The 288358-nt window shown below is 40.5% G+C and overlaps 3 protein-coding genes, 1 long non-coding RNA gene and 1 other non-coding gene across 10 annotated transcripts; 1 reads left to right on the top strand and 4 right to left on the bottom strand.

The window, feature by feature from the left end:
- LOC100520629 lies at positions 466-54224 on the bottom strand. 3 transcript variants are annotated; one of them, XR_002336384.1, is made up of 6 exons: positions 54133-54224; positions 53646-53754; positions 20027-21863; positions 7327-9225; positions 4553-4759; positions 466-3683 (listed from the first exon to the last, which is right to left on the bottom strand). It is a non-coding gene; the product is annotated as an uncharacterized LOC100520629 (long non-coding RNA). The 3 variants fall into 3 exon arrangements; XR_002336385.1 differs by having other exon boundaries at positions 466-3680; positions 4553-4875; XR_001299318.2 differs by having other exon boundaries at positions 4553-4875.
- On the bottom strand, positions 70847-146367 carry SPAG6 (sperm associated antigen 6). The gene is made up of 11 exons (NM_001159312.1): positions 146199-146367; positions 146019-146114; positions 122627-122793; positions 118771-118954; positions 96924-97129; positions 95633-95806; positions 94401-94553; positions 91700-91891; positions 83513-83629; positions 79117-79262; positions 70847-71160 (listed from the first exon to the last, which is right to left on the bottom strand). The coding sequence occupies exons 1-11, from the start codon at positions 146221-146223 to the stop codon at positions 71091-71093; spliced, it is 1530 nt and encodes a 509-aa protein (NP_001152784.1). The 5' UTR covers positions 146224-146367; the 3' UTR covers positions 70847-71090.
- Positions 160479-170544, bottom strand: BMI1 (BMI1 proto-oncogene, polycomb ring finger). Of its 4 annotated transcripts, none has more exon segments than NM_001285971.1 (10): positions 160479-162741; positions 162833-162913; positions 163273-163371; positions 163777-163822; positions 163903-164011; positions 164167-164217; positions 164311-164366; positions 164964-165060; positions 165424-165556; positions 170311-170544. In NM_001285971.1, coding segments are annotated over 9 exon segments (981 nt in total). In that variant the 5' UTR covers positions 165536-165556; positions 170311-170544; the 3' UTR covers positions 160479-162411.
- Positions 171781-175766, bottom strand: COMMD3 (COMM domain containing 3). Its single transcript, XM_005668159.3, has 8 exons — positions 175571-175766; positions 174114-174225; positions 173932-173995; positions 173792-173826; positions 173385-173445; positions 173239-173295; positions 173086-173145; positions 171781-172157 (listed from the first exon to the last, which is right to left on the bottom strand). Exons 1-8 carry the CDS (start codon positions 175707-175709, stop codon positions 172098-172100), a joined length of 588 nt encoding a protein of 195 aa, XP_005668216.1. The 5' UTR covers positions 175710-175766; the 3' UTR covers positions 171781-172097.
- Positions 251221-251294, top strand: TRNAN-GUU. Its single transcript has one exon. It is a non-coding gene; the product is annotated as a tRNA-Asn (tRNA).

The following is a 288358-nucleotide window of genomic DNA, read 5'->3' on the forward strand; positions in this document are numbered from 1 at the left end:
TATGCAGACCCTCTGTCAGAGTACTATTCTTTAGAGGCTCTATGATGCAACTCAGAAAAAAAAAAAAAAAAAAAAAGCTTTACTGGAATAGCAGCTCAAGGCAGGCATGTTAATGAGTGTGCTGTCTGGGGAGATGGAGATATGGGGTGGGGGGTGAGCAAGAATAATTCTCAGCTTCTTGTATGTTGTGAATACATAATCTTTAGATGTTTTACTAAATTCAAAAGGCAAAATAGGAGTTCCCGTCATGGCGCAGTGGTTAACGAATCCGACTAGGAACCATGAGGTTGCGGGTTCGATCCCTGGCCTTGCTCAGTGGGTTAAGGATCCGGCATTGCCATGAGCTGTGGTGTAGGTCACCGACGTGGCTCGGATCTGGCATTGCTGTGGCTCTGGCATCGGCTGGCAGCTGTAACTCCGATTGGACCCCTAGCCTGGGAACCTCCATATACCACAGGTGCGGCCCTAGAAAAGGCAAAAAGACAAAAAACAAAAACAACAACAGCAAAAAAAGGCAAAATAATGAAAACGTCCTAAACTATCTTTGAAGAGCAATGAAAAAGTTTAAAAAGCATAATAAAAAAGATGTCAATCTCATTAAATTGTAAATATAGGCAAGGTCGCAGAGAGAAACGCAACAACATAAAACCCCAAATCTCAGTTTTTTGCTTGTGCCCATTCTTCTCACTTCCAGAAGATCCTGTTCTCAGCGCCCCTAGCAACCCACTTAGCAAAGGTCAAACCCATCAACCAAGGTCAAGGCTGTGGTGGCCCCTCCTGCAAAATTCTCCTGTCAAAACTTCAAGCACAGATCAGATAAGAGCATGTTTTCATAATCTAAAAGCAAGAATTAAAATGTAAGTAAAATAAAGCCCTATTTATCAAAAATCAACGTTATTTGCAGAGGAGAGTTCACAGGATGCTTTTGCTGAACTGTGCGGTGATAAATGATGCCCAGGGACTGCATTATCCTAAAGGGCTTTATGACTCATCAAAGAGACACATCAATCATGGCTGGATTGTTCTGTGCGGTGTGAATGTTACTGGAGGCTTTGAACACTTTTTTTTTTAAATTAAGTGGTTCATTTAGGGCATATTAATCAACTTAATCGGAAGTTCCCATTTTCCAGTGATGCAAGCTGGGAAGACAGAGGGTCTTCAAGGAAAAGCGTTGACTGACCTTTCTGTGTGACCACAAACCTTTTCACTCTGTCCATCCCATCCACACAAGCAACAAATTCCTATCGAGCTCAGCGGTGCCTGCAGTTTCTTCATCCAACACCTCTGTTGACCCATCTGTCCTTTCCTCCCCCTCCTCTGCTTCTTCTAATCACCTTCTTGTCCAGTCATTTGTGTCAGAAACTGTAAAGGCATTCCCTCTTTCCCCCAAACGTCTCACAGGCGCGCATACTGACTATTAAATGCTCAGGACTGAGACATTTCCTCAAACGCACCACTTCCTATGAGAAACATTAGAGGCTTTGATGAAACAAAGGATTCATTTATGCCCTGCTTCTCAAAAGTCCTGTTTTTACGGTGATTTCATGCTCAGCACCAAAGGCAGACATCACCTCATTTGACTGTCACGTGGGTCTGGCATAGTCCACCCTCTGATACCCAACCCCCCACCCCCCCACCGCCCCGATCTGCTGCTCAGAGCCTCTGCCTGAGACCGACGCTGCTTAGATGTTACAACATCTGTCGAGGGCCTTTTCAAAAATAAATTTACCAGAGGATCTCACTTGCCCTTCATAAGTTCTCAAACTAGAGGAAAAAAAGAATTCATTATGCACAAAAATCTGAAATAATAGGATTACTTTCTAAGCAATTAAATGCTTAACCGTTTTAGCCCTGTGAGTGGGAAACCCAGCCAGATGCCTCTTTCACAGAGAACATTGTAACAAGGTGATGCCAGCTTCTTCTGACCCTTACACTTCAGTAGAGCTCTACATTTGCAAACAGTTAAATGTAAAGTGTGTAACTATTCATGCAGTTGCAAACCTTGTCTACTTTTTTAACTAGAAGTATGGGGAGTCCCCTCTTTGTTAGAGGATCTGACACCTTCTTCCTTTAAATGATAACACTACTTTTAATTTTTTTTTTTTTGAAGTTACTAAAAAATGTACCCACATCCATCTCTGCTTGCTTTGTCGGTGACTGTAGGTACTTGTCAGCACACGCTAGCTCTGTTCTGTGTCTTTAAGTTAGTCTGTCTTTCTCCCCCTGATTTTTAATACATGTTGACTTGGAGAATCTGGTCAAGTTATTTTAAGGCTTTTTTTTTTTTTTAATGTAAAGTGTTATCACAGAGCAGATAAATAACCATGATGAGTATAGACAGAGCAGTAACATTACAGCTAAATCCATTGCTTCTGAAGTGAGGGGAAAGCTGATTTGAGGGGTGGCTGGAGCAGGGGTGCTGCTTGGTGAGGCTGTATCACTCCTCCAGGAAAGTCACCTTCTCGCATTTTTTGTGTGTAACTGCAATGGAACAGTTTTTGCGGATAATCAGTAACCCTTAACTCTGTTTCATGATGATTCTTATGGATACGGTTGTCTCTGAAGCTGGCTGGAATTAGCCCATGGCACTGGAGGTTAGGAATAATCTGAAAAGGGTCCTGCAAGGAGATCTGAAACATCGTGATAGCATTTATGCCATCTCTTCTGACTTTTAAACTCTTATTAAAGGCTCCTAAGGCTCCTGAGAAAGGTGCTTTCCCCTGATTTCCGAAGAACAAACAAGGCACAGAAGGTGAAGGATTTCTCTAGCCACACAAGAACCCTGGGGCTGTGATGAAGATGAGAATTTGGTGGGTCTGATTCTGAGTTTTTCAGGCTTGCCAGGAGAACATGCTCCCTCCCTTTAGGCCAATAAGTCCTATTAACCCAGGAATTGATGTTGCTCTTCCAATCTAATCATAAAGGTCACGTCCAGTAATGGGGAAAGGACACATTTGCATATATCACTGGCAGCCCATTGTCCTGCGAACACTGCCAAGAGCTAAACAAAGGCTTCCTCTCACAGTGTAATCACGGGGGACTTCAGAATTCTTATCTGTCTCGAAGGTCTTGAATATATGGCCCATGTCACCGTAGGACTGTCGGCTCAAGGCAAGTTTGTGTGACTCTAAATGCCATGGGCAGTGCGTGTGCGTGTGCGTCTCATCAAAGCCATTCCTTACTACAGACAAGCATTTTTCCCTCTGACCCTCTCTGTAACTCCTACTTTTTAAGGAGGAAAGGGAGACAGGATGTCTTGTACCGGGAAAGCGCAGATATTAAGTACTGATGACTGCAAACTGCCAGGGTTTCCTGGGTTGGGCTTTTTTAAGCAGCATCTCCTTGTTGGCAGAAAACAATTCCAGACAGATGAGAAGGTATACGTCACTGAGAAATATCACAAACTTGTGTCTCTTTTCAGCTTTAGCTGTGATGAAGTGAAGGGTGTGCGTCCTTCCCCCCGGGGCGGGGACCGCTAGACACTGAATACATTCATCTTCCCTTCAAGCTTTCCTCACTCAGGATCTTCCCCAACATCCAGTCCTCACCAGTCTCCAGGCCAGCGTTAAACTTCAGATCGGGAAGGGACTGCATTGGCTGCTGGCGCTGGGAACTTTTCTCCATGAATGATTTTTATATGGTTTTGGCAGACGCATAGAATATCAGCAGAGAGTGAGAGCCTGCTGGCGGGAGAAAATAGAACCTTGACATAACTGTAATGGCCTGAGTGGTGTTTTACATGTTTGGCCTGCTCAAGATTTATGTTAAAATCAACCCTGCAAAAGAGGTTTTAAAAAAGTCTATCAAGCTGCCAAAATTTAAACAGCTCTTTCTTTCCTCTCCAGTGACAGTTGGTTTAACAACCTAAACGACCTGGTACAAACTGGCACTTCCCAGCAGTCGAAGACCTTGTGGGCCTAGTCGAATTTCGCCAAGTAATTTTTCATTTACTTCGTAAACCTCTGAGTTCTCTTCTTCCCTCTCTTGCTCCTCGCTCCCCTCTTCTCCTTTCACTCTTAGTCCATCCTTGCGGCCCAGATTTGGGAAGGGCCCAAGGGAAGTGACAGCACTTCATCAAAAGGCACCGAAATTAACGTTTTAATTTAGACACCACATTTGGAAGTGCTCCTTCTTCACACCAAGCTCCTCCCCTCAGACATCCCTGCCAGGCCCTCATGTTGGCACAACCACTCCGCCACCACTAACTGCTGACGGTTTCTTCCTGAGTTACTGGCTGTCACTTTTCTGCGCCCAGCTCAGCGCCCTGGCCATGCTGCCCCAGGGGTGGGGTGGGGGAGGGGAGAGAGGGAGAGGGGGACACAGGTCTCCTCGATGCCACTTTTTGCACCCCCTGCCTCTACCATCCTGGATGTCATCCAACCAGGAAGAAACACCTTTGCATCTGCATAGCTAAACAGTACTTACACCTGCCTTAGCTGCCTAATTAATTTATTCTGCAATGTACACCTTTCAACCTAGGCCTCTGACAATATCAGAAGAAAAACTATTTTCTCCATAGGAAGCTCCTTCTTGTGGTTTAGGAGCTACTTACCTTGAAGAAGGACTGTGTCTCCAGTAAGAAGCCGGTCTAACAACAACCCAGGAATGTTTTCTTTCTTTTTTCTCTTTAATGTATTCATCATGGAGACGCCACCTGCTTCCAAGAAGGAGCTGAGACAGCGGAACCAGGCAGGCAGGTAATGAGTTTTCCTGCTGACACGGTACCTTGGATGCTGGGGAAGCAACGAAGGGCCACGAGCTATGGAGGGAAAACGCAAAAGGGCAGAACTCGGGAACCAGGAGGAAGGAGGCTGGCCAGCTGCTTTCCATTCCGAGCGAGGCCAGAGGAGAAAGAAAGAAGCTGAGCCGGTGACGCTGGAAGAGAGGACAGACAGGCCGGGAAATGGGGTGCGGGTCTGAGGCTGTGGTCCCTCCCTGGGGAGTTCACCAGCAAAAGGACCAGATGAGGCCCCTCCAGACACAGCACTCTTTGCAAAGACTCTGGACCAGTCCCCCTCCCCCTACCACCACCGCCCCCAGTCCCGGTCTGGTCTAGGAATCCTCGAGTGTATTTGAATTTACAGTGTTTTATGTTTGCTCTAGCAGTTTATAAACCAAAGGCAATGGTGACAGCCACCAAAACAAGAGAATAGGGTGCCACTCGGCCGACAGCCCTGTGTCCCTCACTCACACCCACTGCACACTGTCACCAGCTGTCTGAACCAGCAATACGGCCCACACTGCCTGAAAGGGTGGGGGCGTCTTCACAGAATCTTCCACACGTGGGACTTTTGGGTGGGGATTTCCTAGCATGAGATGGGAAGGTGGTTATTCCTGGAGGATGTGGCCAGCGGGAGAGGCAGCCTGGGTCCTGTGAGGACAGATCACAGATGCAATCGTTCAGAGAGTACCGTCTGTCCTCTCACTGGGAATGACCCTGTCCTAGCCCGCGGCCCCTCACTCCACTGCTACCAAGGCATCTGCGAGCCGCTGAGCAGAACTTTGCAAAGTCCTCCTTTCAAGAAGCGGGTGACCTCAGCAGGGAGCAACAGGATGAGATCTTCTGCTCTAAGAAGATGCTCTGACAGCAGTGGGACTGTAATGCCCAGCTCTGGGGCTGTTTACAGGAGACAGGGAGGGCAGTGCCTTGCCTGGGAAGGACCGGCATTCCTAATTAGGAAGACTTGTGGCTTAGATGACACTAGGTAACCAAAAGGCAAGGCTCCTACCTGTGGCACCCAAACAGGGTCTAAGTGTTAACCATGATTATCTCCAGTCAGTAAGTCCCTGGATGATAGATTTCGAATGTTTTCCAAATTATCTATGGTGAGCCTGTTTTACTTTTCTAATCAGAAAAAAAAAAAGTCTTTTTTTTTTTTTCTCAGCAAAAGTATTACCCAGAAGATGAGACTAGCATCAAATTTCAAAAGAATTTTAAGGACTAGAACTGGCCCCTTCACTCTGCCTCTCAACAGTGTAGCCCTAGAAAGCCACTTCTGGAATGTCTGTGACAGCACCATTCAGCAGCACCTACCGTGGACCCACACATGTGGTCTTGCAGCCTACAGGCCCTTGGCTGCCTTGCTGGCCCTCATTTGCTACAGGAGGTCCGACAACTGTAGTCACGTGGCGAATGGGAAGTGGGAAGTGGGAGTGAGAAACAGAAAGGTGAATCTCTGCAAACCGGGCACAGGGCAAACCAAAGGGTCAAGGTGGGTGTGGGGTCCAATAAGAGTCAGAGTTGGTGACTTCGAGATGAGTCAATGCTGGACAACTCTCCCCACCCAGGTCTGGAGAACCCAAAGGTCACTAGAGAGCTGAAGGTCAGGAGTTCCCGTCGTGGCTCAGTGGAAACGAATCTCACTCGTGTCCGTGAGGACGCAGGTTCCATCCCTGGCCTCGCTCAGTGGGTTAAGGATCGGGCATTGCTGTGAGCTGTGGTGTAGACTGCAGACACGGCTTGGATATGGCATGGCTGTGGCTGTGGTGTAGGCTGGCAGCTACAGCTCTGATATGACCCCTAGCCTGGGAACCTCCATGTGCCGCAGGTGCGGCCCTAGAAAGACAAACCCAAAAAACAAAAAACAAAACAAGCTGAAGGTCAAAGCCAAATCTGTAGTCAGACCAAATATATACCAGACACAGGAAGATTTTAATTTGGGCAAATCCTGGCTCAAGTGTAAAACCTTTTACACTCTTCCTACTGTGGAAAGAAGGTGAAACACTTGCTACAGTGTAGCCAGCTGACATGCCAGGCAGACCCTGACATCCAAGGCATCATTTGGATGGATTCATTCATTCAACTAATACTCACCGCTGTAGACTAAACATCTGTGTCCCCACAGAGTGCATATGGTGAAACCTAACCCCCAATGTGATGGTATTAAGAAGTGGGGCCTTTGGGAGGGCTCCGCCCTCATGAATGGGATTAGTGTCCTTATAAAAGAGACCCTAGAGAGATCCCTCACACCTTCCTCCATGTTAGGCTGCAGTGAGAACCTGGAAGTGGCTCTCGCCAGACACTGAACCGGCCCACAGCTTGATCTTGGACTTGCCAGCCTCCAGAACTGTGAGAAACAAATTCCTGCTGTGTCCAAACCACCTGATCTACAGTATTTTGTTATAGCAGCCTCTGCTTATGGAGCATGCCATGGGGCAGGGACTATGCTGCAGAGAGAGAACAAGAAAAGTGGCTGACATGCATTATGTCAGTACTTGGATGCAACCTTGGAAAAAGCAGATCATCACTTGCAAAATTGAAGCATATTTAAATAGGCAATGGAGGTGCCACTCTTGTACAGTAATTTGAGTTGTACCGGGTCTTACCTTTGCAAAATGAGTCAATCAGTGGGATGTCCCACTGACCCCCGGGGTAAGCAACGTGGGGGACACCACATGAGCGTTCCATTCCTGTCCCCTTCTCCACGACTCAGCTTTCCACTGGAACATGAACTGGAATTCCCTAAGAAATGAACTCGTTGAATAACGCAACTCTGAGAAGTTTCTTCAGATCTTGATATCATCTTCGACGACCATTATTTTGGTCCACTATGAGGGCTACGCATCAGGGATGCCGGTGGTCTGAGACTAACCCACAGGAGCTGATGAGAATCAACAGCATTATCGGTGCTTCAGACGACTCTGGAGGTTGAGAGAAGTGATACTTTAATCTCTGGGTTTCCAGGTGTTTTCTTAGGTTAGGCGAAATCCTCCTTCTGTGTCTTCTCAAGAGACCACGCGTGCTCTCTGCTGGGGCCTTGACCATAGCTGGACGTGTACATTTATGTGTGTGGTCACTAAATTAATGTCACAAGGGTAGTCTGTTAAAACAGCTGTTTTATCTCACAGTCTTGTCCCCTGGACCTAACAGAGTGTCCATGTGACCAAGGACGGACTCCACAGAGAGCTGTCCAAGTGCGAAGGGTCTGAGTGGGATGTGGCAGGGCAAGGAAGGATGCAAGACCACAGAAGGGCAGAGAAGCCTATTCTGTGGCTGCAGAGCAACATGTGCTTCCCATCTGTGAGGCTAGTTTTGGGTCAGCTGAGTGAACCTGACACGGTTCCCCTGAACCTCCTTTCCAGCAAGGTCCCGGTGAGATCTGGCTAGGAGAAATGTGCACCAGATTAGAAAGGCGGAAGCCAAGTGGCAGCCAAGACACCCTGAGGGTCTGGGTAGGACAGCAAGGGCCTTGCAGCGCCTGCTGGTGACCTGTTGGCTCACCTTGTCAGGGTGGAGAGGCCCCTGCAGGCGCTCCTGTGGCTCGCACAAGCTCACCTGCCTCGACTCCTCTGAGGCCTGGGCTAGGTGTGCACGCTGTTCCAAGGTGAAGGGTACCAGCTACCCTGCAGGCCTCCTGGGACTCCCAGTTGTGGTCAGTGAGAGAAAAGGCAGAGAGATTTTGGTTTGTCCCTGTGCACTCCAGTTGGTCTTCACTCTCTGCCATCTGTCTCCAGATCTTCTTCCCAACTGCCAGCCCTGCTCATCTATCAGGACTTGGGGATCACCGATGGCTTAGGCAGCAGCAGCCTGGATTCATCTAATCCCTATAATAAATCCTTTCTTCCAAATCGCTCCCGGTGCCGCTGCTTCCCTGAGAGCCCCCAGATGTACCATCGGAGCAACGTGAGTGTCTTCCTTTTGGGGACAGTTGCTCCCATGAATTAAGTGCTTTCATGGATGATATCGTAATCATCACAGCATAGCTACAACGACGATGTGCCCGGCTGAGAAATCCACCCTTTGTCACACAGCTGAGGCAAGGATTCAAGCCTAGGTGTCTGCCTCTAACAGCTGTATTCTTTCTATCATGCCATGCTTTCTCTTGTTTAGTAAGGTTTTATTTCTAGGTCGAACATTTATCCCGCTTAAGTTTCATCCATGAGCTGATGTTTCATTTGAGCAAACCCCCCCCCCAAATGTAGTGCTGTGTTTCCTAAATAGGACTGCTCAGGGACACCAGGTGCCTAAAAGGATCAACAGTCTACTGACATGTGATTTTGAAGTGTGAGATTCATGAACAGGGGCTCAAAGAAGCTGGCCTTCGGAAGGGAATCTGTGGGATTCTTCAAGGTCCGTGAGCCACTCACGTCCATCACAGCACCCCTCCCCACTCAGGGCGCACTCTGCTGGCCGTGATCTTGGGAACAGCAGTTGCTAGGTCAACTTCGTATTGCTTCTGCACAAAACGACGTATTGCTTCGTACTGCTTCTGTATTCCATAGCACCTGGCAAACAGCAAGGGCCGAATAAATGTCTGTAATTGACAGATGGGTTGTGAGTTTCATTCATTCCCCCACCCCACGGTTTTCTTTATTTCATCACTGCTCCATCAGCCTCCTGGAATGCCCTGGCGTATTTTTAGTGTGGCAACTCTTACTTCCCCATTACGTTGATTGAACAGTGATACGCTTGGCAGTTAAGGCCAGATTTGGGAAGTCTTTATGACAAAGAAATGAGGTGCAGTCTCTTCCATGTGACTCACAACATGCCTGCCATGAGCAAAACCCCCAATTACATGAAATGATGTAACTGGAGCTGATTTTCAAATATATTTTACCTCTCACCAAAAAACTGCTGTGACAAACAGTCCTTTTCATAGGTGGGACTCTCCATAGCTTCAAAATACCCTCAAAATTAAAGGGAAACTTTGGTACAGTCAAATGACAAATGGTTTTGAGATGTCACGCATCTCCTAGTCTTCAGGGATGGGCCCAGGGAAGAACACCCTGTGACAGAGAGCAATCTGTTTCCAAAGTGACACAGAGTTTCTCCGACAGGCTCTGGCATCTGGCTGCTGGTGACAGGTTTATATTTTATTATTATTTTTCTCTTTTTACGGCTGCACCTATGGCATATGGAAGTTTCCAGGCTAGGATCCGAATCGGAGCTTCAGCTGTTGGACTATGCCACAGCCATGCCAGATCCAAGCCATGTCCGTGACCTACACCGCAGCTTGTGGCAATGCTGGGGTCCTTAACCCATTGAGTGAGGCCAGGGGTCGAACTTGCATCCTCACAGAGACAACACTGGGTTCTTAACCCACTGAACCACAACAGGAACTTGCTAAAGGAATTTAAACTGTGATTTTCTGTGCTTCCTGGCCATTAGGAATTTTACGGTGACTTTGCTAATGCATTTTCTAAATAAAAGTTTTATCTGGTCTTTATGAACAGTGGACTTCACTTCTATCAGGCCAGCCCCTTTGGGGGATCAACAAACTGACAATGATTTTTGGGAGAGCCTTTTCACCAGCCGAGGTCCTGGTATGCTCAGAGAACTTGACACACCGTGAAACTACTCGGCTCTTTTCACCTCTGTGCTTGCTCAAAAGCAGTAAGTGGTGTTCCTACAGTCAGCAAATATTTATTAGGAACATACCACATGCGAGGCACCAGAGAGACTACAAAAGCAGTGGAGGAGAGAGGCCCTGCCCTGGTCCCACAGGGCAAAACAGTTTGGGAGGAGCACGTGATACAGGTGGTTGTGCTGAGTGATCCAGAAGGGCTCCTTGGAGGCGGTGGGTCAGGTTTCCCTAAATCCTGGGAAGTTGCAAGGTGTAAGAGACCAGTGGGGACTGATGATCGGAGGCCTGGAACAATACATTTACTACAATTTTAAATTAAAGACTGATGACTTAGTGAATAAATAGGCAACACTTGGGTGAAATAATATGATCTAAAAATAAATCTGCAGCCACAAACATGCAGGAAAGGCCATCAAGTGACTTTAGTTCACACTTTCCTTGATTTCCTCCGTTTCAACCCTCTTATCTTTGTGCCATTCTCAGTAGTCTCTGGAAGGAGAACTTGTCAGGGACCAAGAGATTCCAGACCCAAACCTGGAGTTCAGCCAAGTGGGGCCAACTCCAGCGCCACTGCTACCAGCTGGAGAAAGAGAAGCCCTGAAAGGCTCGCTCCCCAGGTGTTTAAAATGAGAGTTCTAACACCTACCCGGACAGTGTTCTGAATATTAAATGAAGCTGTATCACAGTTCCTGTCGTGGCTCAGTGGTTAACGAATCTGATTAGGAACCATGAGGTTGCGGGTTCAATCCCTGGCCTCGCTCAGTGGGTTAAGGATCCGGTGTTGCTGTGAGCTGCGGTGTAGGTCGAAGCTCTGGCGTTGCTGTGGCTGTGGCTGTGGCAGAGGTTGGCAGCTACAGCTCCGATTATACCCCTGGCCTAGGAACCTCCATATGCTGCGGGAGCGGCCCTAGAAAAGACAAAAAGACAAAATAAATAAAATAAAATAAAGCTGTATGTGTGGAGTGCTTGGCATGGAGCTCCACGCGGGCTACGAGCTCAGGAAATGGCAGGCACGAGGGTGAGGTCCGAGTCCTCTGGTTTAGCAAGGACCGGGTGACAGTAGGATGTTTCTTGCAGGCGAGGCGCGCAGCAGGCATGTAGCAGGCGTCTCGGGAAGGGCTGACTGAATTCACGAAACAAGGGTCCTTCCATTCCATTTAAAAACTATTAACAATCACATCCATGTGGCATGCATCGTGTTTTCCAGGGACACTTGAACTTGTTTTGAAGAACGCCTGTGACAGAGAAGGCTCTCATCTACGTGACCTCAGAGAACACGAGCGGAAGGTTCTGGTCTTCTTCCTAAATTGCTGAGCGCTGCTAACGAGGTCGCCCACAAACCTGAGGCGCAACAATGTCGTCAAGAGACTGAAACAACTATTTGGATGAGACAAATATTTGGCTGCCAAATTCAAACCTGAAGAGCTACAAGGTAGTTCCCTTTTTCCTCCTGGAGAGTTTTTCTGGGTCTTTACCATAAGGGCTTCCCCCCTCCCTTCATGTAAGGTGAATTTTTAAAAATATAAAGAATACTTTGGTTTCAAATAAACTGACTTTCTTAAAAAAGGAAAATGCACCATTCAGCAGAGGACACAGTTTCTGACTCCTCTTTCTCAAAAAGGGCTTTGTAAGCTGCTCTGATAGGTGAGTGTGGAGAGTTTTAATTTAAAAGACATTTCAAGCCCCAGGTATAGAGTCAGCTTGTTGGCACATTTCAGGAAGAAAGTATCTGTAAAGACATCAAAATTGGAAAAGGAAGGCCAAAGGATAAATCGATTATAGAGTGCAGCACAGCAGAAAATGAGGGGGCCACGGACACTGGCAGCAAACCTGTCTCAGCACGACTCTCTGGTACTCTAGACACCACATGGGTCAAATTAACTTCATGGTCCAAGGATATCCTGTTTTCTGAAGCTACTGTGCTTTGCACTATTTCGTGGCATCCGCTGGAAGTAAAATATAACCTGTACCAACTCACTTGTATTTTTGTAACTTTGCCTCAGCAAGCCTTCAGACGCGCTAAGAGTGCAGAACCTCTTGCTGGCGGCAAAGCCTTGATAAAAGCTGATGGGCTCCAGGAAAAACGAGGGGCCCCTGCTTCTGGCCACTTTTCTGGAAAGGAAGGAGGGGAGGGGCAAATGCTGACGGTGCCATGAAGACAACGGCCAGGGACCGCCGGCACAAAGTACAGAAACTGCTCTATAAACGCCTTATTTTCTTGACTTATTTTTATATTTAGATTCGTCCTCTGTATATTTGCAGGGGGATGGGGGGGAGGGAACCTCTCAAGATTTTCCTACATTAAAAAGGAAAAAGTGAGGAATGGTGATTCACTCATCGCGCCAGCTCGGGCTACTGGTGGCCCATCGTGGCCCTGCGGCTGGTGTTGCTCTTAGGGCCCCTGGAGCGCTGAGAGTGATCCAGGGGGAACCTTGACAGAACTGGGTCTTTGTGTGGGAGGGAGGGGAATTCGGCCGAGGGAGAGGAACACCTTCTGAGCAGGCCACTTGTCTCCACCCCATGGGTGTGTTCCTGGGCCCTGGTTAACTACCCATGAGCAGATCTGTAAAAAAATACAAAAACAAAAATAAAAAGCCTCCATGAATAAACCTTAAAAAATGCAACTGGGGGGGGCAGCTGCTTGCTAAAATGCACATATTTAAGGCATATAGTCAGAGATTATATTAAATTAGAAAAAAATGACTCTGATGTACTGGTATTTCCACCTTAGAAAGCCTTTATAATGAGGGGAGGACAGTCCTGTGTAGTCCCCAGAGGCTGTCTGACTACCTAGTAAGATGACAGAACATTTTTCTTTTCCATCTTGGGAAAGTCCACGGAGACGCAAGCAAAGACTAAACCTGAGTTAACTGCATAATCGATCCTTCAGGTCACTCATGTTGACCTGAATGAAACATGGTTTTGCTTTAAAATGTTTTTACAGCTAAAAACATAAAAATCAGAGATGGCTATGCTGGTTTCTTACTTGTTACATGACTGTTTAAGGGTCTCTGCAGGAATGGAAAATGACAGAAGTATGTTCATACTTGAGCTTGACCTGTTAAGAGTTGAGGAAGTCCACCCTTAATTAACTTCCAGTGATCAACTTCAATCAGTTTGATAATTAATACTGAGTCATCTGGCAGCGCTGCAAAGCTGATCACTTACATCATGAAACTATTTTTTTTTTTTTAACGTACGCTACAAAAAAAATCACCAAGTCAACCGCAGGCTAGGACAATATATTGATCAGCTCTGAAAGATGAGGATTTTTATGTATAAAATATAAAGAGATCATCAAATTCATAAGAAAAATATTGACTCCAATAAGGAAATGGACAAAGTATATTAACCACAATTGACATAAAAGAGGAAAGGTAAATTAGCAAATGTTTCAAAAATACATGTCTTCATTTGTAATCAGAGAAATACACATTAGAACAACCCTATGATGTGATTTTACACCTGCTGGCGGAGCATCTTTTTAAGGTAATGACACACACACACAGGTAATAACAACATCCAAGGTTATCAAGGTGAAGGTGAGACTGGTGCTTTCTTCATTACTGGGAGGATTATACACACTTGCAACCCCAATATGACTGGTTGGGAAGAGCCATAAAGATTTTTTTCTTCGCTGGAAATTGATCAATAAAAGACTAAATGTAGAGGCGTGGCAGCCTCGACTGTCACGGGGTGACTGGGAACCCATGTGGGAGGCAGGCTGCGCTGACTCTGAATCCCAGCTCAGCCCCTTCCTGGGTCTGCCACCACCACTCGACGCCTCAGATTCCAGCTTTGCGAAATAAGGTTAATAAAACCTATCTCCTGGGGCTTCTGTAAGCCTGACGTGGAATCATATGTACTTTTAAAAGTGCCAGCATGGTGCCTGGCACTCTGTAAGTGCTTAAAAAGTGGCAGACTATATTATTATTATCAATTAAAGACCAAAAAATAAAATTGAAACAAGCTAATGTTTCATTTTCTCAGGCACAGGTTTACTATATTAAAAAGACCAAAACCCTTTCCTAACCAATCATTTACATCTACTTAATTCAAAATATTTTCACTTTAAAAGAATCTCTGTATTTCTATCAAACTAGCACTTTAGAAGTAGAATCACTCTGGCATAGATACATATAGACTCTTCAGAAGAGGCAGAGAGAGAGTCTTAAGAGTTACTCTGACTCAATATGGAGGTATAAAAAATTTTTAGTGCTATACGCTATTGGGAGCTGTTGGACTATAACTTCTTGGTCTAATTAGCCTTTTAGAAGTTTTACTAACAACCAAAAGTACCATATTGACAGCAATGATACCATATGCTTTTCAGCAAATAAACATTCTGCGAGTATTACTAGCTAATTAACTAATCCTCCTGGATTTCGGTTTCTTGATCTGTAAAAAAGAGCTGATCATATCCATAACTCAGGGTTATCTAGGAAATAAATAAGAAAACACATGTAAAGCATGTAGCTCAACGCCTGGCACTCAGCAGACAGCTTTTCTTTTTCCTGCCCAAATTCCACCTCCTCATTTTTCTGAGAAGTGATAACATGTCCTCTCTCCCTCCTTGATGTGAGAATAAATGAAAAATACGCCCCTCCCCCAAAGTGCTTTGAAAAATACAGCAATCTAAAAACACAGAGTAAAAAAAAAAAAAAAAAAAAGTCTGAAAAACTAAGGGAAGTATACACGTGTTTAAAAACATTTTGAACGGTAACAAGGTTTTTAATAATTAACTGTAACAAGATAATAGCTTGAGTCAAACAGTTCTTGCTAAAAATCTTTGACATTGATAAAAAAAAGCCATGTATATATTAATCTAGGCAGTCCCTCTCATTCTCTTACTCTTGTTTTCAACACATTATTTTACTTTTGGTTTCATTTGGTTCACATCTCGTTTCTCTGGTTTATTACATGGATTTCAGTTAGCTTTATCCCTGCTGCCTCTCTCATTTCCTCTGATTTAAGAGAAAGATAAATAAGAAAGCAGTGCTGTGACAAGTCATACTGAAGCTTGAGGCAAAAGGAAATGTCAGTTATACTGTTTCTATTAAAAAGTTTTATTATTTGTTCATGGGGGGGTGAGTGTTGATTTTTAAAAAAATACTGCATTCAAATATTTATTTCGATCACCTCCTGAAAATGTGTGCACAAGGCACATACCCCACTAACCTCACCCTCGTTCTGCCCTGCAGAAAAAGCAGGGGTGCTCGGGGAGCTAGAAGGGTCCTAATAGAGCAGACGCAGCAAAAAAGCGCAAATGCACATGGGACCTAACTTGATGATTCTACTCCTAGGAAGAAACCTGAGTGTGGATCATCCCACCTTCTGTCTCGCCAAAGATGGGGGGAAAAGAAGGGAAGAGAAAAAAGGAGTCTGAAAATTTTACAAACACACACCCCTTTCTGGAGAAATTACTCTGACACCCTGGATTCAGTCTCTTGGCTGCATGTTAACCAAGTGCAAAATGGATGTGTTAGGACAGAAGCAGCAGAAACCTTCTCTGCACTGTGCCGCAGGTTAGCCCATAGAGCGCAGTTTCTGAACTCCGATTTAGGATGAGAACAATCTAGGGAAAACATGCTGAACTGTGAACAAGCAGTACAAGCTGTAATAAAGGGGAAACCCTGGAAGAATGTGTCTGGATAAGACGGCCTTCTTTTGATCTCAAGCCTGGCATATTTACATTTTTCTCCTTCCAAGACGGCATAGCTAGTCACTGGGTTCTCTCTGGGGCAGTCTGGCCTGGCCTGGGATCTTCTTAACAAAGGAGCCTGCCTTCCATTCCATATTTTGAGATAAAGCCCCAAGAGCCAAGCGGAAACATCTAAAATGAGAGGTGTGTGAATATGCTTTGTAGACCAAATACATGCAAATGTATAGAAGGCACTACTGTCATTGACCTAAGGCAGACCTGATTGGCTGGTAAAAACAGGTGTTTTCTTTGCATACTTCAGCCCAGCTGAATTCAGAGCCATTTGGGATACAGGTTACAAGAGGAATAAATGGCAACAAACCCTCCCCTTTTAACCACCTACCACCTTCTTGGAGACTCAACCACTGGCATTGTAGGTGCAAGGGGGAAGGGGCAGGGCAGGGAGGAAGGAGGCGAAAAAAAACTTGAAATGTGTTCCTGCTGGGAGAGTGAAGACTTGACTTTCAAATGAAGCCACTTGGCATTAGTGACCATAACTTTGGTGAAACCAGCTAAACCTGTTTGATTGATGGCTCGCACTAATTCACAAGTGAGCAAAATTTAGTCAGATTCTGACTCTGCTATTTACTAGCACCTTTATAGAACTGCTCTGCGCCTCAATGTTCCCACCTGTAAAGCTGGTATGGCTACAATCACTGCTCCATATGTAGGGTTGTCGTGTAGGTGAGTGGTGGGTGTCAAGCGCTTAGCACAGTGGCCAGGTAATTAGTTAAGTGTTCATCAATGTCGGCTCCCATTTCCAGTCAGACTCACTGCTTTGGTGAACAGCAGCTGAGCTGTAATTTTCATACATTTATAAGCTGTTTACAAAAATCTTCAAATGCTTGTTAACGCCAGTCCTATCAATCCAAAAAGATGTCATTTTCTTTTTTGTGATACACTTTCCTACCTCATTCCAATATTTTTCATGCCTCTGGGCTGAGAAAACGAGCAACTCTAAGTAGCAAGTAGGAAAATCCAAGCAAAAAAGAGAAAGACTACATTTAATTCTTTTAGATCCCAGTCTCATTGTCGCAAGACCTAACCAGGTGAGAGGTGTAGATTAGATTGGTTGTTTGGGAGTGTGAATGGTGGGTGTGTCTGGGCGTCTATGCCATATAAAACTCAGGAGGCATTATAGGTCTGAGGCTGTTGACCGTCTAGGGCTAATAAACGTCACACCTTGCAGCTTCTGGGGAGAAAAAGAAACGCCCTAGTCCACGGCCTGCACTGACCATCAAGGCCAGCTGCCTGGGCCTGTGTCCAGTGAGCCAGGAAGGCGGAAGGGAGGCAAGAGGAGACACAGGGGCACCCATCACTGCCCCTGTCCTGCCCCTGTCTTTGTAAAAAGGGGCTTCCACTTCCTGGGGGACTGTCCTCCAGCTGGAAGGCCATGTCCTGTGGAAAGGCCTGGCTCTCGCTTGTCTGTGGCTCTGCTACCTGGACTGAACCCAGTTTCTTGTTAGGCATCCACTAATCTCTCTGCCGCTAACAGATGTGTTTGCCAAACAGAGCAGAGATGCATTTGAATTCCAGGGTAAAATACTGACTAGAGTTCACATTGTCTATCGCTGACTTTAAAACAACAGGTTTGAGAGTTCCCTTCGTGGCTCAGTGGTTAACGAATCCGACTAGGATCCATGAGGACGTGAGTTCGATCCCTGGCCTCACTCAGTGGGTTAAGGATCCGGCATTGCCATGAGCTGTGGTGGTGTAGGTCGAAGACATGGCTCAGATCCCGAATTGCTGTGGCTGTAGCGTAGGCCAGAGGCTATGGCTCTGATTCGACCCCTAGCCTGGGAACCTCCATATGCTGAGGGTGTCACCCTAAACAAAACAAAACAGGGGTGGCAGCAAGTGCCCTGGGTCAGACTCACAAGATTCCCAACCTCTCCGTGTGGCCTTGGCCTAAGCACCTAGCCTATCTGGGCTTGTTTCTTCATCTGTGAATGCAGATAACAAGGAGCTATTGTAGGGAACAAGCCAGAATGCTGTCTCCTCTAAAGCCCTACCAAGACGGAAGGTAGTGATTCCTGTCACAGCTCCAGGGGTTCAGGGAAGATCACTCAACAGAGTTCTCCTTCTGTCCAGTCGGGCACCTCCAGGCTAGACTCAGCCAGCCGGTGACAGACCCAGCAGCTTTCTGGGCGCTGCTCTGGTGTTGCATCATCCGGGAGGGCCAGGATGAGGTGGAGCCAGCAGAATTCAAAAACACCTTCCAGACTTTTACTGCCAGAGAGGACTTTGCAGGGTTGTGTGCAGGGTTTTGGAGAAACAAGTTGGTATGTGACTTTGATCTCATCAAGCTAAAAATTTTAACACAGATACAAAAAAGGGCAGATTTGGGAGTGTGTTGGGGGTGGGCTAGGGAGGAGGGCACGGAGTGAGAAAGAGAGTCCAGGACTGTCAGTAACAAAGAACAATGTCTACGTGCCTATCTCAGCCTTGTGAAACCCTTCTTGGTGGAGATGAAAGAGTTCCCAGTACAATGGAGAAACACTCCCACTAGCATATTTCCAGATGCCTTCCTGTGCTCTAAGGGACAAGAGGCCCTTACAACTGCCTACCTCCCACCCCTGCCTGCCTCCACCCACCAAGGCAGAAAAAGTTCAAGATAGAACGAAATGTTATTCTGCGCAGCCTCTAGGCCTGATTCTAAACTGGGCAGCTCAAGCTAAATTTGTCTTTAGGGAAAGCCAAGCCCACATTGTCTTCATGTAGCTCTTCTTGTAGTCTTTTAACATGTACTCAACACCTGCTGGGTGCAGCAATAATAATAAATAAAACCCATGCCTGCCAGATGCCCACTGCGCCCTCTCCATTTGCCTGCCAGCTCATGCCCTCATCATCACCTCCTCCCAGGCTTATTCCCACCCAGGTGACCTGGGTGGGGGAGGGTGGATGTAGAAAGGGGAAGCTGCAAAACCTCGGTGTTAATGGTGGTAGCACTGATGCCCTTGCCCTGACCACCAAAATAGGATCCTCCCCAGCTCAGCCTCAGATAACTACTTGTTGCCAAACCTGGAGCCTACGTTAATGCTACAGGGAACTGGTCAGCAAAAAAGCTGATCTTGCCACTGGAGTAACTGGGAGAAACCACCTACGATTCACACAGTTACAGTTCAAGCATCTGACTTCCCAGGTGGATTTTTCTCATTTCACACACTGGCCAGTTAACATCCACGAAACTCAGGGACCCCCGCAGGTCTTCTGGTCGAAGAGCACACACTACACAGGTTATGAACGTCTTTTGATTGGGCCTCCCTGATGGGTCTGCACTTTTTAACTAAAGTAAAAGGGGTACTAATTAACTGCTGGAGTGCTTTACCTAAACTAACCGCTTTTAACTAAAGTAAAAGGGTTGCTAACTGTTGTGGTGCTTTACCTAAATCCTTATCTTGCGTTTCTAACTTTCCTCTTGATGCAATTTAAATGGGAATGTATCCAGTAAACGACCATGAATATTTTTAAATGATCATATAATAATCGCTAGGAAGTGGACAGCAACTCTCTGTCACGGGGGGCTCTTTGTTGGCACCCAGCTGCTCGAGGAAGAGGAAATGCGTGAACAAGAAATAAGGCGGCAGCTCCTCTTGGCCTACGATGCTGCCTCAGAAATGGGAGCAACCAAGTCCTCGAAAAGATGGCTAGGCTTCCACGTGGAGCGGACCGTCGGTGTGTCTTCCCGACAGGGAGCCCAGCCTCCACCCCTTGCCCGGGAGGAGCGCGGCTGGGCTTCTCCCGTGCCCGGGCGCTTGGGTTCCGCAGGGCCTCCTCCCGAGGCTGGTTCCGCAGCCTGGAGAGCAAGCAAGGGACTCCTTTCGGCTCTGCGAGCCTCCAGGACACCGGGCAGCGGCGCGGGCCGCAGTGTGGGCCTACGCCGTCGGAGCCCGCGGGCCGGGAGGCAGCAGCCCTCACCCCGCCCGGCCTTTCCCGGCGACTCCCAGCGCCCGGCCGCCCCGGAGCCCGCCGCAGGGAGGCCTGGGCATCCCGGGCGTCGCGGCGAAACCCCAGTTCTTACCTTTGGCGGCGCGATGCGAGGACGCTCGGCGACGGGCAACAGCCCATGTCCTCACCCCCACCTCCGACCCGGGGAACACGCGCTGAGCCCAGGAGCAGCAGCCCCCAGCAACCCAGAGCCCCTGCTCAACCGCACGCCGCTCCTTCGGGGCGCCGGGAGCAGCCCTCGGGGCAGAAGCGACCGGCTGGGCGGAGGGATTCCGACGCCCCGGGCCACTGCCTAGGCCCGGCCTGCGACCGACAGCTCACTGGCCGCCGGCGGACTGAGCCCTTCCGCGGCCGCAGGCCTCTCCGGGGCGAGGCCGCCACAGGTGCCTTCGGGTCAAACCCGAGGCTCTTCCCATCCCCCCGCTAAGGGCCTTCCCAGTTTGTCAAACCCTTCAAACTACTGCCTCAGTAGCGTGAGGTCGGGGCTGGGGGCGGGTTGGAGAGAGTCGGGGTCCCCTGGAGGTAGGGAGAGAAACAGAGGGCGCCCAGCGGCCGGGGGATGCAGGCGAGCGAATGAAAGTCGAAGGGGAGTCAGCTCGAATCTGAGGGTGATGTTAACACGCCGAGAGGCGCAGCATATGGTTTCCATGTTGGGCAGCGGATACAAAGAACGGCTTTGGGCCGGGGGAGTCTCCTGACACCAAACCGCAGCAATCCCGACTTAGTGAGGCCTGAGTGGCAGGAGGCTGGATTTTTGGTTGAGTTGCAATTAAAGGGAGATATTATGCCGAGCCTTTCAGCTTATTAATATTTATAACCTGGAGCGACAAGACCTTCGCTCCCTTGAGGCAGATTTTTCAGGCCCAGGCGCGGAGCCGGATGTCTCCGGGGCAGGGGCTTCGCCAGTGACCGGGGAGGAGAAAGTGTGACGAGTAAAAGGGGAATCATCTGCCTTCTGCGTTTCTCCTAATTACGTGACCGGTGGAAATCCGGCCGGGAGGAGCGCAGTCGGGTCGTCCCGAAGGCGGCCGCGCAGGGCTCCGCACCTCGCAGGGCCTCCCGCCTAGCGTTTTTAACTGCTATGGGCAGCGAGTGTTTGGAAGGAAGCCGGGTTATTGTCTCTTTATTAATTACCCAAACATTGTCTTTCTGCAGTATGTTTCTAGCACCCGGGACAGACGGCGTGTTAGGGACATGTTCCAATAACTAGGACTCGGGGTAAATGTCTTTTATGCTCCCTCCCTCCCCTTCCAGAGCCTGCGGGGCGAGGGCGAGGAGGAGTAAAACGCAGCCTGGCTTTGGAACGGTTCATCAAAAACGCCCACGTCCGGCCTCTGTCTCCAATCTGCGGGGCTCTGCGCTGCGGTTCCTCCCCCGGGCGGGGTTCCAGAGTGTCGGCGAAGCCCCAGCCAGCGAGGGGGGCTCTCTGCGTTCCGCGTAGCACCCGGGCCTGGGAAACGCGCAGGATCGGCGGGGAAGCAGGGGTTGGTTGTCCCGGCCGATCTCGCGTGGGCCTCCACCAAGGGCGTCTGGCTCCGCCATCAGGCAATGCTTACGAAGCGTTTGCACTGCGTCCTTCACGCCGCGTCTGATTTCTGCTTTCTCTGCACAAGGTGACCGGGAGCGGGGAGGATGCGCGTCCCTAAGCCCCAGGGGTGGGGGCGGCGTCCGCGCAGTCAATTCTCCGGTAATAAACGCAGGGTTCCGCAGAGGCGCCGCCGCGGTTCCCATGGCAACGCGGCGCTGGCCTCAACCCGCGAGTACCCGCTGCGGGAGACTGCGCGGCGGATGGAGGTCTTCGCTGTGGCCGCCGCAGCAGCCAGCCTCTTTCTGCTCTTGGTCTTCCTCATCTTCATCTCGGTCTACGTCGGCTCTGGGCCTCCCACCATCCCCTGCCCCAGAACTGTTAACTGAAAAAAAGAGGAATTTGTCGTCGAAAGGGGTGTTCCGATGGAGCTGCGCAACACAAAGGAAGGTACCTGCTACATCCTATGGGTACCAAAGCAGTCCCCGCCTCCCGCATCCAGGCCCAGATGTGGCGACACCAGACATTGCTTCACAGTTGTGCTCCATCCATCCGATCCGCTCCGAGGGCTGGTTAGCACCCATACCAATAAATGAGGAAGACTCTCTGTGTATCAAAAGGATGACCAAGAGGATTTTATTGTAATGATTATGGATTATAGCATAAACGCATATTTACCAGAGACATGGATGGCTTTGTAAGCGAGTTTTCTTTACATACAATCTCTGCGCGCACACATACACACATCTGAGAAGAAAATGTTTTGGCAGGCACGAAATGAATGTTTCTGTTTACCCACGTAAAGAATGTACGTAACCCATGGATGGTGGAGTTAAACAGGACGGAACACTGGTATTAGATAATTTACGATGAGGAATCTGCTACTCTAACATAAAAGTTATACTGTTTATTCAGTCCATTGCCACTTGTATGTGTACAACCTTTTCTTTTTAAATGTGATAGCCCAGTTAAAAAATTAATGGTTAATGCTGATAATCTTCAGTTTTATCATGGGAAAGTATATCTATAGAAGGGTAATATATTTGATGCTAAGGTTCAGTAAATAAAAACATTTGCTTTCTATGGCTTATTTACATTTATTGCTTGAAATAAATAATGTATATTGATGTTTTCATTTTCATTTTATTGACCTTCCAGTAGGTTCTTAGGTGACTGCCATATTATTCATCCCCCCCCCCACATCCTACTTGTTTCTATTTTTAAAGAATTTTAGAATGGTTTCAGGCTTATGGAAAGTGGCCAAGTTTTCCTATACCTAGCCCCAGCTTTCCCTATTGTTAACATCTTACATTAGTGAGGTACATTTGTCACAATGAACCAATACTGATATATTGTTATTAACTAAACTACATATTTCATTTAGATTTGATTCACTTAAAAATGTTCCCTTTTCTGTTCTTAGAGCCCATCCAGATATTACATTATTTTAATCCTCATGTCTCCTTAGGCACTGACAGGTTCTCAGACTTTCCTTGCTTTTGATGACCTTAACAGTTTGAGAATCTGCTTAAATTGCAATATAATTTATATATACTGAAATGCAGAGACCACAAGTCATAGTTTTATGTTTCAACAATTGCATATACCTAATATAATCCACTTTTGCATAGAAAACATCAAATCTTATATTTGAAATGTTGTCACACAAATATTGCAAATGTATATGTATAGTTTCTCCCACATATATATGCAGTCTACTAAAAATTTCCCCAAATCTTTCAATTCCAACTTAAAATTTAAAAATTTTCAGTTCCAAAGGCTATTAAAGAGCTATTAACATATTGTTATCCTAATGAGCTGTTGATCACTTAGGTCAATAATCTTTTGGACACAATTTAAGCTACTGGGATTAGTCTCTGTCTAGAACATTTTCTTCTCTATAGAGAGTATAATCTAGGCATGTTCCTTAAGAAACTAGACTAATCAAGGGATGAGTCAGGCTGGGGAAGCTTACTAGGTGACTTAGCAATTTAAAAAATTCATTTTTAAGTTCTTAATATTGAAGTGATAATGTGCTCGTTCATGTACAGCTTTAGAATTGTTTTAAAGTGCACTTCAGCAATTTTGTCATAGCTCACTGATTCTCTAATTGTAAAAAAAAAAATGTATTCCATATTTCCTTAAGTCCTTGAGAATTTGACACATGGTATAGCCCCTGAATGTATATGTATGTGTGTGTGTATATATATATATGCATATACATATATATACACATATATATAGATATGTAGATATATATTTTTAAGTGATATTAACAAGTTTAGAACTGAGAAGATAAAGGTCTTATACCCTTGTGAACGCCGGTACCAAAACCCAGAACTAACAGCTGAGTGACACACTCAATTACAGGCATACCTCATTTTATTGCACCTTGCTTTATTGCACTCCACAGACACTGCATTTTTTTTTTTTTTTTTTTTTTTTTTTTTACAAATTGAAGGTTGTGGTAACTCTGCATTGAGCAAGTCTATGTGCACCATTTTCGCAACAGCATTTGCTCACTTTGTGTCTCTGTGTCATATTTTGGTAATTCTTGCCATATTTCAAACTTTTTCACTATTATTATATTTGTTACAGTGATTTGTGATCAATGATCTTTTATGTTACTCCTCTGACTTACTGAGGGCTCAGATGATGGTTAGCATTTTTAAGCAATAAGTACTTTTTAACCAAGGTGTGTGCTTTTTAAGACCCAATGCTATTGCACACTTAATAGACTACAATATAGTGTAAACATAACTTTTATATGCACTGGGAAAATGAAGAATTTGTGTGACTTGCTCGATTGCATTTTTCGCTATATTGCAGTGGTCCAGAACCAAATCTGCAATATCTTCTGAGGTATGCCTGTAATAGAATCTAAATTCCTTTCAATCTCTGTGGTGTTTCATGCTCATAGGCTCAGCAGGTCACATTTTTATGGCTAGTTATACAGAGTGAGGACAGAGACAAAACATAAAATTTAAGGCCCTGTTTCTCCTCTGTGCTAGTCACTATTTATGCATAACTATTTTTAAGACACCCAGTAGGGTGGAGCCCTGACCACATTTAGTTGAAGCTGGTCATGTCAGAGAATGCTTCTGTCAGTCATTCCAGGAGCTGCCTTTCAAGGGAAGTTTTTGGCCAACAGAATTTTAGAGTCAGGCCATTTTGTACCAACAGCATTCTGGCCCGTGTTATCTCTCCCAGTCCACAAGTAAAAACCAAGCCAACTAGGCTAGAAGAATGTTCAAAAGGTGTGGGGAGTGGCATGCAGATGGTTGTCATTCTTTCACCATGACAAAAGAAGAGTCAAAGATCTGTGTAATTAGCATAAATATATTTTCCACCCTTTCTAAAAAAATCAATCACAGTTCCTACCCAAACCCAGGAATATGAACAAATATATTCCAGAAAGATAACTCTGGGAGGAAGCTAATGAATTTTTTTGAGGAGTAATGCCCTTTTAATGAAGTCTACCTTTACTTACAGCTAAGAAAAGCCATAATGTTGAACAAGTTAGCATGTGTGATGTTTTAAATTATTTGCCTGAATTTGGGTAAGCTGTGACTACCAGAAAGGATGTTGGAAACAGTCTGTTTCTCTCCTTGCTTACAAATCATATTTCAGCAGCTGTCACTCAAGGCTGAGAGTTTGCCTGCATAGAGCCAGCTTCCTGTGTGTACTGGTTCAGGCAGCAGTGACTAATGAATGTGGCCTCTGAAATTAGACAGCCAGGTCGATATCTGGTCCCACCACTGACTTGTAAGTGACCTTAAGCATATCACTTAACTCTGTGCTCTCAACGGTAAAATGGGGGTATTAATACCACATTTATTGTTTTGCTTTTTTTTTTTTTTGGTCTTTTTGTCTTTTTAGGGCTGCACCTGAGACATATGGAAGTTCCCAAGCTAGGGGTCCAATTGGACCTGCAGCCACCAGCCTACACCACAGCCACACTGGATCCTTAACCCGCTGAACGAGGCCAGGGATCAAACCTGTGTCCTCATGGATGCTAGTGGGTTCATTAACCCCTGAGCCACGGCAGGAACTCCCACCTTTGCTTTTATGGTTAATTTTGTAATAGCTGCTGTGGCAAGGTAGTGTATTATATACTGGTTTTCAGTAATGTAGAGATCAGATGTATTGCTGCATGAAGTCTAAAAAGTGAATCCTTAGATTTGAACCTGTTTGACCTGTTCATTGTAATTTAACAAGCTCTTATTTCTGGCCTACAGTATTTATAACATTGTCCTAAATGCCACTGATTTTGCTGTGTTCTTGTTCATCATCATAGAAGAGATATAAAGGGAAAAGAAAATGTAACTCCTGGCGAGCCTACCCCCACGCCCCAAGCAGATAAGCTACGTAATTCCACACCGATCCTGACAAGATTCCCCCCAGAATGCTGAAGACAGGGGGCCACCTGTAAAGTCTCCTCCACTTACCCAACAGATATTCATGGGTCATGACCAAATGTCAGGAGCCGGCTATTCATAAATAAGACATAGTCTCCACCCTCAAGAAGCTTACAGGGCACTGGACAAGTTGCAAAAGTAAATGGGCAGTGAGGGGACTCAGGATGAGTGTTACGATAGAGGCACAAGAGTGACTTTACAGGACACTGAGCCAGTCCCTGAGGGGTTCATGGAGGCAAGAAAAACCTCCCAGAGAAGAAGCCTAACGCCGACGAGGAGGGAAAATGTGGCACTGATCCAGGTGAGCAATAAGGAGAGACGAGCTGCGAAGGGTGGGCAGGAGGGATGAGTCTCCCGAGGAAGAAGAGGCAAAGTCTGGCCACCAATTGGATGTGGGGACTAAGGGAGAACAGAGGGGGAGGGAAGACCCCAGGTTTCTGTTTGGAGGACTGGGTAGAAGGTGGAGCCAATGATCAAGAGGGAATCCTGGAGAAAGAGCAGTTTGGGGAGGAAGATGTCTGATCTCAGACACAAGAGTGTGAGGTGGACATGAACATGTCCAGTCTACAGATGGATACCTGGGCCATCCTGGACATGGAAGCCTGATGAAAGCCTGCTATGTGGTTTTCTAGGGTGTCCTATATGATCATGCCCAGCATCTTAAAGCTTTTGGGTCAGGAAAATTTCCCGTGAAAAATAGACTTACATTTGCATCAATGGGAAAATAGCTTTCATTCCGTAGAATGTCACTTTAGAACTAAATTGAACATATATTCCAATCCTAAAATAAAGTGTGTGCAGAATTACAGTTATCTCCCTCATTTAGCTTAAAATGTTTAACTATTTTAAAATTTCTCAAGGAGCTTTAAGAATTGCGAAAATGGATTAGAGTAAATACGTTTCACTCTTGCCAACTTCTTTGCTTATTCTTCTGGGCACACTAAGAACCAAAGTATGAAGTTCTAATACCTGTGAACAACAACAACAACAACAGATGACTCCTACTGACTCAAGCGGCCTGACTGAGGTGGGTATTGAGGGAGAGAGGAATCCATAGCTTCTAAGAGATGTTGTGACGTGGCAGATGGGTGCTTGAGCATCAGTGAGCAGGGAAATTTGAATAAAGGCAGTCTTTACCATCTGCTAGCTGCATGACCTTGGGCAAAGTCACACCTCCAAACCTCATTTTCCTCCTCTAAAAACGGAATACCACACTCATAGTTTTCTTACTTCTTATCAAGATTCAATCAGGTAATCCATGTCATTTCCTTAGCACCGTACCTTCAACACAATACATCTCAATAAATTTAGCTATTATTTACGAATGATCCACCTAACTATGTTGGGGCCAGGTTTTATTTAGAATAAGTTGGTATCTCTTAGATTAATTATTCCCTAAAGTCTGGTGTCTTCCAACCCAGGATTTGCTATTTTTCGTAGAATGATGCCTGCATTTAAAATCAATGATACCAGAAGGAATGGCTTACCCATTTCAGGGACTGTAATTCTACATCAACAAAAACAAATATAAAGTTTTAGGTGTCATTTCTTAGGTGAAACTGAGACCTTGCTCTGTGCTGCTTCTGAGCTATCATGGGACCAGCAACAAAAGGCTTTTTTCCTTTCAGATGAAGGCCACACTCTCTGACTTTCAGTTTAGCTGAAGTTGCCATCCGCTCTCCCAATGTTTCTGAAAGAGGCCCAAAGGTAAACTCTGCAGACTGGAAAGTGAGGCCAGCTCCTGTGCCAGTGACTTGCTGTGGCATTGGGAGCTTTGGTTAAACACAAGTATAAACACTGCTTCTCTGAGAGCATGGAGACGGGCACACTAAAACTGCTTCAAAGAAAGCATGATTAAAAATTTTGTTTCGGACAGGGGTTGTATTTAATTTAACAGAAAGTCGGCGTTTGGCAATAATGTCATTTGGCCAACATCCCTGCCTCCTCGCGCCTCAGAGGGAAGACAAAGCCAGTGAGAAGTTGTGCCTTTTCGGAGGAACCCCGCTCTGCATTGGAAGCCAGAGCCTTTCCAGCACGGGACGGCCTCAGGAGAGCACCCAGGAGAAGTGGTGTTCTCAAGCTGAGCATTTTGCTCTCAAGCTGTTTGGCAGCCACACATCCTGCAGGGCCAGTGAGACGGCAGCGGACAAGCTTCCCCTCCTGCTCGGGCATGAGACTGTCACCATGGCTGCTGTGGCTCCCAACCTTTACAGAGCACATATTTTTTAGCTGCCTGGTTATTGGCTCTGAGTTTAAAAAGAATCCCAAAGAGAATTGAGGGGTATAGGGTTAGGAAGTCATGGGCCCCCAAACCTGGACTAGCATCCATGACTATTTTTGAGGCAGAAGAGTAAATCTTTACAGATAAATATTGGTTGAACACCGAATCACTGCCTAGACACTGTGTCTAATTCCCGAAGCATAATAATATATGAAGACTCATATATTATCCCATTTGTGACGGATTAAAATGAACCACGTAAAATTAAGCAATTTCTCAAAGAACAAAGAAGTCTGCTGAGCTGGAATTTCATATCCTTTAAGTGTGAACTGTGTGTGCACGTGTGTGCACACACACACACACCCCTCAGTATAAAGAATGCAATTTATAGAATCTTTCTTGACAAAAATGCAGAAACTTGGTGATGGGTGACATATATGTTAAATGTTCAATTCCTTCCTATGTTTTTATTTTAAGCAAAAAGGGCAGAGTAAATTATCAGACTTCTGATTTTTCCCATAAGTGCTTACCTAGGATTATTTCTATTTCTCAGGAAACAGCTTGAACTATATAAGCTACACAGTTACATTTAAAAAAACCATCATTTTCAGTATAATCCCAGAACCACCACATGAGATGTTTTCAATATTTGCCAACACCTAGAATAAAATATGGAAAGATACACAAGCTTGTGTAAGAAGGACAATTGTTGAGTTGCTGCACAACTTTAAAATTATTATTACTAATCGTTGGTATGGTAACTACATTTTCTAAAGCAAAGCCTGGTGTGTGATCTGGTAAGTACATGTGGGAGTAAGAGACAAATATTTAAAACTAGAAAGTCTCAGAAAATTTGGATTATCTTTTTACTGTATTATTAAATGTAAGGAAAGTATTTGTACATTCTATTAAAACTGACTTTTCAGTTCTCGTTCTATATATTTGCCTGTCTCTTTGAAACCTAAAATAACTGTTAGTAGTGGCAATTCAACATAAGAATCTTAAATCTTAAGATATTAAATGTTAAACTTCAGATAACATGCTGCTATTTTTTCCCCCAGGTTAAATTGCAATAACTAGGTCTAAAAAGACACTGGAAAACTGTATATTGAATAAAGTCGATGTGGGCAGACATGATGGAAAATCAGACAGAAACATCTTCCCCCTCCATTTAAAGGTATGTATTTTCTCTGAATTATGTGACTGCTCTTATCTATTCTGAATTTCAGTCACTGCCAGACGTCACTATTTGCTCGATTTGAAATAAAAAAAAGAACTCAGAGAATCATAATATCTGGAAAAACTTATTTACTGAATACTTAACTATGTGCCAACTTCAGTGCTCAGGCAGAGAAAAAGAACAAACAGTAGAACTAACTTATGGCAGATTGGCTCCTGGCCCTTAGGAAACAGACTAGGGGATGGTTGCACTACAAGGTGGGAAGGTTTTCACGGGCAAAGGGACACACCAGGAGCTGAGGTCAGCAACTCACCCTCCATCACACAGGCCATAAATTGTTGAGTGACGTCACTCAGCCTGGTGGCTGCCTTACTCTTCTGCTTCTCAGGAATCACACCTTCCAAAAGTTTCCAGTGAAGGATATTGCTCAGGATTTAATGGAATCTATGTCACAGATGGAAATATACTTTCGGGGATAAAGATAGGTAGTCATCCTGAGGATGAATCTGAAGTCACTTAGCAGCTTCTTTTTTTTTCAGAGCTGCACCTGTGGCATATGAAGTTCCCAGGCTATGGGTTGAATCAGAGCTGCAGCTGCTGGCCTATCCCACGGCGACAGCAAAGCAGGATCCGAGCCGTGTCTGTGACCTACACCGCAGCTCACAGCAATGCTGGATCCTGAGCATAATCCTCATGAGACTAGTCAGGTTCGTTACCACTAAGCCACAATGGATGGCCCATGCTTCTTACAGCAAACTGTTTCTGCTCAGTAAGGTTTTCATGTCATGTCTTAAGAGTAGGTATAGAACCACAAAGCATAAGAAAGCAGGCACGGCTTGACAAGCTGCAAACTGTAAGCTAAATATGCAGCCTTTTCAATGGTAAGATTTGCCCCATGAGGAACTAAAGACAATGTACATGCTCATTTACATATTGTAAGTGTTTGATATCGGCCAAGTTACTAAATCTTCATGCCTCATTTTCCTCATCTGTAAAATTGGACATTATTCGTATCTACCTCATAGGGTTGTTATGAGGATTAAATGAGATAAGTCATGTTAAGTACTTGGAATATTGCCTGCTACATAGTGCTATTATATTAAGCCAAAATATAGATAGGATCTGAAATAAGATATCAATAAAAGGGAATAGATGCAGTTTAAATAATTCGGTTTGGGAGAAAGGCAGAATTTGTATTCTGAAGTCCCTTTATTTCTATCTTTTACTTATTATTAATGTGGGAATCATTGGTTAAAAATAAAGTCCTTACCTTTTAGACATTCACACTGAGGTATTTATGGATGAAATGATATGGATAATGGGCTTTGTTTAAAAATAAGACAGTGGGTGAGGGTTGGAGAAAGAGGAGGATCGAAATGAAACAAGATTGGCCATGTGTTGACGGTTATTAAAGTTGGCAATTGACACATGAAGCTTCATTAGACTTGCCTCTACTTTTGTATATGTTTGAACACAAACTAAAAATTAAAATAATAACGATAATATCGTCGGGATCTGTTCCTACGTATGAATTCTCTGGTAGAGACTGAATGCTCAATTTCTCTTTTCAAACCAGGCAAGCATGAATTTATGTCAGCCTGATGCAGAAATCATGTTGCTACGGCAACTCTTCATCACATTAAATGAATGTGGAGGCAAAATGGCAGCACGTTTTCTCCAGGAGATGATCTGAGTATCAGAGAGTGAAACCCATTCTAAAGACGCCTCCCGGCAACCCCCAAACTCTCAAAGAGCCTCCAGTCCCCACCTGCCATAAGGGATTGAGGGGTGTAGATGCCTACAGTTTGAACCCAGAAGATTAGGAGATGAGGAGACTCTGATGCAGACACTTGGAAGAAGCTATCTAAATTCTCACTCTGTCAACTGGACTTCGTATGAAGTCCCCACAGCTCAGGTGAGGGCCACTAGCTGCCAAGCAATGAGTTCTCCTTAGAAAAACAGACTGTCAATGAACATGTTTCTCTTCTTTTATGCCCTTTCTCAATATGTGCAACTGGACCAATGACAAGAGACGGAGCCCAATCTCAACTTCCTGCACACAAGACTCTGTTTCCATAGAGGCCCTCTATGCACTTATTTATTTATTTATTTTTTGTCTTTTGTCTTTTTTTTTTTTTTTTTTTTTTACGGCTGCACCCAGGGCATATGGAGGTTCCCAGGCTAGGGATCTACTCGGAGCTGTAGCTGCCGGCCTACGCCATGGCCACAGCAATGCCAGATCCGAGCCGCGTCCACGACCTACACCACAGCTCATGGCAAGGCCGGATCCTTAACTCACTGAGCGAGGCCAGGGATCGTACCCGCAACCTCATGGTTCTTAGTTGGATCCGTTTCCGCTGTATCACGATGGGAACTCTCCACTATGCACTTTTAGAAGTACAAGGAAACCATCACATGGCCAGATCTCTGGGCATAATTAAGTCCATGGCCCTGCCCTCAGAAGACTTTCTATAAATCACTCCATATGGTGACCTGAACAGAAACATGAGGACAGAGGGCCCCCAGACAAGAGGCAGGATGGTTCATTCCACAACACAGAACAGGCCCTCTTAGCTTTGTTTGTTGGAGGGACTGGCTGTGGTCCTTGCTCCTCCATCTGTTTGCCATATCACCCTCTGTGCGTTCATTTCCCTGCTTAAAAAAAAAACGGTTCCCTCAAGGTTGTGATAAGAATGAAATAAGGTAAAATATGAGGAAAAGCCCTGAAGAATGGTTGGGTGCTTGCTGCTCATGGGGATAGTGGAGGGGATTACAAAGCCACTTAAATCACTGCTTTTCCCCCCTCCTTCCCTTCTTTCATTTCTTCCTTTCCCTCTTCCTTCCTTCTTTCTCCCTCCCTCTTTTCTCCTTTCCTATCTTCCTTCCTTTTCTTTATTTCCTGCTTTCTTTCTCCCTCTCTCTCTTTCTTGCATTCTTAAAAATTCCACAAACCAGCCTGAGTGGTTTTTTCAGCATGTTCCTTGGAGACAGTTTCTTCACATTTTCTGCCATTACTTTATTTTTACATTTTCTGGGGCATTGTTAGTAAATACCTAGTACATGGCACACAAGTCCTTGGATTCAATCATCCATCAAATTCCCTGCTAGGGCTTATCACACTCATTCACGGTGCTATCTTTTTCCTTCAATCTCTCTCCGGCCAATCAAATTCAATACTTTAACATGCTTGCTATTATGATGCGTCTCTGAAAATCGCTTCCCCAGTACAACCTGGAAAGCTACCTGGAATTTCATCTACTCAATCAAGAAGTCATCTTTATTATGGGAGTCATGAAATGTTTACTCTGGCTGAGTCAACATGGAGAGTTTATTTTTTGTTTTTTGATGTTTTCCCAACACTTGGTGCTGGCTGCAAGAACCCCCAGCATCCTGCTTGGCATCGGGGATACAAAACATTATTAAAGTGATAGAACGTCTGTGCTGGTGTGTATTTTAATGCATCTCTGTGGTTTTGAACAGGCTGGTTTTCAAGAAGCTGCTTCTGTTCTTTGGTTTTTTTAATTTTTTTTTTTCAGGTAGAAATGCTGACAAATGTAAACAATCCTTGTTTACAGCCTGTTATTTTTCTTCCTTTTCACTCTTAAAAACAGTCCTTCCCCATCCTGTCTTTGGTTTTCAGAACGTGTGATGCTTGTCAGGCCTTTGAATGGTATGTTAATTATAAATTGATTGAGCATGTCTCCATTTAGTCACCACAGCGTGCTGGCTGTGGGAAGGGAAGCACACTCTCCTGAGAGCTCCCAACGGGGTGGAGGCCCCTGAGCAGAGAGGGGCTGAGGCATGAAATGCAGCACACAGGGCAGGGAGCCTGCGTGAGGGAGAGTGTGGCCCAGAGTGTCTGGTGAATCCAAAGGGCAATAGGGATCCACTGTAAGTCCTAGAGCAGTGACACGAGAGCCTGGTAAGAGCCACCACCTTGTGGTCTCCTCTTGTTACTTAGGTGAGTCTATAACAATCCGATCGGATCATAAAGCAATCTGCTTGATGACTGGGCAGTCAAATGGCAAATAATGGTCTCGTTGGGGCTCAAACCCACTAAATCTAAGACGTGTCAGTGTAAGACAAAGGAACTAACACACTGTGAACACACGCAACCCAATTATTTAAAAAGAGCAGTGGAACACCTCCCTCATTTCTAGGAAACGAATACCAAGGATTTGCTAAGGAGAGGGTTCTCTGGAATTAAAAACTTTGTGAAGAAGATCCCCATCTCTTAGCCCTATTTGCAATCATCATAGAACTCTAACAGACAAAAGGCTGAAATTCGGGCAACACTTTGCAAAATACAAAGAAGCAGGGGAAGACTTTTCATATAAGAAGCTTGAATTCCAACTCGGAAAATAGCTACCTAGATGTAAAAAAAGATACAAGACCCATCAGCCAAATAGACTATTCACATAAACCTAAGACCTATTTCCCAGGCCTACCAGTTTGGGAATAAAAAGAGGGCCTGATCAATAGTCAAAACCTCATATTTCTCAAGACATGGGATCACTCACTCAGCAGGGCCCCAGTCTTCCCCTCAGACCCCCAGATCTCCCCAAACACTCCCAGGACTTGGGGGTGAGAGAGGGATGATGGGGAGAGTGGAAATTGTCTCTTTTGGTTTCCGTGTCAGCTGTACAATTTTCCTTCTCTTCTGCCCCAGCTCACAGAAGGCTGTCTTGTATAGCCAGGCGTGGAGGGTGCTGGGAACTGCAGGGCCGGCTCAGTCCACATAGGGCTCCTTGAGGCTTCATGTTAAGTGCGCCTCCACCTCCATGGCTGCTGACACTGCCCTTTTCACCCTCTGTGTTCTGCGGAAATTTTAGTGAAGCAGTTCCTTGTTTCTCTCTCCTCTTATCATCCACTCTAATATTATAAGCAAGGGCTCTGAAGCCAGACAGACTTGGAATCTGGGTCCCAAGATACCCTTCTCTCTTTGGAGTCTAGGGAAAGGGTCACTGAGCCAAGGCTTTTCCAGTTGCAAAGTGGGGATGATCATAGTAGGGCCTCTGTAATGGGGGTGTCCTCAGGGCTGAACTAACAGATCCGTGTAAAAGGCTAATCCAGTGCCAAGATCAGGCTCTCGGTTGGCATGACGTGTTCTGTCCGTGTTGCTGTAGTTGATGTCGCTATAGCTGTTGTTCGGATGACAGTCCCCTTCATATGGGCGTTCAGCTGGTTAGCCCGTGGGGACAGACAAGAGAATGATCTGTGTGACTCACCCTAGGCTATTGGAAAAACCCATCCCCGTAAAGCACGCAGCACAGTGCCTGGCATGTGGCATCGGTTCAGCAATGCTGATTTCCCCTGTGGAAATAGTCCTTCTCTGCTTTAAACACATGTCTGTCACCGGTGGCCTGAAAAGGGACACTTAATTACATATTCTCTCCTTGGTTTCTGTTTGCATGGTTGGTTGGTTGGTTTTTGTTTTGTGTTTTTACCATTTTTTAGCGTTTTGGAGAGCTCTCAAAATATCCATCTCTGTTGTTGTCTAACCTTTGTGTCCCTGAAGCAACCAGCTTGCTCTTCCAGAACTCCTCCCAACCCTGGAAGCAAACCTGCTCAGCACCAGGGGGCTCCCAGCTTCCTGCTCCACCACGGCCACTGGAAATGTGTAAAGTCCTGAGACCCCACAGCATCTAATGGGCGTGCTCCAGGTTCTCCACTCCCCGGATTCTCTTCTGCCCAATACAACAGGCCCCCGCTTTTCAAGAGTTTTCATGACACCCAAAGGAGTCCTCAGATTTTTTAAGATATTTCCCAAAGTCCAACAAGGTTCAACATGGGCCTGCTCTAAGAGCCTGTGTCTGATCAAAACACCATGAGCCATGGCATTTAGCTAGAACAACATGAGCAATTTGGGGTAATATTTGTCTTGCCTGCTGATCAGGTACTCTGAACCTCAAAAGGAGAAAACTAGTTAATGATTACTTCTTTTTTCCATGATTGGGAATACTAAAAAGAGTACTTGATTGTAGAAGGCTGGATGCCTCTGCTCTAGACACTTTCATTGTATAAATTTTAATGAAAATTAAACCAGAGAAGGCAAAACAGGTTATATAAGAATGTGAGAACACTATTAGCTTTTAAGGACAATGCTTGATTTGCCTGAAGCCCAAATGTCTGGTATCTTTTAGGCTGGAGGCCCCTAGGTACCCATGCTTAGTTTTCTGGGGCAAAAGCACTGTTGCTTTCTAAGAACAGCATACCCCAAAGCCCTTTTTAGATTTTTGACCACCTAGGCAGTGGAGCACAAAGATACCCCAGGAATACTCCCTGGCTCTTTTCCACTGCCCTCCAAACCTAGTCCATTCCTGCCTCACTCTTTCCTATCAGCATCCTTGACTATGCTTGGCCAGTAACGGCAAATGTGTGGAAATCTTCTCTTGCCCCAGAGCCCTGTGGGAAGTAGGGGGTGGGGTGGGGGTGCCAGACTCCACATCCATCCCTAAACCATAGAGTAGGGCATAGAATAAGCTATTCTGACCATACTGGAAACTTCTGTTAAAAAAGCAAAAAACAACCAAAAAAAAAAAAAAAAAACACACACCCTTTCTTTAGAGCTTTAACTTTTTTTCTGTGATGGCTCTGACCACATTGTTTGATGAGCGTTAGAATCAATACCACTGTCAAACCACAGAAGAAGTGGGTAGTCTGGAGGGACTATTTCACAGTTTGGGCAAGGTGAGGATTATTTTTAATGTTGTGCTCTTAGGCCTCATTAATTTTTCTAATGCTTTATTCTTCTCTGGGTTGATCATATTAATAAATAAACCATGTACAGGGAAGGATTTCTCTTAAAAGAGGAACTCAATCATCCTTGAAAGTGTGTAGGATTTTTCTTTTCTTTCTTTTTTTTTTTGTCTTTTGTCTTTTTAGGGCCGCACCTGCGGCATATGAAGGTTCCCAGGCTAGGGATAGAATCAGAGCTACAGCTGCTGGCTAACACCATAGCCACAGCAATGCCAGATCCGAGCCGAGTCTGCAACCTACACCACAGCTCACGGCACCACAGCTCACAGCAACGCCAGATACTTAACCCACTGAGCAAGGCCAGGGATTGAACCCAAAACCTCATGGTTCCTAATCAGATTCATTTCCGCTGCGCCACTGATGGGAACTCCAGTAGGATGTTTTTTTAAGTGTCTACTTGAAGAAATGCTGTAGTGGTATTAATAGGCAAAATGTTTTAATTATGAATCTAGCATATTTATATCACAAACCTGATCATTTCGACAACAAAGCACTGTGATTACATGAAGCATTTGAAGAAACTGCTGAATATACTCACGAACCACATTAAGATTCAATTTCGGCTCTCTTTAGCAATATCAAATAATTCTGGGTGCTTTGGTTATTTTAAACGCAGTCAAAGGAAACTGATTTTGTATTGTCAGAAATAATGTTCAGGGACATTCTGTAGTCACTGTCATGCATCCTGCCCTGGCTCTTCACTCATATATGCCTAATCATAAAAGATTAAAAAAAAATTTTTTTTTTTGTCTTTTTTTTTAGGACCGCACCCACAGCATATGGAAGTTCTCAGGCTAGGGGTCTAATCAGAGCTATTGTGGCCTGCCTACACCAGAGCCACAGCAATGTCAGATCCGAGCCGCATCTGTGACCTACACCACAACTCATGGCAATGCTGGATCCTTAACCCACTGAGTGAGGCCAGGGATCGAACCCGCAATCTCATGGTTCCTAGTCGAATTCGTTTCCGCTGTGCCACGACGTGAACTCCTAATCATAAAAGATTTATATAGCATATTTTTATTACATATTATCTTGATTGCCTAATAGATACTTGCTATAGTTTGCTTTCCACAAACCTTGGACTTATCTGTTTAATCATTGAGCACCAAGCCCAGGGCACTGTCCTAAGTGCAGGCACAATAACAGCTGCATCACTTCCAAGTCCTTGAGGACTTCCATGTCCTCACATGATCCCTGGTTCCACTAGTACCAGAGCCACCAGCCTCACATCTAAGTCACAAACATGAGCTTGTCATGTGTCATGAGTTAAGATTTTTCTTTTTTGTTTGTTTGTTTATTTGGTTTTGTTTGGGATTTTTTCAGCCTCCCTGAGGCATATGAAGTTCCCTGGCCAGGGATCAGATACAGGCTGCAGTTGCAAACTATGCTGCACCTGCAGCAAGGCCAGAGTCTTTAACCCACTGTGCTGGGCCAGGGATCAAACCTGCATCCTGACGCTGCAGAGATGCTACCAATCTCACTGTGCCACAGTGGGACCTCTGAGTTAAGACTATTTGAACACAACCTTATTCCACTTTCAGCCAGATCAAAAAGCACTGATTGCAAGTTTCCCTGGGACCTGCAGCAAGAGATCTGAGTATTTGCAACTCTTCGGTTTGTTCATGAAATGCATTTCAGGGTACGTTTAGTAAATATGGATATGGATACAATAATCACATGCTTGTTAGGAGCTTTTGCTGTTCTTGAATACCTGGATGAATGTACAAAAAATGAAAGCACATGAATAATTAGAGTAGAAGGCAAGACCTTAAATGACCAACATATGGCACAGAAAACACTTGTCCAGGAGGACTGGGGGATGCATTGAGATGGGGAAGAGAGAAGCATTTTTCTGGTGAGAGACGAGCCCATGCAAAGGCCTGGAGGCAGGATACAATAGAAAGCAGTCTGGGCTGATGGAAGCAGAGCAGTATGGGAGCAGAGGTGAGGCTGGGCTCTGCCTTAAATTTCAGGGCTTTGTGTTACAGCCCTGAGCCTCCAGTGAAGGAAGGAGGGGGAACTTGTCTCCAGAAATACATTTTTTTTTTTTTTGTCTTTTTGCTATTTCTTGGGCCACTCCCGCGGCATATGGCAGAAATACATTTTATACCCAGTTGTGTTTTTTGTTTTTGTTTTTAACTGAGTTGCCATTGTCCACACTCTGTCATAGCCTGCTTTTTTACTTAGCTGTATATCATAAACATTTTCAATATTTTCATTAGAGCTGTTTTTCTTTGCAATATGGCTAGTCATTGAGCATAATCAGATATTTAATTTTTTTCAACTTTTAAAAATTGTTATAGAGTAGTACTGAGTAAATTGTGCATAAAACTTTTCCTCCTATTTAAGAGTAATTCTGTGTCTGGATGTGTTCCTAAATGTCACAGTGGCAATATTAGTTTCTTTGCTAATATTACTCTTTGATGGGAAAAAATCATTATCTTTGAGTTTCAGTTTACATTCCTTTGATGACTAGGAAAATATAATAGGTCTCCGTATCTATCAACCAGTATCCTTGGGGCAATAGGTAAAGTCATAAAGTAATTTAGGGAACAGATAAAGGGAACATCAATTTAGTATTTTACACCCGAGTAAATCTATGAAATGTGCAGACAAGCAAAACAAGTCTAGGCTAAAATTCCTTTATAAAACTACATTATTATTTAAAACATCAATGTGTTTTCTAAACTACATAAATTGTACTTTGGAAGAAAGGTATTAAGACAAACTAATAAGCTATATCTATAGACAAGCATCCATAGTGAAATCAAGTTATTTATACTTCTTAGATACCAGAGTAATCTGTTTATGTGGTTTAAGCACAAATCTATGCCTAAATAAGTGTCCAATTATCTGCAAACTCATCTATTCTACTAATAGGAACACAAGCTCAACTTCTTTTTACTGACCTCAAGAAGTGTCCAGAACCATCTCATTGGAGGGGGGCTATGTGTGGGGCACCCAATTGTTTTTAAATAGTGGCTTCCCTGAACCTCCCCACACAGAAGAACTGTTTTCCAGCCCATTAGGACAAACTCCTAAATCAGTTTACAGCTGTGTTCTTGAAAAGCTCAGAGCAGAAAAGCTGGCAGGGTCTACTTCAAAGGTCAAGTTCTAAGAGGAACTTTGTCCCCTTCCAGCTGTCCCCAGGAAAGATCACTACTCTTAAGAAATTTGTTTGAAATTTCTGCAAATCAGATTTATGCTCAGTGAAATAATCACCCCCATGGAGCCTCAGGTAGCACAGATGCCTGAGGTCTGCCTGACTCTGTCACACAGAAAGCCATCAGCCAAGAAAAGCTCTAGGGCTGAGGAGAACCACCCTCTTCCTGGCTTGTTTCCCAGAGTTGCGGTGACATATCCCAGAGGCTGGCCCCGAGGGCCAGCACTGGTGAGCCTCAGCAGAATGGTACAGAGCTGGCCCCTGGCAAGCACATCCAGTAAAAATCAGAAGTTGGTCTCTCAAGGACTGTGGATGCCATTGACTGAGTGATGGACAGGGAAAGGCTTTGGAATCCACAAATTGCCATGGTAGGAAGTGCCCCTCAGCCCTGATATTAGACCAGGAAATAGAGAAAAGCACATGGGCTCTCCATTGCCAGGCTGTTCCCACAAGCAGTGTAGGCCAGGGAGGGTACCCTCTGCCATCAATGCCTCTGCCCTGAAGCCATAAGTTCAGTGCTCATGTAATACCCTTGTAGAAAGCCAGTTGTTTAAAACCGGTGTTAGAAAAAGCCATCAGAATTCTAGATGCCACTCCAAAGTAAAATACTGAGGGTATCTTCCTTGGAGAAATTCAAGTCTTTTGCCCATTTTTCAGTTGGGTTGTTGGCTTTTTTGCTGTTGAGTTGTATAAGTTGTTCGTATATTTTAGAGATTAAGCCCTTGTCAGTTGCCTCATTTGAAACTATTTTCTCCCGTTCTGTAAGCTGTCTTTTTGTTTTCTTTTTGGTTTCCTTTGCTGTGCAAAAGCTTGTCAGTTTGATTAGGTCCCATTGGTTTATTTTTGCTTTTATGTCTGTTGCTTTGGGAGACTGACCTGAGAAAACATTCGTAAGGTTGATGTCAGAGAATGTTTTGCCTATGTTCTCTTCTAGGAGTTTGATGGTGTCTTGTCTTATCTACGGATGGCCAACAAGCACTTGAAACAATACTCAACATCCCTGATTATTATAGAAATGCAAATCAAAACTACCATGTGATACCACCTCACACCAGTCAGAATGGCCATCATTAATAAGTCCACAATAATAAATGCTGGAGGGGGTGTGGAGAAAAGGGAACCCTCCTGCAGTGTTGGTGGGAATGCAAGCTGGTACAACCACTATGGAGAACAGTATGGAAGTATCTTAGAAATCTGTACATAGAACTACCATATGACCCAGAAATCCCACTCTTGGGCGTATATCTGGACAAAACTCTCCTTTAAAAAGACACATGCACCTACATGTTCATTGCAGCATTATTCACAATAGCCAAGACATGGAATCAACACAAATGTCCACTGATAGATGATTGGATTAGGAAGATGTGATATATATATATATATATATATACATATATATACAATGGAATACGACTCAGCCATAAAAAATAACAAAATAATGCCATTTGCAGCAACATGGATTGCTAGAGACTCTCATCCTGAGTGAAGTAAGTCAGAAAGCGCAAGACAAATACCGTATGATATCATCTATATCTGGAATATAATATATGGCACAAATGAAACTTTCCACAGAAAAGAAAATCATGGACTTGGAGAATAGACTTGTGGTTGCCAAGGGGGAAGGGGAGGGAGTGGGAGGGACTGGGAGCTTGGGGTAAATAGATGTAGAATGTTGTCTTTGGATAGATTAGCAATGGGATCCTGCTATGTAGGATCTCTGTCTAGTCACTTATGATGGAACATGTAATGTGAGAAAAAAGCATGTATACATGTAAGTGTAACTGGGTTACCAGGCTGTACAGTAGAAAAAAAATGTATATAAATAAAAGATTTTTTAAAATAAAGTAAAATAAAATAAAATACTAAGGATAATTACTCGTAGAGCCACCAGGGATAACGTTTAGCCACTTAGCCCTCGCAATTTGTTCTTATCTTGGAGCCTCTGTTGTACTATTTTGGGTGACTTCCACATCCATCGGATTGAAGAAGAGAGAGCATTTTTTCTGAAACACTTCATGTGGAAAGCCAGAGTGACTGGACAGACCGTCTTTGATTTAATTATTGTCTCAGGTAGAGTCAGTGAGTAGGGTGGTGAGCAAAGGGCCTGAGGAGGGATGAGAAATCTCTCTATTGAACTTTTTGCCTCAGGAAAGAGGTGCTGTTCATTTCTGGGGGGCTTAGTGTTCTCTTCCAGGTTCCTGAAACTGGACACCTCTCTGGTGAGACAGGAGGATGAAGGGCTGAGACAGCACAAAGAACAGGATAATTAATCAGGTCGCTACTTGGCTTACTGCCATAGCTCCCTTGGCAACATGGATCCTTCAGCTGTCAGCAATCAGTCTAAGGCAACTTTCAATTATCAACGCTCTTGGAGGGGGCAGTGATGTGGATAATCCACAACAGCAGATAATCCCTCCAAATCATTTAATTTATCTTCTGAATGGTTTTCACATGTACACACACGCAAACACACATGATTCTTTCCCTCCTCATTATGTTCTGTTTAGGCCAAAAATCAAATTGATGTGCATTCCTGGGCGGACACCAACTGATAAGAAGGTTGACTGAAGGAAGCTCATCCTCAGATTAAACATTTTCTGTGGATCATCCACTCATGGATAATCAAGGGTTTAATATATTGATTTCATTCATAGACTCATAGAACTGGAAGGAAGCAGGAAATTATTCAAGTCAAACCCTCTGCTTTGCAGATGAAAAAATTAAGTCCTGAGCCACTTGCCTAAAACCTTGTGACTGGCTGATGCCCGTGGGCTGTCATTATTTCATTCACAAGAATTGTCCTTCCATCAACTTTAGCCAGTTTGTGCCCAATGAGGAAAGCCATAGGAACCAAGGTATAGGGTCTGTTCCAGAACTTTTTGAGGACAGCATGGTACGATGCTAAGATGCCAGGTCCCAGACCAGAGGCCCAACCTGGCCACTAATTACAATTGCCCAAGGAATATTTAAAATCCCTGACCAATTAAATGAGAATCTGGAATTGGGGCCAGGCATGGGGGAGGGGGCACCGCAGCTGAGACCCAAAGCATCAGTGTTTAAAAAGCTCTCCAGGTGATTCCACAGTGCACTCAAGGCTAAGAATCACTGCCCAGAGCCAGGATCCTGACTCCTTCCCTTACCAGCCACATAACCTCAGACAAATCTTCTCTCCTCTCTGTGCCTCAGTATTCTCCCCTACTAAATGGAATGAATGAGGATGATGGCTTAATAGTTGTCTTACTGAGCTGTTGGCAGGATTAAATGGTTTAATATATAGAAAATGCCTACAATACTTTTGCTATGAACTAAATGTTTGCAGCTCCCCAAATTCATATGTTGAAGTCCTAACCTCCAATGTGATGGTATTAGAAGGGGGCCTTTGAGAGAGGAGGAGGTCATGAGGGTGGAGCCCCATGAATGGGATTAGTGCCCTTATAAGAAAAGACACAGAAAGCGTGCTTTCTTTCCTTCTGCTCCCCAACATATGAGGACACAAAGAGAAATCAGCCATCGGCACACCAGGAAGTTGGATCTTAGTAGACCTTGATCTTGGACTTCCCAGACTCAAGAACTGAGAAATAAATGCTTATTGGTTCAACTACCCACTCTATGGTATTCTGTTACAGCAGCCCAAACTGATTGCCGGTACACAGAAAATATACAAATGTTAGCTTTTGTTACTATCGTTGTCATCACCACCACCACCACCACCACTACTACTGTCACTATTACACAAGGTCCTATACAAGAAGGAACATGCTAAGGGTACTTCTGGAAACACTGAGCTTTAAAGGAGACCCCTTTTAGAGGTCCCTGTGGCGCAGCAGGTTAAGGTTCTGGTGTTGTCACTGCTGTGGCCCTGGTCACTGCTGCGGTATGGGTTTGATCCCTGGCCTGGGAAATTCTGCATACTGCAGGTATGGCCAATTTTTTTTTTTTTTTTTAAAGAGACCCCTTTTGAAAAGTTAACTTGGGACCTTGAGATTTAAGACGACTTCTCTGCTCAACAAAATATCCAAGAAGAGGGATGTGAATATAAGGCCTGGGGAGAAATAAATCAGCTGCTGAAAACAGATTCACCACTTAACTTGTGGGAAAGAAGAGCATTCCAATGGGTTGGATTTGAGTGCCAGCACTGTTTTTTAAATTACTACAGCATTTGGCCATTTTTCACTTAACATTTACCATATTGATTTCAATCGTGCAACAATATATTGTTAGCGTCTGAATTTAAAGCATTACTGATCCTATATTACACTGGAGTTACAGCTACCTTTGAACCCCTGTGATGCATCTTACATTGGGGTGAATGTTGAAATGTGTATTCGCTTCCCTGGACCTACAACATCAGGGAATATCTGTGATATATCAGTGTACCGATGATTTTAAGAAGTTTTATATTATAATTTCACTCGGATGCCAGGAATTTTTCAATTTCCTATGTTTTATTAGCAAATTGATGGGTTAAAAATGATCAGTTCTGAGCCTTCAGAAATTGACCTATTTGCTGTTCCTTAACCAACTAGTTAAGCAATCAGTTTTTTTTCTAAGCAAGCAGACATGGTATATCAGACTATATGAAACTCACATGCTTCTCATTAAATGATTCTTAAGAAACTGCTGGCAAATGGGCTTCTTTCTAGATAGAAAACTATTTTAATCATTTTTGAGACTAATAACTTCTAGTAATACATAACACATTATGATGTTTGTATGTTATAAATGCTATAATATTTCAGAATTTAGTAAAGAAAGAATGTCAGAGTTAACTCATGATTTTGCACTTGGAAGTTCCCGAGCCAGGGATCAATATCCAAGCCACAGTAGTGACAATGCTGAATCCTTAACCATAGGCCACCAGGGAATTCCTAAAGGCTTGCTTTAGTACAGAAGTTTCAAAGAGTTCACTGCACTTTTTTTTTGGTATATTGTATTGATGTATAACATACAAAAAAGTGGATCAATCATAAGTACACAGCTTGATGAATTTTCACAAAGTGTATAAATCTTGTAATGAACAACTTTATCAAAAAGCAGAACATGGCCAGCACACCAGAACCCTGCTGTGCCCAGTACCACCCCCACACACCACATAACTACAATCCTGATTTCTAACAGCACAGACTAGGTTATCTTCAGAAAATGTTTAAATACTGAATATCTGTTCCTTGGGGGTCTTGAGCCAGGTGTTCATTCCTGGGTCCGTTGCCGTCACAGTTTTCTCTACATCTTTCTAGGGCATAGCCCTTTAGTAACTCTCTCTCTGTCTCTCGCTCTCTCTCTCTCTCTTTTTTTTTTTTTTTTTTTTTTGCCTTTTCTAGGGCCACTCTCGCAGCATATGGAGGTTCCCAGGCTAGGGGCCTAATCGGAGCTATAGCCGCTGGCCTATGCCAGAGCCACAGCAACTCAGGATCCGAGCTGTGTCTGCGACCTACACCACAGCTCACAGCAATGCCAGATCCCCAACCCACTGAGCAAGGCCAGGGATCAAACCCGCAACCTCATGGTTCCTAGTCAGATTGTTAACCACTGCGCCATGATGGGAACTCCCTTCAGTAACTCTAAATGCTTACAAACTTTTGCCATAAGAACTCGTTACACACAAATACACTGCTGGCCAGCATCACACCTGCGAGAACAGCTCTGGTGTATTCGACAGACAGACCCAGCTTTGAAACTTCTAGCTGCAAAATCACAACCTGAACCTTAGTTTCTTCATTTGGTTCTGTAAGGATTCCATAAGATAACTTGCGTTAAATGTTATCTCCAGCAGATGTCGGCAGGCAATAAATGGTAGGTAATATTTGCTATTATTTAACATCTCACCTGTTGTATTAGTCTGGATTTTCCAGGATAAACAGAACCAACGTGATACATACAAAGACAGAAAGAGAAAAAGAGCCAGAGATGGAGAGATTTATTACAACTAACTGGCTCATACAGTTATAGAGGCTAAAAAGTCCCAAGATCTGCAATCTGCAAGCTGGACACCCAGGAGAGCCTGAAGTATCATTCCAGTCTGAATCCAAGTTCAAAGACAGGAGAAGACCAATGTGCCAACTCAAAGCCAGGCAGAGAGGGAGAGAAAGTTCTCTCCTACTCCCTCACCTTTGTGTTCTATTCAGGCCTTTGATGCAGGATGAGGTCCACTCATACTGGAAGGGCCATCTGCTCTGCTCAGTCTATTACTTCAAATGCCAATCCCATCCAGAAACACCATGAACAGACACACCCAGAATAATGTTTAACCAAATATCTGGGCATTTAGATTGACACATAATGGCCAGTGTAATTGACACATAAAATTAACCATCACACTTGTCAAAGCGGATGGCAGTTTGAGTCAAGTGCCTTATCTACGGTATCAGAAATAAGGGAAATACTCCTCCATGGCTGGGGGGGTGGAGTTCAGGAAGTGATGTGTTGTATTTTTTATCTCTGAAAATCCTGTCTTCCAGAGCCATCAAGTATACTGAACTGATCCCAGTGTTCTAGGAATTTTCTTCCATGTGTTGTTCATTTCTCCACTTGCTGCAAAGTAAGACTATGAGGACAAAGCTGCAACAATCTTTCTCATTTGTCATTTTCCAAATTTAAACTTCAATTTTTTTCAACCTTCACCCTAGTCTTTAGCATCATTCCTTTTCCCACTTTTTCTTTATGTAGTTTTAAGCCTCCAGGTATATTCTCAAATATTTTTTCTCAACCCTGCCTCATTCACACTCTCATCCACTTCCTTCCTCCCATATTATTTTGAAGCAAATTCCAGACATTAAATAATTTCACTTATAACCATTTCGGATCTTATGTCTAAAATATAATGGCTACTTTCTTTTCAAAATAAGCATAACCATCATTACATCTAAAACAATTAGCAATCAGTCCTTAAACTTATCAAATGTCTCATGTTCAAATTTCCAAGACTTCATACATGTCATAGTTGAATTTTTTTGTTAAAATCAAGATAACTAAGGTAGTTATCGTACAATCGTACATAGTCAGTCCCAAAGGCAAGCTTGAGAAATGAGGGCCAAGAACCCCAGCTGTACGATGTTGACACTTGGCTGGTTTGCTAAGATTATTTTACAAAGATTTATTAAACATCCACTTGGATTAAGAAACCAGGAAGACCCTGAAGACTAATGAAAGACTTCTCTCGGTGGGGGGAGGTCCTCATAAACTTGAGGAGAAAATAATTAGGCAGGGCACAAGGGCCAAAGAGTATAAACCAGGGTAACCACAGTTGGCTCTCTGTACCACTTCTATGCTGTGTGACCTTGGACAAGTCTCTTATCTTCTCTGAGCCTTACTTCCCCATCTAAAAAGCAGAAATAGTAAAATTCGTAATTGCATATAGGGAGGATTAAATGAAAAGCATCTGAAAAGCAACTGAGCATATTCGGTGGTGTAGGAGACATTCACAAAACTTCCCAGTCATACAGCAACACTCACACACACATCAAAAAAATCCCAGGATACACTTAAAACTGAGGAATATTTTAAATTACCTTAAAAACTAAACTTTTACATATAACATTGCTATGTTAACTAAACACACACATTTAACATCAATCATCAATTCCAAGGACCAAGTGACTGAGTATCCATAATTCACAGGATGGGCGTTACAGAGGGGGCAGGACAATGACCCAGATTACATTGGGCCAATCTGAGAAAAGAAAATCCAAGATTTTATACAAAATCTTTAAGTTTCAGAAGATAATCGTCATGAGAACCTGCTGCATAGCACTGGGAACTATAGTAACTTGAGAAAAAAGAACGTATACATGTATGTGTAACTGGGTCACTTTGCTATACAGTAGAAAATTGACAGAACGCTATAAACCAGCTATAACGAAAAAATAAAAATCAGAAAAAAAGATAATTGTCACAAAAAAATTGAAAGCAATATTATGTTGAATATTCAGATAATAAAATGTTCTAAGTAACCAATATTGTGCAAACTGAGTCAATGAATTGTTTTTTGTTTTTTTTTTTTCCAAAAGCACTGCCTGTGTGGGTATCACCACACCTTATTTATTCACACTGATAAGCACCCTTGGAAATTCACTGTTTAACTTATAGAACTTTGGACTTTGTGGAAGTGAACAAACTTTAAAATCTACTTATTGCTAATGTCGTTGATGATTGTGCTTGGAAACTATCTTTCCGAATTTGCTTTGCACCTGAGAACTATCTGCAACTGGTAATAAATATTAAAATACTACTATTTAGGAGTTCCCATAGTGGCGCAGTGGTTAACGAATCCGACTAGGAACCATGAGGTTGCGGGTTCGGTCCCTGCCCTTGCTCAGTGGGTTAACGATCCAGCATTGCCGTGAGCTGTGGTGTAGGTTGCAGACGTGGCTCGGATCCCGCGTTGCTGTGGCTCTGGCGTAGGCCGGTGGCTACAGCTCCGATTCAACCCCTAGCCTGGGAACCTCCATATGCCGCGGGAGCGGCCCAAAGAAATGGCAAAAAGACAAAAAAAATAAAAATAAAATAAAATAAAATACTACTATTTACTAGTTGATAGATTGAACTATACATATCGGGGAAAAAAAAGATATGTTTCTAAAAATTGACTAAGAAAATGAATTTCTAAATATAAGCCTTCTATTTTCTAATTGCCTTTATTTATTTATTTATTTATTTTTGTCTTTTTTGTCTTTTGGGGCTGCACCCTTGGCATTTGGAGGTTCCCAGGCTAGGGGTCCAATCAGAACTGTAGCCACCAGCCTACAGCAGAGCCATAGCAATGCAGGATCCAAGCCATGTCCGCAACCTATACCACAGCTCACCGAAACACCGGATCCTTAACCTACTGAATGAGGCCAGGGATCGAACCTGAATCCTCATGGATGCTAGTCGGGTTCATTAACCACTGAGCCACGACGGGAACTCCAACTTATTTTTTTTTTTTAAATAAAGTTGTTTCTTTGGAAAATATTCTAGCACAAATACAAAATAAAATCATACACATGCATGTATTAAACAAAATTTTTTCACATTGTTTTAAACAAATAATAATTTCAGGCCTATGTAAAAATACGCATAGGGTGATTTTTTCTTCCTCAGCAACCATCAGCCCCCTAGCCAACCCTGCCCCGTTCACACTCTCTTTCATTTCCTTCCTTCAACACTATTTTGAAGCAAAATCCAGGCATTAAATAATTTCACTTATAACCATTTCAGAGCTTGCCTCTAAAATATAATGACTACTTTCTCTTCAAAATAAGCATAACACCATCATTACATCTAAAACAATTAGCATTCAGTCCTTGAATTTATCAAATGTCTCATGTTCAAACTTCCAAGGCCTCATACATGTCATAGTTGAATTTTTTTTTTTAAATCAAGATCCAAGTAAAATCCATGCTTTGCAGTTGTTTGATGGGTCTTCTAAGCATCTTTTAAATAATTGGTCCTTTTTAACTCTCTTTTTTCCCCATTGCAATTTATTTTCCTAGGAACTGGATTGTCTGTCCTACTGAGTTTCCTCTCTCAGGACTTGGCCTGCATTTTACCTCACTCCACCTTTTTCTTTTCCCCCTCCCAATTATAAGGGGCATTGTAGATGGTGGTCTAGAAGTAATGTCCTGACTTGGCCATTGTGCATAAGGCCTAAAATTAAGGCCCAATATTATGTATGTCTTGACATCTGGGGAAAACTGGGAAACCTCAAATGGCCTAACCACAGGTTCCCTTCACCACTTTCTTCAGAGGATAAGGTGTCCCAGCCAAACAACCCTCATTACTAAATGGACCAGGTGCTAATCTCTGAGCAGTGGGTTTCCCTGCCAGCCCTCAGAATTCAAATAAGCCAGTCACATCCTCCCATGGGAACCAGGGGGCACCTTACCCTCTTGATGCTATTTGTAGTATTTCCCAGCCTGATCCCCTCCCACAACCACCAACCCTCCCCATCAAGTCACACCACACACACGCACAGCTCCTTGCTGTTCATTTTGTTCTCCAGTGCAACCATCATGTGGCCCTGAGTGTCCTCCTCCCCCTGGCTGGAGGATAGGTGACCAGTAAGCAATCTCACTTGTCCAGGGTCAGGGGTTGTATGTCTGGCCATCCCCATAACTCTAGGGTGGGAATCCCCCTGTCACAAATGGCATGAATAGAAGGCAATTAAAAGAACCATTGATTCCTGAAGAACAGCAGTGATGGTGGGAAGTGGGACCCAGATTGGCAGGGATGTAGAAAACCTAGCAGTCTTGGTTCATCTCCATGGCATGCTGGGTTTCTGAGCTCTTAAGGCAGTACTGATGATCTGCATGTGTTGAGTAATCCAGATATTTCAAGACATGGCAGCCATGGAGTGAAACCAAAACTTTTAAAAACATCTACAGATGTCTGGCCTAGACCAAGCTAAATTGTATAGGATTGCTAAGGTTAAACTCTAAGAGAGCCCTGGGCTGATTCCCTTATATTCCATATTGTTTTGCCCTCTTTAACCCAACTCAACCCAATGGGAATCCGTTCAGAAGCAAAGCACTACCCAGCTGGGGTAATCCAAACAAGAGTAGATTTTTTTTGGCTTGAATTATTTCCATAAATGCATCACTTTCCACCCGGCATTACTGTTAGGCCAGTGGAGTTATTCCGCAACTCCCCTTCAAGTTTGTGAAAGAACAGCAGCTTTGAGAAGAAACCACAAGTTCAAGGTGCAAATCTGTGTCCCTTCACTTAATAAGATGCTTACTATTAATAATTTTCAAAATACAAGTATTAGAAAAATTGGGAAAAAACAACCTACAACTAAAATGAAGAAAAGTTTAAGCTGCAGAAATCTATCAGAGTGATGTTCTCTTGAAGATACTTCCCTTGCTGAATCACTCATTTTTAGTGTTATGGTAAGTAATTCCAAAAGTGACATAGTGTTGGCCAAAAGTTCAGACTCCGTCCACAGTTCAAGTGTGCAGGTCTCCGGGTAGCTGCTCAAGATCAGCAGGGTATTACACTGATAAACCAGCCACAAATCATTTTAGCCCACAGCATTCTGTCGTCTCTCATAGATACTTTTTTAAAGGTTCTTTGGGCAGTTCCTGTCATGGTGCAGTGAAAACGAATCTGACTAGCATCCATGAGGACACACATGTTCGATCCCTGGCCTCGATCAGTGGGTTAAGGCTCCGGTGTTGCCGTGAGCTGTGGTATAGGTCACAGACGAGGCTCAGATCCTGAGTTGCTATGGCTGTGGCAAGGCCAGCGGCTACAGCTCCATTGGACCCCTAGCCTGGGAACTTCCAAATGCCACGGGTGCAGCCCTAAAAAGACAAAAAATAAAAATAAAAGGTTCTTTGTCATCCAAAGGAGTTGGATACATCTAATAAATGTCTGAGTCACTTGGGACAAGGTTCGAAATCATTTTTTTCTGAGTAAAGATGGTATACTAAAGGTAAAGAATGAAGGGTACTCATTTTTTCAAATTCCTTAAGTATGTTCTAATACTTGCATGTGGGTAGCAATACTATTTTTTGTAGTTTTAACCTGATCTTACTCTACGGCACACTTTATAAAAGCTAGCAATAATTCTTTCCTTACAAGTCTGAAAGATGGGTTTATTAATTTAGTAAAAGCTAAGTGAATAACCATGTTTCAACAGTTCCACAGCCCTCCTGGTCCTTTCCCACCAACATCCTCATAGGAAAGCTAGAGATAGCACTGTAGACAAAGGGGGCTGTGGCAAAACAGCTCTTCTTTTATTTTTTTCCCTACGGCGTTCAACTCTATGTATAAATATTGCTCCATTCACCTTTATTATAGGCACTGACTTATGGAGGAGTTATAGGAACTTGGTCATAGTCTCTCAGAACTAGGAACGGAGCACAGAAATCTGACTTTTCATACTGACCACTGGAACCCCTGGAAACTTCTAGAGTCTCAGGGTCCAGCCTTCATTCCCAGACATGCTTACATCTAAGTAAGCCTCAGTGAAACCCAGGGCTAGGGCATCCTTTTCCCCACTTTTTTTTTTTTTTTTTTTTGGCTTTTTTTTTTAGGGCTGCACCCAAGGAAAATGGAAGTTCCCAGGCTAGGGGTCAAATCGGAGTTACAGCTATTGGCCTACACCACAGCCACAGCAATGCCAGATCTGAGTAGCATCTGCAGCCTACACCACAGCTCATGGCAACATGGATCCTTAACCCACTGAGCGAGGCCATGGATGGAACCTGCGTCCTTATGGATACTAGTCAGATTCATTTCCACAGCCATGATGGGAACTCTCTTTTCTCCAATTTTCTTAGAGGAAGGCTGTGGTCAGGAGTCTGGGTTCCAACCCTGATTTTGTCACTAACTGACCAAGCATCCTTTGGCAAGTTCCTCTTTTTGGGCCTCATTTTCCTTATCTGTAAAGTGAAGACACAGGACCAGATGTTCTTCAAAGTTTCCTTCAAATCTAAGCTCTTACGTACAGCAGATTATTTCTGAAGATGGTTCCACAGTCCGTCCTACCATTTTGGGGGGTATAACTTACCTGGTAATTATAGTAAAATGAACACACTTTGACAAGTTTTCCCTGCATATACACCACAACTATCAAAGTACAGACAATTTCTACCATGCCAAAAATTTCCCTTAAGCTTTTTTTGCTGTCACCACCCTCCAGCCCCAGGCAACCAGTGATTTGCTTTCTGTCACTCTAGATCAGTTTACCCTTTCTAGAATTTCACATCAATAGAATCATACATAATGTGTTCTTTGGTGTCTGGTTTCTTTCACTCAGCAGAAGAACACTTCCTTTGCAATGTGCCTGTACCACTCTCCCATCAAGAGTGGAATCTATTTTCCAAGCTTTTGACTCCGTGTTGGCCCTCTGACTTGTTTTGACCAAAAGAATATGCTGCGTAATCCCTTTCACCCCTTGGGAGACAGCCACCCCATAAAAATGCTTGAGCTAGACTACTGACTTACACAAGACCCCATGGCAGTGGGTGGGGGTGGGGGGGGACAAGCAGAAAGGAACCAAGGTGCCCCACCCAGTTCTCAGTACTGAGGCTCAGACAGGTGGATGAGGTCACCGTGGATCCTCCAGTTGAGGTATCCTAGTTAAGACGACCTGGGGCAGAGGAGAGCCCTCTTGCTGAGCCCTGCCTGAATTCTGACCCAAAGAATTGTTAGCAAGTAAAACAGACTTTGTTTAAGCCACTAAATTTGGAGGTGGCTTGTAACACAGCAGTAGTTAACTAAAAGGATGAGTCTTCTGCCTGTTTTCTTTTCATGTCCATCAGGATTTCTTCCAGGCTCTAGGACTATTAGCTAACTATATAAAAGTTTTATTTCAAATCTTTTCTACATCTCTTCCTCCCTTTACTTTCTTTTTAGTTGAGGTATATTTGACATACATTATATTAGTTCAGGTGTATTGTATAATGATTCAATATTTGTACATATTCTGAAATGACCACCATACAGTTACAGAAATTCTTTCTTTTGATGAAAACTTTTAAGATTTACTCTTTAGCAACTGTTAAATAGGCACCATGCTATACATTACATCCTATGACTTATTTATTTTATAATTGGAAGTTTGTGCCTTTCATCTGCTTAACCCATTTCTCTCACCCTCTCATCCTCCACCTCTGGCAACCAATCTCTCCCCTGGTCTCCATAACCTTGATTTTTGTTTCTTTTGTTTCTTTTCTTTTTTTTTTTTTTAAGATTCCACATATAAGTGAAATCATATGGTATTTGTCTTTCTCTAATTCACTTAAAATATTGCCCTCAAGGTCCATCCATGTTGCTGTCTTACTCCATTTTCATATTGTTCTTCCCTAAGGTATAGTATATTGCATCTAAATTCTTTCTAACAACACGTTAACCCTGTTACTTACATGGACTAGAAAAATGCAGGGTGTGTTTCTTAGATTTCACTTCTACAGGGTTAAAAAAAAAACCTCAAATTCTTTCCCTCTTCCTTTTAGATGGATAGTTCCGGCATTTGAATTACAGCATATTCTAGAGAAAATAATGCAGTTTGGGAGCCAAGAGCCCTCACATCATACCTAATGAGCCACATGATTCTAGGCAAGTTTGAAAGCTTCCTGCACCTCATTTTCTCCATGTAGGATAGGAATATCTCATGTGCTGGTAGAGAGAAGATAAACTGCAAAAACAGATGGAAAAGTTATTCAAAAGCAAAAGTACTGGAATTCCCCTTGTGGCTGAGCAGAAACAAATCTGGCTAGCATCCTTGAGGATGCTGGTTCAATCCCTGGCCTTGCTCAGTTGGTTAAGGATCCAGGCCATGAGCTGTGGTGTAGGTCGCAGAGGATCTGGAGTTGCTATGGCTATGGCATAGGCGAGCAGCTGCAGCTCTGATTCGACCCCTAGCCTGGGAACTTCCACATACCTAAAAAAGAAAGCAAGAAAACAAGAAAACGAAATTTAAAACAAAGCAAATGTACCTTTCATTTCCACAACTCTGACAGATCCGCTTGCATAATATTTGCATGCCCTCCTAGAGTCAAGTTCTCTGTCACTGGGTTGAATACACAAGATATATTCGCCTATCACCTGGAAGACAAGATAAACAATTTTTCTGCCTTATGCTTTTTTGTTGGGAAAAGTGAGAAATGTGTGTGTTTGTGTGTTTTACTTTGCTATTCTCCGTAAATGTTTTATTGTGGGCTATCATGACTTTGGTCAGGGAATATCTGGTGAAAGAAACATTCTCAAAGAAGGGTAAAAGCTGCGGTTTACATGAAAAGAAACATTGGCTTGTAGGATATGTATCTGTAGGGCTCAAGACTTTCAGAAGCCACCCCTAGCAATGAAAGAATTAATGGGAGTCCCATCTCTTTCCCCAAATACAATTCTAAATCAAAATCATACTAAGCATAAAACAAAGGTAAAGAAGTGCAAAAAGGTTCCAATCTGCACCATGATAGTTACCTAGAAGCTTTGTTTGAAATATCAAATACAATCTGATTTTTTTCCTCTCATTTTTTTTCTTGGTGCCCCCGTTTTTCTTGGTGTCCTAGGACAGTGGTTCTTAAAGTGTAACCCCTGAAACCAGCGGCAGCAGCATCACCTGGGAACTTGTTAGAAATGGTAATTCTTAGGCTCCACCCCTAATTTACTGAATCAGAAACTCAGGGTGTAGGACCTAGCAAGCTGTATTCTAACAAGCCCTTTCAGGTGATTCTGGGGTACTGAAGTTTGAGAATCACTGCCTTAGACTAATAGTCGAGCTCACCACTGCACTGTTTCTCAAACTAGCTTTCATTAGAATCCACTTGAATGCTTTATAAACATACCAGTGGGACTCAAACTCCACAGATTGTTATTTCACTGGTAAGGGGTCAGCCCAAGAAAACAGCATTTTTTTTTTTAAGTCTCCCAGGTGATTCTGCCAACCGGGGTTGAGAATTACTAGTATGGTGGGTAATCCAGCTCTGATCACCTTCACCTGAAGAGGGGGGTGAAGATGGGGAAAGAGAACAGAGAGAGGCTCTCTGCTTCCTCAGTATAGGCTGAAGGGAATGAGCAGGAATATAGGGACTGTTTAAGCAAGTATGAAATATAACAAGTATAAATGTGAAACAGGAAAAGGGGAGTATTGTAGTTAAGCCACAGTCTCCAGAGAACATTTGGGCCAGTGAGGATTTTGGACTGAATGCAAAGGAGAAAAATTAGAGAAAGCTGGTGAAAAAGAGTACAGCTAAGAAAAAAATAGGCTTGAAAATTCCTTCTGGTATTGTGTCCTGCCCTAGAACCTTGTACATTCATATTCTGTGTCTCTATGTCAACATTTAGTTTACTCCTTAAAAGAAAAAAAAATATATGGAAAAGGAATATCTCTATTTTTTAAAAATTTGTTTAATATTGCTATTCTCCATGTAATGTTTTATTGTATGCTACTGAAAGACTGGTAAGGTCAGATAAAGTCTGGGTGATGGATCATTCTCATGGAAGGGTGAAATCTGATTGAACAGTAGTTATCTTCACTTATAAAATAGCTAACTGAAGGAAACCAGGAAAATCATTTTGAAACATTAAAAAATTATAGTCATAAAAGAAAAATTTTAGAAACTGATTATTTTTGGTAAAAAGTTAGATTTTTTAAAAAGACTTGATTTAAAAAATTTTTTTCATGATATATTTTTATTTGATATGTTCATATTTTGACTGAAGTGAGGGGGCAGAAAGTAGAAATGTTTTGAAAAAATGGTGAAGTAGATGGCAAATGAAAGGTGAAAACCAGGAAAGAAAAAAGTGAAAAGATGAAAGGGGTCTGTCTGTGGGTGGAACAATATAAAACAGGGAAGGGACTTTTGTCTTTGTCTTTTTTTTTTTTTTTTTTCATTGCTATATTTACAGCATCTAGAACAAAGCCTGACACATGATAATGCTCAATAAACATACTTGTTGAGTGATCCTCCAGGATACTTCCAGTTTTGTATACAAGGATGCTATGATTACTGGATGATTAATACTGGATGATACTGAGATCTTAAACATTTCTTATGAAGAATCTTCCAAACTGTTAGGTATACTCCGATAGGTATTAGAAACTTTCCTAGCCTAGGTGTGGCTATTTTCTAACGAAAAGTTCCCCCCAAATGAAGGTTGAGTCGGGTCATTCCTTAGAGGAGTTGGCTGTTCTAATCCTCTGCACTCTCAAAGCACCTCGTTTTCATTTCCTTCAAAACCAACCCGTGATTTATGAATAAGCATCATGTGAGGACCATTTCTCTAAGGGCCAGGTAGCAGAAGGATTTAGCCGGCTAATATTCATATGAAACACACTTCCCAGATAGAGTCCAGCACAGAAAAATATCTATGTATAGCACATTAATGTCCATCTTGTAAGTCCCAAAGCCCCATGTCATGCTCATCAGACAGGCCACCTAAACTCCCAGACCAAGTTGAGCGTGTATCTGAGGGTCACAGAGGACTAGTTAAAAAGGACTTCTATTTTCCTCAGACTTTTTGGTGGGCTCATCTCAGAGAAATCAATCCCTAGAATGAAGGCGGAAAGCACCCTAGACATAAAAAGCTCATTTCTTTGATTATTCTTTGGAAAACCAAATAGCGATATCACTATCTCTTAGCTCTTCCTTAACAATCACTGTTGCCAAATCAAAAATCAGGTTTGAAAAGGTCAAGTTTCCTTGTTTCACGCGGTTTTCGGTTTGGTGTTTTTCTCAGAATGCCTTTAAATAATATGTTCCATGTGTGTTTTGTACTCACTGAGTTGGTAAATATTTACGAAGCCCCCAGTACCTGGCCAGGCACTGTGCTAGGCTCTAGAGAAACACAGGGACCAAACGACTCCCAGCTCTCAGAGGTTATGTGGGAGAGAGAAACTAAAAAACAAATACGTAAAATATGCAACATTATCAGGTGGTAAGAAACACTAGGAAGAGAGACAAAAGAGGAGCATGGCAGATCGGCGGTCACAAGCGCCAAGCCCAAGCCTGACTTCAGTGCCCACAAAAAATCTCCTTTGCTCTTTTCTGTCACTGTGGGCTGTTGTGTAACCAGACAATAGACGCCCGCTTAGCGGACTGGAAGCCCCTTTCTGAGACTCAATCGCCTTCCACTTTCTCTGATCAGGCAGTTTCACGGGATATTCATTAAAATCACAAAATAACGGGATCCCCAAATAACTTGAACCCCCAACAGCCCTCTCCTCAGCCCGCGTCAGGTGGGACTCAGCGAAAGGCATTTCGGGGCTGTGAGTCTGCGTGAGCATCGCCCACCGCCAGCTTCTCAGTCCACTTCCCTCTGAGAGAGGAAAAGAAGAGACGTTCTAAAAGGGCCCAAAGAGAACTCGGTCCTCAACAATTTTCACAATCGCTACCACAGTAAAGGAGATGGAGTCAGTTCAAGCGGAGGGCGGCCCTCTACGACTCAGACACCAAGACTCCAAACGGAAAGAAAACGTCGGGAGGGAAGGAGCAGGCTTTCCGGCTTTAATTGACATGGAAAACGTCGCCGGCGGAGCCCGCGGAGGGCGGCCCGGCGGCCATTCAGGAGGCGCCGTTTCGCAACAGCTCTTTTTCCGGAGACAAAGCCTCCTTGTCAGTCTCTCTGCTGCTGCTGCCGAAGCACCACGTTCGGAAGAAGAAAAATAGAGCCGCCGCTCCCGTCAGGCAGACAGACAATAGCTGCGGGCAGGCCGCTCCTCGCCGCAGGGCAGAGCCCCGGCATCTTTGTCTCCATCGCGTCCTTCAAGTCAGTCTCCGCGGGTTGCTGTGGCGAGGCGGCTGCGGAGGGGGAGAAAGAGACTCGGAACCACTCCTCTCGCTGGTTCCGATGCAGCGGCAAGGACGCGGCGGCCACGTCGGGCGGCGGCTGGAGAACGAAGGGCCCGCGCTCCCCTCACGCACGACTCCGCTCCTCAGTGGCGGGGGGGGGGGGGCCTGCGGGAAGTAGCGCCGTCCGCGCGCGGAGGGAAACGGCGGGCGGCGCGCGGTGAGACGCCCGGGCGCCGTGACGCGTCCGCGGAAACGAGCTCCCCCGCCCCCCGCCCGCGGCCCCGCCTCCGCTCCTGGCGGGAGCCCTGGGGCTGCCCCGCGCGGGGAGGCGGCCCTGGAGGCCCGCGGCGGTAGGAGCGGCCAGGATGCGGTGCGGGGGGCGACGGCTCCGGCCTCGCAGGCGTCCCGGCGGGGCCTCGGTTCCGGGCGGTTTGTCGTACACGGCCAGGCCCCACGTGTACCCCTAGCTGGACAGCAGGTGCCGCGGGGCGGGCTCCGGACTACGGCGTGCGCGGCGGCCCGACTGACCCAAGTCGGCCCGGAGTCCCCCCCTCCCCAAGCTCCCCTTCAGGCGCTCCGAGCATCAGGTCCGGTGTCGTGAAACTGGGTGGTTGTGAGGACTCCAAGTGAGCGAATGCAGGTAAAATGCACACGGAGTAAGTTCTCCAAAATAGAGCGAGGAGTGAAAAAGAACCCAGTGTTCATACATGCAGCAACATAGATGGATCTGAAAAAATGCTGGGGGCGGAGGTAGGCAAACACAAAAGACCTTAGTCTGTGTTCATCTGAAAATCTGGAAGAAGCAAAAGTGATGAAAGCAGTTGCCGGAGAGGGTGAAAAAAGCGAGAAGATGGAAGGCCAAGGAGCAGGAGGGAGGATTTGGGGGCGAAAGAACAATTCCATGCCTTGAATAGGAATGGTTGTTACAGGACATACTCAGCTACCAAAATTCAACGCTCTGTAGTCTTCAATGGGTGAATTTTATTATATGTGAATTACACCTCAAAAAATATTGTGGAAGAGAGAGTTAAGGTAGTGGGTAAGGGTGATAGAGGAACATAGAACAGACAGGTTGGTGGGAAATACACTTAAAAAATCTGAGAGCTAAATTGTATGCCATCTCTGAATTGAGTGGCTCCGCCTCCCATAAGAATCAGAGAACAGCCGCACTAGGAATAGATCAGGGCCTAGAAGGGTGCCCTGGACCAGACCTGGCTTATGCACCTCCCTGGTTCGGTCAGTCCCATCTCCGCGTGGTCTTAGCCTGTATGTAGCTCAAGGCAGAGGCCTAACCTCCACGTCCAGGGCTGCTTCTGTCCACAGCCTCCCGCAGGTGAGGATCAGATTTAGGCATGCCTACCCCACACCCAGCCTCTGATGGCTCCTCGCACCAGTCCCAGAGTCAGGTAGAAAACCTTGTTCTTGTCTCCCTAACAATTGCCTGGAAGATCAGGAGGCACACCCAGAAGAGTGGGGCATTGGAGCCCAATGTGGCCAGCATGCGCCAAAGTGAGCAAGCGAAGAAGAGAGCAAGAAATAGCAAGCTTTTAAACCCTTCTGTCCACAGGCAGCTGGTGGTGATGGTTCCCCGAAGCTTGCCTGGAAGCTGTCCTAGGGGACTGGGCAGTGGTCAGCTTTACTTTCTTGTGAAGTTGTTTTCAGCTCAGTGAAGCACCGCTTTCCATTTGCTTTCCTTTGCCTTTCCCCTCACCCTTGATGCCCTGGGATTGCACCTCCTAATAAAATCTTAGCACTTTAACTTGGCCTCAGGCTCTCCTTTCTAGGTAATCCTTGAGCAGCATTTGGGCCTTCAGTCTGTGCTTTACTGAAAATTTCACAGTCACAATAACAAAATTAAGATTACTTTTGGCTCTGGCATACTGTCCTGTTAGCCCTGAACTGCTACTTTAAAACACAACCAGTTGAGACCAAGTCTAAATACATAAATTTATATATACATGCCTCTGAATGAGTTATAGAAGATTAAAATTTTGTTTTTCCATTTATTGGTTTCTAGTGCTATTTCCTCTCAAGAGTAAATTCCTAGAGCACAGGCACGTGTATGTTTTAAAACATGTAGAAGCTTAAAAAACTTGAGATGCATGTGAGTGCAAAACAAAGAAAGTGCTTTTCAATCATGATCATAAAGCTCTGTGTGGGAGTCTAGTTATATGTTTTCGGTTCATTCATACAGCCATGTTCCGCCTTTTCTAAAGTCTTATTTTTAGGGAAGGGTTTGTTAAAGCCATTTAAAGCAACAGCCCTGGTCCAGAAGGCTTGCAAAACAATTTTTTTGCATTACTTTTAATATTGAAGACTTGAGTAAGTTTGAATTTTTAATAATAACAGCCACTGGCTTTGTGGCCTCCTGTTTACCGCAGATTGTCAGACCTTTCTCTTCCCTCCCACCTGGCTGGCCAGCCATCTGTAACTTGATCAACAGTAATTTGAGATGAGACTGGCCAGGGTCATATGTTAAATAGGACATTTCCACTTTCTTGACCACAAAATCCTCCCTTTCCTGGCCACTTAAACACTGTTACATAAGCCGCAAACATGTGGATCTGATGATCTGCTACATATGTTGGCAAAGGTCACACCTGCAAATCTACCTTTCTTTCTATTTCTATTGGTATTTTTTGAAATGAGAGACATTTTTATTGTTTATGATCTGGTGTATCAGGGCATTTTAAAACTATTTTTAGTTCCCACTGTGGTGCAACAGGATCAGCAGTGTCTCTGGAATGATGGAACACAGGTTCGATCCCAGCCTGACACAATAAGTTAAGGGTCTGGCCTTGCCACAGCTGCGGCGTAGGTCATGACTGCAGCTCAGATCTGATCCCCGGCCAGGGAACTCCATATGCCCTGGGGCGATCAAAAAAAAAATTTCTAAAAAACGTGTTCTACCTTCATCTACATCATAATAATGAATTGATTCTTGCAGAGAAAACCTTGTCATCCTATCATGTGAACAATTTTTAATCTTTGCACTTGAAAAATGTTTTATCTGGAGTTAATTTCAGTCACAAGCCAACATGAAGCCAGGTTGTATATACATAACATATTTAAATGCATTTTCACAAAAAGAAAAAACATTTAAAATATCTTGGGTTATAGACATACAGTATCAGAGGATATTAAGCAAATGTGAGAGCTTCTTTTTAAATCCTAGCACTTCATTCTTACCAAAAATATGGTGGCAGATAATGTTCTAGCAAATGTATAGGTTTTAGATGTACAAATAGGTCTCGGCCCTTTCAGAATAGGTCATAAGCTTGCTGTAACTGTATTGCCATTACACAAACATTTTTAGAATTCTTTAGAGTTCTAAAAGAGACTGAGTCACATTCTTTTTAATGACATCATCAGTGATACCAAATCTTTCTTGAGAGTGGATTTAAGTTTTAGAAATAACCTACAGTTTTTTGAAACCAGACCAAACTTAGGAATACTGTTTAACAGGGGAAAACTGAACATGAAAGAATAAAAAAATGAGTGAACTGAGTAAAACTTCTTTAAAAAATTAAGCTCTGAGAATTAAGGAAAGATTGAAACAAAGAATCAGAAAACAAAAAACACAATTATTGATCAATTCCAAAAGTAATTCTTTGGCAAAAATAGGAAGAAAATAGAGAAATACCTGGCAAACCTATTTAATTTAAAAAAGAGAAAACATAAATAAAATTATAATGGAAAAAGGAGATAATAGATATGGAGAAGTTTGGGGCTTTTTAAATTATATGAGAATTCTACATATAGAATTCTACATATAGTAAGCTATATGCAATTTTTTTTCCTGGAAAAACATAAATCACCCAAAATTAATCAAGAATAAGTTAGAAAAACTAAGTAGATCAAAATCAGAGAAAAAATTTTTAAAAAGCTCCCTTGAGATTTTATAGCAAATTCTTGCACATTTTGCAGGACATAAAATTTCCTTTCGAATGCATGAGTATATTAAAATTTAATTCATTTTATGAAGCAAATGTAATTATTATAAAACCTATCAAAAGTGGAACAAAAGGAATAGTCAAAAGATACAAACCTACATAAAGAACTCAAATGCCAGAATTCCCCCCCAAACCAGCAAATTACATTCAATGAAATAAGTAATTTTTAACATGTTTGAGTAGATTTTATCCAAGAAATGGTAGATATTTCAATAATAGGAAAATAATTGAAATTAAAAAATCATACATTTAGGCCATATAAGGAAAAAACTTTATCTCAATAGATGATAAAAATCTAACACCTACTCCTGATTAAAACAACAGCTAAAGACTTTAAAAAACCTCTTAGTAAATATCAAAGCAATAGCCAACACCATATCTTTTAATAAGGTTCTATAGAAATATGCTAATAGTAGGACAGCCAAACTGTACAGAAGATAAAGTGTATAGCAGTTCCTCAACCTCCCACCATCACTCCTTATTCTCCCTCCAGACATAACCTCCATTAACAGTTTCTTACATATCCTTCTAGAAATTTCCCATGCACATAAAAGCATGTAACCGTCCTTTTTGAAAAAAACAAATAGAAGAGTTTCTGCTCTGACACTGGGATGCAAGTTTGAGCCCCAGCCTGGCACAGTGGCTTAAGGATCCTGCATTGCCACTACAGCCTAAATTGCAACGGCAGCTCGGATCTGATCTCTGGCACAGGGTGGCCGAAAAAGAAAAAAAAAGAAATAAATAGAATCAATGCTATACATATTGTCCTGCACTTGCTTTTTTCATTGTACACACGACCTTGGATATCTTCCCATATTAGCACATATATCTACCAAAATTTTTCATAACAACTTACTATATGAATATACATGTGAATTATGTGAGCATAATAGTTTATATATAAATGAATGTGGCATAATTTTTCACTCACCTACTGGGGAACATTTTCTCATTTTCTGCAGTTATATACAGTTACATTGAACATCCTTGAGTATCTTTGCATGTTGGTACTGGTGTACTAGGACTAATGCCTAGCAGTGGAATTGCTGGATCCATTTCCGGACAGATATTCCCAAATTAACATCTAAAAAGTCTGGATTAATTTATAATCCCTCTAAAAATGTTTGCAAAAAAAAGTTGATAATTGTTGAGGCTAAGTGATGGACACATGAGAGTTCATCTTACTATTCACTCTACTGTTGTGTGTATTTTTAAATTTCCATTCTCAATGATATGACAGGAGAGCATTCTCATTAAAATCAGGTATAAAGATGCCTGCTATCAACACTGGCCTTTAAAATTATACTGAAATAATTGTTACAAGAAACAAAAATAATAGGTAAAAAACTGAAAGCAGAAGAAAAGTTGCCTTTATTTGCAGATGATACTTTTGCCTCAAAAACTCGAGACCTACTCAAAAGCTAATATAAAATATTAAAAATCAATAACTTTTCCAGTAATAACCTGTTGGGAAATATGTACTTTTTAAAAGATCCTATTCACAGATATAACACTGGCAACAACTGGAAGGGATTGATTAGAAAAAGAAAAAATACAAAAGCAAAAACATTTAAATAGATTGAGAAATCTGATATGCTTTTAGGTAAATGTAGCTATTCCTTTGTGATTTTAATAAAGATTCCAAGGAGATTTCTTTAAGTTGAAAAATATTAATTTCCACTTGGAACAAAAATCAGGAGAGGAGCCAGAATACTTTTGAAAAGAGTCACTGGACTAGATGTTAATACACATTAAAGAGCTGCATTACAACAAATGTGGGTTTGAACTACTAAGAAAAACTTGACAAATAGATTTTCATAAAAAGCCCCAAAAGAACATTTAATATTCCAACAAATGAAGCATCACCAATGAGGAGGACACAGATTACTCACAACTGGCCAATAATTTCGTTGATCAGATGGTCACTTCATACTGTTTACTGAAATACATCCCAGATGGATGAAAAGGACAAATGTGAACATGAAAGTGTTAAAGAACTAAAAGAAAATACAAGTGAGTGTTTAGGGGATTTTGAGTGGGGAAGAATACTAACTAAAAAATGGAAGATATACAGATGTATCTGCAGAAGTATTTAGAACCCCTGTATGTCAAAAACTACAAACAATATTAAATAATATGTTGAGAAGTAGAAAGATATTTGTCATAAAGATCAAATGACAGAGTTTGTATTTGCACCAAGGTCCTTAAAAGCCTTTTCAAAGAAGATAATCCCAACACCTTTGGGGCAAAAACAGCATTATTGTCTCGTGGGTTATGTATTATGAGTTCAGAGGGAACCATCAGAGAGTTCATTTGGAAGAATTCATTTATCCCACTTTTAGAATGCAAGGTTTTTGCTTTTTGTATGTTTTGTTTTATTTGCTTCCACCTTATTTCATGTGTACAAATTATTTGGATTGCAAATGCTTCCCGCCACACCCCAGTTTATTTTTCAAAAGCACCCCTAGGATATTCTTCCTTGTCTCCTTTGGAAGAAAGTCATTTGATTTATCTCTTTGCAAATCCAGGTTACAAGGCCCATTTTCCAGATTAGGAAGGATGTATCTTTGTGACTGTTAAGTACTGAAAACTGAAATATTGACACAAACAAACCATTAGAGAGGAAGCCATGCTGAGTGCACATGATAGAGAGAAAGAGAAGCCGTTGTTAAAATTACCTGCCAATCCTCAAATGTGTGTGCTCAGCCAGGATTCTTATTCTTACATCCTGCTCCATTTTTAGCTGTCGCAGACCACGCCCAAGGTATGTAGCCTAGCTCTCTGCAGTGCCTGAATGAGGACAGGTCCCAGAGGCCCCACTGGAGAAAGGAGGCCCTGAGGAAGTTCACAGATGACTGCACTTGTGCTAACACCTGCTGGGGGGGTTAAAACAGGGACTGTTTGAAGCATGTACCCACTTTATAATATGCATGAATTGTCTCATGTAACCATCATCAAACAACTTCAAGACTTCGGTACTTTCGTGATCTCCACTTTCCACATTAGGAAACTGAGGCAGAGAAAAGTTAAGCAGCTTGCGGAAGGTCCCACAGCTAGAGTGTGGTAGAAACTATCTGAGCCAGGCAGTCGGGGCTGGAGCTCATGCCCTTGGCCACATGTAACCATGTATAAAGCCCTTTCAACAACAGGAGCTCATTTGACCTTCACAACTTTGTAAGGAGATCAGGAAACATTTCCCCTGATTGACACTCAGGCAGTGGAAAGCCAGAAATACCTTTTCAGAATTTATCTTTTTCTTTCCCCCCAATGATCTGAAAGAAGCTGACAACAGAGCATGGATGGACATGTGATAAGAAATGAGGGAAAACAAGCCTTACGAAGCTTGGATAAGAGAAAGAAGTGCCCTGGAGTTTAAGCAGACTAAACACAAGCACCATGGAAGGGAAGGGACCTGGTGAACAGGCAAGAGGAGGTTATCCTGAGCACAGGGACAATGAAAGTTGTTCTAGCTCTCAAGCCGCCAGATCTGTAATGAGGCTGGATGATAAACAGTGAAAGAAATCACACCCACAGCATTCTCATCATGTTGAACTCCACTTTCCTGAAATACCAGCTCCTATTCCATGTCACTATTTGTCTAAGAATCCTGTTGTTAATTTACGTCTCTGTTTATTTACCTGGTCTTTGTTAATTTAGATAACAAGGCTAGAAGTTATGTCTAAATGACCAAAATGAAGCTCCATCACACAGCAGGATTTTCACGTAGTTTAAAAATAGAATCACGGTAATGAAGTTTATACAAATACATTTAGAATTTGCTCTCCTAGAACTAAAATAGTATTAGTTAACCTCTGAAATTATTGCTTGCTTTTTGATCATCTTTTTTTTTTTTTTCTTTGGTCTTTTGGCTTTTTTTTTTTAGGGCCACACCCACGGCATATGGAGGTTCCCAGGCCAGGGGTCTAATCGGAGCTTGTAGCCACCAGCCTACGCCACAGCCACAGGAACTCAGGATCCAAGCGGCATCTGCGACCTACCCACAGCTCACCGGTAACGCCGGATCCTTAACCCACTGAGCAAGGCCAGGTATCAAACCTGCATCCTCATGGATGCTAGTCGGGTTCAATAACTGCTGAGCCACGACAGGAACTCCCGATCATCTTTTTATTTACCAATGTTGTGAATGCAAAGGAACTCTACAAGATATATACATGTCCTGATAAATGTACATCTATAAAATGATCCAGGTTTAATGCACTGGAACTCTATTTAAATAAAGTAGGAAAACAAAGAATCTTTTTGCTCTATGACTGTGGCCCACTCATTTACGTAATTTTGTTCAAGTCTTAAATGATAGGTATCAGAGGAGTTCCCGTCGTGGCGCAGTGGTTAACGAATCTGACTAGGAACCATGAGGTTGCGGGTTCGGTCCCTGGCCTTGCTCAGTGGGTTAAAGATCTGGCGTCGCTGTAAGCTGTGGTGTAGGTTGCGGCTCTGGTGTAGGCTGGCAGCTACAGCTCCGATTCAACCCCTAGCCTGGGAACCTCCATATGCCGCAGGAGCGGCCCAAGAAATAGCAAAAAAGACCAAAAAAAAAAAAAAAAAAAAGGTACCAGAAAAGATGCATATATTCCATACTCATTTCAAAATGTTCTTAAAATCGGAGTTCCCAACATGTAGAAATGGATCCGACTAGGAACCATGAGGTTGTGGGTTTGATCCCTGGCCTCTCTCAGTGGGTTAAGGATCCGGTGTTGCCGTGAGCTGTGGTGTAGGTCACAGATGCGGCTCAGATACGGCACTGCTGTGGCTCTGGCATAGGCCGACTGGACCCCTAGCCTGGGAACCTCTGTGTGCCGTGGGTGTGGCTCTGAAAAGACAAAAAAAAGAAAAAAAAAAGTTCTTAAAATTGATATGCATCATCAATTGCAGAGGAAACTTTTACCTATTGTAAACTATAGCATTAACTTCAAGTTTTATGTAATGTTATATTAATATCACAAGATTTATTGTAAGAACATTGTCTAAGTATAAACATTTTCATAAATTTCTATCTAAATATCTCAAAAGTAATAGGTAATATTACTTATTCATGTAATAAGTCATTCCTAACTTTCTTTTCCTGCTCCAAACCCACATTCTTCCTTCTATAATTCTTGACCATCAAAATCCTTCAGTGACCTGCAGCCACCAAACAGGTTTCCAGTATTTGACCTCAAATAGTTTAAAAAAAAAAAATGGGATTGTTCAGACTGAAATATTTGGCTATGCCTCAGGGGAAAAAAATAAAAGGCACTCTTAATCCATGGTTCTGACAACATTGTTCTGATTCTTTTTTTTTTTTTTTAAACCGCTGGTGCTAGCATGAATGAAATATAGGATGATTCATTCAATGAGAATTTGAATGCTCATAGAAAACTATACAGAAAATCCAGGTGAGTTGAAGGAGAAAGAGATCAGGGACTTATGAGGAAAATGCAATCAGAAAATGAAGAGATTTTCTATGAATGCAGGAAAACAAACATAGTCAATTTGAACTCTAATATTTAGAGCCTGCTAAAGGCCAGTGACAGATGACACCAGGGTGGGAGAAGAGCTGAGGGTGAGAAGTTTCTACGCTGACTGTTAAATAGATGTAACTCACTGATCAGTGTGCCCATGTGGGATTTTAATTACTCAGACATCTGTTTAGCGAAGTGTATACTAAATAGGGATCAAATACAGAGATCAAATTATGTGGGGAGGAGAGTGGAGATGACATTCATGACTCAGAAAGGAGAGCTATCGGCCAGGGGAAAATCAATCCCGGCTTTACATCTCACCAACAGAGAAGCAATTATTTTAGATGTGGGGCTGGTTAGCATCCTAAGTCATGAATTTAATTAAATAACCCTCGAGTGGCAGAAAACAGAACAAACCACTGTATTTAATTGTCAGTGAGACATGCTGCAAATCAATGGTCCAAATTCCTCTTCTCCTCCTTTCCTCCTTACAGCTGTCACTGCAAAACAAGGTAAAGGAAACTAATAGTTGATGCAACTATACGGATGGGCTTGGAGGGCATTATGCTAAGTGAAATGAGTCAGATGGAAAAAGACATAAATACTATATGACATCACTTATATGTGACTCTAAAAAATAAAACAAAGGAGTGAATATAACAAAATAGACTCACAGATATAGAAAACAAATGACTGGTTACCAGTGGGAAGAGGTAAGGGGGGAGGGGCAAGATAGGGGTAGGAGATTAAGAGGTACAAACTACCATGTATAAACTTAATAAGTTATAGGGATATATTGTATAGCACAGGATTATAGCCAATATTTTGTAATAGCTTTAAATGGAGTATAATCTATAGAAATAGCAAATCACTGTTTTATACTTGAAACTAATATAATATTGTAAATCCACTATACAATAAAAAATAATAAAAATAAAAGCCAATTTAAACTTAAAAAAAGCCCAAAGTGCCTTAACCAATGGCTAAATTCAGTAATTACAGTGAAGACTATTATTTGACCCTTTTGATCTTTGAAAAAGCAGAGCTACAAATTAGCATTTTCTACGCAGTGAATTTGGTGGCAAAATATACACAAGCCTCTACATTTGCTAGCACCTAACTTAAAGTTAGGCGATTTGAAAACACAACAGATAAATCTTTCATGCTCTCAAGGTCAGTTTCTAAATTTGACATCTTAGATTGGAGATGGCCTTACACAGGAATTTAAGGTCAGGGTTTCTGAATTTAAGGAGAGAGATGGAGATGCGAAAACACAACAGACAAATCCTTCATTCTTTCAAGGTTAGTTTCCAAACTTGACATCTTGGATTGGAGATGGCCTCACCCAGGAATTTAAGGTCAGGGTTTATGTTGAGCAGGACCTCAGATCAAGTTTAGAAACAAGCATACCTTTAATCCTGTCTTTAAAGGGGTATTTTGAAAGGAAAGGTTAGAAAAACAGGTCAACCTCCTGTAAATATGAGGTTGTCATTTGGTTTTACATATGGAATGAAACACGCCTGTTTGGTGTTCAGTGTTCTGTGCCTATTTTACTCCCTGTGTTTGGATAAACGTGTTTGTATTAGAAAACTCTGTGAAGGCAGGAAATTTAGCTTTTCTTTATCACAAATCCTCTTGCATAAATTCCACTTATCTGGGTGTGGGGCCTGGTGTGCCCAATTGCTGGCCAAAATGTGTAATCTGTCATTGACTGTCATATTGCACATAAATCATGTATTGGTTTACACAGAATGGAACACTTTACAAAATTGTTACCTGTATCATCACAGGTTATCTTCATAAACATCTTAAGAATCAGCTCAGTAAGTATTATCACCCTTACTGTTTAACAGACATGACTAGAACCCAAACTGCCATCGTCTCCTTTCAGGCGTCACTGATATACACCTCTTTCCACAACAGGGGAATTAAATGAATAATAATTAGTTTCAACCAATAGTTAGATTTAACTATTGTAGTCCTAAACTGAGGTCCTAAAAATAAATTGTTGTTCATATAAGTGAAATGAGATATCCCAATAATTGAATTTTAAATAAACTGCGGGGGTGGGGGGAGTAAGACAGGAGTTGGTCAGCTGGAAGAATTGGAACTGATAAAATTCAAACTATGGGTGAAAAATATGAAAAATACCACCAATGAGAGATACTATTTTTTTCCTGTAGCACAAATAGAAAATATTTTTAAAGTCTCATAATAGGCTTTTCAAAAATTAAAGCGTCATTTTGCTTTAAGTGGGTTTTTTTTTTTTTTTTTTTTTTTTTTTGCCATTTCTTGGGCTGCTCCCGAGACATGGAGGCCCCCAGGCCAGGGGACGAATAGGAGCTGTAGCTGCAGGCCTACGCCAGAGCCACAGCAACACAGGATCCAAGCCGCGTCTGCAACCTACACCACAGCTCACGGCAACGCCGGATCCTCAACACACTGAGCAAGGCCAGGGACTGAACTCGCAACCTCATGGTTCCTAGTCAGACTCGCCAACCACTGAGCCACGACGGGAACTCCTGCTTTAAGTGTTTTATGTCAACAAACATTTCATAGCATATATCTTCCAAACTGCATATGATCAAATTAGAATGCACATTCAAATTATATTACATATTTTTTTCTTAGTTCAAAACTATTTGACAAGTATGAAATGATGTAAGAAGTGAAAAATTTCAAATGCAACATAAAATAGAAAATACGTAAAAGGAAACTCACCATTCCCATAACATTTGAGCAGGTCTTATCCCAGATAGACTAATTTCTGTCGTTATTAATGAAGAAAGATGGAAAATATCTTTATTTTCTCAATTTGTTAGAAGGATCGTAAGAGAAGTTGGGTAGGCAAGGAGGACAGAAAAGGAAGCTACAAAATTGAGGATAAGAGTTAGATTTTCTTACACAGTGGATCAAAGGAATTACTGTGAGGAAACAGAGTAGGCCCAAGGAAGTATTAAAAAGTCAAACTGCAGGCAATCCTAAAGTGATACAAGGTAAAAGGAAATGGGACAATCTCTGGTATGATCAAGTTTAAAAAGCTGCAACAAAGCTATGTACTGCTAGAAAATTATGACAGAGATGAATCCAGAAAATACCGAAAAGAAATGAATAGGTTTCTTTTGGGGGCGGGAGGAAGAGTCCAAGAAAGAAATCTGAAGGCAGACCAGATTGGAAACACTGTGTCCAAGGGGCTCTCTGGTTATCATTTACTTCCTGGCCAGGCCTCCAGGGGACATCGCTGTAGGGAATGTCCCTTTAGACTAAAAAAAGATACACCAGCCAACTAAGCAAGACTCCAAAGTCTAATCACATGTTCCCCAAGGTCACAAACACTGTAGAGGAAAAATGAAAAGGACAACTCTAATGCTGTTTTTGCTTAAAATTTGATCGCAACTCCCTTTTACCCTCCTTTCAGCGGAAGTGCATGCAAAGTCTGAGCATGATGGTATTCTTTTCCAGTTAGTCCTTAAATCCATGAAAATCTGACTTTTGAAACCTGGGAGAGTGAAGCTAGGACATGGGAACACGGAGGACCCATTCTTCTAGCTTGCTTCTTTATTGATTCATGAGTGGGACTAGACTAAGAAGAAACCTTTCAAGGAAAATGGAAAGTGTGTCTGCAGTAGTATAAGGCTTTTTATTGACTTCTACCGTCTCCAGCCCCAGGAAAAAAGTAAGGCACAGTTTAGGCAGAATAAGAAAAGAGTTTAGAAAACTTAGGATGAAGAGGAGGGCTTCCTGAATTCTAAGAAAACCTGGCAGGTTAGTCAAAGCATTTGTGTAACCAGCATCATATGTCTTTCAAATGCCCTATTCTTTGTCATCAGTGTCCTCTTCCAACTTCTTCCCTTATTTGCAAGGCCAGTTTTCCTTGCCTGTGCCCATAAAGAGATGGCAAAATAACTAAGAGTTTCTGAATACCATTTTTATCCATATCTTATTGGAGGGTGTGTGTATGTGTGTGTTCAGTCTTTAATATAACAAATGCCTTAAGACTCTTTAATGTATTTTAAATTTTACCTTTAGAGCAAATCCTGTGCAAAAGACCATGAATTATTCCTCATCGATTTAAGCCACTAATTTTCAAAGTGGCAAATTTAGAAAATATTATCCAAAGACATTTCACATTGAATACATCTAGAATGCATTTAATTCAAATACTTAGAAAGAGCTTTAACTACTGTCATTCCTACTCTGCTGTGAATTCGAGTATAAAAATGTAACTTGGCTCAGTTAATAAGTGGTTGATAGCTGTCCACTCTCTGCAGAAGTGTATCTGAATATCCAGGGGAATAATACCTGAAAAAGAAAATTTTCTATTAGATCTTTGTGAGAAGATTCAGCACAATAGGCACATAAGATTCAATATAAGGTATTTATCCGAAATAAATCTGTGAGTGAAATCTCCGATTATGCTGCAGCAATGCTTTTGCGCATGAGGCTGGAGATGACCAGGGAAGAGAGCACCAGCTTGCAAGACTGTGCTGGAGGAGCAGCATATCGGTTACAGGAATCAATCAATGCAATGGCAAGAGAAGGGGCATTTTAAAAAGCTGGCAACTTGGATCCAGTGACAGTATTTTATTAAGGAGACTTTGTTTTGATTGTGTCAAGTGACTGATGTTGCCTTCATGGTCGTAGCTAATAGGTTTTATTCATAAGTTAGATAACACAGCTTATCATTACTAATCAACTGCAGCCTTCTGACTGCCTTACAGATTATTCTCAATCTATGTTTTAATTAGATCTGACCACCCATACAAACAAAAACTTCTGGAAGTATAATTCACATTAATGAACTATTTAATAGTTTACAAATATTCCATCATACAAACCTAGGAAATTAATCATTTTTTGTGGGTTTTGGGCATCTCTAGTACTATACGTTTGTATTTATAAATTTAACATTTTGTAAAATATATAGTACAGAAACAATATATGTTGATTAATGCATTGTGAGATGCTTCACATACTGTGGAAAGACTTTATATACATATAAAAGTATATCAAAATTTGGCAGACATTGTAAAACATAATAAGTGGATAAAAAAATCTAAGAAAGTATAATTTAAAATGTTCCAAGACACTCAAAATAATTAAGCCTCCTAAGGTGTTTTCTCCAGATAAAACCTAACGTTCAAGACTTGTTTCATCCTGGGGTTCCCTTTGTGGCTCAGCAGTTAATGAACCCAACTAGGATCCATGAGGATGCGGGTTCCATCTCTGGCTTTGCTCAGTGGGTTAAGATTCAGGCGTTGCTACGAACTGTGGAGTAGGTTGCAGATGTGGCTCGGATCCCGAGTTGCTGTGGCTGTGGTGTAAGCCAGTGTCTGTAGCTCAGATTCGACCCCTAGCCTGGGAACTTCCATATGACACGAGTATGGCCCTAAAAAGCAAAAAAAAAAAAAAAAAAAGAAGAAGAAGACCTGTTTCATACTTTGTTAATTATGTCTCTATCTTCACATGCTTGTATTAAAGACTCATCATTTATATTATACTAATTTCTTCCACAATTTGCCAAGTTAGCATGGATAAAACAGAGCTCTGCTTTTCCAATAGTGTGCTTACAGGCAGTCATGGATAAACAGATACCTACATGCATGCATAAAGAGGCACCTCGAGAAGAATGCTGCCACCAAATGCCCCTCAAAAGTGATTCTCTTCAAAGTATTCCTAGACCAAGGAAGTTACAATTGTTTCTCTCTGAGTTAAGTCACAAATTTTAAAGCAGTCCTCACCTGCCTAGGCAAGGAATGTTATAAATGTGTTAGACATGATAAATACTTTTTATAGAAATGGTAAAAAGTAGATTTAGGAACAACAAAACTTTAAAAACTGTGCTGTTTCATATGGTAGCTACTTGTGAAATATGACTGTGAACTGAATTTTTTAAATTCAATGAAAAATTAAAAACTGATATTTGACTCAGTTATTGGAAAAATTTTAGGTGTGTTTGGAACAACTTGTGAATCTACTTTCACAAATGTAAACTTTATATACTCTAAACACAAGTTGAGTATTTCCAATGAAATTTAGTATCTGAATTGAGATGTGCCAGAAGTGATAAAAATACCCACCAGATTTTAAAAACTTAGTATAAAAAAATGAAAAATAGCTCATTAATAATTTTTATATTGATTACAAGTTAAAATTATAATACTTAGATACACTGGGCTAACAAAAATATATCATTAATTTTTATTTACTCTTTTTCATTTTACTTTTGAAAATGTGGTTACTACATAATTTTAAATGACATACGTGGCCACAGCAGTCAGAATGGCCATCATCAAAAAGTCTACAAATAGTAAATGCTGGAGAGAGTGTGGAGAAAAAGGAACCTCCTACATTGTTGGTGGGAATGCAATTTGGTATAGCTACTATGGAGAAAGTATGGAAGTTCCTTAAAAAAAACTAAATATAGAACCACATATGATCTGATGATCCCACTCCTGGGCATATATCTGGAAAAAACCATAATTCATAAAGTTACAGGAAGTTCCATCTTGGCTCAGCAGTAACAAACCCAACTAGTATTCATGAGGACTCAGGTTTGATCCCTGGCCTCACTCAGTGGGTTAAGGATCCTGTGTTGCTATGGCTTTGGATTAGGCCCACAGCTATAGCTCCAAGTCAGCCCCTAGCTTAGGAACTTCCATATGCCATGGGTAGCCCTAAAAAGACAACAGCAAAAAAACATACATGCACCCCAATGTTCACTGTGGGGTTTTTTGTTTGTTTGGCCACCCTGAAGCATATGGAGTTCCCAAGCTATGGATCAGATCTGAGCTGCAGTTGCCACCTAAGCCACAGCTGAGACAATGCCAGATCCTTAACCCACTGTTCCCAGCTGGGGATTAAATCTGCATCCCAGTGCTCCCAAGACCTGCTGACCCCATTGTGCCAGGGGAGGAACTCCCACTGCAGCGCTATTAACAATAGCCAAGACATGGAAGCAACCTCAATGTCCATCAACAGAGAAATGGATAAAGGAAGACGTTACATATATACAATGGAATATTACTCAGCCATGAAAAGAATGAAATAATGCCATTTGCAGCAACATAGATGGACCTATAGATTAACATACTAAATGAAATAAGTCTGAGAAAGACAAATACTATATGATACCACTTCTATGTGAAATCTAAAATATAATATAAATGAACTGATTTATAAAACAGAAATAGAATCACAGAAATAGAAAACAAAGTTATGGTTACCAAAGTGGAAAGAGGGAAGAGGGATAAATTAGGAGTTGAGGACTAAAATATACATACTATTATAAATAAAATAGATAATCAACAAGGACATACTATATAGCACAGGGAACTATACTCCATATCTTGTAATAACCTATAATGGAAAAGAAACCGATAAAGAATACACACACTCGCACATGTGAGCACCATACGCGCGCACACACACACACACACACTTAGGTATCAAAGAGATCTAAGTTCCTATCTCAGTCTCAACTACTTACTTACTGTGACTTTGGAGATATTACTTTACCCCATCTGTAAAATATGGATAACTACCCACTTCATTGAGTTGCTACTGGGATTAAGTGAGATAATGCTTAGCCAAAGGGCTTACGCAAAAGAAGAATTTGATTGAGTAAATATCTGTTATTGTCCCCTGTGGGCACCCCTCTTCTTGTTTTTTGTTTATGTGTTTGTTTTTATCTTTTTAGGGCCACACCTGTGGCATATGGAGGTTCCCAGGCTAGTGGTCAAATCAGAGCTGTAGCTCTCGGCCTACCCCACAGCTCACAGCAATGCCGGATCTGTAACCCACTGATCAAGGACAGGGATCGAACCTGAGTCCTCATGGATACTAGTTGGGTTTCCACTGAGCCACAATGGGAACTCTGTCTTTCTTGAGTTTTTTGTTGTTGTTGTTGTTTTCCGTCCAGGTTGAATCATATGATTAGGTGGGTCAAATTTAACATTTTATATATATCCATATATATAACATTATGTGCATGTATACACACACACACATAACTGAATTATTGTGCTTTACACCTGAAACTAACATAACATTGTAAATCAACTATACTTCAACAAAAATTATTTTTTAAAAATGACAAATGTGGCTCATGTTATATTTCTATTGGATAGTACCGCTTTAACATAAAGGTCCTCAATAAATCAATCAGTTTTACCTGGCTAATTGCCAAGCTAATTGCCACTGCATACCTCTCTCTCCAAGGACCTCAGAGACCCCACAATCTCCAGGATTCCCCAAGGAAAAGGAAACGTGCTTAGGATTTACACCACTTACCCCACGAGCAGAGAGTACATTCATCACTACCTAACTTCTCATACATGCGTACAGACCACTTATGTATCTCCGCATAAGTTGTCTGTTAGCTGTCAAAAACCCCATTCCAGCTAGAATCTCTCCAATGTTAAGGAATTCAAAAGAAGCTTCTGATCAGGAAAAAGTCTTACATTAGCAATTAAAAGCAATTTAAGTGTAAGCAGAACAATCTTTATTTACATCTTTTATATTTGCAAAAAGAAACAAATATTTGCTTGATATGCATTTATCATCAAAAGAAATAGTGTACAGCAGAAAAATAAACAAATAAATTAAAAAAAAGAAATTGTGAAAGAACGATAAGTGGGTAAGTGCTGCCAGATAGTTCCTCCAGTGTTTTTATAATGTTAAATCTGATCCACCTAATAATGTGATTTAACCTGGATAGAAAACAAAACAAAACAAAAAACAAGAGAGGTGCCCACAGGGGACAATAACAGATATTTACTGAATCGAATTCTTCCTTTGTATAAGCTTCTTGGCTAAGTGTTATCTCACTTAATCCCAATAGCAGCTCTGTAAAGTGGGTAATTATCCACATTTTATAGATGGAGTAAAGTAATATCTCCAAAGTCAAAGTAAGTTGGGACTGAGACAGGAACTTAGATCTGTTTGATACTCAAGTCTGAGCTTTTAGCCAATATTCCTCACAAAAGAAACAAAATGAACTGGACATTCCTTTCCTCTGGGGGTCAACCACTGCTGTCCCAACTTAACCTCTGCATGGCCTTTAGGAATAGAGGCGATTAACCCCATCCCAGATGCTTACAGAATTTGGGTTATTATGTTGTTATCATACTAGAAATGGGCTGAATGGAAGACTACCTGCCTGTCTCCCTCCCTAAATTAGATGTTCTCTAAAAGCAACTTCCCCTTCCCAGTTTAGGCAGAGATAAGAAGACGACGTTTGTGGAGAGGTCCAGGCCTAGAACTTGGGTCTTCTAACATCCAGTCCTGGACCCCTTCCCTTTCATCATACCAACTACTTTTATTAAACATTTTTAAAGATTAGTAAAATTAGAGCGCAATATGAAATAAATGTTTAGGGCGAACAGCTGAGAGAGTGTATCCATTGATAACTGTCTTTTAAAGAATAATTCTTTTCTTTTCTTTTTGTCTTTTTGCCTTTTCTAGGGCCGCTTCCCATGGCATATAGAGGTTCCCAGGCTAGGGGTCTAATTGGAGCTGTAGCCACTGGCCTATGCCAGAGCCACAGCAACGAGGGATCCAAGCGGCGTCTGCAACCTACACCACAGCTCACGGCAACACCGGATCCTTAACCCACTGAGAGAGGCCAGGGATCAAACCCACAACCTCATGGTTCCTAGTCAGATTCATTAACCACTGCACCACGACGGGAACTCCTAAAGAATAATTCTGAAGTATTCATTAAGTCATATGATATCAAAAGTAAAACCACTATATTGTCTATTTTCATAGAAAGACAATGTTTCAATGATTTCTATAAAACTCCTCTAAGTTCTAGAGAACCTAATGCTTTGAAAAATAACAGAAATTTGAAAAAGCTAATCGGTGAACCAAAATTATTCATGATATTTAGCCAGTTTTTTAAAAAACAAAATCCCAGATCACAGAACGTGGAAGTGGAAACTTAACAATGGTATTTTGACGAAGCACCAGAGCAAATTCCAACATGACAGAGGTTTTGATTTCCCTTAGTGCTCAGTAAAATAATTCTAGAAAAAAGTAGAAAGAAGACTTCTATTCGAGAAAGTACCTTGTGGAGTTCCCGTTGTGGCGCAGTGATTAACGAATCCGACTAGGAACCATGAGGTTGCAGGTTCGGTCCCTGCCCTTGCTCAGTGGGTTAACGATCCGGCGTTGCCGTGAGCTGTGGTGTATGTTGCAGACACGGCTCGGATCCTGCGTTGCTGTGGCTCTGGCGTAGGCTGGTGGCTACAGCTCCGATTGGGCCCCTAGCCTGGGAACCTCCATATGCCTCGGGAGTGGCCCAAGAAATAGCAAAAAGACAAAAAAAAAAAAAAAAAAAAAAGAAAGTACCTTGCCATTCAAGTGACCTAAAATTCTAATAGGTCACTCCATCTGAGGGTATCTTTAATTTGTTTTGTTTTTTCATTTTTCTATAATTTTATGATAGAAAATTGCATTAAAAGTTACTTTTTTTTTGCTTTTCAGGGCCACACTTGAGGCATATCAAAGTTCCTAGGCTAGGGGTCGAATCAGAGCTGCAGCTGCCAGCCTACACCACAGCCACAGCAATGCTGGATCTGAGCTACATCTGTGACCTACACCACAGCTCATGACAGCTCCAGATCCTTAGCCCACTGAGCAAGGCCAGGGATCAAACCCACATCCTCAAGGATATTAGTCAGGTTTGTAACCCGCTGGGCCACAACAGGAACTCCTAAAAGTTACTTTAAACTTATATAAAAATGGCATTCTTACCATGGGGACATACATTCCCTGTATAAAAATTAACTTTATTTTCTTGATAAAAGATTTTCATATTTCCTTCATTTACTGGTTTCACACATATTTCATGTTTTCTAACCAATATGGTATGCTATTCTATTTATATATTCTATATAGTAGACAAATGTGTTATACTACTCCTTTGATGTATCTTATATAAATTAATATTTTCAAAGCTAACTTATTGAAGCTCTTTTGATCAGGAAGTTCTCATAAACCTCCCCCAAGTGCATAAACTTGTACCTGTGGTAAGAATTTACTGGCAGAGTATATGTGTATATGAGATAAAGTTCAATCTTAAAACTATTTTTGTACGTTTAAAATCAATGTTACCGTACATATTAAAAAGTACTGATATTAAATAGGAACAATAGTTTATATAACATATAAATTATAACGTTTAGACACCGGAATTTACATTCTCTAACATTAAGATAAAATAAGAAATTAGTGTAGTATTAGAAAAATGTGGATTAAATAGGCCTTTAATTCTGCATGTTTTATGAACACTTTTATTTTTTTTAATTTTTTAAATTTTTTTATTTTTTTGTCTTGCTGCTATTTCTTGGGCCGCTCCCGCGGCATATGGAGGTTCCCAGGCTAGGGGTCAAATCGGAGCTGTAGCCACTGGCCTACGCCAGAGCCACAGCAACGCAGGATCCGAGCCGCATCTGCAACCTACACCACAGCTCACGGCAACGCCGGATCATTAACCCACTGAGCAAGGGCAGGGATCGAACCTGCGACCTCATGGTTCCTACTCGGATTCGTTAACCACTGCGCCACGACGGAAACTCCTGTTTTATGAACACTTTTAAAGATTTAGTTGTATAATAATTCTATCTGTTCTCAGTAATGTTGCTTTTACTTACTAGGGGTTTAGTGGTAGAGTTCTCCTTTAGGCTTGCAAGGACTGAGGCTTAGGTTTAATGTTCTGTAAACCAAGCTCATTAAAAAAAATTAATCTGGAAAATAGCTTCTTGCTACATTACTATGAAGCACCTGCATTTCATAAACAATATTATTTATTTAATTTTTTTCAAATATAGATACTAACTTTCTTTTTGCCATTCAACATTTCCGTCTGTAATACCCTCATTGATGTGGATGTGAGCTTAAGGCAGAAAAACAACAAGCAGGGCACTCTGAAAATCAGACTCTTTCTAAACCAGGTTCACACTGAAGATTGCTAACTTAATTTTAACTTTGTATTTGGGTATTCTCTAGTAAAGCATTATTAAATTAATACAGAAATGCCTCAAATGACACTCCAGCTTGATTTGGAAATATATGTGTAAATTGGAACATCATTTCACTTGAGGGGTGGAAGAGATAAGAAGAGAAGTTCAAGGTCTCCACTGGTCTTACATGGTATTTCAAAGTCCACATGTTGACACAGTGGATATAAAAATCAAGATTTGAGAACAGAAAAACTATATGATAACTTAGACCTTCTCAGAGTCCATTTCCCACCTTACTATTTCTTCTGGGTAGCAGTTGTTAATACTGTTGATGTATTCTTGAAGGAGAGATCCAGGTTCTGCCTTTATCTCTTGAACCTTTTTAAGTCCACCACTTGTTACAAAAAGTCGTCGTGCTTTGCTATCATGTGGCAGCACCTTGAAAAGTGAAGCACATAAAAATGTCAGCTTTTCTTTTCCTCGCTGGATTTCACTACTGAAAAGCAATACTATATCTGAGGAAATGTAAAAGAGAATTTATGCCAATATACCTATAACATAATGAGCCTAAACCTGCTGATGACTAGAAGTAAATGCAGCCTTTTCAGAAATGTGCTAACTTCTTACGCTGTGAAGATGGAATAACGGTAATGAGCGAGAGCAAAGGCGATGGGACCCACTCATGTAGGTAAGATGTAAAGCAGTGTCCGTCCTTTCCTTACATGCATTCGAGGTCGCTCCAAAATTAAAGCCAAGCTCCTTAACAAGGCACAGAGGGCCTTTTGTGACTTAGGTCTTAAATACCTCTCCAGCTTCCTTCCCTACCGATCTCTTTGCTAAATTTTGTTTCAATATCTTCAAAGGGCGCATCTGAGCTATTTCTTGCCTTTGCCTCTGCTGTTTCTCTTTCTAGAATGCCCCTCCACCTTCCACACACCTCCCCCAGTATTTGGCTATCCCGTTCATATTTTAAGACTCAGCTCAGCTCAGGTGTTGCCTCCTTTAAGTAACTTTCTCTGGGACACCCCTATTTTCTATTTCCAGGATGAGTTAGGTTTTTTTCTTCTCTCTTAGCTTTTTTGTTAAACCCTTGTCAGTGCACTTGCCACATAATCTTTCAATTATCACTTTATATGTCTGTCACACTTACATGTCATTGACGGTAGAAACCACTCATTCATTTCCCTCAAAATGAATAATTAGTACCTAATAGATGCTCAGGAAATATTTAGTAAATGAATGAACATACTAAGGAGCTGGCAGAGAAAGGAAATGGAGGAGATGTTAGAGAGACAGACGAAAAACCAGGGAAGTAAGGAACCAACAAATTCAAGAGATTTTAAGAAGCAATCAGTGAGAAGTGAATAAAGTCACTGGATGTAACAGTGGATATTAGTGTGTTGAGAGGAAAGAGCCCATGGAGATGAAGAAGCTAATTACGCAGGACAACCTGACTACCAGGCAAGGAAGAGACAACCGGGTCCTGGGTGGGGAGGGGGCCGCCTCTCTTCTGTGGTCATCGCTACCCTTCTGACAGTTGATTTACAATGTTGTGTTCGTTTCAGATGTACAGCAGTGACTATACATACATGTGTTATTTCAGATTCTTTTCCCTTATAGGTTATTACAAAATACTGAGTATATTGAGTATGGTTCCCTGTGCTATACAGTAGGTCCTCGCTGGCTATCTATTTTATATATAGTAGTGTGTCTGTGTTAATTTCTCCTCCAATCTTGCTCCTTCTCCAAAGATCAGCCTTTTTCACTTGTACTTCCTCCATTGACGTCCTCTCTGAATAACTCAGACTGCATTCACTAATTCCTTCTCATATTAAAAAAAAAAAAAGTTTATCATGGAGTCCAGCACATTGAAGTGTTTTCTAATTGTTTCATCTGGTCCCCCAATTTGATTATACAGTTCCTTGAAAAACTTTGTCTTATTCTTTTTTGGTCGGTCCCTTAATGCTTAACAGAGTGCTGAGTGTGTGTAAGCATTTAACAGATATTTAAAACCGCAAAAGGATCTTGCTAATAGAATGATAATACACATCAACTGGACAATAAAAGATGACTCTAGTGCATATTTCTTTATTTTCTCTCCTTTCTAGGGCCACACCCTCAGCATATGGAAGTTCCCAGGCTAGGGGTCAAATGGGAGCTGTAGCTGCCCCGGCCTACACCACAGCCACAGCAATGGGGTATCCAAGCCAAGGCTACAACCTACACCACAGCTCACGGCAGCACCAGATCCTTAACCCACTGAACGAGACCAGGGATTGAACCTACAACCTCATGGATACTAGTCGATTTGTTTCCACTGAGAACTCCCTAGTGCGTATTTTTAAACATGGGAAAGCCTGTAGATGTGTTGGTTCTAAATATTTTGTTTGGCCTGGAGAGTTTTAATTACTGCCTATCTGCCATGTTAAATTAGTATCCTTTTACCTCTGGAAGTGCTTTCCCAACTCTTTTCTAGTTCTCTGGATCCTTAGATTAAGAAAACACAAAATTCTGCCTGAAGCAAATATTCCCAAAGGCACATTTATAAGCGTACGTGTTATGCAGTCTCGTCTTTATTTTATCTTGGCCATCTAATTTCCACAAATCCCACTGATTTACTTTATTTTATTTTTTGTTTATTTATTTTTTTGCTTTTTAGAACCACACTTGCGGCATGTGGAAGTTCTCAGGCTAGGGGACGAATCGGAGCTACAGATGCAGACCTACACCAGAGCCACAGCAATGCAGGATCTAAGCTGTGTCTTCGACCTACACCACAGCTCACAGCAATGCCGGATCCTTGACCCACTGATCGAGGCCAGGGATCGAACCCGAAACCTCATGGTTCCTAGTCGGATTCGTTTCCGCTGTGCCACGACGGGAACTCCCCAACAATTTACCTTAAAAGTGACTTATTTTGAACTCAGTTTGGGTTAGTGTTCCTTTTCATAGCAAGTTCAATAAATCTAGAATATCTCAGTAGCCTAAAAGATTAGACTATAAAGTAAAGCTTTCAGAAATACTATCACCTGCTCACTTTCACAAGCTGATGACTCTGCAGATGGTCCAATCCTCCCCCAACTCCCCCCCACCCCTTAGCTGATGGCATTAGCCACTCACTTTCTTAACTTAGCACTCAGAAAACAGAGTTTGGTTATTTTCTTAGAAAGAGGATGACAAAGCATAGGTGTCTGATACACAGAACTGTATCCTGAGGTGGCTTCAGCAATGGAAAACCTCCTCCCATCCAGTGACTACGGTGCTTGAGGGGCAGCCAAGCTGTCAGAGACGACAGAAAGGGTTCAGAGAACTGAAGGCTGTTAGCAGACAGTATTATGTTTCAGACAAGTACCTAAAACTAGACCTGTTTAGTTACAGTACCTACTTTACTTGTTTGTTTGTTTATTTTTGACCTTAACCACGGCATGTGGAAGTTCCCAGGCCAGGGAATGGACCCATGCCACAGTTGTGGCCTGTACCATAGCTGCAGCGATGCCAGATCCTTAACCTGCTGTGCCACACAGGAACTTCCATGTAGGGTGATCCTTGAACATTGTAATATACAGGTTTTGTTCATTATTTGTAGAACTGTACAAACAGTGGTACCTCTTTATATAGCATTATAATTGACTATGCAAATGAATTTGCCCTCCCATTCATTTTTATTCATTTTTAAAAATAACCTCAACCACATCTACATTTTATTTCTTAAAAACAACTTTGGGGGGTTTTGTGAGTTGGTTTTTGTTTTGTTTTGAGCGCTTACTATGTGCCTGGGATTAAGCTAAACTCTTTAATCCAACATCTCATTAATCTTTACAATGACCCTATAAAATAGGTTCTCTTATTAGCCCCATTTTATGGGTAATCATACTAAGGTTTAGAGAGGTCAAGACTTTGCTCAAGATTTTACAGCTGATAAGTGGGAAATCCAGGCTCTGCAACTCCAGAGCTTGAGCTCATAGGTGCTGTGGGATACTAATACCAGAGACTCTATTTTCTGAAATCCAACCTCCTGAACACAGTTTAACCAGTTCGTGATAGTGAAGGAGCGCACGCTCTCTCCCAGCCTCGGCTGTCAGTAGTCAGTCCCTCTGGCTGAGCCTCCCCAGCAGCTTGGCCTCTCTGCCTTACTACCTGTAACCGGCACTGATCTAAGAAATACGGCGGCTGCATTTGTTACAGCGTTCACAAAATACATCAATAAACTCCAAATGACTGCCTGAAAGCATCTCCAGTAAAAGGCATCGACTTTGCAAAAAATGTTTCCGTGACTCAGAGACCTTTTTCCTTTTCTTTATGAGATCTTTGCAGTGTTCCCAGATGAGTTAGACTAACAGACACCAGGAAAAGTACCAAAAGTTACTCATCAATATAGATTGTCTGCTTTATGAGACAATTATGGGACAGTTAGTATGTTGACTCTTTACTCTCTAAGAACATAAAAAGACAGTACAGAGACTGTGAGGAAAATGTGAGGAAGAAGTGTAAATTATTTATGTGTGAATTTCGTTAACTTATGTTAATTTGATTAACCCATGTTATCTTCCCTGTCAATATAATCGGTGAAAGTTTAGTAAAACCCACTCCTGCCTTACAGAAGAAAACATTGACCAAAGAGAAGAAACAAGTTAATACCTCATTTTAATTTTCTTCCCCCCCTTCTAGGCTAAGAGAGCGTTTCTTACCTTACTGAACTGTCCGACCACATGCTTCAGAATATTAGGAGGAGCGTCATACAGAAATGGCTCAAGAGCTGGTAAATAGGTGCATTTTTGTAGGATATTCTTTATGGCTTTCTTACTCTATTGAAATACAAAGCAAAATACATAACAAAGTAAATCCACAAAAGCTTGACAAAAACTCATGTCTTGCATTCCAAGAGTTTGAGAGCGAAATGAAGAGCTTATGATGAAAATAGCTGCTTTTGGTGACAAGGTCTACAAACAGGATAGCCAAGGTCCCACCTACTGTACAATGCAGATAGCCTTACTCTACTGCTAACAATTCCAAGTTGGTGGCAGACTGTCAAGTTATTAATCAAGAATTCTAATGACACTAAAAATCCACTAGGGAGCTTTACCGTCCTTCACCAAGAAACATACCTGATTCTTTACTATAAACATCTAGATGAGAATGTATATCATGATTAATAATCAGTTGTAGGGAGCTCCTGTTGTGGCTCAGTGGGTTATGGACCCGACTAATATCCAAGAGGATGTAGGTTCCATCCCTGGCCTTGCTTGGTGGGTTAAGTCTCTTGCCATGAGCTGTGGTATAAGTCTCAGACATGGCTTGGATCTCGCGTTGCTGTGACTGTGGTGTAGGCCTGCAGCTGTAGCTCCAATTCCACCCCTAGCCTGGGAACTTCTATATGCTGCAGGTGTAGCCCTAAAATGAAAAAAAAAAAAAAATCAGTGGTTTTATCCAGCATGAAAGAAATATTAGTATACTCGTTAATTAAGATTTTGTTTACTTGTCAATTTCTGGGCTTAAGATATTATTATTATTATTATTTTGCTTTTTAGGGCTGCGCCCACGACATGTGAAAGTTCCCAGGCTAGGGGTCAAATCGGAGTGACAGCTGCCGGTGTACACCGCAGACATAGCAACACTGGATCCTTAACGCACTGAGCAAAGTCAGGGATCGAACCGGCATCCTCATGGATCCTAGTCAGGTTCATTAACTGCTGAGCCGTGAAGGGAACTCCTGGGCTTAAGATTTTTTTGATAATATTGAGATATAATTTACATTGCATAAATTCACCCATTTTAATTGCATGATTCTATGGATTTTCAGTAAATTTAGAGAGTTGTGCAACCATCACCACACTCTAATTTTAGAACACTTTCATCACCCAGAAAGAAACTTCCTATCCATTTATAGTTACTCCCTATTCTCTCCCTACCAGCCCTCCCAGTAGATTTGATTAGCTACTAATCTATTTTCTGTCTCTAAAAATTTGACTTTTCTGGGCAATTCATAGTGGAGTCATACAACATGTGAACTTTCGGCTGGCCTCTTTCACTGAACATGACGTTTCTGAGGTTCATCCACATATCGGTGCTTTGTTCCTTTATTGTCAAATAGCATTCCATTACACAGATTCAGCACATTTTGTTTATTTATTCACCAATTGTTGGACATGGGGTTATTTCCACTTTTGGCTAGTATGAATAGTGCAACTATGAAGATTCATATGTAAGTTTGTGTGTAGACAAATGTTTTCATTTCACTTGGGAAGATTCTGAGGGATAGAGTTGTCAGGTGATAATGGTAAATCTTGAGAAACTGCCAAACTATTTTTAAACATGACTGCAACATTTTACATTCCCACCAGTTATGTAAGAAAGTTTGATGCTCCATGTGATGATCAACACTTGTTATTGCCTGTCTTATTAATTGTGGGTGTGAAGTAATATCTCATTATGGTTTGGATTTGATTTCTCTAGGGACTAATGATGTTGAACATCTTTTCATGTGCTGATTGAAAAATAAAATATCTCTTCAAATATTTTGCCCACTGTTTAACTGGGTTATTTGTCTTCTTATTGAGTTGTAAGCACTCTTTATATATTTGGAATACAAGTCCTTGCTTGAATATATGATTTGCAAGTAATTTTTCCAAGTCTGTGGTTTGTCTTTTGCTTTTCTCAATGGTGTCTTTTGAGGCATACAAGTTTTTCTTTTTTTCTTTTTTGTCTTTTTGCCTTTTCTAGGGCCGCTCCCACAGCATATGGAGGTTCCCAGGCTAGGTAGGGAGTCTAATCAGAGCTGTAGCCGCCAGCCTACACCACAGCCACAGCAACTCGGGATCTGAGCTACATCTGTGACCTACACCACAGCTCACAGCAATGCCGGATCCTTAACCCATTGAGTGAGGCCAGGGATCAAGCCCACAACCTCCTGATTCCTAGTCAGATTCGTTAACCACTGAGCCAAGATGGGAACTCCAAATTTTTCATTTTGACTCAACCCAATTTATCAATGTTTTCTTTTACTACCTGTGTTTTAAGTGTCATTTCTAAGAAATCAATATTTAATCCAATGTTAAATAGATTTATCCCTATGTTTTCTTCTAAGAGTTTTTTATTAGTCTTAACTCTTATATTTAGATCTATTATCCATTTTCAGTTAATTCTGGTATATGGTATGATATAAGGGTTCAAATTAATATTTTTTTGAGGATATAATAATTGTATTAGTACCATTTGCTGAAAATAATATCCTTTTAACATTAAATTGCATTTGTGAAAAATCAATGAACTATAAAAGGGTCTATCTCAGATTTTCAATTCTATTACTTCATCAATATGTGTGTCTTTCTATCAGCAGGTATCACACTGTCTTGATTGCTGTAGCCTTGTAATAAATTTTGAAATTGGGCAGTATAAGCCCTTCTTTTTCAAGATGATTTTGGTTAGCCTGAGTCCTTTGCATTTTGATATCAATTTTAGGATGAGTTTCTCAAATTCTGAGGAGAAAAAAGGCAGTTGGGGAGTTCCTGTCATGGTGCAGCAGAAATGAATCTGACTAGGAACCATGAGGTTGTGGGTTTGATTCCGGGCCTCACTCCATGGATCTGGCCTTACTGTGAGCTGTGGTGTAGGTCGCAGAAGCAGCTCAGATCCTGCGTTGCTGTGGCTCTGGTGTAGGCTGGTGGCTGTAGCTCAGAACGGACCCCTGGCCTGGGAACCTCCATATGCCTTGGGTGCGGCCCTAAAAGGACAAAGCAAAAAAAAGGCAGTTGGGATTTTGACAGGGATTGTACTGGATATATAGATCAATTTAGGGAGTATTGCCATTTTAACAATATTGAATCTTCCAATCTGTTAAAATAGAATGTCTCTTCATTTATTCAGACTTTCTTAAATTCTTTTCAGTGATGTTCTATAGTTTTCAGTGTACTAGTCTTATACTTTTTTTTGTTATATCTATCCCTAAGTATTATATTCTTTTTGATCTTATCATGACTAAAACTACTCTCTTAATTCCATATTTGATTACTCGTTACTAGGATATAGAAATACAATTGACTTTTATATATTGATCTTATATCCAGTGATTTTGTTTAATTCTTAGTAGTTGCTGCATTTACGTGTATGTGTTTGTGTGTATTCCTTAGGATGTTCTTCATTCAAGGTCATGCCACATGTTTGGTTTAAAATTTATTAGCCTTTAGAAAATATGCCTTCTATTTGGTTATTTACGGCTGTGAGCAAAATAAAATAGTTCTTACAGCTTCATACTGTGAACTGTACAGAAATTACATGGGATCAACAAACCCTTTTATTTACCTAATTCAGGAAATCAAGCAATGCGTTTCTTTGAAATAATGAGTAAGAGATTATGAACCTTACTACAGGTCATGGCATTGTGTGTTCATCTTTATTTATTTATTTATTTATTTATTTTTTTTGCTATTTCTTGGGCCGCTCCCGTGGCATATGGAGGTTCCCAGGCTAGGGGTCCAATCGGAGCTGTAGCCACTAGCCTACGCCAGAGCCACAGCAATGCGGGATCCGAGCCGCATCTGCAACCTACACCACAGCTCATGGCAATGATGGATCATTAACCCACTGAGCAAGGGCAGGGACCAAACCCGCAACCTCATGGTTCCTAGTCGGATTCGTTAACCACTGCACCACGACGGGAACTCCAGTGTGTGTTCATCTTTAGACATGCATAGTACATGATGATGTGAGGGAAGGAGCCATGGGCTATGTATTCAGGGCAACTTGGGTTTGAGCCTGGATTTTCTATGAACTTGCATAGCAACTAGAGTTCCATATTCACTAATTTTCCCATCATTTCTAAAAACTGGCTCTGTCCACACTGATCAAAGCTATTGTAAAACGACAGTAAATGACTGGAAATACTACTTTTTTTTTGTCTTTTGTCTTTTTAGGGCCGCACCCATGGTATATGGGGGTTCCCAGGCTAGGGGTCAAATCAGAACTGTGACCACAGCCACAACAATGAGGGATCTAAGCCATGTCTGCAACCTATACCACAGCTCAAGGCAATGCCAGATCCCCAACCCACTGAGCAAGGCCAGGGATGGAACCCGTGTCCTTATGGATACTAGTCGGGTTCGTTGACCACTGAGCCACAATGGGAACTCCTTTTTTAACCTCTTAACAACATATATAAGAAAAGTAATTAACAAAATAAAACCGTCAATTCTAGGCAAACGCTTGATGCCACTTTGACTGCTTTTCACAGAAAAATGAAAGGAATAACAAAAACTTATTTATTGTTGCTTTCCTTAATGAATGATCTTTAATGAAAACAGCCTGCAATGAAAAATGTTTCTCATTCAAAAGTTAAGTTTGGGGGAGTTCCTGTTGTGGCGCAGCAGAAATGAATCTGACTAGGAACCATGAGGTTGTGGGTTCGACTCCTGGCCTCGATCAGTAGGTTGAGGATCTGGCATTGCTGTGGCTGTGGTACAGGTCCAATTCGACCCCTAGCCTGGGAACCTCCATATCCTCTGGGTGCAGCCCTAGAAAGAAAGAAAGAAAGAAAGAAAGAAAGAAAGAAAAAAGAAATTCACACCAACTAGGATGGCTATAGTAAAAAGCAAAGATAATAACAAGTGATGGCAAAGATGTAGAAAAATTAGAACCGCATACATTGCTGGTGGAAATGTGAAATGGTATAATGGTATAAACACATTGGAAAACAATTTGGCAGTTCCGTAAAATATTAAAAAGAGTTATCATATGACCTCCATTCCTAGGTATAGACCCAAGAGAAATGAGAACATACATGTACACAAAAATCTGTACAATAATATTCATAGCAGCCTAAGTCATAATAGTCAAAGACTAGAAATAACCCAATGTTCAAGCAGTGAATAGGTAAACAAAATGTGGTATAACAGTACAATGGAATATTATTTGATGACTAAAAGGAGCAATATATTGATATATGCTATAATATGGATGAACCTTGAAAGTCATGCTCAGTGAAGGAGGCAGGCACAAAAGGTCATATATATTGTATAGTTCCATTTAAATGAAATGTCCAGAAGAGGTAAATCCCCAAATACAAATGGTAAATTAATTGTTGCCTGGGGCTAAACAGGGAGGATATGGAGTGACCCCTAATGTGAGAATGAGAATGTTCCAAAATTAGATTGTAGTGATGGTTGCACCTGTGAAGATACTAAAACCATTGACTTATACAGTTTAAATGGGTAAATAATATGGTATATATAATAACATATATTTATTAGCAACAAAGCCGCTAAAAATGAAGGGGAACAACTAAGACATCAAGAATATAATAATTAAGTCAAATAGTTATCTTAGAAATAGTTTTATAAACAATTCAAATGCCAAACTAAGATGGCACATGTTGATATGATTCCTCTAAATCAAAACAAATAAAAATGCAATTGCCTGAATATTTTCAAATAGATAAGATTATATAAAAGATACATATTTTCATCTCTTATAAGGTATTTCAAATTACATAGGTGCAGGCAGAGAGTGAGGCTATGTAAAAACATGCAAGAAATTCCAAGTGGCTGCTCCTTGGCTCCCCTGGATCAGAACCAATCAGAGAATGTTTACAGAAGCTGACATGCCTTTGGTACAAAATGAACTTCAACATGGCCTTATAATTTGAAAGTTGCTACAGAGTTACAAATGCAAAATAGCATTAGGCAATTCCTGAAGCTCTTGGATAGTTTTCCCTACTTAGATAGTGTCAAATCAAACAGACTTAGACTTTTCCTTCTAAAGCTTTTGAAACAACTGATAGAATCCAAGAGACCTGAGGAAGAAAAAAAAAAAAGAATGATTAAGTCCCTACAACAGGAAAATATTTGGATGGACTTAAAGCCTTGGAAAGATTACCGACAGGACAACAATTGAAAAATCACTTTAAATTTAATGTCCGCTGTACTTCCTGAAAGTAAATATTACAACAAATAAAGACACAAGGAACCTTCGGTTAGTACACCTAAATAAATAAAACCACTTTTGTTAAACTAATAAAACCACCTTTGTTAAACTAATACACAGTACAAATTATTTGACTTCAAAAGTAAAGTTTTCAAACTTATTTTACTCCAGTGATATGTATACACTATAACCACAGTAATTCATTAAAAACCAAGTTATATAAATGTGGTAGCCTATAAATAGTATATAGTGCTCCCTAAGAGGCTATTTGCAAGGGTTTCTCAAACTATAATTACTATTGACTCCATTATTAATTATTCATGCTCTAGCTGATGTATTTCTTTATTTCCCTGGATCACTAGAGGTAAGGGTGGGAGGGGAGAAGTGAGGAGGAGGGAGGAGGAAAGAGAAGGAAGTTGGTGGGGGGAGGAAAGACAATGATGATAATGGGTGAGAGAAACATGAGGCAAAAAGAGAACTACATACATAGGTTAAAATTATATGTATGTAAATCAGCAGTACTTGGACAACTCAAAACTGGAAGTGGAGTTGTGGTTTCTCACCAGAAGGTCAAAAAACATCAAAGAATTGTTAAATAGGGGAAGACCTTAGCACATGGTCAATCTTACTCTCTACCAAGTATTGCCAAGGAATGGACTCAACATTGGAGACAATGGAAAAAGCCCTAAATCTATTAAATCATTGCTTTGATCTAGAAAGTCTTATAAAAATTGAAAAAAGGTTAATCCGAGAAATCAACTTCCCTCAATGAATTTGTAGAGAAAAACACATGTCAACATAACCAAATCAACATACATTCACTTCAATAAAATTTATAAATCAAATAAATGACTCACTATATGATTTTCTGAGTCCCTCAACCATACAGTTCAAGTAGACTTCCTGCGTCATTATACCATCTAAAGCTGACCGAGCAAATGTGTTTTCCTACTTGTTCCTTTATTATTTTAATTAAAATCTGAAAATAATTTAACTTACTGTTAATTTGATTTATTTTTATTTTTTTGTCTTTTTGCCTTTTCTAGAGCCGTATCCACAGCATGTGGAGGTTCTAATCAGAGCTGTAGCTGCCGGCCTACACCAGAGTCACAGCAATGCCAGATCCTTAACCCACTGAGCAAGGCCAGGGATTGAACTCGCAACCTCGTGGTTCCTAGTCAGATTCGTTAACCACTGAACCACGACGGGAACTCCACTGTTAATTTGATTTTGAATTATTATCTTTTCTGTGTTTTTCCCTTATCCCAAGTCAATTCTGAAAGCTGCTTTCAAAAAGTTACATGTTTTCCTAATAGGGAATATGCTGGAAAACATTTTTCTCTCTTTGAAATTCTAAAATTATTTTTTTTAAATCCTACTTTAGATTCATGTTTTAGGAATCATTTTAATAGCCAGTAATATTTTTTCAGAAATCTTGGATTTTTTTTAAAAAAATGCATGGTTTTGAAGTTTTAGTGAATTTTATGGTCATTTTTCTTTTAAGAAACAGATATAAGACACAATTAAAAATCAGGCAGACTTGGAATTCAGAGAGGTAGGTCAGAGTTTCAGGAATACCTCTGGAAAGCACCTTACATTTTTTTAGGCTCAATTTTTTAATGTGAGATGGACTAAAGTTCTCTCCAACCAATGCTACCTCTGAAATTCCAGTATTCGATGCCTACCATAAGAAAAGTCAAGAGAAACGTAGAAGGAAACAACCAGATATTCACTTTACAAACACCTTTGTACCCGTAGAGAACGTTCTTTGAACTATATCACTAACTTTTTAGAGACAGGGCTAAGCTGTTTTCGTAGAGTCATCTCAATTCTTCCGGTCAATGTATTTCCTGACTCAGAAAAGCAATATTGTCCATAATGAAAATTAAAACATATTGAGTCACATCTTTTTAAGAATGAGTCAAAATCTGCATCAAAACAGTGAGGAATTAAGCCCTTACTTTTACTTGAAGGTCCTCGGAACTTTCTGTGCACATGTACAAAGAAAGCAGGACCGGCAGAGTGTTGGTGACGGCGACGGCCCGGGCGTGCTCGGGGGTGTATCTCCCGATCTGTCCCAGGGCCCAGGCAGCGGCCGCCTTGATGTGATCTTCTGGCTCTTCCGACAGGCACACTGACAACTGGGGCACACCCTGCAGCGGTGATCAAAAGAGCAAGTGTTAAGAATCTCAAGCAGGATTAAAGAGTTTTCCATGTCTCTCAGACATTAGAAGGAATTATTTTGGTCTTGATCCTTTTTTTTTTCTTAAACGGTTCAATAAATGAGCACTTCACAGGGACTGTCATTTTTCAAGTCAATAAAATGACTAGAACTAATTTGCCTTAATTATCTGTAACAATCCAACTAAACTAAATCTCTCTACTAACGTTTACTCCCCAAATAGAGGCATTTAACCAAAAAACAGATGCCAGAGGTAAGTATTTAAGGCAAAACTAGATGCTACTGTGGCAAATTAAAAATGCGTAGGATTTTAAAAACCTTTTGCTTTCCTTTCTTAAAAAAGCAAATTCAGAATCCTTTTAAAAATTGACTTTTCACCAAATATAACAGATTTAAGAACCAAATAACTACTAGAGATCCAAAATCAAATGAATAGTATGAGAAGAGTTCTATTCAAGTAAATTTTAGGTGAAGTATATTCACTAAAACATTTCCTGAAATAGTAGAGTCCCATTAATTTTGGACAACGTTTACATGACAGTTGCCCATTTTAACATGATTGAATGTCAAATGAGTACTTTTGTTACACAGACGACGTGTGCTCATATTCTGTACTCCAAACCTCAATTGTATTGAGATAACCAAAAGCGAATTAACCCAAAGGCCTCAAACACATCACAATTTATATACCCAAGGAAGAGTCAAATGCCCGAATCAAATTATAATCCCAGATTCTGTAGAGGCATAATTTTCCAACTACCTTGAGACTATGAGAACTATCACCTTAAATTTAGTGCCACAAAAGCCACTATCACATGGTTATGCTACTACAGCAAAGGGCAAATGATAATATATACGTTTTTCCCTCCACCTTCACATTTGGTTTTTAAGACCAATTTCCTGAAGAGATATGCTGTATTTCTTCATTGGCTTTTTTTTTTTTTTTTTCATAACCAAAGTGTTCTATTTTATTGTTTTTTTTTTTTTTTTAAGTTTGATTACTTCTTTGGCTTCTTAGAACTAAAAATATGTGTCTGTCCATACCAAAAAAAAAAAAAAAAAAAAAAAAAGTTCTGACCTCTCTTCAGAATGAGGCAGCTTTCCAGAATGTCCACACTTCTGAGACACATCAAGATGGAAGAAGCAGGAGGAAAAGAAGATAGCTCCCTTCCCACCCCCCCCAACCTCTGAGTTACTGGCCAATGAGACAAGGAAAGTGAATGTGCTTTGAACATTATAAAGTATTATTTAGATGGGAGGTGCTGTCAGTCCTGATGGAACATGTGGCAAAAGAAAAATGAGGCTGTACTGCATGCTTTGCCTCAAACTCTGCCCCCTCCCCCTCCAACCTAGCAACTAAATGAAAGACAAACCAGGTGGGAGAGGCCAGCAGCAGCTCCAACCAGAGGAGGGGAGCGCCTCCCAGGTCGTCTGGGGAAGAAACACCGGAAGCAGAAGGAACTGCTGCTTCTCTCATCTTCCCTCTTGTGTGTAGGCTTTCTGACCACCCACAAAAGAACTGAGAATCAAGAATCCCGGTAATACTCCCACAGAGACCCTTCAGAGAGCAGCACCACTGCTCTAGTCAGTACCAGAGTCTTTGGTAATCGAAGAACAAAAGGAAAAGTCTGGGATAAAGAGAGAGTGAAGTAAAGAATAATCAAGGAATAGGTAAAAAAATAAAGATCTGAGCCTCCTTTTTATTCTGAGGATTAGCAGAGGATAAAAAAAAAAAAAAATCCACACTTCTGTTTAACATACAGCAGTGGGTTTTCCATGCTGATAAGAAACCCACGCCATAGAGGGTCCCCAGAGACACAGGGAGCACAAAGCCTGTGAAGCATGCTTCAGGAGATCAATACGTACTCATTCAACAAATATTTTTTGAGCACCTACTATGAGCCAGGACAACATGATCTGGTGGGTTAAATACCAAGTTGTAAATTGAGATAAGGCCAGATCCCTAGAGCATGGAAACAGAAACACTGCTGTCCGCCTGTGCTCTGAATTGCCTATGTCTGAGAGAGGCAAAATTAGCTCATAGAAGCTGAAGAAGAGAGCCATCCATTGTCATCTCCTGCCCAAAGGGCAAGAAGGGGGAGAACGTGCAGACCTCCGAGAATAATGCCAACGACCACCTGGCATGTCATCTATGATAGCTGTCTTTAACAGGAGTATGCTTTGCATATTTGTGAGTATATACAGTCAATCCTTCAAGATGCAAATGTGCAATATTTAAATACAGACAACACTAATTCTCAGAGGTACTGATGTTAAACACTGAGTAAGTCTTTAACCTTCCTGCCAAGTAAACCTTATTTCAAGCATTGCTTTGGGAAACTTAGTAATAAGCCTTGGAAAAAAGCTAGTAATTCTTTGACTCTGGTCAGCTATATTTTACACTCTGTGAAAGAGTGGTCTGTGGTTCTGTCTTGGTGCATCTCGTTGCATAACTAGAGGAAAATGAAGCAAGAACGAACCTTGGAGATGATGACTGCCATGGCCAGGTTCTCAGAATGAGCTGCCACATAGCCCAGCATCATGATGCCTGGCAGCCTTATGTTTCCTTTGCAGGACCCGATGCAATCGATCACCGCAGCCACTCCGCCCGCATTAACTATCAACTGTGAAAGCTAAGAGAAAAGAAGGAGAGCTAGATAACCATGACCCTATAGTGTAAAGGAACTTTCAATATTATATGAGCACTGCCAGATTTTAAATTTTAGGACCTAAAAAAAAATCTGGTAAAATGTGAAATATCATTTAGTGAAATTATGACATTTATCAAAGAATTCGCCCACTGTGAGGAGCCTCTCTGTGGTCCAATTTATCATGTAAAACTTTTACCCCTATCATAATGGAGGTCAAAAGTTCTTACCTAAACTCTAAGCTGAGGGCTAGTTCATAACTAGCTAACTGATGAAACCCCTCATCACAACGCATGGGTTAATCACTGAATGCTGAAAGGCGAGGTCAGACTTGAAATATTCTTGCCTAACTATCCCTCCTTTGCAAACAGTGATCACTAGCTGATTGTACTCCAAACTTGGAAAATCTCAACCACATACACATGTTGGGTGCAATAAGGTACGATGAGGGCTTTGAAGTTTAGTGACATGACAGTGAGTGGTCAAAATAAACACAGAAAAAGATACAACGTCAGAATCCACCGGGATTTGCTTCATCTCTATTTCCTTCACATCTAAGAACTCCGAGCAGGAACCACGGTGGAAGAGCTGCTGTTTGGGTGGTTACACCAGGTCCCGGGGCCGGGTGGGCTCTCCCAGCCTGCAGGGGCACTGTCTCTCTCTATGCCCAGCTGACCTAAAGGGACAGGATCACAAAGTCCCTACCATCTAGAAATGGAAAGCAGAAAGTGATTAAAAACTGAGATTTCACACCCAGTGGTTCTCAACTTGGGGGCACTTTTGTTCCAGGGGAAACACTGGACAATATATGGGGTCATTTTTGCTATGACTGGGGGCGGGGTGTCACTGGCATCTAGTGGGCGGAGGCCAGGAATGCTGCTAAACATCCTCCTACAGTGTACGGACAGTCCCCCCACCACAGAGAATGATCTGGTCCAAAGGGTCAATAGCCCTGACGAAGAGAAACCCGCAGAACATGACACCACCCCTGGGCCCTGTGAACAAACTGATGTTTTACTACGTATTAGTGTATTTTAAAGCTGTTCCCCCCCTCCTTGTTTTACCTCAGGTGTATGTTTTGCAATCTCTCTAATTAAAGTGGAAGCATTTTTCTTCACGTATTCATCTTTGTCCTTCAGGCAGGTAAGTACAACTGGAAAAATCTCTGCTTCAACCACCATTTCTGCCAGATCCACAGAATGCTTTGCAATTTGACTGAGAGCTGAAAGGATCTGACGCTGTCAAGCAAAAGCCAAGCCAAGATGTTATGTAGAGTTCACTGCAGAGTTCAGATGTAATTTAAACTGCTTATACATATTCAAATTCCTTTATAAAAAGGAAAAAACAATCACACATCCAACTGACCTGGGAGTCTCGAGGCATTCACACCCAAGCCCCATACCTAAATACTCAATTTCTTAAATTGCTTAATTTCCAAGTTAAATATCCTAGTTCACACAATTGTCTATTTAAATCTCTATGTATTGAGGCTGGTCAAAGACTGTGGCCCCTGGATGAGTACTATTTCTTAATTATGGAAGACTGAATTATTAATTTATGATAAATACAGTAATATAATGCAAAAATGACCAAGCAGAACATTTTTGGCATGTTGCTCATATCATTTTAAAGAACTTTAGGAGTTCCCGTCATGGCTCAGCAAAAACGAATCTGACTAGGATCTATAAGGACTCAGGTTTGATCCCTGGCTTGTTCAGTGGGTTAAGGATCCGCCGTTGCCATGAGCTGTGGTGTAGGTTGCAAATGTGGCTCGGATCTGGCGTTGCTATGGCTGTGGCAGCTGCAGCTCCGATTAGACCTCTAGCCTGGGAACCTCCATATGCTGCGGGTGTGGCCCTAAAAAGACAAAAAAAAAAAAAAAAGAACTTTAAATTGCTTAATTAACAATTTTAAAATCTTATAGAATATAACTGTTAGAACATAAAAGTATAATTGGTGACCATTAACTGAAAATTAGATTTTAGAAAGCTATAAAAAAATGACTATATAAATATGGCAATTTTCATAGGAAACATATATAATAGTGGGCTGGAAAAGCTTTAGGTGCCTTCTACTCTGAGATTTAATTGTCATGTGATTCCTTAATTATTAATTCTGATGCTATATCTAGATTTTGGCATTGCACATATTTTTCCCAGTCATGTATTTACTGTCTAATCCTTATAGCATAATTTTCACATATTAAAGGACCAAATAAATATATAATATATTCATATCTGTTTTCCATGATAATTTACTAATTATTTTAAAATTAATATTAGTCTGTACACATTTCCCTTGTCTTAGATTATTGGAAGCCTGGTCTGTTTGCCTGTTAACTTTGTCTTTGAATACCTTCAACTTAGCATCCGGGTTCAGGATCATCTGGGCTAAGTGAGCAATGGCTCCTGCATCCACCACAGTCTGGGCTAACTCTGGAGAATGCTTTGCAATATCACTGAGGGCGGAAGCAGCAATCCTTTTCAAAGCAATTTCTGGCTCCTGGATACAGAGCACTAAAAGAGGGATGGCTCCCGCATCCACCACAGCTTGTGACAGTTCTGTGGGTCCAAGAAAAGTAATTAAGTGAGTATGGGTGACTGACCCTTGTACAAGCCACTTTTCACCCTGACAGATACAGCAAAGGGAGAAGGGGAGGGCGTACTTCACTGTCTCGACATCTGCATTTCAAATCAGCCTGCCTGGTTTCATGAACCATGTGGACCAATCCTGAGCTGAAAAGAATACAGGTCAATAGATGGACCTCCATTTACATGAACACATTTGAGGTAGATTAGGCTGAAATGGCTTGTTATTCTTTTTTTTTTTTTTTTTTTTTTTTAAGAGAGTAAGCAGATGTCAGCTGTTTAAGCTCTGACAATTCTGCACTTCTCAATAGGCAAGCATTTTATGCATGGTTTACAATAACAGAGAAAATTAAAGTACCAAAAATTTACCAACCATACTAATTAGGCAGTATTTTGTGCTATTTACATGAGTAAACAGTAACATGAATCTTGTGCCAATAACATCGATTTTTAAATTCCTTTAATCTAATAGTACTTCCAAAAGATTTTTTAAAACTTTATACAAAAGTAAAAGGTATGTTTTCATTGTACATAGAAAAACACTTTCAAAAATGACAACTACAACTGAACAATATGCTTTAATATATAGAGAGAGGTTAATGTTGAATAAAGAAATAAATTTATCTTAAGCATATTTACATGTCAGAAATACTATCTTTTGAATGTACATGTTGATTTAGTTGTGTGTCCAAGAATAACAGCAATAAAAAATAACATGTTTTTAAATTATAGAGAACGGGAGACAAGGAGGCAGACCCATATAACATATGTGTCAAAAATGTCTTTTGAGAAGCACAAAACACAGTACAAGGTTACAGATTCTACTCTCTTTGTGTTCATGGCCTATCTTAATCACATATATCCATTTCTATAATCTTTTCCTTTGAAATTATGTTCTCATTCCCTCAGATTTGTAGTGCCCTGACAATTTATGTCTTAATAGCCAAGCTATTAATTCAGCATATCACTTATAGATAGTCTTTAAAGAAAATACAGTCTTCAATTTTTCGAAAGATTGGAAATATCGCATTTTCTAAAAGGAGATACTGTTAGACAATGCAAGTAAGTGTCCAACACCTGCTTTCCCTCAATTATTATAATTATCCTAGAAGACTCAATATTATATAAACAATTCATTCTTTCATTAAACAAGTATTAATGGAAGGTTATTATGTGCCAGACTCATCCAACACTGGTGTAGATGACACACTTCTACAAATTAACACTAAGTTGATTAACAAATATATTTCAATTTAAAAACTCTAGTGTGAAATGTGAAATACAATGGGAAGTTAAACATAATCTCAGGAACCAGAGGCAGATAAGAGGAATATATATATATATATATATACATATATATATTTTTTTAAGACAACAGCATCAACAGACTGGAACATCGACCTAGCAATCAATAGAAAAAGAGTCCTCAGAAGCATCTCTGAGATTCTGCTGCCATTGCCTGAAGACCAACAGAATAGCAGGTGAAACAGGTCATCACTGTTTCTTTCCTGCCGCCCCCTCCCAAGGGAAATGGGAATAAAACATAAAGTGTGGTATCATGTGATTTCTAGATATAATTTTTATATTTTTTCCTAACTATTAAAATGCTACTTAATTCATTCCAAATCATACATGTTATATGATAACATCAACTTTACATGTACATATATGAGGGCACTTAGAACACATATGTACAGTTTATCCTTGAACAGCACTGGGTTTGGTCTGTGCAGAGCCACTTGTAGGCAGACTTTTTCAACAGTACATCCTGAGGTGCTGCACTATCGGTGGTGGGTTGTGTTCAGAACCGTGGATATGCAGAAACTGCTGATTGGAGGGCTGACTACAAGTTATACTCAGATCACTTTGTATACTGGGCCATTTTGCTGTACAGCAGAAATTGACAACATTGTAAATCAACCATAATAAAATTTTAAATATTATCTTTCTAATTCCCATGGATTTTATCCTTTCCTCAAATAAACTGAGTACCATATTCTCCTCACCCTGAACTCTATAATGTTAGTAATAGAACAAACTCAGTTCTTCTGACTTGTTACCCATTCCCATTCAAAGCTGTTTTCCATCCTTTCTGGGGTAGTGACGTTAAACCAGGGGAAGCCTGGGGATGGCACCAAAGAAAGGTTTGTCTGAAGGTAACGAAGCTCCAAGGACCTGGATGGGGCTGAGCAACTTTGCACTTGCAGTTTCATACACTTCACATCTCCAGCTTACATGGCCCTACAAAACCTGGACCTGCTCTTGGGCGGCACACATTATTATTTATAAATGATATTGTTCTGGTAGAACATACAAATATTGGGTAAGAGACAGTGTATATTCAGGTAAGAGTATAACGGGCCTAAATAACAAACACCATGCTCTATTACACATGCTACAGGCTATTTCATCCTGCTTCCACCACTACTTTTTTCCTGTGGTCTTTCTTCCCTTCCCTACTCCCTACTTTTGCTTTCTCTGGCATTTCTCTGCCAGTTGCTGTTGGCATCTACCTGATAGCCTTTGTCAGTCAGAGCATGGGCTTGGGAATCAATCCTGGAGAATGGGACCTGAGGAGAAGTCAGATGGAAGCATCGGTGAGAGGTTTTCATCTGTAATAAACAGAGATGCACAGGAGGAAATGCTGCCTCTTCTTCACTGGACAGGGGCATGTCTGCCTGCAAATGACATCTGGAACTCCTACATTCATCTTGCGACTATAACAGAAGAAATCATCAAAAAACTGAGGATGGCTGAGTACAAAAATGAAAAACACCTGAGTCCTCCATGACTCTGTTCAGCTGCATAACCAACCTTGGAACTGCCCTGACTCTGAACTCTGTGTCATGTGAAATAAAAAATGTCCTCATTGCTTAAGGCACTTGCGGTTGATATTCTGTAACTTAACAGACCAAAACCTACTGATAGAATTCTGTCCCCTCTCAGGCTTGGTGTATGCACATATTTTCCTCTCTTTTCTGGCCATGAAGTATTCATTACTTGCCTACTCTGTGCTAGAAACTTGGCTAGATCTTGGGGAACTAGAAGGGAGTAAAGCATTGTTCAGATCTACAGGCCTCGCAGGGTGAACATGCACACCGGCCACAGTGCAAAGTGGGGCTGGGAGTCAAGAGTCTGGAGGGTTTGGGGAAATGCACACGGGGTACTGTTTGCAGCAGTGTGTCCCATCTTCCTGCCTTCTCCCCTTTTATTTCCCCCTATACTTTTCTACTCAAAAAAAGCAGTAGTAACCAAAACCCATACAAAATTCTAGTACACTTAAAATTACTCCCCATAGGAGAAATCTCACAGAATTCATTTTTAAGTCTAATTTGGAAATGAGTTTGGTTTGTTCAATTAATCACTATATTTAGGAAATCAAAGATTGATATGTACAGATGCTCCTAAAAGTTTTGTTTTTTGGGGGGGCGGGGGCCACACCTGTGGCAAATAGAAGTTCCCGGGCTAGTAGGCAAAACAAAGCTGCAACTGCCAATCTAGGCCATAGCCGCAGCAACACTGGATCTGAGCTGCATCTGTGACCTGCACTGCAGCTTGGCACAACGCCAGATCCCTAACACACTGAGTGAGGCCAGGGACTGAACCCTGCCTCCTCACAGACACTATGCTGGGTTCTTAACCCACTGAGCTACAATGGGAACTCCCAATTTTTTTTTTTTTTTTTTTTAGTGAAACAAGAAATTTATCTTCAGTGCCTGAAACTACCTTAGCCTCATTTTAAATTTTAAATGAATCTTTAAAAAAATTAATCTTTAAGGGATTTCCTGTTGTGGCTCAGCAGGTTAAGAATCAAACTTGTATCTGTGGATGCAGGTTCGACCCCTGGACTTACTCGGTGGGTTAAAGGATCAGCATTGCTGTGAGCTGTGGTGTAGGTCACAGACATGGCTCATATCTGGCATTGCTGTGGCTGTGGCATAGGCCAGCAGCTGCAGCTCCAATTCTAGCCTGGGAACTTCCACATACCATGGGCACGGCCTAAAAAAGCAAAGCAAAGCAAAACAAACAAAAAAAAAACCAAAACCAAACAACCAAAACCAAACAACCAAAAACAAACCTTTAAAAACTATACCTTTTATGTAAGAACACATGACATAATCATACACTGTTAGATAACAAGCAAGATTAGAAGTAGTTATGTAAGGAGTTCCCTACTGGCCTAGCAGTTAAGGATCCAGCATTGCCACTGGTGTGGCACAGGTTTGATCCCTCACCCTGGGACTTCTGTATGTTGTAGGTGTGGCCAAAGGTTACAAACAAATAATTTTTATTATCTTTTTTTTTATTTTTTTTTATTTTATTTTATTTTTTTTGTCTTTTGTCTTTTTGTTGTTGTTGTTGTTGCTATTTCTTGGGCCGCTCCCGCGGCATATGGAGGTTCCCAGGCTAGGGGTTGAATCGGAGCTGTAGCCACCGGCCTACGCCAGAGCCACAGCAACGCGGGATCCGAGCCGCGTCTGCAACCTACACCACAGCTCACGGCAACGCGGATCGTTAACCCACTGAGCAAGGGCAGGGACCGAACCCGCAACCTCATGGTTCCTAGTCGGATTCGTTAACCACTGCGCCACGACGGGAACTCCCCAAACAAATTTTTTTTTAAAAAAAGTAGATATGGAAAAATATGCAGAGAAAAATGCTTTATGTTATGCCAACATACTAACAAGTTTAACCAGGGTTGATGGTACTATTGGTGATATATTTTACTTCTCTATCTGCCAAATTTTCTTCAGTGTGATTATTTTTTTTAAATAAAAGAAATATGAACATGTCCTTTGACCATACACTTAACTACTGCTGGGGCTAACTATACTAACATTACTATTACAAAGAAAAATACTTATAAACATTTTAGCTTATTTCTCAATGCAGCAGAAAGTTTCTTATTTAAAAAAAATGGTAGGAATGTATGTCTCCTTCACACAAAATGTTAGGAAAGAGTGCAAAGTTATTCTTTGAGGAATTACTAACATATACTAGAAATATTATCCATTGACTTTTCCACTCTTTCCTTGTCTTAATTCATGCCCTTTGTACAGTTAAAACATTCCATTTTTTAATGTTAAGGGTTATTCATTTTTAAACAATTTTTTAGACTTCATATTAGTGGAAATAAAACTATCCAATAGTGCCTTCCCTATTCACAAATAATTAAAGCCACTGACTGCAGGCATGTAGACACCTGAAGATAGTTCTCAAATCTGATGGTCAACCGTTTTCAGGAAAAGAATAACAAGTTCTATTTGGCCTCCCGAGTACCTTGCTGTTAAGGAACAGAGGCAGCCTCCTCTGTGGGACTGTGACAAGCTCAGGACAACTTTCAACTTAATTTTTAAAACAAAAAGAGACACGGATAAAAGGGAGGACTTCTAAGATAAACATTCATAAAATTACTAGTATCCAAAGCTGGATGAATGGAACATTAGAGATGGCGCTACATTGACCAGAGGGGAAGAGCAGAGTCAGGAAAACCCATCAGTGCATAATGGGTGCAGCTGTAACAGGTAAAACTAGGTACCCTGGGCAAAGGTGACTTTGCTTTAAAGGGCTCACAGTGGCCTTAACCCCATCCTCTCAATTGTTATGGCTGTTTGTTTAGATCGGGGGTGGTAAACACAGGGCCCAGGCAAAAAGCTAAAATACGTGAAGCCAGAAGGTATCAGACAATGACTGAGTGAGGGGCACAGTAAACAGGAAACGTATCCGTACTAGTTACAAGAAGCAGCAACTACCTGGCTTCAGCCCAGCACTGCTGTGTGGGAATATAGGCTAAAGCTGTCATATCTTTGGATTTTTTAGAAGGCAGACATTTGATTTTTAATGTAAAATTGCCTGGTTTTCAAGTTTTGGCAACTTTAAAAAAACAAAACACTGGCCAAATAAAACACATTCATTATTTCACAACCCTAGGCTTAAACCTTACACCTTCTAAAATGAGCTGTGGGGGGGGGGCTTCCTGGATGTGGGAAGGGGACATTCTTTCTACTTTTGATTCCTGAAGACATGTTTCAAAGTCATAAAGGAAGAACTGCTATAGTGGTTATAAAGAAAATTCAGAGGTGAATTCCAAGAAATTGATGAAAACCAAAAAACTGACCTGCAAAAAAAAAAGGATTAGTCTAAACATATATTATGCACATAGAAAAAAAAAGTAAGGTTATCAAAGGGGAAAGAGGTAGAAGTGTTAAATTAGGAATTTGGGATTAAGATCTACACTCTATTATATATAAAATAGATAACCAACAAGGACCTACTGTATAGCACAGGGAACAATACTTAATATTTTTTAATAATCTATAAGGAAAAAGAATCTATATACATGTATATGTATAACTGAATGACTTTGCTGTGTACCCGAAACTATTAGAACATTGTAAATCAACTATACTTCAATTAAAAAAAAGCAAAAAATATGATACTTTTTCTGCTCATAATGAAGATGTAGGAGGAAAGACTGAGCAAAATTAAGCGATCCGTCATGAGAACTCCTAAAAAGGACTCAAAATGAAGAGGTTCTCCAAAAGGAAAAAAGAAAGGAAAAAATGTATTTCTCACATTAATTCAAAAATAATTAGGCAAATCAAACATCTCAGGAACTCTAATTCCTTTTAGCTTTGTTGCTTTTTTAAAGTGTATTTTATTGAAGTATAGCTCATTTACAATGTTGTGTTAATTTCTACTGCACAGGAGTTCCCCTCATGGCTCAGTGGTAAAGAACCCGATAGTATCCATGAGGACATGGGTTCAATACTGGCCTTGCTCAGTGGTTAAGGATCCGGCATTGCCATGAGCTGTGGTGTAGGTCACAGACGCAGCTCAGTTCAGCGTTGCTGTGGCTGTAGTGTAGGCTGTCAGCCACAGCTCTGATTCAACCCCTAGCTGGAAAGTCTATATGCTGCAGGTGTGGCCCTAAAGAGCAAAAAAGAAAAAAAAAAAGTCTACCATAGAGCAAAGTGATTAGTTATTCACATATTCTTTTTCATATTCTTTTCCATTATGGTTTATTATAGGATATTGAATATGGTTACCTGTGCTATACAATAGGACCTTGTTTATCCATTCTACATATAATAATTTGCATCCGCTAACCCCAAACTTCCAATCCATCCCTTCCCCACCTCTCCTCTCCTTTGTCAACCACAAGTCTGTTCTCTATATCTATGAGTGTGTTTCTGGTTCATAGATAAGTTCATTTGTATCATATTTTAGATTCCACATGTAAGTGCTATCATATGGTATTTGTCTTTCTGATTTACTCACTTAGAATGATAATCTCTAGATCCATCCGTGTTGCTGCAAATGGCATTATTTCATTATTTCTATGTCTGAGTAGTATTTCATTGTATATATGTAACACATCTTTACCCATTCCTCCGTTGATGGACATTTAGGCTGTTTCCCTGTCTTAGCTATTATAAATAGTGCTGCTATAAACACCAGGGTAGGAGTTCCTGTCGTGGCGTGGTGGTTAACGAATCCGACTAGGAACCATGAGGTTGCAGGTTCGATCCCTGGCCATGAGCTGTGGTGTGAGTTGCAGATGTGGCTCGAATCTCGTGTGTTGCTGTGGCTCTGGCGTAGGCCTGTGGCTATAGCTCTGATTATCCCCTAGGATGTGGGAACCTCCATATGCCACAGGAGCAGCTCAAAAAAAGACAGAAAAAAAAAAAAAATCCACCAGGGTACATGTATCTTTTTGAATTATAGTTGTCTCCAGATATATGCCCAGAAGTGCAATTGCAACTTTATTTTTGGTTTTTTGAAAAACCTTCATACTGTTTTCCATAGTCACTGGACCAACTTACATTCCCACCAACAATGTAAGAGGGTTCCTTTTTCTCCATGACCCCTCTAGCATTTGTTATTTGTGGACTTGATAATGATGGCCATTCTGACTGGTGTGAGGTGATACCTTGTTGTAGTTTTGATTTGCATTTCTCTCATAGTGATGATGGGCATCTTTTCATGTGCTGACTTTATTGACTTTTAATTTATTTTCCCAAAGACTATCTTTAATTCACTGTTTTAAAGCCCTACAAAGAGTTATATTTTGTTTCATTAAAAATAAAGTTATAAATCATCATTTCTTTACATTTAGGTGGCCCTATTTATCAGTTTAAAGATAGGCTGGTTTTGCATATGGCTGTAAAACACATAACCATATCACTGCAAAATCTTTTGGATATAAAGCAGATTTAAAAGTACTTTTAGTATTTGGCTACCACTTATGATGTTAATCATATGTTATAATAATCAGTCATCTCATTCAACCAAAATTTTCATGATTCAGTACAACTGCAGAAAAAACAAATATAGAGTTGCAATCACCAAAGCTGACTATATACTGACCAGACTCAGTATGATTTTAGGAATGTCACTTCCAAAGTAGAAGAAAACGATCTAGTTTTTGTTCTAATTCAGCTATTTACAACCGGCTTAGTAGATACTGCTATCACACCAAACTTAACAGGAAACCTTTTGTAATCTCATAGTTTCTGTAGGTCAGGAATCTGGGAGCAGCTTGGCTGTGTGGTTCAGGCTGTGACCTCGCACTACGTTGCAATCGAGCTGTCAGCGAGGGCTGCCGTTCTGAGACTTGACTGGGTCTCCAGGGTGGGAGATGATGGTCTCCACCCACGGGAAAGCTGGAAGAAGCCTTCAGTTCCTCCACATTTCTGGACCTTTCCATAGGCTGTTCATGCCAAGACTTCCTCCCAGGGGGAGTGATCCAGAGGAGAGACACCAAGGCAAAAGCTGCAGTCTGTTCATCATCTAGCCTCAGAAGTGACATACTGTCACTTCTGCTGTATTTCCTTGGCACAGCGTGGCACGAAACTACACAAGGATGTGAACAGGAGGAGGCAGGCATGGAAGCCGGCTACACCGACACACCTGGGAGAGGCAACAGCCTTCCTTAGGTAACAATGGCTCACAAGAGCTAGAATTCTGAGCTGAGAAACCGACACCTCCAATTATCGGTGGGAGTGAGAAATGGTGGAGGGAATTTGCATATTGTTAGAAAAAGTCCAATATGATTTTTATTTATCCCCATCCCCAAAAATGTCATCTCTCCTACTCATCATTTCCACACCACTTCTCTCCACTCAGTTTTCAGAGCCACACGCCTAACACATATGGGCTGAGTGTTTGAGAGATTAAGGGTTAGCATATATACATATGCTTTGAAGGTTGAATCATTCTGGCTCTGTTAAAAAGTCAAGTGAGTCAAATAAACCATTGATCTGGAGCTAATGGGACCTTAGTAAGAAATTACAATCAGCTGGATGGATGGCACACTTATACACGGCTCAAGTATTAAAAAAAAACAGCTTCGAAATAAGGTAAGGAAATGCCAAAAAGAGATAAGAGAAGATGGGAAAAGGTGAAGACTTGGGTATGGCTTGGAAAATAACAGATAGCATAAGATACAAAGCAATTTTCAAAACCCCAACTTTAGCAACTTTTAGTTTTATAACTACATGACAGCTGAGACCAAGCTAAAGAGAAAAAAGGCAAAAACTGCAGAGAGGGTCTGGAGTGTTCCTGTAATGAAGAAAACAATAAATTGCTTGGAATCAGATCTTTACAGAATATATTTTTTATATCTAGAAATGTTTCCATTTGTTTCCACTTGCTTTGTATAATGTTGTAACCATACTTGTAGTTTCACTCCAACTACAACCTGCCTCATGCTTAAAAAACAAACAAAAAAACCCAAAAACCAACCAACAAACAAAACCCAACAAAAACCCCGTAAATGGAAAATGCAGACTTTATTATTCAAACTTTCAAACTCCACTGGCATTCTCTGCTCCAGCCAGTTTTGGATAGGTCCCTGCCTTCAAGGAGCTCAGGCTGACCAGGAGGCTAAAGAGTAAACAGTTATTATCGGTATTTCAAGGGAATTTTCTAGGAGAACACAAAGGAGAGAGGAAACAGTAACAAAACACTGGATTGTGAGAAAAGTTTACATGGGGTTTTTATACAAGGGGTCCCCAGTCAGCAGTCCTTGGTGTGACTCCCTCCTTGAAACTACCTATGGGCTTCCACCAAACACTTTGATTCCTGAGGATGAGCTGGTCCAACGTTGTGAATAATTGCATAATATCCCACTGAGTAAATACGCCATAATTCACTTAACCACCCCCCTTCCCCCATTCAGGACACTTAATTGTTTGGTTTTGGGTTTTGCCATTTATTAAGTACAGCACAATGAACCTCTTTATGAGTTAAGATTATCTATTAGTTACATACCAAATAACCCAAACTCAGCAGCTAAAACAACAACATCTATTATCTCACATTCTCTGTGGGTCAGGAATCCAGGAACAGCATAGCTGCACGGTTCAGGCTTAAGAGTTTCTCGTGAAGTTGCTGTCACACTGTCAGCTGGGGTTGCAGTTATCTGAAGGCACAAATGGGGCAGGATCTGCTTCCAATCTCACTCATATGATTCCAGGATGCTCCTGTATCTTGCTGGTTGTTGGGGAGACCTCAGTTCCTTGTGACATGGGCCTTTCCATAGGCTGCCTGAGTATCCATAGGTTTACTGGAGTGTCACAGTAGCTGGCTTCCCGCAGAGCAAGCGATGAGACACCCCAAGACAGAAGCCTCAATCTTGGATAGTTGGTCACCTCTTCTCAGAAGTGACATACCATCACTTCTGCTGCATTCTAGGGGTAATACAGACCATCCTAGTATGGTGTGGGAAGGGACTATGCAGGGCATGGATGCCAGGACACAGGATCTTTGAGGGGTGATTTGGAGGCTGGTCCTACATTCGTACATATATAAATAACTTCACAGGTTATACAAACATACATATGTTTGTATGTATGTGCATACATGTATGCATTTACTTAAGATAGAGGCTCAGAGGTAAAGTTACTGAGGGGAAGAGTGTTGACATTTTTTGAGGTTCTTGATATTTTTAGATCAGACCTTGTGAAACTGCTGTTTTTTAAATCAAAACAATCAAATATAGGCAGTTTCATATAGGTCAATCTCTTATGCACTGCAAGATCATCTGGCAGTTCGGTCACTAATATAATAAAGTACATTTCAGTCCTTACAATGTGATTGCTGGAAGTTGGCTCATCATCTGCTTTTCCCCAAATGGTATGTTTAGTTCCATATTCCTTAACACTGCATGCTACTGTGTCGTTACACTGATTAATATTAATAAAATAATAATAAAATTAACTGTGACTTTTTGAGACTACAGCGTCACCACATTGCTTTTTAACAAAAAAACTAAAAAAAAAAACAAAAACAAAAACTAAATTCCAAGTCAGTGATGTCCAGTAGGAATGTGAGCCACATATACAATTAAAATTTTTCTAATAGCCACATTTAAAAAGTAAAAAGAAATAGGTGAGATCAATTTTAATAATATACACTGTTTAACACATATCCAAAATATTATAGTTTCAACATGCAATCAATAATTTAATTTTTTTTCTTTTTTGCTTTTTAGGGTCATACCTAGAGTATATGGAAGTTCCCAGACTAGGGGTCTAATCGGAGCTACTGCCGCTGTCCTACACCACAGCCACAGCTGCAGCCACAGCAATGCAGGATACGAGCCATGTCTGCGACCTATACCACAGCTCACGGCAATACTGGATCCTTAACCCACTGACCAAGACCAGGAATCGAACCGACATCCTCATGGATCCTAGTTGGGTTCATTAACTGCTGAGCCATGAAGGGAACTCCAATAATTTAAATTTGTAATGAGATATTTTACATTCTTTTTTCATATCAAGTCTAAATAGCCAGTGTATATTTCATATTTACAGCATGTCTCAATTTAGCTGCTAAATTTTCATTGTAAATACTTGATCTCAATTTCTTGGGATAGACTATGATGGAAGATAATATAAGAAAAGGAAGATATATATACATACGAGTAGGTCACTTTGCTGTAGAGCAGAAATTGGCACAACACTGTAAATCAACTATATTTTAATTTAAAAATTAAAATAAATTCTTGATCTGTAATACTTAGATTTCAAAAAGTTCACAGAAAAGGTAGATTCACATACCCACATTGTTCCAATCATGCCTAAAAATCTTTCCAATAGTTGAACTGATTGTCAGTTTTAATTTTTTATTTTATTTTATTTTAATTTAATTTTAGTCTTTTTGCCTTTTCTAGAGCCACTCCCACGGCATACGGAGGTTCCAAGGCTAGGAGTCTAATCAGAGCTGTAGCTGTCAGCCTATGCCAGAGACACAGCAACGAGGGATCCGAGCCGTGTCTGTGACCTACTCCACAGCTCATGGCAATGCCAGATCCTTAACCCACTGAGCAAGGCCAGGGATTGAACCTGCAACCTCACGGTTCCAGTCGGATTTGTTAACCACTGCGCCACAATGGGAACTCCTATCAGTTTTTAATTTATATTAATTAAAAGCAAGTAAAATTTAGTTCCTTAGACACAATAGCCACGGTTCTTTTTTTTTTTTTTTTTTTTTTTTGTCGTCTTTTTGTCTTTTTAGGGCCGCTCTTGAGGCATCTGGAAGTTCCCAGGCTAGGGGCCCAATGAGAGCTGAAGCTGCTGGCCTACCCCAAAGCCACAGCAACATGGGATCCAAGTCATATCTGCAAAGTACACCACAGCTCACAGCAATACTGGATCCTTAACCCACTGAGCGAGGCCAGGGATTGAACCGGCATCCTCATGGGTGCTAGTCGGGTTCGATAACCTGCTGAGCCATGATGGGAACTCCCCCCCCCTTTTTTTAAGGGCCTCACCCCTGGCATATGGAAGTTCCCAGGCTAGGGGTCAAACTGGAGCTGCAGCTGCCAGTCTACATCACAGCCACAGCTAAGCCAAATCTAAGCCATGTCTGCAACTACACCACAGCTCACAGCAACACCAGATACTTAACACACTGAGTGAGGCCAGGGATTGAACCCAAGTTTTCATGGATACTAGTCAGGTTCATTAGCAATAAGCCATCATGGGAACTCCCTTGCCACAGTTCAAGTGGAATATGTGACTACTGGCTGCCATATTGGTAAAACCGTAGTGTGAAATCGAAAGAGACACAAAGAGGAGTTCCCATTGAGGCTCAGTGGTTAACAAACTCGACTAGGATCCATGAGGATTCAGACAGATCCTTGCTCAGTGGATTAAGGATCTGGCATTGCCATGAGCTGTGGTTGTGGTGGCAGACATAGCTTGGATCCCGTTTTGCTGTAGCTGTGGTGTAGGCTGGCAGCTACAGCTCCGATTCGACCCCTAGCCTGGGAGCCTCCACATGCCTCAGGTGTAGCCCTAAAAGACAAAAAAAAAAGAAAGAAAGAAAGAGAGAGAGAGAGAGAGAGAGAGAGAAAGAAAGAAAGAAAGAAAGAAAGAAAGAAAGAAAGAAAGAAAGAAAGAAAGAAAGAAAGAAAGAAAGAAAGAAAAAGAAATATTCTATGGGTAGTAATACAATTATGACACAAATGGTCAAATAATTTTTCAAGGTTAGAGATGCTGCCTTGAAGAAAAATCTTTGATGCAATTTACTTATACTACATTTTTGTAGCAATCTGGTTCATTCATCTAAAACCACAGACAAGAGCAAAGAAGCCTAAAAAATTAAGTGTACAGAATCAGTCAGACAACACAGTAATTATACAGCAATTATTTTCCTGTAGACCATGGATTTTTTTAATTTATGGTAAAATAAGATGATGAATATGACTTATTTCAGGGTACAATTCTTATACTAACAAGTCCTAAGCATTCAATAACTAAACTCTCTTGTAGATGTTTGTGAAATGCTTAATTGGAGTACTTTAAAATTTCAGTCAAGTATGCGATAGCTAACATATTTCCTGAAATTTAAATGTAAATGAAAGTGTTTTTTCTCTTAATACCTAAAAGGTGGAAGGAAGATTTATACATTAGCAACTGGAAAATAAACCAAGTTTGAGAAATAATTTTGTTCACACAAAATATTGTACGGTGCCCTCTTCAAATGAGGTTTATTTCCAAACCACGAGATACCAATATCCTTCTCTTTATTGAGCCAGCACAAACACACATAGTGACACTTCCCCCACAGGTATTTGCACTAAACAGAAAACAAAGTCTCAGATTCAAAGAACGTTAAGATGCCAAGTGGTGGAGAAGTATTTTGTGAAATAAAGGGCTTTCCTACCTCCTACAATGGCATTATCAATGTCATTTCCTCCTTTTATTTCTGTGCCCAAAGTCTGTTCAGAGATCATCTTGATTTAACAATGTTCCTCAGAGGAAAGTAAAGATTCCCCTTTCTGCCACTGCCCAAAAAGGTAACTCATGATTCATCTTTCACTTGGTCCAGTGTAGAATCACCCTCTATATTATACACACTCTGAAGACAATATTACACACATGTGTACAATGTTTGCCCAACTGTCTGGATGACTTTTATGCTCATTGCATCAATTTTTCTATCTTAGATTGTAAAGTCTTAGAGGTGTGATGTTAGCCAATTGATTTTACTTTGTTCAGTAAAAGAGACATGATAGGAGTTCCCATTGTGGCTCAGTAGGTTAAGAACCTGACATAGTGTCCATGGGGATTCAGGTTCAATCCCTGACCTCTCTCAGTGGGTTAAGGATCTGGCATTGCCACAGCACCGTGTAGGTCGCAGATGCAGCATGGATCTGGCAGCTGCAGCTCTGATTCAGCCCCTAGCCTGGAACTTCCATGTGCCACAGGTGCAGCCATAAAAAGAAAAAAACAAACAAACATGATAATACGGGTGTCTCAAATACTTTTTGTTTTAAATTGACTTTTTGTGTGTGTGTGTGTATGTTTGTCTTTTTAGGGCTGCACCCATGGCATATGGAGGTTCCCAGGCTAGGGGGTGAATCGGAGCTGTAGCCACCAGTATGCCAGAGCCACAGCAACTCTGGATCGGAGCCACATCTGCAACCTATACAACAGCTCATGGCAACACCAGATCCCCAAAACACTGAGTGAGGCCAGGGATTGAACCCACGTCCTCATGGATGCTAGCTGGGTCATTAACTGCTGAGCCATGACAGGAACTCCTCAAATACTTTTTGATCATAACAGTGATGACGATGGAGATGACGGAATTGTTTGCTAGCCTTATAAATAAAGTTGTAGGTCTCGGTGACTTAGGTATCTGAGATTACAGAACTATATTTTATTGTTCCATATTCTGAATTCTAAGAAAATGCAAAGAAAAAAATAAAGCTTAGAAGATTTTGTTAATCGAAAGTTTGTAACTCCAGGAACTCTCTTGTGGTGCAGAGAGTTAAGGATCTGGCATTGTCACTGCAGTGGCCTGGTTGCTACTGTGGCATGGATTCAATCCCTGGCCTGGGAACTTCCACGTGCTGTGGGTATGGCCAATAAAAAAACAACACCACCCCAAACCAAAAACAAATAGCTTGTAACTTAAAAATCACAAGAAATTAAAAAAAAGGTCACATACAATTTTTTTTTTAACCAGCATACAAACCCTAATGACTAACCAAATAGGTAAATACTGAGTAAAAGTTATAATTAAAATGTAACTTTAATACATTTGGCTTCTATATCCAAAGAACATAGAAGAAACATTCATTTTCATTTTTATCTTTTTTACCAATACCTAAATAAACAGAAAAGTATTTATAGAAATAAATATTAGGATCAAAATCGGTATAATATGTAATATGCATAATCTGAAATACATAATTTGCCTCTATGCTTATGTGTTCCTCACAAGATAAAATAAGTTCTAAAAAGAAAAAAAAATGATCCAGAAATAACATTATTATCTACAGGCATCAATAAAGTCTCTGGGGCTTTTAAAACAAATTTTAGTTACCAGGTTCTTGCCCCTTCTTCCCCATCTATCCTTATGCTAAGACGTACAGTACAAAGTCCATAATTATCTCAGATATTTGTCACTAATAGGTAGATTTTTTAAAAAGTTAATTACTGCTTCTCGAGCCTTCCACATGATGTAGACTACTGGTGTTTGGCATGAATGGCATAAGAATAGTTGCAAAAATTTGAATTTTAAAATGATTTTCTGCTTTTATCATTTCATCATCCCATACAGCATAGAAAACAATCGGGGCGTTCCCATTGTGGCTCAGTGGTTAACGAATCCGACTAGGAACCATGAAGTTGCGGGATCGATCCCGGCCTCACTCAGTGGGTTAAGGATCCAGAGTTGCCCTGAGCTGTGGTGTAGGTCACAGATGCGGTTCAGATCCTGCCTTGCTGTGGCTCTGGTGTAGGCTGGCAGCTACAGCTCCGATTAGACCCCTAGCCTGGGAACCTCCATATGCTGTGGGAGTGAGAAAGAAAGAAAGAAAGAAAGAAAAAAAGAAAGAAAGAAAGAAAGAAAGAAAGAAAGAAAGAAAGAAAGAGACAGAGAGCGAGAGAGAGAAAGAGAGAAAGAGAGAGAGAAAGAGAAAGAAAGAAAGAAAGAAAGAAAGAAAGAAAGAAAGAAAGAAAGAAAGAAAGAAAGAAAGAAGGAAAAGGAAAGAAAGAAAACAATCGGGCTGGCCGGCTCTGTTTAGATTCCTTCCGCAGCCAAGGCATCTGAGTGCTGTTCCTCCAAGGCTGCAGCCGTCTCCTCTCCTCACTGCTACTGAGCTAGAAGGAGCATTTCTCATTTGATTTAGATTCTAAGGATATAAATCAGGTCTATAGGAGAAAGAATAGTCACAGATGTGGAAACCAGTCTGCGGGGATTAAAAAGAGAGGCGTCTGGCAAGACTTTCAGATACGACAAGGAGCTTGAACAAAGACTGATGAGCTTCCTATGCTTGCCTTTCTCACACTATAAAAAGGGAGAATCTCTGACGGGTTTTGAGTAATTGCCAAGCAGTTTTGCCATAAATTGCTGTCTGATCAGAATAAATCCTTTAACCTCTCTACTTCAGTTTCCTCATCTATAATGTGACAATTACTTTCAAATCTTTTCAATCACCTGACCAAATGTACTCCTCTTTGTCAGAATTGAAAAAGCCAAAGTTTATTCTGATACGGCAAAGGTTTACAGGAGACAGAGTTTACAAGAGACAGTATTTCTAGCTAAAGCTCCTAGACAAACACTTAAAACATGTTTTGGAGCCCAAATGTGGAGGAGCATTCCTACAAAACACCGACGTGGCTCCTCCTTCCTCAGACTGCAGCCTCGCCACTGTTCCCAGCTCCGTCCCAAGTACTCTAATTGCTGCTACACGCTCCACACAAGTTCACTGGCAGCTCCTCCACGAAGCTGTTATGCTACCACAGGCACAAGGCTAGAGTCGGGCTCCCAAGTGGGAGCAGGGGGTCCCTGGGGAGCAATGAAGCCCCTGCCCGGGCCCTCCCCATGGGAGCCCCACCATTCCTCCTGCCTCACCCCTTGTAGCTCCAAAAGCAAGACTAGTCCTTGAAAACAGGGAGAAATTTGACATCGATTCAGTAGATATATAAATAGAATAATTCTGCTGCATGGGAGAAGGTAGTAGCAAAAAGGAAGAAGAGACAAGCAATCTGAGAAGTCTATCTCATCCTTATTTAAGGAGCAGGAAAAAATGTAAATAGCTCATTTATCTTCAATGTAAGAGGTACATATTATCAAGTGAATGCAATAGCTGGTAATTCAGTCATAGTTTTGTTGGTTTTGTTGGTGGGTTTTTTGTTTGTTTGTTTGGCTGGCTGCACCCACAGCATGTAGAAGTTCTGGGACCAAGGATACAACCTGCACCAGAGCCACAACCCAAGCCACCGCAGTGACAATACTGGATCCCTAACCCACTGAGGCACCTGGGAATGCCTCAGTCATAGAAATTTAATGAGATGATTTGCACAGAGTTAAAAACAAAAAACAAAAAACAAAAAAACAAAAAGCAAAAACATGCCATATCTGGTTGTCAGCCCCTGGTTTCCTTTGGTTATCTATAAAATGCTTTAAAATCTATACATAGAAGTTACCTTTAGAAATTATACTTTTCAAATAAGGACAGGTCAGATGATGACCATTGGTTTCCCTATTCTGTTAATTATATGCTTACTTTATTTTTGTTTTCTATGCACAAATTTTTTCCTTCTATTGCCCTTAAAAATCCATTTCTTTTGTATCTTCTTGAAGGTTTATAGTTCTTAAACTGTCTAATCAAACATTTTATCACTAATACTCAGAAGGAAACACTGAACGAACCCCATTAATCTCAATACATTCCATTTTTAGGAAATCATCAGGAGAGAAATCAGGTTATTTGGAGGTAAATCGTCTATTTCCAATGACATTCAGGATGTGAAGGATGACTTACTGTTTACTAGATAACAATTCGCTTTCCTTCTGAGAAATCTATGCAGTAATCTCTTCTGGGAGCTTCTGGGTCCCAGGCCCCTAACTACTGTGAAATATTGAAATTACACTGGGAATTCCATGTGGGAGACAGATTATAGCAAGAAATTGGAATGGAATCCCTAAGACAGATCCTATTTATATACAATAATAATTTAGCCTCAGATTCAGCAAAGGGGGAGGTATGGGAAGGTTATCCAGGGGCATCTGCCTGAGAGCATATCTGTATGGTTGTCTCTTAAAGCTTTTAGGCGCCACCCTTTATTTTACTTTACTTTTATTTTATTTTTTCCTTTTGTCTTTTTAGGGCTGCACCCATGGCATATGGAGGTTCCCAGGCTAAGGGTCCAATCATAGCTACAGCTGCCAACCTACACCACAGCCACAGCAATGCCAGATCTGAGGCGAGTCTGCGACCTATACCGCAGCTCACGGCAATGCCAGATCCTCAACCCACTGAGTGAGGCCAGGGCTTGAACCCTCATCCTCATGGATACTAGTCAGGTTTGTTAACCACTGAGCCATGATGCCACGCTTACATACCATCCTTTAAAATACGCATGTTACAATCTGTTTGCTATGAAGCCCTCTGACAGTAAAATAATTACTAAATATACTCATGCAGTTTGCCCATGATAACCAGCTTCTAATTCAAAACAAGGCTGGGAGTTCCATTGTGGCTCAGTGGTTAACAAAACCGACTAGCATTCATGAGGACACAGGTTCGATCCCTGGCTTTGCTCAGTGGGTTAAGGATATGGCGTTGTGGCGAGCCCTGGTGTAGGTCACAGACGTGGCTCGGATCTGGTGTTGCTGTGGCTGTGGTATAGGCTGGCAGCTATGTTCTGATTTGACCCCTAGCCTGGGAACATCCATATGCCATGGGTGCAGCCCTCAAAAGACAAAAAAGACCAAAAAAAAAAAAAAAGTGGCCTTGACGAAAAAAATGGCCTTAGTGTTCTTAATCAACATTAAACAACAGTCCTATGGTGAACCTACTTAGAAAACCAAAATCTAGATATTGAGGGATTAATTTCACTACACCAATTCAGACTCATTTTAAGCATGACAACTGTTTTCTTTCTCAAGTTACTTTTATATCAATTTATTTCTTTTTTGTCTCCAGTAGTGTCTCCATTTTAAAAACCAAATTAAACATAACCATGGAACAGCCACTTCCTATTTCTGTTTTGAATTTCTTCTTCAATACTCTTTCAAGCAATGCTTAGTGAACCTGTATGGGTTGATATACAGCTTTGGAGTCAGAGTTAAGTTTTGGTTCCACCATTAACACCTCTTCAGGTATGCTCTCTAAGTTTCACTTAACTTCCTCTCTTTAACAGGGAGGGTAATACCTACCCTGAGAGTATCTGCTGTCAAAATGAGTTAATATCCTAACGCATGCTGCACAGAGCCAGGCACACAGTAATTACTCAATTCACAGTAGCTAGTATTTTACACATACATACACACTGAAAAATCTGGAAAACAAAGAAAAATTATCCTTAATTCTATCACCCTAACAACACAAACATGTATTTCTTTGTAACTTACGTCCACATAAAAATATTTTTTATATTATAATTGTAATATACAATTTTGTCTTTTTTTCAAATTATATTCACTTTTCCATGTTATCATGTAGGATTCATAATTACCTTTTTAATTTGTTAAATGATATTCCATTAAGTAAACAACTATAATTTAAACACTAAATTCCTACCAAATATTTTAGGGGTTTTGATATTAGAAATAGTGCTACAATAACATTTGCATGAATGCATCTTCTTCATTCTGTGGGATTCTTTCCTTAGGGTGAACTCCCAAAGCAGACTTTTTCTTCTTTTTTTTTTTTTTTTTTTTTTTGCCACTTCTTGGGCCGCTCCTGCGGCATATGGAGGTTCCCAGGCTAGGAGTCTAATCAGAGCTGTAGCCACCAGCCTACGCCAGAGCCACAGCAATGCGGAATCCAAGCCGAGTCTGCAATCTACACCACAGCTCACGGCAACGCCAGATCCTTAACCCACTGAGCAAGGCCAGGGATCAAACCCGCAACCTCATGGTTCCTAGTTGGATTCATTAACCACTGAGCCACGACGGGAACTCCCAAAGCAGGCTTTTTAGAGTAACCACGAACTCTTTCATGATTTAGATTTGTTTTGCCAAACAGCTTTCCACAAGTTTATACTTGAGGCAATTCGTAGTGCCTCCACCAATGGGAATAAACTTCATCGTGTCCACTCAAACCTTCAGTATTAACACTAATATCTTATATTTATTGAATATTTACCATGTCCCAAGCACTGATCTATCTCATCATCCTCACAACAAATCTCTGAAGCAGTACGCCCCCTTTTGTAGATGAGGAAGTTAAATTTCAGAAAGTTTAAAAGCCATGTCCAAAGTTGGATAGCAACTCATTGGTAGAATGTGGACGCAAACTCAGATCCTGTCTAATGCCACAGTGCTTTTAACCACTTGGCTATCTTTCTGCTGTACTCTTTTTTTCCTCCCAAATAATAACATGTAGCAAAAACATTTTTCACTGATATTTAATATGCAGTTCTTTGATTACTAGCAAAGTTACTGTTTTTTTCATACATTTGTTTTAAAACTTTTTCTGTTGTTATTTGTTCATATTATTTAGCAATTTCTGTAAAGTGGTGGGGGTAGTTTTGTTCCCTAAGTAATTTTCACCAATCAGGTATGTCAGCACAACTCCACATGAGAGGCCCAGGTCCCTTTTGATGACTCCACTGAGCTGTCAGGTTGCAAGCAAAGATGCTCCTTCTCTCTCTCCTCTTCCTGCCCAATATGGGCTGAATACAAGTATGTTCTAGAAATATACCATGTTCATATCTTTTCCACATTATTCACTCATACAACAGGGCTCCTGGCTGGCTTGGTACACCCTACCAGAGCGAGAGTGAAGACCCAATACTGTCCCCTGAGGGGTGACGCACTCAAATAATTTTGTAACTGAACCAATTTACCAAGGTCTTTGAGTCAATCAATATCCCATTCTCTCCATATTCCCCTCACTTCATTTTCTGTCTTCAAATTTCTCTTCTGCTAAGATAAAGACTGAAATGGAGGGGTTTTTGTGTGTGTGTGGTAAATTTGTGATCCACACAACCTAACCGTTATTCAGAACTTATCCCCCCGCCCCGTTTCATGTACAGAAACACCATTAAAACCTTATCTACAGTTTACTAAGCAAAAGCAGATTTGCCGAACTAATCTAAACTTCAATAATCCATTTTATAATAAGGAAGGCCTATTACCTGCATTATGTCTTGCAATATAGCCAAGGGCCCAGGCTGCAGCCTCTTTGACTCCAGGGTCAAAATCTTCCAAGCATATTACCAGTGTATCCAGTGCTCCACAATCTACTATCGCTTGAGCTAGTTGGGGAGAATGTTTACCAACTGCTCGTAACACAAACGCAGCTGCTTTCTTGTAAAAGCGCTACAAGGATAAATAGACAAAACTCAAAGTGAATTGAACTAAAAGTGAAAATAGACCAAAACCAACATAAAAATGACATGGATATAAAAAGGTCTCAACAGAGAGTTCCCATCATGGCTCAGCGGAAATGAATCCAACTAGAAACCATGAGATTGTAGGTTCGATCCTTGGCTTTGCTCAGTGGGTTAAGGATCTGGTGTTGCCCTGAGCCATGGTGTAGCTTGAAGACGCGGCTCAGATCTGGTGTTGCTGTGGCTCTGGTGCAGGCCAGCAGCTGTAGCTCTGATTAGACTCTTAGCCTGGGAAACTACATGTGCTGCAGGTGCGGCCCTAAAAAGCAAAAAAAAAAAATAAAAATAAAATAAAAAAGGCTCAACAACTTTTAAATATAAAAGATGAACAACTCCTGCAAAAACATTTTGATTTTTTATGTTCCCCCATTGCCTTTGTTCAGTAACTGAACTAAAATAAAGTAAGTCTAAAATTACATTTCAAATGTTTTACTCTGAAATGTGCATTTGGACATTATATCAAATAAAATATTATATTTTCCAAAAATTCATAAAAGAATGAGCTTTTATGTACGTGCATTACACTGAAAGGTATTTGTTTGCCCTACGGGAGCTCCTAGATTGTTAGCATGTGCAACCGAACTGTCACCTGACAAATTCATTTCCTTTACTTGCCCTCAGTCTCTAAGCATGACCTCAGCTAACCTTTCTGATGTCCCACGGTATCCTGAAATAACAACTATGTTCTGAGGCCCACTTAGCAATCACCAGATAAACATAACAGCAATGCATTCATGATTCATTTTAACATTTTTCCTGGCAAATAACCCAGTCCAACAGTGGAACATGTTATTTATCCCTTCTTAGAAAATGCTTTTTAAAAAGACAAATACAAATGACTTACCATCATGTGAATCTCAAGTAATGCTTCATACTTATAATATTTTCTATACTTAAATTCTATCAGCTTAAGAAATAAAATTGAAACACTAGACTTACATGTTTTTCTTCATGTAGCTGAAAAAATAAATAAATGTAGTGGAAGAATTTGACTCCACCACTCACTGTTGTTTTATGTTAGCGTGGTGACACAGTAATGGTCTCCTAACTATATCTTTCATCAATAGAACACAATTTATGTCCAATTTTTTTTTTCCTTATGGCTACACCCACAGTGCACGGAAGTTCCCAGGTCAGGGACTAAATCTGGCCACAGCTGTGACCTACGCTGCAGCTACAACAACAGATCCTTTAATCCACTGCACTGGGCCTGGGATCAAACCTGCACCTCCACAGTGACTTGAGCCACTGCAGTTGGATTCTTAACCCACTGTGCCACAGCATGAACTCCTAATGCCCTTAGATTCTCAGTTTTTCTTTTCTTACAGTAATTACTAAAAAGTGACTAGGTGATTATAGCGCCTGTTTTGAAAGCATTCTATTTGGGATAGGTTAATTCTAATAGAAAATATTAAGATTCAATAAAAATTATGAGAGAAACATACATCAAGTATATTTTAACACATCTCAAAAATTGGTATATGTTGACAGTATAAGAAATATGCTATGTTAGTAATGATGTTTTTCCCCTCATTTTTAAAATTAAAGTATAGTTGATTTACAATGCTGTGTATAACCATGTTTTGATTTGGTATATTTCTGTAGTTTCTTAAATGTCACATTTATAGACATTAAAATATTTGTTATAAAGTCTAATTTTACATGTAGCCAAATATCTAATTTATCATAAAAATTAGAATAGAGTTTTAAAGTGTTTTCTTATAACTGTGGGGAAAATGGTGATATATCTCGTCATTACTTTAAACTAATTTGACTTTTTATATTGCAGAATTTTCAGATTCACAGTTTATTGCACATCAATAGTCAATACTAACTCCACTGCCTAGAATTCACATTTTCTGATCTTATTCCCCCCCTCCTAATTCCTGCTTCCCTAAATCCCTCTTGTCTCACCTGTTCCTTAAAAGAAAGGCCCTTTAAAAAAAGAAAAAGAGAACGAAATCAGAGCTCCTACTGTGGCTCCAAAGGATCAGCAGCAGTGTCTCTGGAGCACTGGGATGCAGGTTCATCCTGGCCCAGCACATTGGGTGAGGGATCCACAGCTCAACTTGGATCTGATGTGATTCCTGGCCTGGAAACTCCATATGCCAGCAGGTGGCCAAGAAAGCAAAACCAAAACAAAACAAGAAGTAAAGAAAGGAAAAGTAAAACCAGAGGACTCTACCTCATAAAGAAGAGATTCAGTCTCCTGTGAGAAATGGGCTAAAGGACTGTTAGGGGAAGGGGAGAGAAGCCTGTGATTACTGCTTCACATTACCACTTTCTCCTTACTTCTGCCCTAGCACTTTTTGTCTCCTTATAACTAAAGGGCACACACTCATTCACACTTAGAAAACTTCTGTTGGGAACCTTCAGTGTGGAATACCAAACACAGACCCTGCTCTCAGAGAAGAAGCTAAGAGTTGACAACAGAAAGAACATCTACAAGAAAAAGAAAATTTCTGTAACTCCTCCTAAGGGATAAGACAGTCATTAGCAAATGACTCCCCAATCTAAAAATTAAGGAACATTTTAAAACAATTAGGTTCTTTTTTTTTTTTTTTTGGTAAAATACAGGTAACATAAAACTTAGCATTTTATCCATTTTAAAGTGTACACATCAGTGGCATTTAGTGCATTCACACTGTTGTACAACTGTATCTATCTAGTTCATCACCCCAATAAGAAACCACCTACATATTAAGTAGCTACTTCTCACTCCCCCTCCCTGCAGCCCCTGGAAGGAGGCCACCACTAATCTGCTCTATGGATCTGCATATTCTGGATATTTCATATAAATGGAATCATACAATATGTAGCCTTGTCTGGCTTCTTTTCTCTTAGCTTAAGGTTTTCAAGGCTCACCCATGTTGCAGGATGTATCAGTTCTTCATTCCTTTTTATGACTCCATTATATGGCTATGTAACATTTTGTTTATCTAGGCATTCTTTGGGTTATTGCGAATAATGCCCTGAACATTTGTGTACAAATTTTGTTTGAACACCTGTTTTCAATTCTTTCAGAAATACAACTAGGAGGAGAATTGCTGGGTTGTATGGTAATTATGTTTAACTTACTGAGGAACTGCCAAACTGTTTTCCACAGCAGCTGCACCATTTTATACTTCTCCACATCTTCACTAGCACTTGTTATGTTCCTTTTTTTTTTTTTTTAATCTTTTTTTCCCCCTTTCTCTTATTATTTTGGCCATCCTGGTAGGTAGAGTGCTATCTCATTACGGTTTTGATTTGCATTTCCTAATGACTAATGCTGTTGAGTATCTTTTTGTGTTGGCTATTTGTACATTTTCTTTGGATAAAGTCTATGCAAGTCCTTTGCCCGTTTTTTATACTGTTTGTCCTTTGGTTACACAAATAGGAATCTGTATAAGTCCATTAAAATTTTTAATGTTTTCTCCTTATATCAACAGTAATGGAGAAAAGTTGACTATTAGTCCCAAAGAAAAATACCCTAAAGAACTGAAGATTGTATTAACATCCTAATAATTCTATGTCTACAAGCTTGCAACTGTACCCAAGCTATCAAATTTTTTTAATCCAAAACAAAAAACACATAACTTATTTTTAAAAAAATTCTTACATTCTGCTCTGCCAGTGAATAAACAAGCTGGGGAAGAATGTCACCCTTCACAACTGCTTCTGCTAGGTCATCATTGTAATTAGCCAGTCTCCCCAGAGCCAAAGCAGCAGTCTGTTGAATTGTTGGGACCACATCCAGAAGAAGAGGCCTCAGCAAAGACATTACACCTGAATTCAGAAAAAACGGAAATCAGCAAAATTTAAATTAAAAAATATACAATTCAGCATATATGCAGATAGGAAAATTAAGGGAAAAGTATCAGTAAAAAAAAAAATTCACTAAAAACGAATGAGATATTAAGCAGCATCTCACTGGCCAATATATAAAACAATTATCAAATCAGCAGCAAGAAAATAAGAAAAGTTTTAGAGAGTCAGAGTTTAAATCCCTGATATGGCAAACACTGGCTATGTGATGTCATGAGGAACCCAGAGAGGGGCTGTGGAGCCTGTAGCAGAATGCCTACCGAGCACCTGCTAGGGGTCGAGGAGGGGTGTTGGGGAGCTGTGTTCCCTTCAACAAAGCCTTTGCAAATCCAGTCTTTCAGGGCTCAGTTCAGTCCCTTCCTCAGTCAGGTCTTCCATTTGTTTTTTCTCTGATTCCAACTAAAACTAGAGTTTATTACAGAAATTTTATCAGGATCTCTTTCAGGGCCAAGGGAGCTAGGAGGACCATTTGTCTAGGGTCTCACATTAATAAAGGGCTGCAAAGATTTCTGACATTATCTCCAAATAAATAAATTCTTTGAGATAAGCAAGTGTATCAAATTACTAGTTCTTATAATATTCATTCTATGGCTGAATACATACTAGGAATATCACAACAACAACAATAAAAGCAGCTTATATTATATATTATTACGTGTTTGAACTGTTATTAGAACTTGTTTTCCTTATTAATTCACTCAACTCTCATAGCAAACCTATAAAGTAGGCCCTATTTTTTTGGGGGGGGGTCTCCTTAGGGCCGCACCTGCGACATATGGAAGTTCCCAGGCTAGGGGTTGAATGGGAGCTGTAGCCACTGGCCTACACCACAGCTCAGAGCAACGCTGGATCCTTAACCCACTGAGCAAGGCCAGGGGTCAAACCTGCGTCCTCAGGAATGCCAGTCACATTCATTTCTGCTGAGCCATGATGGGAACTCTGATGTAGCTCCTATTATAATGTCTGTTTTACAGATGTGGAAATGGTGGCTGAGAAAGGTTAGGGAAATTGTCATATAAAATGAGGTGCAAGTTTACAAACTCAGACATTCTTTATTGATACTTAATAAGTAATACGTATGGAAAATTGAGGAGGTGGGGAAAAATGATTGCATTTGGGTCATTTTACTGATATTCCAACTCTATTTTTACTTACTATAAAATGTGCATAATAGTCAACTGCTATTTGTGCTTTAATGATGGTGTTTTACTCTAAGATTACAAAAAAGGTAATGACAGAGTTCAGACTAGAACAAAATAATTTACAGCAGGATATTCAACGTGATGTTATTACATCTTTTCTGTTTCTTTTATTTTTTTCTCATTCTTTCCTTTTTTTTAATAATTTTTTTATTTTCCCACTGTACAGCAAGGGGGTCAGGTTATCCTTAGATGTATACATTACAATTACATTTTTTCCACCACCCTTTGTTCTGTTGCAACATGAGTATCTAGACAAAGTTCTCAATGCTACTCAGAGGATCTCCTTGTAAATCTATTCTAAGTTGTGTCTGATAAGCCCAAGCTCCCGATCCCTCCCACTCCCTCCCCCTCCCATCAGGCAGCCACAAGTCTCTTCTCCAAGTCCATGATTTTCTTTTCTGAGATGTTCATTTGTGCTGGATATTAGATTCCAGTTATAAGTGATATCATATAGTATTTGTCTTTGTCTTTCTGGCTCATTTCACTCAGGATGAGATTCTCTAGTTCCATCCATGTTGCTGCAAATGGCATTATGTCATTCTTTTTTATGGCTGAGTAGTATTTCATTGTGTATATATACCACATCTTCTGAATCCAATCATCTGTCGATGGACATTTGGGTTGTTTCCATGTCCTGGCTATTGTGAATAGTGCTGCAATGAACATGCAGGTGCATGTGTCTCTTTTAAGTAGAGTTTTATCCGGATAGATGCCCAAGAGTGGGATTGCGGGGTCATGTGGAAGTTCTATGTATAGATTTCTGAGGTATCTCCAAACTGTTCTCCATAGTGGCTGTACCAGTTTACATTCCTACCAGCAGTGCAGGAGGGTTCCCTTTTCTCCACAGCCCCTCCAGCACTTGTTATTTGTGCTCTTTTAATTTTTTTAAGGTTTAAACACCCCTTAGTGTCTTCAACAACTTAAGATTCTGCATTTATTTATTTATTTATGTCTTTTTAGAGTTGCACCCATGGCTATGGAGGTTCCCAGGCTAGGGGTCGAACCTTTATCCTCATGGATACTGGCCAGATTTGTTTCCACTGAGCCACAACGAGAACTCCCTATTACATCTTTTCTTTAAAAACATACCCCAGTGACCTATAAAAGTGAATACATATCACATATATTCTTTTCTAGCCAGAAAAACATGAAATAGAATAAAAGAAAAATATTTACAATAATATTTGGGATCAGGCAAAATAAGTAAACAGTGCCACCGAATAACATAAGCAGGGGATGATGACGCTTATCACAGAAACACCGAATGATGTGACCTACAGCTTTCCGTAATCCCCACTTTCCTTTATTGATCATTTTTATGTCTAAGTCAGCTTGGTTAGATCATTTTATGTAAGGCCACTGATGCAAGTTTGCATCCTGCTCAGGCTGGATAACTTTGCAGGAACACAGCCCTCTTCCTTTCATGCCTGGGTCAAGTTCATGTTAAACAAATCAACATGTCCATGTGCATAAGTGCTGCCTATATTATTTTTTAAAGAGACAATTTATGAAATATCTCAACAAAAAGTTTAAAGCACAGAATAGGGCATTAGAATGACCACTAAACGTTAACATAGATTCCTTCTAAAAAGTTGGATCTAAAACAATTTGTTGATCTCTTCTTTGTAGTTGCTTTATTACTGAAGTTTTTAATAGTGGTAATATATATATAACATAAAAATTACCATTATAATCATTTTGAGGGGGTACAAATCAGTGACATTAAACATATTTACGATGGCGTTTAATCATCACCACTATCTAGGAATGTTAAACTGCTTTCCTTACACTGCTTTCCTTACACTGCATCACCTTACACTCCCACGAGCAAAGTACAAGGGTTGAAAGTGCTCCCCAAACTCACCAACACTTACTGTTTTTTTTAGACTAGCCATAGGTATAAAGTGCTATCTCCTTGTGTTTGATTTTTATTTCCCTAGCACGCTGTGATGATGGTGTATGTGCTTATTGGTCTTTTGTACTTCTTCTTTGTTGAAATGCCTATGTAAGTCCTATGCCCATTTTTTAAGTGGGTTGGATTTCTTTTTGTTGTTGAGTATAACTTGATTTTTTGTTGTTGCTGTTATTTTAGGGCCGCACCCATGGAATATGGAAGTTCCCAGGCTAGGGATCTAATCAGAGCTGTAGCCACCGGCCACACCACAGCCACAGCAACGCAGGATCTGAGCTGCATCTGCGACCTACACCACAGCTCACAGCAACACCAGATCCTTAATCCGCTGAGTGAGGCCAGGGATCGAACCTGTGTCCTCATGGATTCTAGTCAGGTTTGTTAACCGCTGAGTCACAAAGGGGACCCCCCCCCAACTTGATATTTTTTATAATGAATATGCACCATTTTAAATAAAACAAGTCAATATTTTAAAAAGGAAAAGTTAAATTTGTTAACATATATTCAAAGTTTCATAATAAATATGTTAATGAAGCCAAAAAATATAAAGTGTAAGTATGCTTAGAACAGTTTAAAGGAAGTACAAATATGTTTCATGTTATTTTTCCCTGATGATTCTGGTATTTTCTTTTTTCCTCAGTATATTTATGTGAAGGAAGCGGCTTATCATCTTTTGAAATGTAACTGAAAACTCAATCCATACTAGATTGTTCGACCTGGAACTTTGAATTTAATTTCAAGAGCTTTGAACATTTATGCTTCAAATTTTAAGGATGAATTTATCTGAATCTACAATATTTTTATTATTTTATTATTAGTTACCATATTATCTAATATACAAACCTCCCAATTTGGGATATCTTCAATTTGCCATTTCAGCAATAAGTATTTTAACACCAAAAAGCTATTTCTCTTGCCCATATACTTAAAGGAATTTTCAGTTTTACATATTTTCTCCTCCCCTCTTCTACTGCATCTGGCCCAGGAAAAATGGGGTCAACAAAATGACACACAATTCCTTTCCTCCTATTCCTGTATTCAACATCAAAGTTAGGCATCTACGCAGATGCTTTCTCATACTATTCCTATATTCCTTCATTCAGATAGTAATACAATAACAACTTTGAAAAACTTTAAATCTCTGAAACTATAAAAGTAAAAGCTAAAGTTTCCTTTTTTTTTTTTTTCCTTTTGTCTTTTTAGGGCCGAACCCATGGCATATGGAGGTTCCCAGGCTAGGGGTCAAATCGGAGCTACAGCTGCCAGCCACAGCCACAGCAACGCCAGATCCTTAACCCCCTGAGCAAGGCCAGGGTTGGAACCCGCAACCTCATGGTTCTTAGTCAGATTGTTTCTGCTGCGCCAAGACGGCAACTCCTAGTTTCTATGTTAAATATCTGTTTGAATAGTCATTCTTATTAGAGAAAATATTGCCCCCAATTTCCAGTCCTTAAATTGCCTCTTAGTGCTTCATAGTCATCAGTCCCCAGGGACATGTTTTTATCTCTTACATAGACCAAGCATTAAGACTTTGTTATTCTGATTGCAGGTTTTTTCTAAAAATACAGGTAATTATATAAGAAGAACTGAGGAAGGAAGGGAGGGAGAGAGGATGGGAGAGAGGAGGGAAAAGTGATGTGTACATAGCATAAAAAGAAAAATTTCGGAGTTCCCGTCATGGCGCAGTGGTTAACGAATCCGACTAGGAACCATGAGGTTGCGGGTTTGATCCTTGGCCTCGTTCAGTGGGTTACAGATCCGGCGTTGCCATGAGCTGTGGTGTAGGTTGCAGACGTGGCTCGGATCCCGCGTTGCTGTGGCTCTGGCGTAGCCGGCAGCTACAGCTCTGATTAGACCCCTAGCCTGGGAACCTCCATATGCCGCAGGAGCGGCCCAAAGAAATAGCAAAGGGACAAAAAAAAAAAAAAAAAAAAAGAAAAATTTCCTTACTTGCCTGTCCATTAGGAATCCATGTTGACTGATCCTTGGTGAGTGAATGCATGAAAATGCAGAGTCCATAAATTACAGCAGTCTGAATAGCTGCTACAGTATCTGATAGACAGGGTCTCCAGTGAGCAGCTAATGGCCTCACTGGGGTCTCCACTGAAGGAGCCAACATATACTATTTAGTATTCTATCTAATAGCAAAAATAATCCATATATTGTACTTTAATATCTATAAAAAATCCTGTCTTCTCTGTATAAATTGATAAAATGGTTTGAAAATACTTCTGAAATGTAAATGTATAGGCTAAATCTTTACAATCTTCCCCACCCCTAACTTTACAGCTTTGACTTTCTTTTCTGTATTTCTTGTTCCAGTGCCATACTGGGGCCACTGCTTCTAATCCTTTGGTTGTAACGCTGTTATGCAAAAAACAAAAATTAAAAAAACCCTCCCTGATCCTGCCCACAGTCGTCCATTCAAAAAATAGACCAAGGTTTACCAAGTGGCAGGAAATAAGACCACATACATGAGTATGTGATCGCATAATCTCAAAAAATTAATAATCTGGTAGAAGAGTTTATAAAATAATCTCAAAATAATCAAAACTCTTTCCATTAATTCCTTGAATATAACATAGGCTGAATCATTTTAATTTTGAATGCCAACTGCACATATAATTCAGGGAAAAAATGGTCAAACATTTCTAAAGACAAAAAAAACCCTGGCTCATTCTCCAATTACATGTGTATGATTTATACACGTTACTTCAATCTGAGGGCTTTTTTTGTTTGTTTGTTTGTTTTTGTCTTTTTGCCATTTCTTGGGCTGCTCCCGCGGCATATGGAGGTGCCCAAGCTAGGGGTCGAATCAGAGCTGTAGCCGCCGGCCTACGCCAGAGCCACAGCAACGCCGGATCCGAGCCGTGTCTGCAACCTACACCACAGCTCCCTGCAACGCTGGATCCCCAACCCACTGAGCAAGGGCAGGGATTGAACCTGCAACCTCATGGTTCCTAGTCAGATTCATTAACCACTGCGCCACGACGGGAACTCCATGAGGTGTTTTATGAAGATATTTAACATCTCAAGTTTGTTCCATTAAAAACAAGTATCTGTAAACTAACCCTTTGGGTTCATTTAGGTCCTAGTAAAGATTTCTGGTTGCCCTAGTTACTTCTTTGTTTTTTTTTTTTGTTTGTTTGTTTTTTTGTCTTTTGTTGTTGTTGTTGTTGTTGCTATTTCTTGGGCCGCTCCCGTGGCATATGGAGGTTCCCAGGCTAGGGGTCCAATCGGAGCTGTAGCCACCAGCCTACGCCAGAGCCACAGCAACGCGGGATCCGAGCCACGTCTGCAACCTACACCACAGCTCATGGCAACGCCGGATTGTTAACCCACTGAGCAAGGGCAGGGATCGAACCCACAACCTCATGGTTCCTAGTAGGATTCGTTGACCACTGCACCGCAATGGGAACTCCTGTTGTTGTTTTTTAATTGAGGTAAAATATACATAACATTAAATTGACCATTTTAACCTTTTTAAGTATACATTTTCAATAACATTAAGTACTGTCACAATGTTGTGCAGCCCTCGCTATTATCATTTCCAGAACTTACTCTTCATTCCTAACAGCCACTCTATCCCAATTAAACAATAACTTCCTATTTCCCCTACTCCTAGCCTGTGATAGTTTATGTCTCTGTAACTTTGCCTATTTTGATACTTCATATAAGTGGAATCATACAATATTTGTCCTTTTTTGTCTGGTTTCTTTCACCTAGCATAGTGTTTTTAAGGTTCATCCATATTGTAGCATGTATCAAAATTTCATTCCTTTTCTAAGATTGAGTAATATCCCATTGTGAATATATATATTTTGTTTGTCTAGTCATGTGCTGGTAGACTGGGTTCTTTCCACCTTTGGCCTATTGTGAATAACGCCTCTGTGAACACTGGTGTGCAAGTATCCATCTGAGTCCTTGCTGTCAATTCTCTTGAGTATATACCTGGGAGTGTAATTGCTATACCAGTGGTAATTCTATGTTTAACTTTTTGAGAACTCTCAAACAATTTCCATAGTGGCAACACCATTTTGCATTTCCACCAGCAATACATGAGTTCCAATTTCTCCACATCCTCACCAATATTACACTGTGTTGTCACGGTTTATCATAGCCACCCTAATGTGTGTGAAGGGGCATCTCAGTGTGGTTTGACTTGCATTTTCCAAATGGCTGGTGATCCTGAGCTATTTTTCATGTGTTTATTGCCTATTTGTTTTATCTTCTTTGGAGAAATATAACCGATTTAAATCTTCAGCCCATTTTTGAAGTGGATTTTTTTGTTGGTGGTATTTGTAGCTCTTTACATTTTCTGAATATTAAGCTCTTATCAAATATATGCTTTGCAAGTTATTTTCTCCCATTCTGCGAGCTGTCTTTTCACTCTCCTGATAATGTACTTTGATGTCCCTCTTTGTTTTTTTAAACTTAAATGAAGTGATTTCTACTATATATATTTATACATTCTAATTTTATTCAAAATTACCGCAAACATAAAAAGATAAAGATTTATTATTATACATTTTACAAAGCCCTTAAAATTTTAAACTCCAACAATGTTTAATCTAAAATTATTATTGACATTCATGGTACAAATGTTTTATTAGGTCAGTTTCCCAAAACAATAGAAGTAAAAACAAAAATAAACCAATGAGTCCTAATCAAACTTAGAAGCTTAAGGAAAGGAAAACATTAAAAAAACAAACGAAGGCAACCTATGGAATGGGAGAAAATACTTTCGAATTATGCAACGAGGGCTTAATCTCCAAAATATACAACAACTCATACAACTCAACAGTAAAAAAAGAAGAAAAAAAAAAAAAAAAAAAAAAAAAGCTGAGAAATGGGCAAAAGACCCGAATAGACATTTCTCCAAAGAAAACATATGGATAGTCAACAGGCACATGAAAAAATGCTCAACATCACTAATTATCAGAGAAAAGCCAGTCAAAACTACAGTGAGGTACCACTTCACACAGGTCAGAATGGTTATCATTAGTAAGTCTACAAATAACAAATGCTGCAGAGGGTGTGGAGAAAAGGGAACCCTCCTACACTGCGGGTGGGAATGTAAATTGGTACAGCCATTATGGAAAACAGTATGGAGGTACCTCAGAAAACTAAATATAGAACTACCATATGATCCAGCAATCCCCCTCCTGGGCATATATCCAGACAAATCTTTCATGGAAAAAGATACATGCACCCATATGTTTGCAGCAGCGCTATTCACAATAGCCAAGACATGGAAGCAACCTAAATGTCCATTGATAGATGATTGGATTAAGAAGATGTGGTACATATAGACAATGGAGTACTGCTCGCTGTAAAAAAAATAATGCCATTTGCAGCAATATGGATGGAACCAGAGACTCTCATACTGAGTGAAGTCAGTCTGAAAGAGAAAGACAAATACCTTATGATTTCACTTATATCTGGAATCTAATATATGGCACAAATGAACCTATCTACAGAAAAGAAATTCATGGACTTGGAGAACAGACTTGTGGTTGCCGAGGGGAGAGGGACAGGAAGGTAGTGAGATGGACTGGGAGTTTGGGGTTAGTAGATGTAAACTATTGCATTTGGAGTGGATAAGCAATGAGATCTTCCTATAGCACAAGGAACTATATCTAGTCACTTGTGATGGACCATGATGGAGGATAATGTAAAAAAAAGAATGTATATATGTGTATAACTGGGTCACTTTGCTATACAGCAGAAATTAACAGAACACTGTAAATCAAGTATAATAAAAAGATTTTTAAAATAAAATGAAATTACATATATTCATTTACTATGAAACTGCTACTATCATTCATTTAAGTTTTGGAATAAGTGATTTCTTCATACAATTAACTAATACACAGCCAAGAATTCACTTTGGACCATCAGTGTTACTCAGGCATGCTGTTGGGGTCCAATTAAAATATAAAAGAAATGTCATGCTTTAGCAATAGAAAGAATCTTGCCCTACTTGTTATATGACTGCCTATGCTGAGAGATAACAAACTGAGGTAGTTAATAGCATGTACCTGGAGGGAGATTACTAGGTTGAAATCTGGACTCTGCCACTTCCTGGCTGTGGGCCTCAGTGAAATTACTCAACATCACTCTGTCTCAATTTCCTTATATGTAAAATGGTGACAAATTCTAGGACTACCTCAGAAAGTTGTTGTGAGATAAAATGAGTTAAGATTTCTAAAGTGCTAGAAAGATTAGTTGGGACAAAATAAATACCAATAAGTGCTTGATAAATAAAAGTGCTCTAAAGGAATCAATTTCCTATATTGACCATATTTTTCATCAACATTTTATTATTAATGCATTTTTATTTATTATTAGTATCATTATTATTATTTGCTTTTTAGGGCTGCACCCACCACATATGGAGATTCCCAGGCTATAGGTTGAATGAGAGCTGCAGCTGCCAGCCTACATCACAGCCACAGCAACACAGGATCCAAGCCACATCTGCAATCTACACCACAGGTGTAGATCCTTAACCCACTGAGCGAGGCCAGGGATTGAACCTGCATCCTCATGGATACTAGTCGCTGAGCTACAACGGGAACTCCCATTATTAACATATATGACATTATTTAATCAATACCTTCTATGGTAATGAAGAAATATTTATGTTGCATGGCCCGTAGATTGAGTTTTTCTACCATATATTTTAGAATTACTATGGAATGAATAATTTATAAACTATTCTTTTTTTTTTTTTTTGCTATTTCTTGGGGCGCTCCAGCGGCATATGGAGGTTCCCAGGCTAGGGGTTGAATCGGAGCTGTAGCCACTGGCCTACGCCAGAGCCACAGCAACGCTGGATCCGAGCCGCATCTGCAACCTACACCACAGCTCACGGCAATGCTGGATAGTTAACCCACTGAGCAAGGGCAGGGACCGAACCCACAACCTCAGGGTTCCTAGTCGGATTCGTTAACCACTATGCCACGACGGGAACTCCTATACTATTCATTTAAGAAATATCTATACAAGAATATACAAGGTGTTAAAACACAATTGTCCCTGACCTCAAGGAACTCATAAAGGCATCATGAGAGATAAACACACACATTACAATGTGTGCAACGAAAGGAGTAGAGGATGCTCTGCAAACACAGAGCAGAGCACCTAACCCAGGCTTTGAGTGTCAGAGGGAAGGCAACTGACATCTAAATTGAGATCTGAAGGTTCTCAGGCAGATCATCTGCTGAAAAAATTGCAGGGAGTGGAGGGCGCAGGACGTAGAGTCCTCCAACCAGAAGGAACCACATAAATGAAGCTCAGAACCAAAAAGAGTTTGATATGCTGACAAAACTGAGAATGCAGTTTGACTAACAGTACAAGAGAGGAGAAAGGTGTTGGAGAATGATGGCTGAGATTAACAGAGACATAAGTCCTGAAGGGTCCAATGAACTATTTTAAGTATTTTGAATTCAATCTGAGCAATAATGTCAATGCAGTGACAGACAAAATTTGCACTTTGTAAAGAAGGATCACTCTGTTTACACTGGGGAGAAAGGATGAAAAGAGAGGAGATGGGAGGCAGGAAGACCACTTAGGAAGCTATTGTAGGAACCTAGGCCAGATGTGAAGACAGTGGGAGAGGAATAATGGGGAAAGGAAAAGAGAAATGTGAAAGATTTAAGGAGATATTTAGGAGATAAACTGATTATTGTGAAGAAGAGGGAGGAAACCGTGGTACTTCTAAGTTTCTGCCTTGGACAAGGGATGCATGATTGTTGTAGACTGTTGACGAAGCCATGATAAATCATACTGGTCTCAGCCCTAAAGTGGGAGGAGTAATGTGGCAAGAGACACAGCTGGAGAGATCACTTGGGACCAGAGAGAATTTGGCTATAGGTCAAATTAAGACTCTGAGATGTTGTTCTAAGTGAAACGGGAAGCCATGGGGAGATTTATTGTTTGCACCACTCACTCTCAGTGAAGTAAATAAATGAAAATAAAGGCTGAACAATTCCCAGGTCCACAATGTATAGCTGGGCAGGCTGTGGACTGCACAAATCCAGGGGATACCATTCACATAGATCATGATATAAACGGCCCTCCCGAAGTTGTGCAAAGCACAGAGGCCATCCTTGATTTTTATGTGGTTCCCTAGCCTGTTTTATAAAACTAAATGTCTTAACTCCTCAGTATAATAATAAAAAACATCTCTAGAGCAGTGTTTATGTTTTATACTTTTTTCTATTTCTCAAATTACCTAACACAGTCCTGAACACACAACTTTTATTTTCTATTTTTATTTTCATTTTTGTCTTTTTAGGGCCTCGCCCATTGGCATATGGAAGTTCCCAGGCCAGGGGGTGAATCAGAGCTGTAGCTGCTGGCCTAGGCCACAGACACAGCCACAGTAATGTGGGATCTGAGCCTCCTGTTCGACCTATACCACAGCTCACAGCTTAACCCACCAAGCAAGGCCAGGGATTGAACCTGTATCCTCATGGATATTGGGTTCATTACCACTGAGCCATGATGGGAACTCCACATCTAACTTTCATTGAAACACTCTGGGGTCTTGATTCTGGAAACCACCATCTTCACTGATTTTACTTAATAGTAAAAGCACTACCTACTCTCCTATTTCAGAGTAACTTCAATTAAACTTAACAGCTTTACTGTGACTTTATTTGTTCTACTTCTATAATAAGTTATTTACATGTCTATATTTATACTGAAGCAAGTTTTATGACACTGATGAGTTTTAAGGCATGTTCTAATTTTCCTTAACTGGACTTTTGTCACTTGAAAATATTTGTATTCCTCCCTTGATTTTTTTTTTTTTAAAGTAAGAATTTTCAGGCTCTGATCTGATTTCCTTCAGCCTCTATGATTATATACCTCTGGCCACTACGCCTTCATCTGATTAATAATTAATAAATGTTGGCATCACATACCTATTTGTCTTGTTTTCTGTGAAACACTTTTTCACTGCCATAACTATAAAGTCAATTATGATTTTCGATGTTATATCCCTTACAACAAAAAGCCTTATAACTTATTTAAAGGGTCAGAATGAATCACAAAATGTATGTATAGTCTTTTATTTATTTATTTATTTATTTATTTATGTATTTTTTGGTCTTTTTGTCTTTTTGCCACTTCTTGGGCCGCTCCCCCGGCATATGGAGGTTCCCAGGCTAGGGGTCCAATCGGAGCTGTAGCCACCAGCCTACGCCAGAGCCACAGCAATGCGGGATCCAAGCCGCGTCTGCAACCTACACCACAGCTCACGGCAACGCCGGATCGTTAACCCACTGAGCAGGGGCAGGGACCGAACCCGCAACCTGATGGTTCCTAGTCGGATTCGTTAACCACTGCGCCACGACGGGAACTCCTGTACAGTCTTTTTAACGTAAAATTCAATTGTAAGGGTACATAATGGAAGAAACTCTTATGATCAAGAGTAATCTAGTTTCTCCTTTTAAATTTATTCTCATTATCTATAGTATCCTCTGAATTTTGTTTGGCGATTCGCTGTTATTTCAGTCATTTGTGAGTGAAAGGCCACCACACCTGACATATCATTGTTGAGTGGGGAGGGGTGACAGGAAGATGAGACAAAGACTTTCTCACTGGCAGCTAGTAATTCTACTAGGAGGGCAAGGAAGCACAGGATGTATTTATTTACTTATTTAACATACACTTATAGAGCTTTTACCAAGGGTCAGGTACTCCCCAGCCCCCGCCCAATTTACAAGTATTAACCCACAGATCCTCATTACAATCCTAGAGGTGGATGCTATCTCCAAGGTCCATGCCCTCCTGTTTCTCATCCCCAGTGTCAATCAGCCCATTTACCAGTGAAAACTGGCCCCTGTGCCAGGTTTAGAAGGCACACCATCTGTTGAAGTCATATTATTCTGCCATTAACATTATTGTAGGTCTCTTCCCTGATTACTGTATTAAACCAAAATTCCATTCATCTGGCCAGTGCAACTCTGACTCTTGACTAGGTCACAGCCACCACCATCTGTCCTACATGAGAGCTTTAAACTGAGTATGTAGAGCATAAAAGTTATGGCAAGTTCAACTTAACATGATACTTATATGATTAGAACTTACGTTTATAATTATATGAAGAGATACAAAATGGGCTTTTAGTTTTCAAATGAATATTTAAGTTTCACATATCCAAGCTTTTATTTTCAGCTAAGATCTCTCTCCTGAGCTCCAGAGCCCTAAATATCCAAACTTCTTACCATAGTCAGTGGCACACAGATCTCCCAGACACACTTCAAACTCACACCGTTACAGAGTGAAACCACCTCGTCCCTCTGCTGCTGTATCCCATCTCTGTTAATGATACTGCTTATTTGCCTAAGTAACCAGAAGCCTTGGAGTCATTTTGTTTGATTTTCTTTGGTTTTGTTTTTTTGTCTTTTTGTCTTTTTGCCTTTTCTAGGGCCACTTCTGCAGCATATGGAGGTTCCCAGGCTAGGGGTCTAATCAGAGCTGTAGCCACCGGCCTACACCAGAGCCACAGCAACTTGGGATCCAAGCCGCATCTGCAACCTACACCACAGCTCACGGCAATGCTGGATCCTTAACCCACTGAGCAAGGCCAGGGATCGAACCAGAAACCTCATGGTTCCTAGTCGGATTTGTCAACCACTGCACCACGATGGGAACTCCTGATTTTCTAAAAGTCATTTTATCGCCAAAGCATAAAATCCTACCTTTCCTCAGGCAGTCCTTCATGCTTTTGCCCTTCCGAAGTTGACTCAACATTTATTGAGCACCCACACTGTACTGGGCTCTCTGCCAGATGGAGTTCTGTAATAACTTCTTTTTAAAAAATTTTTTGTAATTGAAGTATAATTTACAAGGTTGTGTTAGTTTCTGGTGTGCAGAACAGTGATTGAATTATACATATATACTATTTTTCATATTCTTTTCCATATGGTTTATTAAAGGATATTATATTGAATATAGTTCCTTGTCCTATACAGTAGGATATTATTTATCTATTTTACAAAAAGCAGTTAGTATCTACTAATCCCAAACTCCTAATTTATTCCTCCCCCACCCCTTTGATAATCATAAATTTGTTTTCTAGGTTTGAGCCTGCTTCTGTTTTGAAAATCAGTTCATTTGTGTCATATTTTAGAATCCACATATAAGTGATATTATATGGTATTTGTCTTTCTCTTTCTGACTTTCTTAGTATGATCATTTCTAGATCTATCCATGTTGCTGCAAATGGCATTATTTCATTCTTTTTTATGCCTGAGTAGTATTCCATTGTATACAGACCATATCTTCTATTCCTCTGTTGCTGAACATTTAGGGTGCTTCCATATCTTGGCTATCATAAAAAAAAAGTGCTTCTATGAACACTGAGGTGCATGTATCTTTTGAATTAGTTTTCCTAGGAGTCATTTTGGAGTCATGCTCTCTCCTCACCTGCCCCTGTCCCCCTCCTCCCATTAAGTCACAAGTCCTGCAGAGCCCTTATCCAGCATAGCTGCTGTAGCAAAAATGGGCACCTGGTCTTCCTGATCCTATCTCAATCCCCTCCAATCTCTTCCCCATACCACTGTGAAAATCATCTCCCTATAACACCAAATGGATCCCTTCATCCCTCTAATTGATTTTTTCCAATGGTTTTCTATCAATTTCAGGATTAATCCAAACTTCAGATGAAGTCCTTCATAATTAGGCCTATTTTCCTCTCCAGCCACTGACCCTCCTCTTTCTTGTCCTGTTAACCATCCCCCTCACCCCCAGAAGGTCCAGTCATACCAAAATAACTGCCTTTTCTAAGGAGGACCACCTTTGCTCTGGCCTCTTTACCTTTACACATAATGTTCCCTTTACCAAAATGCAGTCTCCCTCTCCCCCTTCATCTACCAAACTCGTAGAAACAATTCAGCCAGTTATCTCCTCCTAGAAGTCTCCTATGACCAGCACCCCTCATTCCTAAAGCTTGGTGTGACGACCTTCCTATGTTTTTATGTATGTCTCTATATTAGACACTTATCAAAAAGCATTTTGTTCATTTATATCTCTCTCCACTAGCAAATAAGCTCTTTAAGGGCAAAGTCTATGCCTTCTATTTTTGCATGATCAGCATGTAAGCATGCATCTGCCACTTGCATTACACTCAGTAAATGTTTGTTGAATGATAAGTGAATAAACTGTGAAAATTAATGTGCAGTTTTCTCTTTTCAGGTAAATTTTAGTTAAAATATCAAAATGGATAATACATGGTCACATTTATTTTTGGGGGGAACATAAGGTCAGGTACATAAATGTCACTATTATCATAATTTCATAGAGGTTTAAGAAACTCACATGAGTCATTTAAACTACCCTCTCACCTAAAATCATCCCACATAAATATAATTCTATTTTAATGTAAAAGTCTTCTAGATAGCTGAAAATTTTAAATTAGTCCTATCTTCTCTTTTACAATATATACCTATTACACCCATCTTCCTGGAGAAGATGGAATGTCTGGCAATGGAGTTAGTACAGGGAATAGAGAGGACAGTTCTAAAAGGGTTGCCTGGAGTTCCTGTCGTGGTGCAGTGGTTAACGAATCCAACTAGGAACCATGAGGTTGCGGGTTCGATTCCTGGCCTTGCTCAGCGGGTTAAGGATCTGGTTGCCATGAACTGTGGTGTAGGTTGTAGGCGCGGCTCGGATTCTAAAAGGGTTGCCTGCTCCAAGGGATTTCATGGGCAATATTTGAAGAGGAAAGTTTTGAGAGCAATCAGTTCAAAAATCTATCTTTAGACAAAGTTTTTTGTTTTATTCATACTCTACCTACCTTAAATATTTTCAAGACACTCTAAAAGATATGGACACACCTGCTGTATAGCACAGGGAAGTATATCCAATCCCTTGTGATGGAACATGCTGGAGGACAATATGAGAAAAAGAATGTATGTATGTATAACTGAGTCACTTTGCCATATAGCAGAAACTGACACTACACTGTAAATCAACTGTAATAAAATTTTTAAATAAAAGTAAATAAAACAAATGGACACAAAGATAATAATTAAGAGCCATATGTGGAGAGAGGGGCTAGGTTTTTTTTTTTTCTTTTTTTTTTGAGTCAGAAACATACTTTAGGGATAGTTGCTACAATTGAACTCTGAATGCAGCACTGAATTTTGTGTTAGCAAAAGTAAAAACAGAACCACTTTGTGAAACAAAAGGAAGCAGGAACAAGTTTTTTGTTGTTGTTGTTGTTGTTCGTCCTTGTTTTTTTCCTGAAATCACATCTAGGCCCGGCTTGACACGTAATAGTTGATAAAGTCTGGTTGAATAAGAGTCTACCTTGGAGTTCCTACTGGGCTCCAAGTGTCTGTGAGGATGTGGATTCCATCCCTGGCCTCACTCAGAGGGTTAAGGATCCAGCATTACCACAAGCTGTGGTGTAGGCCGAAGGTGTAACTCAGACCTGGTGTTGCTGTGGCTGTGGCATAGGCTGGCAGCTGCAGCTCTGATTCGACCCCTAGCCTGAGAAATTCCATATGCCACAGGTTTAGGTGTAAAAAGAAAAAAAAATAAAGAGTGTATCTTTATATTTTAAAACTTAACAACAAAATGGACAATACCTTCAATGATTTTAAAAGTTACAGGAAAGTCTAAGTATGTTTTTTTTTTTTTCTTTTGCGGCTATACCCATGGCATATGGAAGTTCCCAGGCCAAGGACTGAATCCGAACTGCAGTTGTGACTTACACCACAGCTGGGGCAACACCAGATCCTTAACCCACTGTGCTAATAGCAGGAACTCTGTGTCTATTTTTAAATAAACCCTCACACACACACACACACACACACACACACACACACACACACGTATATTATTAGACTAATTCTACAAAAACATTTCTATGGAAAACTGACATAATCTAGTGTATGTATATAATTCAAGAGTGATTCTAATTTGACAAAGAGATGGACCTGAGAACATACAGAAATGTGGAGAGAGATAACTTCCTTTGGAGACACATGCACACATACATTACTTGTTTCCACCTAGATTTTTAACAGAACTTTAATAAACAATAAATTTAAAATTGAGCCACCCTTATAAAAGAAAACCTGGGGTGTATGGAAAATCCAGTATTTCACTTTGAAGACTAGGAAAATCCGACGTGTTCAGATGGACCATCCCACCCACTACCAGGCAAGGCCAATTTTTATCTCAAGGTACACCCTGAATTTCTTCTAGGGCCAGTACATCTACTCAATAGAAATCCCAAAGTTCTGCCCCTGATGAACACAGAAAAAAAGTCCTTTACACAAAGTGTGAGTAAATAAAGAACAAAGAGAAGTGTCAAGTACACACTCATGTCAATCAACCAACCAATATTAAGGGCTTCCCTCTTCACTGTGCTCTAGCTCACATGTTCTCGAAAAGCCCAGGAGAGCAGGCAGTCAGCCACCCCAGGCTCTGACCAAGTCTCCGCAGCACTCCTCCTGATAACGGCGAGTTTCAGTCCAGGAGCTCTCAAGTACTCTCCTGGTTCGCAACTTCCAAAGCATTACATGCTTTCCCCAGGTGCTTTTAAAGACTTTCTGGTTTGATAAGGCTTTTTCTTAGAAGCCAGAGGAAGCCAAAAGGTTTTTAGAGCTCTGAGGCCAATTTAAGCCCTAAATACAACTTTCCCTCCCTCAAAGCTCCAGGCGTATCAAAATGAGTCCTCTGCACCAGGCTGCCACTCAGTACCTCGTAGTGGCGCTCCGGCAGACCTTGAAGGCACTTACGCACAATTGCTGGACAGTCATTGGTACCCAAAGGCCTAAACAGATGACTTGATGTTACAGTTAACATTGAGGTTTATTCAAACTCCTAGAACATCTAGGAATAGTGTCCTAAAACCTCTGAGGGAACACAGAGAGAGCACAAGGTCAGACAGCAATTAAGAAACAGATTCCAGGAGTTCCCGCCGTGGCTCAGTGGTTAATAAATCCGACTAAGAACCATGAGGTTGCAGGTTCGATCCCTGGCCTTGCTCACTGGGTTAAGGATCCGGTGTTGCCGTGAGCTGTGGTGTAGGTTGCAGACATGGCTCAGATCCCGCATTGCTGTGGCTCTGGTGTAGGCCAGCGACTACAGCTCCGAATGGACCCCTAGCCTGGGAACCTCCATATGCCGGGGGAACGGCCCAAGAAATGGCAAAAAGATGAAAAAAGAAAAAAGAAAAAAAAAAAAAAGAAACAGATTCCAGTCCCAGTTTGGGAACTAACTCACTTTGTGATAAGGGCAATTCTCCAACCTTCTTTGGGCTTAAACCACACTGAAGAAGATACCCACTGTAACAAACCAAGCTGTGAGAAAAATCTAACTTTTAAGAGATGTGAAAACACACAAATATTTACTCCTTCCTTCATGTTCCTTTAACATGTTGAACATCTGCTCTATCCAAGCATTATGCTAGGCATGGAGTTTTCATTAGCTGAGAAAGCAGAAACTAAGTCATTACAATCGTGATAAGGACTATGAAAAGGAAATATTAGAATCAAAGAAAGTTAAATCAAAAGACTCAACTCATTGTGAGCCTCAAGGACGGTTTCCCTGAGGAATCAACATCTACCCAGAGCCATGAGGAACAAGCAGAAATTCAGCAGGCAAAGAAATGTAGGAAAAGGTTCAAGTCAGAGGAGCAAAGGCCTTGGAAAAACATCCAAATGCAAAGTGTTTTTAGGAAACAAATACATTTTCAAAAACTTTTTTTTTTCTTTTTTTGCTTTTTAGAGCCATACCTGCAGCATATGGAGGTTCCCAGGCTAGGGGTTCACTCAGAGCTATAGCTGCTGGCCTATGCCACAGCCACTGCAATGCCAGATCTGAGCCAGGTCTTTGACCTACACCACAGCTCACAGCAACGCCAGATCCTTAATCCACGGAGCGAGGCTAGGGATGGAACCAGAGTCCTTATGGATCCTAGTTGGATTCGTTTCTGCTGTGCCACAATGGAAACTCCTACTTTTCAAAAACTTTTAATCTGTGACATTAAAATTTAACCCACAAACTTGCCATTCCAAAAACCCACACTTTCAGGTTCATCTATAATTTGGATTTTTCTTTTTAATCATTCAGCTTTTCCTAAGCAAACAGTGAGATTCTAGTCCTGGTTGTATTATTTTCTACCTAGGTACCAATGCTTAGATAACAAAACAGATAAATGTCCTTATAGGAACAATAATTTGGAACACAATAAAATTCTGAAAAATCTTGTTTTTAGGACATATTGTTAGGTACATACAAGTTCTGAATTTTTAATATTCCCTGGAATATTTTCCACTTAAGTATGTGTTAAAAAACAAACTTTATCCCTATCCTTAAAAAAAGTGCTTTGAATTAATTATCATACAGTCACAACAAGACTTTTTTATATTGACAAAATACATCAAATTTAAATAGCATAATTGGTTAAGTTTTTTTAAATTGCTTTATTAATTAACTTTGCGGTCCTAATATTCTTGGGACCAGTAGTTCTTATAGGAGAATCATGGTGCATATACCTCCCATGTTATATTTTAAATACACCATAAATGCTTAAGAGGTTTTTCCTTCTCATAGCTATTAACTGAAGTGCTAGATCATTAATCTAAAGATTTTCACCCTGCTCCAGATACATGTAATTTCAAATAATTTTATGTCAACATATATTACTTATTTTCTTGAATTGTAAACCAAATTAGTTGCATAAAGTGTCAGTCAAACTTTTCTATTCCTACACTTCTGAAAATGAACTGAAAACAACTGATTTTCCATGTTTATTGTTTGGCTATAGGTTATAAGAAATACATTACAAAGTATTATTTTAAACTTTATCCCCACTTTTCTTATATAAAAAGCTGCTTCAGAGGTTTATGTGGCTAGGCAGTTTTAAAATCATGTTCTTGGAGCTTTTATTAGCTTATTTTAAAAACCTCCAAAACAACCTAAGAGTGGCCTGGTACTCCAATATACTAGAAAACACCTTTCTTATATTTTATAACAATCACCTGCAATTGCTGAAATTCCACAGTTGGTACAAGTAATGATGTATTATCTCTACCACTGCAGTCATATGTTACTAATTATTCAAAGAAAGGAAGTATCCAAATTCATCTTTAAATAGCTGCAAGACATGGCTCAAACACATAGAGTCTGAGGATGCATAAAGAGATTTTATAACAAACATGAAACTTTTTAATGTTATCATGTATATTCTTTTGATTTAGAAGAAACGAACTCTCAATGAGAAAAAAACAACTTAGGTTACAGATACATTGCACACAGCTCTTTCTAGTAACAATTTTGATTAGAACTCACTTATTTTTGTCCAAATACACTGAAGAAGATAATTTGCAACACTTTGTTTTTGCTTTAAATTATGTTGGACATATTTAATAAAGTAAAAACTGTCATTAGCACATCAAAAACACAATGAAAAAGATCAGAGATTTTAAATTGAAATAAAATTCCGTTGATAATTTTCATCTTTAAGATTCCTTCCACACTGAATTTAAAAATTCCTAACAAGTGAACTACTGATTTATCATGATGTCTATATGGAATTTTTTTTACATTATTTTGGACCCATGATACATATTTATTTAAATAGTTTATTAGGGGAGAAAAGTATGAAAATAAAACAAAACCCTTCAAGGTATATGGACAGTTATGTCAAAGTCAGGAATAAAATGTATTGGTATCTTATACTACCAAAATGAAGTCATTTAAAAAAAAAGCTTGATTAAAATATATAATATATGTACACACATTAGGCTCATTCAAAAGCATTTTTAAATCCATGGTGATTTAAAAAAAATAATAAACCATATGAGTGGTTAAATTGACTATTAACAGAAGGTTTCATAACAAAGCTTACAGGTTTTTTTTTAATTAAAAGAATAATATATTGAAATATTCTCTCTATTTAAAGTTATGAAAAGGGTGCTCAAGTTGAACTTAAATAACATCAAATATGTCAAAATAAGTTCCTCGGGGAAAAGGAAAATATTACAATTTGATCAAGATATGAGTCAAGTGCAGACAATTTCAAAACATTAAGTTATATACCTTTTCTTTCCCATTCCTTCATAATCCAGACAAACTGGAAATAGGTGGCTATTTAAGAATGTCATATCTAAATCACTTATACTTTGATGATGACTTAGCCTGTTTGGATTGATTAAATTCTATAATATATTCTACATTGTACACCTATGGGAAGAGATAATTTGTCACTATTACACTAAAACATGATATTCTGTATTTTAAGTTTTATCTGTATGTTTTATTTTAGTATCAAATTTCTAAAAGAACACCAATTTCCCTTTTTTTTAAAAAAACATGTTTTATTTTAACTGTATATATACCGTCCAGAAAATTAAATATTTATAAATAGCAAGAGTCCATTCACAAAGACCATTGAGCAGGACAGAAAGGGGAAAAAAATCTAAAAAATAAGTGCATTCAAAAAATGTAATACTTACTAATAAAGTTTAAATAGTGTATGTAAAACACTGTGTGTCAGCACTCTTCTGGGAACTTTGAGCATACAGGCATGCACACAAGCGCACACACACAACACACACACATGCAGAAGAAAACTAATCCATGTGAAACAACTGTAGAACAAAAGATAATCAACTTTGAAAATTTCAAAATGGAGAACAGATTAGTGGCTGCCCAGGGTTAGGGACAAGAAAGAAGTAGGTGTGCTTATAAAAAGATATCACAAGGGATCTTTGTGGTGATAAAAGTATCTTGACTACAGTGGTGATGGGTATGCAACAATACAAAATTGTATAGAAATAAACACACACACACTTAAAGTACAAGTAAAAGTGGGGAAAACAAAAAACTGATGGATTTTTATCAATGTCAATATTCTGGTTGTGATATCATACTACAGTTTTGAGGTACATGAGATCTCTTTCTTATTTCTTACCACTGCATGTGAATCTACAATTATCTCAAAATTAAGTTTCTGAAATGATTATAAAATACTTTGTTTTAAATATACCCCCCAAATAAAAATATGCAGTGAATACACACCAGAATCCCTCCCAGTGACAAAAGAAATTACCATCTAGGCACAGTAATAATTCCCCTTAAAGAAACCCAGAAAAAACATTATGTCTAAACATTCCTGCCCTGAAAATATGTTCTTAATTTTCTTCTAATTTCACATTCATTTACATGAGTTTTAAAGATCACGTCCTATAAATTGAAGATTTGTCATGACACAGCGATAAAATACTACCTTCAGATGGTGGTGGAATCTGGAGAGACAGACAAGAGGTGGGGGGGTTCCACCATCATCTTCTCTGTTTATGTTAAAAGATAACAAACAAAACACAAAAACACATACACATACACTCTTCCTCTCCCTATAGAGTCTACATGACTATGAACTGAGAGGAGGAATAACAGCACCATAAGGATTTCTCAAAGCTAGGTCTCAGCCTACTTTGAACATCTTGGAAAATATACTCAAGCATATCTTTGCTCTTTCACTAATGCAAGGCGAGAAATAACGTGTCAACCACCCTGAAATTCCTTTAGGGTGACAAAGTCAAGTCAAAGGTGATTAAAGGCAGGGCATTAGGATAAAACGGATCTGATTAGGATAGATTCGCATTCACGCAAAATAACTTCCAGGCAATTCTTAAGGTCTTGACTTTCTGATATTTGCCTGGTTGCGATAAAGAAGGAAATAGGGGCGTCGGCCCCCCTCTCACACCAATCTGGAAACTACATCCGCAAAGATCCGCTAAAGAGACCAAACACTTCTACAGCCTCTGAGGTGGACTGGAGGAATTTAGGGACGCCGATTCTCCCATCCCCATCCTTCCGCTCCGCAACATCTCAGCCGGCAGGGGAGCCGGGCGACGGGAACCAGGGTCTAGGCTAGGCCAGGGGGCACTGGGAGACGAGGAGCCAGGGATACAGGGTGAGGGAGCCCGGGGTGACTAGGGGCTGGATGTGCGGGGCGAAGCCGAGGGACCCAGGGATGCGGGGCGACCGGCGAGGCCAGGGGCGCGGAGCAACGCGGGTTCGGGGTGAGGGCTCACCGGCATTCTGCAGCGTCTCGATGTTCTGGGGTCTGGTCGCCAGCTCTGCCACCATCTGCACGAACTGGGTCCGCGCTTTCTGATACTGCTCAAACACTGCGGGGAGAGACACGCTGGAGCGCGCCGCCGCCCGCTGTCCCCCGGGGACCCGCCGCCACCCGTCGGGGCGCCCGGGCCTACCTTGCAGCACTTGCCTCTGACTCATGGCGCCCGCGGTTCGGCGCCGGCCACCGGCTCGGCGGTGACGCGGGTCGTCTGCTCCCGGCCTGTGACTTCGCGGAGGGGGCGACCGCGGCGACCACTCGGCCTCCGACGGGAGCCGGTTCTCTCTGTGTACCCGCGTCTCCGGGCAACCGACCGGAACCGGAACGCGGCCGTTTCGCGGCAACGGCAGGTCCGGGCGTGACGTCACGGCGCGGTGCCCTCGAGCCCCGAGCCGTCGGCAGCCAGGATGGGACTCTGCGTGCCGGGCTCCCATACGTGCGGCACTCGCCCGGCCAGAGCGGGAGCCGCGCGCCGTCGAGGGTCACCACCCTGAAGGTACAGGCATCCGCCTGGAGGTCGGGAGCTTCAAAACCCAACCCAGACCCGCGTAGTTTCCTGACTGCGGCAGGTCCGGGGGGAGCCCCGCGCGCCCAGAAAACCCGGTTCAAGTGCGCGAGACAGCAAAGTGCGGCGATGGAGTCACCTAGGCTTTGATAGTGGAGAAAAATCCCACATGTGACATTGTGTAATCTGAGAAATACATTACTGTCAGTGCAAATTGAAAACCAAATATTTCCCCCTTTAGTCCAGCTTTTATATACCTGGCATTTCAGGCTTCAGGATTCCTGGAGGGTCAAGACAAGTACGTTCATACTATATGAATTAGTTCATAATTATGCTCTATGGATAGCATTTAATCGGAACTCACAGAGAATCAGTGAGAAAAGTAGATAAGTAAACAGTATGATAAGTCTCCTATCTTCCATTACTTTCTCCAATTACTATTAACTTTGCTGTTTCCTCACTTTTAGATGATTTTTAAACATTTAGTCTTTGTCTTTTAAATTTAGGCTTCGTTTTTTTTTCCCCCCGTGAAGGACATTTCCAAAAGAAAGGGAGAGGGAATCTTTACCTGCAAAGTCTTGATTCACATTATCTTAGCCAGACTTCCCTAGCTTACATGACTTTAACTCCAGACTACTTGACTTTTGTTCAAAGAAGCTGGGTCTATCATTGGTTTCCAGCTTGTCTGAAAACTGTATACCCCATGTTTCAATGACAGGTGTCAACCTTAAACGTTTCTCCATCAGAAATTGTTTCATCAGGTGTCAAATTGGCAGCTAGTCACAGCTGCTGCTGAGTAGTGCCAAGACAGTGAAGCTCTTGATATCTCTTCTTTAATAGAAAGGATCATACATACTTAGCTGGTTCTCATATTTGGGGTGAGTCCTATATAATAATCTTTGAAATCTCATTCTCATGTGAGCTCTCTGGACATTGTAATTTGTGAAGCCCCAAATAGTTGTGGAATGGACCAACAACCAGAGAGAGGAATAAGTATGCTCAGCTGGGTCCCTGCTACCCCCAGAACAGGTGCATGTGTTTGCTCTGCAACTTAGAAACCAATGATAGCCACAATCTTTTACCTAACTCTGAAGCATAGTTTCACAGTGATAACCACATTTCCCTAAGGAAGCATGTCCTTTAAAATTAAAGCTTTTGTGTGTCCCAATTTAGGGATGTGGGGGGAATAGATTGGACAAATAATTAAAACTGCAAATAAACCTTCATTGTAATTTTGTTTTCAGTTCCTTGTTGCATTTTGAAAAAAGAAATCCCCTTAAAACTAAAAGGTTCCATATTTGGTTTTAGTCCTTAAACAATTCAAACTCCTAAGCTACTACAGCTGCCATTTTTAGTAATTGTTTTTAGTATGTATTTTCTACTTTCAAAGTGTGGAGACAAGAGCTCAATAGTGAAAAAGTCTAAACCTATAAACAGTCTATTTATGGAACACTACAAAGTTTGAAAAGTTCAAATGGCGTGTAAATTATTTTAAACTATAGATTCTGAGTATTTGTCATTAACAGTGTCTGTGGGGTAAACTGTTGTTCTAGGTAAAACAATATAGAATTACTACTTTATATCTAAAATGGACATACTGAAGAAACTAGACCTTTGCTCTTGATTTTAGTTTTCTTTTTTAAAGTCTTTAAAATTAAATGGAGAAATGTAACATGGAATTATCACAAAACATAAAGGAATTGTTAGTAATTTAAATATATAAAATATGGCAAAAGTGAAAGATTATTTTTACTGACAAGAAAGCCAATCTATGTTTTCTGATCCACTTTTCAACTTATAAATTTAAAATACTGTTCTATGTTACAAAGCTAATTGGATGCCTCCAGATGACATACACACTTCTAACAGTTAAGCAGGTAAGCAGTGAGAAAGAAAACTGTTCAAAAGGATACATTAATTTAAAAAAGAGAAAAGGTGCTCTTAAGATTACTCCTCTTACCAGCTGACTTTAAATAGATATACAATGTACTTGACACATTAAACTATATATCTAATAGATAATGAAACATATTACCTGAATAACTTGCTAAAATGTTTCCATGAAAGATTTGTGTGGAAGGCTTTGCCTCTTTTTGTATAAAGCTAACCACAGGTAACTTCAAAATAATTTTTGCATTTAATTCCTCTTTCTATGAAAAAGAGACTCAAAAAGACAACACCCTAAAGCCAATTTAAAAATCCTGTTCTGTATCTTTTAAAAATCTGCTCTGAGAATCTAGAAAACACTATTATCATGGGAATATATTCTACACATGCCTAAAGGAAGTTTTACTAATTTTAACAGGCATGTATTTTTTCTTCAGCTTCTGGATGAATTTTAAAAGTTAAAGCTTTATATTTGCTAATTAGATATTAATAGCCACATTTTAAAAAACTGCTCTTGAGATGAATCAAGTATAGATATAGATTCCTCTCTCAAGCCCAAACCATTAAATATCAATGTATGACAGACACTTTGCTAATAAAAGAATGTGCCTATCTTCTAGGACATGAAAACCCAGTGGGAGAAAGACATCTAAACAAAGTTTAATTCATTCAACAAGCACATACTGCAGTCTGCCCTGTTTTAGGGGTTATAATTGCACTCAGCATTGTGAGTACTTTGGGAACAAAGAGGAATTTAGGATAACCTAGGGGAAGAGGTGAGAATATCTAAAGTATTACTTAACTAATAAAAGGTGCCTTGTTTTTAAGAAAAAAAAACCAAACAAACAAACCTGAGTTTTATCCAGATATGAAATCTCCTTCCCTCCTCCCCCAAAGAATTAAAAAAATAATGGTAGTATTTAAGTATGCATTCATTTGGCACCTGCAAGTAATTATTTAACTTCTGAGAATACAATAATCATTTTGTCCATACCAAACCTAAAATTTAAAATATAACTCCATACTTACTTGAATTAAAAATAGAGGCATGACACACCCTATAACAAAGTTAGTGGACTCGAAATGGACCTGTAATGATGAAAGCATACATATGACATCTTAAATGTTGCTCTGCCCCTCTTTGGGGAAAAAGCCTCAGGATTTTACATTTAGGTTTCAGCAGACCAACCAATTGTGCCATCAAGTTTGTCAGCAGAGCAAAAGAGACTTGGACACTTCCATCTAGGAGGTGAAGGTTAACATTTCTATACTGGTGTTGTGTTTGTGCCCTGTTACCAATTCTTTGCTTTTCAAGCCTTTTAAAGTCAACTCCTTATATTTAAAGTTTTTATTTACTTTGTGTTAAGGCCAATAAAATGTTAAAATGACAGTGATTTTGCTAGCCCCAAAGTTCTAAAAATATGCCTGTACATTGCTTCCTTTTCCAGTAATTCAGTGGATGCAGAGACTGAACTTATCTTTTCCACTACCAAAGTGAATCTGATTAGGGGATCCCGCACACAAATGATTTCACCTCCAAAGGCACCATATAGCACAAAATGATTGATATAAAAATTGATGCTTCTAATGTAGAATTCTGAAATGCAGCATAACGCTTTCTAGGGCAGTGGGACATGCATAAAAATCAAATTATTGCTGCTTGGTGTGCGTGTTGTGTGTGCGAATGTTATGGGAATACTTTCTTTTTAAGGACTTACATGAGTTTTCCTTTAAATTTGTACTCAAACCCCGCACTATCAGATACTCTCTAGGCGCCCTGCTATAGAAGTCTGTCAACTACTCCCTCTGAACACCTCCAAGTCGCCCACCTCTTTAAAATCTTGACCTTGTTGGATTTGTCTCAGCCAAAGTCGGTACTATCCCTTTCCCATCTTTTTATTAGTACAGGGCACAAGAGACAAAAGATGGAAGGTGTCACATAGGGGAAAACAACAAAAAAACACCGAAGCACACCAATCCCGCATCCGGGCTGAGACCCGAGAGGACAGGCCCCACGCATCCTTCAGGTGCGGGTCCCGCCAGGGTTGCGCCGCGGCTCCGCGAGCCCCAAACGGAAGGTTCTGGGCCGACGCGCAGAATGGGAGCGGGGTCTACGGCTCGACGGCGCTGGCGCTGGCAGACAGCTGCGTTCAGCGTGGAGGGGGTGTTGGGGCCCCGGGAGAAGGGAAGAACGTGATGCTCCAGCGGTGTCCTCGGCTCTTTAGGCCAAAGTTTCTCAAACCCCAACGGGCACCTCCGCGGTCTCCGCGCAGTTCTAAACGCCGAGGGAGGGCGGGAATCAGCTGGGGCTGGGGTCAGGCCATCTTACCCATTAGAAACCCGCAAGACCCCCGCAGGGGGTCGTAAAGGTGGGCCGAAAAGGGGGCGCGGAGATAGCAGGTTTGGGAGCGCGGACCAGAGGCAGAGGCGGGGGCGCGCGGCCCGAGGGCGCGAGTGCGGAAGCGCGGCGCAGGCTCGGAGCCGGCGGCCTCCCTCCCGCGGGGCCTGGCGGGGAGTTGGGGCGGGGGGGTGCGCTGGCCGGCGGGCGCTGGCGAGGGGGGAGGTCCTACTCTCCCGCTTGCTCTCAGCCCCGCCGGACACAGGCCTGGGGATCAGTAGGGGAGGGGTCGTGCATCCCGCAGCCAGCGTCTGCTGGGGGTGGGCTGCAAGATGAAGAAGGCCTCTGTCCTTTCGGTTTGCTTCCCTCGGCCAGGCCTCCGGCAAGCACCGCACGGCTGCGCGGGCTCTCGCCGAGAAGTCCCGGCCCAAGCCTCCCCGCGGCGCAGCGGACTCGTGGACCTGGGAATGGTGCGGCCAACTGGCAGGGGCAAGCCCAGAGCGGGCGGAGACCGGAACCCCGGGAGCAAAGGCCCCGCAGTGCTGAGCAGCCAGAAAAGCTCGCGGCTGCCGCTCGGGTCGGCCCAGCTTCCCCTGGGCTGTCTCCTCCCCCCGGGACTTAAAAGCCCAGTTGGTGGCGGGGGGCCGCGGGAGGCGGCGCAGTCAGACTTTCTTGGCTGGGAGCGGGGTGTGGGAATCCTACACTATCTTACATCAGCCAGCTACCTAGACCCCGAGGCTCAGGCTGGATCCCCGAGGGGGTGTGAGGAGCCCAAAGCTTTTACTTTAAAAAAAAAAAAAAAAAAAAAAAAAAAATCCAAAAAAACTGCATCTCACTGCGCATGTGCGAGCCTCGATTTTTTTTTATTTTTGACGTCATTTCGCTACATCAAGTCCTAAGCCAAAACTTCTTGCTCATTGATTGCTCTGAAAAATAATTGACCGTATGCTGACTCCTAAGAAATACTTCAAAAATACAGAGAGAAAGTATTCAAGGTTTTTGCTTTCACAAAGATAGCACAGATAGTCTATCCACCCTGTCCGTCGGTTTCCCCTCAGAGTTTTAGAGGGAGCTCCGCTAAAACGTAGGTTAGATTAGGAAGACGCAGTGGCACAACTCTCCATCCTTTAAGTGGAGATATTTGCATCCTCCTTAATCCAAGTAAGCTATACAACACAACTCTTGTCATCCTATTTTTGGAGATTTCAGAGTAAATATCTGAATAGTGCTAATGCTGAACTACTTTCTCTCCTACTCCAAAGTTGCCTCATCTTTATTTTTTAAAGTGAATAAAGGTTAATAACTACCTATATGAAGAAAATGCTAATGTCTTTCCCATCAGTAAGACAGGAAATGAATTGTAAAGAAATGCTTTTTATTCTAGGAGTGTCTTTTTCCCCCCCTGGTGAAATTATACATAATTGCTTATTTTAATTGTAACTCAAGAGTAAAGGTCTTGAAAGTTTACAGATAAAGTTAGATGTATACAAGTAACTGCTGTATATTTATGGTCAAATCCCAGAGAATTAAACTTACTAACAAACTCTTGGCTTGGGGAATGGCTTGCAATACTAAGGACACCAAATGGGGACATTTAAATAGAGACTCCTTGTAGCACAACTGAATAGAAAAACATTGATTTTGTTTTAATGTGGTGCTTATGCATAATGCTTTAAATGTAGGGCAAACATTTAAGAGTGATACCAATTAAGACATCAGTTATCTTTCTTGGAAAAAATATTCCCAGAACCCATTGCAGACCATGATAATATAATAGACTTGGTTGCATTAAGGTCTGTCTTTAGAGAGCTGAGATGAATTTTGAAGTTCATTAAATCATTTCCTTAAGCCTATTTTCAAGGTTGGTTATATTATTCTGTTGTAAAAAATTACTTTATTCTAATGAATTTCCTTAGAAATGTTCTTTAAAGTGATAAGAATTTTCACTGGTGAATAATTTGAGCAGAATGATTACTTGGTAACAGTAGGTGGGGTCCATTGGATCTCTTAACCTACTACTTCTCCTTGGAAAATGATGGGTCAATGTGAAGAACACCCAAGTGAAAATATTTTAAGACAATTGTCATGAGGCATATTTAGAAAGAAACAGCTGGTAAACACATTTTTCCAAACTTACTCTAAGTTCTTTAGTTACACTAGAAAACAAACTGTAATAAATTATGTTCAGAGGAAAAATACTCTCTCCTGAGTTAATTACTGATAGCATTAATTTTCTGATTCATGAACAGCCAAATGCTCTCTCAGTAGCACTCTGTTCTCCCAGGACCATTTATACATAAGTATTCTGGATGTGTGTTTATTGAACTTAGTTTTGTTCAGGTGATTGGAAAGGAGTCAAAGATTGTGTGGTAAGATTCTATAGAAATGTAACCAATTCCAATAAAAAGTCCTCTGTAGGGAAGTACATTATGGAAATGACGTGGTTGTCAGACCTAATTGCTTGGCTTTTGAATCCTCAGAAGAAATTCTACAGCCTTAGGGGTGTAGACTCAAAAGCAGCAGCATTTCTGGTTTCAGTTTAAATAAAACAATGCAATCCATCATTATTCAAGTCAATAGCGATAATTCACATGAATATGAATGCACTTTGATCTTATCCTTCAATTCATTGAAAGACACAGTCGTAATGAAAAAGGGAGATAATCTCTTTAACTTGGTCCAAAGCAAGTTGTTGGAGCTTTTCTTTCTTGAAAGACCGTAGAAAGGAACTTTTCACTAGAGCCTTGCTTTCCTATTTTTCAGGTGGTGGTGGGGGTGTTTGGGCAAGCTACAGGTCATTATGTTGCCTCCAGGAACCAAGTAGTGCTAACTTCTTTCTTTGAAGTAAACTGTCTCATTTAATGAACTTGACATTTTGTGAAGCTTAAAGGTGAACCCCTTTTACAACACCCTGCCTAAGTGGCATTTTAGGAGGCATACTGATTTGAGTTTATCATCAGATATGATTAAGACACACTATTTTCAGTATGTTTTAAAGATTATTTAAATTAAATAGTATATTTCAAGGTCCATGCTCTTAGTGGATTTGCAGTATCCAATATCCAGTAGTCCCTGAAGAGTTCCTGTTGAACTGTGGAGACAGTGCCATGCCTGTGCTGTCTGAAAGTATGAAAGTCACTTTAAAATATCATTATATGAATATTTGACTAATTTCCAGACAGCTTTGGTGGGAAAAGAGCAAAGTTACAAGTTCTTACCATTCTTAGGATTCTGGAAGCAGCTGTCAGATATTTTTTAGTACAATCTACCACATTTGAAATATAATTAGGTAAAAATATGCATGAATGAGGATATCTGATTAGTGCCACTAGCTTGGAAAATGTTTACCTTTTCATTGAGTTCATTAAAGATACCCCAGCTTCATAGTAGTGATTAGTAAGTTTTATTTCTCATAAGGGTTGTTGAACTTCTGGAATCCTCTAGAAATTCAACAAATATTTGTTGAGTTATGTTAAAAGGACCACGGAGCATACAAAGATAAATAAGACAGGTGCTTGTCCTCAAGGAGCTTTAAACTGAAACATTTCAGCACATCTGTGATTTACATTAAATTTCAATCTAGGAAGAACACTCAGCTAACTTAATGGCCATTTAAAGCCGGGAGAGTTGTTAGGAGTGACGAAATTTGACAATGTCCTCATTTCCCGGACTGCTGGATACTTTGAAGGTTTTTTCTTCAATAAAACCTGTTTAAAGGATAAGAGTTCTGTTAAAAATTCAATCAATGCCCTAGAGCCACAGACATTAGAAAAGGCAGAAAGATTCCTAAGGGTTAATGTCAATCATTTTCTTTATGCATCAGACCGCTCAGACCACACTGCCAAGGACTGGTGTAGTTCATCAAATGAAAAGAGGCGGGGGAAAGTGCTCCATCCACTTGTGTATGAACAAGTATCTGGAGGTAATGTTTGAGTTGCACAAGCGTTTATATTACTGAATTTCATGGAAAATATTCGTGGTAGACAAAGAAGAAGGAAGACTGTAGCGTTTGTCTGTGGCTCTAACCCAGAGGAAAACCACCATTACCAAGAGCAGACGCAACCCTAAGCTCTTTGTGTCGATGTTACTAGAAAGGGAGTGGGCGTCTTTCTTGACTTCTTTCTTTACCGCCATCCTTACTGCTGATGTCGAGGAAAGCATTTTAATGGACTGGCCATTGACAGTTTCGGCTCAAGTTGGGGACGAGGGCACCTGGGGCCAGGACGAAACCGAGCGCTGGGATCTCGGGGGCTCAGGTGCCAGCTCAGCGCCGCACGCCGCTGTGTGCGCTCCCAGCCTATTTGTCTATTGTCTGCGGTGGGGGCAGGGCCGAACCGGGGGAGCAGGCTTTTGAGCGGAGCTGAAGGTCCCGGAGGATGAGGACCCGGAGCGGGGGAGAGAGATGTCAACGAGGGCAACCCCTAGATTTCTAAATGCCACACACCTAGGTGGACCAGGCGGCCGCTGTACCGGCGGCGGCAGCCCTGGCTGCAAATCGCCGTCGTGTGGTTGCTACTGGCAACCGAGCCTCTGCCGAGCGCGCAGCCCCGCAGCCCCTGGAAGGAAGGTGGCGAGGGGAAGCGGCGGCGCTGCTGCTGCGCCGGCTCGGCAGCCCGCGGGGCTCGCGCTCCCGCCCGCGCCCTGCGGTCCCTTCGGACTGTAACCGCGGCTGTGGGGCACGTAGGGCCCCCAAGGGCTCTCGGGTTGGGGGTGTCGCTGTCCAGGGAGCGTCAAATTACTGGCGTCCTCCACGAATGCAACATGGCAGCTCTGGCTCGAAGACTGGACTCCTTCAGTTCGCAGGGGAGGCGGGGGCCGCGGACTCCGCAGCGCGCCGTCCGCCTCCCCTCTGGGCCCAGAGCCGGCCCTGCTCGCGCCGCCGACTCTGAGCCAGGCCCAGCCAAGGGCAACCGCGCGCGCTGACTCGCCTCGCGCCCGCCCCTTGGCCCTTTGTTCTCCACTCAGTAGGCACTTCGCGCTTCGGGAGCTTTTAATGAAAACCTTCGAAGTCTCGGTGACCCAGGATGGGACGCCCGGCGTCCCGGCACCGCCCAGAAGTGTCTAGCTCCCCCGGTCTCTGGAGGGCTCACAGCCCAGCTGGAAGCGCGAATCTGGGGTGCTAGCCCGACACTCCCGGAGGAGCCGCCTCTCGTCGGATGGGTTCCTTCCCGCCAGGCCTGGCCCGCCTTTCCCTTCCTTGCTTTCGAGAGGTGTGAGGCGGGAGGCCAGGGCTGGGACGCGGCCCCGAAAAAACAAAAAACAATGCCCGTCACCACCCCCCAAGGAAATGAGATTCTCCGCAGGGGAGAGGAAGGCTGCGGGCTTGGAATCTCGGAAAAACAGGGAAGAAAACACCCGTTAGTCCTGAGCTGGGCTCTTTTCCGCATCACACTAGCCCTTGTGCGCGGGTGGAACTCGGTGCAGCAGTGAGGAACGGTCTCCGCCCGAGGTCGAGGTGGAGCCGAGCCGAGGCGCCCTCTACCCGGAGTGGGAGAGGGGTCCGTGCCCCCGGGGAGGGAGAAGCTAGAGAGAAATTTGCATTTTTAAAAACCGCGGTTCAGAAAAGACCGTGCCACGTAGACAAGCCAGTTGTGACGTTCAGCACATCGTGCTACTGAAATACCGAAATCCGCCACCAAATGGCGGCTCCTGCATTCTGCCGCGCAGATAAAGAGGGCTCTCCGGGCGTCGCCCATTTTAGGCCGCTTTCACTTCTCTGCAGTTCTCCCGACCCCCTCCTCCCCAACCAGTCCGTTCCTCTCAGGGTTTTTTAGGGGCACGTGGAACTCCCGGGTCTGAGAAGCGTTTCTGCGGCGGGGATCAATCAGGCACCGGCTCTGCAGGAAACCGCTGCATCCCCGCCTTTCAGAGGCAACATCCCAACCTCCCACCGCCCTGTCTTCTGCCCTGCCGGGGCCTCGAGGGCGCCAGGGTGTAAGAGTGCCCGGCCTTCCAGGTTCGCTCAGCCCGGAGACCCAGGCGTCGCTTTTGAGTCCCAAAGTATGGTCCTTCGTCCAGGTCTCGAGATTCCTGCCGCGCAGCCTCCTCGGCACGCTCACCTGGTCGTTTCCTTCCTAGGGGATTGGGGCCAGTTCGACCCTTTAAACAAGTTCAACTGGAAGACCCTCTCCTATCGGCCTTTCCAGTCCGCAAAGCTCAGCCTTAGGAACCCTCAAGATGGCAGTTTTATAGTTTGTCAGTAATTTGGCTTGCAGGCTTTCCAACAAAACCCCAAACTCCAAGGACACATCTTTATTGAAGGATAGAGGAGAAAGGGTATAGGATGTAAAGCAGCAGGAGGGAGAAGGGCAAAGCCAGGAGATGGTCTGGATTGGCTCCGCGAGGATGCGCAGCTGGGGGCTTTGCAGGCCAAACCGCCGCCTCCCCGGACGTGGTATACTTTTCTGCCCGCACTGAGCTCGCGGCCCAGGGCCAGTTGCAGCGCCTCGGCAGCCGAGCGGCCCAGCTTGTGTCCCGCCGGGTGGAGAAGGTTTAGGCAGGAAGGGGGCTGCCCTCTGATGCCACGCGCACTCGGCAGTCGCCGCTGCTCGCCGCGGGGTCCGGCCTTGTAGAAAAGACGTCGTTTCCCCGCCTCCCAGCCCGGCAGGGCCTGGGAATCGCGCTTTCAAATTTGGCGGGATCCGAGTCCGCCGAGCCGAGGGCGGCGCGAGGCGAGCGGCGCACGCGCAAAATGGCCTCCCGGTGCCCCGCGGCCTGGACTCGCGCGCAGGGCCCGGCGGAACCCCGCGGCGCCGGCAGGAGCGGAGGTCTGGGCTGTAGCTCTTTGGAGTCTTCCGAGAGCTGCTAGTTAAAAAATGTGAACGGAGAGAAGGGCCGTTTCCTCCTTCACCCTTCCTTTTGGTAAAGGCTCCCTAACCGGCAAGGCAGCGCTGCTGGGAAAGGAAGGAAGGTCATTTTCTCCGGGCGGGCGTCCTGTGTGTGCCCTTTCCACCCGGCACCCGAACTTAAGAAACACAAAAAGCCTTTCTTTCTTTTCTTTTTTTTTTTTTTTAGCCGTGGGTCTTTCGACCCCAGTCACCCTCGCCCCCGCCTTACCTTGCAAGCCGCGCAGTGCGCTCCTGTCTTGGACTTTGAATGTCTTCCACTCTTGGGGGCACATAGGAAGCCTAAGACTGGACAGACTTCGCTATCTCCAGTAACCTCTTTATCCATCTCTGTAACGTTCTCATTCCTTCCATCCCAATGTTTGGGGCGGTTCCCAAGTACCCTGGTCCGCAGCCTTCTAAGGGTCTGTTGGGTTCCAGCTAACTTAAAAGGATAGAGTTGGAGGGCGCCGAATCGGCCCCGAACTTGAAATCATGGTCACTGTAAAGTTTGGAGTTTACGATCAAGGCAAGGAGTAACTTTTTATTTTTATTTTTTAATGAAATGTAGGTGACTCGGGGGAATATCACTTGCTACTTTGGGGAAGTTCCTTCTAATACCCCCTGGAAGGGATATTTTAAGACAAGAATCAGAAGAGCGGGAGTAATAGAACTCATCCATTAGAAGTTTAATTGAGTGCTTACTACTCATTTAGAAAGTTAAGTGAGACTTCGGGGTGAGTTTTCCACATTCACCTGGACTTCTTCAGAAAACTCAGAGGGATCTTAAGAGTAATCTTTCCAGTGATGGATGACTTTTGATGTCATCGACTTGATGAAGACAAAAGTTGACAGTGAAGTCTTCATGTGAGACCTCTAGAAATTGCACACTCAGAAAAAGAAACTGGTGCAAATAAAGGAAATCCGTTTCAAGAACCAAAAGAAGAAAAACGTTTAAAAAAATTAACTGCGGAAACAGGAAACACTCGACTGTATAAACATTTTCGGAGACTTTCATAATCAAAACTGGGCGATCTTGAGATTTGTAAGGAGATGGACAGGCTCAGGAGCTTCGCGGGGGTATTTCCCAAGTCTGATTTACTGGGAAGCTCTGATAGGGGATACTTTCTCTTGCTTGTAAAGGACCCATCTCTCTGAATTATGTCGTCCCAGCTTAATTCAAGATTTTATTTTGGAGGAATCAAGATTTTTTTTTTTTTTAGAGCGACCTTAGAAACAATCACCTGTTGTACTGTTCATTTTTATACTTGAAGAAACATCCTCGAGTGAAATGACCTTATCTAACCCAAAAGCCTTGTTGTGGCTGCATTCTGTGCTCTTTGCACCTTAGATGTCTCTAAGGTATATACTTTTAAGGGTCTTTTGAAATGTAATTTCATCAAGACCCTTTTGTTTTGAACAAATGCGAGGATAATTGTGTGGAAGAAACAATCACTGAATTTCAAGATACCATGAAGCCTCCATTTCTTGGAGCACTAAACTAAATCATAATTTCCTACTCTCATTCCAGGGCATGTCTGAAGAAAAAGCCATGAGATATTTGTCAAACTTTTAACGTATAAAGAGAAAAGAACAAAAATAACACTTCACCTCAGGATTCTAAAAAAGGCTAGGTTCCATGTGCAAATTGTTCTAAAATTAACATCCCACCTCCTCTAAGGATTACCATAAGCTATTTCTCTAAAAGCAAACATTTTCATTTCTTCTTAGCTAGTTCAAGTGTTATTTCACATGGGTCCCTTTCATGTTCTTTTTAAGGTTTCATAACAAAACTTTATCTTGATAGGCCTATACAATGAGTATACCAAAAGATTTCACAAATGGGCTGTAACTCCCAATGTTGGGAAAAGGATAAGAGGAAAGATGAAAGAAAGCCCCTGTCACCTTATTCTGCCTGTTTCACTGTATCTCCAGAGATCCTAACATTTGCACATACGGATATGGAAGCGAAGCAATACAGTTGGTAGGTGAAGTCCACTGAAGAGCAACTTTCCCCCCCAACTCAGTGCAATTAACGGCCGGCAATTTGAAAAGCAAAAAAAGTACTGCTAAAGTGGTATGCATGTGTAAATCAAGACAGATCACTATTTACACAACAGCAACCAACCTCATTCTCCTTTTTGCATTTAAGCTAAAATCTGTGAAATCAATTTAGCTATTTTCTGTGGAATATTTTTTGTTCTAACTTTGTGGTATAGAATCCTAGAACACTTCAGAAGCAAAAGTCAAACTTAAAGCTGACTTTTCATGTAAAGTACCTTGACTGCTACGAGTTACAAAGTTAGCATCTTTGCTATAGGTTCTTGTAAGGTTGAAAGTTTAAGTGGTATTTTAGCAAAAATTTTAAATCTTAATTGTCAGACATAAGATGGCTGGTTATAGGAGAATACAAAACATTATTAGCCTGAGTCTATTTTGATAAAAGACAATTTTTAGCTGAAATAGCCTTTGAAGTTTAAGGAATTTTCAAAATGAGGGAAAAGTCCTCTTTCAAACAAAATAAATGAACATGTCTTCAAGCAACCCTTAAAACAGTGTTAAGTCATAAATGCAATTATCTGATTGTGATACTAGTTTCAAAAATAAGTTCATAAAAAGGTTGAGATGTAAAGTCTTTGAGTTCTGTGTTGACCCTACAACTTGGTTTTGTGTAAGTCAAATGACAAGCCACTAGCACTTGTTTTTAGCCTTTGAAAAATACTTTTTCATTCTTTATATGCACGGTCATACCCAAAGTAAAAATATCACTTGAAACTTCCATTCACTTTTTTTTTTTTAGTCTTAGATAACATGAAAAACTTGAGAAGAAATGCCTAGAAAAATGAGTTAAATTCACCAAAATTGGCAAACATGGGTAACTTTTACTTCAAAGATTGTAGAGTAAATAAACAGATACATCTTTCAGTTGGGCTTTCAAGCAATTATACAACAAAGCATGTACTCTCAGCAACATCACTAAGACAGCAATGGATTTTCCTTAGCTTTTACCTGTTGTAATCCATAATAGTGTTTTCCAAAACTTCTGCACGTTGTGCTTTTCATATCAAATTTTTATTAAAGTCTTAGCTATTTTCTAAATGAATATCCTTTTTATTGGATTTTTTCCAATTACAAATGAAATTTAATTTTACATCTATAATTAGAAACAACACTTACAATGGGACTTTACAAATTTAGGTCAAAATAAAAATATATGTATTTTGTGGTTTCATAAAACTTCATTTACTGTATCTTTAAAGAAAGCAGAAGTAACAGCAATATATGTAAAAGTAATGATTTAATGACTATAAGCAAGACAGAGCAATAGAATTGTGCTTCTTTTGCAGACTTCGGACAATGAAATGTTTAGCTACAATTTTCCCATACAAACATGAAACAATATTCATATAGAATAAACACCCTCACAAATAACTGATGGGTGATGAACACACACCAAGTTCGACCAAAGCAAAACACAAACTGAAAATTGTTGGGGATATTCATATTTTAAATTCAACATGCTCACTCTATTTAAAAATTAATACCTGTAGAAGCTCACAATAAACTGCTTCTATTTCCAGACATTACAGAGAGGGCATATTCCATTGTTTATAACTGTAAAAGCAACTCTTAAATTTGAAGTTATCACTATACCACATATTAAAATAATTTTAGATAAAATGCCTTCTTTCAGCAATTTGCTGGTTTATTTAAAAATTTGTTTGAGAATTATAGTGATCAATATGCATTTTAAAAACAAATTAATTCTATCCTAAGCAATGGGAACTGAAGACAGCATTTCCAAATTCCTTAAACATTTTTCTTTACTGCAACTATTACTTTTGAAAGTAAACAGGTATTACTAGAGAAAAGTCAGTATTGTGATATGCCAATTGCTTCCAATGGAAGAGAATTTAGAATGAGATATCCACATTAAAAATACTCTATGCTGATAAGGCTCAAACATAGGTATCTGCAAAGGTCGAACCAGTTGGTAGAATTTTAACAACCATTTCTGAATGCATGAAACACAATATTTTCTTTATAGTATTTATAAATATATCATACAATACTGTTTCCTGTTATGTCATATACCAATATGGCATTGTACAACAAGCATAATGCCATCTGATTCTTACAAAAGCGAATCATTTAAACAAGTCAGTAAAATAAACGGTAGTACCCGCTTTTAGGCATACAGATTGTAAAACTGAAGTTTACTTTTCTTTGATCGGTTTTGCGTAGCAACAGAGAAGTAAAAATCAAACAGGAATCAAAATGGCTAAATATGCAAGAAATTGTTATTCACAGTGACATGGCTACATAGAATGCATTATTCTATGCATATTCTTTCAATTTGTTGAATTTCAAGATAAAAAGCACTTGTTTTCTACAGCTTCACAAAACAGCATAATAACAAGAACAATTAAGGAGGATGTAATGTAGGTGTTAGTTGAGATTAACAAACTCTGGCCCAATGTTTATTATAACCACTGCAGAAGGTTTTCCAATCCAAACAATGGTTACAGAAACCATTTCACATCTGTCCTAACACACAGAAAAACATCTTGCCTGCTTTCTCAGAAACCCATTCATTAGGAGAAACAATCTTTTCAATTAACGTCCATATGAATATCACATCTAGTCCATCTTTTATAGCCAAATTTAACGTCACTACAAAAGAAAGCAAATTGGACGATAGTCACATGTATTAGCATCTATAAAGCTGTAATGGCATGAAGATATCTATATAAATCAAGGGTTTAAAATTTCTTTCCCTCAACAGTCTCAGGTATCAACCAGACGAAGTTGCTGACGACCCATTTACGGACGATTTTCGAGGTCTATTGGCAAAGGAAGATTGGTGGTTACCACTGGGGCTGTTGCTGGTTCCATTCATGGTACTGGAAATGTGAGGAAATTGAGGATGAGGAGACTGCACTGGAGTGCTGGGGCTGGGCAAACAGGAAGAGGTGGAGGGAACACCTCCTGCTGGGCTGTTGGCCTTGTCACTCCCAGAGTCACTTTCCAGCTCTCCAGCATTTGTCAGTCCATCTCTCTGGTGACTGATCTTCATTCTTTTACACGTAGGTCGAACTCTGTATTTCAAAGGAAGTGGCCCATTCTACGAAGTTAAGAGGAAAAAAAAAAATCAGTCTTAAATCTTTAAGTACAATTTACCAAAATAATCTTCGAGCATCAGGCATGCTACTTACCCTTCTCCAGGTGTAAATGTAGGCAATGTCCATTAGTGTATAGTAATCCTTTAAAGGTTCCTCTTCATACATGACATCAATCTGTTGGAAAACAACCCTTCAATTATTAAGCATCACAAAGAACTACTGTAAATCTAGATTTTTTGGGTCATCTAAATATAAACCAAAAATGCTTTAAAAAGTATTTTCTCCAAACATTTGGACAAAGAATCCTCCTGAAACTTCAAATGAGGAAAAATCTTCCTTGAAATTATTAAGGGATTTGTTTTCATAGCACAAAACAGAATCCATATCAAACATTTTAAGGGATATTTCCAAATTAAGTGCCAAATTAAAAAAAATTTCTATTGCTATTTTTGGTTTAGAATCCAAAAAGAAAAAAGTCATTGAATTTTTTTAAAGGATTTACATAAAATGCATCAAGACTATAAAGTAGATACCTGGAAAGTATTCGGTATGTCCATTTTACTTCTGAGAAACTTTCTGAGGTGCATCACAGTCATTGCTGCTGGGCACCGTAAATATCTTTTATCATTCACCTAAAAGCATATTTAAGAAAAGTAATTTTTAAAAATTCCTAGCTTTAAGATAAAAAAACCCCTAAATATGTTAAAAGGTACTAATACCAAAAATGGGATGTGACTAAGTTCTGAGCTACATTTTGAGTTTGCTATTACTATAATACTAAATGAACACATTCCTTATATGAGGAAACTTTCAGTACCTCAAAGCATTACACATTAATTACTTAAAATATTTTGTAAGAATAGTAATCACACATAAATTAAAATCTATTTATTAACTATTGGATATAGATCACTCTTAAACATCAAACAAGATGATTTTGATAGCATCATCTGACCCTAGGATATTCTAAAGGGCAACACACACCCTCACAATCCAAACAATGTTTCTTCTATATGTTTCTGTGTCATGAAACATACCTCCTCCTTAGATTTCTCCTTGTCTTTGTTTACTTTCCGATCCAATCTAAGAAACAGACAGTTTATTAGGGGGAAAATGTACCTACTAAATATATTAGCATAAAATACATTTCCTAGAGAATTTACCTGTTCTGGTCAAAGAACTCAATGGATAAACTTATTATCTCGTCATCAGTTATAATTCTCTTATCTTCATCTGCAACTTCTCCTCTATCTTCATTAGAGCCATTGGCAGCTATAAAGACATTTTAAAATTCAATTTTTAAGAATTAAATATTTAACTTTAAATATTAAACACTGTATATACAAAAGAGTGAAAGCGGTACTTTAAACTCAATTTTAATAAATTCTCCCTCCAAATAAAATGTCTTTCCCCTCCAAAGAGTTTACCGTCAGCTGAAGGATGAGCTGCATAAAAATCCCTCCTTCTCTTCATTTCATCTAAAAAGGGGGAAAAAAAGACTTAAACAATTGTTATAGCAAGAAAAACTGGTAAATGTTTTTTAAAAATTCATTTTTAAGCAAGTTACTCACTTTTGAAAAGCCCCGGAACTAATTTGTATACAATATCTTGAAGAGTTTTATCTGACCTGAAAAGGAATAAATTAGAAAATAAACTAAATGATATAGCAAAAACTAAAAATGTTCATAAGTTGTTATACATTCTTTGTTTTCTTTGTGTATTTTACTTGACTGTGACACTGTCTATAACTACATCAATATGATAATTATGAGGATAAAAGTTCTTTATGTAGTATACTGTTTTAAATTAGTAGAAAAATACTTTAATAAATTCTTCACATTTCACTGAGTCAGGAGAACTGTACCTTTCAAATTACTAACTTAGCTAATATGAAAGAGAACAAAGAGGAGAGAATGGAAGTGGTTTAAACACATTCACTCTTGCCTATTACTAAGTCAATAAAGCAATGCAAAAATGGAGAACTAATTTGGTTTTTAAAAAGTGATCTTAAAAAAACCCTTAAAATTGCCTGAATAATATTGAACTTTGTTTAAATCTAGTCATCATTAAAATGGCCAATAAATTAAAGGCTACTATCCTGTACAAAGTACACCGATTAGATGGAGATTGAAGGGTAAATTTTCTATGAAGAAATAAACAGTTAATTCAATAGTTATGTAATTTCAATAATGATTAAAGACAATGATTTTAAACACTTTCCTACCTTATATTCAGTAGTGGTCTGGTTTTGTGAACTTGGACATCACAGATAGGACAATACTTGCTGGTCTCCAGGTAACGCACAATACACGTTTTACAGACTAAAAGTAGAAACACAATTTTATTTTTTCAAGTTTAGGAGTTAGACATAAGCATTAAAATTAGCATCGGAAACAGAACTAGTAGTAACAAAATGGCAAATGCCAAAAGGTACTTCTAATTAAATAAACTAACTTGGTTAATATCCTGAGAAGACTTACACAAGGTATTTACACAATCTGTACTTATACAATAAAATTTTATTAAATATGTATTAACAAAAAGTCATTACATGCAAGAGAAGAAAATGACTCCCTCACTTTGTACCAACTTTCTTAAGGATAGTGGGAATTGTTAGTTTTCAAATTTGAGGACAAAATGTTGAACACACATAGCACACAAAAAATCTAAAACTTTGTACTTACAGGAATGTAGACATTCTATAATGGTTGTGGCATCAATGAAGTACCCTCCGCAAAGTACACACATTAGGTGGGGATTTAGCTCAGTGATCTTGATTCTTGTTGTTCGATGCATTTCTGCTTGATAAAAAAGATCCTGCAAGACAAAGAAAATATTGGCCATAATTCACAGAAAGAGAATAAAGATTATCTCCAACTCCTAGTAATCATCCACTCTGAAAGGCTGAGGTTGTTGATAAAACTCCTTTAACGCTGTACAGCTGGACTGTCCCAACGTCTTCCAACAGTAGGAATTTACTAATTAGACCTCAATCAATTCTACTAAAACAGTATAAAAGGATCCAAGTAAAGTAATTTCTGGTCCCTCAAGTCATTCCAGGAGGGAGAAGAAAAAGGTCTGGCGTGGGGGTTGGGAGCTGAGAGTACTGGGGTCTCTTTCTTGCATTTGTCCTCCAGCCCTGCAGCCCCGTGGCTGCTGCAAACGCCACACACTCCCCGCAGATATTTACCAACCGCTAGGGCTTGTTCCAGGTCTCCAAATTTATTGTAAAACTTCCTTATGGATCTTCGATCAAAAATCCGCCAGCATGCCCTGGCTTCCCAGGGGTTCTGGTTGTTTCAGGAGGTTCCAGCAACCAGAACCCGGCGTTTTGACGTGATACAAAGGGAAAACAAATTCTGCTCTATCTGCATCCCTGGCATTTCCGGAGCTGGGTGCTGGGGCCGCAGGAGAAGCACCTCCAGTCGGCCTCAGTCTGGGGCCTGAACGCGCGGGATGCGAGGGGCGGATCCGGCGGCGCCCGGGGCTCAGTCTCGTTCCGGATTCGGAACTCGCCTCGGTCGGGGTTTCCATAGCAACTTACACTTACACTTGGCATCCGGCCACTGCTGCAACTCCGCGCGGAGCCGGGCCGAGCCCAGAGCTTCGGCTGGCTTGCGGGGCGGCCAGGCGGCGGCAGCGGGCGCGGGGGAGGGGCCGGCTCGACGCGGGGGCGGGGCCGGCTCAGGGGCGGGGTGGGGTGCGGGCGCGCGGCGAGGGGGTGGGGCTGCCCCACGAGGCCCGTGGCACTGGGGAGCAGGATCCCCGCCCGCCGCGACCTGGCAGGCTGCCTGGGGGACCCCGGAGCGTGCAGTGGTAAAGGAAAATGCAAACAGCACTCCGGCCATCTCGGACACTCTTGGGGGCCTCTTTCCACGTCGACTCGGCGCGAAGATCTTCTTTCAGATCTTGACTCCTGTTAGCAGTCACTAGGTCAAAAATTTTCACGAAGGGATCTTTTGAGAATTGCCAACTGTGCACTTAGCCCGAAACCATCAGGGCTCAAATTGCAAAGATGTTTATTGAACTGAACCTCTTTAAAGCTTTCTTCTCTAATAGGAAGTTCTCTTGTAGATTAGATGAGCGATACAAAGTTTTGGAAAGGCTGAAAACTGAAGTCTGTTTTACAACAGACGAGGAGAGGGCAAAGCCTTGTGTATCACCTGAACTATGTTGGAGGCAAGAAAAACTACTTGAATCCACGATGGTGACAATATGTAAAGAACCATGTGATCTGCCCATTCCCAACGCTAAATCAACACCTTGTCAACCCAGAGCATCGAGAGCAGAGAAAAACAAATGTCATTTTCTCAGCCTAACCTACATGCAAAGCCCCACACAATGAAATGATATTCCCAACAGATATAATGTTATAGAAAAGTCACAGTGGGGAACTGTCAGCAACAATACACCAGTGGACAATTACTTCGTGCAGTATTCTAAAAAAATGCATTTCTTGCTCCTACTTCATTCATTTCAGAATCGGAAATAAGACAACGCTTCCAGACTTATCTGAAGTACATTCTCAAAGTTGCCTTGAATAGAAACCTAGGAACTTATAAAACTTGAAGATGCAGCTGAGGTTTTAATTCCCAGGGAATTTTAATGCAGAAGGGGGAAATACTGATCAACATAGCTCAATGGCTGAAACTAAAAGCTTTAGAGTACTTAAAAAAAAAAAAACGGTAAAAATAAAACAAAGCCTCTTTTATGAAAAGTGACCACAGTGGCAACCAGCGACTTCAACCAGAAAAACGTCATGTGTGACTCCTCAGTTATCTTTGGATGACTTGTTTAGAGAACTATTGTCAACATATTGTTAATATAAACCTAAGGGAGGTTGCAGAGGAGTTGTGGGTGGAGCAGTGTCCCTAAAGAGTAGCAATATTTAATTCTATTGTACTTGATGATTAAAGACAAGCCTTCTTGGTTCTTAAAGAAAACTCTCCTTGTAAAACAGCAGGACCTTTCCTAGAAAGATAGTTAGCTAGGTGATACTTCTGTCTCCTTGTGAAAGCACATCACACTAATGCCACTGATCATGAAGTTCAGGAAGGGGCATCATAAAACAGCTGCCTTTATTTCTATTCTACTTTCCAGAAAATCGACACCAGACAAACACAAATATTAACACACAGAACAATCAGACTTCAGTGGAAGGTTATCTACTCGTAGTCTTTGAACATTTTAAATCACATGTACTTGACCAAAACCCTTTCAAATTCATCTTAAGTCTTAGTTCACATAACTCCTCTACTTCAGTTCAGGAGAATCTGGCTACACCCCTATTACCATTTATAATGCTAGTAAATATCACTTTGTTGCTTGTATAAGAATCAGTTCTTTATCTTTTTATACCAATTGTGGGTACGGCAACCTAATGGAGACTTCCAAAACATTTGACATGCTTGATAAGGTTGAGGAAACAATCTTCTGCACCTTAGAAAGGAAAACCTTCTAGGTTCCAACACAGAGACTCCAGTTAAGGAAGCAAAAATTCACCAAACATACAATGGAAAAAAACTCAATAGTTAAGACTTGCTGTTATAACATATTCAGTTGGGGCTGTCACTTTAGTTGGAGGCCTAACACCAGTAATGTCAAAATGAAGGAAAACAGAAGCAAATTCTTACATTAACAATCAGCTTGACGACTGCACTCTAAGAAATGCAAATGAACTCCATAACCCCAGTTGGGGTTCCCAGCCCAATACAAGTATGGGAAAAGCTGGGGTTAACTTGACTTCTAGAGAGAATTTTACCTGTGGGGGCACTTAATGCTCATCCAAGAACTTGGTGGTAGAGTATTATTAATGGACTGACCAAGTACAACTAAATGCTCAATTTTCTTAAAGAAGCTTGTGTGTGTGTGTGTGTGTGTGTGTGTGTATACACACACATGCATATATAGCGACTTTTGTATAGCTTTAAAGATACTGTTACTAGGCATAAATTTACAAAGGTAGGTTATTTCAAACACCTTTGCACTTGGGGCAGATGTATGAGGATGAACTCAAGTATTAAAAAAATTAAAAATTTGCTCATAAAAATCAATCTCTAAGGGATTCTACTTAAATTAAAACTCAAATGTTAATACAGTCTCATAAGTTAGCATATGCTGTTAACAATTGGCATCCTAAGTTTCAAGACTTTAGTGTGGTTTATAATATGTTTCTGCAACATGAGAGTTAAGGTTCTTATAAAACATAGGTTGAACTACTCATAACATTCTAGACATCACCAACCTACACTTGGATTTGAATAAATATGCCTAGAATTTTGCCTACTTTAAAGGAAGGGGTTAATACATGCTCCTCTTTCAAATATTGAACCGTGACCACTAAGCCCACTAAATCCTTTTATTGCAATTGGGAATGATCAAAGTCTCTCTACTTGTTTACTTCCAATTATTAACTGTAAATCTCTGGGAAAAAGATCATGCTATATCGCTGTCAAACCCCAAAGACTGCGTAAACATATGCCATCAACTTTTTAGTGCTCATTTTCCAAAGCATCTCTTCACCACATGACCCATGCTGACATTTAGCAAAACCTATGAAACGTTGTGGACTTAAGTAATGGTTCTGGGTGCATCCCATACTAGAGGTTGAAAGAAAAACTATAGTCTTTGAGAGGGGGGAAAAAAAGAAAAAAGAAAGAAAGAGAGGAAACCTCTTGCAAGACTAACGTCCACTCACCATCATCACTCCAAAAAAAGCTCCAAATTTGAAATGCCCACTTCCCAGTGAGCACGTCCCAAGTAGTGTTTGGAGGACTTATCCGAGACTCCCAACAAATAACACCTTGAAAACTTTACCATTTTAAACACAAATGCAGGAGACCTAGGAAACAACTGGGAACCGCCATCTTACAAGCCATCTAATTTCACACAAGTGTCCCTCCAACTTAAGTTAATAACATTTTTGTTCGGGCTCTCTCCAGTCTAACATCCACCTTAGCGGGATCGCTGCCCCCCACGCAACCCGTCCCTATAAAATGGGGGCGTTCTCTGGCTGTTAAAACCCCTCCAAAGCCCTTTCTTCGGGAGAGGAGGGAAGCCACTTGACCCAAGCAGCTCCCGATTTCAGGCACCCGTCCCCGTTTCATCAAAATCTACCTCTCAACAAAGGGCGCCGTGGCCGGGAGAGCCGCAGAGGCTGCAAATAGAAGTGTTCTTCTCGGGGGCCATGTGCGTCGCGAGGGTGTAGAGGGGCGCTCGGGGGAGAAAGGAACTAAAACGTGGGGCCGCGCGCGGCGCGTCCGGGCTGGAGCGGGCGGCGGCTGGAGCGGCGCCGAGGCCGGCTGGCGGCGGCGGCGCGGCGCGGGCTGCGGGTCGGTCCCGGCGCCGCGGGAGTCGGCGGGCGGCGGCGGGCGCGCGCTCGCGGGCGCGGGCGGCGCGCGGGGCCGGCGGGCGGCGGCGCGGGGCTCGGCGCCCACGCTGTCAGCGCCCTCCCGGCCGGCGCGGGCGAGACGCGGGGGGGCCGCTCCCGGTCCACCCGCGGCCGGCCCGAGCCCCGCACGGCCCCCGCCGCCCCCAGGCCCCGTCCCGGAGGCGCCTAGCCTCCTACGTACCCGGAAAAAGCAGCCGGCGAGAGACGATCGAAGCGGGCGGAAAAGACAATGAAAGTTAAAAGTCGTTCAGCAGAAAATGAATGTGAGCCAAGCGGCCATCTTGAAGCGAGCTGCAGACGCCGCTGTCAATGGGCAACGAGCGCAGCCGAGAGGAGCGGCGGCCGCCGCGCTCGGCTCATGCTGCCTCCCGAGCCCGGCCTCCTCCTCCTCCTCCTCCGCCTCGGCCTCCTCCTCCTCCGCGGCCTCCTCCTCCTCCTCCTCCTCGGCCTCCAACGCCTCCTCCTCCTGGGCCTCCTCCTCCTCCTCCTCGGCCGCCGCCGCCTCCTCCCGCTCCTCACTCGGGGGAGGGAGCGCGCGGAGGGGGCGCGATCAGTATTATTCTGCGGGGCTGGGAGGTGTTTCTAATCCGGATCGGGGCTCCCTCACCACCATCCCCATTGTCTCGCCCCGATCTCTGCCTTTAATACTACGATTATTATTTCATAGTTGCCGTGGGGGGAGGAGGGCGGGTGGGGGGGCGCCGTGTGTGTGCGTGCGGAGCGGCGGGGGGGAGGGGAGGAAGGATGAGGAGGGGGGAGGGGATGGTGGAAAAAAAAAAAAGCACTGCTGAAGGCAGAGTGGAAACTGACACCGGCTCCAAAATGGCTCAGAGTCCGCCCGCCCCCTCCCCCCGCCGCCCCCCCTCCGGGTCACGTGCTCCCCTCATTCCTTAAGGGCGGCCTGGGAATTAGTGTCGGTGTAGTCGGGCCCGCGGCCGCCCCCTCCCCTCGGAGCAGCGCTACCCGGCCCCCTCCCCCTCGCTCGGCGCGGCGGCGCTGGCTGCGGAGACATTTCTCCACAGCGCCACCCGCGCCACCCAGCTCTCGGCGCGGGCATCGCTCCGGCCCCGCACGCAGCTCAGCCCACCCCACCCCCCGTTATTTCTTTCTTTCGCCGCCCGCCTCCGCCCGCGGCGCACACGTCCCCGGGCTCCCGCCGAGCCGCCGCCCCCCGCCTGGCCCCACCGGCCCCACGGGCTGCGGCCCAGAATCCGGCGGCGCGGAACCTGCGCCTGAGTTGGGCTCGCGGAAACAACAGCGCCCGCCCCAGTCTTCCCGCGGCCGCGCCGGCCCCCTTCCCCGCCCGCCAGTGGCCGAGGCGGGGCGCGCGCGGGCAGCCGCTCGCTCCGGGCAGGGGCTCGGCGCGGGACCGGCCGGGTCGGGCCTCCGGAGCTCCGCGTGCGAGGGTCGGGCTTCGGGCGAACCCTCGGGCGCAGGTAACGGGATCGGCCGGCTCCCGCCGCGGGGCGACCGCGCCTGCTCCCCACGTCCCGAAGCTGGGGTCTTGAAGCAAAGCCGCCCCCGGAGATCGCATCCTTTCCCACTGTGTTTAACTTAGATCCTGAGAAAAGGCGATCGTTAAAAGTTAACGCCAGTCGTGTCTATGTCCTCAGAGTAATAATTAACAAACTCAAATCCAAACTCTCACCACTCTTTTTGTGGGAACAACTTATTTATTCAAAATGTAATACTGTCTGCTTCCTCTTGTAAGACTTGAAAAAATCAAGTGGGATCAATGTACGAATAATACTAAAGACGATTCATATACTTAGGCAGAATGTCCCTCTCAACCCTTTCACACATGTAAAAAAAAAAGTAGTGTCAAAATTGTTGAGTGACAGAAATCAAAAAGAAAAAATTTATTCTCTTGAAAAGGAATACATCCAGCTCGCACAAATGGTGGTTCGGCGGATGGCAAGGCGTTCCTGGTCTTTCTCTAGACCCGGGCAGATCTTTAACTTCCCCAAGTTACAACTGAGTTGCTCTTTCCAGGCTTTTCGAAGCATCTTTAAGTTTTCCTACTAAGTCCTGAAAGAGGTATATGATGGCACGTTTTTAGCATAAACACAAGAAAGAAGTATGCAAGTTTGAGAAAGATGCAAGGAAAAAGTCGGGAGGTACTTTGTAAACAAATTTAAAACTGATAAAGATTTTAAATCTTTGACAAACCACTATCAAAAGAAGGTTTTCCTCTAAAAATATCTTATCTTCAAATGGGCTACTTGCCCTCAGATGTGAAATACGGTTTCTAACTGAATCCTCTGAACAGGCAAGGCGTATCAAAATTAAATTTCTCAAGTTGTCTAACAAAGATTATGCTGTATTCACATCTGAAAGTTTAAAGTTTGATTAATGGTTACATTAAAAGAACTCTGCAGGAGATCTCTTTTGAAAAATTCAATTTCATCAAAATTTCAAGTAATGACCATCATTTTTTAAGTGGTAAGAAATAAATTCGTTGTCATGTCTATTAATCAATGTAATTTTGAATCTCTCCAGTCTTAAATTGACAATATAGTTTTAGGATTTTTGTATACCTGCTGCTTTATAAAAAATCATTTTAAAAGCACTGTTTAAAAATCCTGTTTTTGAATGTTTAATTCAATTTCTGAAAGCAAGAAACACATTTTTCAAAGCCAAGTTCTTCATTTTGCTTTGTCCTGTTGGCTCAAACACATTACTAATGGAAAGAATTGACACTCAACACTATACAAGTTTATTTTAATTGGAGGGAATAGCAAAAGCAGACCAATTCTGTTAGTAACATCTTAATCTCAAAAGTGAAGCCCACAATAAAATATTGCTTTTGAAGCCCCCATCCATTAAATCCTTAACCAACCTTCATTATCTACTGACAGATGGTTAATTTTCTTTTGAACTTGCCATAGGCATAATTTTCAGTTTAAAAAAAATCTATAAAAAGATAGAGGTATATGCATAGATCCTAATACTGTACCTGTAATTGTTCCATGTTGCAACTAAAATTAATCTCTGGGTGGGATGGGAAATCAGTGTTCTAGGAAAGAAAAAAAATGCTTTTTATTTAAATCAAGGCAATTTTAAATTTCATTACACATTTAATTTTTAGATAGGGCTGACATATAGATACCTCTACATTTAAGGTCACCAAATATGCAGGTCTGTACATCTTATGAAGCTGACTGGTCTAAAACAACACAACACATACATTTCAGTCTTTATTTTTTTTTTTAAAGTACCCTAAATTCCCCTAGAGAACAGTTTGTTAAACTTTACCTTTATCTGATATTCCAAACGCCAAGAAACATCAGTTATATGAGGGAGAGATCTGCCTATACTGAAAGATACAATGATAATTTTATACATAATAGCTACAGAAAAACTTTCAGTATTTATCAACAATGGTGTCTGTCCCCCCCCCCCCACAATTTTAATCCATTCTGAACTTAAAACATTGTTAAACTTTATTTTCAAGTTCTGAGTAGTAAAAAAGCATTTAAAAATTATCTCAATAAACTTTATCTTTCATAACATTAGATTAACTTCAATTGTTTCACTTGCCCTTTGGCCCCTTTTCTTTTGGTCTAGCTCCCAGTTTTGTCCTGTTTTGTTTCACACCAGCACTCTCCATTCATACCTGCAAGTGAAAAGTGGCTCAGCTTGACACCTTATACAGTACCTACCTTCCCAGTAGGATTTCTAGGGAATTTCTATTATTCTGGGAGGAAAAAAAAAAGAAGAAGAAGAAAAACACATCTTTGCAAACTGAATAGAAGAAAAACAGTAACTGTTAATTTTTAAAAATTTAAGTAAGTGACCTGACCTGATATTCTGTGCAAAACAATTCTATTCTCTCTCTATCAAATTTACAGTCTTCTAGGTAAGTGCTGAAGGAAAAAAAAACAAAAAACAAAAAAACAAAGTTTAATTTCTATTTTAAAAACTGAATCTGGAATCATAAAGGTACTATTTGAAAAGAAATGGATATTTAAATAAATCCTGTACCTTAGAGTTGATTTGTCAGCTCTTTGCTTTCCAGCCTCCAGTATGTAAGTTGCAGCTGCGGCATGACAATGTTTTAAAACCACTGGGTCGATACATTTCAAGTCTGGGTGATCTAAAATACATTAATTGGCAGTGATGCCTGTGATAACAAATTCTTTGTAGTCCTGTTTCTAAAAAGATATTTTTATTTGGGTAAAGAACCCCCTTTTAACAAGATAACAAGAAGAATTCAACTGTAAGGACTGCCAATTATAAGTAAATGAGAGGAGCAACATGGTCAATGGCAAAATAATAAAGAGCACACGTCAATAATTATGCTGTTACCTGGTCTCGATTACCTTCTCTTTATTTTGCCTTAACACTTTTGTGTGTGGGGGTGTGTGTGTTTAAATATAGTCCTAGTGTAAAATAACTTTGCAGTGATCATTGTAACGCTGGATGGAGTCAATTCAGAGGAAAATAAGATGAATATTTTTACATGGTGTAAATTTAAGAAGGAATAAACTTTCCTTCTAAAGATTGATTAATTTTAGGGTAACTGGCTCCATGGACTAATTAATACATGGGGGTTGGGGAGAGGGAACTAGTGCAGAATATAAAATACAATTTTCAAAATATTTTCAGGTTTCGACAGTCATCTTTTTTTTTTTTTTTTTGAGATTAACCCAGGTGGTGGTTACTATTTTCGTCTAAAGGACTTCCACTTTCATACTTTTTGCACACGTGTTTAGCTCGTGAAACTAAAGAAAAAAACAAAAATTTGAATTGAGATATTTATATTTAAGAAAATCATCTAAAAGTGATCTGTCTTAAAACATGCCTCCATCCATACTGACACCGCACTCCGCAATCACTGACCGGACCACTTACAAAAGACTCTTGATAACTGGTGCGGAACAAAACCTTATGCACCACAGTTTAAGGTTCTAGACGTGGAACCTGTGCAAAACATATTGAACTAGTGTTGGAGTGATCAGAAGAACTTGAGGTAGTCTCTAAGCTGGAAAATGTCAACACTATTTGACCTGGTAATTACTCTGGAAGCAGACCTTTAAAACCTTTGCCAGCCTAGCACTTAAAGCTTGAATTGCAGAGAAGCTGCCCCGATGAAGTCCAAGTGTCAAACAGCCTTTGCCCCAGACCTGGCGGAAAACCTCAGACATTTTAGGCCACAAACAAGACTTGAACACGGGTTTACAAAGGAACAAAGAGCCTGCGAAGGGAAATCAGGCCAGGAACGTGTAGTTGGCTGTGTGCAGGTGCCAACTGGGGACAGAACAATGCTCGGGGTCCGCCGTGGGTTCTGGCAGAGCCACATCCCCACACTCCGTCCGGAGCGAAGGGCGAAGCCCGGAGACTTCCTCTTCCCGGGGCTTTCCCCTTCTCGCTCGGTCTCGCTCCTCTTCTCCGAGCGCCCCTCCACCCAGGCCGATCCAGCGCAGAGCCAAGCGGCTTACCTAACACGGCCTCGTCCGCCTGGGCGTCCAGCAGGCTCTGGAAAGCCGCCCGGAGGAGAAGCGTGAAGGCGTTGGAGTCGAAGGAGCCGGGATCTGCCAGCATCTGGAAGCCTTTCTGCACATACTCCGAGAGCTCCATTGTGAGCGCGCCGTGACCTTCGACACGCGCACCACGTGACGCGCGCCGCGCGCTCAGCTGATGCGGCCGCGCGCGCACGCGGCTGGGGCGGCGGCGCGGACTGCGGGCCTTCGCGCCCGGGGCCTCCCCTCTGGTCTCCCCGCCCGCGCCCCGACCCGCGCCCCCGGCCTCCTGCCAGCCGCCGCCGCCGCCGCCGCCGCTTCCGTCCAGCCCTTCCTTCTGCGCCCGCCGCGGGAGCTCCCGCGCCTCAGCAGGAGGGGCGGCCCGGGCGCTTTGTGGACGCGCTCGGCTCTTTCTCCCCTCGCGGCGCTCACCTAGAACTGTCACCGGCTCCTGCGGGGCCAACGGGAGCGCTCGCGAAAGACCCCCATCGGGAGGTGGAGACGGTGTCGGGATCCCGGCCCCCACCTCCCCCCCGAGGACTACGCCTTCCGCGCTCCTCGCCCAGCTCCAGACACTGCGCGAGCTCCAGTCTAAGGCAACTGGTTGGGTTTTTGGTTTGGAGATTTTTTTAGAAAAACTCAACAGCACAGCCCGTTTGTGAGTGAGACTGTAGAAGTCTAATTATAATTCTTACTTGTTTTTCCTTTTTCCTTGTCATTTCTGGATTACAGCAATTGGTTCCTTCCTGTGTGGGGGGGTGTCTACACAAATATCCGTATATATAGTGCGCGCGTGTACTTCGGCAATTGAGGGTTTAATACCTTAACGCACGAACATATTGGACAGGATTATGAAAATTATAAGATATCGGTGCAGATAAACACCTTTCAAAAGCAAACTGATACACATTTTGAGCTACTGTACTCACAACATCCATAGGTCCTGTTTTAACTAGTCAAGCAATCTTCATTTATTTATAACAGATAAATAACTTAGTGAAGTATAGTTAGGAATGGCAAAATCTTTATTAGAAGTGAATTACTGTTTCTGATACCCGTAACATTAAAGGGTCAAATATTGTATAAAGTTTAACTTCCTCTTTATATTTCCACAAAGTTAGAGAACAAGAATGATTCTTAAAAAAAAAAAAAAAAAAAAAAAAAAAAAAAAAGGCAACAACCGCGAAGCAAAGTAGAGTATGCATTTTTTGATCAAAATAATTTAAAAAGTCAAAATGAAGGTTTTTTCTCCGGTGGAGGGGAGGGATAAGGAACGAGAAAGATGTTTGTCCTCAGGAGGCATTATTTGAAACAGACCCAATATGAAACACTTTTTGAGGCATAATTTAGGTGCTTATTTGTTAAAAAAAAAAGTTTCTGTTGAAAGCAGTCAACATTTAACCTTGCACCAATGCATAAAGAGCACCTGATTTCACAACAACAGGACGCAAATGGAATAATTTAGCATCAGTAAAGATTGAGTAACTACTCAGTTCTCCTTTGAAGGCTTTGAAAGGCATGTGAATTAGCTCTCCACTTCGGTGAGCATATAGGAGCAGTGAAGGATTTAAAAGTCTCCCTAGAGTCTTTATGAAACAAACACCTATTAATCATGTTCATCTCTTCTTCCCATCTCTTTTTTTTTTTCTTCTAAACTACTTGTTTCTCATCAGTAGTAAAAAGTCAGTTGAAAAATGTCCAGATATCTGATTTGCATAAGGGATATTTTATAGGGCAGAGTTGTGTAAAAGTTAAACAATAACAACACCCAAGCTCATTATGTTTGTTACACATGTATTTTATGACCTTACCTAACATCGATTGCTAATGGTCTAGTAGAATTTGAGTTGATAACTGTAATCAGAGTCAATTTAGAGTCAAAAAAGAAAGTCATGCTTAAGCATAGCTTCTTAAATGTTATCTTAAAAGAGGAAAGTAAATACAAATAAACGTGGGTTTGTGGGCATAAAAGTTAGGAAATTCATGAGGAATTTTTCTAAAATAGCTGTCAAGTTATCCTCCTGCACATAGGCAAGTCCTTTCTCATACAAATCACTTGTCCTCTTCTGCCTAAATATATTTATGTCTTAGGCCCAAGGGATGGGCACATTTCCAGCTCATACAAAAATTTTAACCATATTGTTTTCTGATACTAGAAAAACTGAATTGTGCTCCTGAAGCTAATTTATGTCAACTCCCTTTGAAGGAGGCACAGAATTAAGTATTTGTTTAAATGTAGATAGTACATGTGTATCTTTGACAAGTATGCCATTAAGATACATTGAAGCATAATCATTAAAAGGTGTGATTACACAGATAGAGACTCTGGCAGCAACAAAATCAATGTATTCTGTATTATTAGAAAAACTATGGAGGAACACATTTTGAAAGTGTGTAAAAAAAAACCTTAAAATTTTTGCTTTGATCCCTGAAACCAGTATTGGAACTTTCACTAGATGTTTAAAAACTCTGCAGCCTTAAAGCCAATAGACTAGATTTGCCCTGAAAGAACCTTTTGAAATAACAGTTATGTGCAGCTGAATATAATAAAATAGATGTTGAAAGATCTTCATGTTTATAATGTATTTTTCCTTTTAATATGAAAATATTAAGATAGATAATGCTGATAAACTTGTCTTTTTATTTTTGAGGATCTACAAATTATTCAAAGAATTGGAAAGTATCATTTTAAACAATGTTTTAGTGTGTTTTAAAATACACTGTATCCTTTGAGCTGGTTACTTTTTTAAAAAATTAGAAACCAGTTTAATATTGACCTCTGCACTGTGAATACAATTTAAATGGGCTGGGGCATTTACAGATTTATGTGGTCAGCTTTTCCCAAAGGCCTGCCTCATTGGTACATTTGTTAGTTGCTAACAAACAAACAAAAAAATTCTAGTACTTATTTTTTAGATTGTATAAGTACTTTTGCTTTTGTGCAGAGAAAGCTGAAGGAAAGTTTTCCTTTAGATTGAAGAGTTCCTTGAACATGCATTGGGAGAAAGGGGGAAAAAATACAGTTAAATGCCCATGCATCCAGAAGTTTTTACTGGTATACGTATTGTGTTCTAGTGGGGTTCTATTTTATCCCTGCTCATGGAATACATGCTCGTTTTCCAGAGAGAAGTTTAAAACCCTTAAATATTACCTATACATAAGAAACCATCTTCTCTCTGTCCTCTCATATGGATTCTTTGATGGGTTAGGATCTTAAAGCCTTGAGATAAATATTAATGAAAATAGAATGTATCATTTTAAAGCTATTTTAACCACAGATGGACAGTTGGGAGCTTAACTGAGTTACATATGGCATTTGAAAGTATAGGTCAAAATTATTTCTGTGAATTTATTCTCTTATTAAATATCTTAGTAAGGCATAGATTGGGGCTTGGAATTTAAATGGTCAAGTTTTTACACATTTATGACCACAGAGTTTGGTGAATTCAAACTGAATCTTACATGTTGTCAAAAGACCACATTGAACATTCAGAGGGGATAACAGAGTTTTAATTTTCAAATTAAGCATTTGGTCTAATCCCTAATAATTTATAAATGGTCATTGCTACAATAATTAATATAGGCAAATACATCCTTTTCCCTTCCTTACGTCATAAATTCTATCTTGTATGTGAGGATTTTTAGATAAAACTTACATTCATTTCAATGGAGTTAGTGTCTTAGTATGTGAGGAAAAGTGAAATGCAAGTCACATTAAAGAGCTTGGAGCAATAGGATTGAAAATCAATGATACAATGTTCTCTAAAATACAAAATTCATGCTTATGGTTTTGCACAAGTGTTTTGAATTTTTCCCCCAAAACTTTGATTCAAAACATTTAGACTAATTAGTACAATGCCTATTTAAGTAATAGTTTCAACATTAAGTACCATTTTAAAAATTTCATTTTTCAGACAGTTGCATCAAGGAAATGCCAAATATAAAAATTCAACATGATGTAACAATAAACAAAATTAAATATTTCAAATCTAAATGGTCAGGTTAAATTTTCACACTACTAAGAAGCTGAGTTTCTTAAAAAGGTAAATTTCAAAGCATTTCCTTTGAAATTAAGAAAGTATAATTTTGTTCAACTTTGCAAATAGGAAATTCTATATTCAAAATATTGTTTAAAAAAGAATATTCTTGAATTTCTGAAGTGAGATTTGGGGGTTGACTTTGTTAGCTACTTGAATTAGAATGAGAAAACTTTGTAACATTAAAGGAATGTACATAAGAATCAAATGATATTTTTTAATATCAAATCTTTGTATCTAACCAGTCTATGGGTTTAAAAGGATTTTCTGCATATTGGAAAAGTCATGTCTGCCCTTTAGGGTTTCCTTTAGGAAGTTTGATCCTTTATTTTGAAGCCAAGCAACTAAATAAGGAAAATAATCATAGTCCACAATACATTTAATGAGAAAAGAGCAGGTTGAATTATGTATCTTGGAATTTCTCAACATAGAGAAAGAAAAACTAATTATTTACCTTTACATTCAGTAAGTGATTGAAGTGATTACAATGTATTTGCCTTTTGTATGGATTACAGAAAGCAAGTTCACTTCTTAAGTCACATAACTTATATTTACTTTTCCAGTGATGTAATATGAAAATTAGGAGCTGGCCAATCATCCAATAAATTCTGTCAAGTAGACAATTTAGATAATAAACACAGTTTCCCCTTCAACAGCAGACTGGTTTTATTCTTTACATTAATTGTAAAGATCACCACTTTGATTTGGTATTAGCCAGAATGACCCATGGCTTAGTTAGAAGATAATGACAGTGACGCATGGACACGTTGAAATAAGTTTACTTTGATGAATGTATCTCATTAATCCTTCCATATACATATGGACTATCCTTTAAATTGTTAGTCTATTTTTAAAGAAAGAGAGATTGAATATTTTTTAAAAGAAAGAAGGAAGGAAGAAAGGAAGAAAGAGAGTGAGGAAAAGTTTTATCTTTGAGGAAAGAAATAGCACAGAAAGCTATTTACAGAAAGCTATGTTACTCTCTAACATAGTCCATTACAGCAAGATTCTCTTAGCCACACTGAGTTCAACTAAGCCTCACATTCATGCTCAAAATGGACCAGAAGATCATCTGCTCTGTCCAGAACCTAACCAGTTTTAAGATGGCTTATATTTAGACTACAACAATAAAAAATATCTAACAGATTTCTTTCCTTTTTGGTTCTGGTTTTGCAATCTCTGTTCTAACACTGTATTTTCTCATACCTCAGAAATTGAAGTTTTGACCAGGTCCATGAATTTTAGCCAAAAAAAAAAAAAAAAAAAAAAAAGGAAAAATGGGCCTACTCAATGGAATATTGTTGTCTAAAGCCAACCATTTTTAAAAGTCTGTATTTTGAGAGCATGCTTTTTACATATTAAGTTTGAAGTTTAACTAATGTACAAATATTCATATTTACTTTGTTTAAAGAAGTATCATTTTAAAAAGAAAAAAGGAACAGAAGAAAAATGAAAAGAGATATTTTATAGACTAAGCTCAGGTAACAGAAACTGTACTTGCTTATAAAATGAAAAATTTGACCATCATTTAACAATTGCATTATTTCAGAACAGAAGTTTTTTGTGTAATATAAAAATGTGTGATTTGAATTAAATACAGTGCAAACACTAAAGAAATGATACAAAATGTGGTTTTAAGTCTTTTAAAGTAACATATTTAAACGAAAATTAATATATTAAGAAAGACTACTTTGCAAAGAAAGGCTTAGGTGAAAGTGCTTTAATATTTTGAAGTATATATGATTTTTTTTATTTTTACTTTTTTTAGTGCTGCACCTGCAGCATATGGAAGTTCTCAGGCCAGGGGTTGAATCAGAGCTGCAGCTGCCAACCTATGCCACAGCCACAGCCACAGCCATGCCAGATTTGAGCTGCATCTGCAACCTACACTACAGTTCACGGCAGAGCCGGATCCTCACCCCACTGAGTGAGGCCAGGGATCAAACCCACATCCTCATGGATACTAGTTGGATCCTTAACACAATGAGCCACAACAGGAATACCTATATGATATTTTAAATAATATTGGTTAAGAATTGAACATTTTAATTATGATTGTTTTGAATGTTATTTTCAAGAGAATGTGTACTTTATAACCCTTGTCAAAATAAAACATAGACTTGAAACAATTTTATGAGAAGTTCAGGCTAAAAGTACTTTTAAAAAATCCTTAGAATAATTGTGTTGGGTTTTCTCACTTATTTTTTCCATATACAGAACTATTCAGAAAATACTTTAATTAAAGTATAATTGACTTAAAATATCATATTAGTTTCAGGTGTACAATGATGATTCAATAATTTTATACATTACAAAATGATCACCACAATAAATCTAGTTACCATCTGTCACATATACAAAGTTATTACAATTTTATGACTATATTCCCTATGCTATATTTATTTTATAACTGGAAATTTATTTTATAACTGGAAGTTTGTGCCTCTTAATCTCTCTCACCTATTTCACTCATCCCCCTACAATCCCCTCCCCTCTGGTAAGAAAATACTTTAAATAGTTTATACATAACTGATTTTTACACCATGGTAAATGCACAGAAAGTAATTTTATAGACTGTTGTGAAAACAAGTGCCTATGAAATAGATGAAATTTTCCACTTTTTCTCCTTAAGCATTTGATTATTTTTATTACAGTTAAAACATAACCACAGTTGTTCTAACTCTTTCATGTGTTATTTTCAAAATTACATTTCTTTGTGTAAGCATTCTAATCTGTATTTTACGGAAGGGAATGGGGAGCAAGATTTATAAAATCACTTTAATGTCATAAAATACCACAAAAATAATGACTGGCAAAAGGGTGAAAGGAAGAATTGCTTAATACAGTCAATTTAGGCCATGTTATTAGAAATTTGGACTTGAGTTACTAGTATCAGGGTAATTACTCAACTTTCTTTTTATTTTGTGCTAAAGTAAATAGCCTGGATTATTTGGAGCAACAGTATTCTAAATCAAAATTAATCAGATAACTGGTAACTTTTATTTGACTTGCAGTGCTCTATAAATTATAGACCAAGAAATGAGAGATTTGGTAAAGAATAATAATGTAGATGGAAACATATGGGCAAATGAGGCCTAGAGAAACGCTGAAGTTCCATATGCTTTCCTTAAAATTTGAAGGTGATGGAAGATTTTTAATGAGGCACAACTACAATATATAGGTGAGTCATGGACAGAGGTTTAAAAAAACTTGTTTTTGCTAATGTAGTAATTGAATTAAAATATTTGAGTTGAAATGAACATTGTTTTAGAAGACCAATGGTTTCAATAAAGAGATGTCTAATTTTCTTTTATAAATTTCTATGGACAATATGCACACTGCAAAGGACTCTCAACAGTGTATACTGGAAATATTGATTTTACATTTGCCAATTATAATAGAAGGAAAATATTCTATAATATATGGTGTTGTTTTTAAGGTTGCCTTAAATTATTTTTGGAACAAAATGGACATTAATGGAAATCTAAAATGCAGAGGCTTGTGAGATAGTTTAACCAATGATTAATGTTTTTAGAAACTTAAAAGCATTTTCAATCTAACACTTTTTAATTAAATTTTATTTTACTTTTATTCTGTTTCTAAAAATTGCTATGATCAATATTTGTCTGTTTGTAGAGACTATGACATTCCATGATGACTAATGTTTGAGTCATAATGATAGTCTGTTATATTAAAATCAAGAATGACTATAGGAAAATAGTCATTTTGCAAGCAAACATCCTGTCAAGTAATGGCCAGGGTAGCAGGGAGCATATGTATGTCATAAAGTAATAGACTTAAACCTTTTGCTCAAGGTTTAGCTAAGCCTTAAGTATCTGTCCCTTGACATAGATGGCATAATGACAATCTAATTGCGTTTGTCTTCAGTTTTTAGCTCCCCTTTATTAAAGTTTAAGAAAATATTGTAAAGACAAAAAAGCCTTTACATTAAAATGTTACAAGTATCTCCAGCACAGCTTTATATTTTGCAAAAATTTAAATGATCCTTTGATCACTCAAGGTAAGTAAAGAGTAGATAATATACTTTGTATATTGGCATAATATTGCACCATTCTTTAAATGAAAATGGTTGTTACTCTTCTACTTTTCCTTTAAGATATCTGAGTAATTATATAAATAATATTTTGGAAATGTAAGAGTATAAATGGCAAATTTAAGGATTAGAGTTTATCTCTAGTTTCAAGAGAAATGTCAATTTTTTGAATAACGTGATTACGATAACACGATTTATTGAAAAGGAAAATAAAAAATCTATTGTGGAGTACTTATCCAGAGATGTATTCTGGATAAATAGGGAAATTTTCATAATTCTTCTTTAAAAGTTTATTTTTATCTTAATTGTAAGGATCACTATAGAGTTATATATATAAATAAGTTACAATGCCTTGTTTAAGTATACTGAAGCTCATGAAATTTAAATCTTTATGGCTGTTATTTCTTTACTTTTTTACTTTGCTGTCCTTAAAAAGAGTCCCTTTATTAGACAAGAACCTGGTACATAACAGTTAAGAATTTTTATTGAATGAATGAAGGCAGTATAGAGCATGGAGTCAGAGGAAATTGGCTCAAATCCCTATCCCACCTGCTTCTAGTTCTATGACCTTGGACTTATTTTCCCTAAGTCTCATTTTTCTCAAATGTATAATGGAAGTAATAATGGCATCTCTTTCACATGGCTCTTGAAAAGCTTTCAGAGCCTAAGTATGTGCAAAGCATTCAGAGCCCAGCCTTAGCATGTGTTCCGTGCATGAAGTTATAACCAAATAGTGTAATTCTGTAATTTTAAATTTTGTTTTCACTGGCATAGATTTTTTCCATTCAGATTTACAGCTGTTGTGCACATGATATAACCATCTGAGGACCCCAAGCACATAAGCCCCTACTTAGAAAATTAAATGAAAACCTTCTGGGCTGCCTAGCCCTTCTTTGCAGTGAATCTAACAGAGTTCTTTTAATAGCAACAGTTGTAAGATACCCTCGAAGACTCTGATGACAGTAATTATCTTCCCTGGCATCTCTTGCCCCTTCAGAAATCTCAGAGTCCAGGCCAGGGTCCATTATGGTCAGCCAATCTGTAAACACCTCCTTCCTAATAAGGCCCAGTGGGCCATTCCTCCTCTTGCCACTGGTTCTTATTCTAGTTTTTCTTTTCTCTTTATCTTCTTTGCTTTTTTTTTGGAGGGGGGGCACAGTTGAAGCATATGTAAGTTCCCAGGCTAGGGGTCAAATCCAAGCTGTAGCCGCTGGCCTATACTATAGCTCACGGCAATGCTGAGTCCCTAACCCACTGAGCGAGGCCAGGGATGGAACCTGCATCCTCATGGATACTAATTGGATTTGTTTCTGCTGTGCTACAATGAGAAATCCTTATTCTAATTTTTCTTGAGCATTCCCTTGGGTTAGCAGCTCATTAGAAAGTGTCTGGGAGCAAAATCAAGAGGTCATCACCTTTTCCTCTGTTTATTTGTTTATTTTTATCTTAACCATCGGGGCCACTATAAAGTTATATAAATACGTTACAATGGCTTCTTAAAGCTCCTGGAATCTAAACCTTTATAATCATTACAGCAACTGTCAGGGAGTTGCTGTCTCATGTTCTAGTTAAAGTGATCTATAACTTGTGGACCTTTTGGCTTTGCTTAGAACATCTTTGCATAAGCCACAGGCTTCATAATACATTGAGATTAAGTAAACTTAAAAGAGTAGGACAAAAGAACCCTCACCTACCATGGAATGGAAGGCACATCATTTGGAATGTGGAGCTTTATACTCTACAACTCCAAAGCGTTTAACAAATCAATGAGTCTTGGCAGACGTATGTAGTCATGCAGTCGCACCACACTGAAGATAGAGAGCATTGCCATCCCAGCAATTTCCCATCTTCCCCTTTGCGGTCATTATGGTTGCCCCACTGCTGATCCCAGGCAGCCATTGATTTATCTTTGTCTCACTATAGTTTTGTCTTTTCTGGGATGTCTCACAAATAGAATCATTCACTTCGCAGTTTTTGTGTCTGGCTTCTCTTACCAAGTATATTTTGGGATTCATGTACGTTGATGTATATGTGTCAGTAGTTCATTTCCTTCTTATTGTCAAATAGTATTTCTTTATATGGATATATCACAGTTTGTTTATTCACTCAACAGTTGATGGGCATTTAGATTGGTTCTAGTTTTTGAGATTATGAATAAAGTCGCTACAAGGATTTGTGTGCTTATTTTATGTAGACATATGCTGTTATTTCTCTTGAAATAAAATCCTATATCAAGGTATGGGATTGCTGGGTTATATAATATGTTTAACTTTATAAGAAGCTTCCAAACTCTTTTCCATAGTAGCTCTATCATATTGCATTTTCACCAGTATTGTATGGGAGTCACAGTTACTTCACATCTTCTTCATGTGTGGTATTGTCTGTTATTTTAGACATTTTAACAGGTGTGTAGTGGTATGTCATTGTGGTTTTAATTTGCATTTCCCTAATGACTAATGCTGTTGAGCATCATTTCATGTGCCTATTTGCCATCCATATATCTTTATTGATGAAGTGTGAATTCAAATCTTTTGCCCCCCTCCCCTCCACTTATTTTTTTGCCTCTCCCACAGCATGCAGAAGTTCCTGGTCCAGGGCCTGAACCCAAGCTGCAACAGTGACAATGCCAAATCCTTAACTATGAGGCTACCAGGGAATTCCTTGTCCATTTTAAAATAGACTTTTTCTTATTATTGAGTTGTTTATATGTTCTGGATACATGTCCTTTATCAGATATGTTTTTGCAAATATTTCTGTGGATATTTTGTGGATTGCTTTTTCACTTTCTTAAAAGTGTCTTTCAAAGAGCAGAAGATTTAATTTTTTTTTTTTTTTTGTCTTTGTTGTTGTTGTTGTCGTTGCTATTTCTTGGGCTGCTCCCACGGCATATGGAGGTTCCCAGGCTAGGGGTCAAATCGGAGCTGTAGCCACCGGCCTACGCCAGAGCCACAGCAACGCGTGATCCGAGCCGAGTCTGCAACCTACACCACAGCTCACGGCAACGCCAGATCGTTAACCCACTGAGCAAGGCCAGGGACCGAACCCGCAACCTCATGGTTCCTAGTCGGATTCGTTAACCACTGCGCCATGACGGGAACTCCTAATTTTTGATTAAATCCAATTTTTTTTCTTTTATGTATTGTGCTTTTGGTGTTTTAACAAATCATTCCTTAACCAAGGTCACAAAGATTTTCACCTAGATGCTCATCCAGAAGTTTTATAGTTTTAGATTTTACATTTATGAGTTTGTGATCCATTTTGAGTCAATGTTTATATATTGTGTGAGATATGAATTAATGGGGTTTTCTTGCTTATGGATATTTAGTTATTTTGTCCCATTTGTTGAAAACCTATCCTACTTTTGCCCTTCCACTCTTGTCAGAATTCAATTGGCTACATATCTGTGGGTCTATTTCTGTATTTTCTGACACACTTATCTATGTGTCTATGCTTTTGCCAATACCAATGCAGTCTTGATTACTCTACCTTTATGTAAGTCTTAAAATCAGGTAAAGTGAGTCTTTCAACTTCATTTTTTTTCCAGAATTGTTTTGACAATTCTATTTTGTTTGCTTTCTCCACATAAATTTTAGAATCTGATTGTTGATCTCTACAGAAAGGACTACTGGAATTTTGGTTGGCATCACATCAAACCTATCGATTGATTTAAAGGAGAAATGACAATATCGAGTTTTCCAATATCGAGTTGACAGTATATCTCTACTTTTATATGTGTCTCCTTTGATTTCTATCTTCAGTGCTTCATAGTTGAGCATGCAGATTTTGTACATATTTTGCTAGATTAATACCTAAACATTTTATGCTTTTTGGTGCTATTTTAAATGATACCTTTTAAAATCCCATTTTCTAGCCATCCATTTTGAGTATATAAAAATACAATTGGCTTGGAGTTCCCATCGTGATGCAGCAGAAATGAATCTGACTAGGAACCATGAGGTTGAGGGTTCAATCCCTGGCCTCGCTCAGTGGGTTAAGGATCTGCTCAGACCCTGCATTGCTGTGGTTATGGCATAGGCCGTCAGTTGTATCTCTGATTCAACCCCTAGCCTGGGAACCTCCATATGCCACAAGTGCAGCCCTAAAAAGCAAAAAACAAAAAAAAAACAAACAGAAAAAAAACCCCCAAAAAACACAACTGGTTTTGTATGTTGGCCTTATATCCTTTGGCCTTTCTAGACTCACTTATTAGTACTAGTAGCTTTTTATAGATTCCACTTGGGAATTTTTTCTGCGTAGACAATCATGTCTTCTGTAAATACAGATAATTTTATTTCTTCCTTCCCAATCTGTATGTCTTTGATTTATTTGCATATTTTATTGCACTGGCTAGGACTTCCGGCATGATGCTGAATAGGAGCGGTAAAAGTGGACATCCTTACCTTGTTCCTCATCTTTAGGGATAGACTTTGGTCTTTCATCATTAACTTACTTGTAAATTTCTCACAGATGTATTTTCTTAGGTTGAGGAGCATAAGAACATCCCTTATAAGCCGAGTTTTCTGAGAGTTTTTTTTTTTTTAAATCATGAATAGATACTGAATTTTTTTCAAAGCCTTTTTCTATATCTATTGAGATGACCATACAATCATTCTTCTCTAGTTTTTTATTTTATTTATTTTTTATTTTTTTATTTTATTTTTTATGGCTACCCTCATGTCATGCAGAAGTTCCCAGGCCAGGACTGAACCTACACCACACCAAATCCTTACCTGCTAGGCCACCAGGAACTCCTTCTCTAGTCTTAATATGGTAAAGTACATGGATTAATTTTAAATTTTGAAATGAACTCCCATTTGTGGGGTAAAGCCTACTTGGTCTTGATGTATTATCCCTTCTAAATATTGCTGAGTATGATTTGCTGATATTTTGTTGAGAATTTTTTATGTATGTTCATGAGACATATTGGTCTTTAGTCTTCTTTTTGGTATCAGGGTAATGCTGACCTTGCTCCCCTTTTATTTTCTGGAACAGTTTGGGTAGAATTAGTTTTTTTTTCCATAAAAATTTAGTAGAACTTAACCAGGGAAACCATCTGGGCCTGCAGTTTTCCTTGTTTTCAGGTCTTTAGCTATAAATTTGTTTTTTAAGGGGATATAATACTATTCAGGTTATCTATTTTTTTCTTGAGAGAATTGTCACTTGTCTTTTCATTTTCTTAACATTGTCCTTCAAAGAGCCAAAGCTTTTATGCTACTTATAGTGCTTCAAACAATAGGCAGTAGCAAACAGTTGTAAGTTCTTGAGTGAAATAGCAGTGTTTTGGGAAGATGAGCATTCAGACATGATCAAAGAAGGAGACTCTAGTTAAGGACACTAGCAGATGAGAGTTGGGGCAGAGGAGGTGGCAGTGAAAATGAGGAGGAAAGGAGCACTTGGAGGTCACTTTAAAGAAGGAATTGATAGAATTTAGTCATATCTGCAAGTAGGTAGAGATGGAGAAGGGCACTCCAAAATGAACCCAAGATTCTATCTGAAGAGGTGAGTAGTGCAGATGGGTGTGACTCAGTGGAAAGCATAACCATTTTAGAGGTCAAGGTCATGCTTCCTCTTGGAGTACACTGAGTGCGAAGTGAGTTGCTGTGGGAATTGACAGCAAAAATAGTATGAGAAGGAATGATTGTAGAAGGGATTCTTGGATTACTGAGGTCAGTGTGTCCCAGAAGGTATAGAGAATCCGAGAGGGTTGCCATATAAAATATAGGATGCTCAGTTGAAGTTAGAATTTCTAATGAATAAGGAATGTTTTTCTTGGTATAAAAAGTTTGTCCCAAATGTTGCATTGGACATACTTATATTAAAAATTACTCATTGTTTATCAGAAATTCAAATTTAACTGAGCATCCTATATTTTTATTGCTAAATCTGACAACCAGAGGATATAAGAACCTTGGCACCTTGGTGGGCATTGGTCCCAAGGGCCTCAAAAAAAAGAGCACATCGAGAGAGGATCACAATTCTACCCAATATTCTATGATAATCTATGGGGAGAAGTATCTGAAAGAGAATGGATGTGTGTACACATTTAACTGAATCAGTTTGTTGTGCTGCATAAGCTATCATAACATTGTAAACCAACTATACTTCAATAAAACTTTAAAAACAAAAGAAAAAAAAAGAGAAGATCACACTTATTTTGAAGGGATCTAAAAATTCCAATCAGGAATTGGTATAGTTTGAGAACCAGGCTGTTGGTGACTAAATCATATATTAATATATCTAAATCATATGCCTATTTTCAAGTTTGAGGCTATTAAATAAAACATTAACTGCATAAGAGTTTTGCTCTCAATAAAATTAAAAATCATTTATATCCAAAGGAAAATGACATGAAATATTAAAATATATTTCAAGAAAATTAAGTGTAATCTCTTTTATTTTTTTTTTATTTTTTATTTTTTTTGTCTTTTTGCCATTTCTTGGGCCGCTCTCGCGGCATATGGAGGTTCCCAGGCTAGGGGTCTAATCGGAGCTGTAGCCACTGGCCTACGCCAGAGCCACAGCAATGCGGGATCCGAGCCGCGTCTGCAACCTACACCACAGGTCACGGCAACGCCGGATCTTTAACCCACTGAGCAAGGGCAGGGATCGAACCCGCAACCTCATGGTTCCTAGTCGGATTCGTTAACCACTGCGCCACCACGGGAACTCCTGTAATCTCTTTTAAAAATAGCAAATCATCATGGTAATGTCATCAAAAGAGGATAATATGAAAAATAGAGGGGAAATATTATAAAACTGGCATTCAAGGCCTTAAAAGAATCTGTTTCATGGGCTAAATAGCAGACTGTATTCAGGGAACTATGAATGAAGCCTTAGAATGGTCCATCGCCTGACACCTCTCCCAGGTGAGTGCTATTATTTCCTTTTCACAAATGAGGAAAGTGAGGCTAAGAGGGTTTTACCTGCAGTAACACAGTATGGTGGCTTGATACTGTGTCACTTTACTAGGCTGGAATCATGTTGCCCCAAATTTCTTGACTTGTACGCTTGCTCTCTACAGCTGGCTACAGGAGAAATCTGGGCAAGATTTGCAATGTTGGGGTGAGGCGGCATTCCCCTCGAGCAGGCTGTTGCTAATGTCCTTGTTGGCTCATCTTCCTGGCTTGAGGCCTCAGCTTCCGAAGCTCCTGCCAAATCACCTCCTTCAGGTGCTCTCGATCCTGGCCCAGATGAGAAGCAGCGAGAGAGGGTATAAAGCCAACACACTGTTACTGCAGGCAGGTGTGCTTACCTCCCAAGGCTTGGCATCCGGCTTTTTTACCCATAGCCTGTCCTGCTGCTCTACCGGCAGGTGACTTCGGGGCCACCAGCAGAGGAGTCAGCCTTCCAGAGAGCCTCTTATAGGCTCCCAATCACATCACCAGGTTAGTGACTTTATCTGATTCTCCAACTACCCCCTCCCTCACAAATCTTTACTATCAAACCTTCTCCCAAAGTTGTGTGGTGTTTAATCGCTAAAATGAACCCCTTATTCCATATCACTCCTGGTGGTTCTGCTTTCCTGATTGAACTATTAACTGGTACATCCAGCAAGCAAATTGCTTAGTAGCTTCTTAAGCTCAGGTCTGTCTGGTTCCTTCCTCTCACACTGAAAAAAACAATTACAATTTTTATTTGGATGACACTCATTACCGAGATTGGCTTATTGTTACAAATGATATAATTGCTCAGTTGTTACCTTGCTGAAATTAGGCTTCATGGTGATTTTAATCCCTTTTTTGTTTCCTCACATATTTCATATTGAATTATAGCCATTGTATATATGTCATCTCTAGTAAATGATAGTAAATTACAAAGTTCTTCAAGGACCACACAAAACTTTCTCTTTATTCTTCAACAGCTGCTGCCAAAGTATTTTGCAAATAGTAGGTACTCAATAAATGTTTGTGACTTTTAAGAGAGTAGTTAAATTCCTCAAAAATATGCATAATAGTCCCACATCAAAATATAAACTTACAGCTGGGGACACTAGGTGTATATTACAATATGTGGAAGAAATGTTGCCACTAAATTGTATACAAAGATGAACAATTTTATAATAGGAATTGAACTGCTGTCCAAAGATTGGAATGTTCTTGTTACAAGCTGAGGCTAAGCTTCAGAATGAAAGGCAAGAAAATCTTGCCCTCCCTTGAACATCATAGGCTCATTGTGGAGATTTTTGTTACATGCTAAGGAAAAGATACTGTCCTGTTACAGATAGTGTATTCATCAGTTTTCTTAGTCTCTAGAAATATACTCTGGTTTCTTTAGGAAAAATATTTTAGAGGATAAGAGATTGCTTTCATAATTTCTGGGAAGATCAGAGAATAAGGCTTTTGGGGAGTTAAACTAGTCCCCTAGGGGGAAGGAAACATGTTCTTTTAATTTCTCTGCTATTTATAAGTAATGGTTATAGACATGACACACTATTAATTTGTATATTAACATTTTTCCATCACTTAAACTCTAGACAATCAACAAAATAATCAAGCCCTGATTTTTGGTCTTTGCCAATTTCCATGGTGTAAATATTGCCATAATGGCTGATATCCAGGCTCTCAGTGTGATGTCACTGAACATTGAATCAAGAAGAAATATACAATACAGATGCAATAGATGTAAATAAGCTTGTGCATCATTCACAGTAAAACATAGTAAAATAATTAGGAAATGAGTTTTGAACTTACTATCTTTGTATTGATTATAATTTATTTTGATGTAAGTTTATATAATTTAATATTTAGTATTACATTTAATGACTGGCTCCAAAATTCTTGAAAATTTAACAATCACATTTTACAAGCTGGTGCAGCTGTCTCAGGCACACTCAGCCAGGAAGCAGTGTCCCAAATCGCCGACAGCACTGATCCACGGTAAATAGCACCGCACACAGAATAGCTGATGGCATGCAAGATAACTGGGTACAGATCCTATCACTAGTTGGGCACAGGAGGGTACTGGTAAAACTAGTGCTCCTTGTTGCTTTGGGAAACTGCTGTAATTGGCATCTGTCACCAGAGTACCATGACCCTGTGTTTTTGTGTTGCTGGTTCCCAAGACTTTGAACTGGTAGGTGGATCGGATTGACAGCTCTCAGATGCAAGGAATCTGAGAAAAAAAAAGTCTTCACAGTTTCAGCTTGATAGGTGGCATGCTCTGCCTCATAAAGTGAGAAGTTCTACAATTACAAAGAGTTCAGATATTGGGTGGCAGAAAAGGATAACAAGAGTCTGCCAGTTCTAAATTTCATTACTTTGGGTGTCTAATATCAACATACACTGTTCTTCCCATACTTAAACTTCCAGAAATGTAAGGAAGGGAGGGAGGAGGGAGAGACAGAGGAAGAATCACAGGAAAGAAATGATTCTAACATGAAGAGTAAGCCCCAGGACCATGGTGTTTTCTTCCTTTCCCAAAGGAGTCAACCCAACGTCCCACTAGTAACTGCATCCAGTTCCAAATCAGGATCTCAAAATGGGGCACATTCCCCTTCCAGTTTCACCACCATCCCGTCTTGATATTCTGTGACCTATGGACTAAGTTGTAAGATTAATCACTAAATTACTTCAGAGCCTGTACAAAATAGTGGGGAAAAGAGATCTAGGGAGAAAATGGAATTTAGTTCAAATGTATATGTATATACCTGACTTTAGGAAAGAAGAAAATGGTCCTTGTTTATATCATGAATCACCAGGCCACAGTAGAGGTTATGATGTTTTTCTGCTACTACATGTTCCATATTCACTTTGCTTTCGATTGGTTGAGATTCTTAATCCAAAGGGATGACTCAAAACTATCATTCCTGAAAGATCTTAGCCCTTAACAGTCTTGCATATATGGGGTCTCTTAATAGAATTTTCACCACTGCCAACTTATGAAGTGATCTGATGTATCCTTAAGAATCAGTGCATACTCTTCCTTTATGCCTTATCTAGTGGCAACCTTATTTTCCCATAGTAGTCAGGAATACTCACTCTAGAAGACAATGTAATACTTTATTGAACTGTTACTCATTGGCACAGGACGCCTGAACTGGCCATGTGACACTCTTAGCTTATAATTCAGGGGAACCAGTAGGTTTACCTCTGATGGAAACATTCTTCTCTTGGATACAAATACCTCTGTGCCAGAGTCCAGTTTCACAGGGGTAGGAAGCGACCATTTTTCAGATGAGTCCTTAGGGGTAATAGTGAAATGTTTCACTCTTTCTTCCACTCCTTGGTTCCCAGATCCACCTATTCTAGCTGTGGGAGAACCAGCTGCTAGTTAAGAACCTTTGTTCCATCTCTTAAGAAAGTACACCAGCCTCTCAAGAACATGTATCATTATTTCACCATTCCAAAAGGCCAGCTACTTCTGAGCGATGTATACATGGCAAGTGAATGCCATGGGTGTCAGCTCACTGTCTGTCTTGTCTTATAAAGGTTTGCCAATATGCTGTTTTTCAAACATCTGTCGGCTTCACTGACTATACAGGTGACTTAATGGGGATATGAAAAGAATCGTATCCCTGTAGCTGTCAGGTAGATTGTGATGACCTTTATCTCTGTGACCCCTCAGGGGTGGGGTGTTGCCTTTTGGTAACTTGTTGGTATAGAGGGACCCACAGGGAATGCTCCACGGGATATGCATGTGGCCCTTTCTGTGACAAGGAAGTCATTCAGTTTTTCAGTTCACCTATTCCTTTATGCTCTTAGCAACAGAGGAAATAAATACAGAATGGGTTCAGGGTCCTACAGGACCTGTGTGAGAGAAACACAGATCAAAACTTTCTTATTTTGGAGTTCCCGTTGTAGTACAGTGGAGACAAATCCAACTAGGAACCGTGAGGTTGTGGGTTCGGTCCCTGGCCTTGCTCAGTGGGTTAAGGATCCAGAGTTGCCATGAGCTATCGTGTAGGTCGCAGATGCAGCTCAGATCCTGCGTTGCTGTGGCTGTGGTGTAGGCCGGCAGCTGTAGCTCTGGTTTGACCCCTAGCCTGGGAACCTCCATATGCCGTGGGTGTGGCCCTAAAAAGCAAACAAACAAACAACTTTGTTTTTATTTATTTTATTTATTTGATAGCTACATCATAGGTGTTGATTCTGTGCAAGGCTTTCTAACTACATGGGGCACAGCAGTATTTCAGCAAAGATTAAAGGAAGCAAAAGAACCATCTCTTTCTATCCTGGAAACCACAGTTTCATTCAGGAATTAGAGTTAGTTCTGAGCTAGTTTCCAATAATCCCTGAAACATCTAGTTATTTACTTTTGCAGTATATTCGTCCCCTGATCAGTGACGTGGAGGTACTTTTGGGAAAGTCCAGGAGGAAGATTGACAGTACATAAGTGCATTGTTGAGGCAAGTTTTTCCTTCATGGGTCCCCATTCCCCTTTGACACAGGCACTCTGGGTCCTTGAACTGACTCAGATACAGGAGTCAGAAAGGTGGCTCTGAATCCCCACTGATGAAGCTCAGAGCAAATCTCTGTCCACCAGACTCAGAAGCTTTTGGTTATTTAGATCAAGGAGGCCCTTAATGGGCTGACCATTTATTTTGGTTCTAGGGACTAAACACTGAAATAGCCATTAACAAAGATCCTCAGAGGCTTCACTCTCTTGACAGCTCCCATTCTGCTGCCATACACAGCTTGCCCTGGTCATACTCCCCTGTGAGTTCACTGGACAATGAAATTAGAAACCCATTTCAGCCAACACATCCCCGGCTCCATCGAACAGCCAGTGCAAGGCTCATTCTCTTGTTCTGCACTGTTGGTGCTCCCCTCAACGAGCATCCCCAGACCCTCCAAGGGGACACAGTCAGGAGCTGGGAGAGCAGCCTCTGCATGAAGAATCCACTCCCAACATTTTAATCTCCCTGCTATTTGGGTTGTTTCCTTGACATTATATCAAGGAATTTCTGGTATCTCAACTTTATTTAGTTGGGTTTGAGTCAACCAGTTGGGCAAATCATTAGACCTACTCCCAGCCACTGGCATTAGGACACTCAGTAAATTCAGTCTGACCTAAAATTCTTAGTCTTAACACTCTAAGAATCTATTCCCAAAGTTTACCGATACAAATCAGCTCAATCCTACAATTCTTTTGATATATACCCCTAGGCAGCACTGCAGAAGCACCAACAGATTCATTTATGTCTATCTTTAAGACTCCATTCACACCACGGCTCTTCTGTTATAACACTGCACGTGCAGACATGTTGCAAGCAATTAAATGACAGGGGTATATCATTTTATTTCTATTTTTTATTTATAGTGGTTAAGAGCACTGGCTTTGGAATTGGAAAGAACTGGGTTCTAATTCTAGATCAGAAACATAAGACTGGGTCACTTCGCTGTACAGCAGAAATTGACAGATCATTGTAAATCAACTATAATGGAAAAAAAATAAAATCTGAAAAAAATAAACATCAGGACAAGGAAAAGTTACTAAGAAAAGAGAAATATACTTGTATAATCTTGGGCAAATTATTCAACCTCTTTAAGCCTCAGTTTCTTCATCTGTAAAAATGGGGTTAATAATATTTACCTCATTTTTGGGTGATGTTGTCATGGGAATTAAATACAATCTCGAAAGTACTCAGTGGCACATATTAAGAACTCAGTAAACCTTGAGCTTCTCTTTCTTCAGTGAACCTCATGAGAAGTTGGAAGGCACCCAGTTGCATCAGGAAGACATTTACAAATGATCATGAGATGCCTCAGCAGGTGTCTAATCTCACCCATTATAAAACTGTCATGATTAAAAAAGCACACAGACTGCATCAAATCTATGGAGAGGCTCAGTGTGGAATTCAGAGTTCCACTAGACTGCTCCTTAAGTGTAAATACCATGTCTTGTTTATCACTGTATCTCCATATACTACCACACCTCTCAGAGGGTCTGGCCAAAATCAGAAACCGAACAAATATTCATTGAATAAACAATGTCTCTTCTGATCTTATTCCCAAATTCTAGATGTATCCTTTATTTTTTTCAACTTCCAAAGCCCTATGCCACAGCACATTCCCAATCAAAATCCCAGGAGGCTTTTTCCTTTTGCTTTGTAGAAACTGAGAAGCTGGTCCTAAAATTAATATAGAAATGCAAAGGACAAGCAATACCCAAAGCAATCTTGGATAAGTTTAGAGGACTTTCACTGTCAGATACCAGGACATATAAAGCTGTAGTAATTAGGACAATGTGGTATACTTACATAGATAAACCACCATATAGAACAGAATAAAGAATCCAGAAAAAGACCCATACATATATGGTTACTTAGGAGCAAGGCGACACTGCAGGCCAGTGGGGGAAGGATTGCTGCTGGAGTTCACTGGACAATGAAATTAGGAGCCCACTTCAGCCAACACATCCCCAGCTCCATCGAACAGCTGGTGCAAAGCTCATTTCACTAAAAAAATCTTAACCTTTGCCTCACACTTTGCACAAAAATCAGTTCCAGATAGAGTGCATGTTAAAGGTGAAATGGCAGAGCTGCTAGAAGAAAGCACAGAAGAAATACAATATTGGATGAGGTAAAGACAGCTTAACCACAAAACAAATAGGGCTAACCACAAAAGAAAAAAATGGCAAATAGGGTTATGTTACAATTAAGAATTTTGTTCGTCAAAAGACACTCTTAAGAGAACAAAAGGGCAAACTATAGAGTGAGAGAAGCTATCACAATACACATATTGACAAAGGACTCATCCAGGATACATAAAAACTCTTACAAATCAAGAAAAGAACAGATTACCAATAGGAAAATGAACGAAAAATTGAATAAACTTTCACAAAGATGATGTAAAAATGGCCAATGAAGCTTTGAAAAGATGTTCAACTGCTTTAGACAATTTAGACAATGTAAGGAAATGCAAATTAAAACCACAGTGGTTCTACTAAACATTTAAAGAAGAAATAATGCCAATTATTTTCAAACTCTTTTGAAAAATCGAAGAGGAAACTGTTACTAACTCATACAATAAGCACGTATTACTCTGATAACTAAAGCCAAATGAAGATACTGCAAAGAAAAGAAAACTACAGACCAATATTCCTTATAAATATAGATTCAAAAAATCCTCAACAAAATACTAGCAAATCAAATCCAACAGCATATTAAAAGGATATACAGTATGACAATGCAGGAAATATCCCAGGAATGAAAGAGTGGTTCAGTATAAGAAAATGAATCAACAAGACATACCACATTAATAGGATGAAGGTAAAACACTACATGATCATCTAAATTGATACAGAAAATGCATTTGACAAAAATCTAAAACATTTTCATGGTTAACCCCCCCCCCCCAAAAAAAAACACTCGAAAAACTAGGAATAGAGGACATTTACTAAACATGATACAGGGCATTTGTGAAGAACCCATTGCTAACATCGTATTCAATGATGAAAGACTAAAAATATTCCTTCTAAGATCAGTAACAAGACAAGGATGCCTGTTTTAACCACTATTCAACAAGGTGCTAGAAGTTCTAGCCAGACCAATTAGGCAAGAAAAAGAAATAAAAATCATCCAAATAGGAAAGGAAGAAGTAAATCTCTCTCTATTCATGATGACATAAAGAAAATTTCAAGGACGGTAACAAGAAGAAAAAAAATTACAAGAGCTAATATACAAATTTCAGAAATGTAAAAGTGCAAGATCAACACATATACACAAATAGTTGTGTTTTTGCAGATGAGCATCCCAACTGGATAAGTAAATTAAGAAAACAGTGCCATTCTCAGAGCATCCAAAAGAATAAAGCGCTTAGAATGAACTTAAAAAAATTTTTTTAATTAAAGTATAGTTGACTTGCAATCTTGTGCCAATTTCTGCTCACTTGGAATAAACTTAACCAAGGAGGTGAAAGACTTGTATATTGAAAACTATAGAACATTGCTTAAAGAAATTAAAGAAGATCTAAATAAATGGAAAGACATCCTATGTTCATTGAATGGAAGACCTAATATTATTAAGATGGCAATAATACCCAAAGTGATCAACAGATTCAATGCAATCTCTTTCAACATCCAATGATAATTTTTGCAGAAATGGGAAAGCTGATTCTTACACTCATATGGAATTTCCAGGGGCTATTCATTACTGATGGGACTCTAAACTTGTTAAAGAACAAGTTTGGAGGTCCTATTGTGGTGCAGCGGGAACAAGTCCAAATAGTATCCATGAGGGTGTGTGTTTGAACCCTGGCCTCGCTCAGTGGACTGGGGATCTGGCATTGCTGTGAGCTGTGGTATAGGTTGCAGACATAGCTCAGATCCCGCGTTGCCATGGCTGTGGTGTAGGCTGGCAGCTGTGGTTCTGAATCAAAAAAAAGAACAAAGTTGAAGAAATCACACATCCCAATTTCAAAACTTACTACAAAACCACAGTAACCAAAACAGTGTGGCTGGTGGTGACATAAGGATTGAAATATAGACCACTGTAACAGAGTTGAGAAATAAAACCCTACATCTACGGTCAGTTGATTTTGGACATGGGTACTAAGACCATTCAATGAGGGGAGGACACTCTCTTCAACAAATGGTTCTGGAATAACTTGATCCACGTATAAGGGAATAAAGTTGGATCCTTCACATCATATATAAGCTTTAATTCAAATGGATCAATAATCTAACTACATAGATAAAATCATAAGCCTCAGAGTAAAACATAGTGGTAAATCTTCATGGCCTTAGATTTGCAATGGATTCTTTTATATGACATGAAAAGTCCAAGCAAAAAAAGAAAAAAATTAATTGACTTCACCAAAATTAAAAACTTTTGTGCTGATGTCCAAGATCACTATTGAGAAAGTGTAAAGATAACCTATAGGATGGGAGAAAATATTCACAAATCATACATCTGACAAGGGCCTAGTATCAACAGATATAAACTCTTACAACTCAACAACGAAAATACAATAAAATCCAGTTAAAATATGGGCAAAGAGCTTAAGTAGACATTTCTCCAAAGAGATAGGTATATGGCCAAGGGGTAAATGAAAAGATGCTCGTCATTAGTCATTAAGAAATGTAAATCAAACCATAATGAGGTACCACTTCATACCCACTAGGATGGCCATGGTTATGGTAATAATTCTTTTTAAAATCCAGAAAATAACAAGGGTAAGTTTTCTACCAAGGATATGGAAAAATTTAGAGTCCTGGTTCATTACTGATGGGACTCTAAACTGAAAGCAGTTTAGCAGTTCCCTAATAAGTTAAAATTAAAAGCATATGGCCCAGAAATTTGACTCCTAGGTATTATATATACACCTATCTACTAGAATCAAAGAGTGGTACTCAAATATATGTACACACGTGTTCATAGCAGCACCATTTACAATTTGGGAAACAATCCAAATGTCCGTCAATGGATGCATGGATAAACAAATTGCAGCATATGCATAACAATGGAATATTATTCCACCATATAAAAAATGAAGAACTGATACAATGTAAATGAACCTTAAAAACATTGTGCTAAGTGAAAGAGGCCAGAAGCAAAAGGTCACATATGGTATGATTCCATTTGTATGAAATATCCAGAATAATTAAGTTCATAGAGACAGAATGCAAATTGGTGGTGGCCGCGGACAGAGTCAGGAAAAAGGAGTGAATACTTAATGGGTACACAATTTCCTTTTGGAATGTTGCATAACATGGTGAATGTACTAAATGTTACTGAATTTGTTTGCTTTTAAAAAGTTAGTTTTATGTTATGTGAATTTTATCTCAAAAAATATTAAAAACGCATACACATTGGTATATCCACCAGAAAAAAGACATAAAAATACTAAGTCTTAGCAATGAGATCCCACTGTATAGCGCAAGGAACTACTTTAGCTACTTGTGATGCAGCATGATGGAGGATAATGTGAGAAAAAGAATGTATATATACATGTCCGTGTATGGCTGGGTTGCTTTGCTATACAGCAGAAATTGAAAGAATATTATAAATCAACTATAATAAAAATAATTAAAAAATACTAAGTCTTGTCAAGGATGTGGAGCAACAGGAACTCTCACAGACTGGTGGTGATGTGTACATTGGTTGCACTTGTTTGAGAAAACTGGCAATATCTGCTAGAGATGAACCATATGCACATCCTATGACCCAGCAAACCTTCCCTTCAGTATAAACCCCAAGGAAATGCATACATATGTTCATTAAAAGACACACATTCAAATATCCATAGGAATACTATTTGTAATTGCCCAAACCTGGAAACTAACCAAATGCCTGTCAACAGTTATATAGATAAATGGATTACTCTATAGCAGTGAGAATGCACATTTTAAAATGATATACATGTCCATCACAGATGATTGGATTAAGAAGATGTGGTGTATATACACAATGGAATACTACTCAGCCATAAAGAAGAACAAACTAATGCCATTTGCAGCAATGTAGATGGAACTAGAGATTCTCATACTAAGTCAGAAAGAGAAAGACAAATACCATATGATATCACTTATTTTTTAAATGACTTAATGAATTTTATTACATTTATAGGTGTACAACAATCATCACAACCAAATTTTAAAGCATTTCCATCCCAAATCCTCATGGATGCTAGTCAGATTTGTTTCTGCTGAGCCACAGTGGGAACTCCTTCAGAATTGTTTAAAAAAATTTTTTTTGAAGTTCCTGTTGTGGCTCAGCAGTTACAAACCTGACTAGTACGCATGAGGAAGCAGGTTTGATCCCTGGCCTTGCTCAGTGGGTTAAGGATCCAGCATTGCCGTGAGCTGTGGAGTAGGTTGCAGATGTGGCGGGATCACACATTGCTGTGGCTGTGGTGTAGGCCGACAGCTACAGCTCCGATTCGATCCCTAGCCAGGGAACTTCCATATGATGCTGGTGACAGTCCTAAAAAAAGACCAAAAAAATATTAAAAAAAAAAGGTAATGTTATAAAAAAGAATATATACATGTATGTGTAACTGGGTCGTCACCATGCTGTACAGTAGAAAATTGACAGAACACTGTAAACCAGCTATAATGGAAAAGAAAATCAGTATATAAAAAATAATAAAAATAAAATAATTAGGGATTTTTGTAAAAAAATGGAATGCATAACGAAAAAAATAGTTTACAAGGTTATGTTTTGTTGAGTTCTAATTGATGAGCAGATGATAAAATAAGTAGTGCTTTATAACTTGCAGATGGTTTGCAAACTGTGCCTCACTGAATGAGAGGTGTTTTTAGAGATTCTAAAACCATCTAGTATGCTCTCTCAAACAACATTTGTTTTTATGAAGTTTTGTGTGATCGGGAACACCTATTTCTGAGGGCTTTTGAAAGAGTGGGGATGAATTGAGACTTCCTTACCTCTAAAGACTTAGGAATCCAGGGCAACTCGGATTGTGTATTGGGAACCATTGTGCCATGTCTCTATCTGAGGTTATAACAGCCATGAAGAGACGTCCACTCAGAATTTTGATTTCTATTTTGAAAAGACAACACCATTTCATTTGTTTGTATTAGAAACAGAGAATTTTGTTGCTGAAGAGAACTTAAAAGATGGCCTAGTTCAATTCCCTAATTTTTATTACGGAGAAAAACGTAGATAAATTATACAGGACACATGTTCTCTGTTCATTTGAGCCATGCAAGGGGCTTGAATCTTCCCTCCTCCCATTTATGATTCAAATCATACACTTTTAGAATTTAAAGTTTCTTTCTTTCTTTTTTCGCTTTCTAGGGCCACACCTGAGACATATGAAGCTTCCCTAGCCAGGGGTCGAATTAGAGCTGCAGCTGCCAGCCTACATCACAGCCACAGCAACGCCAGATCCGAGCCACGTCTGCAACCTACACGACAGCTCGTGGCAACACCGGATCCTTAACCCACTGAGTGAGGCCAGGGATTGAACCCACAACCTCATGGTTCCTAATTGGATTCGTTTCTGCTGTGCCATGAAAGGAACTCCAGGATTTAAAGTTTTGAAATTATTTTTAGAAAGAAAACAAAAAGCAAAAAACCCCACTAGGAAAGTACCCCCTCTGAATGGTCTTTCCTAAATTAAAAACAAAGTAGAATGGATCTCTGGCCATTTTTGAGATTTAACAGATGATTAAATTAGGAAACATTCAATTTCATTGATCCTTTAGGATAAATTTCCTAAGGGATTATAATTGACATTGAAATGACAGAAATGAATATGCTTATAATAGTATATGAGAAACTAATGAGCTAATTCTAGAAAACAGTCCAATTCTGTCTTTAGGAAAAACTTTAATAATCATGAAACCCTCTGGAGAAGTTGAAATGTTTTCTCCCCATAAAATGCCACCAAACCATTTCCTGCAAATTCCAAATTATTTTTATATTTATGTTTTTTGGGGAAAAGAGGAAAATGAATGGAAGATTTTGTCAAAATCTGTCAATTTTCTGGAATTCCAGTCCATTTACAGTAAACAAGGCATGAATTGACAAGCTCTTAACCATAAGCTTGAGACAGGGAGTCATTCTGATCTTCTCAGTTGGAATTCCTGTTCTCAACACCTATACTTGATGCACATACATAGTCCCTTGGCTGTCCTCCCTATGCCCATCTGTTGGCATGGCTCTCTGCCCACTCACAAGTTTGGACTCCCGCCCTAGTGTGGAGGTGCCAGGGAATAGCAGTTTACGCAAGCAGCCTGTACCATGGTGTAAATGTGCTCTGTGCCCAATGTCTAGACATGGTGTCCACTAAACGTGGACACTGCATATATCTCCTCCTTTATTGGATCATGGTTTTCAGCATATGACAGATGACAGGTGGAAGAAAGTAGTGGAGGCTGGGGAGGAGAGGCTGAGGAAAGCGAGCTTCCTTTGAAACCTGCAGGTTAATTTCACTGGGGCAGCTACCTTGACGAGGCATGATCATCATAGGAACATCAGCAAGGCTGTAGCCAACAGGAGGAAACATCACCACCCCTCTGGGGACAAGTGGCTCACAAGAGATTTGTACTTGCTCCTTTAAATTATGCAAAGAGCTAAAAGGCAAAATTTCTTTTGTTTACTTTTTTTCCCAAAAGTTTTGGTTTGTGATGCCTCTTCGTATTAGACAAGAGATTCTCTGGGTATTTCTAAGTTTTGAGAAACCATTTCTTGGTGTGGTTAAAGTAGAAAAGATAAAAGTCTATTCTATGGTTTTTGCCAAATTCTTTGAAGGCTATTGTTCCTGGCTCATAAATGTGATTATTTTCAAATATAAATATCATGCTCTTTCCTATATTTTTATGGTTCATATTTTCTGTAAGCTACCTAGAACATGTTAGGAGTCGCAATGGAATGTTAGAGCATAAGATTTTTAACTCAAATGTAAGACAATTTAAAGTCAGATTTCTGACCCTTCAAATACAGAAGAGGAGCTGGATTTGTATATATAGAAGGAAACACAGATTTTATAAGCTCTGATGATTTATTCCTTGGTTCAAAAGAAAAATGACTCAAGTCATAAAACCAAGGCAATAATTTTACAGAGCTCCTGGGAGATGGATCAGATGTTCATCACCTGTTCCTGTTAGAAAGACAAATAGTAAATATGTATATTGATAGAAAACAGGGCCCATTACAGTCGCTTTTGTACCTTAGAAAAGTACTGAAACAATTTTTAGAAACGTTAGCAAGATTTGGGGGGTTTATTTACTTTCTGCTAAGTGGTATGAATTATCTTTTTCTATGACAATTCTGGTACGTCAGCAAATAAAGAAATAAATATATTTAAGCAGTTAGCAAATATGGGTTAAACACCTAAACACCTATTATATACCTAGCATGTATGAAACATTAGAAGAGATATAAAACTCCTTAAGTTCAGTGTTTATTGACAGAAGGTTGTGGTAAGCAATCCTGAATTCAGTATCAGGAGGATCAGTTTTCTAGTCCTGGTTACACCAATTGCCAGTTATTGAAACCTCAAACAAATCACTTACTCTCTTTGAATCGTACTTTCCTTATCTGCAAAATGAAGATAACAATGCCTGTCTCAGTTTCTTTTTTAATGTGGTCATGGTTATAAACAAGGTGGCTATGTAAAAGCTCTTTGAAAATCATATAGTGCCATAAAAATAGGAGGCATTATTCATCATCGGACGTTTCTGGAAAATTCCTTACCTTGTTCTTTGAAAATAAAATCTTGTTGATTTTTCAAGTTAAATATATTGTATACAAAATGTTAAGAGGGCTTTAAAGCTAGAAGGTTGGATTTGATCTTGGACGTGGTAGTAGTTATTTATGGATTTTTCAGCGGGGGAGTGACATGTAACTTATTGCTCAAATTCATGTAACTTGTTCATATTTGAAAATCTTAGGTGGCTTTAGCTTATTCAAAATATTCTTATTTCATTATGAGTTTCATAGAATTATCATCATCATCATCTAACAGTTACAATACTTTAAATATATCTACTAATTTAATCCTCAAAATAACCCCGTGTATAATTACAGGCAGACCTTGTTTTTTTGTGCTTTACTTTATTGCATGTAGTGGATGTTGCGCTTTTTACAAGGTCAAGGTTTGTGGAAACTGTGCCTCAAGAATGTCTATTGGCACCATTTTTCCAACAGCATTTGCTCACTCTGTGTCTCTGTGTCCCATTTTGGTAATTCTCATAATATTTCAAACTTTTCCATTATTATTATATTTGTTATGGTGATCTGTCATCAGTGATCTTTGATGTTACTGCTGTGACTTGTTGACGGCTCAGATGATGATTAGCCTTTTTTTAGCCTTCAAGTGTTTTTAAATTCAAGGATGTACATTTTTTTTAGACATAATTCTATTACAATAGTCTGTAGTATAGTGTAAACATAACTTTTATATGTACTGGGAAACCAAGATTATTCATATTTTATGAAGATACTAAGCACAAAGAAGTTAAATGCCCTTCCCTAGGTTGCACAGCTGGTAAGTAGAAGAACTGAGATTTGAACACAGGTAATCTAGCTTCAGTCTGTGCTCTTGAACAAATATTCATGTAGTATTTATTGAATGCCTTTAATATGAAACACTATTAGACGTGGGACCCCAAAGAATAAAAAGGCATGATGGCTTTTCTTTTTTCTTTTTAATTTTAAATTTTTTGCTTTTTAGGGCTGCACCTGCGGCATATGGACGTTCCCTGGCCAGGGGTCAAATTGGAGCTACAGCTGCCAGCCTCGCCACAGCCACAGCAACGCCAGAATCAAGCCATGTCTATGATCTACACCACAACTCACGTCAATGCTGGATTCTCAACACACTGAACAAAGCTAGATATTGAACTGGCATCCTCATGGATCCTAGTTGGGTTCGTTACCACTGAACCATGATGGGAACTCCATGATGGCTTTTCTTAAGGAGTCTCTCCTTTGTGAAACTATCTTTGTTAATTACACTTTTGTACTAGTCATAAATACTCACTATTTACTTATTTATTTATTCAACATTTATCTATTGAAAATGCCACTTAGTAGGTTCTAGGGATTGTTCTAGGTGAACAAAAACAAAAAAATTCCCTGCCTTCAAGAAACTGACTTTCTAAGGAGGAGAGACAGACACTAAATCAATGAGTAAAATATACTCGGGAAGGTAGTAATTATTACAGAGAAAAGTAAAGACAAGAGATAGAGAATGTTGGGGGGAAGGTAGGAGTTGCAATTTTAAAAAAGAAAACAGTCCAGTCAGGTAAAGACCCACTGAGAGGACAACTTTGAATCCAAGTCTTGAAGGTGTCTACGAGGATATCTGAGAAAGACCATTCTTGGTGGAGAACCAACAAGGGCAGATCTTGAGGAGAAAGTATGCCTGGAGTGTTGGAGGAACCGCCAGGAAGCCAGAGTGCCTGGAACAGAGGTGAGGGACAGTGGTCGACAGACCACAAAGAGCCTTTGAGAAGACAGTGAAAAGTAGTTGAAGTCTGCATAGATAATGAATGGAGAACCAGCAGGATTTTCTCAGAGATTAGCCAAGGGGGGTGTAAGAGAGAAGAGAGGAGTCAAGAAAGAAACAAAGATTTTTCACCTGAGCTGTTTGGAAGGATAGCGTTGCCGTTAATTGAATGAGGAAGATCCTGGGATAAACAGCTTTTATTTAGGGGGGAATCAAGAGTTCTGTATGGGACACATTAAGTTTGATGTGCCTATTGGACAATCACATAATGTTGAATCAACAGGGGAAGTCTGGGCTGGACTATAAAACTGGGAATTGTCCATGGAGGCAGTTCTTAAAGCCTAGAGTTCGCTTGAGATCAACTCAGGAAAGAGAAATCCAAAGACAGAGGCTTGGGGGACATCACCATTTACAGTTCAAGGACAGAAGGAGGAAGAAATGAAGGAGACTGAGAAAAGCATCAGGAGGAAATTCAGCGCCAAATCACTGCCATTGTTTGGAAGAAGATCTTGTTTGGCTGTAAATGAGATTCATCTGTTTCTCAAGACCATATTATGCTTGTTTATCAAAACTCTGACAGCAGTGTGCAAAATGCCATTGTTACTTTTTACCAAAAAATACCCATTTGGTATCCTGTTTGAGTGCTATTAAATATTTAGAAAATAGTTGCAAAACGAATTGACTTTTTGAGAAGTCTTTGCAGCCCACTCTAGAAGGCCAAGTGTTTTGTTTTTTAATACTAAAAGAAATTGTTATTTGAGATTATGCAAATTAAACTCTCAGCCTATTCATTAGATATTAGTGTTTTGTGAAGTAAATATGCATTAGGTGAAATTGCTCTATGGTTGATTTTAATGAGGAAGCAATTGATATTTAGGAACAGGGAAGGTCTTTACTACAGAAACAGTGTGAATCAAGGGAAATGTCTGTGATTTCTATTGTGAGACTTGTCTATTCTTTTTGTGTTGAAGTTTTCCAGCTAGTTGAGTTCGTTACTGGTGACACACAGGAGATTAAGTGTGGCAACACTGCAGCTAGATAATAGAAGAGTTGGAGCAAAAATATGGCCAAGTCTGAAGTTTGAATTTTAATTTTCTAGGGAACAAGATATAAAGATAGCAAAGGGAATGAGGAAATGAAGATTTGATCATTCAGGGCGGATTATGAAAAGAAGATGGGCCTCCAAAGGGCAAAGGCAGGAGTTCCCATTGTGGCTTAGTGGTAATGAACCTGACTGGTATCCATGAGGACATGGGTTCCATGGATACTATTAGTGTTAAGGTCTTGCTCAGCAGGTTGAGGATCCCGAGTTGCTGTGGCTGTGATGCAGGCTGGCAGCTGCAGCTCTGATTCGACCCCCAAGCCTGGGAACTTCCATATGCCACAGGTGAGGCCCTAAAAAGAAAAAAAAAAAAAAGGCAAAGCCAAAAATGGAAAAGGTTGGGATACGCTCACAGAGCATGCTCTGTGCGTCTTCAGAGATCGATTGCTCTTCTCCTAGCTCCCCATTTTGATATCCTCACAACTCATTCATCATACTACCCCATTTGAGAAACTTCTTTCATTAGCCAGAACAATCCGCTAAGGAGCACCGTATTGCAAACCAGTTTGGGCAGCAGGATACACATATATTCTGGATAGTAGTCCAATGTCATCTTCTTGCTACAATCTTTATACAAACCATGTGTGTCAGACATTGCTATTGGCTCCAAAATCCATTCTCCTTTCTTTACTGCAGTAACTCTCGATTTTTGGCAGACACAAAACCACCCAGGATAAACACTGCCTTTCTGAACCTTCCTTGTCATTCTTTCTGACCACATGCTCATTTTGAGATTGACAGTGATCTTGGCGTGGCCTCTTTTGTGAAATCCACTCTGATTCATATACCTGACAGGTGACTTCACCCTTCTGTGCACGTCTATGGGATTTCTCTGCACTTCTGTTATGACGTTTATTAAAGTGTTTATGTAGGGGCTCCTGATGTGGTGCAACAGGTTAAGGATCTGGAGTTGTCTCTGCAGCTGCTCGGGTGGCTGCTGAGACTCGACCCTGGCTGGGGAACTTCCATGTGCCATGGTGTGGCAAGAAAAAAAAAGTCTATGTACATTCCTTAACAATTCTACTACCTTGTTAACTTCTTGGTCATATGAATTGGGTTATTTAAGCTTGGTTACTTCATATCAATTATTTTGCAAAAAGGGGGCACTCAATTACTTTATCTTTTTTGTGCTAAATTGTGAAAGTAACTGCTTCCTACTCTCTTCCCACCTGTTTTGGACTCACTCTCCTCATGTTTTCTTTCTCATCTGTGTCCTTTCTGGTGGAGTAAAGACAATACAACTGAACTTCATTCAGAAAATTGAGCTTAAGAGGTTCTTGCTTTCTATCATCTTTTAACATCATCTTTGCAAACGAAGAGGTGCATAACTTAATTCCTTATATTTTGATTTAAGGCATTGAAAATATGCTCTTTTCACTACTCTTTCGTTCAGGAAGCTGGGGTGGTCCCCTTTTTTTGTGTGTCAAATCTGAATTCCTCTGACTTGTTTTTCTATAGATTCCTTCATTTGGATAACCAGTGTAGGCTATCCAAAGTAATTTTCCCCCCTCCCAAAATGAGCCTTCACTCCTACCAGGTTAAGCTCCTTACTGCCCAAGAAACAAACCCTGTGAACTTCCACCTCTGTTATTTTGTTTATTCTCTTTCTCCAGCTGAGACGACTTCTTAAGTCTCTTGCTGAAATCCTATTCATTTCTTAACTGTCTGCTGAAAACTCGGCTCTCTCCTTTTAATTTTACTTGAATATGCCAGCATCTGTTAATTGCTTCCTTTTCTCAACTTCCATCGCATTTATAATGTATACTTTTTCTTTCAATTTAATTCCATTGAAAGTTATGTCTGCTCTCCAGTTAGATCTTATATCCTCAATTAAATTATAAGCTCTTAGAATACAGGAATGCATACATTTGATTATGGTTAGTAATAGTTATATATAACTATATATTACATAAGTCTATATACATTGTTATATAATTATATAATCATCAAATAGCAACCTAGCTCAGGGCAGAGTATAAAGTAGATATTCAATTAGTATTTATTGATGCATGAATTGATTTAATACAGAATTATATTCTATAACTTTGAGTGGAATGTAAACTAATTTTTTCTTTTTAAAAATGTACTTACGGAGTTCCCATCATGGTGCAGTGGAAATGAATCTGACTAGGAACCATGAGGCTGTGGGTTCGATCCCTGGCTTCACTCAGAGGGTTAAGGATCTAGTGTTGAGGTGAGCTGTGGTGTAGGTTGCAGACTCGGCTCAGATTTGGTGTTGCTGTGGCTGTGATGTAGGCTGGCAGCTGCAGCTCCAATTAGACCCCTAGCCTGGGAACCTCCATATGCCACAGGTGTGGCCCTAAAATACAAAAATAAATAAATAAAAATGTATTTACATAGTAAATTTAGCTATATGCCTAATTTTATTTTTTGTATCACTTTGAAATGAACTGAATGCCTGTCTACTTATATCCCTCCATTTTAAGGTGATTACTGGGGAATGCTCTCTCTGCAATGAAAATAAAAACGTATGTTTATAATTCTCTCTTGAAAATTCAGTTAACATACAAAATTACTGGGAATTAGAAATTAGAGACAATTTAAGAAACCCATAATTTTATACTATTTAGAAAAACCTTGTCATCCACTTTTGTCTGAAATGGAGCCTTTTTCAAATTCTAGCTTGTATTGTCGGCATTTTACATTGAATAATAATGCACCCTCAAATTTTCAAAAAATAAACCCCAATAAGCAGAATTGATTGTGAGAAAGACTGTGGATTAGTGAGAAGACTAAACTATAATATAAAGGAATGCACTTCCACTAAGATAAGTTTCTTTCAGTGCTATATTGATAATTATTGACAATAATAATCCTTTAGAGACTGCTATAATGATGCAATAATACTGATTAATACCTACTCCTGAATTAAATACTTCTAAAGTCCTAGAGAATTCACTATCTTAAGAATGAAAACACTCTCCTATGGGATCTAATTTACATTTTTACTTTTACATTTATATAGTTATAAACTCTTTTATTAGAGGATACAAAGGTGGAAATATATTTATAATCACAATAAGAGTGACAAGAAACTTAGAATTCACAAGATATAAATTAATGAGGCTTCACTCTACTGGCTATTACAAATAGCCAAAATGGTCAACACATAATTCTTTTTGTTTTTCAAAATGTGATTGTAAACTTTCATAGCTTTTATACAAGATGAATAGCTACATCAGTGACACAAGAAAATATTCCTTTCTGTGATTGAATAGACGAAGTGTAATTTCACATTATCATTGTAAAAGAATATTATTATAAGAATGGCAAATTTCTCCTTGCAGCCTGGGAAAGTCTTAGTTCAAGTTTGACCTCTGGAGGTCATGGATCAAGTCTGAAAGGCAATCCACACAGCTACTGTGTTCTAGTGGCTGTTCTAGAGCTGCAAAATGTATATAACATATACATTGCATTTAAGAATTTCACTGTTGGGGAAAAAAACATTATGCTAACCTATGACACAAATTTTTAGCAACTGGAAAAAGAAAAGAATTATTTGATTTTTCACCTTCATGGGTCAAACTTACGTGTTTGAATAACTGGAGAAAATACAGAAACCTATATAATTTTCACCTTAAAATAGGTCAAGGGCAAATTCAGTCCTTCACAAGACCATAAGCCACATTTATGAATAAGAGTCATGCCATTTCAGATCAGAATTTTAAGGTTTTTGGTCATGGTCATTAACAACCTTGCAGAACAAATGATTACTTACTCTGATAATGGCATTAATTTAAAACTATGTAAGGGCTAAATTTCAGAGCATGAAAATATGTAACATACCAAACTGATTTAAATTTGGAAACATCACCATTTAATTTTAACTACTAAGTGCATATGTCTCTTATCTTTAGAGTAACTGATTTAAAAGACTCTAAAAATGGTTAATTTTCTTGTATCGAGCAGTAACATACCTTTTCTCAAACTGATCTTAAGCATGTATTCCTCAGCTTGTCTCCAAGGAGTCTCTGGCCTGATACTTGTCATAGTGATTTCAGAAATTAGTCAGCCATAAAGGGGAGGTAATGGAGACAGACATCGGTTTTCAGGAATTGATAGTCTACTGTATCTTAAAATGTTCTGTGCTTATTTGTGTGCTCTTTTATTCAGGACTCGTTCTAGCTTGGACCTGCATTTGAACTGTGTTAGGAAAAAATATGATATTTGTGAAGGATTTATTAGCAATTTGGTCTAATTGTGAATTAAAGATTTTTTAAAATTTTACTCTATTTTATTTAAATTTTATTTAACAGCCATACCTATGGCATGTGAAAGTTCCCAGGCTAGGGATCTAATCAGAGCTGCAGCTGCCAGCCTATGCCCACAGTCACGTCAGATCCAAGCCTCGTCTATGACCTACACCACAGCTCAGGGCAACACCAGATCGTTAACCCACTGAGCAAGGCCAGGGATCGAAGTTGCATCCTCGAGGATGCTAGTCTGTTTTGTAACTGCTGAGCCACCTTGGGAACTCCAAAAGCCACTTACTCTTTTTTTTTTTTTTTTGGCTTTTTTTGGTCTTTTCTAGGGCCGAAGCCACAGCGTATGGAGCTTCCCATGCTAGGGGTCCAATTGGAGCTGTAGCCACAGGCCTATGCCAGAGCCACAGCAACTCGGGATCCAAGCCGTGTCTGTGACCTGCACCACAGCTCACGGCAACGCCGGATCCTTAACCCACTGAGTGACACCAGGGATCGAACCCGAAACCGCATGGTTCCTCGTTAACCACTGTGCCACGATGAGAACTCCACTTACTCTTTATAAGAACAAGCCAGAGTTCCTCGTGTGGCGCAGTGAAAACGAATCTGACTAGGAACTATGAGGCTTCGGGTTCCATCCCTGGCCTCACTCAGAGGGTTAAGGATCCGGCGTTGCCGGGAGCTGTGGTGTAGGTCACAGATGTGGTTTCAATCCAGCATTGCTGTGGCTGTGGCCGGCAGCTGTAGCTCTGATTGGATCCCTAGCCTGGAACCCTCCATATGCCGTGGGTACAGCCCTAAAAAAAACAAAAACAAAAACAAAAAACCAGAGGCCTATTGCTGATATTTTTTTCCTAGTATAATTGCCAGCTCTATTTAGAGAACATTTCCATGCTTAAAATGACATTGATTAAAATATCCTTTTTTAATGTTTAAAATATTTTAATTTATAAATTTCTTGTTTAAGCTGTGATGAAGTTTTCATACATTTAACATGGGATAAAAATGCAAGTAGTAGAATTACCAAGTTGATGACCACAATTTTTTGGCGTACTTATTAGGAAACATCAGTGTTGGTACAACATGCGTTATGTCCGTAAGATAATGGGTGAAATCTTTTTCTTTCTTTCCTTTTTAGGGCTGCACCCATGGCATAGGACGGTTCCCAGGCTAGGGATCAAATCAGAACTGTAGCTACTGGCCTATGCCAATCCATAGCAATGCAGGATCTTAGCCTTGTCTGCGACCTATACCACAAGTCATGGCAACACCGGATCCTTAACCCATTGAATGAGGCCAGGGATTAAACTCGCATCCTCATGGATAGTAGTTGGCTTTGTTTCCGCTGAGCCACGATAGGAACTCCATGAGGGATTTTTTTCAAACAAGCGAAACTATCCATTTAACTGAATTGTTCCCTTCCAAACATTAACTCTCGTTTATTCCATAAGGGTGTATTAGCACCTCCTATGTTCCAGGCACGATTCCAGGTAATAGGGATGTGATAATAAACAAAGCCCAATCTGTGCCTTCAAAGAATTTGTGGTCAGAGACAAAAGAGTTTCAGATAACTTTATGTTAGTTTAAGGGGTACAGTGGGGTAAGCACTGGGTGTGCCATAAAAAAAAAAAAAAATGGGTGTGGAAGAAGGCTCCCTGGTGGAGGGAAAGTTTGAGACAGGGCCTGAAAGGTTAGCCAGAGTTATTAGGCAGGAAGAATGGACAGGGAGGGTGGGTTAGTGTCCCAGGCTGTGCAGAGGCCTGGACGCAGGACAGTGAGTGGCATACTGATGAGGCCACAGGTATTCAGTATGGTTGGATCTTGTGTGGCCACAAGATGTGGAGTGAGCAGAGATGAAGCTGGGGACAGAAGAAGGGTTCTCACCCTGAAAAGTCTTGGATGCCATCCAAGGATTCTGGACTTTCTTGCGAATGTCTTGGTGAGCCAAGGAATGATTTTAAGAAGAAAGTGTTCCATGAGTTACACACTTATTTAATAATGTTCCTTTACTCATAACTTTGTAGAGCTCCTTTTGAATTGCTTTCAGCTCACTCTTTTGAATATGTTCAATGCTAAGTATGCTTTTGAGGGTGGATTGGATTTGCGGGTGGGTGTGGGGTGAGGGCTGGGAAAGAAACCAGTTGGAGGAACTGTGTCCCATAAACAAAGTTAATGATGAAGCAGATTAGCAGTACTAGGGAGTCGAACATTTGCTCTGATTATAAAGCCAGTCAAACATTTGCTCTGATTATAAAGCCATGAGGCTGAATCATTGCTTCTTCTTTTTTTTCACTATTTTTAAAAATTTTATTATTATTATTTTTTTAGGGCCTCACCCATGGCATATGGTGTTTCCTAGGCTAGGGGTTGAATCAGAGCTGCAGCTGCCAGCCTACACCACAGTCACAGCAAAGAGGGATCTGAACAGCGTCTGTGATCTACACCATAGCTCATGGCAACACTGGATCCTTAACCCACTGAACAAGGCCAGGGATCAAACCTGCATCCTCATGGATACTAGTCAGATTCATTTCCACTGAGCCGTGGTGGGAACTCCTCAGTATTTTTTTAAACTAGACTTAAAAAAAATTTTTAGTGGTGTATAGTTGACTTACAATATTGTGTTAGTTTCAGGTGTACAGCAAAGTGAATCTGTTGTATATATACATAAATCTATTCTTTTTCTGATTCTTTCCCCATATATGTTATTACAGAATGTTGAGTAGATTCGCTTAGGCTGTACAGTAGGAGGTCCTTGTTACTTACCTATTTTTTTTTTTTTTTTTTTTTGTCTTTTTGCTATTTCTTGGGCCGCTCCTGCGGCATATGGAGGTTCCCAGACTAAGGGTTGAACCGGAGCTGCAGCCACCAGCCTACGCCAGAGTCACAGCAACGCCGGATCGTTAACCCACTGAGCAAGGGCACGGACCGAACCCGCAACCTCATGGTTCCTAGTTAACCACTGCGCCACGACGGGAACTCCACTTACCTATTTTGTATATAGTCGTGTATATATGTTAATCCCCACCTCCCAATTTATCTCTCCCCCATCACGTTTCCTCTTTGTTAGCCATGAGTTTGGTTTCTAAATCTTTGAGTGTGTTTCTGTTTTTTAAGTTCTTTCATATCATTTTTTCTTATTAGATGTTACGTGTTAGTGATCTCATATGATATTTGTCTTTGTCTGACGTACTTCACTTTATATGATACTTTCTAGGTTCAATCCATGTTGCTGCAAATGGCATTATTTCCTTTTATTTATTTTTTTTTGAATTACTGCTTCTTACTGCAGTTCACGAAACACACATTTGTACACTTCAGTATGTGTTCACCGGATGGCCAGTCATGTTTTTAACTGACTTGGCAGCAGCCAAATCACCCAGCTGCTTTGAAAGGATATTATCTCCCAGCCTTGGAAATGACACCCTGTGAAACTCCGGGTCTGGGTTGGGCTCTGTAGTCAGAGCAGGCTATGGGGCAAACTCTTCCCATTGTCCATGCTTCACGCCACCATCTGCACTGTGGTCCCATTTTAAATCATCTCAGAAACACCATGGCATTTGGCTATGGGTTGCTCACCTTGTTGTACTGCCTATCAGCATTTAAAACATTTCATGTACACTAATCTTTAAGTGTTGGTGACAAACACTTCCAGTTCAAATCTATGATGTGTAAAGTCCTTATCACTATTGTAAGATGATTCAAAGCCAATACTGAGCATCCTTCTTTTACCTTCATCCTATTCACATATTTATGGTCACCTTACAGAGGAAAGCCAGTATTTTTTCCCAGTACAGCATATAGAGTTATTTTTTCCAAGGAGCAAAGCAGAGTTTCATGCTTGGGACTGATTTAAAATATTCTGCTAAAGTCATTTAATAGTTATGAAATGTTTAAACCCAGTTTTTGCTTTTGAGATCTAGTATGTTGATAGCTTTTCTCATTGGAGAGATCAAATATCCTAATAGTTTTTCTTCTTTAGCAGACATACTCTTATAACCCTATCTATTTTCAAAAAGAGTTTCTGCCATGAGGAGAAAAGATATAACAGAACGAAATAACAGATAAGTAAGGGAATTAAGAAGTGGGGTGGATATATAGGAGTTCCCTGGTGGCCCAGTGAGTTAAGAATCCAGCACTGTCACTGCTGTGGCCCAGGTCTCTGCTGTAGCCTGGGTTCAATCCCTGGCCCAGGAACTTAAGAATGCTGTGAATGCTGCCAAAAAAAGAAAAAGGGAAAAAAATTTGGAGTGGTGCAGTGGAAATGAATCCGACTAGGAACGATGAGGTTGCGAGTTTAATCCCTGGCCTTGCTCAGTGGGTTAAGGATCTGGCGTTGCCATGAGCTGTGATGTAGGTCGCAGATGAGGCTCAGATCCTGCATGGCTGGGCTGTGGCCGGCAGCTGTAGCTCCGATTTCACCCCTAGCCTGGTAACCTCCATATGCCACAGGTGCGGGCCTAAAAAGCAAAAAAAAAAAAAAGAAGTGGGGGTGGGGGCGAGTTCCTGTCATGGTGCAGCGGAAATGAATCTGACTAGTATCCATGAGGATGGGGTTCAATCCTTGGCCTCGCTCAGTGGGTTAAGGATCCGGTGTTGCTGTGAGCTGTCGTGCAGGTCACAGATGTGGCTTGGATCTGACGTTGGTGTGGCTGTGGTTTAGGCCAGCAGCTACAGCTCCAATTTGACGCCTAGCCTGGGAACCTCCATATGCCATGGGTATGGCCCTAAAAAGACAAAAAAAAAAAGGGGAAAAATACCACTGGTCACAATCCCCAGGATCCTGATGACTTATAAAATCACATCACCATCAAAATCACCACCACCAGCAGCAGCGGCCAATGCCTTTGAAGAAGGCTAGCAATTTGTGGTTGTGAGACCAATGAAATTTATCATGCTCTAAGTACAGCTCATCAACTGTGAGGAAACCAAATAGGCTATAAAGTACTTCATTGTGGGTTACCTAACATAATAATATTTTGTACTGAAATAGCTGGAGACAAAAACTAAGAAGGGACAAACCCAAATGGAGTTAATAATGATTTGAATCATTTTATAAAGCAGGATTAATCCAGGAAGTTCCTATTTAATCACTCCAGACCCACCCTCCTTCTGCTAATGGACACCAGCAGAATGACCAGCTTGTATCTGTCTCTCCTCACTCCACTCCATTCCCTAGCTGCAAGGGAGTCTTGGAAATGTAGTTTTAGCTTTCCCATCTCAGCTAGATAGCTGAGACCAAAGGAGATTAGAAGAGATACTGTGTAAATAAAGTTCACAGTATCTACCTCAACACTCTTAATCCTTTGCATATTGATTGGTCTGAGAATAGGTATGGAATCCTGATTTGGCTGATAAAACGTGATGAGTATTCTTCTGGCAAGGGCTTCCCTTCCTGAATAAGAAAACAAAACTTCTGAAAAAAATCATTCTCCACCCATACCCTTCTTCCTGTCTGGAACAAAGATGCACTGGCTGGCAATGTAGCAGCCATCAGGAGGCCATAAGGTAACAAGCATGAGATGAAGGGGACTAGAAAAGAAAGATAGAGTCTGAGTCCTCAATGGCATTGTTGAGCTGTTGCATTAGACCCGGATTTCTTACCCTTAGACTACTTTTATGTCAGACAAATAAATCTCTCTTTATCAAAGCTACCATAATTGAGTTTCCTGTTGTTTGTCGTTGAATGCACTCCTAATACAGAACCTATTACTACAGGCCAAGTGAGACAGAAGTGGTAGGTGTCAAAGTGAAGAGAAGAAGCAGTCAGACTCAGGGTATGTTTTGGAAGTAGAACCGTCAGGACTGGAAGATGGGTTGGTTGGAAAACAGGGGGTGAGGAGTGGAAGAAATCAAAGATGGTTTCTAGGTTTTTGTCTAGATGTTATGGATGGAAATGTACACTCTAGTTTTCATTCAGAATAGGATGCAGTTCTTTCTTCCACCACTGCAGAAATAGCTGAGGAAGATACAAACATCTTCATGCTGCTCCCTTGACACCTGTTTTCCATTGAGCCTGAAACAGAATTGGGTTAAACTTATGTTCAGTAATGCAGAAAAGGGTTGGAGATACTGTAGCTGGAACATACACATTCTCTCCAAAGCCTTCCCATCCATCATCAAAGCTTTCAAGGTCCAGGTACAACAAAACTAAACCCTGACAATCAACCATGATGTTCTGGTTTTTATTGCTTGCAGGAATAGACTATCATAACACTAATACTTCTAAAGAATATATTAATTTCTTGAATCAGCAGGGTACCACTCCACAGCTGGGTCAAATAAACATTCCAAACCAGAGCTTTTTTAAAGGAATGTATTCTTTAAAAACATCTACCATCATTACGTAATTTTTTGTTGTTGTTGTTTTTTTGTCTTTTCTAGGGCCTCATAGGGAGGTTCCCAGGCTAGGGGTCTAATCAGAGCTACAGCTGCCGGCCTACACCAGAGCCACAGCAACTCGGGATCCGTGCCGCATCTGTGACCTACACCACAGTTCACAGCAATGCCGGGTCCTTAACCCACTGAGCGAGGCCAAGGATTGAACCTGTATCCTCATGGTTCCTACTCGGATTCACTAACCACTGAGCCACGAAGGGAAATCCATTACGTAATTTTTTCATGTCAGGTTAAAAAAAAAATCACTTTGTGTGTTGTATGCCTATGGCTTGTATCACAAAGGCTTTTCTTTTTGGCCATGGGGTATCCTAGGAATGCCCAATACATTGCCTGCTGCAACCACGGTTGCTTCTAAGGAAGATGGATCCGCCCCCACGCCTCCCAGAAGGGCGGCCTTGAGGTACGTGGATCACATGATCCCCTTGAACTCCGGTCCCAGCCCCAGCTGAAAGGACAGTAAATTCATAGGCGTGACGGTGGCATGACTAGGCTTGAAAGGGTAAATGGACCATTTAGATTCTCTCCCGGTTGCTCCGTCAGGAATTTGAAATGAAAAACTTTAAGTGAATGAAGCAGTCTGCCTGGGAAGGTGAAACTTAGAAGTTATGAAGTAGAGCAATGCCGTGAGGGCAGCAGGGAAGGCCTGAGAGGGACCTTAAGAGCCAAGGTGCTGGTTTGAGACAGAAAAGCCGGGTGGTCCCTGGTGGTGGAACACGCCCCTGGCTCTCCTCTGTCCCCTGCCCACAGGAGGAAACTGGTCCCAGCACTGGCAAAACACGCCTGTAGCTGAGGCCAGAGACACCCAGGAAGTGAGCAAAGCCCTCTAGGTGACCCCAGAGCTGGGGTCGGGGTGGGAGGGCTGCTTTTGGCAAAACCTTCGCCCACAGCACCCATACCTCGAGTAGCGGTAACTTGAGTCAGACTCTGGAAACAGCCCAACTAAAACCCCAACAGTAACAGAAGTCTAATATCTTTTATGGTGTAAATAATAATTGTTAATAATCATTAACTATAATAGGATGATTGTTGTAAACAAATGTTGCATCTTTATGTTCTCTCCAAGCCTGGGCTCGCCGACAGCTAGCATTTGGGGAGCACAGAAAGCTTTCATATGAATAACTCCAGATATTATTTCCTTCAAAGTGAACCCAAACCCTTCAGGAGGTATTTCATTCAAAAATCCTATCCAAACTGGAGCTTTCTGTGACATGGAGGAGCGGTGTCCCGGGAAAATATTTGTGCAGCCTTGTGCCCCAGGCCTGGGCAAGGTGTAGTGTCTGATGGAGGGAGCAGATGGGGCCTGCCTGACAGCCCTCAGGACTGTGGGCCCCCATGGAGGACCACTTGGCATCTGTTTCCCCAAGGGAACTTCACCAGACAGGGTCCTCGGCCCGCTATTCATTCCCCTTCTCTCCCCTTCCCTCCCCTCCAATGTCTGTCTCACGAGACCCAAGGCAACCTTTTATAGCATGAAACTATTCGATGGCAGTAGAAGGAAACATGAGGGAATACGGTAAAGAGGAATTGCAAGAGATCCAAGTTCGAGTCGCACAGATTGAGATATACATACTTAATATAGAATGATGAGTGTTTCAAATTACACAGAACACCGTTTCTGCCAGGAATCTGCCACCTGGGTCCTGGGGAAAATGGCCAAGGACTTGCTTCTCTCCCACACAGCCTCTGCCTGCCAGGTACTCAGTCACAGACTGATGGGCTTCATGTTTGTATCTTAAAGGGAAAGGCTAGTGTCCTTCCTCTCCCTCAACAATGAATCTAAAACAGGAGATAAGGGAACTTTATCTGGCTTCCTGGAAGACAGCATAGCAGGTCTTTCGGATTCAGCCCTTTCTGTTTGACACTCTTTTTCTGATTCCTCCAGTTTCCTTTTAAATCAAATTTAACCAATTCAAACATCCCCATAAATTGGACGCGTGCACCGCATAGCTGCTAAAGCCAACAAAGATAAAATTTTATGTTTCTTTTGTTTTCTAAGCAAGAGACACGGAAGCTTTCCTGACACACCCCAGCCTTCAGGCGCTTTGTCCTCCAGTGGCCGTGGGGAGCTTCTCACGTGGGGTGTGATGCTTATGTGAGAACTTAGGGGTGAGAAGAAACCAGCCATGCTGGAACTAGCAAACTGGCAGAGGAAGCAGCACGTGCAAAGGCCCTGAGTCAAGGCAAGAGCTTGACATATTTAAGGAATTAAAACAAGATGGAGTGAGCCTGAGCGTACTGAGCAAATGGGAAATGGCAGGACTTGATCTTGGGGAAATATGTTGAGGACAGATTGTGTTGGGACTTGCAGGCCACAATAATAGGTTTGTATTTAGTCCAAGTATAAAGGAAGTTTTGAGGAGTTTCGGCTGTAGTGTTATAATGTGTTTTATGTTTCAAACATGTTGATACTGGTTATATAATGTACAGAAATGAGCAAGACTCATCTATGGCCATAGAAGTCAGAAGTGATCACCTTTGGGAAGCAATGACTAGGATAAATTATTAGGGGAATTTCTGAGGATGCTGGTAGCATTATGTTTCTGAGTGTTGGTTATACAGGTGTGTTGTAAGCTGTGAAAATTTATGGAGTTGAACATTTTAATCTGTGCACTTTCTGTGAAAATTTTACCCCTTTATCTATAAAGGATTACCATGCCTGGATGGAGAACCTATTTCAGGGGCAAAGCTGAGGATACCCCTTAGGAAGTTACTATAGGAGCGTGGAACATGGCACATGGAGCAAAGTGTATGGTGGCTGTCAAGACAGAGAAGAATAGAAAGGTAGGCGACATTTTGGAGTGAAATGGATAGAACTGGATGATGAATTGGGTAAAGGAATTTTAAGAAAAGAATATCTTCCAGGTTTCTGGCTTGAGCAATTAGGTAAAGGGTAATGAATGAGAAGGAGCAGATGTGCAGGCCAAAGATCAAGGATTTAGCTTCAGATTATTATGTGATTCTAGACACTCATGAAGCATCCAAGTGATGCTATAAGGTAGGCTGGTGGGTAGGTAAATTAGCATCCAGAGAAGAGGCCTCTGATAGAGATGTGAATGTTTTCACCATAGATATACAAATTATATTAGAGGTATAAGAATGTTTGGGATTGGAGTTCCTGTTGTGGCTCAGTGGAAACGAATCTAACTAGCATCCATGAGGACGCAGGTTCGATCCCTGGCCTCGCTCAGTGGGTTAAGGATCCAGTGTTGCTGTGGCTGTGGTGCAAGGCGGGCAGCTACAGCTCTGATTCAACCCCTAGCCTGGGAACCTCCATATGCCATGGGTGCAGCCCTAAAAAGACAAACAAACAAAAAAAAAGGGAGTTCCCCTCGTGGCTCAGTGGTTAAGGAATCCGACTAGGAACCATGAGGTTGCAGGTTCGATCCCATGTTCCTAAGGGCCTTCTGTGTGGGTTAAGGATCCGGTGTTGCCGTGAGCTGTAGTGTAGGTTGCAGACTCGGATCGGATCCCACGTTGCTATGGCTCTGGCGTAGGCCAGGGGCTACAGCTCTGATTTGACCCCTAGCTTGGGAACCTCCCTATGCTGAGGGAGTGGCCCTAGAAAAGACAAAAAAAAAAAAAAAAAAAAAGGATATTTGGGATCATCTAGAGAAAGAGAATGGAGAGTAAAGGAGGGGCAGGATGCTGTCTTAAGGAACTTCATCACTGAGAGTTAAGGTAAAGAAGGAAGAGCCAGCCAAGGACATCAGTAAGGTCGAGAAAAGAGGTGGCAGTCGTCACGTCTAAGGGCCTGGCCTGTGCTATGAGGTTGAAAAAGATGACGGAAAAGGAGCCACTGGATTTGTCCACACAGAAGGCCCTTAGGAACATGGGTTAGAATCTCAGTCACTTTATTAACTCTCCCAAGCCTTCTTTCCTCAGTAAAATGTCATAATAATTGTACCCACTTCAGAGTCTTTACAAGCAAAGCACTTCATACACTTGCATAACATTTGGCTAAATGTGAGTTGTTACATGAGCTAAAAGCAAATGCTTGCATTTCTGTGAAATACGTTTCATACCACCCTCTTCATAAACTTATTATGAGAAATAATGACGTAACATGTTAGAGACATAGATTTTAAAAAAATACTACAGGTAGTGTCCTAATCTCTACACGTGAGTAAATTATAACTAAGGACATCTGGGTAAAGCCAACTCTCCAAGAAGGTAAAAAGACCCAGTAGTAGGGTTCGACCCTACTATCCATTTGTTTATGTCAGAATCCTCGAGAGAGGCAGTTGGGTCTCAGTAAAAACTGAAAGGACTATGCTGCAGAAAATGTTATGATAAATTAAAATGCCGACATTTACTTCACTTTCTATAAGAACACAGTCTGGCTTTGGCTCCGTGCAATTACATTGCCAGTGTCCATGCTTTGCAGATGTGCTGGGACTTAGCAAAAAGTTGTCACAGGGGATCTAGCACCTAGAAAGACAGAGCCCTGGGAATTCCCGTCATGGTGCAGTGGAAATGAATCTGACTAGGAACCATGAGGTTGCGGGTTCAATCCCTGGCCTTGCTCAGCGGGTTAAGGATCCAGTGTTGCCATGAGCTGTGGTGTAGGTTACAGATGCAGCTCGGATCTGGTATTGCTGCACCTGTGGCGTAGGCCGGTGACTGCAGCTCCAATGAGACCCCTAGCCTGGGGACCTCCATATGCCATGGGTGCGGCCCTGAAAAAAAAAAGAGAGAGAATGAGACAAAGCTATGGTGTTGTCCACAGTTTTCCAGCACAAGAGGCCTTGCCCAATGCCTTCAGAGTCCCCATCTCCCAGACCTGGGGGTCTAGTTCTAAGGAGACAAGTATGCAGCCATTGCTGAGGCTGGCCCAGTACCTAGACGACATGGGTATTGGGCGTAGCTCCTGTATTCCTTTTAATGGAAGGTAAACGTGGTGGAAGGTCACCTTTGACAACCAACAAATAAAAAATTTTACTCATCAATCGAGTTAATAGAAGAAAGGGAAGGAAACCCTCAAACAACTCTGGAAGCACAGAGTTACTCATTCCTGGACTATCTGACACCAGGCACAGCTGAGAGGAAAACCCCAGATGACAGGGCCCCCTTCTGCCAAAGGGCAGGTGGTAGGCTGGTCAGGCGGCCAGGACGCATGGCACTGAATGCTTGCTGAGCCACTGTGTTCATGTCTCCCATTCCCTGGGATGGGGAGGCTGTGATCAGAGAAACAATCTTTTCACAAACCCTAAGAAGGTAGGCTCGAAATACAGTTTCCTTGTCAAGTCCCACATAGGAAGATGGGAGTAAAAGCAATTCAGCTTGCAATCACAAAATAGGAAACCCACATTGAGTCAGATGGGGGAGAAGACACTCAGAGGCTATTTAAACTGGACTCGGGAAGCAGATATCAGCAAGGATAAAGTCTGGCGTCTGGGATGCCTGGGTGTGTCTGAATGTGTGTCTCCCTTCATCAGAGGCCAGGGGACAAGGGAAACAATTCCTTTCCAAATCAGCACAAATCAGCTTCCAAAATCAGCAGTATGTCTCCAAGTCTTTTGAATTAATATTAAGAAGAGCTGCACCATTCAGAAATGGTTTACAGTTGTGGAGACTTAAAGAAGAGTTTGTAGGAGTTCTTTTGTGGCGCAGTGGGTTGAGGATCTGGCATTGCCACTCATTGCAGCGGCTGGGGGTGGCTGCTGCGGCACAGGTTCCATCCCTGGCTCGGGAACTTCCATGTGCCAGGGGCATGCCAAGAAAAAAGTTTGTCGAAATACTTCTTTGATCGTGGATAAGCTATCGAATTGCAAAGCAGAATGATTAATCATGGGGCTGACAAATTAACTAGAAATTATATTTCAATATTGGTGCTGGCTAATTCAGTGGTGAGTTGATATTTGTTCAATATTTAAGAACAAGGGATATACATGAATTTCTCCTTTATATCATTAGCATTTTGAACAACAATTCATTTTTTACTTTAAATTAGGAAGCTAAACTTAATTATTGGTGATTTGTTAATCTTCATTCGTTTGGAAATTGCCTGAAAAATGCTAAATACAGATATTAGGATAGAATTTTGAATGGGTTGGAACCAGCTTGTTAGAAAAAAAAAAATCGGAGCCTGGTTTATGTTTGAAATAACTGAACCATTACATGGTTGTTTGGCTTTCTTAACAATTGATTTTGAAGTGACATGTATTCTAATTGCTACACAGTATGGAAATTGTCATTAGTATAACCAAAAGAAAAAAAAACCCCTAAAATGTAAAAAAATTATTGAAGAGACTGTCTTTGGTCATGATACATATGACTAGAGCTCTGAGTAAAGCTGATATTTAGCAATCATCCAGTAAATTTGATTTATGTGGACAGATAAATTATCCAGTCATCAAATACATAACCCAACCAATATTTCACTTTCTATTTTATACAACATGACTTTAATGATCTGAGCATTTTACATTCAAGTTTGCACCTGAAATTTCTGATTAATTCACTTTTCCCATTACACCTTACACTGATAATTGCCCAGATATAAGAAATGAAATAAAATGAAGCAGATTATAGACCATTACTTGCTCATTTTTTCTTAGGCTTTTGATTTTATTTATTTTATTTCTTTGGCCACACTCATGGCATGCACATGTTCCCAGGCCAGGGATCCAACTGGTGCCACAGCAACAACCCAGAGTCCCTGCAGTGCCAACACCAGATCTTTAACCCTGTGTACCACAAGAGAGCTCCTAATTGCTCATTTTAAATGGGGCTTTATCTAGTCATTTTGACCAGGCAAAACTGTGGACAAAAATGTTTCTCTGTTCCTCAACAATGTCCCATCATCCTTAGCCCTCTCTCTTCTCCTCCCACCTTTCCTCAAGTTCTCTTTCCATTCATAGTAGTGACTCAGCATCATGAAGCTTTCTCTTCTTTCCAACAATATCAGCTCTGACACCCATTCAAAGGTATACATTATTGATAACAGCTGAGAATGTGAGTTTTCTCAGTAGTTCTTGGATTTGACCTACATTCTAACATTTAAGCTAAAAATTTGAAGGCATCAATAAATGGGGAACCTAAGTGTCAGGGGAGGATACACTCCTTGCAGTTGCCCTTGAAATTGTAGCAATTTGCCTTCTCCAGCTGTGATGAAGGCAGGCAGGAGTTCTGCACCAACTCCCTCTTCCCATAAAACTTTCCTTTGTTTTACATAACCAGACACTGTTTATTATCTATGTACTTGTTTCTATTTTTCCTGCATCTTTGTAAGGAAGAGCATGGCAAAAGGTACAACATAACTCGTTTATGCTAAATATTCTAAGAATTAAAACCACAATCTCCAGATGCCGTTTCAAATGATGAATTTTATTTCACAGAGTTCATAGGGATGAGACATTACTTTCAAGAGTTTTTTCCACCAAGTTGCTTAGTTGAAAAAAATAATTAGGTAATCACCAGTTCCTCAGTGGAAAATAAATTATGGAAGTAGGCAAAATATCATTAGAAAAACAACTGGATAGCCCCATTCTAAATTGTCTACAGTACAATGTACAGTATGCAAATGTTCATTCATTTGTTAATTTTAGAGGACAGCATTTCACTGCAGTAATTGAAAACAGCTCATAGCCTGTTCTGTGAAGAAACAAAACATTGTTTGTGTTAGTGTCAAGTAAGTTAATTATGCTTTATAATCTTCAAATGGAGCATATAATTGATTTATGAAATTCCGTTATCATTGCGTTCAGACCATTGTTAGTAACCAAGAATTCTAGTAGTTTCTTACTATTCCCAGTGTATGAAATCAGCTAGGTATTCTATGTGTTTAAAAACAATTCTATCCAGAGAGTTATACTATAATAAAGATTTTAAAGCAATGTATTAAAGTGTGTGAAAACTACTGAAAAGATTAGTGACTTTTATAAAATAGTCCACTTATCGTAGTACTAATTTTTAATTCAGTGCTACAACAATGCAACTTTCCTGTATTACTTTGTAAAATTGTCATTAACACCACTTCAAATCAGTGGCTCACATGCAATTTTTATTTGACATGAAAACTATAAAATTAGTTGATCAACATTCTTTCACTCTGTTATTTTTAGGTCTTTATGATTATCTGAGAAATTGTCTGAGGCATTGAACATAGTGCCCAATATTTAACCAAAAACAAACAAAAATCTTTTCAAACAAACATGGATTTAAAAAAACAGTAAGATTACCTCAATAACTTCCACCACCATCCCTCCAACCACCACTAGCACTACACACACTTTTCTTGGGATATTTTGTATCATATACAGTCCTCCTAAAGGAAGAGCTATTAAAATAAAAAGAACACTATTCCTAAATTCCCAGTTAATTGTGAAGAATTATAACCCTTGAACTTCCTGTATTTCAATATTTATTTTCAACACATTCATTGCTCAGACGACCTTGGACTTCAATAAATTCTGTATATTTGATAAATGAATGCAAATGTTCATCCTTAGGTTTCAAATTGTTGACATCTTTTAACTATATCTATTTCTCAAAAAACTGTTAAGAAACATCAAACATTAAAAAGGGAAATTTTTAAATTTCATTTCATTATCTAAGTGTTGGATCATGCTTGTTATCTAGTAGACATAATCAGAAGAGTAGTTAATAAAGCAATGGATTGGGAAGGAATTGCTAGAAAATGTAAACTATTACTTTTTAATAGTTTAGTACAAAAACAAGGTATTAGCAAATTGGAAACCTTCTTTATGTTTTTAATTGAATGTTCTTAAAATGCCAATAGAATTATAATAGAAGTTCTTTTCTTTGCTGCTTCCTGTGATTATACATACCTAATTTTAGGCATTTACATTTGGATCTTATTAGAATGAAATACTTGAATGTAGTCCATGTGCTAATATAGAACAATATCTGGCACTAAAAAAACGTACTTCAAAATAAAAATTGCAGACTTTTGAAATTTGAGGTATTCATAAAACAAATAAGGAACATTTAAAATACGCTTAGTAAAACATATTTCAGTGGGTTGAAGCAATTATGACTTATGATGTAATAAAGCAGTCAATTCTAAACATAAAGTGTCTTAAAAGTATTCAATAAATTACCAATATTAAGATTTGAAAGACAAAGAGATCCATATAGGTCATGTTAAAAAGAATAATGTAGTTTTGTAGAAACTATATTTTAAGTTGACTATCATATATCAGACATTTCTGATTTAGTTTTTTGTATTCCTGAGGAGTATCTTGCCAAAAACTTGCTGCGAAGGTAATTTATAGTAACTATCTCTTAAGATGGCTTTTGAATGAAACACAAGAGTTCTACTTAAAACCTTTTAAGATAATGATTTTGTGCCTTCTTTTACAGGCTAAATGTATCAAATAGAGATGCTTTTCTTTTTGAATTGCGTATTATCCTGCACTATTTAACAAAGAAATGCTGGAAATGGGGTATATTAGGGTGGTGAGCTTTGTTCTAGATTAGAAAATTAACCAGGACAGGGACTTATGAAAAGAAACCCAAGTTTTTCTTTAGAGTTTAATAAATGCTTTGCAATGTTAAAAAAAAAAAAAAAAAAAAAAGTAGGCCTTAATGCCTAATCAGTTGTATTCAGGGGCTAGATTTAAGAGTGAAGACAGTACCTACCAACTACAACTTCCAACTTTTATTTCTGAAGGAAGTGATCCTTGAGAGAGGAAAAAGTTACTACTTTTAAGTTTTATTTGCCCTTGTATTTGGCTGCCATAAAATGTCCTTTTCTAAGTGACTTGAGTATCTACTTTAAAAGAGAAAAATTATGATTAAGTTAAAAGAAACCTGGTGAGTTCTACATAAGTTTTGCCGTAAAAGAGAGAAGCACAAAAGACTGCTGAACATAGCCAAGAAACATAATATGAGATTTATGAACACTGCTCAATTTAAAATTTCATACATTGTCAAATGACGTCTATTCCAGAAGGTGAATATTTGAATTTAAAAAACCTGCTACAATCCTTTTTATCTGTTTCAGAAACTGAAGATGCAGTGTTATTTGTCAACTAGGCCTTATAGCTTGTCACTATTTTTTACTTCTTAATTTTGTGTAATATTGTAAAACCATCACAGATAGCTCTCTGAATTTGAAATTTTGATTTTAGCACTGATCTCCTTGTCTTTCAAAATCTCTCTCTCTCTCTCACACACACACACACACACACACACACACACACACACGGAGAAGATCCACTTAACTAAAGATGTGAAGACTAAAGTTTGAGCTTAGCCAGGGAGCTTTCTCTTAGGGAAAACAGTTTAATCCGAAAGTAATTTGAAACCTGTGTTTTAATGCAACTTTTCCTATAGAAGAATACAAGAAATCTGGGTTTTCTGCCATTTGGGCAAGATGTGTTTTCCTTGTGGAAATCTGTAGTCTGAAAAACTATTTATATAAAGGATCAACAGTTGGAAATAACCTAAATGTTACTTCAAAATTTAAAGGCAAATTAATACAGCAGCAGTGATAAAATAGCCGGGTTATAAGGTGCACGGCAGAGCCGCAGGTGGGCCTGCGCGTGCGTGGCTGGCGCAGTGAGTGGATCGGAAGGTTGTGCCGCCTGCGTCAGAGGAGCGTCTAAGGCACCAAGTTTAGGTGGCGCGTCTGCTTTTTTTGCGAGGTCTGAGAGATTCGAGCACTCCGGGGGCCGGTAGCACGCACAGTGCTCTGTGGTTAGAGGTGACCATGATAGGAGGACGCAGTGACCCAGGGCGCATAGAAGTGAGGACTCTTCTTGGTGCAAAACCAGGGAAGCGCTGACTGAGACGCCCCGGGACCTTGTGCGGTTTGGTTATCATTGCGGTGATCCCGGGTCGCCACATCCAAGGGCTCCGCTCTACCGGCCTGTAGACTCTGTCACTTCCAGCCTCAAGTCACCACACCCCTACAGGGGGAGGAAGGAGGGCCGGGGAAGCAGGAGTCGGCGGTCCTGGCCCATGTTGCCCGGCGGCGAGGAACCCGACGGCGGGTCGGCGGGTCTGGCCGCGGTGCCTCTTTGGCGGCGGCCGCCCCGCACAAGTCCGTGCCGGGAGCTGGGCAGAGACCGGCCGCCGCCCCAGACGCATGGCCTCCCTGCCTGGTGTGCCCCCACTCCTCCTCCCCAGAGGTTCGGGGGCCGCGGATGCCATGAACCTAGCGGTGGGGATGCGGGCGCCGGCAACCCCGGACTCCTCTAGCGCCGGAGATAACATCACTTGGAGCGGAGGACAAAGTCAAGTGCAAGTGAAGAAAAAAGGGGAGGGGTACGAAATAAATGTACCCAGGGCGCAGTTGGACACTGTTACAATGGACCCACTATAAGTAGACGGAAACTAACAGTTGGGGGGTCGGGGGTGAGAAAGCCTGACTTTGTTTCCTGAACTGCCTCCAGTTGCCCCAGAACTTAACCCCAAAGACGCTTCGAGACACCGCCCGCACCGAAAAATCCCTGGGACTTGCACCCCGCAGACCGGCGTCCGGTGCCGCCTCCCGGCCGGGCGCCCCGAGGCTGGCATTGTCCCGTCCTTCCCTCCGGGCCCTACTGGGGCTCCCAGCCGAGCCCGACCTTGGCCGTTCTTCCGGCAGCTGGGAGAGGCCTGGCGGCCTGGGCCCGGCGCCGCGTTGGGCAGCCGGGCTCTGTGTTGGCTGGGGACGCAGCCCCGGCGCGAGCGCGCGAACGAGGCCGCGCCGTCCCCGCTGCCCGGCGCAGGTGGAGGTGCTAGACAGGCCGCCCGCCCCGGGGCGGAATGCGGGCTGGGCCCCCAGCCACCCTCGGAAGGTCTATTTTCAGGCGCCCCTCCCCACACCCCCATCCCTGGCGTGCGTCCTCCCTTCCTCTCCGCCCGTGCCGTTGGTCTTTTTCGGTTTCTTTCCTCGACGCTTCCCGATTCCCCCAGCCCTTCGCCGCACGCGCCCACCACCCGCCCCGCAGGCGGAACTGGAGGGCTCTGCGGGGCCAGGGGGTCGCCGCCGGTCCGGGCGCCGCATCTCCTCCCGGCCGGGGACCGAGGGGGAGGCCGCAGAGCCGCCGGGAGCGGCGGGGGCGGGAGGTGCGCGGAACGTCCAGGCCGGGGAGGGGGCCGCGCCAGCGCCGGGGCTCTGCGTCCCTCCCCATCTGTCGGACCAAAGCTGCTGAAACTGCAGAAATGCGCTGGCGCCCATCCACCGGCTGCAAACAAAACCAAACAAAACGCGGCGAAAGGAAAAGCGAAATGGCGCTGCTGAAAATGGAGCCTCAGCCTTTGAACGTCTTTCTTTCCTCCTCTTAGTTCGTCTAGTTGATGTTTCCAGTCCTTCCACGCCCCCCCTCCTCGGCTTTCCTCCACGTAATCTCTACCCCATCACCCCTTTGCTTTTCTATTGACAACCTCCTTCCCCCGCTTTCCAGTCTTTTCTTTCCCCTCTCGGTTCCTCCTTCTCCATTTTGTGTCACAGGCGCTTCTCTTCTCAGTTCCCTTTCTGGGCTCGCACTCCCCCGCCCGTCTCACTGGCTGTTTTCGGCGTGTCGAGAGCGAAGGTGGTAGGGACGGCGGGGCTAGGTAACGAGTTGGTTTGGTAGAGACAGGTTTTATTTAGAACCCAAACATCTCCTCTAATTAGTCGTGCCCTCGCCCCGCGCCTTCGCCCCCCGCGGCTCTGCGCCCAGACTCGCGCGGCGGCGCCGTCTCAGCAGCCGGGCGTCATCGCCCCGGAGGAGGCTCGGGGCTTACGCAGAAGTAAATACCTTTTAAAAAAGATCTTTTAAGCTGAGAATATCGCTTTTGCAGCGTCCGTGGGGGGGTGGCATAATTTGGATAGGTGGGTTTCATTTTCCCGAGGGACTTCTGAGGACCATTTTAAGAGAAGCGTGCAGAGAAAACAGCAATGTTAAGTGTTTTTTCTTTTTTTGTTTCTTGTTTTTCTAGAGGGAACCCCAAGCACTGTGATAACTTATGTTTTTAAGGCCAAGCTTTTTTGAAAATTACCTTTTCTTTACACGCATAGTTGACTTTGATCCTAAAAAAAAAAAAAAAGAAAAAAAAAAAAAAGGATGAACTCTTTCAAGAGACCGATGCTTTCGAATACATAACGCCCCCCAAATTGTGGGTTCTCGGATAGTTTCTGTAGACGCAGTATGATTTTGAAGTTCAAGGTCTCTAAGCGCTGCTCAGTGAGACAAGGAGAAATAGGTTGTTGCTACATTAAAGATAAAGCAGAGGGTGCTTTTCCTGATAGTGCCCAATCTTGGTAATAGAGTTTGGGTTTTGCTTTTTCCGGGGGGAGGGGGGGAGGGGGGAGAGGGGCTGGGCACAATCTGCCTGGGTTCTATTCAGGAACCAGCTGATAGAAGCTATTTCAAGTGAAGGGCTTCAGTCAATACAGATCTGAAAACACTGACATCATTTTCTGATCTAAGTGCTTCTTTTAGTTATGGTAAAAAGGTTGTCCTTTGTACCATATTTGAAAATAAAATGATTTTGCTTCCCTATATAGTGATTACTAACTACATTTCATTTTATTCACATTCCCCAGTGCATTCTTATACCTTCTGGCTAGCTTTACCTCCTCTGTGATCTGTCAAAACCATAACCTCCAGGAAAAAAAAAAAAAAATACAATGCTCATCCCTTATGTAATTCTCATGCTCCTGGAATTATTTGAAAAGGTCAAACTTTTATAAGGGAACTCTTTTAAAAATGTCTCAGCATAGCATTCTTTGAAAGAATCTTAGAATGTTTCTTTTTAAAAAGTTACCTTCTGGAGTTTTCATTAATTGTTTGGATTAAAGTTAGGTTATGACCACATCTAACTTGTAAACTATTTCTTTATGAAAGAAAGGAGAAAGGAAGTAGGTAGTGGCAAGAACTAAACCAGTGGAACTAGGCCTTATTCAGAGCCTAAATCTGGGAGTTGGTACCTTCACAATATGCTTATCAAATTGAATTTGGCATATGGTCTCCTCTGACTCAAATAAATGACTTTGTGCCTTTTAAAAATAGGTTTTTAATCCAAGCTCCTACTTCTTTGTTATGCTTTTCTCCTGGAAGATGAACAAAGAAAATGAATCTCACTGGAAGGGAGGGTAGATTCCCCCACCCAAGCTTTCTAAAAATGGGCAAAATTAGAAAGTTATTAGTACCCTTCAGTTTAATTGGAATGACTCAGTATTTCTACCAAGTTAATCCTATTAAGATGTATCTCCTGGTCAAAGGGGATAAATTAAGGCACAACTCAGTTCATTTTAAATGAACGATATTGTATATACTCTAAGCAATGGATGCTAGGAAAAAAGTGTTTATTCATATATATCTGCACGTATATGTGTGTATATATCGATATATCTATATAGAAAGGAGGGAGAGGAACTAGTAATGTTCAAATCCCACTTAGGTAAAGAACTGGGGAGGAGGATACACATCAGACACAGGTATCTGATGTTGAAGAGTTTACAGATTATAGGGAGGAATTAATTCTTCCTTTACTTTTCTCCTTTATTTAAAAAAAACATTCATGTGGGAGAAAAAAAAATTAGATCTCTAACTTACTCTACCCATAAATTAAGTTTCAGATAGACTAAAAAACCTAAATAAGAATAACAAAACTTTAAGAATACTGGAAGGAAATATAGGAGAATAGCTTTCTGACTTTGGTGTAGGGAAGGATTTCTTAAGAGTAAAAGGCACAGTCCATAGAGCAAAGGATAAACTGAAATATATTAAATAAATCATATATATATATATGACCAAAGACATCATAAAAGTTTAAGACAAATGAAGATATTTCCAAGACATGTACCTGACAAAGGATTGATATTCAAAATGCATAAATAACATATATAAAGAATAATTTACATATGAAGAATTTCATAAATAAAGGATGTGGGTGAGATTCACGAGAGGTAAAAGTACAGTGCTATTAACAGGAAGGAGGAGTTCCTGTCGTGGCTCAGCGGAAACGAATCTGAGGTTGTGGGTTTGATCCCTGGCCTCGCTCAGTGGGTTAAGGATCTGGTCTCTCAGAGAGCTGTGGTGTGGGTCGCAGATGCGGCTGGGATCTGGTGTGGCTGTGGCTGTGGTGTAGGCCAGCAGCTGTAGCTCTGATTAGACCCCTAGCCTGGGAACCTCCATATGCCACGGGTTCGGCCCTAGAAGATCAAAAAACAAAACAAAAAAACAACAGCAAAAAAGGAAGGATACACATCGACTTCAAAAAGTGATCTCCTTTTGGAGAGAAGGAAAGAGGGATATAGGAAGCAACCCAAAGGGGGTGTCAATTCTTTATAAAAAGATCAGAGGCAACTGTGGCAACATGGTAACATTTTTCTTCTTTGTACTTTATCATAAGATTGTTACACATAATTTAAAAATCTCTAATGTCAATTCCTAGTCCAAAAAATAAATGATACATTTCTTTTTCTTAGCCATAATCTTTGTAAGGTGGGGTTCACCTGTATGATAACAAAGTAAACACCATTCCCCAGTATTTTTCCTGTGCTGTGTTTGATTATTGTATGATGTTCACATTACAGACATTTCCCTAGTTTGGTGTCTCTGTTGCAACTTATTTGTTTTCTGAGTAGATTTAGTGGAAAGAGAGACACATGTTTGAAACTGTGAATCATCATAAGAACATTTATTCTTATATGATGAAATCATTAAAAATGCTTTTGAAAGTAGGCAAATTAAAAACCTTCCACACCAAAAACAAATCAAAAGAAACAACACAACAAAACAAAGAAACAACCATCCACACCACCATTATAGAAACACTTTTGAAAAATCCTTCTCAGGCTTAGCCTGGAGGACTTACTCTTTTGGCATGTCTAGTTTTTTTTTTTTTTGGGGGGGGGGTTGCAGTTTGAATAGCAGGAGTTGTTATTCTGGAAGTGTATTTGTGGTCTCATGTTCTCATTCTATCTGCCAGGAATTCATACAATGTATTTTTCTACTGTTGCTACTTTTCATTAAGGGAAGTTTTTTTTGTTTGTTTGTTTGCTTGTGACTTTCACAGGGACTATTTACATCAGGGTAGCATGGAAGGGATGTAACAGTTCATTTACTTTGCGGCCTTGTGTTTGTGTTAGGGGGAGAAGCATGATGAAGCAACAGGGTTATTGCTTTCCTTGCTCATATGTAAACTGAGTGAGGGGCGTTCCCACATTGCATGTGCTCCTGCCATATGCAATGGTGGGCAATGCCAGGACCATCATGTCACGTGGAAGTAACATGCATAATTTTTGGGCACATATGGATCTTTCTAATTTTGTCAAAGTAATCTTTTGGACGTTCTAAAAGTATACTCAGAAACCTTCTGTGACTCCCTACTGTTAACAAAATTACAGCCCAAGTCTCTTCTCTGGCATTAGAGGCCCCGGTAACCTCATTACATTTGCATTTCCAGCCTCATCACCAAAGACTACTGAATAAACTTTGTCTTCTAGCTGCCAATCTGTATAATTTATAATATGTTTGTTAAAAAGAGGGCTCTAGGAGCTCCCTGGTGGCTCAGTGCTTAAGGATCTGCCATTGTCACTGCTGTGGTTCTGGTTACTGCTGGGTGTGGGTTCTGTCTGGCCTGTGAACTTAAACATGTCACATGAGCAGCCAAGAAAAAAGAGGGGTCTATATATAGTAGCTTGTCCTTCTTTTCTTTCCTCCTATATAAATTAGAATGTAATGGCATTTTTTGTTGTTATTATTTTTATGTGATAAGAAGTCTGTATCTAAAGAGTTGCTGGTATTTTCAGAGGGCTTCAGTGATGCCAGAGCTCTGATTTCACTTGACTTGCACCTTATGGTTATAGAATAGCTGCTACACTTCAAGTACCACACCTTCATCCTGGGTTCAAAGGTGGGAAGAGAGGCAGAAAATTTATTCTTTATCAGCTTTACTCTTGTGAAGGAGATAAAATATTTTCCAAAAAAAAAAAAAACCCCAACAAAGGACTTCATCTTACATCGCATTAGCCAGAATTTTGATGTAGTTTAGGGACTAGGCCCATTCCTTTTTTTCCGTTTTTTCTTTCTTTTTTCTTTTTTTTTTTTACAGCTGAACCTGCAGCATATGGAAGTTCCCAGGCTAGGGGTCAAATTGCAGCTGCAGTTGCCAGCCTACGCCACGGCCACAGCAACACCAGATCTGAGCCACATATGAGACCTATGCTGCATCTTGTGGCCACACCGGATCCCTAACCCACTGAGCAAGGCCAGGGATCGATAGAACCCGCATCTGCATGGAGGCTACATCGGGTTCTTAACCTGCTGAGCCACAATGGTAACTCTATTCATTTTTTTCCATATTGAAGGAAATCTGCTCACTGCCTGGATATACCTAAGTTCTATTTAGCAAGGAAGAAATGAGGGAGTGGCTTGTATTTAGGGTTAATTAGGTAGTAAACATTGCCACTTCTAGTTCTTTTTTTTTTTTTTTTTTTTTGGTCTTTTTTGTCTTTTCTAGGGCCACACCCATGGCATATGGTGGTTCCCAGGCTAGGGGTCTAATTGGAGCTCTAGCCACCGGCCTACACCAGAGCCACAGCAATGCGGGATCCGACCCACATCTGCGACCTACACCAGAGCTCATGGCAATGCTGGATCCTCAACCCACTGAGCAAGGCCAGGGATCAAACTCGCAACCTCATGGTTCCTAGCCGGATTCATTAACCACTGCGCCACGACGGGAACTCCTTTTAGTTTACTTCTCCCCATCACTATCTTAAAATGTCTTTGACTACTATGTCAGTGACTTTTGGACTTTTTACCTAGTAGACTCTGTTCATTTTCTAACTTGCTTGAGCTTCTTTGGGGGGGCTCAACCACACCATCCCTGAAAAGTATTCATTCATCCACTATCTACTCATCACTTACTAGGCATTGGGCACTCTGCTAAGTGAAGAGAATATAGCAATGAATCAAGCATAGTCTTGGCCCTCCACAAGTTCATAGTCAAGTGGGGAAGACAGGAGAACAGATATGTGAAAAATAATATTAGAGATGCTGCGATAGAATGAGATAAAATGAGGCACAAAGAAAGGAACAGTTATGTACTTCAGGTGTAATTCAGGTCCCCAGCTTCTTCTCAGGGAAGGGGAGGGGTAGTATAGCCATGACCAAAGGCAATTTTATTGATGCTTTGTTGGTTGCCTCTTTTCCTTCCACCCTGGAAAATACAGACTTCTATAGACAACGGCGAGCAGACGAGGACCAGGGGGCTGGTCTCTCCCCTTCCCCTAGCCTGGCAAATGCATGTGGAATTCCAAAGAATGGTCAGCCAATTTGTTTAAACTTTAGATTATCCAACTCATACGGAATCCAGCCAGTGGAGGGATTGCGCAGTGACTTCCCTGGTTTATTTACTTCATCTTGTGTTCTCTTGAGGATATCGGTCTCACTCCTAAACCCTGGGTAGACCATGTGTCTACTCTCTTAGATGTCAGGGCCCAGCCACTCAGGATGGCAGAAAGGACATCTTCGGGGAGATGCAAGCCTATCTGTTGGATTGAGGAGTAGGGTTGGGGAAGAAGGAGAGGCAAGAAGAGAGATGAGGCTGGAGAGGTGTTTGGTAGATCATAGGTTTCCAAACTTCCTCAGTTCGTTGCACCCTTAGTGTCTCTGGAATTTTTTTCATCATGCCCTAGGCTAAAAAGAAATACCTAACAGTTCCATTCATTAAGTAGTTAGTTCCAAATGACATGATGGTGGTAGCTTGTGTGGTGTTTGGTAGATATTGCTGCACTTCCTTCCAAAAAATTAAATAGCCTACAGCAAATCTGAGTTCACAGTGGTGCCCAAGGGTGACTTGGTGCATAGTTTGGGAACCATGGTATAGGTTATTGAAGTTTTTCATCTAGCAAACTAAATATTCAATTTTGTATTTTAGAAGGATCACTCTTTCAGCACGTTGGAGGCTTGGATGGAGTAAAAGCATGATTGAAGGTAGGGTGACCATGAGTTAATGGCAGCCATTTAGGGGAGAAGTGATTAGGATGTAATCTGAAGTATACTAATGAGGATGCTGTTGGAGCTAAAATATCTTATGGAGGTAGAATGGATAGAATTTCTTTATTGATGGGTTTGGGGAGAGAGAAAGAGATGGGATAATTCCTAGATTACAGGGTTGGGTTAAAGGGCACATGATAATGGGAAGATAGGAAGAACATGTCTTGGGAGAAAGAGTTCCTTTCCTTGGCATCTTGAACTTGAGAAGTCTATTAAGGACGAGATGGGCCTACGGTGTTGGACCACAGGAGCAAATCTGGAACAGAACAGAAATGTAAATCAATACATTATTTATGTAGAGATTGCGGCTGTGGGATGAGAGTAGCCTAGGGAAGAAGCATGCCTGTGTTTAGAGGGTCAACAGAGGAAGGGGATCCTGCAAAGGTGACAGGACCAGAAGGGTCATGAAGCTTGTTGTAAGGCCATGGGTTTGGATGAAGCCAGAACTCTACTCTTACTATTGTTCTGTTCTATAGACTTCTGGGTCTAACTTTTTTCTGTGGTGGGGCCCTCTGGGTAGAGCTTTGTAGGGCAGCATCACAAGGAATTATGCACAGGCTTCATTCTGCAGTGGAGACAGTAGGGGGAGGAGCAAAGGGGAGGTGAGTAGCACACAGCAAGGAAGGATTCTGTGCAGCACCAACTCAGTCTCCTGTCCAAGGAGCTGCCCTTTCTGGACCCCCAGGAGAGGAGTGCCATTTTCATGCCTGCATTTTTAAGAAAAAATAAGGTAAGGTAGTATCAAATATGATACAGTGATAAATAAGAAACCATGGTGAGGCATTCCTGCTGTGGTGCCACAGAATTGGTGGCATCTCTGCAGCACCAGGATGCAGGTTCCATCCCTGGCTTGGGCCAGTGCGTTAAAGGAGCCGATACAATGGTGTGGCTCGGGTCTGAACCCCACAGGATGAGGGGCAACAAAAAAAGGAAAAAAAAATTGGTGAAAGTCCATGGAATCCTTCAATTTGGAGGTCTGGTTGATTTATCTAAATACTTTTCTGCGGTCGAGGGAGGCAGAAACCTGAGGAGCTCGGGGAATAAGGAGCAAGGGAGACAGTCATGTAAACAGATAATAACTGTGTAATGTGATAAGATATAAGGTTTCATATCAGGAGGGGTAACTTGCTCCTGCCTCTGTCCTTCACTAACCACTTCTTATCAGTGCCTGTCACTCGCAGGCTGATTTCTGACTCTTCCGAAACATCTGTTCCCCAGGGTTCCGTTCTAGTGCCTCTCTTCCCTGCTTGCAGTTTCATGTCATCTTAGGACTTTAACCAGCACCACTAGACCCATGATTCCTCAGTCTGTGTCTCTAATTCTCTGACTTTCTGACCTTGAGTTCTACATTTCCAAACATGTGCACGGGCCTGGGCATGTGCAAGGTTTTCAGTTAGTATACGCTCATTTAAAAGTTGTTCCTAGGAGTTCCGTGTTGTGGCTCAGCAGTAAGAAATCCGACTAGTATCCATGAGGACTTGCATTCTATCCCTGGCAGTGGGTTGAGGATCTGGTGTTGCCATGAGCTGTGGTGTGGGTCACAGATGCGGTTCGGATCCGGCGTTGCTGTGGCTGTGGTGTAGGCCGGCAGCTATAGCTCCGAAGAGACCCCTCGTCTGAGGACTTTCAAATGCTGCAGTGCAGCCCTAAAAAGAAAAAAAAAAAAGAGAGAAAGAAAAAGAAAAAAGATCCTAAATACACTGATGATACAGAGTGATTTAGATACCAAGCCACCGTATTTTACAGAGAGAGTAGGGAAGGAAATATTTCCCACCAGGTTTGTCATCAAATTTCAATAATTAACTGGAAACCAGGTTATATTTTCAACATGGAAACTGAGTTAGATCCTGCTAGTCACAGTGAATAGTAGATTTAAAAAAAACATAGATTTGCAAAGCAAAATGCAGGTGCTGCTAACTTTGGGCAATTTTGCTAATTCTTCTGGGCCTTCATTTCTACACTAGTAAACAATTCAAAGGCACAGTTATGCTTCCTGTTTTTATTTAGTTAGTATAATTGACATACAATTCACATACATAAAATTCACCCTCTTAAAGCATACAATTAAGTGTAGTTACAGAGTGTACCACCAGCACCACTATCTAATTCCAGAACATTTTCATCATTCCCCAAAGAAACCCTGTCCCATTAGCAGTAACCCTCCGTCCTCCAACCTCCTATCCTTGGCTTCTGCTTTTTGTCTCCACTGATTTGCTTATTCTGGACATTTAATATAAATGAAATCACACAATGTGTGGTCTTTGAGTTTGGCTTCTTTACCTTTGCATTAAAAAGACCTTATAGCATGAAGTTTTCAAAGTTCATTCATTTTACAGCATGTGTCAAACTTTATTTCTTTTTATCGTTAAATAATATTCCATTAATTAGCAACATGGATGGAACTAGAGACTCTCATACTAAGTAAAGTAAGTCAGAAAGAGAAAGACAAATACCATATGATATCACATATATGGAATCTAAGACATGGCACAAAGGAACATTTCCACAGAAAATAAACTCATGGACTTGGAGAACAGACTTGTGGTTGCCAAAGGGGAGGGGGAGGGAGTGGGATGCACTAGGAGTCTGTGGTTAATAGGTGCAAACTATTGCATTTGGAGTTGATAAGCAATGAGATCCTGATGTATAGCACAGGGAGCTATATTGCTTATGATGGAACTGCATGGAGGATAATGTGAGAAAAAGAATGTATATGTGTATATATGTGTGTGTGACTGAGTCACTTTGCTGTTCAGCAGAAATTGACAGAACACTGTAAACCAACATAATGGAAAAAATAAAAGTCATTATTAAAAAATAATTTTCCATTAATTGGACAGAGCACACTTTGTCAAATCATCAACTGGTAGACTAGGTTGTTTCCGTCTTGGACTATTATGAATAACGCTGCTTTAAACACTATTGTACAAGTTTTTGTGTGGCCCTGTGCTTTCAGCTGCCTAGGAGTGAAAATGTTAGGTCATATGATGACTCTGTGTTTAACATTTTGAGGAACCGTCAAACTGTTTTCCAAAGTAGCGCTATCGCTCTACATTCTCACCAGCAACATATAAGAGTTCCCATTTCTCCATATTCTGGTCGACACTTGTTATTGTCCGTATATTTTTTATTATTGCCATCCTTGCAGATAGATGTGGTGTGTCCTCTCATTGTGGTTTGATTTGCATTTCCCTAATGACTAATGATAGTGAACAGTTTTTCATGTATCTGTTGGCCATTTGTATATCTTCTTCTGAAATATGTCTACAAGTCCTTTGCCCATTTTTAAATTGGGTTATTCTTTTCATCATTGCAGTGTAAGAGGTTTTTTTTAAAATATATTTTGGATGTTAGACACTTATCTGATATATAGTGATATATATTTTGGATGTTAGACACTTATCTGATATATATATATTTTTTTGCAAATTAAAAAAATATTTTCTCTTATTCTGTGGGTTTTTTTTCACTTTCTTGTTAGAGAACTTCAAAGTGCAAACATTTTCAATTTTGATGACATAAATTTATCTATAAATTTTTTTTGTACTTGTATTCTTTTTTTTTTTTGTACTTGTATTATTTTAAAAGAAATTATTGCCTAGTCCAAGGTCATGAAAATTAAGGTGTATGGTTTTTTTCTAATAGTTTTCTTATTTTAGTTTTTACATTTAGGTCTTTGATCCATCTTGAGTTAATCTTTGTATATGGTGTGTGTTAGGGATCCAACTTCATTCTTTTGCATGTGGATATGTTGTTATCCCAGAACCATCTGCTGAAGACTGTTCTTTCCTTATTGAATTGTCTTGGCAAACCTGTTAAAAATCAGTTGGTTACAGATAACCAGGCTCTCAATTCCTTTCCATCAATCTCTATGTCTATCCTTAGGCCAGTACTACAACAGAATTCCAGAAAGGTAAAGTGAATTGCATTGAAGGAATTCTTATCCTCAAATTACTTGATAATTCGGGAGACTTGTTGGTCTGGATTTTCTTTCAATCCTTTTTTTTTTTTTTTTTTTTTTTTGTCTTTTTGCCATTTCTTGGGCCGCTTCTGCGGCATATGGAGGTTCCCAGGCTAGGGGTCGAATCGGAGCTGTAGCTGCCAGCCTACGCCAGAGCCACAGCAACTCGGGATCCGAGCCGCATCTGCAACCTACACCACAGCTCACGGCAACACCGGATTGTTAACCCACTGAACAAGGGCAGGGACCGAACCCGCAACCTCATGGTTCCTAGTCGGATTCGTTAACCACTGCGCCACGATGGGAACTCCTCAACCCTTTTTTAAAAAAGAAGCCTTTGCATTAAAATAATCAAAGTCTCCCATCTAAAATAACTAAATTATAACTAAATTATATGCGTAAATCTAATGCTCACCTTTTGTATAATTCGACCTTTTATATAATTCTGCTTTTATGTTGATGATATGGGATTAGGCAATCTCTGTATTCTATGAAGTGGTTAAAAAGTCAGTTATGAATTGAGACATTCAATTTATTACTGTTAGAATGATTAATATTAATTAATTTATTTTATTTTATTTTATTTTATCATTTTTTTGTCTTTTTGCCTTTTCTAGAGCCACACCTGCAGCACATGGAGGATCCCAGGCTAGGGGTCCAATCGGAGCTATAGCTGCCGGCCTACACCACAGCCACAGCAACACAAGATCCGAGCCGTGTCTGAGACCTACACCACAGCTCACAGCAACGCGGGATCCTTAACCCACTGAGCAAGGCCAAGGATCGAACCCGAAACCTCGTGGCTCCTAGTCGGATTCGTTAACTACTGTTAGAGTGATGTCAGGGCTTGATAGAATGATTAATGTTAATTTAGAACATAGCATTTAACTTCAAAATCCTTCAAATTATTAATTTTAGAAAAGTATGTATTTGTTACTCTTGTGAACTTAGACAAAGGATTTTAAGTGTCTCTAAGTTCAAGAATTCTCAGAAATGAAAAATCTCTTCATTCAAGGAATAGAGTTTCTTGATTCATTTAAAGTCTTTGTATTTCTATTAGTGGCAATCAATAGGAAAAAAATTTTTAAAAAATTCCCTAGGTAAAAAAAATATATGGTAGCAAGATGAAACTTGCATGACAGGGAAAAAATAATTCTCTTGGGCTGTCATAGACAATTGTATTTGGTTCTTTAGTTCATAAAGAAAGTTGGATTTTTTACCCCCTAAGTAAACAGCTCACACACTCTTTCCTAGACAAAGGGGAGCTTTTGGCACAGTGTTTCTGTTGAGATCACTTGTTGAATTGTGTGTGGGTTCTCTGTTATCTCTGAAAGGATTTTTGATTTTTGTGATTATTTAGACAGCGCTAAATCTTTGAAAAATCCCTGTGCTCTATGTTTTATTGTCCATGCTTAAGAACTGTGTGACGGTTAATTTTATGTGTCAACCTGGTTGGGCTGAGAGATACCCAGATTGCTAGTAAAACATTATTTCTGGGTGTATCCGTGAGAGTGTTTCCAAAGGAGATGAGCATTTGAATCAGTAGACAGAGGAAAGAAGATACCCCTGACCGGTGTGGGTAGGCAGCATCCAATCCACCTGAATGGGGCCTGAATGGAAGAAAAGGCAGAGGAAAGGCATTTCTGTTTGAACTGGGACACCTGTCTTCCACCCTTAGACTCTGGTGCTCCTTTTCTTGGGCAGGACTGAGACTTGCACCCTTGGTTCCCCTGGTTCTCAGGCCTTTGGGCTTGGACTGGACCTCCAGCTTCCAGATGGCAGATTGTGGCGGTTCTTAGCTTCTATAACCTCAGGGGGCAGCATTTCAGAATAAATCTCTTTCTATATATATGTGTATATGTCCTACTGGTTCTGTTTCTCTGAGGAGCTCAGACTAATAGAAACTGTTTTGCGGCAGGCAACCTAGGACCAGAGGCCTGTGTGCCCAAACCTCAGTAAACTCCAGCAGCTCCATATGCATCTCAGTTCACAGTTTCAGAAGTTCAAGTGTGTCTGTTCACCAAGAGGCTAAAGGGGAAGAAGACTTGACTCTTCAAAACCAACTGGTGAAGGATTTTATTTTTGAACCACAAAACTCAGTGACCATTCACTGAGGGCTCCACCCCTCCAAAAAAACTATATAGGCAACGGTTGTTTCCTTTTCTGGTAGCTATTTCTCAGGAGATGAAGTGTCAGGTCGGAATTATTTAGTGAACATTTAACTGAGACAAAGAAGAAATACAGTTAGGAGATTTTTAAATAAAATTTTAAATTATTATTTCTGTTTGAAGATGAATAGATTGAGAAGATGTGGCTTATATATACATTGGAATACTACTCAGCCATAAAAGAGAATGAAATAATGCCATCTGCAACAACACGAATGCAACTCATACTAATTGAAGTCAGAAAGAGAAAGACAAATACCATATCACTAATATGGCACAAATGAACCTGTCTACAAAATAGAAACAGACTCATAGACATGAGAATAGACTTGTGGTTGCCAAGAGGGAGGGACGAAGCAGTGGGATAGACTGGGAATTGGGGTTAGTAGATGCAAACTATTACATTTAGAATAGATAAGCCATGAAGCCCTTCTGTGTACAGCACAGGGAACTATATCCAATCTCTTGGAATAGACCATGAAGGAAAATAATATAAGAAAAATGATATAAGAAAAAAATAATATAAGAATATAATAAAATAGACCATGATGGAAAATAATACAAAAAATATTTTCTTATAATAATATAAGAAAAAAATAATTCTTTGAAGACTCAAGTCTTCTTCCCCTTTAATCTCTTGGTGAACAGACACACTTGAACTTCTGAAACTGTAAAGTGAGATGCACATGGAGCTGCTGGAGTTTACTGAGGTTTAGGCACATGGGCCTCTGGTCCTAGGTTGCCTGCCGCAAAACAGTTTCTATACACACACACACACATACATACATACATATACATATGTATAGACATATACACACATATTTGTATGTATGACTGGGTCACTTTGCTATACTTTTAAAATCAGCTATACTTTAATAAAATTAAAAAAAATATTTTCCCCTGCCTGTTAAAAATTAGGTAGCCAGAGTATTTGTTTTTGGAAAATTTACCTCTATCATTCAGAAACAAAATAATGTTATCGGGCACAGGAAAATTTGCTTAGTGTGCCTAAGAATGACTACAGCACAGCAGGATAGGGAAGCAGTCCAACACGCTTAAGGTTAAAACCAATGTGTAAACACTAGGAAAATACTTTACTTGTTTTAAAAAAATAAGAAATACCTGTTTCTTAAGAATAATTATAATTGTTCAAGTGATAAAAAAAAAGTATTTCTTTTTGAATAGTGGAGACCATTCGTATTGCATGATGCTGAGGAGTACTGAGAAGTTCTGCTTCTGCCAAACTCATGATGAGCAACATCACCCAGCTCTTTGTGCTTGTCCTAGCCCCATTTTTTTTTTCATTTTTTTCATTTCATTGTTTCAGGTTGATGTTATAGTATTCAGTTGACTAAATGTGTTAGAGGGAGCAAAAGCACCTAACCTGAATCTAGTCATGAGGAAACACTAGATGACCTGGTATTTAAGGACATTTTACAGCATAACTGGCCTATAATCTGCTGAAATGTCCAAGTCATGGTATGTACGACTCTGAAACAGAGACAGACTCAAGAACTGTTACAGATTAAAGGAGACTGAAAGACATGATGATGACATGCAAATCATGATCTTGGATTTTCTTTTGCAATAAAGGACCTTACTGGAACAACTGGTGAAATCTGAATAGTGTTCTACAGATGGAGTCCTAATCCTAATAGTGCCATGTCCATGTTAAGACCTTATTTTGATCATTGTGCTGAGGTTATGTAATAAAATTCCTCAATTTTAGGAAGCACACTCAAGTATTTAGGGGTATCACACCTGCAATTTACTTTTAAACATTTAGAAAAAATTAAATATGTAGAGAATGGAATAAAGTCAATGTAATAAGATACTAACATTTGGTTGAATTATTTGTACTGTTCTTGCAACTTTTAAGTCTGAAATCATGTTAAAAAAACTTTAAAGTAGTGGAAAAAAATTAAAATCTCCAAATTGTTTTAAAAATACCAAATGTACAATACTCAAGGATTATTCTGTACTAATGAAAAGGAAAGAAAAGAAAAGGGCAGGATATCCTATCAGTTAAGAAAGTAGTCTGGAGAAAGATGCCTGGATTTGAATCCTCACTCTGTTACTTACTAGCTGTGTGCTCTGGGTAAGTAACTTCTAAGTTTCTCTGCCTATAAAACAGGGATGATAATAATGGTTGTCATAAAATTTAAAAGAGTAAATATTTACAAAGGATTTGGAACAGTGCCTGAAACAAAGTATTATATGTTGCGTTTGTTAAATGAATAAGTCTAGAAAAGCTTTTCTGCCTTAATAGTACCAAAATCACCTTTAGGGATAGCAGGAAACGTTAAACAAATTTAAAAGTTTTTCTGGAAACATTTGATTTAGATTCTTATTAGTCTCTTCTTTGATTAACTGTATTTTTCCAGTACTGATTTTTTAGTCAGCCTCATATTAGGAACCTGTAAACTCCGCTAATACTTTACAGTAAATATTGAACATAGCTCTTTCATTTTCATTACTGTTTTCAATTATTCAGTACATTTATTTAGCGTGACTAAGTCAGTCAAATGCTGTAGGAGGTATGAAGATGGAAGACATTTTTGACCTTATGGAGTATACAAGTTAGAAGGGGGATTAAATAGGTACCAAATGGTATAATATAAAGTGAGATTTGGCGGGGAAAACGTGCTAGATGGTTAACAAGAAGGAAAGATGATATCTAGTTGGAGGGATAAAGAAACGTTTCATAGAGGATGAGGCCACTATAGGAGATTGAAGGAGAAATAAGTCTTTAATAGGTAAAATGAGGGTATGTAATAGGCCAGGGAGGGTGTTCTAAGAACAGGGATGAGAGAGGAAAAAAAGGTACAGCAGAAAGGAGCAAGAGGTGGTACCTTGAGTAAGTCATTTAAAGTTTAAATAGGTTTAGGGTTTAAAATTTTAAGCCACTGTAAGCCTTAGTTTCTTTATTCATAAAATGGGTTTAACAATAGTGTCCATCTTGCAAAATAGATGAAAGTAAATGCATGTAAATGCTCTTTAAATGTTGTTATTTATTGGAGCTTAGATGCTATGCAGAAAAATAGAATCATGGCATGTATTGGATTATATTAAATAGTGAAAATGAGGGTGGAAAGGAGGAGACATAGTCAAAGTTTAGAAATGTTGCAAAGTTAGAATCTATGACTTTGTAACTGACTCAAGGTAAGAAATGAAAAACAAGGAACTTGTGATGATGCCAGGATTTCAACTTGGGCTGCTGAAAGAGAGGTAGCGTCCTTAAAGGGCACGGGGAATAGAAACTCACTTTCACTATACCTCGTAAACCCTGGCTACTGGGCTAGTGCTTTACTGGTGATATCTCATATTTGAAAAACATTCTTTTGGTGGGAGCATGCCTTAAATATACAAGAGCACTTGTTATTTATAAAGTCCTAGGATGAATCATTTTGTAATACCACTATGTGCCTTCCAAAATTCTAACAATGCTATGGGAAACTATTCATTAAGTGATCAGTTCATTGAATACCAGCTCGTTACCAGGTACAGTCTTTTCAATGACTTCAAGGTTTTCTATCCATTTATGAGAAGTAGCTGCAAGGAAGAAGCTCTTTCTAAGGCACGGGGCTGTACTTATTCCCCATAACTGAAAATTTATGGAAATAGTGGAAATGAGGGGCACTGGTTTCACCCTTACACCTTGCACTCTGCTTTCACTGGCATCTCACCAAAGGAAGGAGTGTCTGTGCCAGCAACTGGTATTTCTCCTGAATGAATCATCTTTTTAAAAATTAAAAAAAAATTTTTTTGGCTGTGCCTACGTCATGTGGAATTTCCCTAAACCAGGGATGGAACCTGTACCACAGCAGCAAACTGAGCCACTGCAGTGACAACGCTAGATCCTTAATCTGCTGCACCACAAGGGAACTCCCTGAATGAATCATCTTTTTTATCATCTTTTTTTAGTGCTTCATTTGTGGCATATGGAAGTTCCCAGGCTAGGGGTCAAATCAGAGCTGCAGCGTCCAGCCACAGCAACACCAGATCCAAGCCACATCTGCAACCTACATCGCAGTTTGCAGCAATGCCGGATCGTTAACCCATTGAATGAGGCCAGGGTTCGAACCGGCATCCTCAGGGACACTATGCTGGGTTCTTAACAGGAACAACGGGAACTCTTTTAATGTTCACTTTTAATGAATGAGTTCAGAAAGAGAGGCAGGAACAGGAATTTATCGGCACTTCCCCAGTATGGATGAGACAGCAAAAAACTGTTGCCTCCAACTGCTCTCTTTCCATCTGAACACATGGAAAAGAAAAGCTGTGGCTGCCTCACTGATAGTGGTGTGGTCAAGAGAAGGACCGTGGAGCAGAACCTATCAATGTTACTGAGGTAACTATAGGGTCTTTCTGGAGAAGTTTTCCAAGGCTGCTGGAGAAAGTGAAAATCCATGCTGCTCTCCCACCCTCCACCCCTCCTACCATTTCCAACTGGATCCAGGAGTCTACTGGTCTGGACACAGTTGAAATTATCAATGTTATTAGTAACTCATACTTTTTTTTTAACTATTGAGATAAACAATGATTAATATTTAGTTCTATATTCTTTGGTAAAACCATAGAAAATGATTTCTACCTTCAAAAGAGAGGTTCATGAAGAAAAAGCTATATATTTTTAATAATTTTGATTGCAGCATTAGAATTGAATATTAGTATATTATTTCTGGCTCACTTTACCTTTTCTCTTATACCACATTTAATTAAAAATAAAATGGAGATTTTTGATCTGAATAATTTTACAAAAATTTCCAGTTAAGTGACATAATTTTGTTTATCTAATTTTATTTTTTAGGGCCATACCTGCAGCATATGGAAGTTCCCAGGCCAGGGGGCGAATTGGAGCCACAGCTGCTGGCTTACACCACAGCCATAGCAATGCTGGATCTGAGCCTAGTCTGCTAGCTGGATCCTTAATCCACAGAGCAAACCTGCATCCTCATGAATACTAGTCGGGTTCATAACTCACTGAGCCACAACGGGAACTCTGTGACATAATTTTTAAAATGATGGAAAAAAAATATGACATTCTAACACAGCTTTCCCAATTTCCTTATTTTATGTGTAGACCCAATTTAATGGTCAACTATGGAAAACGTATGCTCGATGAATACTATTTTGTGTCATGTTGCTCTTGGCTTGCTACACTGATAACTGATCCTTAGTCAATAATTTTGAATGAGAATGATATTTTTAGTGAGTTGGACATATCATTTAAGCTTGAACCTGGCTAGAAGGATCTGACTCCCCTTTACTACACATCAGTTTTGAAATGTGACATCAATTGACTTGAAAATTAGTCTCGTAGTTCTTCTCTTGCTTTTAGAGACTCCTGGCTCAGCCTTCTCTTTTCATTGATTACCTGGTGCCACAATCTTCTATTTATTGAGAACATTTCTCTAATTCACTGGATTACTTTTAAAATTCTCACTAACTGGATTTTTTCCACCTTAAAAATTCAGTCCCCATCCTTTGAAAGTACAGGACTTGAAGAGAGTTAAGGTCCTGAACAATATATTCATGGAAATCCTGTGAGCTGCCTCGTCTGTTGGTGTGAAGCAGTAGGCACAACTTCTGGGAGTGTTGGATTCATGCTATCAGGAAGGTCTATACCCAGCGTGGTCCATCTTGCCTTGTTGGTCAAGACAAGTGGATCCCATTTGCAAGATGTTGTTGTTGTTTTTGTTTTGTCTTTTTTTTTTTTTTTTTCCTCTCTAAGAAGGAAATAAAATATACAGGCCTATTAATCTGCAAAGGTCAGCTTCTTTGATAGTAATTTAAAGTTGCAATATCACACAAAAAAGAGGTAAAATGCTTGGTCCTCTTCATTTTAGCATTTCTAAAAGACCTAAGAACTAACGAAGCTATAAGAATCATTGGCTATAAGAATCATAACGGCTATAAGAAACATTGGCTGTGTGTTATCCCGACATTTAAGGAAAAATGATCTAGGTTTCTAAACTTAATCCACTGGGCTTAATTTGGCTTCAAAAACTGGGTGCGGATAGCAAGGCCCAAGATAAGTACAAAGATTTAGATGCCAATAAACGCTCTTATTTTCGTCATGGGCATTTTGTATAAAAGCTATGTTTGATGCATGTCACTGGAGTGAAATGTTGAGGTTCCATCAATAGGTTTAATTTTTAGATGTTCTTTTGAAGTATTTGCCAATGGAGAGAGGGAAAAAAAAGGGCAAAGCTAACAAACTGTGGAATAGCAATTTATTTTATTAAAAAGATTAACAACTATAGAACCAGGCTCAAAGACTAAACTTTAAGACAAATAATGGTCCTCACACACAAAATAATTTAGCATACAATGAGCTAATTCTTTCTTTCCGAATTATTTTTTCCTCATCAATTGTTTCTCAATATCTCTCTTTTGAGAAGTTAAAATATTAGTGTGATGACTGGAGAGAGGAAAAGAGTTTGGAGCTTAAGGTAGTCACATGAATAGAACTGTTCCTTAACATTAATTTAAGCAGCAGAGTAAATATTGAATGAAGGGGTGGTGAAGGGGTAGTTGCAGTCTGTTCTCAGTGAAGAGTCACAAACAAGCATAATAGCTCACATTAACGGATACATAAACCATACAGTATGAAGGTAGTAGCGTCATATAATAAAATCAGGCTCATTATACGCTCTTTATAAGTGCTTCCTGGAATTTTTTTTTTTTCAAGTTCAAAATTTTCAAGTGCACTTCTAAAAGTTTTTGAGAGAGAAGTGATACAACCTGGTATGAATTCACAGCTGTTTGATATCTCAACGCTTTCAAGGGACTAGGCTAATTGGTTTCAAAGCCAATTTAAGTTGTCTTAGCAAGCAGCAGGAACTCAAAACGTTGACTAAGTTATGTCGCATACAACCTCTGCAAATCACGAGTTCTTTCTCAGGTGATTCTAGACAGCAGTTTAGGAACTTAAAATTTTAAATACAGAGTGGTCAAGAGGAAACTAGCAATTCTTTGAGAGGGGAAAAATATCTAGAGTTTTGCAGAGTGCTTTAAAAGGCATCAGGAAATATTCACACAAAGGGTAAGATTTTCATATAGGGTATTTATAGGGATATAACATGCTTGCTAGTGGTTTTTGTACTAGGGATTTTCAGGTGTTAGTCATAAATCATACTTTTTTCCTTCTGTAACTCCTCTTTCCTCAAATCGGGTTATAAATACCCTGAGAAATGTACAAAATATTTTAAGTGGCATGCCTCAAATGTGGGTGTATAGGCTAATTCCAGGGAGACTCAGAGCGGATTTAGCAATGGACTAGTGTACAGGGATTAAAGAATGTTACTGGGCATTTTTCCTAGTCTTTTCCCAGTAACAAAATGTTAGTGACAAGTAATCGCACTGTAAGTTAGTACACACTAGGAATAGAAATTGCAAGATGTATTTAATAATACCTGAAAATGAAAATAAAGACGGGAAATACAATTCGGATGATCTTGGGAATGTAAATTATGAAAGTAAATTGTGAAAATTAGCGAGCGAAGCACTGGACAAAGAGTTTGAAACAAAAGGAAAATTCCTCAACTCATAAGATTAAAATTATTTCCCTATAAAAACACACCTCAGAAATAGCTATCTCCCTGCAACAAAACGTTCCAAACGGGAGTTGGGGAAAAAAAGCACATCAACCAACCCATCAGTATTTTAATAAAGGTTGCAATCCGAGATTCTGCTCGACCTTTCTGTATTTAATAATTTTCCAATATATGTTAAGGGTGGAAAGATGGAATTAAAGGGTTAGAAATGTTAAATGGAAAAACCTGCTTTTAATAAGAGGAATCAGGAAGTAGAAAATAACATTCACGCGCTGCCTTTATAATTCTTCATAAAGGTTAGGGCTGGAGAAGCCACCAACGCCGGAGTCTCTGTGGCGCAATCGGTTAGCGCGTTCGGCTGTTAACCGAAAGGTTGGTGGTTCGAGCCCACCCAGGGACGCCCTCCCCTCTTTTACGGACTTCTCAGCGGTAGTTTTGCACAAACCCTAGAATTGAGCCTTCCGGGGTACTCTGGGGTGGAAATTTGAGGGGCCGGAGAAGAGAAACTACAGATCTCACTTCGCCACCCTCCCGGAGAAGCTCTTAAGCTTCCGGGCGCGTTGGGGGGCCCCTCCTCCCTCCTCCCACCGCTTCTCGCGGCCAGGTGGGCTCTTCCCGCCGCCCGCCGGGCGTGTGCGTCCCATGCCTTAAGGCCGGCGCTTCCGATCGCTTCCACACTCTTGGTTCCCAAACTCCGGCCCTTTCCCCAAGCGCAGGCCGCGCAGCTCTCTTCCCCGCCCGGCCGCGCTCCCGCGGACCCAGCGCGAGCAGCGGCTCCGAGAGCGCGCAGAGGCCGGATGGCCCCTTACAGCCGCCGTGTCCCGGCCTCGAACCCTCGGGCGCCGACGGAGTTGGCCTGTTTCTGCTTCAGGACCCCTGAGATGTCAGAGGTCGACTGAAAGTAGGTATTTAGTGTCAAGTTCAAGCTGTAAATTGATTTAAAAATCTCCACTTTTTTTTTTTTTAAACTAATGTCGAATCGTGCAGCATTTTGTCTGTTCCCCATCAGCATAAACAAATATTCCCCTAATCTAATTTAAACCTTGACTAATCCTGGCATTGGTAAACTCAAATGCTTCTCAAAGTCTTTGTGTGGATGCTATTCTAAGAGCATTTGTATGTTATATTTTACTTTTTCTACTAGTTTTAGAATTTAATAGAGTATAGATTAAACCTGCAGCATCTACTCAGAAAGGAAGAAAACCTTCACAGCTGTGATTGTTACACTTTTTAAAAAAGGGCAAAATTAGGAGAAGGATTAAAAGTGAAACCAACATATTTTGCTTCGACATTCTATAAGCATATTACCATTTATTTCACAACAATACAAAACTGGCTCAAAATAGTTACCTTGTACTTTAATCTCTAAATATATGCTACCTTGGAGAAGTAATCAGTTTCATCACAATTACCGTCTTGGGTATAGACTAATTTGAAAGATTGTTCTGGAGAAAAGAGGTATGTCTTATTCCTGCAAATATATAGTTTTGCTCTTCTTTATATTTTCTCCCAGGTTTACATATTAATAAAGGCTAGCTTTTTCTGAGTGCTTACTACCTGCCAGGCACTGTTTTAAGTGCTTGCATAGATGGAAGTGTGAGATCCTTGCAACACCTCTTCCAGGTAGGTCCTGTTGTGGCCATTGTACAGATGAGGCAACAGAGACTCCATGCAACTGAGTAACTTGTCTGGAGTCAGTTAGTCCCTAGCTTTGTGCAGGTGTACACCAGGGTAGTACAGCTTGAGAGACCACGTTCCTGGTGGCTGTACCCCCTACCCAGAACTTCCTTGCTTCTAAAGCAGAGTCCTTGATTAGTTAATTTAAAACCAAAGGTGATACTTTTAATTGGGTGTTATGAGGTTTCATTAATATTTTGCTCCAAGTCTCACAAGGGAAAAAACCTCACTGAACATTCATGGAATACTAAAGGTCATTGTTAAATCATGTGTTCATCAGGCTGCTTCACTTTACTGAAATGAAAACTGTGTGGGAACATGAATCTTCATGTGAAATGGGTCTTTGGTAAACAATCTGATAGCTTAACAGACAGCATATGGAAGAGGAAGAGAAAGAATAGATCGTGCAAAGCAATGGGGCTAATCTGGTGTCTAGGGATTCTTGGGCCCCAGGCTGGTGTTTGGCAGTTGGGGTGCCCAGGCAGACCCCTATTTCAGGACACCTTTGTGAGAGAGTAACAGGATTTGTACAGGTACGTAGGGGGCAGTTTTATATTTGATCCTAAATTTCTAAAAATGTTCTGCTTCACCATATTTGGGGGATTAATAGGATTTTGAGGCCAGAAAATAGAGAGGATTACGAGAATGGAGGTGGGGTGAGGAGTGCAAAACTCCCCACCAATGTATCTGATTTTATTATGTGGGCAACTTCTTAGCAAATTTCTTTGTACCGGGCTGTTGCATACAGGTAAGATAGATGGGAAACATTTTAGAAAAATGATTTAAATATTTACGGATGTATTGGCTTTGTACAGTATGTCCTGGGTATAGATGTAATACATGCTATTTCTGGGGAACATTATTTTGTTCTTAGTTTCTTGGGCCTGTAACACCAGCTAGCCCAGAATATGTCGAGATCTGTTTAGAGTATAAATTAAAGGCTGAAGAGCAATTAAAAGGCTTTGTTGTGAAATTCCCATTGTGCTTAGCAGTAATGAACCTGATTAATATCCACAAGGACGCAGGTTCAATCCTTGGCCTTGCTCAGGGGGTTAAGGATCCAGGGTTGCCCTGAGCTGTGATGTAGATTGCAGGTGCCTCGGATCCACCATTGCTATGGCTGTGGGGTAGGCTGGCAGAACTTTCATATGCCACAGGTGCGACCCTAAAAAGGCAAAACAAAACAAACAAACAAACAAACTTCGTTGAGCATTTGACCATGTAAATGTGTTCCTGATAAATAGTGGTGTGCTTAAACTTCGTATATAAAATCAGAAGGAAGCTCACTGAAGTAATGCAATAAAAAGTGAATCAAGAGCTGTGGTTTATACAAACTTAGAGGAGAAGATAATAGTCATGCAATTTACAATATGTTTTATACTGTAGTATTCCTTTAAATAATGGAGGCTGAGAGGGAATCAAATGGCTAATATATTTCTGTGTTCATTTCTAACACCTGTGTCTGAGGTCATAGGATACAAGGTTTGGGGGGAAAAAAACTTTAAGCTGCCAAAGAAACACAATTGCCTTCTTTCTGCATTCATAATGCATCCTAATGAGTAACGTTAACATGAAATTTAATTTTATTTCTCTGAATTTTGGTGGGCATGATGCCTGAAATGTTCGCCTTGCTGCTACAATCGGCAGAGCAGGGGTAAATTGGTGGTGGAAAAATTCACAATGCATTTAACTAGAAAATAGTTTAAGAAGCTGAAACCTCGTAAATAATTAAGAATGTTAATTTCATCAGCTGCAGCATTTCATTTAAAGTGCTTCAGATTGAGCCCCTTTGGTAGTGTCCCTGCAGCCTGTTTTTGCACATTGAAAACAATGGGAGTTCCCACTGTGGCAAGCTGGTTAAGGACCTAGTGTTGCAACAGCAATGGTGTAGGTCGCCCACAGCTATGGCTCTACTTGATCCCTGGCCTGGGAACCTCCATATGCCCTGGGCGCAGCCAAAAAGCTCCAAAACAATTGTTGAACTTACAAGACTGATGTGAGAATAGGCTATATCTGTAAAATCGTAGAACAAACCTCAGTTTTAAGTGGTTTTCATAGCTTACATTTTTAAGAAAAGCCATGAAAATTTTAATTGTCCAGTGTTTAAATTACAAAATGTTAACTCACTTCCTTAAGAATAATCCTAAAATATTTAAAAAGAAACTAGTAAGCTTAAATACATGTGGAAATATGCACAAATCATCAGGAGTACAACTGAAGACGTTTTTACGAAGTAAACACACACCTTTAAGACCAACATCCTACAGAAGACTTGACTGGTACTCCTCAGAGCTGTCAAGGTCCTCAAAAAACAAGAAAAGTCCCAGAAATTGTCACAGCCAAGAGGAGTCTGAGACAACAAGTAAATGCAATGCCGTATCCTGAATTGGATAAAGACCTTAGGCAAAAACTGAGGCTAAACCGAACAACCTATGACCTTTAGATAATAATAATGTGACAATATTGGTTTATTAATTATAACAGATGTACTGTATTAATATAAAGTGTTAATAGTGGGGAAACTGAATATGGGGTACATCAGTTCTCTGCATTATCTTTTCAATTTTCCTACACATATAAAACGGTTCTGAAAAATAAAATCCATTTAAAAAACTAAAGTAGCCTTGGGAGTTCCTGCTGTGGTGCAGTGGGTTAAGGACCTGGCGTTGCTGCAGCTTTGGCTTAGGGTGCAGCTACAGTTCAGATTTGATCCCTGGCCTGGGAACTTCCATATACCACAGGTGTGGCAGAAAAGAAAATTAAAAAATAGCCTTGCAGAATGGTGAGGAAAGGACTGAATTTCCTGTATGTGGTAGGGGAACAATTGCTATCTATGTGGAAAGAACAAAAATTGGATCCTAATGTCACACCACACACAAAAGTCAATTCCAAGTGAATAACAGACACATGTGAAAAATGAAACAATAATGCTTTTAGAAAATAATAGAGATATCTTCATGACTTCATAATAGGGACTATCCTAAGACCAAAAAACCCCACTTATCACAAAGGCAAAGACTGATAAATTTGATTACATCAAAACGAAGAGGTTATGTTCATCCAAAGATGAACACTATTCAATTAAATGGGAAGCCAAGAGTTGTCATTTATAAAACCAAAACTGGGATCATCTATAGATTATTTTTAAAAAGAAGAAGATGGGGGTGGGGGAGAAGAATGCCTAGGAGAAAAATGGGCAGTAGATGTGAACAGGAAATCCAGGCGGCCTCTAAACATATGAAAAGATGCCAAATTTCATTAGTAATCAGGAGAATGTAAATTCATGGACTAAGATACAACTACACAGGCACTAGATTGGCAAAAATTTTAGTCTAACACTTGCAAGAGTTGGGGAGGACACAATATCTGGGTACTCTTGAACGTGGCTGAATTTTAGTAGAGAACAAAATGTGGAATTATCCTGCAGAGATGACTATCTGCATTACTACAAACTTGGATTTATTTAGCAGGTTGCTGCAGATCAGGTTCCCAGGGAAACAGATACTGAGATGCTGAGATTCAGGTCCAAGTGATGAAAAACTCTAAGGAAAAATGAGTTTGGGCAGAGGGAAAAGTTGAAATGAGATACAGTTACAACAGAGACCCTAACCAATCCCATAGGGAACTCTGGAGCTGAAGACGCCTTTCAAAAATGTCCCAAATCCCCCAAAGGGACTGGGCCTCTGTACCTCCATGTTAAGCAGTCGCTGGAGGTGGACAGTCCATGGGGAGGGGTCAGAACCTCAGGCAAAGCATCTTTCTTTGGCCAAGGGCAGTCCTGAAGAGTGATGAAGCTGGGAGCTGTCAACAGTCAACACTACCAGCAACAGAAGATACATGAGCCTTGGTCCTGAGGGTCCGCTATAGTTGGCAGCTAGTCTTGAGGCTGCAACTGATACTCATCATCTCTGTCCTTATCCTCTGCTGGCATCTCTTCTGGCCCAGGAGGCTTATTTGATGGAGCAAACTTGACGTCCCCTCTTGAGGGGTCTGAGTGCATCCTAACCATGGCCTTCATTGGCTGTCATTCTGTATTTCTCCCCTTACATCACAATTGGAGAGAGGCATCCCAAGAGACACCACAGTGGTTCACCTGGCTGTCAGTGTACCTCTCCCCGTCCTCACAGGGAAGGAGCAATCCCTCCCCCCGTGATGGTCACGGTCAAGTACTCTTTACAGAATGTTACTTTCCTTGCCTGCTGGTCTCTTGGCAAAAGGAGCTTGAAGTGACTTGGAGGCAGCCATGCTTTAAGTTCGTGGACACAGGGTTCCCTTTGTGGTGCGGCGGAAACAAATCTGACTAGGAACCATGAGGTTGCAGGTTCGATCCCTGGCCTCGCTCAGTGGGTTAAGGATCCGGTGTTGCCGTGAGCTCTGGTGCAGGTCGTAGATGCGTCTCGGATCTGATGTTGCTGTGGCTGTGGTGTAGGCCAGCAACTGTAGCTCCAATTGGACCCCTAGCCTGGGAATCTCCACATGCTGCTGTTGCGGCCCTAAAAAGCAAAAAAAAAGTTTATGGACAATCTTGCTGTGTCCCTTGGTGGAAGCATTCCGCCTAGAATCGTGAATATAGGAAGCACACATTTCTTAAGTCTGTTGGTTACTGGAAGTGATGGTAACCTGGTCCACTCCTACATTCAAACCCTGGTTCCCAGGCCCACGTGTTCTGTGCACTGGTGACACAGTACCATATGATGGTCATTGATTTCAGGTGTATTTCATGTCTCAAGGAGCATCTATTCAAAGCCTCCAAGATGGCTTTGATTTTGGCTCAGTTATGTCTTCAAAGAGACATCCCACTGTTCTGTCAGGCCAGCTTCTTCTGAGTGATGCAGTAAGTGAAACAATAAGTTGATTTCATGGTCATATGCCCACTGCTGCTCCTTCCATGAAGAAAAGAGACTTAATGTTATATGGAGTTCCATGTCACTGATGGAGCACTGGTCCTTCATGGTGCAGCTTAGGTTGTGTGGGTGCCAAAGGGAAGCCTGTACTTGGAGCAATGATCAGAGTCAGGAGTCACTGCCCCTCTCAGGGCAGAAGGTGTACAACATTATCTATTTGCCTTCAAGTGACCAGTTGATGTCCTTGATTGGTCGCCATACTGGGGGCTGCTTGGTGTTAGCCTTTGTTATTGGTAGAATGAACATTCAGCAGTGGCAGCAATTGGCTCAGCCTTAGCGAATGGTAGCCTGTGCTCTTGGGCCCATCCATAGCCTTCTCCCTAGCACCATGGCTATTCCATTCATGAGCTCATGGAATCGCCACTGGGAGATTGATGACAGATTCTGGCTGATGTGAATGGGTTGTGGTGTTGTGTGCATGTCTCTTCCTTGGTGGATTGGCCCTTGTGGGAGTTAACTTGCAATACAAGGAACTCCATGTTTCATGGCCACTATCATTGCATCATCCACATCCCTCTTCCCTAGGCCTCCTTACCCTGATAGTTTTCATTATTTAAAAAAAAAACACACCCCCAAACTTATTACTACAATTTAGTTATAGCTCATGACTTTGTGAGTTGTCTGGGCTCACTGGGCTGTCTCCTGTGCTGCTGTTATGTGGAATCTTTACTCAGTTACAGTCAGATGGGGCTGGGCTGGATGTCTGGGTGGATCAGTGCCCCATCCATGTGGCACCTCCATCCAGCAAGATGGCCAGAACTTCTTACATGTTGTCTTAAGGGTCAAAGAGGAAAGACGTGGAAGCTCCTTGGCCTTCTTAATGACTGGATTCCAAAGTCCCAGAATATCACCTCCTTGCATTCTGTTAATCAAAGCAGTCACAGGCCCCAGCCCCGATCAATGGACAAAGCCTTGGTCTCAGATGGAAGGAGCGGTTGGTGCATGCAGGGAGGGGCAGAATTATTTAGGGTTGTCCTTGAAGAATAGCTGGCGCTGTCCACCCTCTGGCCACAATTCACATTCGTCCCTCATACAAAATACAACTCATTCCTTTTCCCGAAGACCACTGGTCTCATTCCATAATGGCATCAACTTGAATCCAGGACCTCATCATCTAAATCAGGTGTAGGCACTGGCGATCTTCTCGTGTGTTTCCTTGGATGGAGCTCCCTACGATGGTTCTTGCTCTAAAGGACTGTATGTTAAAGAGAGAAGGTACTTGCTCAACCTTACCCAACAATGATGAGGCAGGAGCAGGGAAACTGGAAGAGCCACAAAGGGGAAAACAGTAGGCACACTTGAACTTGAAAGGCTGTCATGATTCATAGTGCTACCAGAATGGATATATTTATATGTATGACTGACTCGCTTTGCTGTACACCTGAAACTAATACAGTGTGGTAAGTCAACTATACTCCAATAAAATTAAAAAAAAAAAATCCAGCAGGGCACACATTCCCAGTCCTTCATTGCAGACCTGTCCTGATCTGTGGAATTAGCTCTCAAGCCTTTTGGCTCTGCCCTGAGTCATCCTTCCTTTCCTGTAATAAATGGCCTCTCCTTGAAGCTAAGCAGCTTTCTTAGTCTGCTTCCTGCCTATAGAAGTTCGAGGGTGCTGAGACCTCTTCTCAACAGGAACTGCCTCTATTCCCTTCAGTCCAAATGGATTCCGTTCCATTAAAACACTGTGCATTTTGTTTGTATCTGCTCCATTGGGTGGTAGCTGTAGTTACACTTCTTGTGGAAACTGGCCTGTGAGCTTCCTCTAGGACAGTTTCCTTGAGATTCTTAGAAACCCTGTTGTCTAGGTGAGAGGCTGTGGGAGGCACGCCCTGAGGATTCTTAGAAGTCTCTTTGTTCAGCTGAAAGGCTTTATGACACTCATCTAAAATCTTCCTGAGGAGTTCCCGTCGTGGCGCAGTGGTTAACGAATCCGACTAGGAACCATGAGGTTGCGGGTTCGGTCCCTGCCCTTGCTCAGTGGGTTAACGATCCGGCGTTGCCATGAGCTGTGGTGTAGGTTGCAGACTCGGCTCGGATCCCGCGTTGCTGTGGCCCTGGCGTAGGCCGATGGCTACAGCTCCGATTAGACCCCTAGCCTGGGAACCTCCATATGCCACAGGAGCAGCCCAAGAAAGAGCAAAAAGACAAAAATAAAATAAAATAAAATAAAATAAAATAAAATCTTCCTGAGGTTTCCACAAAGTGTCTCACGGTCCCACCCTTAATGCGAACTTGACACTGAAGCATATTTTACTTTCCGTGTCCTGAATTTGATTTTTTCCCTCACCTCTGGGTCCATTCCTTACCTTGAGCGTCTTTGTCATCAGGAGAAATAGCACTGCTTTCAAACCTAGTAAATTCTGGTTGCTTTGTATTTCTCTAAATCTGCTCAAAAAATATATACTTCCTTTTTTTCCCTCCCTGTGCACTTTTCATAGGCAGCTACAACAAAAACAAAACAGAAACAGTTGGCGCTTTCAACACTCTGCCTATAAATATCCTCAGCCAGACCCGCGAGTTCCTTACGTACCTTTTCTGTTTCCTGCCTGACTGCAGGTGACAGTTTCACCACTGAATGTGTCATGCGTGTGTTTGCACATCTTGTTATGACATAATAATGCTCAGGTCCCCATTCCCTGCAGTTTCCAGTAGCAATTTCATTGCCGTCTTTCAAGCCTCTTGAAGGAACTCCATCTTGGTCCCCAAGCTAATGCCACATGTTTTAGTGTTTTGTCAAGGCAGACACTGTCTTCAGGTACCAAGTTCTGTTTAAGGTGTCTCTTGTTGCATAATGAACCACTATAAAACTCGGTGGCTTAAGATGGCCCTTTAATCATCTCTCTTGACTCCATGCACTCAGCTAGGCAATGCTGTGATTGACTTCAGGGCCTCGTGCAGTTGCAGTGAGACTGGGGCTGTGGAACAGATGCCTGGCCCCTCTGTGCGCCTCCTCGGGGGCAGCTCTCTCCACCTGACATCTCGTCCTTCAGGGCCTCTCTCTGCAGCAGGGCAGCCTGGTTTTCTTTAAATGGCAGTTTAGGGAGGTCCCGTTGTGGCTCAGTGGAAATGAACCTGACTAGTATCCATGAGGACACATGTTCAATCTCTGGCCTCGCTCAGTGGGTTAAGTATCCATTGTTGCCGTGAGCTGTGGTGTAGGTCACAGATGCTGCTGGGATCCCATGTTGCTGTGGCTGTGGCTTAGGCTGGCAGCTGGAGCTCAGATTCAGTCCCTGGCCTGGCAACCTCCATATGCTGAGGGGTGGCCCTGAAAAAAAATAATAATAAAAGACAAAAAAGAAAAGGCAGTTCAGGGCTTTGAGAAAGAGAGAGAATGGAAGATGCTAGGCTTTCTTAATGGTTAATGGGCACAGAAGGCTCAAAGTGTCACTCCCCCTGCATTGTATTGGCCAAAGTAGTCATAGGCTGTGCCCAGATCCACAAGTTCCACCTGTTTGTGAGCATAGAGAACAGGTGTATTAGGGAGCTGCTGAATTATTGGAGGGTCTTCTTTGAGGATTTGTTCCTACATCAAACTTCTAATCTTTTACCTTTGCAGCCCCAGACTAACCAGCCAAGCCACCCAGCACTGTCTGTATTCTCACCTTGGGCTGCTTCTCTCTGTACACGAGGGACCACTGAGGCTCTGCCCACTGAAAGGCTTTGTCTTCACTGCTGCCCCTCAGGGTCTTAGAATCGCTCGATGATGTTGTGGTCAGGCACCCTCTTACCTTGGTCCTGTGAGGCAGCTTCCTGTGGCTGAGGGTAATTCCAGAGGATGGGCTCAGCCGTGGGAGGATGGCGCCAGTACTCTTAGCAACAGCCTTGGACGTGAAGGGGGCCGTGGGAGGAGGGGGCACAGTGTCCGTGTCCAAGTCCAGGGTTTGTTTGTTTTCTTTCTCTTATTTTCCCTGTTATATTATTTATTATTCCTTGTCTTCCTTGTCATTTCTGTTTTTGTTCTTTTTATTTTCTTTTCTTTTAGTTACATGCTAACATGTATATTGTTATTTCAAAAAATAATGAAATCAGTGTTTTTTAAAAAATAATGAAATACTTAACATAAAGAGAAGTGTTCTTATTTTCATTATTTTGCAGATAATCTGTAATTATGCTTTGCTTTTTTTTTTTTTTTTTTGTCTTCTTGCCATTTCTTGGGCTGCTCCCGTGGCATATGGAGGTTCCAGGCTAGGGGTCGAATCGGAGCTGTAGCCGCTGGCCTACGCCAGAGCCACAGCAATGTGGGATCCGAGCCGTGTCTGCAACCTACACCACAGCTCACGGCAACGCTGGATCATTAACCCACTGAGCAAGGCCAGGGATCAAACCCGCAACCTCATGGTTCCTACTTGGATTCGTTAACCACTGAGCCACGACAGGAACTCCTGGTTTGCTTTTTGACTTAAAGGTTATATAGGAGAGGCTAAAATATCTTTTCAAGTGGTTTTTATTTTCAAAATTAATTTTATGGAAGTTCCTGCTGTGGCACAGTAGGTTAAGAAGCTGACTGCAGCAGCTAGGTTCGCTGCAGAGGTGCAGTCCAATCCTTGGTCCAGCACAGTGGGTTAAAGGATCCAGTGTTGCCACAGTTGTGGCTTGGATTCAATCCCTGGCCTAGGACTTCCACATACTGTGGGTATAGCCATAAAACAGATAAGATTGATATTATTAATTTATGGTTCTAGCACTGTGGTCAGAGGACATGGCCAATATAGCCTCTCCTTTTGTAATTTATTACAGTTTTCTTTGTATCCAATTAAAGGTTTTGTTTCTCTTTTCCTCATATATGCTAAGGAAGATATAAAATAGCTAAATGTAATTAAATCTAACACATTCGTGTGTGAAGAAATATATGGTATGCAGTACATACAAAGGCAGTCAGAGTACATATGTTTTCCGTCATTATAGTTCCAAAGTTTTTGAAATGGATTTGAGAACAGGGTGAAATGACTATCTTAATCTCATCAAGTCCTTGTATAATGATCGGGGAAAAGCAACCAGGTAATAAAATCCTGTGTTGTTGTTGTTTTTCTGAGATGGTAACTGTTCACCAATAGATTTGAAAATAATTTCTAAGTAGATATTTAATGCTGTAAAAATCAAGCAACGGAATTCTTTTCATAATAAGCATGAGGGGTTCCAAGGCAGCATTAGATTCTGATTGGCTGAGTCAGAATCAAATACGGTAGCTCCCAAGGTTTGTTTTCTTAAATCTGAAGCTCAAGTACATTCACTTCGGTTTTTGACCTCAATAAAATAAGTAGCCTTGAGGAAAATCGTACAGCATATTGATTGTGTTGGTTTTTGTCAGAAAGGAGATAAAGTGGATGGAGGACAAGAAGTACTTCATTGCAGTGATTCCTGATTAAATGTTCAGTGTTTTAAAGCTCAGAATTTTTGAATTTTGTACTCTGTTTAATTATTTTCTTATAATTTATAAATTACACCTTTCAATTAAAATCTTGTCCTTCCTCCTTGACTCTATTATCGCTAAAATTCCTTTTTTTTGGGGGGGGGAGAGTTTTGTGTGCCAAATTACCAGTGATGAAAACTATGTGACTGTTTCATTTTCTGTTTCAAAGAACTATTCCAAGTTTCTGAAATTAAGTAACATGAAATTACCTATCATATATAGAATGTCGCCACCTGGGTATTTTTTAAAAAAATAGAATATATTCCATTCGGATTGTGAGTAGTTTTCCTTAAAGATTTGCCATATTCAATTCTATTTGTGGCAATTTCAAGTAGGTTATATACTATCTTTTCTTTAAAAACATCCTTAACAAACCTAGATTGGGCATAGTTTGAGAGTAAAGATTTATTGTAAATGTAACTATAGAGCAGAGTTAAGGCTGAAGGCAATAACTTATTCTGGCTATTTCATAGAATCACGTGAAAAGTTCATAGAATATGTTATTTCATATAATTGCACAATATATGGTCTTTTGTGGTGGGCTTTTTTCAATTAGTGTAAGTTTTAAAACTTCAACCATGTTATAGCAAATGTCAGTACCTGTTTCTTTTTTCTTTCTTTTTTTTGGTCTTTTTGTCTTTTTGCCATTTCTTGGGCTGCTCCTGCAGCATATGGAGGTTCCCAGGCTAGGGGTCAAATTGGAGCCGTGGCCACCAGCCTACACCAGAGCCACAGCAACGCCGGAATCCGAGCCGCATCTGCGACCTACACCATAGCTCACAGCAATGCCGGATCCTTAACCCACTGAGCGAGGCCAGGGATCAAACCCGCAACCTCATGGTTCCTAGTTGGATTCGTTAACCACTGAGCCACAACGGGAACTCCTGTTTCATTCTTTTTTTACTGCCTAATAATATTCCACTGTTTGTATTTCACACATTTTATTTATCCGTTCATCAGTTGATGGTTATTCAGGTTATTTCTACTTTTTGATTATCTTGAGTAATGCTTCTTTGAACACTAATGTACAAGTTTTTGTGTCGATGTACATTCTTACTTCTCTCGGGTATATACGTAGGTGTGCAAATGCTGGGTCACATAGTCACTTCATGTTTGAACTTTTGAGGAACTGCTAGACTGTGCGTGATTTTTGCATATTTATCTCTTGAGGTCTTGGTACATTTCTTATGGATTTGTATTAGCTCTTTATATAAGACCAATATTAATCTTGCATACTTGCAGAAACTAGTTTATCCTTATAGCTTGCTTGCCTTTCCTTTGCAGTGTTTTGTGTGTGTACGTATATTTTTAATTTTTGAATTGTCCGTTCTGTCCATATTTTATTGTGTAACTTATTTCAGGGTTTCTAAGCTTTAAAAAACCATTCCTCTGTAGAGTTGGATAAAAATTAATATTTTCTTTCTTGTAGTTTTTCTATAATTTGATCTTTAAAAATATTTCGCAACTTCATCTGTTTAGTTTATCTGAGAGAATGGTATGAGATTAAGATCTAAATGGTTTTTCACTCTCAAAGATCTAACCTATTTTACCATCGCCATTTTCCTAATACTTCTTCCTTCTCCCATTGAATTTGTGTACCTCTTTTATCATTTAAAATTTTTTACATGTACTAATGTGCATTTTGTTCAGTGTGTATATTTTTACAGTGGTACCACATGGTTTAAATTGTTTAAGGTTTATAATATGTTCTGTATCTGGACAAAAACAGCCATTTTCCTCTCAACTCTGCGCCTCACATTCAGTTAAACATCCCCAAAAATTCTTAGTGATTCTTATTTTTTTGCAGATGTTTCCCAGATTTTCCCAAAGTCTTGTTATGCTTTGTAAATACTGTTGGAATAGTTATTGCACTTGCTTGAAATGCTCAATTTGCTCTTGAAAGACTTGATGTTTTCATAGGACTGAATTTTGTTATCCAGGAACCTGATATATTCCTCTGGTGAGTGTTTTGAAGTATCTCAGCCAGGTATGGTCCTCACTTACGGAAATCGCATATTGTTTACTCCCTCGCTGGGGCAGACCCAGGTTTTGTGGGGTCTGAAACTTGTGCAGATTTGGAGCCTTTCTTTAAGACAAGGAATATATAATTACAAATATAAAATTAGCGACTGGTTTTTGGAAGGAGCCTATGCAAATGAAGGGCTCTGAGGTGGCCTTAGTTTGACAGCCGGATGACCTCTTCTCACAGGTATGTCTTTGTTGCTTTTGTAGGTGATGCTCATTATTATGTATTTTTAATATGTCCTCTAATGCCTGTAGGAATGCAAGAAGCCATTTACTGATCTTAGGAAATATTTTAAAAACTTTTCTAGTTTTCCATTTTAGAATTTCTATACAGATATTCATACTATATCCAAATAGCAATGGTTTTATATCATCTTCTGTAATATTTTTCTCCCGTATCTTAAACTTCTTGAGGAAAGGGACTGTATTTTGTAGGTAGTTTTTTTTTAAATGTTAGGAGTTCCCTGGTGGCTCAGTGGGTTAAGGACCTGTTTGTCATTGCTGTGGCTGATCCCTAGCCTTGGAACTTGCACATGCCACAGGCATGGTCCCCCACCAAAAAAAAAAAAAAAAGGTTAGTGATGGCTGATAAACAAAGAAGTATATTTCATGCTTCAGATGGAACATAATTTGGCCAGGCTGAAGGATGGAAGTTGCAGTCCTGTAAATTTGCCTTAAAGAGGGAGTTCCCATTGTGGCTGAGTGGGTTAAGAACCCGATTAGTATCCATGATGTGGGTTTGATCCCTGGCCTAGCTCAGTGGGTTAATGATCTGGCATTGCCATGAGCTGTGGTGTAGGTCTGCAGCCTCAGCTCTGATTCAGCCACTAGCCTAGAACTTCCATATGCCTCAAGTGCAGCCCTAAAAAGCAAAAAGAAAAAAGAGAAAAACTGCCTTAAAGACATATTTTATTGGAGCATATAAAAACATACTTTGTATTATAGTCTGAGTTTTTAATACCATTTTTAATGTTGTAAACTCAGGCTATATTTATAGAGAATTTTCTATGGTTATCATTCCAGAAATTATTCGAGAAACTTTGTATTTGGCCTATATTCTTGTGCCAAAAATAGATTGCCAAAATGGGAAGGAGAGCTTCCTAATGGAATAGCCTTGAGATCATAAATCAATAACTAGGTTAAAAAGGTCTCACTGGGGACTTATTCTATTTATTAAAAAAAAGAAAAAATATTGGACAGTTTATTTGGTATTTATCTCCCACTGTTACAGCATTTTATAAGATAAGGAATCAGATTTTCATAGGTCATCTGAAAACTGCACCCTTTAGGAATTTCAGAAGGCAGGTGATTTGTAATATCTGCCTTAACTTTGTAATGTCTTTGAATTCTAATGTAAGATGTCATAAGACAACAGAAAAAAAAAAGAGGACAGTTTAAGTTATTTCTTGGTTAAGTTAACTTCTTTGTGGCTGGGATAAGTTTTAGAAAACTCACAAAATCCTATTGTACCCAATCTAGGAACCTGCAGAGTGCCCTATGGTCTGTAGTACATTGTGGTTGATGGCGCTAGAAGCACCAGTCCCAATTCTTAATTCTCCAGATAACGAAGAATACAGGGATGTTTTCCATAAAGACTCTTTACTTTAATAATCTAAGGCATCTATTTACAGTTAAGAGTGCTCAGAGTATTGAAATTGTTAGTTAAAGGTGTGATTCACTAAATATTTGGGGCAAGGGGTTCAGAAGTGGGGTGGTCAAATGCATGCATTAAGTAGCCACTATTAACCTTAGAGGTACACCTGAAATTGTCTTCAGTTAATCTGACTTAATACTTATTAGATTTTTGCATTGCCTAATAAACAAAATAAGCAACCCCCCCCCCCCGCCGTGATTTATATGTGCTTAGTAACCACAGCAAAATCTATGAAGTTTTAGGAGCTTTTTTTTTTTTTTTTTTTGTCTTTTTGCTATTTCTTTGGGGCCGCTCCCACGGAGGTTCCCAGGCTAGGGGTCGAATCAGAGCTGTAGCCACTAGCCTACACCAGAGCCACAGCAACGCAGGATCCGAGCCGCGTCTGCAATCTACACCACAGCTCATGGCAACGCCGGATCGTTAACCCACTGAGCAAGGGCAGGGACTGAACCCGCAACCTCATGGTTCCTAGTCGGATTCGTTAACCACTGCGCCACGACGGGAACTCCAGGAGCTTTTTTTTAATGTGTGGGAGTTTTGGACATGGCTTCTCAAATCTTTTATCCTCTACAAATAGACTCTGGGGAGTAAAAAGTTGACCATTGCCGTATATTGGGGATTTTGTGGGTTTGGTTCTAGACCACTGCAATAAAGCAACTCACGTAAATTTTTTTGGTTTCTGAATGCATGTAAAAGTTATGTTTATACTGTATTGTAGCCTTTTAAGTGTGCAATACCCATTATGTCTAAAAAAAGTACACACCTTAATTTTAAAATACTTTATTGTTAAAAAATGCCAGAACAATTCCAGTAATAACATCAGAGATCGTTGATCATGGATCACCATAGCAAATATAATAATAAAGAAAAAATCTGAAATATCATGAGAGTTACCAAAATGTGACACAGAGACACAAAGTGAGCAAATGCTGTTGGAAAAATGACACTAATAGACTTGCTCAATGCAGGGCTGCCCCAAACCTTCACTTTGTAAAAAATTCAATAAATCTGTGAAACATAGTAAGGCCAAGTGCAGTAAAACAAGGTATATTGTTTTGGCATTCATTTGATGTTTTAAGAGACGGCATCAAAATGTTTTTTTATCTTGATCACAGAGTTTACATTTAGGAAGTCCTTTAAATTTCATGTCCAAGGTGAGTGACTCCCTCCCCTCAACCTAGTGTGGGCTCTGATGTACACAGTTTTGGAGGAGGGTGTTGATGTGGTAAGCCGTGCAGTGACTGCAAAAGCAAGATCATTTGCTCCCTGGAGCAAAGGTAGAAGCTGCAGACCTGTTAATTCAAGCCCCCCAAAGTTACACAGCATCTTTTTTTTTGTTTGTTTTCTTGGTTTTTTAGGTCCACACTCATGGCATATGGAGGGTCTCAGGCTAGAGTTGAATCAGAGCTACAGCTGCTCGCCATAGCAGTGCCAGATCTGAGCCACGTCTGTGACCTACACCACAGCTCATGGCAATGCTGGATCCTTAACCCACTGAGTGAGGCCTGTGATTGAACCCACAACCTCATGGTTCCAAGTTGGATTCCTTTCCACTGCACCACAACGGGAACTCCTACACAGCATCCTTTTGCTGGATTTTATTGGTCATGCCAGGTCACAGGAGCCTGCCCAAATTCAAGGAAAGGGAAAGCAGATCTATTTCTTGATGTTGGAGTGGCGAAGTTGCATGGTAAAAGAACCTGTGAGATCAGAGGGCTTGTTGAGGCCATCTTTGGAAACCGGCTATCACGGATTCTGAAATGAAATTCTTAGGTAACAGAATCTAACTGCATGCACACAAAATGAAAATAGCACCCCAACAATAATGTAACAAGAAGAATAAAATCATTTATAAAATATGTATGCAATATTTCAGTGCTCATACATGACTCCACTAAAAGGTCTAAGAAAGTAGTCGGATGCTTAGAATATAGCTACCTTGCTAGGAAGGGGCCCCGGGCAGTCCCTGGGAGAGGCCCACTGAAGAGAGGTGTGGCCTCAGCCAATACGCTGGTTGAGCTTCCAGCCAGCAGCCAGTACCAACTGCTAGTTGTGTGGGTGAGACCATTGTGACCTTGTGGCTGTCCTGAGCCCCATGTGACACCACACCAAGCAAAAGAACTGCCTTGTGAACCCAAAAAATCATGAAAAGTCATTAAGTTGCTGTTTGGGCTAGCTTATGTCACTGTAAAAGATAAAGTAGCCTATGAAGGGGGCATTGGCGATGATTTGTTATTTAAAAAAACAAGGGTTGTTAAGGAGTTCCCATCATGGCTCAGTGGTTAACGAATCCGACTAGGAACCATGAGGTTGTGGGTTCGATCCCTGGCCTAGCTCAGTGGGTTAAAGATCTGGTGTTGCCGTGAGCTGTGGTGTAGGTCGCAGATGTGGATCCTGCATTGCTGTGGCTCTGGTGTAGACCAGCGGCTACAGCTCCGGTTCAACCCCTAGCCTGGGAACCTACATGTGCCATGGGAGTGGCCCTAGAAAAGGCAGAAAAAAAAAAAAGTTGTTGTTAAAAAAAAAGGTTGTTAAATCTGACATCATTGAGGGCCACTGCCACAGTAAATGCTTTACAATTCGGACTTTTATTAAAAGTTTCAACAACTTGCAAAGATTTATTTTCTAACTGGAGGATCATGTGGAGTAAAAACAAATCATTTCCCAGATTTAACAAGAAAACCAATAAGGCAGAAACTTTCCACAGCCATGTCTGAATTTTTCTTATTTCTTCTTGTTTTGTCTAAATAAGAAATTAATTATTCTCTGCTGTAAGACAAAACAAACAAACAAAAACACAGTAAGGATAAGCTGTAGGTCAAGAGTTGTCAACTTGTGGGTCAAAAATTACTGCGGCCCCTTGATTTCCACACTCACCCACTATTTTCTGTGTATTAATTCTCAAGTTTATCCAGATGCTCTTATAATCAGGAAAATACAGTTGCATTCAAAAGCATTGCTAATTTTGTAATCTTTTGGTCATTGTATATTTTTCAGTTATGGAGATATTTTGACATTTAAACAGAGTTCTCTGCTTGAAATATTGGGAAAACCACTGGTAGACCTATGTCCAGCTACTAATGAATTTGTAGCTGCTAAGATTCCTTCAAACTAATTAACCACTGTCTACTGTTTATTTGGCTCTATGGACCTTGAAATCATTTGATTTCTTCCTGTAAAACTAAACAGCAAATGTAGGAAAATTAGTTTCATAGAAAATTTCAAGAAGAAACTTCAGCGGCCTCCATTAGGTAACAGAGCCCTTCCTTAATCATAAAGAAAGTGCTTCATGGAGTCATTTATAGAAGGCAAAGACTTTTGTATAAAGGCCACTGGAGAAAATAGAAAAGCTAGTGGGTGCATATGAATGAAAGGGAATTTATAGTAATTTATGGTATTTGATTTGCATGCTGTACACAAATAAGGCGGTTTCCCAAAGTTCCACATTCGTAAATATTTACTGACTTTGAGCATAGCTTTTAATAGTATAGGGCTTTGTATTTTTCAAAGGATTTCTCTTGACTGCTGTCTATCTCATAAGAGCACCACAAAATCTAATGAGATGTTCTCCCCATTTATAGACCAGGACACTGAGTCCCAAAGTGAAACAGAGTTAGGACAGGAGCTTAAGTCTCTGAATCATCATCTTAATGATCAAAAATTACAAAACATCTGTTCTTGTTAGGCACTGGACTGGATTTACCAGCCCCCAAGGGATATAGCTTGATGTATTAAGCCAGGGAGAACTTGTTATAATACCCATGTGGGATGGATGGATGGATGGATGGATGGATGGATGGATGGATGGGTGGGTCGGTGGGTGAATGGATGGACAGACAGATACTCTCACAACATGAACAAAACCAAGGGGAACATCATTATTTTGAAGATTTACATATTGAAGTGATTTCATGTAATTGTTGTTCTTATTCTTTGATATGGACAATTGACGTTTTATGGAGAGACTGAATAAAAGCACCTCAGAAACCTATTAATGCTCTTGTCATTACTTTGTAACAAACAATTGAAGTAAAGACAGTGTGTCTACTGTGGAATTTCATCTTCAAGATGTAATTTGCCATCACCAGGCACCTAGGTAGACCCTCGAACTACCATGGTCAACCTCAAACTGAGTACTTGTTGCATGTTAAATAACTTAGCTAATTTAAACACAGGCCAACACAGCAATGTAAGAAAAGACCAAGATTTTTATGAACTATGTGAGATATGCTAGTACAAGAAAAACTAGAGGACTATTTTGAATTAATTTGCATCAGTATTGGAAGAGGCTTTAGATACATAGCATTGAACATGAGTGCTTTTCATTTTTTAAATGTTGATGACCAATAGAAAGTCATCAACTTTTAAATTTTTCTAATAAGAACAATCCAAAGATGAAGTAGGAATTGGGAGGGGAGAAGGAGGAGGAAAAGATAAACATCTGTCTGTTATTGTCACTATTTCACACAAGATGCGCCAGTCTCAGAATAAAGGACAGTTGTTTCAATTGGGTAAAATTGGCATCATGGAAAGCTCACTCTTTTCTCGCTATGCTATAGAGTGGTGGAAATTTAGTGACAAAGGGTGTTGTTTCACATACTTGCATTGGTAACTACAGATGTAGCGCAATCTCTTCGTTTTATAGATGAGCAAATTAAAATGTCTCTCCAAATAAATGCAAACATACTTTAATGGAGTTCCCTAGTGGCTCAGCAGGCTGGGGATCCGCCATTGTCATTGTGGCTTGGGCTGCTGCTGTGGTGCAGGTTTGATCCCTGGCCCCGGAACTTCTGCATACCACTGGTGTGGCCCCCCCAATTTTTTTAAATGTTTATTTGTTTTATTATAACAATGCATTTTATTACATTTATAGTTGTACAGTGATCATCAGAGCCCAGTTTTATAGCATTTCCATCCCAAACCCCCAGCACATCCCCCCACCCCCAACCTGTCTCATTTGGAAAGAGTAAAAGTAAAATAATGTGATTTAATAAAAAAAAAAAGGTGCATAGTTAGGGTGATTCACATATGGGTTTTGTTGTTGTTTTTTAAATCTTTTTCTTTCTTTTTTTATTTTTTAGAGCAAGGAGGTACTACTTCATTTTCTCTGCCTCTCTTGGCCCCTTTCCTTGGAAATAATAGATCTAGAAAGGGCCATTAATAATTTCTAGTAGTCTGTAGAGTTTCTTGCTTATCATGTCAAAAACAATGCTAACTTTCTGGTAAACACTGTTGTCTTTTCCTTTTTATTTGCAATGGAGTAGTTCATAAAAATGTATTTCTCTTATCTGAAACCTGAATGTTGTTCTAGCTTCTGATATCACTATCTGGAAAAGTCAGGTTAGTTATTAATATTAACTATGTGGGGTATACATGGAATTTGGGACACTTTTCTAATTTTGTTCACAGACATAAAATTTTTTTATGACGTTTGTATCTTCATAATGCCATGTCTCCTGTTATACTTTTTGTAGTATAGAGAAATTTGTTTTCTCAATATATTTATTCTGGCTCTTCCAAATCTGCTTGTCTAGGAAGAAGAATATTATCTCTTGAAATTGGACATTATTATCATCTGTTTTCTCTGTTAGTCCCTCCTATTTCATTTTCTCTGCCACTTCTCTCTCATTTTTTACTCAACTCTACTCTTCTTAACACAGTCATGCTCTCAGAGAGCATTTCCAAAATACATATTTGGAAATTCTGGTTTACCTTAATTTCAATTTAGAATTTTTCATCTTTCATGGTATTAATATCCTGGGAAGCACTTTTTAATGATGACAGTCATTTACACCATAGTGTGAATAAGTTCATGTGTTTTTCTCCTGCCCCTAGACCTACTTTTTTGTTGAGAGAGAAAATGTGAAGATAATGGATCTTAGAGAAGGGTGCCATCAAGTGGGGAAAATGGCAAAAGAATGGCAAAAACATTGAACGTGATTTCCATCTACTTTACATTTTTACGTGGGACTGAATCTTGGACCCACTTAAAAAAAAATCCATCCCAATTAGTTAATCAGACTTACTTGCAGATAACTTGAAATGGACAAAAGAGAAATGGATGTGATTAGGGGTTAAAAAAAAAAACCATGGAAAATCATACTTTACAAATAATCAGCACAAAAACGTCTGGTTAATCATGGTGGATTGGACAGATGCATTTATTTGTGTTTGCTCTGTAAACCACACTAAAAAGATACTAAAAAATTAAAAAGGAACAAGCCCACAAGAACAAAGAGAATGGGAGGAAATGACAACAGACAAAAGATGTCAACAAAGATTGGAAAAGCTGAGGAGTGACCCCTGATTTAGCAGTGTGAAGGAGGTTGAAAGCCACAGCTGTTGGGGGGAGAGCCAGCTTCTCTCTGCAGAACTGCAGAAAGCTATAGGAATTTGGAGGAAGCAGAACTCTCTGAGAGGGGCCCAGAGTGGCACTGACAGGCCCAGGATTGTTTGAGAGGCTTTATTGGGACTCCCAAATCACCTCCCTCACTTCTCAGAGCTGTCAGCTTCCGCTCTCCAACCCTTTGGTAGGTTGGAGGTTTGTTTGGGAGAGTGTATGGCTGACTCAGGTAGATACAAAGAAAACCAAGCAGGGGAAATTTCCGGGAAAAGTTATCTCCCAGCACCTTGTGTGGCTTCGCTATGTAAGTGGATGGTCTTAAGACTGAGTGGTAGAAGGTTGACTGATTATGCTGTAACTACATTGGGAGGAAGGAAAGTGGTTGGTTGGTTGGTTTGATGGAGGTGGGTAGGCGAGAAATCGATTTTCCATAGGAAGAAATCAAAAGACAGTATTCAGAACAGCCAACAAAAATCAAGAAATGGCAGAATAAAGGGATTATTTTGAGATGCAGTAATATAAACTGGAAGAAAGCCAGAAGGGTGGGCACTGTGTCACCATGGGGTGAGATTCCAGAGTGGGAAGGAGCATGCTTTGTAAAATTTTGACTCTAACTGCATTTTTTTAAATTAAGAATTTTTGGTCTTATTACCTTCTTTCCCATAAAACACATCCTGGTATGAAAACAAGAGATCAAATTGTTGCTTCAAAAAAATACTCTGTATTGTCCTAAACTTAGACATAACTAAGGATGAAACTAAGAAAAATATTTCAAGGGGAATCTTCTTTGGAAATGTTAGACTTCATTGTTTTTCTTCAGCCCTTTCTTGATTTTTTTTTTTTTTTTTGGTCTCTTGGATTTTGTTTGTTTTTTACTCTGCTTAGTTCTATTTTCTTCATCATAATAACTAAAACAGTAATTTCCCAGGTTTTGTGTTTGTTTAAAAAAATAACACGTGAAAGAAATTTAGAAAATATGAAGTTTATTATTATTTTTTTGATCCTGGAAATGGAGGGTCATAGAATAATCATAGCTATGGCAGAGGTTTTATAACTGGCTATTCTTTTCCTTTGAGCTTAGATACTGACACTGATGTTTTCCATTTAAGTAAGATAAACTGGTTTAACAGAGGAGAGCACAAAGAAACAAACAAGAACAAGAAAGATTCTATCTGGAAGCTCCTGCTAGGGATGGGATACCTTTTGAAGTCAGAATTCACTCAGAGAAGTAACAGGACCATGTGTGATAGACTCCTTTACAAAGGGAAGCTGATTGCTGAGGCAGACCATGTAAATCCAAGGTAGTCTTTCCATTCATATATAAAGACAGAAGAACTGGAGAAGGTACAAACGAAGGTGATAGGATTGGCATTCATATTGTCCCTGAATGACCTTGAATTTTCTAGCCAGTTTGAAATTGGAGTTTAAATTTTTATATCTTAAATTGATAAGCTTTCCAAATTCCAGGCTGGAAAAGAAAAAATGTATTATCAAAACTCCTTCTCCAAATGTGAAGTTCCCATCGTGGCTCAGTGGAAACGAATCTGACTAGCATCCGTGAGGATGCAGGTTCAATCCCTGTCCTCGCTCAGTGGGTTAAGGATATGGGGTTGCTGTGAGTTGTGGTGTAGGTCACATATGCGGCTCAGATCCAGCATTGCTGTGACTGTGGCGTAAGCCGGCAGCTATAGCTCCAATTTGACCCCTAGTCTGGGAACCTCCATATGCCGTGGATGTGGCCCTAAAAACAAAACAAAACAAAACAAACAAACAAAAAACCCCACCTCTTTCTCCAAATGTCAATTTACTTTAGGAAAAGGAGGGCAGGTATTTTAGATGCTAGAAAATGAGTGTGGGAATGATTGTCTTGGATAAACATCACAATATTTATTTAAATTCTTTTGGAGAATAAACTAGGTCATTGGTTAGAAAAAAGAGAATTTTGCCCTACAGGCATCTTTTTGGAATCTGAGTCAATGAGTTGACTCGAATTCTCAGTAAAACAAATGAATGTTAAGGTAAATATTCCTGAACAATGTGTATGATTTATATACTTCAGATGTACTTAGTGACTTTGTAGTGTTTACACATAAAAACACTTTTTAACTCTTTTATAGGAAATGTTATTTCAACTCAGATAATCAAGTGTTTTTAGTCTCTGGTCGGTTAAAAACTCAGAGGATTCAGTGTTTTGCGTAAAAGTATTTGTTAAGAAGGAAAGCCTGGAAGTTCCCATTGTGAATGAACCCAACTAGTATCCATGAGGACATGGGTTCGATCCCTGGCCTTGCTCAGTGGGTTAGGATCAGCGTTGCTGTGAGCTGTGGTATAGGTCTCAGACAGCAGCTCGGATCTAGTGTTGCTGTGGCGGTGGTGTAGCTCTGATTGGATGCCTAGCCTGGGAACCTCTATATGCCGTGGGTGTGGCCATAAAAAGAAAAAAAAAAAAAAAGAAGGAAAGCCTGGACAATCCTTGGCAGTATGCTATTTAATATAATAAGAGGGAAGCTCTTTTGTGTAGTTGGGACTTCTGAGTGCATCCATGGTCATGAAGATAGTCCAGCATTTGGTCAGGGGCCCTGTGCCAGCCCCGTCCTGAGCTGAGTGCAATTATAGGCATGCCTGTCAACCATTCTGTGCCTCATACCATGAGTGTCTGGTCTAGATCATTTTGCTTTCAGCTCTAAAATTATCTGGTAATGAATAGGAAAAACCTAGTTACCCAGGCGCTAAGGTGGGTGTTGATTTTCCTGAATTAAAAAAAATGGTTAACAGTTATTTGGAAAACTTTCTGAAACTCTGCCGTGGAAGAGGAGGACCTGTGTAAAAGCTGGCTTAGCTTCGTGCTCTCTATCATAGAGGGAGATCCAAGAGCAATTTAGTTTGGGGACACGTGTTGGGTTTGGATTCTGGAAGATTTCTGCAATACTAACATTGTCCAATTTGGGGAATAAAACACCCCCAACACAAAGAGCAGGATGGCAAAGATGATATGGTTTATTTGATGATGCTCTTGATCGTGATGACATATATGCACAATTATTGAGCTCTTACTGTATGGAAGGAACCAGGCTAAGAACTTGACACACATGACACCACTGAATATCTTCAACATTGTGAAGGATAAATAATGGTATCCCTGTTTACCTAATGAAGAAACTGTATGGTTCCGGTTTAATTCAATTCTAAATTACCTTCCCTTTATGCAGATGTACTCCCTAATTTAGCTGTAGCCATATATATAGAAAAAGAGTGTCATTGCCTGTATACCACGGTAGAACTTTTCCCTAGCTCGAGCTCCAGGTCTTTACCAGGAAGAACTTATTATCACTATTGCAGTTAGGTGAACTATGTTAATAACACAGCAGTTCCTTGTTCTTCCTGGCAAATCCATGAGACTTTCGTAGTAGAAAGAATAGGATATATCACCCCTCTTATTCCTGCATTTCATTTATCAAACTCTTCTCCCAGAATTAATGTGACTCTCTTGCTGCCCCTTCAGTCTGCCTTGACCCATCCCTCCACCCAGGGTGATGGGGAATTCTTATTTATGTTACATGGTTGACTGGTTGTAATATTAATTCCCAGTGGCTCAAAATACTGCCTGATAGGCTTCCCCATAGAACTGCCTCTGGCACTAGAGCAGGGTCTGCTCTGAGATAAACCTTTCAAGTTTTCACATGAAGGTTTAATTAATTGCTTTTTTGTTTTTTTTTTGTTTGTTTGGTTTTTTTTTTTTTGTCTTTTTAGGACTGCACCCATGTCATATGGAGGTTCCCAGGCTAGGGGCTGAACTGGAGCTGTAGCTGCCGGCCTATGCAACAGCCACAGCAACACAAGATCTGAGCCACGTCTGCAGTCTACACCACAGCACACAGCAACACCGGATCCTTAACCCACTGAGTGAGGCCAGGAATTGAACCTATGTCCTCATGGATGCTAGTCGGGTTCGTTAACCACTGAGCCACAGTAGGAACTCAGGTTTAATTAAATTTTGTTTTGTGTATTTAATTGACTATTTACAGTATTTGGAGGCCTCTAAAAATTCACTGTATGGAGCGGAAGAAAGATTAGACAGAGTCTTCCTACAGGAAATCAGACTGCTCAGTGAGGAAGGCATTCTCTATACACTTCGGAAAGGTTCCAAAGGCTTCCATCCCAAGTTAGGAAATGACCTAGATTATACGTGTATAGCATACTCATGAGTTTTAAATTGGTGTAGTTGGAGTTCCCATCGTGTCTCAGTGGTTAACGAATCTGCCTAGCATCCATGAGGACGCAGGTTTGATCCCTGACCTTGCTCAGAGGGTTAAGGATCCGGTGTTGCCGTCAGCTGTGGTGTAGGTCGAAGACACAGTTCAGATCCTGCGTTGCTGTGGCTGTGACATAGGCCGGCAGCTACAGCTCTGATTAGACCCCTAGCCTGGGAACCTCCATATGCCATGGGTATGGCCCTGAAAAAAAAATTGGTGTAGTTGGATATGATTGTGTTAGATTATATATATATACACACACACACATCAGAAAATTATATAAACACTTAATTTTTATGAATAGATTTATTTTTATTTATTTTTAAAATATTTATTATTATTATTTTTTGTCTTTTTGCCGTTTCTGGGGCCGCTCCTGTAACATATGGAGGTTCCCAGGCTAGGGGTCTAATCAGAGCTGTAGCCGCCGGCCTACACCACAGCCACAGCAACTGGGATCCGAGCCGTGTCTGCAACCTACACCACAGCTCACAGCAACGCCAGATCCTTAACCCACTGAGAGAGGCCAGGGATTGAACCTGTATCCTCATGGTTCCTAGTCAGATCCGCTAACCATTGAGCCACGACGGGAACTCCCTGAATAGATTTATTTTTAAATGATATGAGAAAATACATTTTTTAAAGCTAAAGGTGATCTTTTTATAATGTGAAAAGTGATTATTTAATTTTCTACATTAAAAAAAGATATGTTCCATAACAGTCTCTCCTAAAAAGAGGCAACTATTAACTGTAATGCATAACATGTAAGATATGTTAAAATATACAAAAGTTTGCAAATGAAAATATAGTACGTCTTGGATAAATGTCCTATTTTTATTTGCCGTGAAATTTATACTAATTAAAAATATTTATGATATGTGTAATTCCATGTAACCCTCAGAACTTATGTGAAATATTCAAAGTTCAACATACTCAAAGTTTAACAATTAAAATTTGGGGGGTTAGTAGGTGCAAACTACTACATTTAGAATGGATGAGCAGCAAGGTCCTACTGCATAGCACAGAGAACTATATCCAATCTCCTAGGACAGTCCATGGTGGAAAATAATATAGAATGTGTATGTGTGTATGTGTGTGTGTCTGAGTCGCTTTGCTGTATAGCAGAATTTGGCACAACACTGTAAATCAACTATAATTAAAAAACTTAAAAAACAATTTTTTTTTTTGCTAAACTCTTGAGTTAGTGGCTATGTGTGATATATACTTGCATCATTTCACTTTGTTCCAAATTGAAGGAATAGATCTGCAAGAACAGTTTTACCTATTGTTAATATTCAAGTCGAGAAACCCAGCTCTAAAGATTTCAATTGTTTTCAATTGATTCTGCGGTGGCGATGATGTAACCCTGCTCACCACACTCTCCTGCTACACAAGTGCCTGTAACTATGGAACAAACACATTTGGTCACCTGACTAATGTTAGTTGGATAACTATTTAATATATCATAATGTTTGACTCTGTCGTCCATCTCTTTTCCAACTTTATTATCTAACAGTGGCAGTATTTATTTTTCTAAGTATTTGTTTATGTATATGCTTTGCAGTGTTGGTATCTAGCTGGTCCGTAAAACTTACTTTGGCCAACCCAGAAACATTCATTGGATGCATCGTGAGTAACTAATAAATTAGTGTTGGTGAAAGAAACACTTAATTAGCTCTAATCTTCATAGCAAGGATCATTAGCATTTAATGAGAATTAATAATTTCCAAGGCATGGAAATTTATTGCCCCAAGCCAAATAGTTTATAACCGTAGTATTACAAATTGCTATTTAAAATTAATGAGTGGCATTTTCACATATTGTTAGATGATCTATAATATTTTTATGTTATACCTCTAGGTCGAATAGAATGTATACTGGGGTCATGTTATTTCATTGTAAATTATTGTAGTTAACCAGACTTGAGCGTCAGCTTCCTGTGAAATGCTGCCCTTCTTGTCCTAGCTAACCCCTACTTCAGTTTAAATACCTCTTCGAAACTCTCTCTGATCCCCTGCATCCATCCACCCCCTTATTCTCATGGTGCCTGGTTCTTACCCTTTCAGAACACCTACTGCTGTTTGTAAACCTGTATTTACTTGTATGTTTTTATGTGGTTAATGTTTCTCTCTATATATGTCTACAAGTGCCTCTGTGTATACCTCAAAAAATTAACACCAAATAGAATGTGTATGCTTTTCTTCTGTTAACCTACCTTTTGTCATTTGCATGATCAGAGCCAAGGCACAGAACATAAGAGGGCAGTGGAAGTCTTTACTCTCCTACATAAACATTGTATAATCAAAATCAGGGAAGCCCCAGATGTCAAAACATCAAAATAAAAAGACATGCCTGTATGTAGACAGGTCCTCTGTTAGATGGTAAAAATGAGTAAGACGGGGTCCCTGCCTTCAAGGAGTTCACAATCTGGAAGGAGACATCAGATACATGTCAAACAATAATGCAATGAGTATGGTAATAGAGAGGTACATTAGGTACCAACACCAAAGGCAGGCACCTAAGTCAGATGGCAGGTGCTGGAAAATCCAGAAAGGAATTTCTGAAAGAAGTAATACTGGAACCGAGTATTATTAAACGAGGCATTATCTGGACAAGAATGCCAAGGAAGAGACCCCTGCTTAGTGGACAGCATGAACAAAGAAGTCAGGCAAACAGCGTGGCTTATATAGCAAACAGCAAATGTATAGTGTTGAAGTTTAAGATATGAGACAGGGAGCAGAAAGATTTAAGGTTGGAATGGTAGGTAGGGATGAAATCAAGGAAGGTTTTGTGTTTCTTGAGGTTTTGACTCTTGTTCTATAGACCAGAGTCACAATCAGATATGTTATGAGAAATGCTGATGTATCATGAGGTGGTAAGAGTGTTGTTATTTTGAAGGAAGCCTTTCTTCAAGACTGTTGCAATAGGGGGGAGAGATTGAACTCAGCTACCAGATAGCAATGGGTTTTTTAAGCTTTATTGAAAGGTAATTGACAAATAAAATCGCAAGGTATTTAACATGTACAACAGGAGCTCCCGATGTGGTGCAGTGGATTAAGAACCTGGCTGCAGTGGCTCAAGTTGCTGCTGAGGTGTGGTTTGATCCCCAGTCTGGCACAGTGGGTTAAAGGATCTGGTATTGCTGTGACTGTGGCATAGCCACGGTGGCTCAGATTCAATCCCTGGCCCAGGAACTTCCATATGCTGCAGGTGCAGCCACAAAAAAAAAAAAAGTGTGTAATATATGAATTGACATAACATATACATGGTGAAAGGATTGCCCCCATCAAGTTAATTAACACATCCATGACCTCACATATTTACCATTTTTGTGGTTGTGTTTGAGAACATTTAAGTTCTACCCTCTTGGCAAATTTCAATTATACAATATGGTGTTATCAACTCTAGTTACCATGTTATACATTAGACCCTCAGGCCTTATTCATCTTTTAACTGAATGTTTTTACCCTTTTACTAACCTTTCCCTATTTCCCCATTCCTCAGTCCCTGGCAGCCACTTTTTTACTCTCTGTTTCTGTGAGTTTGACTCTTTTTTCACCCCAGGTAAAAATGTTTTAAGTCACTCCTTCTTCCTGCCTTAAAAAAATATCTGGCTGGGAGTTCCCGTAGTGGCGCAGTAGTTAACGAATCCAACTAGAAACCATGAGGTTGCGGGTTCGGTCCCTGCCCTTGCTCTGTGGGTTGACGATCTGGCATTGCCGTGAGCTGTGGTGTAGGTTGCAGACGCGGCTCGGATCCTGCGTTGCTGTGGCTGTGGTGTAGGCCAGCAGCTGCAGCTCTGATTCGATCCCTAGCCTGGGAACCTCCATATGCTGCGAGAGCAGCCCAAGAAATGGCAAAAAGACAAAAAAAAAAAAAAAAAAAAAAAAAATTTTGGCTGGTCAGATATATTCGAAAAGCCCTGCAAATTCCATTCCTCTCAGAAACCTATAATACACATTAGCATATTAAAGGTTCTGAAGAGTAAAAACAACAAAATTTTGCCTTAATTCAGTGAGTCCTAGACTGACTTGACCTAAAAGCTATTTTTTTCCCCCTGAAAACACAATACACATTTTGAGAAATGCTACCAGTGAGTGATGAACAGTTGGACAATTGCCAACCTCGAATCTCATAGATGACTGGATAGTTGGGTCCAGCTCTCCGAAATAGCAGAAATGATGGGGATGAAGACGAAGAGATGAATTTGAGGATTATTTAATAAAGTAATGACAATAAAAACAAAAATAAACACATGGGACATCATTAAACTTAAACGTTTCTGCACAGCAAAAGAAACCCTAAACAAAATGAAAAGACAACCCACAGAATGGGAGAAAATATTTGCAAATGAAGCAACTGACAAAGGATTAATCTCTAAAATTTAGAATCACCTTCTGCTGCTCAATACCAAAAAACAAACAGCCCCATCAAAGAATGGGCAGAAGATCTAAACAGACAATCCTCCAAAGAAGACATACAAATGGCCAAAAAGCAAATGAAAAGATGTTCAACATCACTAATTATTAGAGAAATGCACATCAAACGGCTATGAGGAGTTCCCGTTGTGCCTCAGTGGTTAATGAATCCAACTAGGAACCATGAGGTTCCCAGGCCTTGCTCAGTGGGTTAAGGATCTGGCATTGCCCTGAGCTTTAGTGTAGGCCGCAGATGCAGCTTGAATCCCGTGTTGCTGTGGCTGTGGCATAGGCCGGTGGCTACAGCTCCGATTAGACCCCTAGCCTGGGAACCTCCATAGGCTGCAGGTGCAGCCCCAGAAAAAAGACAACACAAAAGATTAAAAAAAAAAAAAAAAAAAGAAGCTACTATGAGGTACCACTTTAAGCCAGCCAGAATGGCCATCATCAAAAACTCGACAAACAATAAATTCTAGAGAGGGCGTGGAGAAAAGGGAACTTTATTACAATGTTGATGGGAATGTAAATTGGTGTAACCACTGTGGAAAACGGTATGGAGATGCCTCAGAAAACTAAACATAGAATTCCCCATTTGATCCAGCCATCCCAGTCCTGGGCATCTATCCAGAAAGAACCATGACTCAAAAAGATACATGTACTCCAGTGTTCATTGCCGCTCTATATACAGTAGCCAAGACATGGAGACAACCTAAATGTCCATCAACAGAAGAGTGGATAAAGAAGATGTGGTACATATACACAATGGCATATTACTCAGCCATTAAAAGGAAAGAAATAATGGCATTTGCAGCAACATAGATGGATCTAGAAATTATCATGTTAAGTGAAGTTAGTCAGACAGTGAGATACCAACATCAAATGCTGTCACTTACATGTGGAATCTATAAAAAGGACACAATGAACTTCTTTGCAGAACAGATATTGACTCACAGACTTTGAAAACTTATGGTTTCCAAAGGAGGCAGGTTGGGGGTAAGGGGATGGGCTTGGGGTTTGGGATGGAAATGCTATAAAATTGGGTTGTGAAGATTGTTGTACAGCTATAAATGTAATAAAATTCATTGAGTTAAAAAATAAAAAACAAAAATTATTCAAGAGAGAAAGCAGTGCTTTACTTATTCCACAGAGGTAGTGAGGCAAGATAATGACATTTTGGGTTTGAGGATCCTGTCAGACTTCCAGGTAGAGCTATTTATTGGGAAGTTAGAATAGAGCATTTGTGTAAGAGATTTGTTTGAAGCTATGAGATTTTATTGGATTTCACCAGGAAAGCTTGTTGAGAAAGAATGGTATTAGACAGAACCTCAACTCTTTATTATTATTATTATTATTATTATTATTATTATTATTATTATTATTATTTTGTCTTTTTTGTCCTTTTTAGGGCCGAACTCTCAGCATATGGAGGTTCCCCGGCTAGGGATCTAATCAGAGCTGTATCTGCCAGCCTACACCACAGCCATAGCAACGTGGGATCCGAGCCATGTCTGCGACCTACCCCACAGCTTACGGCAATGCTGGATCGTTAACCCACTGAGCAAGGCCAGGGATCGCACCTGAAACCTCATGGTTCCTAGTTGGATTCATTTCCACTGCTCCACGACAGGAACTCCTAGAACCTCAACTCTTAAGCAAGAGAAAAAGGAAGAGCCAAGAATGTAACAAGCATGAAATGGTCAAAAAAGTGGGAGGAGTCTCAAAGACAGCAAGGACACAAGAGGAGAATTCAGCAGATTCCTGTGTAACAGAGGGTTTCAGCAGGCTCCTAATGGCTCACAGAGCCAATGTTAAGTTCTCAGAAATTTTGTAAGCCAGTTGAAGCCAACTCGATAGCTGAAATCAGCCATGGTGAGTGTGTTTGTAATCACTACACATCCAGGCTCCCTGACTCTAGATTGGAGAAGATAATTTTAGGAGTTGCCACTGTGGTAGAACAGGATCGGCAGCATCTCTGGAGCACTGGGAGACAGGTTCCATCTCCAGCCTGGCACAGCGGGTTAACAATCCAGTGTTGCCGCAGATGCAGCATAGGTTGGCACTGTGGCTCAACTCTGATACCTGGCCCATATGCTGCGGGGCAGCCAAAAAAGAAAAGGGGAAAAAAAAAAAAGAAAGTGGTTGTTCGGTATTTGTTGGCACACCACTGGTTAAAGATTAGAGAATGCTCTTTGCATTTATCAGATAGGAAGTAATTCCAGAGAGAATTCTTTCAAGTGGTGGAATGGAAACCAGATTACAGTGGGTTAAGGAGTGGGAAGTATGAACATGGAGACACTTTAATGGTAAAGACAGATATAAATTATATAGTAGCTGGAAGATAATATGAAATCAGGGAAAGGAGAAACACAAGCGTATTTATAGCTCAAGGGGATGTTTCCAATAGGAAGAAAACAAGGCCGAAGGTACAAGGTGATACAAGGTGAAGGTCTCAGGGGAAAAAGGAGAGGATGGGATTCAGGGTACAGGTGTAGCGGTCCTTGAATATGAGGAAGGATGTCTAATCATCTAAGACTGAAAGAAAGATGGGATTTCTAAGAAGGAAGCAACCGGTGTCATTTGACCTGCACTTAAACTTGTGGGACTCCACATGTCTCTTTGAGTAACTTTGGCTGCTTCTGACTTTGGAAGCTAAGTTGCTGCCCCTTGTTTTTCTTTTGGACAAAAGCCTGGATGTTTCCCTTAGTCACTCACCTATAATGCTATTTTTAAAAGTACTTGTATTAAGAAATTAAGGAAAAAACAACAAATGTGTGAAAAGGAATGTAAGCATTGACATTTTTAGGTCTAAATTCAAACTAACAAATTACAATCATGGCTATTTTAGCTGTCCTAGCTTCTGGATTTGGATGGGAAATGAATAAATCCTGCATTTCGTTTCTTGACCTAGTTTATTCTGCTTCTCCTGCCATTTTCATGTCTAGATTCAGGCTGCTATAATTGCTTATATCAGTCACTTTCCGACCTAACAAGGTCCTTCCACTATGGAATATGAAGTCAGCATCATGGACGTCATTTTGCTTCTTAATGCCATTTCTAGTCCTGGTAAGGAAAACAAATCATTGAGACTTCAAGGAAAGATTTGGAAGTGCATTTTCTGACCCAGGGTGGTGTCATATTCATCTTTATATCCTCATTCATCTGTTTACTCATTCAGTAAATATTTATTAAGAGCACACTATTTTCTGGGCAAAATGCCATAGGCTTGGGATGATGGGGTAAACACACAGAGCTTTTAGTATAATGGGAGAGACATATTTTAAGTAGCCACACAAATAAATATAGGTAATGACAAAAGGTAGCGAGTGCTTTGAAGGAAAAAAATGAAGAGTTAAATGAACAATGAAAAAAAGAGCCGACTGAATTTCTAGAGTTGTGGGCAGCTTTCTTTGCGAGAGTCCTGAGACCTGTAGGATGAATAGGAGTTTTCTAGGCCAAGGGTAAGGCAGGAGGAACAGCCACTGAGAAGGACTTGAGGCAGAAAGTTTGTCATCTTGAAGAAATAAAAGTGCTGTGAGTAACATCTAGTGAGAAAAGAAGGACTCGAAGAGGTAAACTCTTTTAGAACTTTTGGGGCTTATTGTAAATCCAATTATAAACCAATGAAGAGTTTATGGCAAGGCAATGCCATAAGCTAGATTGTATTTTCAGGAGATTACTCTGGCTGTTAAGTGCAGGAGGCATGGAGAGGAACAGAGTAGAACTGTGGAGTCTATTTTGGAGGCTAGATTAGTGAACAGGTGAAAGATAATGGTAGCTTAGACGGGGGGTGTTTGCCTTAAAGATTAAGAGAAAAGCGATATTTGAATTAGATTTTCAGAGAAACTTTATTAGCACATCGTATCTGTTCATTATGTTATTGTGTGACCTGGATAAAACAGTAAGATAAGGAAAATAAATTAAGGGCATCAAAATTAGAAAGTATGGAATCTGGAAAAAGTTATTATTTGCAGACAACTTACATAGAGATCCCAAAGAACCTGAAGAAAAATCAGAAATAATGTGAGCCTTTAATAAGATGTCTAAATACAGTATTTAATTTTAAAGTGAGTGTAGGAGGGAGGGGATGGCCAGAAAGTGGAGTAATATCTGTTAAAAAGAGAAAAAGGGGAGAAAAAGAGAAAAAAAAAGAGGAAGGAAAGAAGGAAGAAAGGGCCAAAGACAAAAACTGTTATACTCCAGGTAGTTGCTAGGAAGAAGGAGAGGCAGTGGAAGTTGGAAGGGAGCATAAAGGAATTAGGTCATTGATATGATGCAGTTTCTGATCTAGGTTTCATGGCTGTGGATTATTGAGGTGAAAGAGGGGAAGTCACTGACAAGGAAGCCTTGAGTGAATTGAATTACTTACTGATGGGTCACCCAAGCTTGTGTTGAAATGCCTCAGTATGGTGGCAGGGATTGGAATGGAGGAGCCTGAAGCCAAGCACATAGTCTTTCATGAATGAGGGACAGCAGATAATTGCTGTGGGGAAGGGGAGAGGGAAGTATAAACAGATGGTTGATTTTTCAAGGTGCAGGTGTTTTGTAAGAGGAAAGAGGATCTAATGTGCTGGGAGTGGCAGGAGGAGGAGGGGTCTTCCATTTGAGAGGACAGAAGTCCCTGAGGGACATCTTAATTTGGTTATTGCAAAAGTTGTAAAGGGAAGATGATAAAAATAGAGTGTTCTAATTATAGATCAGAATTTTGAAGAGCACTTCGCCAAGTGTCAACGCACGGTAGATGCTCAGTACATAATTAATAAATCAACCAATGTGGTAGAGAAGCTGCATTGTCTCAAACCTATAACCCAACCCAATTTGCATGTTACCACCAAACAGGCTATGTGATTCAGAGGGCTTCCGTTTTGCCCTGTTTATTTTTAAACTCCATCCAATCTATAAATGTATTCATAATTCAGTACTCAGTCTATCAAATTAATGTGCTGTATACCTCAAATATATGCGATGTAATGTGTCAAATACATTTCAATTAAAAACAAAGCAAAAGCAACTCATCAGTCATTAGGAAGATCCTCAACTCAGTTGGAGAAAACTACCTTCTTGGAATAATTTATTTCTCTTACAGGGGTTGTAAAAAGGATAAATCTCCTCCCTATTGTAATTATTATTCTAGTAATTGGGCCCAATATGACTCTCATGTTTCTGCTACACTCAAAGTGTTCATTGGCTTTAATAAGCATCCCATCTCATAGCCTCCATACTTACCTATTTCTTTTTAATTTCCTCTCCTTAAATGCTTTTTAAAAACACATTTTTAAACTTATGTCTTAATCTTCAGACTTAGTGACGTACTTTGTTTCTCTACATGTCATAGTATATAGCATTTTTCTTTTTTTTAATGTTCACACTCACAGCATACGGAATTTCCCTGGGCCAGGGGTCAAATCTGAGCAGGAACTGCAACCTGTCACAGCTGCAACAATGATGGATCCTTAACCCACTGTGCCGGGCTGGGAATTGAACCTGCAACTCCACAGCGGCTTGAGGCACTGCATTCAGATTAACCCACTGTGCCACACTGGGAAGTCTATATAGCATTCGTGAATTTTATCTTATTGGATGCTGGATATTTTTGTATCTCCATAAAGATTCTTGATCTTTCCTCTAGGGCAAGGTTAAGTTGCTTGGACACAGTTTGATCCTTTTGGGCTTTACTTTTAAGGTTTGCTAGGCAGGACCAGGGCAGTGTTTAGTCTGGGGCTAATTTTGGCTCATGAATTATGAGGTTTCTCTCCCTGGATTGTGGGAACTGGAACTATTCCTGGTCCTGAATGAGTCTGGAGAGTTTTCCCCTCTAATACCTTTAGGATGGCTCTTTTCCTGGTCCTTGGTAGTTTCCACCATTCTTTCACTGATCAGTTAGCACTCAAGCTGAAGCTCAAGAGGTCCCTCTGTAGGTCTCCAGGGTTTTCTCTCTGAAGCTCTCTCCCCTCTGTTAGTCTGCCCTGGGAATCTAGCTGCCTTGGACTTCCCAAATCTATAGCCTTGTCCCTCAACTTTGGGAGATTTTTGAACTCTATCTGATTTCTCCCTCCCTGCCCTGGGCCTGGGAACTTTCAACAGGCAGTAATGGAACAATAGTAAGATCCATTTCATGTGCTTCCTGTCTCTCAGGAATCACCATCCTTTTTTTCCCCCTGACACCAAATGTCTCAAAAACTATTGTTTCACATATTTTGTCTGGTTTTTGAGTTTTTTTTTTTTTTTTTTTTTTCAGTCAAAAGATGTAGTATAATAAGAACTATATTTGGTCTCTTTCCCTGGTTCTTGGCACAGAGCTCCTGAAATCTTTGGCATTTCCTGAGAGATGGGAGTGTTTATTGTTATTCATAACGGGCCCCATTCATCACCTCTGGCTTTATGCTAATGAGGTGACAGGGTGGGGCCCCTTCATAGCTTCTGAAAGGGGCTGATCACCAGGAAGAATAAATAATTACAGTTAACCTTTGAACAACAAGGTTTGAGCTGCACAGTCCACTTACATGAGGATTTTTTTTCAATAAATATATTGGAAATGTTTTTTGGAGATTTGCAACCATTTGGGAAAAACTCACGGATGAAGCTTGTGCCCTAGAAATACCAAAAACACTAACGAAAAGTTAGGTATGTCATGAATGCATAAAATACAAATAAAATGACTTTATCCTTACACAGGCACAAGATGAGTGATATTTAATATAAAATAAATAAATAATAATAATAATAAATGTATAAGTATTACTGTTTTATAAGTTGGCCTTCAAAGTATTAGTGTAC

The sequence above is a fragment of the Sus scrofa genome, chromosome 10 (assembly GCF_000003025.6).
Source record: "Sus scrofa isolate TJ Tabasco breed Duroc chromosome 10, Sscrofa11.1, whole genome shotgun sequence".
Taxonomy (NCBI): Eukaryota; Metazoa; Chordata; class Mammalia; order Artiodactyla; family Suidae; genus Sus; species Sus scrofa.

Coding starts and splice junctions, on each gene's coding strand:
- SPAG6 (NM_001159312.1), bottom strand. CDS start 146,223: ATGAGTCAGAGGCAAGTGCTGCAAG. Junction 122,794..146,018: donor CGAGACGCTGCAGAATGCCG/GTGAGCCCTCAC, acceptor TTCTGAATTCAG/GTGTAATGTCTTTGCTGAGG. Junction 118,955..122,626: donor ATTCACTGGCAGAGCAGAAT/GTAAGAATTTTT, acceptor TTATCCTTGTAG/CGCTTTTACAAGAAAGCAGC.
- COMMD3 (XM_005668159.3), bottom strand. CDS start 175,709: ATGGAGCTCTCGGAGTATGTGCAGAAAGGCTTCCAGATGCTGGCAGAT. Junction 174,226..175,570: donor GGCGGACGAGGCCGTGTTAG/GTAAGCCGCTTG, acceptor AATGTATTTTAG/ATCACCCAGACTTGAAATGT. Junction 173,996..174,113: donor GCTGACAAATCAACTCTAAG/GTACAGGATTTA, acceptor TTTTTCCTTCAG/CACTTACCTAGAAGACTGTA.
- BMI1 (XM_021063998.1), bottom strand. Junction 164,367..164,963: donor AGACCACTACTGAATATAAG/GTAGGAAAGTGT, acceptor ATTCCTTTTCAG/GTCAGATAAAACTCTTCAAG. Junction 164,218..164,310: donor AGTTCCGGGGCTTTTCAAAA/GTGAGTAACTTG, acceptor CCCCCTTTTTAG/ATGAAATGAAGAGAAGGAGG.